This window comes from Scardinius erythrophthalmus (assembly GCF_964197995.2).
Source record: "Scardinius erythrophthalmus genome assembly, chromosome: 2".
NCBI classification, from domain to species: domain Eukaryota; kingdom Metazoa; phylum Chordata; class Actinopteri; order Cypriniformes; family Leuciscidae; genus Scardinius; species Scardinius erythrophthalmus.
In genome coordinates this window covers 3,412,253-3,669,752 of record NC_138222.1, presented here as the reverse complement: position 1 = coordinate 3,669,752, position 257,500 = coordinate 3,412,253, and the positions used below count along the sequence as shown (strand labels likewise).

Genomic DNA, 257,500 nt, shown 5'->3' with positions numbered 1-257,500 from the left:
AAATGCGTTAAAATAACATTTATTGGGGTTTCTTCAAAGGTAGCATGTTTTTTACAGTAACTGGGTGATGATGTAATAAGAGGGAGTAGCAACCCATACTCTGCTAGATTCCTACTGTTTGTGGCTTGACTGGAGAATGACTGGGAGACTGATAACATTAGGGAACAAGCCAAAGTCTTTTCAAAATCTTGCCGTCATGTAGAATAGCAAGGAGGGACAACGACTGAAGACTTTATTTACTTACATGGTGTCAGTAGTCCTAATCAGAGCTGTCGAGATGCACACACTGCACAGGCACAATGGCGCTTTGCATCTGCTGACAGAACGCGACATTGTCAGTGCTAAAACGCAACTCCGCAACGACACAGAGCTGTAGCGAGATAAGCGCCTTTAACTGGATTAAGCCGAGAAAAGCCGGTTTGGACGGACCAAGCTCAAGGCGGATGAGCACAGCCCGCTGGAGGGCAAGTGTGTTTCTGCGGCGGGGTCCAGTTAGCGAAAGATGAACAAAAACCACCGAGTGCCGAGCAACCGAACTCTGAACGCCGTGGAGGTGAATTGATGTATTCGTACATCCTGCAAAAACACAATAGTTAACCATTTTTGCTAGCTAGGTCTCCAATATAACTGCTAGCCTACGTGCCGTTAGACTAACGGTAACCCTAGGCTTGGAGTCCCTCTTATGACGTCACGCCCACTGAAGCGGGAGTGCTTAAAACCACTGTAAAAAGTACCAACTTTTCATATTATATTCAGCATTTTGGTATAAAAAAAACATACAAAACAATGGGGGGCGGTTCTTATCTTTATGTTTAATAAGCACATTGCATTATCTTAGTGAAAAATGTAACCTGCAATTTACACTAAGTATTTGCATATTTCTACTTACTCATATCATTTTGCCTAGTGTTGGTGGATTCTGTGGTTCATAACCATTCGTTTGATTCCAATAAAGAATGAATTCCATCAATTTTCCACCAATGAAGAAGAAGCTCCTTCGGCAGCAAGAGGAGCTTGGCAGTTAATGCAGCGTCTCGTTCCCTATTTAGACAACATGGGTTACGCAAGTAATCCGAGACGTTCTCTTTCATAGGTTCACTCAACGCGGTGTAGAGATGATGCAATGGGAACGATATACCACACAAGCCAAGCTAACCACTGCCGCATCTGGCCCAACAAGGAACTTTCCAGACTCAACTAGGACCTAGGCGACCAGTTCATACAGAAAGAACCCGGGAACCAGGGGCCACATCTAAATCCAAGTTGTAAAACCTAAGTACAACTAAATAAAAGTGTGCGGAGAGGACCAACCTGCCTAGGAACTCCCTTGAAAAGAGCCTGGGAGGACACGATACTCCTAGTAGAGCGAGCTTTAACGCCCAGAGGTGAAGGAAGCTTCTGCACCTCATAAGCCAGGGAAATTGCGTCTCTCACCCAGTGAGATATCCTGTGCTTAGAGGCGGCCAGCCCTCGGCGGCCAGCCCCAAAGCATACGAACAACTGAGACGGCATGTGCCACAGCGATAGCCGCAACATAATCTCTCAAGGTGGTAGCAGCAGCTCCAGCCACAAATTTGCCCTGCAGGAATCCAACCGGGCAGCTGACGGGGTCCACTGCATGAGCCGAACACCAAGACTCAAATACCTTTTACTTAGAGTAATACAGCCGTCTAGCAGAAGGCGCACAGCGTTATCAATGTTCTCCCGAACATCAGCGGGAAGACCAGACGCCACTGTTGCTAGCGATTGCCTCTTATCAGCCGCACCCACAGCCTCCATATCTCGGGTCAAGGATGCCAAATCCTGCCCTGGAGCTGAGACAGCACATCTCTCCTGATAGGAATCAGCCAAGGGGACCCCTCCACCAGGGAGCTCAGTTCCGAGAACCACGTCTGGGATGGCCAGAAGGAGGTGGATTCCACACTCCTTCACTCTGCACAGGACTGCAGGGATTAGCTTGGCCGGAGGGAATGCATCCAGTCTCAACTCCGGCCACAGATGAGCGAGGGCATCTATCCCCAGAGGTGTCAGATGAGACACGGAAAACAACAGGGGACACTGTGTTGAGCTCTGCGATGCAAAGAGGTCCACCTCTGCCTCGCTGAACATGCTCCAAATTTGAGCCACTGTTTGGCAGTGCAACATCCATTCCCCCGACTTGAGCTTCTGTCTCGACAGAAAGCCCGCTGCGACGTTCAGGTCCCCTGGAACGTGAACTGCTCTCAGCGAAAGACCTGCCTTGAGCCCAAAGGAGGAGGCGGTGCGCATGCCTGTCGAGGGTGAGCGACCGCGAGCCTCCCTGGCAATTTAAATGGGCCACCACTGCCATGTTGTCCATCCTGACAATGACATGAGTCCATCAGGGCCGGGAGAAAATGATCCAGGGCCAGAGAGACGGCTTGCCCGTCCAAACACCGCACGCTGGTCTGCCCTCAAAGACCGCACCCCAACCAGTCAAAGAGGCGTCCGTCATGACAACCTGGCGACGACAAACTACACCCATCTTGACACCCTGAAGTAAAAAGGGGGAGTCTTTCCACCTCGAAAGAGCGCAAAGGCAACTGCGCGACAATCTCAGCAGGCGGAAGGCAGACCAAGAATGGCGGATGCCCCTGAGTTTCATCACCCCTGAGTTTCTGAGCATTCAACCTGAGACCAAGAGACCGGAGGTGGTGGAGAAGGACGTCCCTGTGACGACACACCAACTCTCTGGAATGAGCCAGAATGAGCCAGTCGTCTAGATAATTTAGCACACGGATGCCCTGGAGCCTCAATGGGGCCAGAGCTGCATCCATGCACTTGGAGAACGTCTGCGGAGCCAGTGCCAGACCAAATGGAAGGACCCGATACTGATACGTCTTTCCCCCAAAGGTGAACCGGAGGAACTTCCTGTGCCGTGGAATGACCTGGATGTGGTAATAGGCGTCCTTCAGGTCCACGGTGACGAACCAGTCCCCTGTTCGAATCTGCGCCAGGATAATTTTCAACGTCAGCATCTTGAACTTCCCTTTGTAAAGGGAAAAATTCAGAAGACGCAGGTCCAAATTGGGGCGCAGACCCCATCCTTCTTTGGGACGAGGAAGTAGCGGCTGAAGAAACCGCGGTTCAAGTCTGAAGGTTTACCTGAATTTTACCTGAGGTTTAGTATAACCCTGAGGTTTAACTTGAGGTTTAGTATACTGCCACCTTTATAATTATATGCATTACATATGCATTATCTTATTCAAATTGAAATGATTGACCATTTTAGAATGTTCACACACATGTCTCTGTTTGGGCTAATTCAGAGTTGTTTATGACCAAAGTTATACAACTCCAATTTAAGTTACTTTTGGGTGCAATAACTTTTACATTGAATGTCAAGTCTGTGTTTTAGCAAAAAAAGGGCATGTGTCCAAAAACACATACTGAGTAGGTCACATGACATTGGCTAAAACGTTTACATCTACAGTCATCTCACGAAATTATGTATCCCTTAAGTATGTAATCATGTCAGTGCAATTTAGACAAGTCCAATGGATTCATAGACCCAGAAAACATGGAGTTAGGCACCAAGATTACTTGGCTAGGTCAAATAATGAAGGAGTTAGGACATTTTAAGGGCTTCCTGCCTATCTACACACACACACACGCCATCTTGAAAATTACACCTTTCTAGTGGTCAAACTTTTAGTATGTTATGAAGGACACCTGATACTACAAAAAACAGCTGAAAACCTTTTAGGGTTAGGTGTTTTTTTTTCCATATATGCAGCCGCCTACTATTAATGTTGGCCGAATGTTCGGCAAATGAAATTATTCAGCCGAAAATAGCACACACACACAAAAAAAAAACACTTAAGATGTTCAGGCGAATAAGTGAAAAGACTGAATAAATTTATCGAACAATTATGTTTTTTTAATGACGTGATCAAATGGCTCAAAGATCGCCAAATAAAAATATTTCTTTATTTTAAGTTATATTGTGCTATGTTGGTATAATGTCTGCTGGAATGGTAAAAAAAATGTTCAGTGTTAAAACAAATAGTTTTATATGTTCAGTGTTAAATAAATATTTTTAAATTATAGGTTTGTAACTGATTCTTTCTTTTAAAAGCAAGACAACATGATAAAAAGCACATTTTGACTTTGATTTATGCAATGGTGAAAAATTGTTAAAATAAATGGGAAAAAATGTATTATATTCGCTTCGGCCAAATATTTTGACTTCAGTGCATCCCTAGAGACGATAGTTGTGGTCTTGGAAGTGTGTGAGGCCGAGGTTCTCACCTGACAGCAGTGTTTCCGCAGGGAAGAGCTCGTCACTGACACACACCCCATTCCGCGTGGAAAAAGACTGGAGACACTTCTTAGCTTGAGGAATCTGAGACGTGGCCAAGAGCCAACGAGGAGATTCTGGGAACACTGAAGCACAGCTTGTGTGCGCAACACACACACACACAAACACACACACAAATCACATTATTAGTGGTGCTTACTCAACGCAAACTTTAGAAAACAAGTTTCATAGTGCAAATTTGGGAAAACGATAGTTATCGATAGTGTATGTGTGTGTGTAACATCCTGGCATGCAATATACAGCGTTTTCAGTGGTTTTCTGTGGAGCCGTATAAATGGGGACGGTTTTGACAATGCTCTTGTTGTCTGTACGCATGGGCGTCAGTCTGGTTTGAGATGTGCTGGGGACAGAGACGCATTCATCTTTTTTTCTCTTTCGCGCAGGTCATGTTTTGAGCTTACTAATGTAAATCAATAAAAATGTTTTCAAAAATGTGATGATGTCAGACTCGTTTTATGAAGAAGAAAGCCTTAAGTTTTCAAAAAGCATTAGACATATGACCCACTATTCTGCTTCATAAGTGGGCCTGCCATGTTGACAATATGACATGATGGGGTTTAATGTACCTAAACAACGATCAGCAAATTTCTCTCTCATATTGCTCCTCATAACCATTGAAAACGGTTAAAAAAATCAAACCAAAAGTCAAATTATTATGGACGAAATCTGTTTCTGCTTCACATTTTCAGCAGGGCAGCGGAGCGGCTGTGGGTTGACTCCTCACGGTTCTCATGGGCTTTATATAGGCCTATAAGTCCTAACGTGAAAAAAGCTTTACGTGGTTTAATGTACCTAAACAACGATCACCAAATTTCTCTCTCATATTGCTCCTCATAACCACTGAAAACTGTCAGAAAAAAAAGTGGTGGGTACAAAATGACGAAATCTGGTGGGTACGTGTATCGACGCCTATGTCTGTACATGAAAAACACAACTTTTCTAATTTTAGTACATCGTTGTTGTGTAAACCTGCATTAACACATCGAATCTTGGGATTTGAGAATCAACATGGGATTTGATTAAAATAAGAGAAATCATTATTATTATAATTATTAACTCTGTTGAGCTCATGGGGCTCTTCTCTGATGAACTGATGATCTGAATCTGCTCTGTTAAGTTGTTTGGGGAATTAATATGACTGGAATATGACATTTTATACCTATGTGTCAAAATGACCATTTGTTGCTTTATGTTTAAAACAGTAAGTAGTCAGAATGTGCTGCTCTTTTAAAGAAAGCGATGTATGACACACACACACACACACACACACACACACACACACACACACACACACACACACACACACACACAGAGACAGCCTTCACACGGCTCACCACCAATAGGAGAGCAGTAACAGCAGGGGAAGTGTGGTGACGGCCTGAAGAACGGGCCAATCACGGCACAGCACTGCAAGCCCCGGCAACAGCAGCTCGGCAAACACCGCGAAGAAGCCGCTGACCATCGACACCATGAGTCTGTGAGGCGGGTCACACCATTCCAGTCCTGCAGGATTAAACGAGAGAGAGAGACAGTAGTGACAGTGTGTCCACAGACATGAAACAAATCAATCACGAATCACAGCCAATCAGAAGAGTGTGTGGGCGGAGTCTCTTCAAGCGCACTGCACTCACAACCAAATCAATTAAAGGGGTGGTTGATTATGATTGGACTTTTCCAACTTTAGTGAGTGTGTAATGTTGCTGTTTGAGCAAAAAAGTTTTTGAAATTTTCAGGACACAAGCTCTTGAAGCTCCGCCCCCTGTGCCGGGAGCAGCAGCTCATTTGCATTTAAAGTGACTCGCACAAAATGGTGTGTTTTTGCTCATCCTTAAAAAGAGAAAACTTTAACATGCTATAAAAATATCTGTGGGGTATTTTGAGCTAAAACTTCACACACACACTCTGGGGACATCGGAGACTTATTTTACATCTTGTGAAAAGGGCATTATACCACCCCTTTAAACATAACAACCAATCAGAAGGGTGTGTGGGTGGAGTCTCTCTGCAAGTACACTGCACTCACAACCAAATCACTATTTAAACCATGATTTCATGTTTATTCGATGAATAGAAAGCATTTATTTGAAATAGAAATCTTTAATAATATAGATATTAATATAAATGTCTTTACTGTCACTTTTGATCAATTTAATGCATCCTTGCTGAATATATATATGCATATGTATTTATGCATGTATGTATGTGTCTATCTCTCTATCTATCTATCTATCTATCTATCTATCTATCTATCTATATATCTATATATCTATATATAAATCTTACTCATCTCAAACTTTTGAATGATAGCGTATGACAATTTCCACAATAAATTAAGCAGTAAAAACAAAATAATCAAATGTTTCCTGATCATCAACTCATCATATTAAAAATGATTTCTGAAGGATCATGTGACAATCATTTGTAGCAATTGACAAACATCTTTTCAAAAACAGCATCATTCACATTCTTTCTGAAAACATTTAACAGCTGGTCACATGTGCTGTTAATAATGTGCACTTCCAACCCATAACACTATTTAAAGTGTACAACAAATACAATTAAGTATTTTTAAGGCATTTTATAATTATCTGGCATCACATGTGACACTGAAGACTGGAGTAATGATGCTTTGATCACAGCAATAAATTACACTTTACTATATATTCACTTAAAAAAACAAATCAAAAACAAAAACCACAATTTTTACTGTATTTCTGATCAAATAAATGAAGTTTTGTCGAGCAGAAAATAATTCTAACATATTTCTTTATTAAACTAAATAAACGGGCAGCTACAAAAACTCTTTCAACACTGTTATTGTAAATGTGGACAACAGAAATGAAGAATGTGTCTGGGCATCTGACGGGTCGTACAGAAGAAAGAGATGTCGAGTGTGTTTACACACACAGTTTTCCGCGAGAGCTCACGAAACGTTTGCGTGTTCTGGCAGACACACACTCTCCAATAACAATCAGAGGAAGTGCAGGACAAGAACACGGATTCTTTACGATGGAAAGAAATGAGATCAGATCTTCACACTCTCACACACACACACACACACACACACACTGAACTTTCCTCAGCCGATTAAACACACACTGAGATAGAAGTGGAATGCTGTTCCGTCACGGATCCAGAACAACACTCCTTATCAAGAGCCTCCTATTGAACAAGAACATCTACACACACACACACACACACACACACACACACACACACACACACACACACACACACACACACACACACACACACACACACACACACACACACACACACACACACACACACACACACACACACACACACACACACACACACACACACACACACACACAACACTCCTTATCAAGAGCCTCCTATTGATCAAGAACATCTGCTCACACACACACACGCACTCACACAGACACTCACTCGCTCACACACACACGCGCTCACACACACACACACACACACACACACACACACACACACACACACACACACACACACACACACACACACACGAACAACACTCCTTATCAAGAGTCTCATATTGATCAAGAACATCTGCTTACACACACACATACACACACGAACAACACTCCTTATCAAGAGCCTCATATTGATCAAGAACATCTGCTTACACGCACACACACACACACACTCGAGTCATATCTACTCGTTCTTCATTATTACTATCGTCCATATTTTAGAATATCAGTGTTGAAAGAGTTTCCGTTTCTTTTCTTTCACTTTATTTCATTTGAATAAAGAGTATGTACTGTGTGTATCAGGAATATTATCGTTAACTAAAACTAAACCAATTAAAAACATTTCTGTTAAATGAAGAAGAAAAAAAGCTGATATAAAATCAAATATAAAATTTAGTTGGAATTAAACTAAACTGAAAAATAGAAATGTTGCCTTAGCAATAAACTGAAATACATTTAAGATGGAGCACAAACATTATTCACTGGAAATAAATAAACATTAAAACCAGCTACAATTGAAATAAAAATAAGCTAAACCTAAAAAAACCGAATAAAATGACAAAAGCAAAAAATGAAATGACTAAAAATTAAACTAATAAAAAACAAAAGAACTCAAATTCAAAATATTTATATTTTGCTATTTTCATTTCAAAAAGTTTAAGATTAAAACTAATGCTGTCAGTATTAATCCCACCAAACATTCAAGTTTTTAATATATTTCTATATTGTAACAATTTCAAATTGAATCTCCAAATGAATGTAGAAAAAACATATTTTAAATATTTGTTTAATGAACAATCTTTTTATGAAAATACTAATCTCTATGAAACATTTTTAGCCATTAATTATAGCCATTCCGCATTACAGTATAATTGAAAGCTATCAATTTTAAACTTTATAAGGCTTTACAAATATAACAAGTTTTAATTTAAGTGAACTTAAAATAATCTTTACATAAATCCATTATAATAAATGTCACATTTTCCTGCCCTTCATTATATGAGGGATCATTTTCCCCCATTGTCCCCGTCAGACCGGCTCAGATTTTTTCCCTGTCAAAATGCACAGAAAGTTATTGTTTTAGTTGTTTATGGCCATAAATGTAACCTTGTAAACTCTGCTTTAGATTGTCAGGTTAGTCTAAACACGTTAACTGAAAAGGTTTATTGCATGTGTAAACATGTTAATTTTTTAGAGCCCTATGAAAAAAAAAACCCATACATTTATTCAAATATATCCAGACTTTGGGTGGTAGAGTGTGTGATTAACCCTTAAACACACACACACACTGTACTGTTGTGTTAGATATAGATCCGGGTCGCTAAAGACCCGAATATGTAATATCACATCCTTGAAATATTTTTACTTGTATTTTATGGAAATTAAAGCCAGATGGACAATCTCGAGTAGTTTCATTGATCTATTGTGACATCTAAGACTTTAGGAACAGTTAAAGGGAACACAGCACTCCCTGTTGTGTAGATGACTGTAGGAAGAGATATGTTTGCTTAACCAAATCTTATTAAAATATTGACCTGGAGTGAGCAAGCACTTTCCACAGCAAACAGCCTCGAGTGTTTCAGAGTCTCACAGAGCTTCTTATTATCAGCTGCAGATTTGAAGAGGTCATGTGATAAAGTGTACTTGCGTGCAATGTAAGACGACAGAAACACTCCGGCTAACGTCGAGCCCTGGCAGAGCCGGAGAAACGGGAACGCCGAAGGACTGTTAGAAAAACAAGCCATGATTCCCAGCAGTCCAGAGAACACCACTGACAGCAGCAGCGCACAGCGACGGCCCAACCTGAGACACACACACACACACACACACTTATTTAAGTCCACTTAATTGTGTATGTTAACGTGTTAATTTAACATAAAAACATACATTTATTCAAATAACGACCCAACCTGAGACACACACACACACACACACACACTTATTTAAGTCCACTTAATTGTGTATGTTAACGTGTTAATTTAACATAAAAACATACATTTATTCAAATAACGACCCAACCTGAGACACACACACACACACACTTATTTAAGTCCACTTAATTGTGTATGTTAACGTGTTTATTTAACATAAAAACATACATTTATTCAAATGACGACCCAACCTGACACACACACACTCACACACACTTATTTAAGTCCACTTAATTGTGTGTGTTAACATGTTAATTTAACATAAAAACATACATTTATTCAAATGACGACCCAACCTGACACACACACACACACACACACACACACACACACACACACACACACACACACACACACACACACACACACACACACACACACACACACACACACACACACACACACACACACTTAAGTCCACTTAATTGTGTGTTAACATGTTAATTTAACATAAAAACATACATTTATTCAAATGACGACCCAACCTGAGACACACACACACACACACACACACACACACACACACACACACACACTTAAGTCCACTTAATTGTGTGTTAACATGTTAATTTAACATAAAAACAATTTGCTATTCAAATGATGTCCCAATCTGACACACACACACACACACACACACACACACACACACATTTAAGTCCACTTAATTGTGTGTTAACGTGTTAATTTAACATAAAAACATACATTTATTTAAATGACGACCCAATCTGACACACACACACACACACACACATTTAAATCCACTCAATTGTGTTAACGTGTTAATTTAACATAAAAACATACATTTATTCAAATGACGACCCAACCTGAGACACACACACACTTAAGTCCACTTAATTGTGTGTGTTAACGTGTTAATTCAACATAAAATCATAATTTTTTTCAAATGACGACCCAACCTGAGACACACACACACACACACACACACACACACACACACACACACACACACACTTATTCATTTAAGTCCACTTAATTGCATGTGTTAACGTGTTAATTTAACATAAAAACATACATTTTTTCAAATGACGAGCCAATCTGACACACACACACACACACACACACACACACACACACACACACACACACACACACACACACACACACACACACACACACACACACACTTATTTAAGTCCACTTAATTGTGTGTTAACGTGTTAATTTAACATAAAACTTACATTTATTCAAATGACGACCCAACCTGAGACACACACACACACACACACACACTCATTTGTTCTTCTGACATATTAACCAAGTAATCAATCGTGAGATCATTTAATGATACTATTGAAACACTTAAAGGGAAAGTTCACCCAAAAATGAAACTCTGTCATGGATTCCTCGACCTCTCAGACGTTATCCAGGAGAGACGACACACTGATTAAACGAGGCTGAGAGGGTTTTTACAGCCTAGATCATCATTTCCACAACTCACTCAAGTTATCATCTACTAGGGATGCACGATATATCGGCCACAATATCGGTATCGGCCGATATATGTTCATTTTTAATGTTATCGCTATCGGCCCAATAAGAAAATCTGGCCGATATATTAAAGCTGATAAATAATGTATTATTTCCTTCAGCTGAGACGCTTCAGATGCGCACTATTCAACACTCGCTTGAAATCACTTTAAAAAAGGAAAACACAGTAAAGTGCAACATGTGCTTTTATATCGGCTACATAAAGTTATCATGAGAACATCATTATAATAATTGTGTGCTTGAGACGTGGACTTTAATGGTGAGACTTTAGTTTTTGTAATCAGGCTCTCAAAAATTATATAAAAATTGGGTTTAGATTTATCAGCCAATACGTCGGCTTTCAGATATAAAGAATTATCGGTCAAATTTTTCATATCAGTGCATCCCTAATATCTACTGAAAGCTTTCTTGGGAAAGTCGTTTCATCAACAATCGGATAATCGACGACAGAACGATCCATTAAATGCAGTTGTTCCCCTCACAGCCTCGTTTTCGTTCCCGTCAGAAATGCAATACGGCTCTACTCTTTCTGAGATCGACGGCATCCAAACCCACGAGACTTTCACATCTGTGAAACACAAATCTGAGAGATTTCCCTCCACTGAAGGAGCTCTGTGTTTATGTCAATTAAAACCTAAATCTGTTAATCATGTTAATCATGATCATGTTCCTTCAGAAGACTTGGATTAAACCGCGCATTAATCATATGCATTACTTTAACATGGCTATAGGAACTTTTTGAAGAAAATCAAAGCATAGTTTTGGACTTTCCATGGAGGCACAGAAATCTCTGTGGTTATAATAGAAACTTGTGTTTTGACGAAAATTTGCTATGACATACGGGCGAGTAATTGATTATAGAATTTAAATTTTTTAGGTGGACTATCTGTTTAAGTCATTTAATTAGATAAAATATCAAACCAAGTGGACTTTCAAAGAAACATGAGCACACTTTTCAAGTAAAACTTTACAGAGGTTTATTAGGTTGTAAATGATACGATATCAGAGCTGCGCGTAATAGAGATCACGGTATTTAAAAATGTTTAATAATTAGAATGAATATTTAAAAAAATGATGGCTTAATGAGTGATTCAATGACTCACTTATGAAGACTTCACTTGTTTCATTACTGGATAAATCAGCGTTTTTGAACAAATCTCTTGAATGAATGATTCAGTGACAAAAACATTTTTAAGTCACTTGTCGCCACCTACTGGTGTAACGCTGTAATTTATACAATCATTATTTGAAGTGTTAAGTTACTTTCAAAGGGTGATTTCCTCTATTTTGATCGCTACCCTAGACATCAGTGTTTATATCTGAACTATAAACTTTTATCCCAGTTGTTCTGTGATAATATGAATGATTGTAAGACAGAAATAATGATACTGTGTGACTGAAAGTCCTGTTGGTGAAGCTGTTTCAGATCATGACAACTGTATTCGCTGTCATTTAGGAATAAGATCACATTGGTGTTTAAATCGAGATCGCGACTCCAAGATTTACTGGAGATTTGACTCCAAGTGAAGATATCTGGACTCATTTTCTGCTTGTCATCCACTACTAACCACAGTAGTTCACAGAAGAAAGTGCAAACACTTGCTAAAAGCATCATTTATTTGCACAAGACACAAGTTTTGCATCTATTGCAATGAAGCTGAAACATTAAGTAATAATACTTTGATCACACAAGTATAAAAAGACGAATAATAATGTAGAAGACGCACCAGTCGCAGATGGAGCCGAGTAAGATGTAGCCGAGGGTCCAGCCGGTCATGAAGCACACGTGCTGGAGCGGGATCTTCCAGTAATCCGCACACACTAGGTTCCACTGTCAGCATGAGGAGAAAGAGACACGCTTTCAAACAATCAGCTGGAGAAATCAGGTAATGATGGCTAGAGGTCGGACGATTAATCGGACGATTTTTGGCATATTTTAAACATAATCGGCATAGGCCAATATCCAAGTATATCAAGCCGATTATTAGGCGGGCGCATCTGTGGGCAGCCTAGTGTTGTTGTTGTTGTGCAACACGTGTTCGACACGCCTAGAGTCATTCTCCAGCAGAGTGAGCAGACCTCATCCAGTGCTAAGTTCCTTGGAGAAAACTGTAAGGATTCAATTCTGAAATAAGTAATAAAAAAAGAGACCAACGCACTATAGGCTAGTGAAGGACTGGCTTTGCTTTGCTAGCGTCGTCGTTGCTAGGGTTGGGTAGCTACAGACAGAGCCGGTGCTAATACGGCACTGGTGCCTTAACGACCATTATCTACCGGACCGAATATCAACGCGGATTTCTGTGCTACTGCTATGCCTGTGCTTCTCTTGGATGCTTGGATGTACGTTAGAATAAAAGAAACGTCGCTTCGCTGCACGTGACGCTAGTCAGCAGTTAACTTTAGCATACCGTTAGCTAGTAGCTGGATTAAACACGGTTAAAATGCTGGCCAAACAGTGTAAAGTGTGATTGTTTTTGTAGACTTTTAATTTAAGTGTACAAGTGCAGATTGGTCAAGTGCTCAATAAAGGTTTTTGTTGAGAAATTTTGTCTATCTTGAGTAATTATTTGTGTTACATTTTATCTTTCAAATAGAGGTTAAAAACAAGCACATATCGGCAGCATTTATCGGCCATCGGCTTTCAAAAGATCGGCATCGGCCTGAAAAACAACATATCGGTCGACCTCTAATGATGGCCTATAATGGGCGAGATGTTTGTGGAAGATTAGGGGTGTAACGAGACCCTCACGACTCGATACTGAACTCACAAGACGATATTATTGCGATACTCTAAGACAGATGTTAAAAGTTAACAAAAATGTACTGTTGATTAAAATGATAAATTTGATATTTCATTGTGTGTGTAAATGAACAGGCTTGGACTTGGTGCTGAAACCCAAAGCACAGGACAATAGAGACACCAGAATAACAATATTCATGATTCTGAAGCTGAAAACAGGATTATTTTAGACGAATATGCGCTTTCACTGACTAGATATATTTAATATAATGTAGGCACTTTATACTGGTAACAAGATATTTGGCATTATCAGGACCCACAAATATTCCCCCATTGCATTATTATACATTATATTCAACATTATATATAGTAGTTTAATGTTACTAACACTAAAACTCTAAAAACTAGATTTTTTTTCTCACACAGTAATTTTAATTGTGGGTGAACTATCCACAATACATATTGTTGCATTTTGTATTGTGATATATTGTGACACCCCTATGGAAAAGGGCTCTACCAAGCCAAAATTAGCTGATCAACCATCCAATGGACCAGCTAATGACTATAAACCACCAGTTTCAACCATTTAAAATAGCTAAAACCATCAGAAGACGTACTTTGAGTTGGAGATTACAGTAGGGAACTTAAAAGTAATCAGAGGTGGACGAAGTACACAACTTCCTTACTTGAGTGAAAGTATAGATACTACTGGTCAAATATTACTCCGTTACAAGTAAAAGTTGGAAAGACCTTTTTTTACTTAAGTACTTTTAAAAACGAGTACTTCTGTACTTTTCCTTAAGTATCAAAAGTAAAAAGTAAATGTCAATGCATTGTTTTATTATTGTATGTAATACTTACTGTACCTTATGCCTCTGAATCTATGCCTAACCTCATATCAATATCACATTTATTTCCAGAACACAGTTCCAGTAGTGGGATTGAATGTGAGATTGAATAAGTGCACTCAATAACGTCCACAATGGTTTCGGACACCTAAATGGCTGTTCCCTCAAATATTGCCCTATTTAAAGTTTTTTGGCTTTTAGTATGAATATGTTAGCCTTACTGTTATCTATAAGCTAGTGTGCTCCAAAAAAGTTACAGCATTCGCATTTAGAAAACCAAACCCAACGTTGACAATGAAAATCAGGTTTATGTCAGAATCCAACGTAAGTCCGGTTCTGACGCCAACCCGACTTTCATTTCCAACCAAAATGCAACCCCTGCAACCAAAATCATCCACTGACTGATGTTACTTTCTATTCAAGGACCTTGACAGAATTGTATTGGAGTAAAAAGTACAATATTTGTCTTTCAAATGTAGTGAAGTTAAAGTAAAAATTTTCCAGAAAAAATAATACTCAAGTAAAGTACAGTACTCAAGTAAACGTACTTTGTTACTGTCCACCTCTGAATGTAATCACTGTAATCACATCACTGACACTCACTATTCTAATAATGTCAATCGAATGTAAAATCAATGAAACATTTTAAAACTCCAACTTTCTCGCCAATCCAAACACCCACTAAATCTAAGGAAGGCTGACTATGTGTGGCAGCGACTTTTTTATTATATAATCAACTTCTATTATTACATTACAGCTAATGTGAAGCCATGCTACTCCAGTTTTTACATACTTTCCCTGGCTTGTTCTGCTTCCAGGAGGATCTTCCTGCAAACTAATCCATACAGATTTCATGTCACGTAAAAGCTCTTATTTTCCATCGTGGAAAAGGAAACATATTGCGAGTCAAGGCCTCATGAAAAGCTCTTTACTTCCTGTTAAACAGGAAGTCCACTGTTCCCTGAGCTTCAAGTGATGACTTCAGGGTCTCATAGATTAAATATGACTTCATAACCTATAATCTTAAACCATAAACCATTTGGTTAGTCAACAATAACAAGAACAAAGCTGTATTTTCAGACATGTATTGCAGCCTGTTATGCATATCAGCAGATTTTACATGTTTTATTACTGGACCATGATGGTCAATTATGGTGAATATTAATCTAGCCTCACTAGTATGCATATTAAATATGACCATTATTTAAATTTGGGAGGGATCTGGAATCACAGACATCTAAATGGGACATTGCAGAGACTTCTATTGTTGTCTACAGGCAGTTATACTATAAACAATAACAGAAAACTTTCTACATTTTTATAAAACCAAACAAACAAAACTACAAAGTTTATTTAATTATTTACTTACAAATCAGGACTTTCGCAAAAGATGACAAAAGTTGTCCCCCAAATGATTAATCATGAATACGGTAACTGTTACTATGAAATAGCCTAATATTGTTTTATAAGTGCTCCTTCATATCGTCTTTTTGCATACTTTTTCTCATTTAAAAACAAATAAATTAATAATCATAACAATTAAAACATTAATCTTTATAAATAAAGTAGCCAAATTCGGATCTAGTGTTAAAAAAAACACATCTTATATGCAAAGTACGTTTAGACCCGTTGCGTAAATACTTGAGTGAACTCAGTGTTCGGTTCGAATACAGTTCGGTTCGCATAATAATTAAATAAATTAAACATCCATAAATTAATAATCATAACATTAACCTTCTTAAATAAAGTAAACTAATACGGATCGACTGTTTAAAACGCATCTTAGCGCGTTTAGACCCATCGCGTCATAACTTGAGTGAACTCAGTGTTTGGTTCGCATAATAACGGCTGGGTTCGCATACCAATTAAATAATTAAACATCTATAAATTAATAATCATAACATTACCCTTCTTTAATAAAGTAGACTAATTCGGGTCGACTTCTTAAAACGTATCGTATTGCGTTCAGACCCGCGTCGCGTCATAAAGTGAACTCGCAGTGTTCGGTTCAATACAGTTCGGTTCCCTGACGGTTGGGTTCGCATAATAATTAAACATATATAAATTAATAATCATAATATTAACCTTCTTAAATAAAGTAGCCTTATTCTGGATGATGGTTTAAAACGCATGCTAGCGTGTTTAGACCAGACCCGTAGCGTCATAACTTGAGTGAACTCACTCGGTTCGAATACAGTTCGGTTCGCATTCTGATGATTCAGATGTTAGGGTTAGGGTTAGCATAATAATTAAACACCTATGAATTAATAATCATAACATTAACCTTCTTTAATAAAGTAGACTAATTCGGGTCGACTCCTTAAAATGTATTGCGTTCAGATTCGCGTCATAACTAGAGTGAACTCGCAGTGTTCGGTTCGCACACTGACGGTTGGGTTCGCATAATACTTAAACATATAAATTAATAATCATAATATTAACCTTCTTAAATAAAGTAGACTAATTCGGTACGATGGTTTAAAGCGAATGTTAGCGTGTTTAGACCCGTAGCGTCATAACTTGAGTGAACTCACTCGGTTCGAATACAGTTCGGTTCGCATTCTGATGATTCGGTTGTTCGGATATTAACGGTTGGGTTCGCATAATAACAGTTGAGTTGGCATAATAACAGTTGGGTTCACATAATCACGGTTCGGTTCGCATAATAACAGTTGGGTTCGCATACTAACCTCGGTCACTAAGTTGTTTTGTAGTCCCGCGGGTTTGGCGAACTCCCATCCTATAGTGCAGGGCACCGTGTCCCGCGGCGCGCTCCCCGTGAAGTTGCTTGTATTCAGCGGGTACTTGTACAGTTCGCAGTGACTGAACCCGGAGCCCTTCAGCCACGGGACGGTGAGATTGAGGAACGCTTGCCTGGAGAGGTTCCCGAGCACGGAAGGCGCTGGGAATAACGCCAGATCGGGTTTGCAGTGGTAAGACTCGGGAATCAGCGTGAAGAAAACATCGCTGAAGAGATTCAACGAGACAGCAAAGTTCGGGAACCAACTGAAAAGCGTTACGATCCGGTTGTATCGCCCATATCCACCGATCTGAGGGTAGATTTTAGTTTCAAACTCCATAACTAGAGCCCTTATCGAGGGAAAATGCTGTTTCTCACAGACATCTCAGCCTGTAGCGATGGGAAATGAACGGCTGTCCACAAACACACACACACACTGGGACTCACTGATAGTGACGTAGCACAGGGAATGGAATGGATTCATTTGAGTCAATCGGTTCATTGGGAAGACCCTTGTCATAGATCCGATTCACTGATTCTTTTCTTCTTTTTCGCTCCTTATCGTTTCATTTTAATCTCGAAAGTTGTTCAAGTTGTCGAAAGTTGCGGTAAATGTTAAATTGTTCACAACATGGTTATTGTTATCAATAAATACTAATCATTATTAATAAGGTTAGCTTTTTGTGTGTGTTTGTTTTCAAACACCACAGATCACGAAAACTATATATAATTACAACGATAACTATATTAGCAGCGATATTAGGATATTGTTTAACGTTATTCTACGCAGTTTTAAAGTGCCTGTCACTTTAAATTTAAATTGGCTCTTCAATGTCTGGTGGATTCTGATTGGCTGTCATTTGTTTTTATCGGGTAAAAAAATCGTTATGGAAGTGATTCCAATGATATTGTTTCTTTGTTCCGTTTTCGTTATAATTGTGGTGTGTCTTTTGCTATTCTTTTATATTTATTACGAATATCTATATCTTTATCGCTATAGTCCTTTTAGATTGAGTGATATAAATAGATTTTGACCGAAGTATCGACTCAAAAGAATCAGAAGTCCAGCCTATATGTTTCAAAAGTAACACACCGTTCATATAGTCACAAATAATGTAAAGGATAGTCACTATCTATTCAAAGCCGAGCCAGCTCGTGACAGGAGTTCCAGTAAACTCATGTGCTCATTTTATTCTATGTGTGTTTCGCTTTATGTTTAATAATCCTGTCCTTCAAACTAAAATTAGAAGTATCATATTTTTACAGCTGTTGCGCAAACATGACAAACCCACAATGACTCCGTATAAGTCTACAGTACACATTGTATTTCTAAAACAAGTCATCATTTACTCAACTAGTTGTGTTTATTAATTTGAATTTGATTAATAAATTTTTTTTGTCATTTCATATTTCATGATTAAAAAAAATCTTAGTGTCAGTGAAACCCAGGTTCTAATTGTGTGCATGATAACCTGGTTAGTGTTAAATTAACCATTTCTTTATACAGTAGGCACATATGCACTTGACAACAACAGCCAACATAGAAATATGTATTTTTTTTAATAGTCAAAACTAAGGAATGTCCAAAACATGAGAAATATTCAGTGGAAACTGACACCCTTTGTGGAGTTGGACCAAAATGTGCTAATCAAATATTGTAGTTTGTGGGTTAAAGCTATGATGTGTCGAGTGAAATATGACATGTGAGGTTATTTTTGCCATGCAAATTGACATTCAACATTCAACTTCTAAAAAGACTTTATATCACTTTGGCTCCCTCTTGTGGCAGATGTGTGGTATTGCAGCTCTCAAAAACAAATCACAGAAGCCAAGTCATTTCAAAAATTTATTTACGAACATAATCTCTGAGGAACAACAGCAGTTCTCGCGCTCTCTGTACATGCAAGTGTAGAAAATAACAATTTAGAATTTTTCCTCTCCGTTAATTTTTTTTTTTTAGTTTCTCGCTTTTTGAATCGCAGGATATCAACACAGCTAAAGAGGTGAAAGTACTGGATCTCTTGACAGCACTGAAATAGCATCAACAAACCCCTTCCCCCTCCCCCATAGCTGCTCCAACAATATGTACACAATTCAACTAACATTGTACAAATAAAAAAAGATACATTGTTACATCACCGGCAGCGAGTGCGACACGTCTCGTTGCTGTTAGAATCTCACATTCTACGCAAGTTTTGGACTAGTACAAAGAGGAGGGTGCAAAACGTCCTGGAATATTATTTACAGCTATGTACAACGTCTCGTTCACGCATTACAAGAGGAAAATTTACACAGCGGAGACCTTCAACTCAAACATACCACAGGTGTCAGAAAGATAATAAATAGGCTATTCTCACTATTTATATAGAGTTCAACATGTGTTAGAGGAGTCTGTGTGGAAAACATGTTTTAAAACAAAGCTTGAAATTGTGGCTCCACACCTAATCTATCGTATCTACATATGGAATAATCAGTAATCCGTGTAATTATTAGAGGTAATGTGTTGCAGACAGAGGTCAGGCCAAGCGTGTGTACGATAGAGCGAGTCTCGTGACTGAATTAGTGGATATAATCGGGTTATATTTTTGTATCGCATCACAATTTCAAGCCTTTTAAAACTGAATCAGTTGTGGGAGAGGACACACATCTTGTAAACGGGGGCTTAGTGATGATACAGAAACCATTGGATTAACAAGTCATGAAAAAATGCACATCAAAAGCACTTGATCTGGCGTTTCATTGCAACACAAAAAGAAAGCACTGAGATCTGAACGGGAAGATGTCGAGTTTGTAGAGATTGTGTTGTGCAATGCACACACACACCTGCGGAGACAGTGACACCTGTTGCACCCAGACTCAATGCACACATACACAACTGCGTCATGTGGGATCTTCACAGACTCACAACCACACATGAAAACAAAAGATTGAAAGGTAGAAAGAAAAGGAAATTAAAACACTATAGCCTGGATGGTTAAGCAAACGTCACACAACCTCACACTGAAGTACAGGTAATGAGAAAGGGTAAGATATCAAAACACATTTCAAGCCCCCCCCCCCCACCCCCCAAAAAAAACAATATCTAATAATTAAAACTTGTTTTAAAACTAAAAAACTCTTGCACTATTCCCCTCTAGGTTGACTGATGATTTCTAACATGTACTGTAAAGATGGAAACGGACCAAATATAAAATCAGAGAATAATTGACATTGGTGCATTAAAAAAAAAAATTTAAATAAATAAAATACCGTGATTAACAAGGATGTTAAATATATATATATATATATATATATATATATATATATATATATATATATATATATATATATATATATATATATATATATAAATATAAAAAAAAAAAACAGTCAGCGAGCCCATGTATGCAAACAGTGAGTCCAAGAACGGAAGTGTGTGTGTGTGTGTCGTAATGACCTGTAAAAGTCCACATCACGGACAGGCAATAAAAGTGACCTTTGAAGAGTCACGATTTAAAAACTCGATTGCTTCGGGACTAATGCGGATTTGATTCAGAAGGAGAGAAAAGCTGGATGGACACTAACGAGAGGTGATTAAGAACGGGTGTAATAGTGCAGTGGGCGAGATAACACGAGGCGTGACACAAAAACTCCCATGATTACAATGTGTGATGATAAACTCAGATGCGTACTAATACGGTTCATGGGGCGGTTCGTGTATTCATCTCCAAATCACTATCCTAGCTATGACTTGTGCAGCTTTAGATAGGAAGAAAGAGAAAAGAAAGAGACGTTAACTGTATAAAGGCATTTTCTTGGTTTATACTTTTTTTTTTTTTTTTTTTAAGATATATACTTGTGTAATAAAACGATGAATAATATACCTCTACTATTCTTTAAATAAATCCATAATCACTCTGCTACATCTGAAAACTATGATCGTGGCCCTGACAGAGCGATCAGGAGATGAAGATGATGATGAAGATCTAGATTTACTTTGGACAGAAACCTTACGGACTATTGCATGAAAATACTGACGATGTTCAACTTTTGGCCCATGGGATTATGGGAAGGGAGGTGATGTGTGTGTGGGGGGGGGGGGGGGGAGTGCTGCCCGAAAGTGAACTGTACATACAATGATAACTTTTATTCATTTATTTTCTTTTACACTTAACTGAGTGATGTTACAGTACATAAGTTATTTACAACTGTGCAGTAATGTGTGGCAAAATAAATTATCTAGAAGGCAGCGAGAATACATTGGTTAATGATTATAAAAAACTGTACATCATTTACGGAATACCTTTTTTTTTTCATTTTTTTTTTTGCAGTTTTTTGCAATTTTCAATTTTTTTTTCCATTAAACTAATGTTGGCTCTGTAGTGTTTTTCAAGTCACTTCCTCAGAAAGGGAACAATGAAATGCCCGAGTAAAAGAAAGACATAAAACAAAAAAACAAAATAAAACAAAAGTCCTCGTCTCTCGTGATTTGTGACAGCAACATTTGCTCTTACATTATTAGTCTTTTTTTTTTTTCCTTATGCACTTGTTTAGAAACCAGGCGTGGCTTCGGGACCATCAGCCCATGCGTGTAATCCAGCATCTGGGACCAAATGCACTGTCGTCTCCATAAACCGAACGCAGTTTCTCCTCATCGCTCGGCGCCGAGCTGTCCTGAACATGGGCCTGAACCGCAGGAAAGCCCTTCTTTCCACCGCTTTAGCATTATACACTCGGGTCCAAACGAGGAGACGCTATGCTAGCACTCCCGTCGCACTCTTTTTGTGTCCTGCACATCTGTCCCGGTGTCCACCAGTGCCGTCTGTCCTCTTGTTCTGGAGCACAATAGTGGACGAACCCGTCTCAAGCTTTTTTGTTTGTTTGTTGTAACTCGGTATGGGCTGGGACAGATAAAAACCCCTGTCCCTTATGTTCGCCCAAGTAACCCACGACAGGAGGTTCAAAGCAGTTTCGCTTTTTCAAATCCCAAACAAAAGCATAAAAAACTTGAGGACAAAAGTGCAAGTTGTGTGTTTTTCCTCTCTCCCCGTTATAAAAGACGAACGGTTCCTCCTCGGGCAGGAAAAAGGATGAGTTTACCTTTTTTTCTCTATATAATATATATTTCTCTCTTCCTCAAAGAATCTCCTCAAACCGGCTAGCCCTTACCGAACTTTTGTTTGATGTCTCTTTGATAGATGGTTAATGTTAGACCGAACTCTCAGAGTCTGAGTGTGTGTCGTTGTCACGCGGGCAACAGTACGAAGTCGTCGTTGACGTCGACCATCGGCACGTAGAAGGAGGGAACCTCGTTGACGCACAGAGACTTGTGTCCCGCGGGGTCCAGCTCCTGTACCTTGAGTTGCCACTCCATCCGTTGCACTGCGTTCAGAGCCGCGGCCTCGTGTTGCTGACGCATTAGCAAACACGTCTGTCGGGAGAAGATGCTCACGGTTAGACTTTGGGACATATACACATGCTTGCACATTTAAGGGTTAAAATGACTTGAAGAGCATTTGGTAACACTTTACAATACGGTTCATTAGTTAACATGAACTAAGACTGAACAATACTTCTAGAGCATTAATTCATCTTAATTTCAACATTTACTAACACGGTAAAATCAAAGGTTGTGTTTGTTAACATTAGTTAAAGGGGTCATATAATGGTACATGCACTTTTACAAGTTGATATTCCTGAAATGTGTGTTGGCAGTGCCTGTACACAACCATCATAAAATGATAAAAATCCATCCAGTGCTTTTTTTTTTAATCTTCTTTTATGTTTTCCCCCATCTCAAATCAAGCCGTTCGACCGTGTGACGTCACAAAATCGACGCCCCTCCCATGATTGTTGATTGACAGCAGAGTTTCAACACAGACCCGCCCTCGCTCGTGAGCGAGCTGTCAATCATAGCCCGCGCGGTCATTGTTGATACGCTGAGCTCTGTCTATGAGCAGAATGGCGTCTAAGCGATTGTGGTGTTCTGTTCTTGGGTGTACGCTTCACGATGAATGCGTCTAAGGTTTACACTCGGTACATTACGGCATGTTTTCTATGTACAACGTTCTCAATATAATTCATAATCCCATGTTTATAATGAACGACGCGCTATAGTTACAAACGGTGTACGCACAGAACAGAGGGGCGGGGTGAGCAAAGCTCATTATCATTTACAGACACATGCACTTAAACGGCGTGCTGAAAACAGAGCTGTTTTTGACCAGGTAAAACGAGTGTTTTCTTACAATACTAATGAGAATTTTTAATTAAAGTATATTACAAACTTTTAATTTAGACCCTGAAGAATCATATTAGCTTGCACAAAAATGGCATTATATGACCCCTTTAATGCACTGTGAACTAACATGAACATCTGTATTATTATTAACTAACATTAACAAAGATGAATAAAAACTGTAACAAATGTATTGCTCATTGTTAGTTAATACATTAACTAATGTTCCACTGAACATGAATGGCTGTCATTCATACATTATGATTTTTTATTGCTAAATATAAGAGTTCTATCAATCTGTCAGTCAAGTCCGAAGCAAGACGTTATGGCAATGACGTCTCAGGCAGATTAAAATAAACCGTAAATAAACTTTTGAGTGATTAGTTACAAAAGTGGCATCAAATATGCTAAACACGGAAGCTGGAACAAGCATGTGTGACGCTTTATTTTTCTTACAATTTTTTTTTTTTTTACAAAAAAAACAAAATATAACAGTTGCACACTAGGGGAAATAATGTAGATCTACATAAAGACATGAATCAATTACTAATTTAACTGCTTTTTGCTTCATTGAAAGTCGAATTGAGTCCATTACTCCCTTAAGGCGAGACACGACAGGCAAAAACAGATTTTGAGATTTTGGGCTAGTCAATATGTGTTCTATCAAGCTGATATAAACATAACATTGAAAATATACATTAAGATGTTTATTTTATTACATTTTGTTTACTTGCGGCAGTAAGTTTCTCCTGAATTTACCAAGAAGTCAGCATTCCAGCGCGACACGCCGAGATCCGTCTGTTCACTGAAGTCTGTCGTGACCCGTGTCGTTGTAAAGCTCTCCTGCACAACGCTATCCCAAATATGGGCATTTCCTTTCTATCAGTAAATAATCGTGAATGTCCAAAGGGGGATTTAAAGCTAACGACGCAATCTCATTTAGAGCTATTTAACTCTTTAACTGCCGTTTTTCTGTCATTCTCCAGTACAAACATCTCAGCCTATGTAGCACCTGTGTACACCAAACTCTCCAGTTATACACTTAGCAGTATTCTGAAGATATCTTCAGAGGGATTTGTTAAAGGAATACTCCACTTTAAAATGAAAATTCTGTCATCATATATTCACCCTCCTAACGGATCATTTACGTTTTTTGAGCCACGGATCGGAAAATTTTTCGGATCAGCAAAAAAACTAACAAAAAAACAAACCCGTGGGGTGACTTTGCTTTTCATTTATTACTTAAAGCTTAGCTGAACTTAAAGCTGAAAACTGACAAATATCCGGTTTCTTTCTCAACACATGACATTACAGAGAGAATACTTGCCTTTAGTTAGTCGGGTATTTTGACAATTTTGTGTGTGTGTGTCCATTTAAGTGCAAGGAAACGTGAAAGAGGAATAAATTAGGTGTTTGAATGCTCTCTGAAATGCGCATCTCTCACCCTCATGTTGTTTCAAACCTGTATGAATTTCTTTCTTCTGCTGAACAGGAAGGAAGATATTTAGAAGAATGTCAGTAACCAGACAGTTTCTGGGTCCCATTGACTTCCATAGTATATTTTTTTTCCTACTATGGAAGTCAATGAGACCAGAAACTGTCTGGTTACTGTCTGTTCAGCAGAAGAAAGAAATTCATACAGGTTTGAAACAACATGAGGGTGAGTATATGATGACAGAATTTTCATTTTAAAGTGAACTATTCCTTTAATAAATAATTCCTGGGCTGTTTTATGTGACATTTTAATAAAAAAACATATGGCGAAAATATTTTTTTTTACGGCTATGGACAGTATATTTTGATTTCCTAGGTAATGAAAGCATATATCCTGAAATCCCTCTGAATTTTTTTTTCATCTTGTTTGTAAACAATATGAAACAATTATTTTGCACTTGGCTTTATCATATGTTCAGATCTATCTACCGAAAATATATGCAAAATCGTGCATATTTATTTATTTACATATTTATATGAGATAATGCCTAATTTGCATAATTAAACATACAAATTTCAAAAACTTGTAATACATTTTTTTAATATACTTGTGTAAATAATCAACTGAGGAAGTTTCATGGTGATATATATTATTATTTTTTTTTTTTTTTACCCTATTCACGTGTAGTGTCTCGCCTTAAATTTGTAAAACAGGGTTTTTGATTTGAGGCTTGAGATTGGCTCGGGACATTCCTATATGCAAGTATACAGATTCTATGTGGCCATCTATATATATATATATATATATATATATATGCATAAATATACAAAAATATATATCTATGTGGGTACATATATATAAAACTTCTCACCTTCATGCGATCGTACTTATCATCCACATCTTGAATCCAGGAGATGAACTGCCGAGCATTGAAGCGATCTCTCACAGACTTGTTTTCGTCCCCCTGGAGATCAAGATTAGTTAGAAATGTAATATAATGTACATTTTCGTAGGCATTGTAACATCTTTAACATGTTATTAATAGCTCAAATGAGGACTCACCTGGCTTTCTGATGGCATGTTGTAGACTTCTGAATCCAGCAGCATTGTGCACGCACTGAAAGGAACGGCCTGGTTTGCGATTGTTCTCGCTGCTCTGCAATGAACACGCAGCACCTCCTGCTCACAAGATACAATAAGCTTCTCCTGTAAGGGAGCATAAAATCAGAGTAAGACTAGACATCCAACTGATCCACTGATACCCTTTGGGCATTCATCTAGTAATCAAGGGACAAAGCTAGTAAACAGTCTTTTGAAATGATCAAGGTCTGCAAGTCACAATAAGAACATCAGAAGAAAATGAGATGAAATGCTTGCTTAGTTGACATGTATATTGCAGATAACTTGCTGTTCTATTACACAAAGCCTTTGATGAATCAAAGGATTTGTGCCGTGTGATCATTACATGCTAACCGGGTGACTTTTGAAGTGAGCTCAGTGATGCACTGAGGGGAGAAAGCAAGAAGAGAAAATAAAGAAAGACTAAAGGCAAAGAGTAAGAGTTTACCCTCTCGATGCTGTGCTGCAGTCTTAGTTTTCCCCGAACCGCCTCTTGCTGTCTGAATAACTCCTTCAGGGGCTCCGACAAAGATGGGGGTGGAGCAATCTAGGATAGTAGGGAAAATAGTTTAGGACATCTCTATATCAACAATAGAAATGCATTAATGGAGATATACTGTGTGTTAACCAATGCATGATGTCCAAAATCTTGCTCCATATAATATATTAAATAGTGGTGCAACCGATCACAAAAATCACAGTTCGGATCATTTACGTTTTTTGAGCCACGGATCGGAAAATTTTCCGGATCAGCAAAAAAACGAACAAAAAAACAAACCCGTGGGGTGACTTTGCTTTTCATTTATTACTTAAAGCTTAGCTGAACTTAAAGCTGAAAACTGACAAACATCCGGTTTCTTTCTCAACACGACATTACAGAGAGAATACTTGCCTTATTTAGACGGGTATTTTGACAATTTTGTGTGTGTGTGTCCATTCAAGTGCAAGGAAACGCGAAAGAGGAATAAATTAGGTGTTTGAATGCTCTCTGAAATGCGCATCTCTCTCTCTCTGCGTGTGCACAGAATGCGTGAGTCCCGATTGTCACCTCTTCTGCATTTAAAATCGTTTGAATGTGTAAATTGGCAAGAGAAAACTCATCCAAATGCTAAACTTTCACTCTATGATGGTTAAATTTAACAGTTAATCCGCGAATCACATGCATGCCGAACCGTGGGGCCTGATCCTTTGCACCCCTAATATTATATTTAATAATAATAAGAATAATATATATATATATATATATAGTACAGGCCAAAAGTTTAGAAACATTACTATTTTTAATGTTTTTGAAAGAAGTTTCTTCTGCTCATCAAGCCTGCATTTATTTGATCAAAAATACAGAAAAAAATGTAATATTGTGATATATTATTACAATTTAAAATAATTGGTTTTCAATTTATTATACTTTAAATTATCATTTATTTCTGTGATGCAAAGCTGAATTTTCAGGATCATTACTCCAGTCTATCACATGATCCTTTAGAAATCACTCTAATATGATGATTCATTATGAGTGTTGGAAACAGTTCTGCTGCCTAATATATTTGATGAATAAAAGGTTAAAAAGAACTGCATTTATTCAAAATAAAAAAATATTTTCTAATAATATAAATCTTCTTTACTATCACTTTATCAATTTAACACATCCTTGCTGAATAAAAGTATTGACTTATTTCAAAAAAAGAAAGAAAAAAAATTACTGACCCCAAATTACTGACCAGTAGTGTATATTATTGTTACCAACGATTTCTATTTTTAAAACATTTGCTTCTTTTTTTTTCTTTTTATTCATCAAAGTATCCTAAAAAAGTATCACAGGTTATGAAAAAATATTAAGCAGCAGAACTGTTTCCAACTTTGATAATGAATCAGAATATTAGAATGATTTCTAAAGGATCATGTGATAGACTGGAGTAATAATCCTGAAAATTCAGCTTTGCATCACAGGAATAAATGATAATTTAAAGTATAATAAATCGAAAACCAATTATTTTAAATTGTAATAATATATCACAATATTACATTTTTTTCTGTATTTTTTATCAAATAAATGCAGACTTGATGAGCAGAAGAAACTTCTTTCAAAAACATTAAAAATAGTAATGTTGCCAAACTTTTGGCCTGTACACTCTCTCTCTCTCTCTCTCTACATATATATATAAAATACCACTATATCAACATCATCAATGTCTTGTCTCTTGTCAGTATAATTATGCTGCTAATGGTTTAGGTGTTAAAGAGTATTTATGCTCAAAAATTAAATTCTTACCACTGGAATATGAAGCTTGCTCAGAGGCTTGCCATCAAGTAGATAAGAGCCTGTGTACGTCACATACTCTGCGTAACACTGGGGAGCTTGAGGTGTAATGTAACACAAAATCTTCCTCTTCTCCTCGATTTTCTTGCGGATCTGAAGGTACTCGAAATAGGGGTTGGAACGGTCACTGTGGTATGGCTCTATCTCATCCAACTTGATGGCATTCACGATGACTGCCAGAGTCTGTTGGATCATCTCCCGAGTCTGCTTCATTGCGGTGTTCACAAGCTGGACCTGCACCTGCTGTTGGCCAGATTTTGGAAACTTTCTCTTGCGTGGATGTTGGGACTGGTTGTCATCGTCCTCGACAGGCCTGCCTTTTGACTTGGTGATTAGTGGAGGTACAGAAGGAGTGGATGTCTGAGCTGTGGTTGAGGTGATGGGCTCTTTCTCCTTTTCTACTGTGACACAAGAAGTGGTCACACTTGTTGTGATTGGTAAGGAGGATACTGAAGAGGTGATGCTTGATGAGCTCTGCTTGTTCTGATTGGCCAGCATCTGAGCCTTTTTCCGGGTCATCCTCTGAGGTATTTCCTCAACTTTCTTGGGTGCCTCAGACACTGGTATAGTCACAGACAACTTGGCGGTTGTCTCAAGGGCCTCTGATACTTGTGTGCTACTAGGCATCGAGACAGATTGAACCTGAACAGGATGAGGGCTACATGAGGGACCCAAAACGACCACGGGATTTTGTCCTAATATATGTGATTTTGTGGTTGCTGGTAGCTCCAAATATTGTACCATAACAGATGGCATCATTGTATCCGGGATTGTTTCTTTTGGCCTGTATTCATTGTCCTTTTCACTCTCAGTAGAAAACAAATTTACATTTTCATCCACTTCTTCAAATGCTTCCCTCTCCTCTGGGATTGTTTCTTTCATGGGAGGAACATCTGGGATGTTCTGAGGCTCTGGCTCCAACTCACACTGCGGTCTATATCCATCCTCACTTATTGGAGGAACCAAATCCTGACCAGATTCGGTAGGAGGCACAATTGCAGGAGAACAAGATGCTTTGGACAGACTCGTCAAGTCAACATCCATTATATCAACATCTTCGCTTGTCTCAATAACTGGAGGTCTTGTCTGAGAAGGTGGAAGCTTACTCTCTGCAATCTCTGGGGTTGTTATATCAGGCTCCTGCATCTCCTTCTCCTGGAAAGGAAGCTCTGGTATAGAGAAAGGACCCATGTCATCCATTTCATCAGCTGCACTAGGGAATGGATCTACCCATGAAACCACAGGTTCTTGGTTGACTGGTGGGGCTACAGAGATGCAGTTCTCTGCAACATAGGTGGGGGGAGACTCTTGGATATTGTCTTTCATCATACATGGGGGCTCCAGGTCCATCTGCTCTTCCTCGGGATCTGGTTTGCAATCAGTGAAGAAAGTTTCTAGTCGAGTTGATTCGGACTCCAGTGCCTCTGTTTCAGGTCTTTCCGGTGATGTAATGTCTTCCACTGTGTCTTTGTGGACCTCGTAATGAGAGTCCGATATTTGTGATGGACAGTATACTCTGGAATAAGCAGAGTGAGGTGGCGTCACAGGCATAACACTCGGGATATGCTGCAAATCACAATCGGAGTGTGAATATGGACTGCTTATCTTTGACACGGCAGCCTCGACCTCTCTGTAACTCTCATTAGGTGATTTCATGAGCGCGTCTGAGTTCCAGGCTAAGGGCTGATCACATGAGTTTTCCATGTAGTTGTCTTGTGGATGGGTTGGTGTTATGGGAATTTCATCAGGATCTCTTCTATCTGGACATTCAAGCCAAGCCTTTTTGTCAGATTCCTCAATCCCGAGTGAGTATGTGGGATCGTTTCTGGACTCGTCTTCGGCGTGGTGAACTTCTGTGCCATCCTCAACAAAATCATCATCTTCCTCCTCCTCATCCTCCTCTTCTTCTTGCTCTTCAACAACAGGAGGCAAGTAGTCACTCACACTGACAGGGTGAGCTGGCATTAAAACCGGTCCACTTTGTTGTGGCTCTGAGAGATCATCAATATCCATGGGAGGAAGGGCAGCAGGAGCCGGAGTTGGGGGAGCCGCTATATCCAAACAAGGCTCCTGGGGTTCAGGTCTATGGACTGGAGTTGAGGGCTTCATGAGATAGTTGTTATAAACACTCCCTGAGTGTTCAATGCCATCGTTGAGGGAATTTACAGAAGGCGCTTCATCAGGAACTCTATCGTGTTGTGATAGGTCAGGCCTGGGAGACATCATCTCAATAGGGGGTGAAAAGTATGTTGGGGAAAGGCAATTAAGTCTGTCAGCTGCCATCTTGTCCTCGGTAATATGCGAGGCTGAAGACTCGAATGCTGTGCCTTCTGGTATGAGTGGCTGTTGCAAAAACTTTTCTGCCTCTACTTTGAACTCACTCTCGAGTGGTCTTCTGACATCAGAGGTGACAGAACGACTCACAAGGGGTAATTGCAAGTTCTTTGCTGGTGTTATGCATGTTCCCTCCTGGAAGTTATTCGATGAGTTGGAATATCTATCAAAGAAGGAAGGGGAGCAGGCGTTCATGGACATAGTGGTGGCCGAGGAATTCTGACAGTCGAGACCATCAAATATGATATCAGGATAGTCCTCTGCACTGCAGGACGGAGTGCGTGGAGTTTGCATGACTTCCTCATAGCTCGGACATGAGATCACAGATGTTGGGGTGGGGACACCTGTTGGTCTGTTCTGGTCAGGTCTAGGAGATGCAGGAAGATTTTCCTTTATTTGATGGCCAGCAAGCCAGTCTTTTGAATTCTGACTGTCCATAGGTATCGGCTTTCTATCAGGTGACATCATTTGGGTTGGAAGGCCAATATCTTTGAACTTTTTTTCTTTCAAAGAACTTTCCACTGAACCAGATTTCTTGGAAAGTTCACTGCGGTTCTTCTTAAGTTCTTCATTCGATTTAGTTTTATCTTTGAGTTTTGGATCACCTGACCGATGCCTCAGTTTTTCCATCTGTTTCATTCTTTCTTTGTGTTTCTTATGACGCTCCTCAATCTCTTGATCTTTTAAACTAAGCATTTTGCCAAAACTTGTTAGTCTGAGATCACCATCAACCAAAAGCTTTTCACGAGGGCGGTTGTCCTTTCGAGTTGTCTCTTTTGCCTGGCTGAATTTGTCATTCTCATCTTTGACCTTGGCTTTGAGATCTGTTCTGTCTTTGTCCATGATATCTTTATTCCTCTCCTTATTTTTCCCATCAAATTTAGAACTGTCTTCTTTAGATTTCTCTTTAAGACTCGTGACTTGAGCGTTTTCCTTCATTCCAGATTTTTGTTCTTCTTTTGAGTGTCTGAAGGACCCAAATCCATCTGAGTATTTATGCTTTTCCTCTTTCACTTTTTCCTTGTGCTTCTCTTTCTTCTTTTTGTCTTTTATTTTCTCACTGTTAATGACACTATTTGTCTTGTCTTTTTTGGACATCTCCTTCTCAAACTCCAGAGTCTTTTCCAAGTCATCCTCACCATCAACTTTGGAACCATATGGAAAAGTGTAAGGGTCAGCCTCCAAAGGCATGGGCTCTTTGTCAAAGGGCAAGCTTTCTCTGCGGCCATATGATTCTCTGATCTCCTCTGACTTGTCTTTTTTATCCCCCTTTTCTTTCTTGACTTTCTCCTTTTCTTTGTCATGACTCTTTTTGGATGATGAGGATGAGGAATGTCTATGCCTCTCTTTCTCTCTGAACTTATCCTGTGGATTAGAGATGGATATAGACTCTCTTCTCTCCTCGGACATGTCAGGTATACTGATGTTGGAGGAATCGTAGAAGCTGCTTAGCACGGGTTCATGACCTCTGTCTGTGAAACTGTCTGATGAAATTTCACTATTTCTATCATTGGAATCATCTTTGTAATCATTCATTGCCTCTTCCTCAAGTTTCTCCAACAACGATTTCTCATTTTCGCCACTCCCCTTTGAGAGTTTTCTTTCTTTTAAGTGCTCTACCTTGTCTTTGTATTTGTTTTTGCTCTTTTCTTCACTGGCATCTTTCTTGTCAAGAAGTTTCTGCTTGCTTTTCTTGTCTTGATTTGAATCCACAGATGCTCTGTCCTTGCGTTCCTTGTGTTTTGTGTCAATTGAATCTTTGTCCTTTTTATCTTTGTGTTTTTCCATGGAGGCTTTTCTCTCTTTTCCAGCATCAAATGATGCCTTCTCCTTTTTCTTATCTTTATGTTCCTTTTCCTTTTGTTTTTCTGTGGAATGTGTTTTCCCCTCAGAGTATTTCTTATGTTTATCTGTTTGGAAATTATCCATTTCATCTATGTCTGGTGTGGAATCTTTCCTGTGAGAATCTGATAGTCCGAGAGAGTCACTTAATTTTGCGACACCCCCATTGTAGTTGTCATCATCATCTTCGCTCTCATCTGTAAAAATATCTGCAATAGTGTACCATGTCTTCTCTCTCGCCTTTTCAGGTTTTCTCTCCTCTTTCTTAAACTCCAGGAAATCTTTTTCTCTGTCAGCATGTTTGTCCTGGGATGTCTTTTCTTTCTTATCTTTAATCTGTTCAGATGACATCTTCCTCTCTTTGTCCTTGACATGAGAATCTTTATGCTTTTCTTTAGCCCCATCCCGCTTGTCTTTGGGGGTCCGTTCTAGATCTTTCTCTTTTATTGATCTATCGATTGAGTTTTTCTCAGGTTTCTCCTTTTCCTGGTCCAAATTTCTGTCCTTAGGCTTGTCCTTGTGTTTTTCTCCTTTGGACTTCTCTTTCTTTTCCACACAATCCATTTTCTTCTCCCTTTCCTTTCCAGAGTGGTTCCTCTCTCTGGGGTCAGCCTTACAAGTGGTTTCATTCTCTGGTTTGTCTTTAAAGAAGGCCTCACTCCCATAGTCATCTCTCAGAGATTCTTGTTTTGTTTTGGAGTCTTTCCTTTCCTTAGTAAACTCATAGGAATCTTTTCGGTCTCTGCTGCCCTCCACAGAGTCCTTCTCCTTCTTCTCTTTGACACCCTCTGCTGATTCTTTTCGTTTCTTCTCCTTTTCCAATGACTGACCCGAATTGAACTTTTGTTTGTCTGTCCAGTCTTTTTTCTTTTCAGTATTCTTTTCAGAGGATTCCTTGTCTTTCTTCTTTGATGCATTTTCCTTTTCAGGACGCTTATCTCCATGATCTGGCTTTTTATCTTTGACTTTATTTTCCTTTCTTCGGTCCCTGCTTTCCTCCTTCACTGTTTCTACAATTAACTTGACCGCATTATTTGACTTGTATTCTTTTACAGGGGCGTCCCAGCTATCATCTCCATAAAGCGAACTGTCAGAAGACATGTCTGACTGCCACCGATCATGGGGATCATCTGATGCACTCATTTTGGTTTCCTCTAGTAAGTGATTTTTTAAGTCATAGTCTTCATAATCGGGTTCCTCCTTGATAGTTTTATCCCTCTTAGACTTTTCCTTCTCTTCTTTTATGCTTTTCTCAGATTTAAAATGTTTTTCTTCTTTTTGTTCATTCTTTTTGTCAATTTTAAGAGATTTATCCTTAGACTTTTTCTTTTTATCATCTTTATGGGCTTTCTGCTTCTCCTCCTTTGCCTTGTCTTTTATAATTCTCTCCTTCTCAGTCTTTAAAGGTTTGTCCCTCTCCTCTTTGCTCACCTTTTCCTTGTTTGACTCCTTTGTCTTCTTTGACCTCTCTTCTTTGACCACCCTTTGAGTTTCTTTACCTGGCCAGTCCTTGTCTTCAGATTTACCTTTAGACAATCGGTCCTCCTTCTTAAAATGATCTTTCTCATGTTTTGAAAGTTTGACCCTATTTTCAGAAGGCGACTCCGAGTCAACAATTAGCGATTTCTGCCGCGTGTCATCGAAGTCAAAAGAAAAGCTCTTGACAAACTTTTCATTCATGTCTTGACTCAACACCACACTTGGAGCCTTATCCTTTTCCTTACTTTTGTGTTTGTGTTTCACTTTGTGTTTCTTCAACACCTTCCCATCTTTGTCTGTTTTAGAAATGGCTCCATCTGTGTTCGAGTTCTTGTAAAACTCAGAGTTCTTTTTGTCTACCGCACTGGCATGCGTGTTGTTTTTCTTTCTGTTATCTTGCACTTTCTTTTTCACCTGCTTCACAGACTCAACGCTGGAGTCGGCAGACAAGTAGTCCGATTCGCTAGAGAGCCTTGTTCTGACCGAGTCCGAGAGGGAGCTGACATCTGACCATGGTGGAGAGGACACCGTCTTCCAGCCATCTGTCCTCCACTGCTTTGGGTGCTGCTCTGCCAGAGACTGCGTGTGTTTCTGTGAGCTCAGACTCCCATGCGATGAGGATGAAGAAGAAACTGACAGAGAGCTAAAGACAGAAGGATCTTTAAGGCTCAACGTAGAAGAGTCCTTAACACAATTTGCACTCTGCATGGATCCTTTATCGTCCTCGCTCTCCAAGTCCCCAATCTCAGAGTCTGAGGTGCAGAACTTGTCGTTCACTTTACCAAAGCGCACCTCCTTGCTAACATTATTTTTAGTCTCCTTCTTCCTCTTCTTCTTGACTTTACTTTTCTCTTTTTGCTGCTTGGAGCTCAGCGACGTCGATTCCCGGCTCTTTGCGTTGGTCTGAGGTGCAGGTTGCCTTGGTGTGGTCGTGGGTGTAAAACACAAAGTCCTGTCGTCTTCATCCGAGCTGTTGCTGTCCGACAGGATCCTGCGCACAGCCTTCTTTGGTGTTAGCGTGTTGCTTTTGGAATAGGTTTTAACCTCCATCTTGGGTATGGAGATAAAGTTGTTTGTCTTGATGACGGGATCCTTGCGAAACTCTTTCTTGAGCAGATGCTTGTCGTCCACAGGTGGGACACGCTCCTCCTCATCATCCTCGTCAAACTCGTACTCATCCTTGACCGGAGTGGAGATAGATTTGGGTGGGTCCATGCCCTTCCCTTTTAATTTTAAGCCCTTCTCAAACTCTGAGTCTGTATTATTGCCATCAACAGAGCTGGATGGGGCAAATGATGGGGCATCTTCCTCTTCAGAAGAATCTGCTGAGAATGAGATGCACAAAAAATCGTAATATTAGCATACGGTACACATTTCCTGCACTTTCTGGAATATATTCGCACAAGAACTGCATGGTACACACCTGAGGAACTCTCCTCACTGGAGGTGTAAGTGCCTTTTCCCAGCAACAGATTAAGCATTGTTTGCGAATTTGCCACTTTTAATGGAGTCTCTCCTCTTCTGTTGCTTTGACAAGGATCCCCTCCATACCGTAACAGCAGCTTCACAACCTACAAAACCAGAATAGGGGGTTTGTTAGAAAGAATATATCAAGATACAAAACTTTTTGTGTACAATGTTTCCAGCTTAAGAAAACACATTAGCTAACAAAAACAAACCTCATCAGTTACGTCATCACGTCTCAAACGTGAATTTACGAAATTAGAATTTTTATTTGACAGCCCTAACACACACACATATTTGTGGAACGTCTTTTCGGAGGTACTTACTTTAAGATGGCCATTGTTGGATGCATCATGTAGAGGCGTGTCGTCATCCAGGCCCTTGGTGTTAACCTCGGCCCCGGCTGCCAGCAGCTGCTTGGCCACATCATAATACCCTCTATTACACGCCTCATGCAGTGCGGTCCAGCCTAAAACAAAAATAATTCCATTATTAATAAAAAAACATTTCGTTATTAAGTGCCTGCTCATATACATCATGAAAAGAATTGCATGAGCATTTCAACGGGATCAAAACAGTGATCACCTAATATTCTATGCAATTTCAACAGCATGTTAAAGGACTAAAGTGGAAGTCAGGTGATCTCTAATGTCTTCAACTTTTATTTATTTATATAGCACATTTAATAGTAACGTTGTTGCCCAAAGTGAGTCACAGTTATAATTAAAACAAACATATATAAAAACATTTACCAAGCCATGACTACACACTATTAGACATAAACCCTCACACAAGTGTATAGTGAGATCAGTATAGAGAGAAGGAAACTAAAAAATAAGGTATATCTTAACTAAAAGCTAAGTTAAAAAGATATGTTTTCAACTGAGACTTAAAAACCTCTATTGTTGAAGCTTGTCGGATACGAAGGGGATATGTCTGCCCGTACCTGCAAAGTCTTTTACATTCACGTCGGCCCCCTCGTTGATGAGCTCCTTTACACGGCGTGCTTCCCCGCGTATGGCTGCCCGGTGCAACCGCGTCTCGCCCCTCTCGTTTCGCTTGTTAACTTTGTCTTTGGTTTTTGAGGCCGAGTTTGGTGTTCCCTTCTGACCCAGACTTGACTGTGACTGATGCTTTGGTGTTGTGTCTGGATGAAAACATGGGTATTAACAGCAAGATTACTTACAGAAGTGGTTTTCAACTGGGCAAAGTTTAAAGGGGGCCAACAAGATGATTAAAAATAATTTTAAATAAGACAAAACTAGTTTAAAACATTGGATAGGACAAGATAAGAGGAGGGAGGAGAAGAAAATAGGGACAGAATCGGCATATGACCTCAAGTTAGGACTTAAGTACTGTATTACCAAAATAAATAAAATAAAACAGTCACATAATCTATAATAAATATAATTGTGTTTATTGCAAACAGAAAGTAATTTAAAAATTCGGTAATCATGAACAATTGGAAAACTTGTCAATTCGGTGGTCAAAAACAGTGTGTCACTTCTTGAAACTTCAGGAATCACTAAATTAATCTTGTTTGATTTGAATCTACTCATAGTCAAAGTTTCTGTAGATAAAAAAGTAGCTTTGTCATCATTACAGCTGAAGTACAAGAGGAAATATATGAACTTGCCCTTCAAATATTATCTTAAGCAATGGGGTATCTTGGAGTCAAAAAGGTTGAGAACCACTGACTTACAATTAAACACTGAACATGAGCAACTTGTGTATTATTGTAGTAATGAGCACTATTTGCTCTGACCTCTAGGTGGCAGTCTTATACAACAAACATGGAGACAACTTCTGCCTGTGCCAATTTGCGCCTTCTAGCTGTCACATCTTTCACTAAATTACACAATTTTAACTGAATTTCACCCCTTGGATTTGGACGACATTGTCAGCAACACAATTAAAGCACATTGAATCAACAAACTACCACGTAAACAAGGAAATTTATTAGCAATCACAAGACAGACATGCCAAATCAGCTGCACTAAATTACTATTTTCAGACATATTCAGAACAAACTAACAACAATAGCTGGCATGAAAAAGTGCTCTGTATGGGTGGGGTTAGGAATTTCCTGTAGTCTTTTGTTTTGGAAAAATAAATCTGGTGAGCTACTTGAAGAGTAAATCTAATAGAGACATGGTTACGATAAGGTTCATTAGTTAATATTAGTTAATGTACTAACTAACAATGAGCAATACTTTTCTTACAGTATTTATTCATCTTTGTTAATGTTAGTTAATAAAAATCCAGCTGTTCATTGTTCGTTCATGTTAGTTCAGTGCATTAACTAACGTTAACAAATACAACCTTTGATTTTAATAATGTATTAGTAAACGTTGAAATTAATATTAACTAAGATTAATAAATGCTGTAGAAGTATTGTTCATTCTTAGTTCATGTTTACTAATAAAACTTAGTGTAAAGTGTTACCAAGACATGCATACCAGAGATAAGAATTAACCTTTAAGCATGCAATATCATTGGTCAAGCTTAGAAAACAAACTGAAATAAACCTTTTAAGTAAACGCAACACAAATCCAATGCTTTTCCCTTATCTCAAGCTGCAAAACCACATGAGCCAATCAAATCTGGAAACCTGAACAGTTCATATCGGAACAGCACAACCAAGTCGCTTGATGCTCTATCAACAGTCCTGAAGGGCTGATGAACAACAGTGGATTAAGATTGCAGAGGTTCATTTCGCTGAAGTAATGGGAATTGATGAGGGTTATCTTGTTTAATTGAATTCTAATTAAGTGCTGTGTGTGTGTGTGTGTGTGTGTAAATGAAGCATAGCATGAGAGTGCAGCAGGGACAGTGGAAGCTACTGAAGACGTGGCGCTCATGATAAACGCGCACCTGGACTGTTGACGGACTCCTCGGCCGTCATCTGCATGAGGAGAGCCACCTGCTGCCGCTCGGACAGGGGGTACCCGGCCCGGATCCCCGGCATGCCCATCCCGAACGCCAGGCCCGACTTCCTGGTGTTAGTGGGCTCTTTTTTAATGCGCTTCCGCTCTGGACCTTGCTTTTCTGTTGAGGAGAAAACAGGGCGCATGTTAAGTCTCAAAACCAGCCTTGTACATTTGGTTTTGTAACTGGTTTGTACAGATCCTGTAAAATGAAATTCCAGGACTTTAAGCACTACTTTTTTTTTGGTTTTCAAGGACTATAATCAGAGATCTCACTTATCAAAACAATATCTTTATTATGGTTTCAAATTCTAGAAAAGGGAAACCGATAAATAAAAATACACTAACAAAGCAAAATGGTACAAATAAAGTGCAGCACATGCAATGACTGTGGCAACATTAACCATTGAAAGGAGGCTTTGACAAAGATATCGCTTATTCCTTATTCAAACTGATTTTTTTCTCCCATGAATATACGATGGACCTGATGAATGAAAGATGTATCATATACTTGGATATTTATATGAGCAATATCACATTCGTAGTCAACATTAATTTTAAAATGAAAACATTGTTTCATAGAAAAAATTAAACACTAATTTCAAGTCAAATTCAAGCACTTTAAAGGAGTAGTTCACTTTAAAATAAAAATTAGCCCATGATTTACTCACCCTCAAGCCATCCTAGGTGTATATGACTTACTTCTTTCAGACAAATACAATCGGGAGTTATATTATAGAAGTGCTCCACAGGCTCCAGGGGTTAATAAAGGCCTTCTGAAGCAAAGCCATGAGTTTAAGAAAAATATTCATGTTTAACATGTTACAGAGTAAAATTCTAGCTTCCAGTACAGTCTACTTACGCATAAAGCGCAACTTACGTAACTTGTGACCTCAGAAGTAGCGTAAATATCAGCAGTGCATCACATTACTCGCAGAAGTTGCGCTTTAAGGGCCCTACACACCGGGACGAATATCGGCGCGCGTTATTCGCCAGCGTTTTTCAACGCGTTTTTTTCGTTCACACCCAAGCGATTTTCGCTGACGATGAGCCGAGTGAACATGCAAATTCATTCCCTGACATTAGATGGCGCTTAATGTAAAACAGAAACCACTCCATAACAGTTCTCTTTTATCAAGATGTTTGTAGTCGCTGTCGCGTTTGTCATATAGTTCTTTATGTTCCGACACCAACGAGACCAGCAGCTCTACAATCATCTTGCCTTGCATCTTCCTCGTCTTATTTCTTCCCGGCAGTGTAGACACTACTTGGTGTATATCTTCTTCGCCTTTACGTATGTGTGCTCGGCAAGACCGTTTTGTGTTTGAGCGCCCCCAAGTTGTGTTTTACTGTAACTTCAGAAGCTCCAGACACGTGAACAAAAGCGCCAATCTCATTGGTCGGATAGTTTTTGACGCAGCGTGTCAAACCAAAAAAACGAACCCGAGGCGTTTTTTTTTTTTTTAAATGACGCTTTTACGCGTGGCGTTTTTCGCGCCGGTGTGCACACTCACATTGGCGCCCTTTGTTTAGTCACGAGGCGTTAAACGTCGGCGAATTTCGGCCCGGTGTGAACAGGCCTTTACACTTAAGCCAAATCTGTATGTTCGTTTGGCCGGAAGCTAGTAATTTTACTTTATAAAGTTTCAAATATGAATATTTTTCTTACACAAACTCATCGGTTTGCTTCAGAAGGCCTTTATTAACCCCCCAGAGCAGTGTGGAGCACTTTTATGATGGACAGATGCACTTTTATGATGGACAGATGCACTTTTATGATGGACAGATGCACTTTTATGATGGACAGATGCACTTTTATGATGGACAGATGCACTTTTATGATGGACAGATGCACTTTTATGATGGACAGATGCACTTTTATGATGGACAGATGCACTTTTATGATGGACAAATGCACTTTTATGATGGACAGATGCACTTTTATGATGGACAGATGCACTTTTATGATGGACAGATGCACTTTTATGATGGACAGATGCACTTTTATGATGGACAGATGCACTTTTATGATGGACAGATGCACTTTTATGGACAGATGCACTTTTATGATGGACAGATGCACTTTTATGATGGATAGATGCACTTTTATGATGGACAGATGCACTTTTATGATGGACAGATGCACTTTTATGATGGATAGATGCACTTTTATGATGGATAGATGCACTTTTATGATGGACAGATGCACTTTTATGATGGACAGATGCACTTTTATGATGGACAGATGCACTTTTATGATGGACAGATGCACTTTTATGATGGACAGATGCACTTTTATGATGGACAGATGCACTTTTATGATGGATAGATGCACTTTTATGATGGATAGATGCACTTTTATGATGGACAGATGCACTTTTATGATGGACAGATGCACTTTTATGATGGACAGATGCACTTTTATGATGGACAGATGCACTTTTATGATGGATAGATGCACTTTTATGATGGACAGATGCACTTTTATGATGGATAGATGCACTTTTATGATGGATAGATGCACTTTTATGATGGATAGATGCACTTTTATGATGGACAGAAGCACTTTTATGATGGACAGATGCACTTTTATGATGGACAGATGCACTTTTATGATGGATAGATGCACTTTTATGATGGACAGATGCACTTTTATGATGGACAGATGCACTTTTATGATGGATAGATACACTTTTATGATGGACAGATGCACTTTTATGATGGACAGATGCACTTTTATGATGGATAGAGGCACTTTTATGATGGATAGATGCACTTTTATGATGGACAGATGCACTTATGATGGACAGATGCACTTTTATGATGGATAGATGCACTTATGATGGACAGATGCACTTTTATGATGGATAGATGCACTTTTATGATGGACAGATGCACTTATGATGGACAGATGCACTTTTATGATGGATAGATGCACTTTTATGATGGACAGATGCACTTATGATGGACAGATGCACTTTTATGATGGATAGATACACTTTTATGATGGACAGATGCACTTTTATGATGGACAGATGCACTTTTATGATGGATAGAGGCACTTTTATGATGGATAGATGCACTTATGATGGACAGATGCACTTTTATGATGGATAGATGCACTTTTATGATGGACAGATGCACTTTTATGATGGACAGATGCACTTATGATGGACAGATGCACTTTTATGATGGACAGATGCACTTTTATGATGGACAGATGCACTTATGATGGACAGATGCACTTATGATGGACAGATGCACTTATGATGGACAGATGCACTTTTATGATGGACAAATGCACTTTTATGATGGATAGATGGACTTTTATGATGGACAGATGCACTTATGATGGACAGATGCACTTATGATGGACAGATGCACTTTTATGATGGATAGATGCACTTTTATGATGGACAGATGCACTTTTATGATGGATAGATGCACTTTTATGATGGATAGATGCACTTTTATGATGGATAGATGCACTTTTATGATGGACAGATGCACTTTTATGATGGATAGATGCACTTTTATGATGGATAGATGCACTTTTTTGAGCTTCAATCTGTTGGTTGCAATCCACTGCCATTATAAAGCTTGGAAGAGCCAGGATATTTTTTAATATAACTCCCGATTGTATTCGTCTGAAAGAAGTCAGTCATATACACCTAGGATGACTTGAGGGTGAGTAAATCATGGGCTAATTTTCATTTTAAAGTGAACTACTCCTTTAAGCACCTTGTACAATCCCTGAAGTAAGCTAGCACAAGTTAATATGCATTAAGTGCATTTCCCGTCCCTGCCATCCTTAGTAGCCTGAAGGTCAAGTGAAACCTTGGGTGAATTCCCAGCTGCTGGTGGCAGTCTAGTGTGTGTGTGTGTGTGTGTGTGTGTGTGTGTGTGTGTGTGTGTTTCTTTAAGGCTATGACTTGGCAGCCTGTCACCGATTACAAAATGGCCGGTGTTCACATTTCAATGTGGCTGAGGCAAGGTCATGTTTAACGTTTGGACAAAAGCAGCTGCTCTTCACAGAAATGCCCATCAATTATTCTCAGTATGTCAGTGTCAACATATCTGCCACACAATGAAGTCTCACCCGTGCTATCGACTTACAGTAGGAGAGGCATCTTCATGTTTGCCAGTTTCCACTGTATGACCTCGAACTGTGCAAACATGCCCAAATGTCACAAGCATTCATGTGCCATTAACACCAATAAAAACCCAATGAGGTACAACAATCCTGTCATCTAGATTTCTGCTCTTGCATAATCTATGGAAGATATACAAGCTTGTGCTCAACATTTGCTCGAGGCCACCAGCATATATTATAGGGAAAGGAAGCCAGACACATCTTTCCAGACATTATTCTTCATGTCTAGAGTAGATGAATATTCGCTAACACCTGTAAACACTTACATGTAATGTAGCCCAACCTCTTGAACACGAACACACACACACACACACACACACACACTTTCTTTCTAAGCAGGGCTCCAGACTAACTTTTTTTATTAGGAGCGCTGTAGCCCCTGACTTAAAATTTTAGGAGCACAAGCTGAAAATTTAGGGGCGCACCTTAAATCATCTTACAATGCAAATATTCACATTTTCCCCCAAAATAACTGTATTACTGACAAATGCTTTGATAATAAATAGCCTTAACGTGCAGAAATGGTGCAGTTTTATTTTAAGATCACAGGCTCCAGACTAACATTTGAGGGCAGCGGCACTAAGTTCTACAGAAAGTATTTGGTAGCACTGTGGGATGACAAAGCAAAGCACTGAGCTAAATTTGAGGTGCATAGATAAAGTTAACTTTAATTATTATCATTCATAATGTCTTAATAATTCAAAAGCAAAATGAGTGACAAAATAGATATTAGGGAGTGAAAATAGCCAATAAGCGTCCTCTGCAGCTATGTTTACAATAGTAATTTAATATTTTTTTCTTTTCTTTTTTTAAATAAGTGTGAGTTTTCCTACTTCTTGAAACTTTTAGTTTTATAAATAGGGACAATCTTTAAAGGATGAACAAAAAATGTTTTGGTCAACACATTAAAAATAACATTTAAATATGATATTATAGTTTTCAAGTGCTGGAAAAAGATGTGTAGGCTACTGTTATAAACACAATATACCATAGTTACAGTAAGTGGTGTTACTACATTAAATCCATGGTGAATGTTGCTGATCTGTGGACCTAAAGCCTTCTATGACTTGTTCGTTCATTGCACATGTTTCTCCTGGTTTCCACGTCAGCGCTGTTTGATCAGATATGGTTTATAACAGAGAATTCTGCGTCAAATCTGAATGTTTCTCACTGGATCTCGCAGCAATGTTATTAATTCTGTCGCGAACTCAATGGATTTCTTCACTGGATCTCCACGATGTAACTGTTTCGCGTAATCGCGATCGGCCCGCGACTGGCGAGAGAAGCTCTGCGCTGTCTATTATTGGTTCGAACTATTAAACGGTCTATGAAGTAGAAATGAGTAGCGCAGCGCAGCGCAGTTTTTTTCATTTTATTTAATAACATGTCACGGAATACTCTGCTTGAGGCTGAGATGCGTTTTGTGTTTAAACTGCGAAGTGCCTGCAAACTTCTATTTCCCCGCAGTTCTGGGGTAGCGACTGCAACATTCGCAGCTCATGGAGTTCGTCACCTTACTTACAGTACCTTAACCAGCTGAATTTTCGTAGCCAGTCTTCCCGAAAATAGTGGGTTCAGGCCTTTATCATCACCCGACCGACTGTGTCTGTCCCATAGACTGTAAAAAAATAGGTCTGTCCGTGACATTGATATTTGTCTCCGTCTCCTTCCCACAGACGTTTAACTTACGCGCGCTCGCTTATCTCTAGGACCCTCCCCCTCCACACATTATTCTTCTCACACTCATTGGCCTGCTACACATTCCGGATTCTTTGACGCGCCCCTTCCACGTTTAACGTAAAAAAAAAATTACTGGTCGCACATGTGCGACTGGATGTAAAATTCAGTCGCACATTCTCAAATTTTGGTCGCAAAATGCGACCATTTGGTCGCAGTCTGGAGCCCTGCTAAGTCACATTCCTGTGATTCAACCCTCGAAGAGCATGAAGCAGTCTAAACATGTATATAACGGGTGGATGAAGGGAACAGAAAAACACAGTGCTTGCACTTTTAGTCTTCTAAAATACACTCAACTGAGGGAATGGCACTGGTACAGTATTACAAAAGCTTTCTGTCCCCATTTGTCACACATAAAAGTGAATTTGTGGCTGCAGAATGTTTTGCACATTGCCTATTTTTTTAATAATGTAGAAACGAAAAAGGGAAAACTTGAAAAAAAAAAAAAAATAAGATGCATAAATTCTAATCTAATCTAAGCCTAATCAGTGCAACCCTCAAGTTAAAAAGACAAAATGGCAATTATAATACATCTAAAGGAGCACATTGAAAGCTGTTGTAAAACAGTGGATATATGCACAGTTGAATGCAGCAATTTTCAACACAGCTTGACTCCTGCAAACAACGACGTCTACTAACAAGTGTAGCACTTAAACATTTCATATTATTGAAATAGCTATAGGGAGAATTTAAGATTTTTTCAATAGTTTGTGCAATGGTATCAAAATTGGTACCAAGATTATTTTTCATGGATATTATGGATATCTGTAAGTGGTTGAGGCCATTTTAAAAATCTGACTTCATAGCAAACACCTGTGTAGCAAAAAAAAAAAAAAAAAAAAAATTTAAGCGCAAAAGCTTCATATTAGTGGTCGACTGATATAGTTTTTTGATGGCCGATGCCGACATATTAGAGAGCAGATTGGCAGATAAAAAGCAGATACATATTTATTTGAATTAATATTTAGGAAATTAGAAATAAATTATTTGAAAATGAATTTAAGAAATAAATCTCTATATTAAACAGACTTAATTTAGACGGCAACTTCTTGATTCAGTAATCGTATTACAGTACTTTTCACAAACTGTGAAAAAAAAAAAAAAATCACGTTCACTGTTTGCGAAATTGCAGTCTGACAGAAATATTATTAATTTGATCTGTTTATCTGTGTGGATTAATTTACTCATTCAATCCACATGGGCTACAATGAGTGAATGTTTGTGGGAATTTCCGCATTATCATCGCAGATCTTGCAGGAAAGTTGTGAAATTCAAGCCCTGTTTCTGAGAGGAGGCAGATATACGAGGAGTTCACATGAAACACGAAACTTTCAATTTAATGTTGCTTAACCTATAACCTTATAGTTATGGAGGTGGTATAACTAGTTTTTCAAAAACAACCCAAACCAGAAGAGCTGGTTAGGTACGAGGTCTAATGTCTCTGATCAAAACTGTACACCTGAAAAAGACACAAACAGACCATCAAATGTTCAGAATGAGCTCATCTGATGAGTAAAGATGGTTCAGGCCATTGTTCTCAGTTTGATTGACTATATTAAGCAAATGCAAACCTGCTACAAGCATTTCTTGGCGTAATGTAGTGTGTGTCCTCTGAGACTGGAGGAAATCTAGGTCAGGGACTGAGGGTTACAGGGACGACAGCACAACAAACAAGGGGGATTTTCAATGGTGAATGTGTAAATATAAATCAAACATTAAGCATTGCATTTTCTGGGTGGTTTATTACTAGCAAATCTAATGTGCTCACTCAAATTGCTCAGAAAAGCGCAAGTAAAACCACACCTCTCTAACGCTGAATGAGATATTCATGAGAACAAAACGAGTTATGCACTGAATTTTAAAACTCATGGTTAAGGTTTTGTGCAAAAGAGCAATATTAACAAGTGATGCTTGCCTAACTTTACACAATGGCTCCACTGTCAATCACCAAAACCGTAAGGCAGAACTCTCTGCCCAGTGGAAACAGGAAATGAAGGCAGAAGAGACAGGAAGTGCCCGCAGGATGTTGTCTCAATACTTTATGCACAGCGGATGAAAGGACATTATGGGGGAGTTTTCATATTTTTGTTACAATTTTATGATATTATTGGTGTGTTTTGTTTTAATTTAATCTGTTAATTAAGAAAGAAAATATTGAAAATGGGATACGTCATGGAAATGGATTGAATGAGATGTGAAGTGGGTCTAAGACGATTTATGACTTATTGTTTCGGCCTTTTCTCAAGGCCGCAGAAGCATGGCGGTGGGCTTGTGCTTTGCTACGCACTTCATACGTTTGTTTGAAGTTTTTTCATTTTGTATAATTTGTACATTAATTTCAATCGATGTTTTGTAAATCAAATATCCGGATTTAAGTAAATAAGAAGAAAACAAACAACGCTCAGTGGAATGACATGCGTAGCAAAACACAAGCCCACTGATATGCTTCCGTGGCCTTGAGAAAAGGCCGAAACAAAGGGGTTAAAAAGAGTGGTGAACTTTGTAAAGAAAGACTACGCGTCTGCGCACACCTATATTCAAACGCGCATATCTAGAGACTAAACACGTAATATGCATGTGCACACCGTCAACCGTTTTCACAGATTCACGTTTTTGAAGTTTACGCAGAGATGGAAATTTTTCAAAACTTGCACCTTGCACCGTTCTCGAGCACCAAACACTGTTGTCGTGCAAATGAACGGCCAGAACGCATTAAAAGTTTTCTGTTTTCAGTTAAAACAGTGTCGTGTAAGTGCCCCCTAAGTTAATAACTAATGATCTTTGCAACTGAAGTGAATCAATCAAAAACTAACTTTAGCTGGACAATAACTTTATTCCAGAGCTGCTGTAAAGCCAAAACAATCTCTGTTACTGTAATTTCCTATCATCACTGTAAAGCTGCTTTGAAACAATCTATATCGTTAATAGCGCTGTATAAATGAAGGTGACTTGACTGGTGAATATTTCATAAAAGCTCTGCATGACATTAAATGAAATACTATAAAAAACATCCTCCCTGCAGGAACATGAGTAACGCTCAATGGCTTGGCCGTACGAAGGCCAGAGAACATCACTGGTGCGAATCTCTTCTCGTTTTAAATGCGAGTGTGTGTGCATGTTAGCCAGAGACCAATCGCGTGTGCAAGTGTACCAGCGCACATGCCTGCCAGCGTTAGCAAGGCGTGGGCAGCAAATATTACTGTCTCTTATCAGCCAACCCACTCCCTTCACCCTTACATCCACAACATGCTCTCGTCCACCGTCTGCCCAAAGATATCACATCGTGCCGTGCATATCCCCAAAAAAGCACCTCATAAGCCTTTCGGTCTCTGTAATATCCTCTGGAAATGCATCGTTATTTGCAAGATAAATGCATCGTGCAAATGCGTCTAATACATAATGCAGCAAAAAAAGAGTTTAATATACAGGTTTATGGCTCTTAATATCTTTTTATTAATTAACCACTTGTAAACTAATGTTCAATGTTCTTTTTTAAAATAAATATAGGATTTGTATTAAATCTATATTCACTGAGTTGAATCGAAAATCGTATTTAGAATCGAGAATGCAAATCGAATCGAGTTGGAACATGTGAATCGATACCCAGCCCGAGTGCAAAAAGCGCCTCACAAGCCTTTCGGACTCTGTAAAATGGAAATGCATCGTTATTTGCAAGCTAAATGCATCGCGCAGATGCACTGCATTCGACTTCCATGCCAAGTTCTGTGTCTAATACATAATGCAGCAAAGATGTCTGCGGCCTGAGAAAGCGCAGGAGCGGTAATGAGCAAACACAAGAAGATGGAGGCAAGAAGACCGTGAGATGAGAGAAGTATTCTGAGTGCTCTTGGGCCTTGTGGGTTTCTCCAGCTCTATGGATAAGTGGCAGAGACGGTCTCCCTCAATGCAGAACGCACACCGAGAGCCCGCGAGAGAGATGTAAAAATATCAGATGGATAAATTATGTATTTTTAAATGGAAACGTCCAGAAAATGGAGGACAGAAAGGGTGACGAGTGAAGCTGGCTGCGTTTTACTTTGACTTCAATACAATAATGATCTCAGTCGCGCCATAACTATTCACTAGCCCCGCCAGAAACAGAACCGATACAAACAGTGCATCTTTTCTCTATACCAGGTTGTTGGATTAAAACAGCAGGTAAAAAACGGTCTGTACGAACCCTGGGTTTATAACACTGTAAAATGAAATTCCAGGACTTTTCAAGCACTACTTTTTTGGTTTTCAAGGATTACAATCAGAGATCTCACTTATCAAACAATATCTTTATTATATTTCAAATTCTAAAAAAAGGTAAATCGATAAATAAAAATAAACTAATAAAACAAAATGGTATGAATAAAGTGCAGCACAAGCAATGACTGCGGTAACTTAAACCACTGAAAGGATACGATGACAAAGATATCGCTTATTCCTTATTCAAACTGATATTTTCTCTCGTGAATATATGATTGATCTGAAGAATGAAAGATGTATCATATACTTGGTTATTTATATGAGCAATATCACTCTCATAGCCATGTGAAATGGCTCTATATCAGACTGGTTGCACCGTTGATTTTGTGTGAAAAGATTGTTTTATCAATAAAATTAAACACTAATTTCACATATATTGTCTTTCAATAATTTAAGCATGCACTTTTCAAGTACCTTTTCATAAATATCACTATTTTCAAGGGTTTTCGAGGACTTCAATTTCAAATTCAAGTACTTTAAGCACCTTGTACAAACCCTGAAAATGTTTATTTTATTTTTAAGTTTACACAGTGCAAATTAAGCACTAAGTTTGGTTGTTTTATAACCTACAAAAACAGTATAGATTTATAATCATATCAGTTACCATTCATATTTAAGTGACTAAAACATTTCAAAATCAGTGCATCCAATTGTCCTTCCCATATCAGCTGTTCTCGTGCTATTCTTAGGTTTGTTTTCTTTGAGGAACCAACTCTAGCTCACAGAAGCTTAGAAAAACAAAACTCCGTCTCCATCAGCAACATCTTCCTTTCCATTTCATTCCGGCCAGGACTGAGTTTATAATGGCTTTGGTAGCAACTGCTGCTAACACTTCATGATTAAAAAGCACCCATTAAAATGTTAAATGAGCGTCCAACTTTCAGAAGCAGCCGAAAGGGTGTTTTGTATGAGCTCACTGCGGTAACAGAACAAAGGTCTAACTAGTCCTGTGCTGGAAACCGTCCAACTGGGGGAGGAGACCATGGAGAGACCAGCTCAACTACATCAGAAAGTCCCGGTGAACGTGCACGAGGAACAAAGCCAAGAGCTGGACGTGTTCCATCAGAAACAGACAATGATGCAGCATAAAAACAGAGGTTTGCATGGCCTAAAAGTGAGGATTTGAGTCTCTGATGGAATATGTGAAGGGGTATTAATAGATGAAACAAACGCAAAAGCCACACTCCAGTGTTTACGGCTAAATAAGTGTTGGAAACGGTCAGAGAAAGAGAGAGAAACATTGAGACAGGCCAATCAAAGAACGGACGTGACTACACCCCCTATTAGCATTACAATGAGCACTTCAGGCATTGTGTGATGAGAGAGAAAATGGGCAAGGCTTCACGCCTCACAGCCACGTCTCAAAGGGGGGTGGGGGTGTCCTGCCAACGGCTCGCTACAAGCTTAGAGACTCAAACAACCACAGAACCCAAAAATACAGTCAAAACACCGTCTTTCCAAACAAGTTAAACAACACACAACAGAACGAATGGAAAAGTAAAACTAATTCAAATCATTTTACCCTGCAATCATGTTTAAAAAAATAAAATGCAGCATAAATGTGCAAAATTCCACATTCAGTTGGGATCAGAGTAAATACTATAGTATTATGATCAACAAATCGAACGAATGGAAAAGTAAAACTAATTCAAATCATTTTACCCTGCAATCATGTTTAAAAAAATAAAATGCAGCATAAATGTGCAAAATTCCACATTCAGTTGGGATCAGAGTAAGTACTGAAGAAAAACAACAACAGAAGCCCACACACACACACACACACACACTTCCTGTTACCCATAGTTCATTGCAACAAACTGGCCCCGCCCCCTTACCAGAGTCCGAATCTTTCTGATCTCCATTGGCTCCGACGGTGAAGGGCAGCTTCCTCTTAGGAGCTTTCTCTTTCATCTCTTTCACACCATCGCTGCGGTCCAATTTAGGAGTCTTGTTTGACGAGCCTTTGTCTTTATCCTAGGGGAACATGGGAAATAGTGTAAGTTTAATAGGAAACAGCAAATGAGTAAGTGCTCAAATATTACTGCCAAAAAGAAGAAATGTAGAAGATACAACTATGTATGTTTTTATCAGAGCTGGGCGACGATTAATCACATCCAAAATAATAAAAGTTTGTGTTTACATAATATATGTGTGTGCACTGTGTATAATTATTTTGTATATAAATACACACATACGCATGTATGTATTTAAGAAAATTGTATTTATATATAAAATATTTATATAATGTAAATTATGTATAAATATAGATATACATGAAAATATTTCTTAAATATATACATGTGTGTGTTTATATATACACAAAATAATTATACGCAGTACACACACATATATTATGTGTAAACAAACATTTATTTTGGATGCAATTAATCGTTGCCCAGCACTAGTTTTTATACATTATTGTGTACATCTTTATTGGATATATAATATATGGCTATGGAACTTTTCCCCAACATCCGGATTTTAGGGTTAAAAATTGTTTATATACTTATATAACGGAAAAAAAGTATGTTCAAAATGCTGTAGGACATATTTCTGTAAATAAGTTCAAAAGTTGGACAGCTACCACATTTTACAATTTAAACAGATTATGATTTATATATATATATATATATATATATATATATATATATATATATATATATATATATATATATATATACATACATACATACATACACACACACACGGAAAAAATCTTTGCTGCCCAGTGAAACGATTAAAATAAGATAAATTTCACCATTAAAAGTGCTGAGATAAGGGAAGCATACGTGTATGTCTATAAAAGCTTTCCTAATGTGACTCGAAGCAACACAGGAGATATTCTGTGTGATAAATACTCAGTGAACACGAGGTAAGAAATTTGAGGAGGGGTTTGAAACAGTTCCAGACCTTTCACATCAACAACTGGAAGCCATCAGAAACCCCCACCATCTTCAAAGCTACACACACACACACACACACACACACACAGTCCTGCCAAAAGCCCACCATTAAAGCCATTCGATATTCAGATCTCAAATACAGCACATTCTGCAGAAACTCCTAGACTACAAACATGCACATCAGCCATACTTAAGAGACACGACACGTACAGGGTAGCTTCATTCTGCCTGTGGTTTCTTAGTACTTTACAGCTATAGGCCAATTTTCCATGCTGATGGGGGGGGGGGGGGGGTAGTAACAAGCATTGAATGGATTTCACATGGTAAAATGTATTAAATGGAGTTGAGAGAAGGGCTGGGTATCGAGAACTGGTTTCATTTTAGAAATCGATAAATTCGATAAAGACGAGCGCGCTTCGATTTCTCTTGTCGATTTCTTTGTGTGCATTTTAATATTACTTTTAAACCGTTTAAGTGCATGTAGACTTGGAAGCTGTTTTCTGTGCTGCACACACATCCAAAACGTGTGCACAAAGCCGCCTCTCATACTATATAGTGCGCAACAGTGTTCTCTTAAATGTGTTTTTGCGCTTGAACGGAGAAATACACAAAAGTCAAAATATCCTCGTAAACACTGTCAACTGTTTGTTCACCAAAGACATAACCGACTAAGAAAACGCGTTTACTTGTCTTTAATAGTGCTTGAAATTTAGGTTACACTTTATTTTTATGTGACAGTTACATTGTCCTTATGTACTGAATAATATTTATTAATACTATAGTTACGGTTTAGGGTTAGTTACTTGTAATTATGCATAATTTACTGTTATTACTGTAGTAAGTACATGTAGTAACGCGTAACTTAAAGGTCCCATGACATGAAATTTTCACTTTCTGAGGTTTTTTAACATTAATATGAGTTCCCCTAGCCTGTATATGGTCCCCAAGTTTCTAGAAATTTCAATCGGTGTAAATCGAGCTTTTGCTATCTTTCTCTGCCTTTGAGAAAATGGAAGCTCAATCGCGCTGATCTTGAATCTCCTCCTTGTGACGTTATAAGGAGGAATGTTACCTCCCCTGTCTCTGCTTTGCCCGCCCAGAGAATATTTCCGCCCATGAGAAAATGAGCTAGGAAGGAATTAACGTAGGAACGCGCGTGCGCGATTTTAGTTTGTCCACGAGAGATATCATGGCTTTTGAGCGAGCGAAGCATAACAATTGCTCAATAATTGGATGTACAAATGAACACCGAAGGGTTAATACAGAGCTGGGCTTGCTGAACGTCTGAAACTAAAGTCTGGATCACTCTCTTTGGCTCAGCTACACACCTCGGACAAGTAAGTCAACTAATGATATATAAGTGTGTTGCTTTACTGTTTATGTTTGCCTAGACTGTTACACGTAGAATGTGGCTGTCACATTAGCTATGCAGCCATGCAGTTTATGTGTGTGAATACACACACTGTAACGCGAGTGTTGTACACTTCTTTGTTACTTGGATAACCGTTTTCCTGTTGGTTATACGGCGCGCGCGATATCCGCATTTCAAGATCGCAGAGCTTGATGATGTAATTGTAATAAGATAAATTACAGATGTTACAGATCTCTCATGAAAAGGCAACAGTAGGTTAGCGTTAGCTACATGATAATAACTGTAAACCATCCGAATAAAGTACCCTATCCAGACATAATATTTTAAACTAACCATTCGGAAATGTCCTGCTGGAACCGCTGAGTTGTTGCTTCTCCATCCGGATCAGATTCTGGGTCAAACTGAAATGCTTGAACGTGTCCTCGTGCCATTGCTATATCCAACGTAAACATGCACGGACCGGTACCGTTGCGCAAGATGGTCAAGGCCACACCCACCCTCCACCTTGCGCCGCCTTTCTCCTCCTCATTAGTATTTAAAGCTACAGACACCGAAACGGCCTGTCTGAAGGAAGCTCATTCTGGGACTGGCTTGTAGTGGCTATAATTCTGCACCGAGGCTGGATTTTTGAGAAGAGATTTCAGATACAGTACTAGGGACCACTAAGGCCTATATTAAAGCCTACAAAAAATAGCATGTCATGGGACCTTTAAAATAAAGTGCTACTGGAAATGATATTAGTTAGGCTAGTTGTTTTTTCTATGGTATTTTTAAACCACAGGCAAAAGCTCCTTGTGAAAGCGATCTTTAGCCTGTTCATTTTTGTTCATGGTATTCAGCTACAATCAAATGTTTTGCATTAAGACTCAGAATAAATGTGAATGATATCTGAAAAATTATTTTTACCTTGTTGGTACGATACCAAACCCTAGTTGAGAGTCCCTGAACTTTGTAACAAAGTATTATGAAAAAAAGAAAAAGAAAAAGGTGCACGCAATGGAAAAAAAATGAAGATTTTAACCAGTTCTCTTCATAAGACCACATGTGGTTGTACAAATAATCCGTAAATGTGTGTGATTGTTGAGAGGAAGTGGGACTGGAGCAGCTGGGTCTCTGTCTGCTACTGGCAGTGCTAATGAAGGCTAATTAAAGAGCTCTTAGTGCAGGGATAAAGCTAAAGCTGAGCGCAGCGTCGAGCCGTTTCTGCTGCGAGAGCGTCTCCGCCCAGCCCACACACCCCACTGTCATGAGACTATGATGTCATCCACGTGCACACACACAAACGTTCGTTTTGCTATACTTGAGAGGACATTCCATAGGCGTAATGGTTTTATACTGTACTGACAGCATATTCTGTTGCCCTACACTAACTCTACACACACACACTAACCCAACCCCTAAACCTACCCATCACACACACAAACACACACAAACACACACACACACACAAACACACACACACACACACACACACACACTAGGGCTGTTGGAACGAATTCCGAAATTCGAATATAATTCGAATATTTAAAAAATCAATACTATTCGAATGCTCAAGTTCCTATTCGAATATTGCTTTATGTATATTTAAAAAAGAAAATTATGCAATCTTTCTCGCTTACACGCATGTGAAAATGAAATGCTTTTGTTTCGTCTGATGAACAATAGGCTACCGTTTTTGAATCGTAACAATTGTGCACGTTATCCACGCTGTATCATAACAATACAAAAATCGCGGAGAGCAATGTCTCCACGGAAACGGAGATCACCACTCCTGACAATTTGATTCCCAGTCCACACTACAACGTGAAAACGAAGTTTTCAAATGTAGCCTATCCACTTTGGAGTGCGTTTACGAAAAAGATTCGTTTTCATTAATAAAAACGCCGTCTCAGTGTGGACGGAAGGCCAAAATGGAGAGAAAAATATACATTTTCAAACGAAAACGTTTACCAGCTGTCCGCAAAAAGGAGATAACAGACAAACTGACACAGTTTATCTGTGAAGATATGAGACCGATCAACATCACGCATTTGCATTGGCGATCCATAAGACTGTGTAATGTCATAAATATTAATAATAGGATGATTTGAGCATTTAATATTCGAATATTATTCGAATATTAAATAAAATAAGGAATGGAATTCGAATAGTATTATAGAGGAAGATTGACAGCCCTAACACACACACACACACACTAACCCTAAACCTACCCATCACACACACACACACAAACACACACACTAACTCTAAACCTACCCATCACACACACACTAACCTGACCCCAAAACCTACCCATCACACACACACACACACACTAACCCTAAACCTACCCATCACACACACACACACACACACACACACACACACACACACACACACACACACACACACACTAACTCTAAACCTACCCATCACACACACACACACTAACCTGACCCCAAAACCTACCCATCACACACACAAACACACACACACACACACACACACACACACTAACCCTAAACCTACCCATCACACACTAACCCTACCCCTAAACCTACCCATCTCACACACATACACACACTAACCCTAACCATCACACACACACACCTCTAAACTTACCCATCACACACACACACACACACACACACACACACACACACACACACACACACACACACACACACACACACACACACACACACACACACACACACACACACACACACACACACACACACACACACACACACACACACACACACACACACACACACACACACACACACACACACACACACACACACACACACAATATCCCTAAACCTAATCTCCCAGTCAACTAGTCGATTTATTGGCCGATACGTTCTGGCTTGACCAAAATTCTGATTGGTCGATTTTTTGCCATGTTAATTCCATCAGGTGGAAAGCACTAATTGCTAATGGGGGTGTTTTCAGTAGTCTGTCTTCAGAACACCCCCCTTGTTTTCACTTCTTTTGGATTAGCCCAACCCACTAGAGACAGATTGAAGAAAGTACTAGAAGGCCTTGGTCTGGTGGTTTGCTGAATATTTATTTAATTGTGAGCGTTTAATTTTCAGTCAGTCCTCCTCTACCATGTCAAAGTTATCGGCAGTGTGGCAGCATTTTACAAAAATAGATAACGGGAAAAAGTCGAATGCAAAGTTTGCAAGCAACAACAAACATGGGATATCACCTGAAAACGTAAGCTAACTTGTCTGCGTTAGGTTGCCCCGTCTGTTTCTAGTATGTTATTTCTAGTATTATTTATTTTCATTTGGGCACTTTATTTTTTTTAATTTTTTTTGGAGCCTAATGGGCAATTGCACTGTGCCCACAGTTTGTATTTGTTTTGAGCCTATGCTTTATTTTTCAGTTATGCACTTTATTTTGTTTCTGCTCTCGTCCTGATCTGGTTTATTTAATAATTTTTTTTTTTTTTACTAAAATGGATGTGCCTTTTGTGTTTAAGAGTAAAAGCTTTAAGTTAATAGTCTATTCGTGTCTCAGCCGCGAAGCTGAGCTCCTATGCTCAGAGCTCCACAGAGCGGCTGAAATGATAGTGTCTGTCAGTTATTATAACATGACAAAAACAATTGTCTAAATTATGCTGCATATTCCTCAACAGTTCTTCTGCTGATATCACTAGTTGACAGTACTATTTTCGGAAATCATAGGCTATGATATTGCACAGGTGCACGTGATGCAACGCTGTCAGAGCTGACAGACTCGAGTGTGTCATTTCAGTGCAAAATAATTAGGTCAAAAACGATTTAATATACTGCAAATAGCCTACTAGTTTTTTATGTTTATTTATAATTCATTTAGGCGGACAACAAGGCTACCAAGTACTGCGCAGCTAATTAATCACACACACACACACACACACACACACACACACACACACACACACACACACACACACACACACACACACACACACACACACACACACACACACACACACACACACACACACCTCTAAACCTACCCATCACACACACACCTCTGAACCTACCCATCACACACACACCCCTAAACCTACCCATCACACACACACACCCCTAAACCTACCCATCACACACACCCCTAAACCTACCCATCACACACACACACCCCTAAACCTACCCATCACACACACACACCCCCCTAAACCTACCCATCACACACACACCCCTAAACCTACCCATCACACACACCTCTAAACCTACCCATCACACACACACCTCTAAACCTACCCATCACACACACACACACACACCTAAACCTACCCATCACACACCCCCCTAAACCTACCCATCACACACACACCTCTAAACCTACCCATCTCACACACACACACACACACACACACACACACACACACACACACACACACACACACACACACACACACCCCTAAACCTACCCATCACACACACCCCTAAACCTACCCATCACACACACCCCTAAACCTACCCATCACACACACACCCCTAAACCTACCCATCACACACACACACACACACCTCTAGACCTACCCATCACACACACACACACACACACACACACACACACACACACACACACACACACACACACACACACCCCTAAGCCTACCCATCACACACACACACACACACCCCTAAGCCTACCCATCACACACACCTAAACCTACCCATCTCACACACACACACACACACACACACACACACACACACACACACACACACACACACACACACACACCTAAGCCTACCCATCACACACACACCAAACCCATCACACACACCTTTAAACCTACCCATCACACACACACACCTCTAAACCTACCCATCACACACACACACACACACCCTTAAGCCTACCCATCACACACACACCTAAACCTACCCATCTCACACACACAAACACACCCCTAAGCCTACCCATCACACACACACACCAAACCCATCACACACACACACACACACACACACACACACCTTTAAACCTACCCATCACACACACACCTCTAAACCAACCCATCACACACACACACACACACACACACACACACACACACACCTAAGCCTACCCATCACACACACACACACACACACACCCACCCCCCTAAGCCTGCCCATCACACACACACACCAAACCCATCACACACACACACACACACGCCTTTAAACCTACCCATCACACACACACACACACACACACACACCCCTAAACCTACCCATCACACACCTCTAAACCTACCCATCACACACACACACCCCTAAGCCTACCCATCACACACACACCTAAACCTACCCATCTCACACACACACCCCCCCCTAAGCCTACCCATCACACACACACACACACCTTTAAACCTACCCATCACACACACACCTCTAAACCTACCCATCACACACACACACACACCCCTAAGCCTACCCATCACACACACACACACACCTAAACCTACCCATCTCACACACACACACACACACACACACACACACACCCCTAAGCCTACCCATCACACACACACACACACACACACACACACACACCTTTAAACCTACCCATCACACACACACCTCTAAACCAACCCATCACACACACACACACACACACACACACACACACACACACACACACACACACACACACACACACACACACACACACACACACACACACACACCATCACAGAAAACATTTTTTAATTTTTAATAAAACACTGTTTCGTATGTTTTGAAAGCCATTTTAAATATGAGATTATATGAGGACTCATGAAATTTTAGTCTAGTTTTAGTCAATGAAAATTGTATTTTAGTCTCTTTTTAGTAATGCAATTCTATTTAACCCAGTCAATATAGAATTTCAAACAAGGTTATCTTATTATATTTAGTATATTTAGGGCTGTGACGGTGGCAGTTTTTTTTTTTTTTCACTACTGTAATGGACCTTTAAAAAAAATAAAAACTCATTTTATATTTCCACATAAAGACGTGTGATATAGCCTACCACTCTGCGCTCTGAGAGGGATGTGGGACACGAGCAGGAAAGAGACCATCGATCATTATGATATCTTCGTGTTTTCTACTTGATGTAAATTGGTCTGAAGAGCGAATTTTATCCTCCACAAGGGCAAAATATTTAGGCTATGTTTGAGATTGCGCTGCCAGAGAAAGTGAAACTAAAAATCACCCGCGCGTGTGAAACGCGCTTTACAACTAAACTTGACGAGCCCTATGTCTAATATAACAAGCACAAACTGTGTTAAAAAGAATTTGACATGCAAGTACAAATGTAGGCTATCTGTCCTACAGCGTTTTTCTACTTTACCACAGTAAAGAATACGAATATAATAGGCCTAATTAAAAGCGAACCAATGAAGAAACGTTTATAATCCCTTTAGAAAATGGGTGAGACGTGAGTGAAGATTTGGGAAAAGAAACAAGAGATTCCATGCAGGGATGAGTCACGATTTTTGAATATTCGATTAGTTTATTTAATTAAAGAATATTGAATAGGTTGTGCGATTATTCTCTAAAATGAAATCTCCATGTTCTGGTGCGATGCGGTGACGCGTTCATGTAACCAGAGACGCTGCCAATAACATACAGCTGTCACAAAGAACCGGCAAAAGTAGGATAATGATTATGAATGTGTCAAATATATCAATGAGACATTTTAATAGAATAACTAATGGAGTAATATTGTTAAATTCGCTGATAATCGGGTGACCAGATCGCAAACCAGAATTTAAACCCGACAAAGCCATGGGTTCACGCACAACTCTCTCATTCGTCGTGACGGTATAACATTTCGTCTCGTCTCGTTTTGGTCAACGAAAATGAAGACATTTTAGCATAGTTTTTATTTTGTAAACCACATTTAGTCTTGTTTTTATTTGTCAACGATATTGCATTATACATGTATTTTAGTCATCGTCACATGACCAGCATTTACGTCTCGTCTCGTTTTCGTCAGGTGATAACGGTTCGTTGACGACAATATTTCGTCATAATTTTCGTTGACGAAAGCAACACTAGTAATACCCATGTCATTATACAAATTTCTGTCCTCAAATCTCTCACACACACACTCTGCCCCCTCACCCTCACAGTGAGAGAAAAAGATGAGAGCAGAGTTGCAGCACGTAGAGAAACTAAAGCTAAATCAAGCAAAAAAACAGTTTCACTGCTTTTCTCTAAAACCATCTGTGTGATCAGCCCTGTTTACTTACTGGTTTCCTAGCAATGCTTTCACTCTTCCTCGCTCACGCGCTCGTTCCCTCCCCTTCGCAGAGTCTGATGCAATACTACACAGAATGATGTACATACACACACACACACACCATCTGGGCCTTAAACTCTTCACCAACTCTGGCTCGTCTTGCACCAAAACACTGACCCTCGGATTCAAAAACACTCATGAAAAGAAAAAGCGCCTCAATTGTATTTACACAATGCCATACTGAATTTCCTTCAAAATGCAGTGGAAAACAACTTTCTACCACACTTATTAATTCCTTTTTTTTTGTATACTGAGTGCTGTTTTCATGTTGTTCTTTGTGTTTTGTCTGCATTAATGAATCCTGGGATGGACGCCAATGAATCTCAATCTCCATGTTGAACAACCTCAAGATGGCTAAACCTCTTAACTAAGGATTGCCATATTCTCACAGTTTTGCCTATGTGAGGGTAAAAGGCGGTGCGTTATATTATAGCTGTCGAGTTATGAAATCAGGCAGACTTGGGACTAGGGATGGGTATCGTTAAGGTTTTAACGGTATTACTACTCTTACCGATACTCCTTATCGATCCGGTACTTTAACGGTATTCTTATCGGTTCTTTTTGTTATATTAAAAAAAGGAAAAAAAATATTTAGAACATAATTGATATTGCTTTATATTTTGAAATGTAAAATAAATATATATAGCAAAAGAAAAAGCAATGCTTTAACAAAACAAATATGTAGGCTGTGTTATGCAGAAGGGAGCAGGCTTTTGTGTTTTATATATTTATATTAAGACATAGGACACCAAAAACAAAGTACAAACACATGGTCAAACAAAAAAAAAGTATACAATAAAACAAATATACAAATTATATACCCAGTGCTTTAATTTCAGTAATGTCTGACATTACTGTTCAAGAGTAATATGGGCTAAAAAGACATCTAATAAAGTCAGATACAAAATAACACTGCATAGTTTAAATCATAGATAGATTAAAGCTTATGAAAGCCAAAATTTTTCATTCAAGAGCTGCGACTGATTTTCTCTTTGCCTTTTGTTGTTTGATTCACATTAATGGAGCAATCGTCAGCAGAATTATTGGACTGCTGCCTCTTTAAGACCAAATGCAGATCTAATCATTATTACAACTATTTACACCCATTTAAGACAAACTGTATTTAAGTGAATAAACTGTTTAAGTGAATCTCCAAGACGGCCATTTTGATATATTTTTGTGTATATTTGATCGTTTAGATCCGCACAAAGCCCAAAATATACGTTGCTTGTCTCGTTGTGGTGTGTTTCGGAGCGCGCGCCTCATTTGAAACAGCGTCTCTTGCTCAATTTTGGTACTTGCCTTTTATTATCAAACGCGTCCCGCAGTTTAGCAACAGTATAGACCACATTTTACAACAATCACCGATCGTGCAGATTCTGACATTACGTTTGGGTTTTAGGGAGAAATGACAGCGCACCGCTGTGAGGGGAAGTTGCGCTAAACAGAATGAATGCGGCTTTAGTTTTTAATGGTTATACCTCAAATATCTTTTTTATAATCATTGGAAGCCACAATCTAAATCTAAAATAAAATTAGTTTAATATCAAAGATCTAAAGTGTAGCCTAACCATTTGAATGTTTAGTTCTGTCCTCATCGTCACTCATTAAGCAGGACTGTTGTGATGTGCGCGCCGTCGCTCCGCGTTAAAGATCTCTCTCTCTCTCTCTCTTTAGCAAAAATGCATCACAGTCAAATGGTTAAATATTATTATATATAGAAGTGGCTGGCGAGATTAAATTAGCAAGATAATAATTTCTTAATAGCAATAGCACTTTCTTAATTTCTCCAGTACCGACAGCAGAACCGATAACGTCCGAGCTTATCGATCCAGCGGTATTTCAAAATTCAGCACCGGGGCCCGTTTAATACCGGGTTTCGGTACCCATCCCTACTTAGGACACACTAAAGTATGCGGAGAAACAGCATGATTTACACAAATTATGTCAGAATTTATGAAAAACTAAGTCAGATGGCTAAGAGTAAAAAGCAATCTATGTAAATGTACACATAAGTGTAGAATGATTAGTTAGCATGATCATCTATTGACTTTAAATATTATTAAAATGTTTAGATTGTTTAAAATCAAATTAAAGATGTCCATTCTTAGTTTGTTTGAATGCTGAAGTGAGCACACCATATATCGTCTACGATAATATCGTGATTGTCGTTTTAACGATGTGCAATATGACATTATCGAGCATGTCTCTCACTTTACAAAAACACAGAGAGCGCACGTGTACACTGCGTGATTTAGTCTATTAAATGCATTAATAATGCCCTCAATATTCAAGGGGGCAAAAATACCTCTGTATGTCTTTTATGCATCATTTAATATAGTTAATCACACGAAGAGTGCCGTTTTTCTCCGAATATCAGTACAATAACAAAACGTGATATTGGTTTTATACAACATTTCAATAAACAAGAAGTTAATATTAAACGACTTACATTTTAGACACAACATTGCCTGTTTTTGCTCTATTTCGCCAATGAAAATAGTTCCAAACAAAACCACAGGACAGATATGCATCTCTGAGCAACACACGGCTGTTTCATTACTGAATGCACAAATCGTTTGAATGAATGATTCAATGACTCACTCATTAACATTGACTTAACTTATTAATTTTAGTTTCACATTTAAAGTATCTTTATATCAGTATTCAACGTTTTATGATTAAGACATCAAACATTATTTATGCATGTGTAACAACAGGTTAAACGCTTTCATGTCGCTCTGATCTGCATTAAACTGTGTAAATGCATCTAAATGCCACTTCAGATGCAGCTTCTGTGTTTCCTCCGCATTACAAAGATGAATTTTGTTGATACTGATTTCATTTGATTGTAACAGCTCAATAGTGTCTTATTATTCTAACTTAATTTATTGATTAAATGTAAGAATTTGACACAAAAGATGAGGCACACATTTAATTAGGTGGCTTTATAAAGGTAAAAATGCCAATACGAGGTAAAACAAAAAATTAATTTAAACCTATTGAAAAAGATAATTTCTGACCACAACACAGAACATAAAGAATATTAAAAACTTCAGGAGTCAGATTTCCACAGCAGTCCTAAACCTGCCAAGATACCAACACAATAAGCACACTCAACAAAATATCGTTATCGAGAAAATCCCAAAATTTTTGGCCAATATCGCACAGCAATGTGAATATGTAGCTCTTACGACATGACTTAGGATAAACCTTATTCAATGGGTTGCTACTTATCAGCTTAGAGAGGTTATAGGAGGTTATACCAGCAGAGTGTGTGTGCGTGTGTGTGTGTGTGTGTGTGTGTGTGTGTGTGTGTGTGTGTGTGTGTGTGTGTGTGAATATAAAAGCAATTTTCCTCACCTTCTTCCCACCCTGCTTTTCCACCATGTCGGTGTTGAGTGGGAAGTCCTCCAGCTGGGGGGTTTTAGCACCCCCACCCTTGGGCATCGTTCAGCTATTGCCACGCCAAACCTCATTCACGCTTCCATCGCATCGTCATCGACCGTCTGTGAGACAGAGAGAAGAGAAGCACACATTAGCACTTCACTGTCAAGCTCCTTTAAAGGTGCATTGTGTAATATTCAGGAGGATCTGTAGACAGAAATGCAATATCATATACATAACTGTGTTTTCAGTGGCGTATAAAGACCTTACATAATGAAGCGTTATGTTTATTAGCGGGTCGACATGTATCTACAGTGGCCCTGAACGGACAAACGCGTTTCCTCACTATGTTGTTCTTCATGATAAGAAGCGAGCTAAAGTCAGCGAATAAAACACTGACACAATGATGAACAAATAACAATAATATTCGCAATAACATATCGTTTTACTGAATAATAAAGTAAACATTATTTCTTAATTAACTTTGTAAAGAAACCTCATTGTTTAACTGGCTACTCTCTGCTGTCTCAGACGACGACATCACTTCCTGTCAGCCACCATAACTTCTGTTGGGTGCACTTCACAACCTCACCACTAGATGGCGCACTAAAAATCACACACTGCACCTTTAACTCAACACACAATGTTCTCTATTTTTCCCCCGCATTTTTTGCTTATTTGCAAAGCCATTTAATGCAATATATCTTCAAAAACAAATATAATTTAGGATACAGATCTCATAAGCTTAATAACAGTTTCTGAAGAACTGAATTACATCTGTTAATGTTCTACATAGGGCTTTTAGATGGATGTAAACAGTAGTAAAACCTCAACAGTCGTCAGAAAGTGTGTCACTATTATTATAAAATCACCTGATTATAGCACACTTCAGATTACCATCATAATGGGCATTTGGTTGCATTTTATTTTCACTTCTCATTTGTATAAAAAACATTTTTGGCATTTATAAATTACCATATAAATCTAATGACTTGCTATGGCAGAGGAGATGACAGCATCTCCCAGATTTTGAATGTGGGGCACATTAAAATAACCATTGTTAATTACACACAGAAACTCAAAGATGGGAAAAAGACGTACAAAAATGTGTTAAAATTTATAATAATACACATCTATTTTCAATAAGGTAATATTTTCTAACAAAATTGTATCACTCTGTGCTCAAAAAACCCTTTTGAATGAAAGATTTAAATGAATACACTAAAGCTTTATAAAATAATTCCCACATTTAAAATGTTTCATCATAAAAAACTTACTTTTTGTAACATTCCAATTTATATAAAATCAGTCACTACCACAATTAGTCAAAATGTTGTACACTTGACAGCCCTACTGCCAACAAATGGCATCATTTATGTCTTCCATTGTGAGGATAATGTAGACCAGTTCATCTGATAACACTGATCTGCAATCAGTTGTAGAAAACTAAATCTTTTTTTCCCCATAAGGAAAAATGACACATTCAATATATGTTTTAAATGCAACACCAACACTGTTCCAGAATCTGGATCGTTCCCCAGAATGCATTTGATCCAGTGAAACAAGAAAACAATTACAAACACCAGCTAAGATTTTGACTGAGGCTTTGACTGCATTTTCATACACCCCCAGGGGTATTTGCAAATTTAAGCAAAACCTTTAAAAAAAACCCCAATATAATTCAGACCATTTCTGAAAAAAAAAAAAAAAAAAAACCCAAAAATATATATATATATACTGTTTCTTTCCTCTTGTTTACAGTCCATAAATCAAGCATGGTGATTCAGAAGCTTATAAACAAAACAGCAAACCGGACACAGTCACGTACACACAGATCAGAGCTCCCGGCAAACGATAAGATAAAGACATAAAACACTAAAGCGCAAGAGCACTGCAATTCATTAGCACTGCAGGGAGGAGACGGCTGCTGCACAAGATTACAGGGGAGAAATCAATTCGCTATAGCATTGCAAATAGTGCGCAGACAACCCATATCGATGCAAAGTTTTTGCATCAAAGCTTTGACAATATGGTATTTTGAACAAATGCATTGGTTTAATGTCTATAATGGAGCACAGTCATCTTTTTCTACTCATTTGGGAGCAATTTCTATCCTGAACGTTCCCACAGCACGGCTGTAGATCGAAGATGCCCTGTTGCAATTTTACATCTAGCATGTGGGTTCACTTAGGAAACAAACAATCTCTATAATACACATTCAATTTGCAAGAAACGTCACGTGAACTGCAATCATACCCAAATGTTGTGAAAGTGCACATGACGGGTGACTTAATCACCCTCGATGGAGGAGTTTAACCAAGTGTATTAGGGCTGTACAATATTGGGGGAAAAAACGTAACATTGCAATATTTTGTTATAAAAACAATCTCACCAGATGATTTGAATAGCTCTAATTATGATATATATAATTAATACAATTTATCTTTTTTAAAGGTACTCTTTTGTTTAGAGATGCACCGATTACAATTTTCTGGGCCGATTCCGATTTCCGATTTTTCATTGAGTTTGACCTGCCGATACCGATTTTAGCCGATTCCGATTTCATTTTTTCTAACCACTTTACAGCACACACAAATATTTATTTTATATCTTTTCTGTAATAGAACATTTTACAATTTGCATAGTTCACACACATCTAAAGTGCAGTGTTGTGGAAGAACCATTTCCTTTTCACATTCAATATCCAATAATTTTATATATGTATTTAGCAAACGAAACGCCTGTATGAAAACAGGGAATGGCAATAAAATAATATATAAATAAAAAATAAAATAAATATAGCCTTGCAGTATAAAGACATTTCTCAAAGCACACACACAGGCCTATTGCAATCACTTGTACAAACTGAATAGTAAAACAAGTTTAAATGGGTACAAAATGTTAGTCTTTGTTTTCTTTTCTGACATAGCCTACTCCAGTTCTTGTTAAAACACACAAATTCTGTGCATTTTGGGCTTTTTTTGTGAAACCCTATTTAGGCTATTTTCCATCAAAAGTGTGCTTTCCCTTTAATTGAGCGCGAGCAGTGCAGCAAATAGACTCGGCGCCGAAACACGCGTTTCACTGCTCGCGACCGCTCGCGACGCTCCTGCTTGAAGCTCACGCGCTGCTCCCGCTCCCGTTGTAAAAGCACTCATTGATTAACATATGCACGCCGAAAAAAAATACTCGCTTGCGGTCTGAACGGACGTAATTCACGAGGTTTTCTACATGTGCTCCGTGTGCACGTGTGATGCTGATGTTGCGCGATGTTAATCATGCGGCGCCCGAGTGCATTTGACCGGCATAAAATCGGCATTTGTCAGACTGACCGGCCGGTCGCCGGTTACGGCCGATCACGTGAAAATCGGCCAATTCCGGTCACCAGCCGATCAATCGGTGCATCTCTACTATTGTTGTTTGATCACCATTGGTGACAAACAGCTGCGGGTTTATTAGGCTGCTGTCCCTTTAAGACGAACGCACGGATCCAATATAATGATACGCATCCGTTTTCTTTCTCACTTGTTTACAACACATAACTGACTGTTTACGAGGATACTCGCCGAGAAAAGCTACCATATGTAAGAATTTTGTAATAAAATATCCAAAAACCACGTAGTGTGATATATTTCCTGCAGTTGTGTACAAGTTCCCAAAGATTTTTAATTTCAGAGAAATTCCAATTTTAAATAATGGCTCATCCCTGTTCACTTGTCGCTTGTCAATGACGTAACATCCGCGTAATCCCTGGTTTCCGCTCGAACTGCCATAGTAACCATGGCAACAGACGTGGAAACTGCGTTACGTCTAGCGGCGCGCTCACGCTGTTGCTGTTTCGTTCATTATGGACCATGGCAAGCAGACTTTGGGACAAAAGGAGAAATAAAACGAGGATCAATTTCGGCGTGGCGTTCGAGATGCTGAGAGCTAGCGTCCGCGACTTAACTTTGACTTGAGACGCCGCTCTTGTATTTATTAGACAGGTGAGCAAATGTACATAAAACTAATCAATGTTATATAGCTCAACATGATGAAATGTTAGAATATGATTGATCAGTATGTTATTCTAATGTTATCTAGCTCACTGCTAGTCTCATACAGACAAACTAACACATAGAATAACATTATAACTTTCAACTCACTCAAATGCTGTTTAGTGTGATAGTGTCAAGCAAGCGAAACAGCGCTGTGTTACCTCACAAGTTTCATTCGTCTAATAAACTGACCTGTGTGAGTATTATTCAGCACTTGCGGGTAAGTTAGTTCGGTAGAATGAAATGTCCTTTCATTTATATCCGCAGGACTCGCGTGTGGCGCTGATATCTCTCATTAGCACTCGCGCCCTGCTTCATTCCACAGTCATGTTAAAAACATCAGTGTATTCACTCATCCATAAACATTATTAGGTCCATTAGCATGACGGCAAGTTCCATAACTCCGCTTATGCGTCATCAACCGCGGCTTTTGTTATTGTAAGAGGTTAGCGACCCCTAGCAGCGAAAAAACTACATATTGCAGCTTTAATTTTGTGCGCACGCGTCAATCTAATGTGTCTGGGTAATGATGCTTGGATCAACAAATATTTGTGTATGCTGAACAAAAAGCGTGTCGTGAGGGCAGTTTGTGTGACTGGCCATTGCCTGGAAAACTGGCACTCACCACAGCCATCTCTCTATTCAAAGACAGCTATTTATATCTCCAGCTAACGTACCACACGCGCATACACACAATACTGCTCTTCTGTTGTCTCCCACACCTCGAAGTGGTCGAAAGGTCAGGCTCAAATGGGGATAAACAAATGTGGTGTGGAAGAGGCACACAAACATGTGCATGTGTTCTAGAACAAAACTTGTCCAAGCAATGATCAAAACCACCACAGGCCATTCAACTGCTTTTATATGTTAGCTCAGCTGTGAGATTCACAGTTCAACAGGCTGTTGGAAATCTTCAAAAACCGTCCGTACATGAACGTACATGAAGCATAATGTGTCTGCTTAAGGAATGTGTGTTTTTGTGCACCCTGCTTGTGAACGTGTGTGTGTTCTGCAAGCGTTTCTGCAGGAAAAGAAACACACAGAGGAACGGCACCCAGAGAAGAAACACAACAACATCCATTCCAGATACACGGCTCATTTCCTCTGCTTTCCAGCCCAATCAAAAGCTGCTGCGCATCTGCCATCAGTGTGGGTGCTTGTGTCAGACAAAGCGGGCTTTTTTTTGTTGTTGTTGCCTGCAGCCAGCTGTAATTCATCACATATGAGGTCTACTTTTAGCACTGTACTCTACTGTAGCTGGAGCAGACGACACAAGGCCTAATCCTGACTTCTCCCTGCATCCGTTTCCTTCTGCACAAACACACAACAACAGTGTGTGTGCAAGTTTGGACATATTCCCTGTAGCGGTCTCGCATTCGTCTGAATCCTGGCTGATTGTTCAGGAACTTTCACCAAAGCAGACCTCAGTTTTCAAGACTGTATATATAGAGCCCTATGATTTCCGTGATGCAAAAAACGCTCATAAAAATGGAATTTGCAACATTTTTGATGAATAAATAAAAAGCAGGTCACTACACTTAAATTAAATTGCACTATAGATTGGTGTCTGAGAACATTAAACAGCAAAATATCCTGTCTCTGTGTGAACGAATGACGCAGATGCACTTTTCATTTACGACGTTTTCAGCCTATATGAGGACATGAATGCATGAACTTCATCTTCAGAGCCGCTCTGAGAGTCACTTCATCAGCATTTTACCGCTTCATTTGAGAAAAACTATCGTCATTTCATAAAAACTCAAAGGTCTTCATGGCAACCCTTCAAAATAAAAGCTCAGTTTAACTTGGGGAAAGTATGACAAAAATATACCACTGTTGTAGAGTAGAATTTAGCTACATCTCAGTGTAATAATACTAACATTAATAAAAAAATAATTATTATTATTGCAAATAATTTTTGTGCAGCATTTTGTTTGACAAAAAAAGTTAGAAATTAAATTAAACAATTAAAATGGTATCCAGAAAACTTAAAACAGAAAACAGAATTTGAGAAAAAAAAAAAAAACATTTCATAGTACATTTTTGTTAAACCTTTTATAGATTGCTGTGAAATTGTATACATATCATGACTTCAATTAATTAGACATGCTTTTTGATTACTAGAATTTAACCAGTCCAGAAAAAAAGAAATTTGGGAAAAAATAAAACAGATTTCACAGGTCCCTATTATGTAGAGCAGAATAAGTTGACATGTCCAAACCAGGTGCAATGTGATATGAAACATGGTATCGAAATGTTCGTATCACAACAACTCTAGTCTTTATTGGAGAGGTCACAGGCTCCACATACAGATTCAACCGCTGCATTTTTCCAGCTATAGATGATGGGCTGATAGATAGGCCTTGTTAGTGGATGGCTGGCTCTGGGTCATGGGATTAGTCTGGGAGGAATGTTGGCCCTCTCGGTTTGCTGAGGCTGACCCTGGGTCAGTGGTTAGACAGCGAGCCTGCTGACGGGGCAGTCCTGCCTTTGCTCCGCCGGGAACACAAAGCTCCCTCTAATCTCCTGCTTCCACCGGCCCGTCACAAGCACATGTGCAAACTACACAGATTCAGATAGGAAAACAAACCAACATAACATGGCTGTTCTTTCAGAGAAAAATAAGACTATAAAACACTATAACACTTTCCTTAAAGCCTTTATGTATAATGCATTATAAAAGTGTTTTCTAGAGGTCGACTGATTTGTGGCATTTTTTTAATGAATCGGCATCGGCTGATTGTTCTGCAAATTAGACCGATTAATAGGCGGGCGCAATCATCTAAAAGTTTATTTGACAGTTTAGATTTTTGATGACCTGTATGTGTATTTAATAACATATACATATATTTTTTTTTTTATACAAGTGCACTGATTGGAGAGGCTTGTGTTGTTCAATAAATGCTTAATTTAAGCAACTTTCTGTATTACTTCTTATTAATGGTTAGATTTTATGAGATGCATTATAAAAGTATTTTTAATGCATTAATTATGCCTTGTAATGCACCTTATACTGCATTGTATAGTCTCAAGAATAACTGTAATAATACATTATAAAACTTATCTAATCATTGAACACACCTTTAGAAAGTACAATACACTAAAACACATGATAAACAACCAATTTCAGAATCTGCAAATATTATAATGCATTTTAACTTTGGATACAATTATTTATGAAAAGATTTTATGCATTATTTGTACATTATGAATATTTTTATAATGCATCATACATAAGGGCTTTAAGTAAAGTGATACCAAAAATATGTTTGCTGCATGCTCGCACAAATGCAGTATCGCCAGATCTACAGGAGTCGCCAGAAAAGACTAAATGCAAAGCAGGTACACTGCATGTTTTTATGCTCAAACGAGTCAGTATTCTCACATCTGAGATCACGTCTCATGCATCGAATTATTAGTGACATTACAGTGATCATTTTGGGAATATTGTCTTAAATCTTATAAAGACTGTCAGCCAATTTCTCATGCATAGATATGGTCTTTAAAATTGGGGGGAAAATGAGATAAATGACAAATATTTATTAATAATATATACAAATTTTTTTTAGATATGTTTATTTTAAATACGTATTTTTGAAAAAAGAATTAAAATAAATATAAATTATATATAGGCTTTGTATCGGCAACCCTGATCTCTAAAGATATCGGCATTGGCCATCAAAAAACCAGTATCGCTCGACCACTGGCCACATTATAGTTTAGTCAGCACATATAATCATAACAGCATTTCCAGCCATTTCCTGTCAGCATGTTTGGAGAGACACTGAGAAGAAATGCCTCTGCACCTGAACTCTCAGCTCAAACTAATATTTCTCCATGCATCGATCAATAGCGATCCTCCCTCTGCGGTCACACAGGGGCCATCGCAGTGTGTTGCCTCGGTCCAGTTCTTCCTCATTCCTCACACAATCGCTGCTGCACAGTATGAGTATTATGGGCTGCTTTGGAAACGGTTCCTCCTGCTGAGATAAAAGGGCCCACAATGCCCCAGTTCTGCACCATGGTAACGTCGGGCGATGTCATCACGTTCACTGGTGTTTAGTGCATCTGTCTGTCAGCGGAAAAGGGCCGCACTGCATCGAGTCAGCGTGGAAATGAGTGTGTGTGTGTGTTCATGTGCATCACATGAGCTCTGGCCTCTTTCCTGGTGTCTACAGTGACATCACAACTGCTCGAGGTCGTCCTCATCTCAGAAACATTCACAAACAACAGACCAATCAGCTGTAAAGGTCGCATTAGACATCAGGATTGTCCATCATTTTGATGAACAGGGTCATAAAGTTCCCTCATAATCTTTAATTACCCATAATTTTTATGATAATAAGGGGATTTAATAGGCTGTTTTTGTTCACATTTTCATTTTTATTCACGAACTTATGGGAAATGCATATCGGCTAGATTCTGCATTTATTTATATATGAAGAGAAAGCTGAACAGAGACTGTGTGTCACTTTTCAGGTTTCATCATGAATGTCTAATAAATCGCAATAAGCTTTGTGCTTTGTTACTTCTGATATGAAACAAAATCTCAGCTTTCAAATTCTGTCTTTTTCCCCCACAAAATTCAAAGTGAAGTTAACGTGATAAATTCCTTCCTCTTTACTACGTTACAGAACAAAATAAACATGAATGAACATAAAAAAAATTGAAAGATATTTCGTAAAGAAAGATGTCTCATGACTGCTAACAGAAGACATTTTCAAACCAATCAGCTTTCTTTTGGTTTGCATTACCAATTTGAACAAACCTAATCTGCATAGTGAGTTTCTTCTCCCGATCGCGAGGATTCCTATTGGAATTAGGGCTGTCAAAATGGCTGAAAAGCTAAATTCGAATTTATTTCTTAAATATTAGCAAATTTCAAATTGTATTCGAATTCTAAAGGCAATACTTAATATTAGAGGAAAAAAGTACTTTACTGTCTCCTATGTCCACAAGAGGGCGCAAGCGAGTGCAATAAGCAAATATAAACCAAATCAAGCATCGCATCTTTTATTGAAATTGAAATTTTAAAGTGCATTAACTTTTGAAACAATTGTTCTTAAATCAAATATAATTTCCTTAATGTGCATGCAAAGACAAAATAGTGCATTAAACTGTGTAAGCGCATCAGTAACCTAAGAAAACACGCCAAGCGTAATGTAACGTTACTACATGAACACAAAAGGGCAAACTGACATTCAGAAACACTCACTTCTACTCACTACATCTACATATTGTTCGTCAATTTATTGGGTTTTCGTAGCAGGAAGCCTTTTCCCGCCATTTTTCAAACGAACAACGCAGCCACACCTGATGTATACTGGATCAGCTAACAAAACAAAATGCTTCAGCTATGCCATCGTCATGTCTCGCGCGCCTCTTGGCACGCGACACGGTTTTTGCATTTGAATGTGCAGTTTTTTTAAACAAAAATTCCAAAAAAATTTCAAAATTCAAATTATTATGTGACAGCGCTAATTGGAATGAGTGAATTTTGACAGCACCTTAAGCTCGACTTCACCAAACTCAACCAGCACATGCATCTTTTTGCACCAGTATAGTTGCATCGGGAACATGGACATGTGTCGGGTACAAACGTGTCGCACAAGTCCTGAAAAGTGAAGCCAAAGCATCTCGATCGCCCCCTGGTGGCTGGTCCCAGTATAGCTCATCAACCCAGAGTCTCGATCCCCCCCGGTGGCTGGTCCCAGTATAGCTCATCAACCCAGAGTCTCGATCCCCCCCGGTGGCTGGTCCCAGTATAGCTCATAAACCCAGAGTCTCGATCGCCCCCCGGTGGCTGGTCCCAGTATAGCTCATAAACCCAGAGTCTCGATCGCCCCCTGGTGGCTGGTCCCAGTATAGCTCATCAACCCAGAGTCTCGATCCCCCCCGGTGGCTGGTCCCAGTATAGCTCATCAACCCAGAGTCTCGATCCCCCCCGGTGGCTGGTCCCAGTATAGCTCATAAACCCAGAGTCTCGATCACCCCCCGGTGGCTGGTCCCAGTATAGCTCATAAACCCAGAGTCTCGATCGCCCCCCAGTGGCTGGTCCCCGTATAGCTCATAAACCCAGAGTCTCGATCGCCCCCCGGTGGCTGGTCCCAGTATAGCTCATCAACCCAGAGTCTCGATCCCCCCCGGTGGCTGGTCCCAGTATAGCTCATAAACCCAGAGTCTCGATCACCCCCCGGTGGCTGGTCCCAGTATAGCTCATAAACCCAGAGTCTCGATCGCCCCCCAGTGGCTGGTCCCCGTATAGCTCATAAACCCAGAGTCTCGATCGCCCCCCGGTGGCTGGTCCCAGTATAGCTCATAAACCAAGAGTCTCGATCGCCCCCCGGTGGCTGGTCCCAGTATAGCTCATAAACCCAGAGTCTCGATCACCCCCCCGGTGGCTGGTCCCAGTATAGCTCATAAACCCAGAGTCTCGATCACCCCCCGCTGGCTGGTCCCAGTATAGCTCATAAACCCAGAGTCTCGATCACCCCCCCGCTGGCTGGTCCCAGTATAGCTCATAAACCCAGAGTCTCGATCGCCCCCCGGTGGCTGGTCCCAGTATAGCTCATAAACCCAGAGTCTCGATCACCCCCCTGGTGGCTGGTCCCAGTATAGCTCATAAACCCAGAGTCTCGATCACCCCCCCGGTGGCTGGTCCCAGTATAGCTCAAACCCAGAGTCTCGATCACCCCCCCGGTGGCTGGTCCCAGTATAGCTCATAAACCCAGAGTATCGATCACCCCCCCGGTGGCTGGTCCCAGTATAGCTCATAAACTCTGCCTCTCCATGAAGTCTAATGGGACACGAGGGAAACTAAACAACCAAATTACACTTCAAATACATTTTTTGTAGATGTTTTCAAGAATGTGATGTCATGATTGACACCTGTGATTGACAGCTTCTCTAAACGAAGTATCACTGAGGCACCAACAGCCTTTTTGGGGGGAGATTGGAGCTTCAACTTTAATTTCTACATTGCAATAACTATTTATTTCACACCGACATGAGTTAATCTGCAGTAAACTGTACTAACCGTTTCTGCGAGGGTGTGTGTGAGTGTGGGCGGGACCTTGATATAGCGGCTCCACTTCAAGTTCAACTACTGCGCAGAATCAGGTCCCAAATCAGCGCCATATTTGGACTTTAGCGGCTTCACTTTTCTACAATGGAAGAGATAGAAGATGCGTCGTCTATCTTTTTTTTACAGTCTATGGTGGGATATAACGAGGGCCTTGATGGTTCCCAGGTGTTGCTGAGAGCAGTTTAATGAACGGATCTCCGAGGCGTGGCGCGTTCGCTCTGAGCTCTGGTGCTGTAACAGCCTATTTACATTTCATATAAGAGCGGCCGCCACGCCGAGCCCTGTTTGGTGTGCAAATAAAGCAGCGCTGAGGGCAGCCGGGCCCACTGCCGTTTCCAGGCAACGGTGGGATGGGATGGTGGAGCAGACCCTGACCCACACCAATTCATTTGATTAGAGGCTTTTGTGCCGAGAGGAAAGAAGACAAACAAGAGGAGAAGAGAGGCGGCAGGCCACGCTTTTCTTCCTGCAGTTTCCCTTTATTATTCCACAGTGACGCGAGGAGGCTGTATGTATGTGTCTGTCGTGCTGTTTTCACTAAATAAATAAATAAATAAATGAAAAGAGACGAAAGTGCTATAGTGGTGAAGGAATAGCAGTGGTATTCTGGGAACGTGTAGTTGCTAATGAAGAAGCCCAAATGGAAGCAGCGCCTGTAAAAAAAGCCTCATGCTTTTAATTGCATTTTGAATCATATTCTAAATAAAAGGTCGAGTTTACACAGGCTAATTTGATCATGCTTTCTGTTAGCAATAATAGTAACTTCAGCACTGATTAACATTACCTTAAAGTAGGGCTTGGCGATATGGCCAAAAATTTTATCACAATATTTTGTCCCATATCATAAGGTATTTGATATTTACCACGATTAATTTACCATTAATGGGGAAGGAAATGCTTTCCATATATTTGTTAGACCTTGAGAATCAATGTAAACTTTAAATATTCACAATTAAATACCTTTTAATTTAGGGCCCAATGAAATCCATTTTATTTTCCCCCTAAATTCTGTTTCCATTAAAAAAAAATTTGGGGGGGGGATCTTTTTTTTTTTTTTTTTTTTTTTTATGATTTAATGCAATTTTATATAAACATTAACAGTTAAATCAACCTTTTAAAATGTAAACAAATGAAAACATAGCAATTCATTTACAACATTTTTACTTTACAAATAAGATGCTGCACAACAGAACTGAATAAATTTTAAACAAGGATGAAACAATATCTTGGCTGTACGATATTCCTTAGAAATATTATTATTAATACAACTAAGTACAGTTTAGTGAACAGTAGTGATATATTTTTGTCAATTTCCTAAAGTTAAACCGAACTTTTAACTTGAAAGTTTGTCGTTAAGATCTTAATGTTTAAGATAAAATGTTTTTATAATTGGGTTTTTCGATTTATGTGTTCAATAAAGCCAGTGGTAAACATAACTTGACATTTTTTTTAAAGCTGATAAATAAGGAATTATGGAATTGCTTGAAATATGATTAGAATCACTTTGAAAAAGGAAAATCCAGTTAAGTGCAACATGTGCAGCTACATAAAGTTATAATGAGATCATTATAATTGTGTGCTTGGGACGTGGCTTTTAATAGTGAGACTTTTGTTTTTGTAATCAGGCTCTCAAAAATTATATAAAAATTAAAATTTAAATGGCCAATATATCGATTATCGGCTTTCAAATATAAAGAATTATTGGTTATCGGACAAAATTTTCATACTTGTGCATCCCTAAAAATAACTGCTTCAAAATTCGCTATGGGTGTGTGTAATTAACGTTACGTCAAGTTATGTTTACCACATAGGCTTTATTGAACACATAAATCGAAAAACCCAATTATAAAAACCCAATAGGATATTCTTGAAGGAATTGGTCTCCAGGGTCCTGGTGTAAAACCTGCACCACTCTTTATTGCTATTAAAAGTCGGTGGGATTGGAGGAGGGGATGCTCTCATGGAAGCGGACTGGAAATCCGCAAAACTACAATTTTGGTCATTAAACGCATTACAAAGAATTCCACAGACAATCAACATGGAAAATGTGACAAAAGTGCACAGATTCAATGCGGGCCACCAATTGAGGCAACTTCGAAATCACTCGCTCATTTCTGACGGCGAGGTGAAAGTGTACACAGACTCTGACTCAACACTCTCCCTCTATCCGGACATGTTATTCTCCAACTAGAGACATGTCTTTATCTCTCTCTCTCCATCGCTTATACTCCTCCCTCCTCTGTTTCACATGCAGAAATAGATCCGACTATCTCAGAGACAACCAGAGAACTGGGAAAAGATCATAGCTGACACGCATACATACGCACGATATGCACACGTCTTGTTGCCTAGCAACGCATGAGCAGGGGCACGTGTTTCTGAGCGAAGCGAGAGAGAAACGGGGAGGAGGAGGACCGGAGCGCTAATGAACATGTGTGGACATACAGTCAAACCAAAATGTATTCAGACACCTTCAACATTTCTCACATTATCAGGGTTTATTCGCTATAGTTTAGAAAATAGAAATAAAATATGAGAAGAACTGATATTTGACTGGTTTTGTCCATCCTTCTGTTAGACTGTCTCACACATGAATTATGTTGAATATCTGTCAGCTGCTAAATTTAAGTACACAATTAGATAGCAATTTAGGCAAACAAATTACCAAGCAATGCATCATTTTGTTCAGTCTGTGGTGTAAAAACATCGCATTAGCAATTAAAAAAATAAACACTTCAGCAAAACATGCTCATGTCAAAGTGTCTGAGGAATTTTTGCTCCCATATTTGTGTACATTTACTGCAGGGTTTCTGCAGGTTTCAATAAGTCAAATTTAAGACCTTTTTAAGACATTTTAAGACCATAAAGATTGAAATTTAAGACCTACACGACGCATTATCCAAGTTAGATAGATAGTTACATCGGGATCATTAGAGTATCTATCTATCTATCTATCTTTCTATCTATCTAGGATTATCTGATGTGTGTGTGAGAGAGAGGGAGAGGTAGATTTTTTTTAATAGAAAATTGTACTTTTGCATATTATACTGTATATACAATAATTGTGTTATAAAAACACAATTATTGTTGATTTTAGTTGATCATAGTTGATCATAACTAGAGAGGAAATGACGAGATGATTAAAATGACCAAAATTATCATGGTTATCACAGAATCCTGTTCAAAAAGTACTAATACTACAGAATGAAGTCAATTCAACAAGTTTTATGTCGAAAAACAGTAAATAACAAATTGATTAGCATCAATATGCACTTTTTGTTTACGTAAACATTAAAATACCATTATCTACATTATCTACTAACATGTACAAGTACAAGTTCAAATAAGTTCAAATAAAGTTTTGACAAAAAAGGTTTTATACAAAGATAAACCTCATATTTCAGCCTTTAAATCTTTTTTATATAAAAAGAATGAGTCAAAAAAGATAAATTACTGACATTTATACATTAGCTTATATTTATTAGTAGTGTTTGGGTGCACCCCCATCCTTCATGTTGACTGAGCTTTTAATGTTGTTATGGAAAGGGGTGATTGGTTGGTTCCTGTCACATGACCTGTGGTGCGTTTGTGGCATTCTGAAAAGTTTAGATTTTTTTTTTTCATCTCGTTGCGCCTGGTAAAAAAATTAGCGCGTCACTTCAATTATGAGCGCGCTTGCCGCCCGCCTACATTTGAACAAACTTGAGCGCGCAAAAGACGCGATATGTGAACGGCCTCTGGCGAGCTAGCTCATATGAAGCCACGAGTGACTGGTAGCACGCGAGCGACATGTTGGAGACCCCTGCTAGAGCTCCGCTTTGTAACTCGAAACTTTTTTGCTACTTTATAATTTCTAATTTCTGCGGCCAACGTTTGTGGAAATGAACGAGGGTAAACACTTTTTAAGACCTAACTAAATGAAATTTAAGACCTAGGATGAAAATCTGTCCGTTTTTAAGACTTTTTAAGGCCTTAAATTTAAAGTTCAGAATTTTAGACTTTTTAAGACTTTTTAAGACCCCGCGGAAACCCTGTACTGGTAGTCACTGTATGGAGAATATTTGTGTATAATATGTCAGAGTTTACTTTATTATGCTATTCTCACTTACATAAGTGAACTATAGTGTCCTGCACACACTAGTATAAAAAAATATAAAAAATTATATCTGGTGTCTGAATAATTTTTGGTTTGACTGTAAAGGCAAGTGTGGAAAACCTTTCGCACGGACAAGTTTCCCATTTTAATTCTGCTCACATTTGGTATTCACAACATGCAGATTACACCTGGTATCACGTGTCTCAAAAGCATCATGTGACTACTTGCGTATCGAGTCCTAAAGCTACAGTATTGTTGCGACAACGAATCCTCAAAATACTGGCAGTGCCACTGCTTTTCAAATGGTATTATTGAAGAAATCACATGAACAAAGTGCTATTCTTTGCTGCACCAAAGGTTTAAATAAAAATATGCAATAAAACATTTTAAATGAACAACAACAATGACTTAACCTTTCCAGCTCAATTTGATGTTAGTGCATTTTGGGTTATCAAAATAAAGCCTTCGTATTGCGACGCTCAATGGTTTCATGAGAAATGACTGAGGTATAGTGACAACCCCATTGGGGACATTGTCATATTTCAGTGCATTTGTATGCAGGGCTGTTGTGATGTGTTGATAAATCAAGGAAACATCACAAAACGAGAGCTGATTGTTAGAATAATAACATTCCTCCCCACTGATTTTCAAGGCAAACGCCTGTGGCGGCTTATGTAAGCATCGTGCACATTAGCAACTGATTTTTATATGCCTGGTTGTAGGTAATCCTACAGTGAATCTACAGCCGCCATGTTGTGGAAAAACTAGATAATAATCAGGGAGGCCTGAATCTCAGAGAGAGAAAAAACCCTAAACACACACAGTCCACAGTTACGGTCAGCCAAACCACTTTCCCTTAGAGACTTCTTGCAAAATGTGAATGGTTTTCATCACTTAGGCCTATGCCTGGCTGCAAAACCAAAACAACAAACGGTAAGTATGTTTACAACGGCTGTCTAAATGCTTTGAAACGAGTGCTGCGTGTATGAGAGCTCTTATCCAATGAGAGAAGCTTGCAGATTGATGGATCTGTGTTACATGGAGGGGGTGGGGAGCTTTTTCAGACGTTATTTTCCTCACTCTAAAAAATCTTGGGTTATTTTGTTCTACCTTAATCTGGGTTAAGGCTTTTGGGTACATTTTTTGGGTAAACAACTCAATTTTTTGGTAGTTTTTGTGTTACCAAAAACTAATAGAACGCAAACTAATAGAAAACAACCATAACAATCCTAAGTTCTTATTTAACACAGTGGCGAGACTAACAAATAAACAGATGTCTCCTGAACAAAATATTCCATTACAGTTTAGTAGTAATGATTTCATGAAGTTCTTCACTGAGAAAATAGAAAACATCAGAACCACAATTGTAAACGTTCAATCCTCAATCGCGCCTTATAATTCAGCCTCAATTATCACCCCGCAAGAACAATTGCAGTGCTTTACAACTATAGAACAAAAAGAGTTAAATAAACTTTTTACTTCATCTAAAACAACAACATGTTTACTAGATCCTATACCAACTAAACTATTGAAAGAAGTGTTACCTGTAGTGGAAGAGCCTCTCCTCAATATTATTAACTCGTCTTTATCTTTAGGTTATGTTCCAAAAACATTTAAACTGGCAGTTATAAAACCTCTCATTAAGAAACCACAATTAGATCCGAATAATCTAGTAAATTATAGACCCATTTCAAATCTACCTTTTATGTCTAAAATACTAGAAAAAGTTGTGTCCGCTCAACTGGGCTCTTTCTTACAAGAAAATGACACCTATGAAAAGTTTCAGTCTGGGTTCAGGCCGCATCATAGCACTGAACTTGGCGCTCGTTAAAATCACAAATGATTTACTTTTAGCTTCTGACCAAGGCTGTATCTCAATATTAGTTTTACTTGATCTTAGTGTTGCGTTCGATACTATAGATCATACAATACTCTTAGATCGACTACAAAATTATACTGGTGTTCAAGGACAAGCATTAAGCTGGTTTAGATCGTATTTATCTGACCGCTACCATTTTGTTTATTTAAATGGAGAAAAATCTATCATAACTCCAGTAAACTATGGAGTGCCGCAGGGATCTGTGTTAGGCCCTCTATTATTCTCAATATATATGCTGCCACTTGGAAATATTATAAGGAAACATGGAATTAGTTTCCATTGTTATGCTGATGACACTCAAATCTATATTTCATCACGGCCAGATGAAAACGCTAAATTATCCAAATTGACAGAGTGTGTTAAAGATATAAAAGATTGGATGACGCATAATTTTCTTTTATTAAATCCAGACAAGACAGAGGTACTACTTATCGGTTCAAAAAACCACCCACAAAACCTCTCACAATACAACTTTAACATAGTAGGATGTCCTGTTACTTCATCCTCTACAGTAAAAGACCTGGGTGTTATATTAGACTGCAACCTGTCTTTTGAAAATCATATTTCATATGTTACAAGAACAGCCTTTTTCCACCTTAGAAACATTGCTAAGCTACGTAATATGCTATCTGTTTCTGATGCAGAAAAGTTAGTTCATGCATTCATGACCTCGAGACTAGATTACTGTAATGCGTTATTAGCCGGTTGTCCTGCATCCTCAATAAACAAGCTACAGTTAGTCCAAAATGCCGCCGCTAGAGTTCTAACTAGATCAAGAAAATATGATCATATAACACCGATTTTATCATCTCTACATTGGTTACCTATAAAGTCCCGTATTAATTACAAGGTATTGCTACTGACTTATAAAGCCCTAAACGGCTTAGCTCCAGTCTATTTAACGGATCTTCTATCGCCCTATAATCCATCGCGCTCTTTAAGGTCACTAAATTCGAGGCTTTTGGTCATACCTAGGATATCTAGGTCCACCAAAGGAGGGAGAGCATTTTCACATTTAGCACCAAAACTCTGGAATAGTCTTCCGGATACTGTTCGTTGCTCAGACTCGCTCTCCCAGTTTAAAACTAGATTAAAGACGCATCTCTTCAGCCAGGCATTCATATAATACTTTTAATCCTACAGTTAAATCCGACCTCTAGTTCATAAACGCCAGAGGAGAACTGGCCCCCGACTGAGCCCGGGTTCTCCCAAGTTTTTTTTTTCTCCATTAGGCTAGGTCACCTGATGGAGTTTTTCGGTTCCTTGCCACTGTTGCCTTTGGCTTGCTCAGTTGGGGATATTTGGGGATATTTAATTGAATTAATCAATCAACAATACTATTGATCAGCATTACCAAACGTAGACGTTCCACTAGAAACAAACATTGATGTATTGTTCTAATTTATTACTGTGAAGCTGCTTTGATACAACCTGTGTTGTGAAAAGCGCTATATAAATAAACTTGACTTGACTTGACTTGACTTACCCACAAATCCTGGGTCAGACGTAATTAACATCGCAGTGTTTTGGGTAGTGTCCGTGTTACTCAGATCCTGGGTCAGACATAACAACCCAATGTTTTTGGTAGTTTCCGTGTTGCCCAGATCCTTGGTCAGACGTAACAACCCAATGTTTGGGTAGTTTCCGTGTTACTCAGATCCTGGGTCAGACATAACCAAATCTTTTGGGTAGTTTCCGTGTTACCCAGATCCTGGGTCAGAAGTAACAACCCAGGGATTGAGTTATTTATTGGAGACTTTTTGCAACCACTGTAAGAGAGTGGTTGCTTTTAATAACTTCAGGAGAGAGTAGTGCAGCTCCATCAAATTGGTGCGCCTTCAGTAAAATACAGGTTTGTGTACATTTTTTGTATCTATAAATTTGTTATTGTTCTGTATATCGTTTAATTTTATGCAAAACAACATACAGGGGTGCGATGGAAACGACTGATCCCTTGCATAAAATTTATTCAAAAACGCTTAGAAAGTTGAATTATGTTCTCAGAACTGTACACGGATTGTTTATGGACAGGTTATGGAGCATATTTCGGCTACGAGTGAAACGCAGGGCGGCGTCTGAAGTTAGAAGTTTTCCCGCTAAACATGATAAAAGCTCCGGCACGAGATCCAGTGCCGTTACGGTGGAAACGGGACAACAAAGACTGGTCCATTACACTTGAATTACTTCTAAATGTTTAATTTTTACTTCTAATATTTGTTAAACAAGCTTAAAATGTAGGCAATATGTATTTAAAAATATATTAAATACGCTATACTGTAAAATATGATAAAAAATAAAGGAATTATCATGCAAACCAGTGGTTGTGTAGAGTATTTTTTTTTTTTTTACATTTAGAGTTAATCTACATTAATTCAGGTATTTAAGTAAAATAATTAAAGACAGCTAGTACTATAGTAAAAATTAATCAACCCAGTATGATGGGTAAAATTAACCCAACATGTGTTCTGTCCTATATTTACCCAGCCCATGGGTTGAAAACAACCCAAATTGAGTTGTTTTCAACCCACATTTGCTAAGCAAACAGCGAAGATCATCTCAGCGGTCAGCAATGTAAAGATCATGATGAAAAATGTGAATACTCATACTTTCCTCCAGTGAGAGAGCAGATGGAGGGATAACATGAAGAGGACGGAACAGGATCCCTATAATATATTACACGCATAACCTGGGTCCTCATATTGACAGGAAGGATTAGTCCTGAGAGAAGATTCGCACATAAAGAGACCTGTACAAGGCAGCTACACACCGCTCAAGTTAATGAAGCCATTTGTCACTTGCTTCCAGTCCCTGCATATAAACTCAGGGTCTAAAATTAACTTCGTGCCACACCTGCCAATGTGTTAAGTGAATTGAGAAAATGTATTGTCCATTTAGGTTGAGACAATCCCAAAGTTTCAGTCGAAACCAATTCCAGTCAAGTTCACAATTCTCCAAACAGATTTTGGTAACACTGAAGTTTAGGCACCAAATCTCACTATTAACTAATTGCTTATTAGCATGCATTTTACTAGGATATTAGCTGTTTATTAGTACTTATTCTGCATGACCATGTTCTACATCCCTACAACTACTGTAACTTTATTCACTATTAATAAGCAGTAATTAGGAGTATATTGAGACAAACGTCAGTTAATAGTAAGAACTGGACCCTAATCAGACCGAAATTTCAATATTAAAGTGAAAAATAATATACAACTGAATACTGTAGGGTAAAAAAAGAGGAATATTTACACTTTAAGTGAAACTATTGCACACACCACAGTATTTCTCAGCCAAAAAGCATTGCTTTTTAATTAAACGGTCAGTAATAAAAAAGGACTAAGCATTTTTCCCTTTTGGTTAGTATTGTAGTTTGATAAATATTAATAATAATGAAGAGTGGCAGGTCTATAAGGCTGCATTTATACTGTAAGGGCCAATGCATTGAAATTGTGACTATTGTCTTCCATTTTTGGAGCTTATATACATGAACGAACAACTTTCAATTCCCACAATGACTGAATTCGACTGAAACAGGCCTAGAATTAGTTAACTTTTGTAGATTTTCTACATCAGAACAAAAATTATGCATGCTGTCAAAGGTGACAAACTGCAGCAAATCTGAGCTGTGAATGTGTTCAGCACATAAGAGCATGTATGCATTACAACACAGCTGAGAAATCACATGCATAACACACTTAGTGACAGGCACTGCATGCTTTTCCAGCAACACACTTCTGTGTGCCCAAGAGCATGACACTACAGTGGCAAAAAACAAATGCAAGCCTTGCCAGAGCAGCCATGCAGTGCCATAGGCCATGCCAAGCCAAATCATGTCACAGTAACTCGTAACTCGTGAGCGAGGGCGGGTGGGACGCCGCATGCTTCTTCATCTTTCAGTCAGTGTGCTGCACTCAGGCTCTCAGAAATCAGTCCACAGATCCAAATATTGGTGTTATTGCAACAATTCAAGAGGACAAATAACCATAGCACACAAATGAACTGATGCAATCTCATTCAAATGAAGAAACATCAAGTATGAAGGTCAAAGGACACGCTCATACTGCAAACCTTAGTGTTCAATTCTGATTTATTGTTCATATTCATTTCTTTCATTATTTAAACTGACTTTTGACCTGATAAGAACTGAACTGGATTATGACATCTGTTTTCTGCAGAGCTGCTTTACAGATGAACTCATAATAACGCCATAATTAATGAACACTACACAGATATTGAACTGAATCAACACTGACCTGACTTTTTTTGGAGCTGCTTTAAAGCATCCTTGAGCTTGGGAAAGGCGCTATATAAGTTAAACATTATTAAAGCAGAATTGAATTCTGATTGCATTATTGATCATTATTTTTCTGTTTATCACTGTAAAGCTGCATTGAAACAACTGGTATTGCATAAAGCGCTATATGAATAGAGGTGACTTGACGTGGCCAATATGAGATTCGAGTATGACCCAGTCCCAGTCCTGAAATGACCCGCATGTGCAAAAGAGCAATAAAGATACAGCACGCAACACTGTCACTCGTGAGTAAATATGGAGGACATTGAAGCCAGCGTTTATGCATTCATTTATAAGGCGATGTGCTGCGAAAGCTAGTGGATTCATGCACAGGCGATGAGGATGATGAAGACGAGGATAAGGAGAGAGAGCAAAGTTTCTCTCGTATAGTTTCACTGGTATAGAGCTGTCATCATAACACTTATGAGATATAATATCTCACGGTTCCTCCTCTGACTACCTTCGCTGCCGTCTTCCACATTAACCAAGTGATCAAGAAACTACAGGTGTGTAAAATTGCAATTTTAGTGACAAGCATAATTTTGGATATGGCTGTTTAGAGGTTGCATTACAAAACATCGGACCTGTATGTGAATTAGGACCATATATGCATGCGCTCATGCTGTTCAAATAGTTATGTAAAAACAGATCTGAGTAACATGAGCGAGCAAAAAAACAAAAAAGATGATTTGGGCCACTTCTGAATGTAGCCAAATATTCAGCTCAAATGTAGAGCCATTAAAAACTGAACCAAAAGACAAGCGAATGCCTGCATAATCCAAACCCAGAACTGCTGTCCACCTCCGCTGACGCCCTTGGAGAGCTGGCACGCTAATGCATTAATGTGATTCACAATCTTTATGCGTTTATGGGATAAAACAGATACATTTATAGTTTATGTTTACTTTACTTAATTTGTGTGGGAGGAATTTAGTCTCAAAATGATTGGCACACGCATGCATGTTCACATAATCAAAGCAAAATACAGTTTCTAAAACTGTGTAAAGATTCAAAAACCTCAACCGTGATAGTTGCATCTCTTGATGGGAAAATGCATGTAAACCAAAGATGTTCAGGTGAGAGTTGTTGAAGTGAAAGGCAGTGGATAACAGCAGGGCACAGGAGTGTCGAGAGCGCCTGTCATCTGTGCCCCGAGGCTGGGCCGCAGGCTCCACGGTCAGACTTCAACACAGGGACTACCAAACAACCAATCACACACACACACACACACACACACACACACTAAGAATGCAGCATTTCTGAAATGAAAGGTTCTATGACTGCGCTGCAATGCTAACAGTCACATGGCTACATGGTCAGTCTTCAACACAAGGACTCCCAAACAACCAATCACTCTAGTGTACACACACACACACACACACACAAATATACAGTCCAGATGTTAATGTTAGCACACTTACTAAATAGTTAACTTATCCAGTCTGTTCCTCAAGCCATGTGACTGTTGGCTTAAGTGCATCGCAACAGTCATAGAACCTTTCATTTCGTGTGTGTGTGTGTGTGTGTGTGTGTGTGTGTGTGACAAACAAAATGAAAGGTTCTATGACTGTTGCGATGCACTTAAGCCAACAGTCACATGGCTTCACGAGGAACAGACTGGATAAGTTAACTATTTAGTAAGTGTGCTAACAGTAACAGCTGGACTGTCAGCATGTAAAAAGCCTCTGAGAACGTTATCATTTCTAAGCTTAACCCCTTCAAAGTGTCACTTTTGATTCGTTGTAACAACAAATTATTAGTATTGCTGGAACTAAACAGGACTGCATTTAATAATAAAACATTATATTGTAATAAAAATATTGTATATTGCATTAAAGGGCCTGAACTGGTGAAATACTGGTGAAGTGACTCTCGGATGATGTTCATGTCTTCATAATAAGCGAGACGGCAGATGCTGAAAACACCTGATTAAAAGTGTGTAGTAAATGAAACCGTCTTTTTTGTGTGGTTTAATATTCACAAACACTGATCCATAATCACCATTTGATGTAGTGTACAGCCTTACTTTTGGTTTATTCGTCTAAATTTTGCCATGATAGAGAAAATTCAATTTTTATGACTTTTTATGACTATGGATTCAGCGACTCCACTTGTGTTTTAACTTAAACGTGGACTTAAACATTATGTGGACTTACGTGGAAGTGGACTTAAACATTTAACAGAGTAAACTGTGTCTTTGAATTGACTTTGTGACAACAGTTTTTATTATCAATTTTGGTTTTATATTTGGTGTCTGGTAAACATGACCTTAAGACCGACTCAACTAGCTGCATATGGACAAACTAAACTAAAGCAGAACAACCATTATACCAGAACAAATCTCATGATTAATTAATGTCTGGGTCCAGACAGACTTCATAGCCATTGGCTAACAGAGCAGTCGCCGGAGGATCCCTAAAAAGGGTGTATAAACTGAGGAATGGTGGTGAAACCTGATCCTCGAACGCAGACGACACACAGCAAACACACCCTTTATTCCAGTGCACTCCTGATAGAGTCTCTGAGGCGCGGGGACAGAGCGGCAGGAATGACTGCACATGCACACAGGCGTGTGTGTTGGTGTGTGTACGGAGCAGACGGGCTCTGGAGTGGAAACTGGACCGGAGAAGTGGCATATTAAATATCAGGGAGGGGGATAAGAGCGGCTCACAGTTAGCAGCGTGGTCTCGGTCTGATCATACTTCACCACAGAGACGAGGGAGCACGTGCACGTGTGTGAGCGCTAAAGAACGACATCAATGCTACAAGCTTATACCACTCAGTCCAATCATAACCAATCAGAGAGTATGTTCGGGATGACACACTACTCTATACATACGCACGGATTCTTAATAGGAAATTCCAGGACTACTTATTTGGATTTCGAAGACTACAATCAGTACTTATCAAACAATATCTTTATTATTATTTTTATATTTTTACTCAAATTACACATATACATATATGGTATCTGATGGTTCACTTCATAGAGATCAATCCATTGACCAGCGCTGTCAGGCATGGGATACTATCCTTATACTTCCTTATTCAAATGTATTTTTTTTCCATGATTGACCTGAAGAATGAAAGTTGTTATATAATTATCATAAACTTAATAATCAAGCTCATAGATCTATATCTCAGACGGGCTGCAGCATCAATTTTGGGTAAAAAGATTATTTTGTTTTTATTTCCAGAAAAAAAAAAAAAAAAAAAAAAAAAATCAATAATTCAAGTACTTTCCAAGTTCCTCTTCAAAAACTTCAAGCACTTTAAGCACCTTGTACAAACCCTGATCTATAAATACTTGCACTATTTTTGCAGTACTATGTACGGTTGGTGTACACACTGCATCTGACTGCATGGAATACCTAGTATTGCACAGAATGCTACATTTACTCTATCAATTATACAGGAAAAATCAATATTAAATTAATTAATGGTTTGTTTTATACAGCACTGCTCTACAGACTCATGTGCTCGTGTGACAGGAGAAACACACTGTTTCGACATAGGCCTACTTGTTTTACACAACAGTATAGTACTGTGCAATATGCAGTAATCTAGTATTGCATTCAGAGAAAGAAATAACACTGATGAGAGTCTCTAGCTGGGTAAGAAATATCGATTTTAATCGATTCTCATTTTTACGAACCGATATCGATTCTTAAATCCCAAGAATCGATTACGCTAGTCATCCTGTTTTCAGTTGATGAATGATTGGAACATTGTAGCGCACATCCCATCCAATACATCCCAATAATCTTTGTGCTTTGTTACTATTGACACGAAAAAAAAAAGTCTCAGATTTCAAATAACGTCCATTTTCTTATGAAATTCAAAAACATAAATAACGTGTTGGCGCTGTGGCGTGAGATCAGCTCGAGAGAAGCACATGATCTTCTCTTCCGGCTTAATAATACCAGTTACAGCGCGAAATAAACATGAATGAGCATCTATAAAGTGTGTTAAAAGACCGTACAACTTATCGAAGTCCGTATCATGTGACATGGAGTCGCTCAATCAGTGTTTCAACCGTGGAAAGACGTCAGTAAACAATGTCATGTAAACTCACATTTACCTCAGAAAAACCATATCCAGTGACCATAAACTCGTTAGTCAGCTAGAAAAATTAACTGAAGAGAGGAGCATTTTGCTAAATATAGGCACCATATTACATATTCATTATAATTTTTAATGCTCTTCAATATTTAATGCATGTTTGAATAAATCTGGCAGGTTTTTATGACAGCCACCATTTAAATGTTTATATTTCATATAACTTTATTATTCTAGAAATAAACTGACTCCCATAGTTTACAGCATTAGTTAAGAGATTTGCTTTCCTTGAGAAAATGTGCCATCATGTATTGTGTCTGATATCCAAAATAATCAATATTGAATCAGAATCGAATTGCAAGCTTGTGAATCGAAATCGTATCGAACTGTGAAACTGGTGTCAATACCCAGCCCTATTCTGTAGTCTGATTGCAGTGATACGCTGCTGAGAAAGGAGCAGTGTGTGTGTGTGTGTGTGTGTGTGTGTGTGTGTGTGTGTGTGTGTGTGTGTGTGTGTGTGTGTGTGTGTGTGTGTCAACAGACGGCCAGCTGCTCGTGGTGATAATCAATATTCTCATTAGGCAAAGTAGAGCTGCACCAATTAATGGTTTTGGACTTGTGCCTTCTAGTAACAGGGATGAATTCGTAAGACCGGTATATTTAATTAATGCATTCCTGGCTGGAGATCTGGAGGGGTTTAACCCAAAAAAAGAAAAAAGAAAAACATTTGTAATACTATTCCTAAAGGTAAAAAAGGGGGTAGTAAAGAAGACAGAAACTGAGAGGCTCAGTTCACACTGCAAGATTAACACACTCTTCTATCTGGGTTAGCATTCAGTTTCTGCTGCGTTCACATTTTACTCTGGATCGGCAACAGGGCTTCACATTGCATGACTTTTCAAGAGGAAGAATCGCACACAACTCAAACTAGGTTTCACAACCAAACACACACGAACAGTGATAAGGAAATCACATAAGATCACGCGTGTGTGAGACCGGCGTTCTGATAAAAAATGATTAGATGCTCCAGATTGTGTGTGCGCTGAAAAGGAGAAAAAGAAACAAGGTTATGGAGGAGGAGATGATCGGGGGGGACGAGAGCAGGGATTGTGTGTTCTGCAAAGAGAGTTGGATGTAAATAAATAACTTTGCAATGTTGCTGCTGGTCAAGCAAATGTTTGTGCTTCGTTTCTGTTCGATATACTTGTAAATATATCTATTAAAATACTCATATTCTGGTTTATAAATCCTCCCCGTGAAACTCGGCATTCGGGGATGATACAAGCAGTCACTATGATTAAATAAGTTTCCAAAATATACTAACATTTTAAATTGAGGTGTTTATTACTGAGCACTATTACGGTCATAGTTGTTCTGCTATCAATAAAGGTGGAAATGATGAGTGAAAAGAAAATATTTGATGTTAAATATACATGAGGGGTTTTTGAACCAATCAGATTCCGCTGTGGGCGGGGCTAGTGAGAGTGATTGATGGTTAGGATAATAATTAAAGCGGTTGCTTGTTCATGTTAAGCACTGGATGCATGCTATCTTAGCAAATAGTTTATGAATTGCAGTAAACATACTCTGAGAAACACTGCGGGCAGTTGTCAAGATGAATTATTGCAAAGGCTCAGGTGACATGTTCAGATGGGTGTTTGTTTTTATCAGCACATTTCCCAGAGTGCAGTGCGGTGCAGAGCGTAGCGTAAACATCACTAAACAGGGACAAGTGATGGCTGCTATAAAAGCCCTTTGCTGGGTCTCTCTCTGCAACTGGCGAAAGGCTTCTTCCAAGAGGCTCCGCGAAGACTTCGTCACCCTCTTTAATTTACAGCAAGAGTTTACACAATGATTCAACCCCGTCAGCCCCTGTGATGTGGCATGAGGACCCGGACCCGGATCTGCTGTTTGGATCTGACTGAAGCCAAGAGCGTCTGTGTTTGTGTGTTGCGGCGGTAAGCTGTCGATCTGTGTCCAGGAGAAACGTTTATATGCGCAAGGAATGCTAAAACAATCTGCTTATTACGTGAACGCTGATTCATAATTCAAGTGTGTTTTTTTTTCCCCCAGGCATCAATGTAATGACCTTTGACCTTTACGCACCAAAGCGTCCATTACCGTGTGTTAATGTTGAGAATGTCACATTCGATGTTATAGCAAAGGGATATATAGAGCAAACACTGTGAGCTACGAGGCTGCTAATGCGTTAATGTTGGAGCATTCAGCTAGCATTATTTCAACTTGTATTTTAAATAATTGTGTTAAACAGCAGAATTTTTGGTGAAAAAACTGAAGCAGTTTATATAAATGCTCTCAACTGCTAAAATATTTATATGCATAATATGCATAACTGTATAACTCAAACTAATACTGTTTTTTTTTCAATCCTCATGGGAAAAATTAATGGGAAAACAAAGGCATATCCAGATTTTTTTGTTTCATTGTCTTTATAATGGCTGATATTATAAATGCATATGGTTTTGAATTTGCAATGAATTTCTACATTTTAATGTGTTGAACAGAAGGATAACGGTACTTCAGAAACCTGCCAAAAACAAAAGGGTTTTTATCTGATATCATCTGCATATAGTCTCATCCCATTCAGACTGATGCTGGTAATGGTAAAAAGTGCCACTGAGAGCTGAAATCGCTAAGATTACCAATATATTGGGCATCCTGGGAAACTAGTCAGTGGTAGTGTCATGTAAGTTAAGGATGCATAGCCAAAGCTCACTTTCTTTTTTTTTTTTTTTTTTTTAAGGTTTCTGATAGATGCATGAAGATGAAGTGTCATTTTGACTCTATACACACCATCTAAACTTAAAGAGATACGCAATAGGCTAATATTCCTTAAAGAAACATGAATAGTCTGGACTAGAGAACCAGTGGCAACTGCAACCTCATACAGAATCATATTTGAAATTAACCATATCTTCAAATCTTTAAAGCACAGCATTGTCATCAAATAAAATGCTTCAACACAGAGAAATGAGACATTGCAGTATAAATTCATATGTTTGAATGCAAGATTTGTGCAGGATTGGTTTTGATTTCCTTCATACAGGTAATTCCATTTTGAAGACCGCTTCAATACGGGTTTTCTGCAGATATCTCGGCGTCCTACTAAAGTAAATCAAACGCAGCAGGTTTGCAACTATTCACCTGAACACGAACACAAACACTGACATTTAACCGAAATAGGACAAGATTTGACATGTTAGCTGAGCCTTTGAACCTCAGCAACAATGTGTGTTTCAAAAACAACAGACGCAGAGCAAAAGACATGCATCAGTTGCAGAGAAGACTCGTGTGGTTGTGTCTCAACACCAAACCTGCTACAATAAGAGCTCACTCTTCAAATCAAAGCATATTTGACACCTTCAGATGCATGCAACTGAGGCTACGTCTACATTAATGCGGATACATTTGAAGACGGCGCTTTCGTTTAAAAACGCTCTCCGTCCACACTGGCGTTTTCAGGAGTTGTGGATGAGAAACTTTTGGGAAACGCCTGAAAACGCTAAATTCACCTTATACCGGACATGTGTAAATCCTCACAAAAGCTCACTGAGAGGATACAGACGGAAAAATACATAATGAAGTTATTGCGCAATTCTTCTGACAGGATCATTTCTTTTAGCAAAATATCTCATTCACTGATGCGTCAGGTCGCACTCACTCACTATTACATGTTTGGTCCAAAACTCTTATGTTTCGCCGCAGGACAGCAGATGCGAGTGAATTTTCTGTCATCTTTGCAGGACTGAGATATGAAGAGTGTGTGAGGTAACAACAGTCTGAAAGTGAACAGCACATAACAGGCACAATACCAATATAAACATGAATATCTATTGGTACAATATGCGTCACATGACTAAACTTACGTCATTGGTAAAAACGCCATCTCAATGTGGACGGAAGGCCAAAACGGAGAGAAAAAGATGCGTTTTCAAACAAAAGTCTGTAAGTGTGAACAAGGCCTTAGGCAAATAAGGTCGGTCTCGTCGCTCTCAGCGCTAAAGCCGCATCGCAGCCGAGACCAGCTCAAATAAGCCTCTGTTCAGGGCTCACTGACCAGCTCTCTAATCCATACGCATTTCCCCTGTTGGCTGCGAGACCACACTTCATGCCAGGCAGAAAAAGCCTTACGCAGCAGAGCTTCCACGGCCCAGCGTTCTCCCGCTCGGTCTGGAATTTCCTTCAGACGGCTCACTGCAAACAGCCACACTTAGTGGAAAAACTTGCAGCTATAAAACATTTCTAGACGAGGAGGGAGCGCGAAAGCCAAACAAGAGGGAGAGTTGTGTTTAGTAGCATGTGTACAAGGGCTGTCAAAATGGCTGAAAAGATAAATTCGAATTTCTTTCTTTAATATTGGAAATATTTGAATTCTGAAGGCAATACTTAATGTTAGAGGGGAAAAGTACTGTATTGTCTCCTGTGGCCACAAGAGGGTGCGGAATAAGCAAATATAAACCAAATCAAGCATCGCATCTTTTATTGAAATTGAAATTTTAAAGTGCATTAACTTTTGAAACAATTGTTCTTAAATCAAATATAATTTCTTTAAATGTGCATGCAAAGAAAAAATAGTGCATAACATTGTAAGTGCATCAGTAACCTAAGAAAACACACCAAGCGTAATGTAACGTTACTACATGAACACAAAAGGACAAACTGACATTCAGAAACACTCACTTCTACTCACTACATCTACATATTGTTCGTCGAAAACACCCGACGCTCAACTTCCGCGAGTGCGGAGAGCTTGTTTCCAGCTGATGAAAGCACACGCTCAGCTCTGACTGATGTGCATGTTTGGTCAAGTGTGTCGTTACATGATCTTTGCCAACAACTGAGAGGGTTTCCCCGCCATTTTTCTAAGTAACAACGCGGCGCTACACTGGATAAGCTAACAAAAACAAACCGCGCCAGTTACGTCATTATGTCTCGCGCCTCTGCACACATAAAATTCAAATGCACGGTTTTTGCATTCGAATGTAGTTTTTTTATTTTTATTTGATGATATTGGAAATTCTACTTTTTATTTGACAGCCCAAACCAGACACCGGTTTCCAACGTTTCTGAGTGGTTCAGTGAACGCTAGGAAAGGCTGGTATCAAATGCATGCTATTTGATATTGATTAGATGGACAGCTCGGCATCACCATCAGGTACGCCTGACGACAGAATAATGGAGGAGCCAGAGGGACAGCCGAACCGTGTCTTTACCAGGCCAGATTGCACGCGTTGGTGTACTTGCGAAAGGCCGGGTGGTGTAAAGAAAACCCTTGGTCTTCCAGAAGGAACAGCAGGGACATGGAAACCACTCATGAACACACTGAGCTTTGGGAGTGAAGAAAGGGTAACACTTTACAGTAAGGTTCATTACTTAACATTATTTACACTAACAATGAACAATGCATTTTTATTAATCCTTGTTCATATTAGTTAATAAAAATACAGCTGTTCATTGTTAGTTCACAGTGCATTAACTAAATGTTAACAAATACAACCTTTGATTTTATTAACATATTAGTACGTTGAAATTAAGATGAATAAATGCTGAAGATGTATTGTTCATTGTTCAAGGTAGTTAACATGAACTAAGAATGAACTATATGAAGTTGTATGCACATAATTTCAACATTTACTAATACATTATTAAAATCAAAGGTTGTATTTGTTAACATATGAACCTTATTGTAAAGTGTTCCCGAAGATAGATGACCACAGGGTGTGTGCGCTAACTCCAGTTCAGTTTCACGATAACCTTACATCCACATGGATCCTTTCCATCCCGGAGAGAGGTTGTAATGTTGGGGTGTTTGTGGTGAAAGTGTATCTGGCGTATAAGCGTCTGTCGTCTAATCGCCCCGTGGCCGTGAGCTAAAGTGACTCGTCAAAATCCCTCACACTGTCAAACACGACGACTCTCTCTCTCACACGCACTGACATGCTTGTAAACACTCTCCAAAACTAGGTCACAGTTTGCCGTTTCTTTAACCGTCTCCCTAATTCCTGCATCTGACAGCGGTCGCCCACTCCTCTTTCCCCCAGACCGGCCTCTTTCACCAGCCTCGCTCTTGAAAACAGGCACGCACATGCATTCCCGACACACAGAGCACAGGATTGCATAACAGAGGACGGGCATTGAGGGGCCCGTCGAGTTTCAGGGGACAATGGCAGAGTCAGGGCGTCTCTGTTCATGAGCAGAAGGTCTCTTTCATATGTAGATCCTCAGTCATGTGTGTGGAGAAAGAACTGAGCTCGCTTCCCACACTAGAACCAATCAGCCCTCCGAATCTGTCTCGCAAATAAGACGAGTTCAGGATCAAACACTTACACGGCATTTTAAACGGTCCTGTAACAAAGCAGTGAACAATGTAAAATGCTTCATGCATCTGTGAGCTCATTGGTATCAATTTGCACTTTTAAAACTCTTTTGGTCTCATTAGGCTCTGATTGGAATTAGATCATTTCAGACATTAGTTTACTCAGTTGATCATTTATTAATACTCTGGTACAGTAGTTTTTTTTGTTTTTTTATAATTTTTGTGTTGTGTATGTCCTTAACATCAACCTGCAAAATGGGACAACTGATGAAAATTAGCCGCTGTTGGTTAAATCTGACACATTAATGTGTACTGTCCCTGATTAAATAAATAAAAAGCATTATTTTGCTGGTCACTAATAGTGGTTCGACCAATATTGATGGGCAATGCCAATATTTTAGAGAGCAGAGTGGCCGATATACAGCAGATATATTTATAATTTATGTTTACTTAATTTGTATGGGATGAGTATGGGATCTCAAAATGATTAACATGCATGATTATCTATGAACTTGATAAATGTTGCAGGTATAATTTACTATCCACAACCAAAGGCCTTTCAACTGGCGTGTATCAAATTCTGAATTAAATTAATGTGTAGCAATTTGTACAAATAGTACAAATTTTTTTTTCATTTATTTCTTCTATTTATTTGTAGTTGTTTGTGTGTGAGTTGTGAAATGCTTGAAAATTATGAAAAGAAAGTCTCAAAATCCATATGAATCAAATGAGATGAGAAAAATGAGTCTCAGAAAAGACGATGCATTGATGTCCACAAATGCACGTCATCTTTGTTGCATGTGCAAATTATGCTACACTTACACAACATAAAACACTTACATTCACAAAAAAATGTCTAATTGTACAAATCGCAACATATTTATTTAATTCTGAATTTTGCAAACGCAAGTTGAAATGCATTTGGTTATGGATAGTAAAACATGCAAAATTTATCAAGTTCATGGAATCATATTTTTCAAATAAAGACAAAATAACAATAATTTTACATACAGCACAGTGAAAATGACATGGATATGACAGTGCATAACTGGATATAGCAAAGCATAGATTTCATTAAGTTGAAATCGTCTGTCCGCATTTAATTCAGTGTAGCCTACATGTTTTAGAAGTTCACACAACTGAATTTGATTAAGTCTGGAAGGTATGTGAAATTAAATGTTTATTAGATATTCAAAGATTTGGCATGCTGTCAAAATAAAAGTCCCGCTTCCAACACAAAATATATAGTATTTAATGTATTTAATATAAATAAAAGTCCTTAACGGCCAAACAGAAAATCGTCAGATGCAGATATTGCTGTACCTTGTAAAAAAAAAAAAAAAAAAGATTGAATTGTCAAATACACCATTAAAACATCCAATATCGTCAGTACGTTTTATTCATTCATCTATTTTCTTTAAAAAAAAATCTAATATTGGCCAAAATTGATATGATACTGACATATTGTGCATAAACTATCATTAGCTATAAGTATCAGTCCTGGCTTTGCACAAAATCTCATTATGAACATATTTTTTGAGCAGTTCAAAAACTGCCAATATGCGAAGCTGTTGTTAAACTATTACCATAGAGAAATGTACTTAGCAGACACGATTTAGTCTTTAAAAGTCATAGCTTTGGGGCATCTAAGGGCACCACAAAGTTGTAACAACATTCCTCATGAGGAACATCATGCTGTTAGTTTGTTAATGGTGTTTTGGAGAAGATTTTGGTGTTGATCAGCACAGCATTTAATTGCAAACATCTGAGGAGCACCATAGTGCCAAAAAAGTGGTAAAAGATGTTCTTGTAGGAAGTCCAAGACATTAATGTTCTCCACATCTAGTCTGTCGGGAACATGGCCAGCGAGGTCTTGCTCCAGGGTGTCTACAGATATAAACAAGTTAAATTTAAGACTTTTTAAGACCTTTTTAATGCCACTTTAAATAAAATTTAAGACCAAACCTGTGATGGAAATACACAATATATTACATGCGTATATGTAATATTTAAGCTAAGTAATTGAAATAATTTAATAATCATTACTTGTTTATTGAACTAAAATCAATGTAACATTTGCAATCGTGAGAATATTCAGCAAAATAGCTCCTGTCATGTTATGTTACTCAGGGTTTTTCCTGGCTCAAAATGAGGCGTAGGTGGTAAAATCCTAATAATGTATTTTAATAATAAGATAATTAAATTTGTATTTTTTTGTAGATCATCATATGGCCTAATGTGTTTCCCACATTATTTTTGTGGGTGGTGCTTGGTACTTGTAGGGGGGTCCGGGGGCATGCCCCCCCGGAAGAAAATTTTGTACATTTTTAAAGATAAATTCATTAATCTGGTGCACTTTGAGTCATCCAAATCCACTAATAAAAATAGATAGTCCACCCGCAAACCACCCAAATTCTTTGATTTAGATATCTGCATCTGATCATCACATTACAATTATTTAAATGATCAGTGTTAAGCATGATAATATGGTAAAATATCACACTGAAGTAGCCTGATTTAAAAGGAACATTTATTTAAAATAAAAGTTCTTCTTTTGGCAAAATTACATTTACTTAATAGCCTAAACAGAGGCTTTACTCCCTTCAAACTTAAATTGTCAATATTTCATTACATCACTGTTTGAAAGCACTATTTTTTGTAACTTTTATAAAAAGGCATTTTTCCCCTAATTTTATTAAATGTATGCTTCATCTTTCATTTCAAATTCTTAAATTTGATCAATATATTCAATTAAAATAATAAGACACTAGGCTGTTAATCAAATTAAACAATTTACATTGAAAAATTATAACTGTATTAAATTGGATTATTTTAAATATTTTTGAATATACAAATAAGGAATGTTGAAAAGATGATACTTTATGAAACTAAACCGCCAGTAGGAGGCGGCAGGCGACCGTCTTAATGAGCGAGTCATTGAGTCATTCATTCAAACGATTCGTTCAAACGGCTGATTTATTCAGAATGAGGCAGTTTATGAATGGGTAATTGATTCTTTGACTCAACCGAGATGCGCAATCTTTGTTTGGAACTATTTTCGCTGCTGAAACAGAACAAAAACAGTCATTGCGTCTAAAATGTAAGTGACTTAATTTTAACTATTTGTTTATTGAACTGTAATGAAATCAGTCTTGGTTTCAATCTTGATGGCATTCAGGAAAACAGCTCTCTGGTCGTGTGTAGCCTAGCTATTTATTGTTTCTTAACTATGTTATAAATAACTGCGCGAGCCTCAACAGCGCAACATTGTTACCGTATACATTAGGTAGGCCTATATTATTATCAACTATAGGCTATCAATCGCCACTTACATTAAATGAAATAAAACAGAACCATCCTCATTTTTACCTCAGTATGTTTCTTTATGTTTGCCGTTATGCCCATTTGTTTTGATTTCTTCCTTTAAAATCTATGACAGACACAGAGACAAGCAGCGCGAGCCTCAACAGCGTTACCAGAAAAAGCCTACATTATCATTATCAATAGCTGTTTATGTAATAAAATCTGAATCATTCTGGCGATTCGATGCTTCACTGCTTATTTGACGGACATTAGGTCCGTCAGACTGGAGACATTTTTGCGGTAACGTTACCAGAAATATTTAAGACCTATCGAATCTGAATTTAAGACATTTTAATACTTTTTAAGGCCTTTTATTAGGAAAACTTTATTTAAGACATTTTAAGACTTTTTAAGGACCCGCGGCCACCCTGTGCTCAAAGATACACATGTAAAGATATAAGTAAATGACACTAAAAACCAAGTCCATTTACAACAGTTCACCAACAGTGTTGGTCCAAGCCACTGATCTAAATGACTGGATTGCTCATGACGTCATAAAAAGTGAAGCCATATTGTGATTCCCTCACATTCTATTGAATTAATATGAAATCATCTGATTTTAATGAGAAAACATGACCGAACAAGTCAGTGTTTTTATATCTGAAGTCTCCCTAAACATTCTTACAATGCAAATGTCTTAATTTAAATTATTATTTGTTTAAAGTCAGGAACATGTGCATGCAACTTAATTAGTCATGTATAGTTCACTGTGGTTATGTAATTATGTTGCGTTATATAATATTCATACAGTAACTGTAAATGACTTAAGTGTTTCTGTTAATAGCACCTTAAGCAGGAAAGATAGCATCTTAAACGCTGGTTAAATGGATAATTAGCTCAATAATACAAATAACATTTCATATGCAAAATGGCATGCTACAGTAGTAAAACGCCATATAATATGAGCTGACCTGTGGCGTTTTTAACGGTTTCCAAGATCTCCAAGAGTCTGAAGCGGATGTTGGTCAAAAGGCAACAGGGAATAATATACACACTTCACAACTTATTCAGAGAAATCATGCTTTGATTTTAAAGACATGTAACGCTTTATTTCCAAGCATTTATTCTATCTAGGGTTGCAAAATTCTGGGAATTTTCAAAGATGGAAACTTTCCATGGGAATTAATGGGAATTTAAGGGAATTAACAGGAATTTATGGGAATAAACAGGAATAAACTGGGAATTTTCAAAGTTGAAGGTTGGCTCTTCATAGGGAACTTAAATATAGTTGAGGAAAGTATATTTTAGCATAATCTTGACTAAAACAAACAGATGCCATTCAAATACACTTGAATATCCATGCCATTCCTCAATCACATGCACATAGCACACTGCTTACTGCATGGCTGAGACCACACCCCCTACTGGCACAGTGCACGCCTCCATCACATGTACAGAAGCACAAGACTAGAAGTCAACTAGAGCAGTGCAGCACACTGAAAGTTCAGAGAGACGCACATGCTCACAACGGGGCTTACTTGACAACAAGTTCATATATCAACATTCTAATGAATAGAAATAACCTTAAATAATGTAACTATCCGTCTCTTATGTGTACAGTTACTTTCAGAGTGGACGCGCAAGCGGTTGCCGTGGTAATGAATATTTCCAAAATTCCCCAGCTTAACTTTCCCATGGAAATTTACCGGAAATTTTCCGCCCCTTTGCAACCCTAATTCTATCACTCCGAGCCAGAGGATGCATGGTTAACCTTTTTAATAATACAGTGCAATTTCGTAATATAATATAATATTCAATGTATATTTGAATCAATTTCTGCAAATAATCACAGGATTCATATATGTTCATGCTTAACTAGGCTAGTGCCGTAGACACGCTCATCTAAACAAGTTCTAAAATATTACTTATCCTGCCAGAAAAGACCGTAAACATTAAAGATAGTTAATGTACATGCATATATCTTTAAAACTATTCATGTGCGACTGATATGCTGCAAATCGGGGTTTTTTATTTTATTCGATTTTGGTTTAAAAGGGCCAGATGAAATTGCTCTTCACAGTCCAATTCTGCGAAAATCATATCTTCCATGCAACTCCACTCATCAGAAAGCTAATGAAAGGCACTGTAAGGGTGACGTCATGTTTAATGCATGTGGACGAGGTTTGGTTTTAATAGCGAAGTCATTATGATGATGTATTGCCAATGAGGAGTGTCAGTGTGAAATCAGCGCCAAAAAGCTTTACAGATGCGTGTAATGTGCAATATATTAAAAAGGCACTAAGAATCACAACATATTAAATATGGCAAACTATCAACACAAGCAATTTATGAAAACATCATATGAACATGCTCTGTTTTTTCCCTCTTAAATTTGAGGAGCCGCTGAGTGCAGAAATCTGTGGGTTTGTGAAGCGTAAAATAAGCGAGTCATGGTGACCTACATAGGCAGTGTTTGGAAGAGAGGCTGAGGCTCCTGCATATTTAATTATTTACCCAAGTCAGATTCTGTACCGTTCTCAGCAAGGAGAAAACAAGCAAGAGGCGAGCGAGACAGAACTAGTGAACAACACCGCAGTCTGAGAGGCGAAGGAAGAGGAGAAGTGGCCATTACAGTCTTCTTACAGTCCTAGAGCTTCCGAGCCAATGGGGTTTGGACCGATGGGGCAGTGAACCCGAGGTCAGTCCTAGAGCGAGTTTAGAGCGGGTCCATCTGAGACGTCCAATTGAATTCTTATGTGCGCCGAATAAACACAGACTCCGTAAAACTAGATTTATTTTGAAGTTTATTCTATGTATCATCTTTTTACTACTTTAATTCATTTCACTCTAATTAATTTTATAACTGTTTTAATTTCCCTTGCTTTTATTTTGTGCTTATTTATTTTGAACGGCCATAGTGTGATATTTTAATTCCTTTCTATGTAAAGCATTTTGAATAACTTTTAATTGTCCTTGCTTTTATTTTGTGATTACTTTTATTCCTTTCTATGTAAAGCATGTATATTCTATGTATAGTGTATGAAATGTGCTTTATAAATAAACTTGCCTTGCTTTTAATGACAGGGTCATCTACTCTACTCACGCACAGCAAATCAAATCAGAGAATAATCAGAGAATAAATATCTGGTGATTGAATACAAGCTGGTAAACACATGCACAAACCGTGAGCACGTAAAAGCAAGGCAGCGAACGACTCGCACTGTTCTGCAGTGGATCTATGAGTGCATTATGCATGGGCTGACCCACTGCATAAACCAAACTGTGCAGCATACACTCCAAACACACTGCATGAGACACGGCACACCAGAAAAAGCTCTTTTTTAACACAATATTTAATATTAGGGGTGTAACGATGCCCTCATGTCACGATTCGATATATATCACGATATTAAACTCACAATACGATATTATTGTGATACTCGAGAGATATGATAAACGACGGTTAACAAAAATGCACAGGTGGTTAAAATGCTAAATTTGGTATTTCATTGTGTGTGTAAATGAACAGGCTTGGACTTGGTGCTGAAACCCAAAGCACAGGACAATAGAGACACCAGAATAACAATATTCATGATTCTGAAGCTGAAAATACAAAATTATTTTAGACGAATATGCTCTTTCACTGACTAGACATATTTAATATAATGTAGGCACTTTATACTGGTAACAAGACATTTGGCATTATCAGGACCCACAAATATTCCCCCATTGCATTATTATACATTATATTCAACATTATATATAGCAATTTAATGTTGTTCTGACACTGAAAACTTTTTTCACGCATCGTAATTTTCATTTTGAGTGAATTATACACAATACATATTGTTGCATTTTTGTATTGCGATATATTATCCCTCTACTGCATGAATTTTGATGACACATGAAATGATGAAATAATGAAAATTATTTCACATCATTTCCTGGCTCATTTGGGAACATTTTATTGATTTATTGAAAAATGTCCCTCCCCCAACCCCCCCAACCCAAAATATTTTTAATATTTTTTGCAACGTTATGCAACAATGGTAAAGAATCATAGAGAAAATGATCATTATACAATTCTCAGAGAGCAATACAAAAATAAAAAAATAATAAAAAAATGTCAAGAAATCATTTAAGTAAAAAGGGAAAAACACTTGATTTGATTCACATCAATATACTTGATTTGATACAGACATAGGTTTGTATCATGTAGTGCGTCATGTCATATCATGTACTTCATGTATCCTAATCAACCCCATATACACTACTGTATAATGACAAAAGTATTGGGACCCCTCCAAATCATTGAATTCAGGTGTTCCAATCACTTCCATGGCCACAGTTGTTTAAAATCAAGAACCTAGGCATACAGATGCTTCAACAAACACTCTCAGGAGCTCAGTCAGTTCAAGCGCGGTGATAGGTTGCCACCTGTGCAATAAGTCCATTCGTGATATTTCCTCACTACAAAATATTCCACGGTCAACTGTTAGTGGTATTATAACAAAGTGGAAGCAATTGGGAACAACAGCAACTAGGCCACAGAGTGGGGTCAGTACATGCTGAGGCGCACAGAAGTCGCCAACTTTCTGCAGAGTCAATAGCTACAGACCTCCAAACTTTGTAGAGAGCTTCATGGAATGGGTTTCCATGGCTGAGCAGCTGCTTCCAAGCCTTACATCACCAAGTGCAATGCAAAGTGTGGGATGCAGTGGTGTAAAGCACGCCGCCACTGGACTCTGGAGTGACCAATCATGCTTCTCTGACTGGCAATCCAATGGACGAGTCTGGGTTTGGCAGGAAAACGGTACTTGCCTGACTGCATTGTGCCAAGTGTAAAGTTTTGTAGAGGGGGGATTATGGTGTGGGGTTGTTTGGTGGAGAGGGGATTATGGTGTGGGGTTGTTTTTCAGGGGTTGGGCTTTGCCCCTTAGGTCCAGTGAAAGGAACTCCTAATGCTTTAGCATACCAAGACAATTTGGACAATTTCATGCTCCCAACTTTGTGGGAACAGTTTGTAGATGGCCCCTTTCTGTTCTAAAATGACTGTGGATGCTGCACATTAGTGTCACTTTGGTGACTTTGGTCGTTCCTGTGCACCCAGGAACCCTACATCTTCCCTACTTGTAACACATTATTTGCCATTGTGAGGTATTGTCCAAGACATCCTTGAAAAGTACCCCTTATCGCATAACGTTGCCCTGAGGCAACAAAAAGAAAAACTGAATTTGTGAACATGCAAAATAAAAAAAAATTCACAAAACCTGCCAAAAGGCTTCTCTACACCTTCATACACACACACACATATTTTTTATGTACAGTTCATGTCATTTTAAATATGATTACTAAAGCAAATAATCTTGCTTTCATCTCACACCATGTGCTCCTGTGACCATGTGTCAGAAAAGGACGTCCCGCCTTCAAATGGTGCTTGATAGTGACTTCCAAACCTTATTGGACTGTTCTTTGATACTTTTTCAAACATTCTAATTGGTTGCAATCATTTAAAGAAAAATGTACTGAACACAGGGCTTAAGAAAACTTTCCGTTGCCTGAGGGCAACGCTATGCAGTAGAGGGTTAAGACAATATATATTGTTACACCCCTATTAGATAGTCAATTTTATACGAGATCCTTTTGAAAAGATATTAAATATACATATATTCATACTTTTTTTAAATCAATTATGGGACATTTAAATATAGAAGATTTGAATAAAATTGCAACAAAACAAAAAAGTCTCTCCATTTACAACATGGATGCTATTCCAACACAACATAGTGCCTGTTCAAAATGCTTAAAACATTTGAGTTGGTATCTGAAGCCCCGTTCTGTGTTCATTAACGTGAGGCTAGCTTTCGGTCTAATGCACCTTCAAGGCTGGCCGTCCCGAAGTGTTTCTCATGCAGCGCGAGGGCAAATACATTCCTCCTTTAATCAATAGGCTCTGCAGAGGTCTTCAGCTCCCTTTGAAGCAGAGGCCTGGATCTGGTTTCCTAATCACCCCCACCCTTTTTCCTTTCCAATACAATGAAGCTGTTTTCACATACTACACATAAGACGAGAGCTGCAGCTCATAAAGGGAGAACAGAGAACGCAATTTCAGGCAGAAACCAAAGAGGAAAAGACACAGTTTCTATTCAATGTCTTTCTCAGTTAGATTAAAACCAAGCGGAAACCTTTCGGTCTCTTTCTTGAAACCAACACGGTAGTGCTTTAAACTGCAGTTCATCGACTGGCCACTAGAGACAGGCTACAAAAGAGTCTCAAACGCATGTTAAAATACCCAACTTTCATGCAGAAATAAACATGTTTACAGCCTGGTCCAAAAAGTGGTTTTGGTCTATATAGGTAATTTTGTCCTTCATGAAAACTGTGAGGGTGGTGAATTTTTTTTTAAATTAAATTTAAATTATATTAAGCCTTAAAGTCCTGCATAATTAAGGGCGTGGCCACTTGAGTGACAGGTGGATTGCGATGATGTCACTTCTAGCCGTTTGTCTGCTGTTTGTTAGCGTCATGTCACCTCAGATAATCCGCCTTTTTGCTCATTTTCAGTTATCCGGGAGTGACTCGCAGCCAAGATGGCGACGGCCGGCTCCGCCCACTTTGGGCTGAAACCCACGGGTGACGTCACGGACACTACGTCTATATTTTATTTTACAATCTATGATTAAAACAGACCAAAAAAAACAAGTTTTCAAATGTCTCACTGCGCCACAGACCCTCAGCCAATGGCATGAGGAGCGTTAGTTAGACCAAAGGGAAGTGTGTGAAAAGGAAAGTGTTCTTAATGGTTCATGCTTTTTTTGTGGGAGCAGAAAGAATGGAAAACAGAAAAGCAGAACATTGATCAGGCGAGAGGTGAGCACTAAATAAACCCGGGTGACGTCACGGACACTACGTCTATATTTTATTTTACAATCTATGATTAAAACAGACCAAAAAAAACAAGTTTTCAAATGTCTCACTGCGCCACAGACCCTCAGCCAATGGCATGAGGAGCGTTAGTTAGACCAAAGGGAAGTGTGTGAAAAGGAAAGTGTTCTTAATGGTTCATGCTTTTTTTGTGGGAGCAGAAAGAATGGAAAACAGAAAAGCAGAACATTGATCAGGCGAGAGGTGAGCACTAAATAAACCCAGCATGAGCAACAACTCTCCACAGAGCAGCGTCGATGGGCTTCAGACAAACCTGCTTACAACCCGCTTGGCCTCAGGTGTGCTATAGACCCGAGTAATTAGCTCTACTCACATCAGTCTCTGTTCTGTCCAGATTGCTTTTGGTGTTATTTTTAGACGTGATTGTTTAATGTTCATCTACATACCCTTTTTTTATGCCTAATGTCTATTCAAATTAGGGGCAATTCCCTTTAAACAAGGAAGATACATTTCTACTTCTCTGTAAAACTATGGTTAAACATGCACACAAAAGGTTTTTATATTTTAGTGATATTTTAAAATACTAAAAACTAGATGTGTACAGGCATTAAAATTTGGTCCTATACCCACAAGTGTTTTCATGTTAGATAAATGGTATGGATGCACCGATATGAGCATTTTGGCCGATCCCGATAACCGTGAAATCTTTTTTTTTTGAAAGCCGATAACCGATATATTGACATTTTTGAGAGCATGATACAAAAACAAAAGTCTCACCATTAAAAGCAATGTCCCAAACACACAATTATGATGTTCTCGTTATAATTTTTATATAGCCGATATGATGGACTTGCGCTGCACATGTTTCATTTTACTGTATTTTCCTTTTTTGAAGTGATTTCAATCATATTTCAAGCAATTCAAAACCATCTCAGCTGAAGGAAATAATCAATTATTTATCGGCTTTAATATATTTGCCAAATTTTCTTATCGGGCCGATAACATAAATTAACCGATAACGATAACATAAAAATAAACCGATATCGGTCAATACCGATATGGTGGCCGATATATTATGAATCCCTAATAAATATGGGAATGTTAATGGAATAAAAATGGAATAAATGTTAAAATTCTACAATAGAATTTGTCAAATAAATAAAATAAAACACTAAAACAACATAAGATTACAGAAATTCTACACTATGAAAAAGAAGTTCATTGAGATTTGCTTGAGATTTAGATCTTAAAATAGTATTTGGAAAGATTAAACTTGATGTGATGATATGATGATAAAAGGCAAACTTGATATGATGATAAAAGGCAAAAAAAAAATAAAAAATAAAAAATCCCAAACATAAGTCAAAATCCAAAGTACTAAAAGTAACAAGCCTAGTAGTTTGTGAGACAGATATGAATAATAAATTGTGTAGGTTGTTTAGAAGTGTGCTAGTACTTGTTCAATATGTGAATCGTGTGTGCTTTTTCGATTTGGACCAGAAAGCAATCATGTAGCAACCAATATATTACATTAAAATTAGCATTTTGTTTTATGGCATTGCTCTTGTTTGGGCATTTCTGACCTAAATAAACCACACAGAATGCAGTTGCGCATGGGGAAGCTTTTGAAAAACCTATTATTTGATTCATCCCATTGATTATTTGTAAACTTTGTAACAATCCATGCTAATTGCACTAAAACTAAATCCCCAGCGAGACCACTAAGGCATCAATCCACATCCTGAACAACATCACCCTTCTCAGCGAGTGTCGGCATCAGAGGTGAGGGTAATTCTGGCCTGTGTTTTCTGAGCTTGTGTTATGGCAAAGACTTGGGATGTCTGCTTTCAATCAGAGCTGCTCTTAAAGCAAACAACAAACAACAGCAGACCATCTACTTCATCTCTGTCTGCGAGGCTACATCCCGGAGGGACTCAACAAGACCCATTACGCTCCATCAGCACTGCCCCCACTTACTATATGACCAACCGAGTCCTCATTCAACCTACAAGACCAGACTGCATTCAACATGATTCGTATCAGGCTGATTACAGCAGGGAGCGGTGGGCCATTCTGGATATGAAATTCAATATATAGTATGGATGATTGTTGAAGCGGCCCACAGTGAATGGACAGAGAGAATGGCGCTTATGTGTGTGTGTTGCAGTGAAACGTTGTGCATTATTGATGATAAATACAGCAGGCAGGGCTATAGAGCCCTAATGCACAGAACGTCCATACAAAGCCAAGCATATTGTGTTTCACATTACATCACCCAGCAACCTCAGCCCATCTGCAGCACACATACACTGGGACGCATTTTTAATCAAGGCTGGGGATCGAATAGGCCCGATGAAAAATGTCACATGATCACATGGAAAACAACATTTGAATAACTCTGATCTATGACTGCAACATTCAAAAACTTTTCAAACAGTTTGAAGCCGACTTGTAATTCACTAACCAACATTTTTAAAGCCGGACAAGAACAACCAGAAACAACATTTTTAGAAAAGTGATTGAAAGGGATGCAAAACTAGCACAATATCCTGATATTCTGGTCCCTAGACATGAGGTCACTTCTTTAGTGCAAGTCTAGGGCAGGGGTGCAAATGATTAGGGAATCAACCCCAATTACTATTACTAATTAGACTATAGGTATGCGTGTTGAGCAGGGTTGGGACTTTGCATGACTGTAGCTGGTCTAGGGGATCGGTTTTGAAATTTCTATTTTCTGAATGCATGTTAAAGATGTGCTTTGATGTCAAGATTTGATCTCATAAACAAATCAAAATGTAATAACTAAATCTTCCAGTGAAAAAGACTGGACTTCTCCGAACATGTCACGCCCCGTCACCCCAAATACTCGTTTTTTTGAGACCTATCAATGATCAAATGAGAAGTTTATAAAAATGCCCTTCCCTAGTCCCAATACTATAGTTTTTCTTTTCCAATAATCCATTACACTCAGATGCACGTCACAAAATTGGTCGCTGCTTTGTCAAGACTTTAATTTGGATGACTTAGAAAAGCTGTATTATTAAGGGGTAATTCAGGAGGTCCTAACAGCGCTGGACACAACACGTGCCTTAGCCTAATACTCATTTTAGGGGTTTGTAACTACAAGTGTGTGCAGCACCTTCAAGAACATTGTAAACGGCGTGCACCATTTCTGATCTCTGTGCCAGTACATATTTCACAAATGAAACAGTGCAGCAAAGTAAGAACACCACGCACAAAGATGCGGCTTAATAAAGATGCAGGTGTGCATTAATAGAAAAAAATGATCCTTCCAAACCATCTACGGTTGCACTGCAGATTCATAACAGCCCACATGGTTGGGGGAAAGATGAACAGGCCTGTTTGCAGTGGGTAATATTTCACAACTTGAAGCAAACGCAGCACATGGACTAGTTATTCCACTGCTCACTGCATTGAGTATTTACTAAAATGCATACTTTTTATGTCCAAAGAATTGATACAGAACATTAGACTGCACAAAGAAACAAAATGCCAGGCTCAAGAAAAGACAGGAAGTTCATTTAAGGAGAGAGAAATGCACAGTCCCTTTTTTTAATTTACAACGGAGAAGTGTGCAGAGCAACAACAACAACAAAAAAATCGAAATAAATGTGAGAGAACGATAGGAAAGAAGTGGGACGTCTTCTGTGCACGTCAGCGTTGAAGGCCACTGATTTCAAAGAGCTTTTCAGCTATGTGATAAAAGAGCCTCTCTATAGCAAACACACACAAAGGCGACTGCAACGCTGTGTAGATGAGTGTGAGGCCTAGTGTACGTCTCTCACACACGTGGTAAGAAAGTACATTCATACTTATAAATCGTGACCTTTACATGGACCTCAAAGCTGTACATGTTCTCAACAGGCAAGACAATATGAAAGGCAGAGTAAACAGAACATTTTGTAGAGTATCTAAACCAGGGATTTTGACCGTTTCACTGATTAATAATTTATTAGTAATGCTGGGTAATGATTAATCGCATTCAAAATAAAAGTTTGTTTACGTATAATATATTTGTGTGTTTGCTGTGTATAATTATTTTGTATAAATAAATACACACACATGCATGTATATATTTAAGAAAAAAAGTCTTATTTATCTCTCTCTCTCTCTCTCTCTCTCTCTCTCTCTCTCTCTCTCTCTCTCTATATATATATATATATATATATATATATATATATGCATGTGTGTGTATTTATATATACAAAATAATAATAAACAGTACACACATATATTACATAAACACAAACTTTGGAAAATTTTGGATGCGATTAATGGCACACTAATTATTAGTCATCTAAATGCATCCTTTGAAAATATAAAGTATACATAAAAGTATCATGAGAACATTATAATTGTGTGATTGGGACATGGCTTTACTGGTGACACTTTTGTTTTTTTGTAATCAGGATCTCAAAAAAAAAAAAAAAACCATAAAAATTTGTATTTAGATTTATCGGCCAATATATCAGTAATCGACATTTAAATATAACGAATTATCGGTTAGCGGTATCAGCCAAAATGTTCATATCGGTGCATCCCCAGTTATCTACCAGAAGTACATCCTTTAACCCCTGATGAAAGGCATTGAGAAGCGGTTTGGACACGTGCAGAACTCACGCATATTAAAAGCTGCAGTTTAGAGTATTGAGCGTGTCAGTATCGTCGCTGCCTGTAGATCCTGTGCCGCCAGTCCTCCCTCGCTCTCCTCCTCCCTCGTTCCCCTCCTCCTCACTGCGGCAGCGCAGATGGCAGCTCAGTGACCTCGTCATTCCTGCCTCCTTGTTTTGATCCTGCAGTCCTGATTGTTCAGGCTAATCCCACACTCCCCGAGTCCTTGGCTGAGCGCCAGCGCTGTTATTAAGCACACAAAGGCTTTTCATTCCTGCTACCGTCACCGCCGCTGCTACTGCTGCTTCTTTCTCTCTTTTTAGCCGTTTCTCATTGAGTGTGGTCTCCATGGCCAGGCCCAGTTTCTACCTCTACAGCTGTGCCCGGATCCGGAGCATGGGAGTGGCCTCCGTCTCTCTCTGTGCTGTAAATTACTAGATTTCAGTGAAAGGTCATTCCTCCATGTCGACACAGAACATAAATAATCTCAGACTGGTGTCACTGAGCAGTAAACGCTACAAACCAATGGGGATTCACAACAGGTAGTGACAATGCAGTACGAGAATTGTTTATCGCAGATATATAAACAAAATCTTACAGTAATATTATCATTAACTACAGAACCACATAGAGCGCAAATATATGCAGAATTAAGTTATTTGCTGAATAAGAAAACTGACAATTTTGTACATGCATAAACGGCAAGTCAGGTTTACCAAGAAGAGTCTGTCTGTCCTACTAAAAAAAAGCCCTGTAAGTTAAAGGAAAAATAGCTGAGTGGAAGTCATGCAATGATCTTTAAGTAAACCTACATTTATTTTGTTTTATGCATGAAATGTTTGTAAGGTAAACTTATAGAACGCAAAAACAGTAGGGATGCACCGATATGCACATTTTGGCCGATATCGATAACAGATAATTCTTTATATCGGAAAGCCGATAACCGATATATTTGCCGATAAATCTAAATTCTAATTTTACATAATTTTTGAGAGCCTGATTACAAAAACAAAAGTCTAACCATTAAAATCCATGTCCCAAGCACACAATAATAATGTTCTCATTATAATTCATGTAGCCTATATGACAGACTTGCACTGCACTGAACTGTATTTTGCTTCTTTTTTTTAAGTGATTCCAATCATATGTTAAGCAATTCAAAACCATTACGTTGAACAGAGCACATCTGAAGTGTCTCAGCTGAAGAAAATAATCCATTATTTATCGGCTTTAATATATCGGCCAAATTTTCTTATCGGGCCGATAACGATAACATAAAAAAATGAACATATGGTGGCCGATATATCATGCATCCCTAAAAAACAGCCATAGTGAGACATAAGAAATTATATAACCAAATACAGACTGGATGTTACCATACTACTGTACAGAACTCATCCCCAATGCTAAACCTAACCCCTTCAATAAAACTCAAAATTACTGTAGAACTTCATTGAAAAAATGGGGAAAACAAACAGGATGAGTATCATTACAGCTTATTAAATGGGATAATTAATTTGGACTCCAACAAAAGACATGGGATGGGTTTGTTCTCCAAATTACAGCATTATTACAGACATGATCACTGATATATTGTGCATGCATCTATTCTGTTGCGCACCCACCCTCACTCACATTCATTCTTTATTTTCAGACAATTTGAAGATCTCAAAACCTGCGGATATTCAGGCATGTTGCTAGGCAACCTACTCACGCTACACTGCAGGGGAGCATGTGAGGGACGAAACGGCAGATCGGGTGCAGGTTCGTTTCAAGGAACCTTGAAATACTATTCACATGTATTTATTTTCACAGTTAAAGCTTTAAATTTAATAAGAGGAACGGACTAAATCAGAATTATGATGCATTTAGCAGCTGGCCATCCACTTCCTGAGGTACAGGAAGGGCAAAGGACAATTAGCTGGTGAAGAATGACATCAATTACCATGGAGATTCTTCTCTGGTCCAAAAGAGTTAGATAACAGGATTTTTCCCCCCTCTTGAAGCCAACATCATTAAAGGTCAGCATGAAGTGAAAATTCACCCTTTCTATTTTCTAGATGCATGTTATAGATCTTGTTGTGACCAATTTGTCCATGCATATATACCTTGTAATGTTTAATCAAAATAGAGAAAACGTATGCAGGAGTTTAGTCTGCTTAAATTCACCCCTGCAAGGCTAACGTTCATCATCCTCCACATTTTAAAAGCAATGCTCACATCTCAGTCCAATCCAATCAACTACCGACACACAGAAACAAGTCCCTTCCCTACATTTTTTCCACAATCACACGTCACAATACGGAAAAAAACATCTGGTGCAACTTTGGTTTCATTGCGACTTCCAACACAGTCTGTTTACACCATGAGCATCACTTGTCTGTTGATTTCAGAGAATTAAACCAATAAGACATGTGCCAAAACCCCATGGAAGTGTGTTCTGGTGCTCAATAGGAACACGAAAGAGACTTTGAGAGAGGGATGTAGTAGAGACATCAGAGGTCTGTCAGGAGATGAGAGGCAATGTGTTCACATGTCATAAAACAACACCTTTACAACCCCGGCTCTCGCTCAATCACCAGAGCCTTTGAAAATATCTTGAACACTATCGTTACAGGCCTACCATTCACAACAAAGACCACCAGATCTAATCTACTAACCTCTGAACAGATTTAAAACCTGTAATCACAATCAACAATTCTTTAAAATAATGAGTGCGACTTCATTTTATTAATCAGGAATGCATTAGAGAAAAGTGGGCGTTCCACACCAGAATGTAACCAGATCTGAATGTGAAGTGAGATAGTTCTTTCTTTGAAATGGTGTGCACTGAAGACATGCATTAATCAAGAGGTAACAATAGAAATTGAGAAGATTTAAATGCATCTTGTGCTTCATACCTCAATTTCACCCGTGGCACAATAAGAGCAAGTAAAACTGTTGTATAAGCAAAGCTTCAATAAAACCACAAGCAGTCTCTCAACATTCACTGCAATGTCCACTTTTCTTCAAAAACCAAATGTTACCGTTTTACCCTTTTCTCCTCCTCATGCTTCATTTCCTTCCTCCAAACATGCACACTTGCTGTCACTACCTCACAAACAAAAACAGTAAGAACAGAAAGTTTCCAGCAGTCAAACACTTACCAAAGCTCTAAATAAGCTTGTGGTTGATGAGTAAGTGCATCAACTTTATAAAACACTTGAGGTAAAAACTGGATTTAACGGTCCAGAGCCTAGTCTCTCTTAAATAAATCTTCAGGAATGCTATTGATGCAACAGTTCTGGCAGGTCACGCTAGTCAAGCTCGCATCAGCTGATCCACGTCTACCTATAGGAATATATCCTTCAGTTTTATCAGCAGCTATCGCGTTTCTCAGGAGCTCATTACCCTCCTCCCTCCCCAGCTCCTCCTGTCCTCACTCAGGATTTGGCGGTCTGATTCCCCTTTGAATCAGACTAAATTCTCGAATTATGTTGTACGTTAAAATATTGACATTAATGATATCTGCAATACATTAATGTTGGTTCTGTTCTGCTTACCCTAAGGGTTGTTATTGCTGTTCTTATCCGTGCGAGGCCTCATGGATGCGCAGGGAAGTTCTCGCCCAGAACAGAACCATACTGCCAATCCAAACTATATGCTAATTGTCAATCGTATGTGACGATAGTGATCCTGACAGAAACACAGCATTAAACTCACAAAAGGACTATGTGAGCTTAAAGCAGAGGATGGTGGAGTCGCAGGGGAGAACTCTCCAATGATTGCTCATGAACCAGATCGGGCAGGACAGACCTCACACCTGCTCCAGCAACAGATGCTCTCCACGTCTCTGACACTCCCTGTCCTTTGCTCTCGGCCCCGATCCCCTCAGCATTGCCCAACACCTGCAACCACCCACTACCTTGTCGCCTACCTGCTGTCTCCGTCCACATAGGTGCCAGGGCACTGTGCACACACTCGTATAAAACCAGCAAAACACACTTGCTATGCAAGCTCAAATATCTGAGCAGACCCATTTAATAGAAAAGATGGCTCCTACCATGAAATAAGTCCATATGACTCATACATTCAAGTCAGCTGAAGCGGTACGACCGCTTGGTGAGAAGAATGGACACAAATTTAAGTCTTCGAATGTCAGTCAGAAAAACAACTAAAAACTGCTTGATGTCCCCAATGTCAGACCTCACACTACGTGCACCAATGCTACATGTTTCTAAATGTCATTTTCATTTGTTAACAAGTATTCAGTACTTCAATGAGCTCATTGTTTCTGCCTTAAATTAATACATTGTTTAAATTAATACATGTTTAGATAACTGTGATTTTGTATATTTACATTTCTGAAATGCTTATACAGTTCCTCTGATAACAGATCACTGTAAATTGTAATGTGGACTCGTGCATTTTCTGTGAAGCTGCTTTGAAACGATGTGTATTGTGAAATGCGCTATACAAATAAACGTGAATTGAACTATTAAGTGTCATGTTTTAATGTGCACAAGTGCAAATAAAACTTCTAAAACTCCTAAAGGACTCAAATATCCAGTTTATAGGGCTGCACGATATTGAAGAAAAACGCGATATGCAATAACTCATTAAATAATGCGATATTCGATACGACAAGAAATAAACTTAAATTATCTTTAAAACAGATTTAAAATTATATAACCTATACGCGTTTCACATTCTTTATGTGACGAGAAAACATCCCTACAGCTTCTGACAGTGAACATCAGTGTTTTACTGTCGCGTAAGAAGTGTTATTTTAACATCAGTGTAAACCTTGGGGTTCAGGTTATCCTACATTAGGGTTATTTAACAACACAAACTGAATAAACAATGTAAAAATAAAACATAGCTTAGTTTTCACTGTATGAATTAAATATCCTGATTCTTATTAAAGCTACAAAAGTGATTCAGCCGAGAGTGAGTGATTTTCTCTTTTGTTCATAACCCCAGTTATTACAAGCCGTTGCGATATGCATATCGCGATATATATACATTTGCGATATATATACATTTGCGATATTTCGATATATTGTGCAGCACTACCAGCTTACATTGGGCCACCCTTCCAAAGATAGTAAAACTAATGCAACATGCTGTAAAGCCTAAACAATCTCTGTTACTTTAATTTCCTATCATCACTGTAAAGCTGTTACAAAATATATAGAGTTAAAAGTGCTATATAAATGAAGGTGACTTGACTTGATGACTTGGTGATGAAGACACATTGTGAATGACTGTTGTTCAAATTTTGTGTGGGGCTTAGATTCTGTGCATGCCTAGTAATCGGTCTAACCAAGAGCTGTCAGGTCAAAGTAATCCAAAGTGTGTATAGGAGTGTACGCAGTGAGCTTTAGCCCCGGCGCTGGATTACAGCACCTGTCCTTGACCCAGAGCAGCCGTCGGGCCGGTTATTGCATCAGTCTGGAGTCAACAACATTTCTGCCAGCTCTCCTTATTCCTCAAACATTTCTCAGAAAAGACAGTGAAAAAAAAAATGCAAAATGTCTGATATTACAGCATAAAGCAAAAAGAAGAAGCATTATGTAAAATCCAGACCAAAACACACCTAGATTCTCAGCTTGTCCCAACATGCAACGCTGCAATCCTGCAATGGTTAGGAAACTGGGATCAGGTGTTGATTCATGTTGGGCATTTATTATTGATGCTCTAATTCATGGAGGCTCTTGGATGTGAGAAGGTAACACTTTACAATAAGGTTTCATTTGTTAACATTAGTTAATGCACTGTGAACTAACAAGAACAAACAATGAACAATTTTATTTGTATTAACTAACATTAACAAAGATTAATAAATACTGTAACAAATGTTTTGTTCATTGTTAGTTCATGTTAGTTAATACATTACCTAATGAAACCTTATTGTAAAGTGTTTCCAAAAAAAAAAAAAATATATATATATATATACACAAAATAAAAAATCTCAAATTTACACATTCAGCTCAAAAGGTTGGCTTGCAAATTCTGTCTATTTTTCCATAGCATCTGTATTGATTCGGGCTGACTAGACATCTTTTAACCTCTGTGGTTTTGCCGCCTCCTGCGTCCACACACACACTAAATTCTGTCCTGGAGATTCAAGCCGATTTCCACTTCTCTGCCAGACCATGACATCACTCCTCCAAAGCGTCTCTATATTTAGCTTTTCACCCCCCGTTGAGCCTCACAACTCGATGCCCGACTCCCTCCTCCCGCTCCTTACTGTTCTCTTTCCCTCAGATGCCTCATCCCTCTCTGATAGATGAAGGGGAGGGGAAGAGATTCAGTGAGTTGAAAGAAGAGAGAGAGAGAGAGGCGAGAGAGATGGAGAGAGGGGGGAGAGAGAGATAGAGAGGGAGAGAGAGAGAGAGGGAGAGATAGAGAGAGAGAGAGAGAGAGAGAGAGAGAGAGAGAGAGAGAGAGAGAGAGAGAGAGAGGAGGTGATTGAGATGGCATGAGTTATGGCACCATAAGTAAAAGGCAACCTCCATAAACTGGCGAGCCACTGCAATGCTCCCGATCTCAGTGCTCTCACGCAATTTCATCAGCCACAGGAACGCAGCTCAGCACGGATGACGGCTCAGCACTGCAAGGCTTTGACTGCACAACCAAGAAGAGGAGGGGTGGAGCAGGAGAGTTTTAAAAAGAAGAAGGGAAGTGGGAAGCACAAAAATACAACTGGCATTTGAAAACAGAATAACATCCTGGCTCGTGCAGCAATTTATTCACAATCACCTTGCCTCTGAAGTCAAAGCGTGTTGGTGCGGAGGCGGCGAAGCCTGAGCCGGTGCGGAGGAGGCGGAGCCTGAAACGGTGCGGAGGAGGCGGAGCCTGAGACGGGCCAAAGATTACCACGCTCAGCATCGGCACACAGGCAGAGAGAAAGAGCTCTGCAGGTCTAAGCGAAACATCTGGTAACATGTTACAATAAGGTTCATTAGTTAACTACCTTCGTTAACTACCTTAGTTAACATGAACAATACTTCTACAGCATTTATTAATCTTAGTTAATATTAAACATTTATCAATACGTTATTACAATCAAAGGTTGTATTTGTTAACATTAGTTAATGCACTGTAACTAACATGAACAAACAATTAACAACTAGATTTTTATTAAAGATTAACAAATACTGTAACAAATGCATTGCACATTGTTAGTTAATACATTAACTAATGTTAACTATTGAACCTTACTGTAAAGTGTTACCAAACATCTGGTGAAAGGTTTAGAAATGGTTGTTCTTTGACCTCCTGGAAAACTGTCTCCAGTCGGCAGCATTCAGTGTCGAGTCTTCGCAAGTCTAGAGAACTGGCCAAATGCAACTTGCAAAAAGCACTGGGCATAAACTCAGCAGTTGGTGATGGAAAGTCCGAAAGCTGTGCCAGAGGAAAGTGTGATGGGGAAGAAGGGACTGCTCCATTTTATAATGCAACATTGTTAGTTTTTGGGTTCGTACAGAATTTTCACAGGTTGACACCTACTATTACTGGCATATTAAAAATGGATTGATCATTGTGTGTGTATTTAGTGTAGAAGACTCCTTGAAAACCCACTGAACAGCACTGCTGTGTTAGTCCATGAGCTCCCGTGACGTGGCATGAAGCGGCTGGGGTCGCACTAAAGGTCACGGCACTGGAAAATCTCAACTGGACGCATCTGTGGAGCTGGAAATCTAATATAGAGCAGACAGACGTGGCTTTTTATTTCCCCTGGCCACAGCGCTCCAGTGTACAACTTCAGCCTTCCAACACACTGATCACGGTGTCAGTGAAAGGCCAGTAGAGATGGGTTATATGAAAGGATGCAGTGTCTATTCAAATGCATCAATCCCTGAAATTCCCCTAAGAACTATTCCAGACAACTAGGAATGTTTTTGAAAGATTTTTAGTTTCAGTCTTAAGTTGTTTTACTGGCATGACAAGTAGTTTTACATTTGTATTGCCAAAAGCATTCACAACGACAACAAAAGAGATGGTATTATAATTATGGACACGTAATTATTAGGGCTGTAACGATATGCGATATGAAACAGAAATCGCGACACTCAGATCCATGAACCTGTGTCGCGGCGTGAGAAGGCAGAATCGCAACACACCCCTTCCAACTCCCAGAGTTATCCTTCCCGTCCAGATTCAACGCTACCACATCTTTAAATTACTATTATTTGAAGTTAACATAATGAAATACGTAGACCTACTACGCCACAAAACTAGTTGAGGATAAATTCTTTAAAATTGGGCAATCCGTTACGGACGTGAGCGCTCTGAAAGCGGCACTGAAAGACTGCTTTAAAACTTTCACAGAGACCTCAAACAGAAAGCACAAAGTCTTTCTTTAAAGTGAATTGTATCTTAATTTTAATCAATGTTTCATAAACCAATTGCCTGGATTTAATAAATAAGAATATAGCAGACAATAGATAATCAGGACACGGAGGCGCCGGCGCGTGAACTGGAGCTCGACTCATAAATGAACGAAACTCAGCATACTTGCCTCACAGACCTGAGAAATATATCTATTGTGTACAGAAAGCTTGAAATCTCTACTTTTAAACAGAACAATTCAAAACAAAACAAAACTATGTAGTCCGTATGAAATGTGCATTTCTCTCTGGCACCACTGCGAAGATCGCAAGTCAGCATCGTCAGCTTCATCTTTGCAGCCGACACGGACACAGAAAACACTTGTTTATTAATAAACAATTGAAATGTCTCCTTGCTATTTTTGACATATTCATAATCATTACTTTTGCCGGTTCTTTGTGACAGCTTTTAGGTGCTTTATTGGCAGCGCCAACCTTACATGAACGTGTCACCACCGCGCCAGCACCGAAAACATGGAGATTTCTTTCAAACTACAGGAATGTAAGTGTTTTTTAGCCTGTTGATTTTTGTTCATGATATTCAGCTACAATTAAATGTTTTGCAATAAGACTAAATGTGAATGTTATCCAAGTTTTTTTTAAACCTTGTTGGAATCGAAATCAGGAATCGATAAGAATCGAACCAAACATTCTGCAGTCTTTCACAGAGTGAAATCAAACTGATTGTAACCAATACTTGTGCAATTCCACACTATTCCCACTGTGTTTCCATTTAGTCGTGGAGAAGCTCAGAAGTAATGGGACGCTATATCAGGTGTGTTTGTCTCAGTGGAGGAAGGTGAACACTAGGGATGGGCATTCGATTAAATTTTCTTAGTCGATCGTCGGGAGAATTAACGATCGACTATCGATTAATCATTAATATTTTTATATTGAAATTCATTATTTCTTCAACTTTTTATAAATTAAAAATGCAATGAAAATACAAAAATACAGTTTGTTTGTCCTCGATGAGATCTTTATTACAAGAAGATCAACTTGTGGCAGTGAAACTGGACGTTCGGTAGACTTGAAGATATGCCCTGCGGTGCTCTAAAACAGCGGAACCTGCAGCTGCGAGCCGGCGTTCTTGAACAGAGACCCATGCATGGCCACTTCATCCGTTTTCTGTGATCGGATAGCTATCCGATCGTGAAAAGACCAGGTGTAAATGCCCTCCGAAACGCATTCGAGACGGATTTAAACCCGATCGCTCAAACCACTTCAGGAGGAGATCTGAGACGCATTCCAGACGAAACTGGACAAGAGTAAATGCATCTGGTTGTTGAAACTACATATGTAAATTTGACTTATCCCAAAAATGCTAAGAAATAAACATGTGAGAGCGTTTTATAGGCCTAGGCTATATGTCATGTTATAGCCAGATATGACGGCGTTAGTGGAACACGCATCACCACAGATGAGCATCTATTCAAGCCAACGTGCAAACTATCGCAAATCAAAGTGAAAGTCATTCATCAACACACAATCATCTTCATTAAAAGTAAAGAACCGAAATGATCTTACCAGGGCTGTTGCCACAATATTGTTGCAGTCTTTGATTTAGAAATTATCGCTGATGATCAATAAAATGCAGCTCATATCAGTTGCTTTCGGACGTGCAACAATTTAAATATGTAGCGCGGGAATTCAAGATCGGATTTATATCCGTTTTGCAAAAACACATTTATATGACCGGGTGTAAATGGAATCGTTTTGATAAATCAGATAGCTATCCGATCTGAGAAAACGCATGAAGTTCCCATAGAACTTCTGCACCAGTCCACTGATTTCTGTTGAGAAAGATAAGCATGTTGACATGATCTGGGATCAGATGCGACCGCAACCTGGTGACAGCCAGTCCAGCCGCCGAAAACACCCGTTCTGAGGGGAATGACGTTGCCGGGATGCACAGCACAGGTACCTCCGCGCTAAAATCAATTCCATTGCTTCAAGACTCACACTACGCAACGCAACCTGCATGATTAATCGATAACAAATAAACGTGATCGATGAAATTCTTAACGTTGATTATCGATCGTCGATTAATTATGCCCATCCCTAGTGAACACTATATCGGGTTCATCTCATTCCTATTACGTAGTGTGCGGATGCTTACTTCTCTGCCCCCCCCCCCATGCAAATCCAACAGGCTGTTGTCAAGGCAACTGCAAGTGTCCAGCCCTGTCGCATATGGATGAAAAAAAAAAAACCTTCATATTTTCAAAACAGCTAGTAGGATGATTTCAAGTGTTCAACCATAACCAAGAGTGTTGCTTCATAGCAGACTGCACATGTGAAGCTTAAAGTAGAATATCACATTAAATATTTTGCTACATAAATACAGAATCTGCCTAACATATTAACAGAGACACGAGTATGAATAGATATATTTTCATATATACACTAGGGCTGGGTATTTAAAAAAAAATCTTAAATCCCAAGAATCAAGATCAAGAGTCTATCCTGTTTTCAGTTGATGAATGAAGGGAACGTTGTAGCATCTCCCATCCAATAAATCGCAATAAGCTTTGTGCTTGCTTCTGATATGAAACAGTCTCAGATTTCAAATTCTGTTAATTTTATTAAGAAATTAAACCAATCAAATACTGTTTTGGTGTTCTTTAATGTGGCTTATCAGATCGCTGTAGAGCTTGAGTTCAAGAGAAGCAGCAGCGCGAATGTGAACTGATCATCTCTCCCTCTTTACTACTAGTTACAGCATGAAATAAACATGAATGAACATCAGATGCATGTTAAAAAATACAGCACAACTAGGGCAGCACAATACTTAAAATTATCGAAATACTGCAAATGTACAAATCGCAATGGCTTGCGATATCTGAATGATTTTAGAAGTTTAGGTCAATGCATTTAGCAGAGAATAGACTGGCGTACATGTGACTTGCTTGATGTTAAAAGGCGAAGGCGTTATTAAGTGCAATAAGCTGCAGAAAATAACTTGTAGTTGTCGCGCTGACACACACCCGAAGCGCACGCACAGAAAGCCGCCTCTCGGACAGCGTTTCACACGCGCGATGGGGGAGGGCTCAGAATACGACTGAGCTCGCGTTTTAAAGTGAAACACACACTGGAATGAAAGATTAATTGAAAAAGCAATGCGAGTCTCTATTGGTTTTCTTTACATTACAAAAAAGATTGATCATAATCAGCACAAAGATATGCTAAACTAATCAACAGTCCTGGTATTGGATCAATATCGGATTCAGAATAAAAAAAGTGGTAATGTTGCAGCCGTAGTGATCGCGGTTATTGTGAAATTCTTCCTACTTCATTTCAAACCTCTGTAAAGCTGGCAAAAGGTGTCTGTGTTTTACAGAAATGAAGAGCATTTGATTTTCAGTTTTTAAGCCTCCAAAAGAGCCCTGAACTCCATTCACTACTGTCCTACTCACTCTACATCAGAAAAGCCTCGCCTCTCTTTCCATCATGCCCTTTCATGCTCATAATATTATTGATCTCCCCCACCCCCCCATTCACATCACATCCAGCCTGTATAATATTCAAGCCTCCCGTCTCAATTCCCCTGATTCTCCAGAAGAGCAAGCAGCATTTTTAACCCATCAGATGATGGAAGATGATCTGATGGATGCGTGCGGTTTGGAGGACGGTTGCTTTCTCAATATGCAAGATGCGTTTCCCGCTGGCTGGAAATATTCATGATGCAAGCTCATGTCTTTCAATCGACAGGCACTTTCAGCCTGATCAGCACTGTGGCTCTGGCAAAGGCAGAGACACCCAGATTACACTGGCATTTCACTTTAGCTGATACAGTCATAAGAGCTGCGAGGAGATGACAGGGGAAGAAAGGCCGAAAAAAAAGAGGAACTTCAGGTTTAGGGAAGGAGGTACAAGGAGAATTCGCAATGAAGGAAAAGAGCGAGGGACATAGAGAGTAATGTAACAAGTAATGCTTTCTCAGCACAATTAACACTACTAATGGCCTAATATTTATGATTAAGTCATTGGCACTGTCTCCTTTGGCACGGCCACAGCACTTGTTCATCTGTATTTTGTGCATTTAGTAAGTGGCTACGTAATAGGCAGGAAAATGTGCAGTCAGCAGGTCATTATCTCAAAATAAACCCGGCCAAGGTGATACAAGATCCTCCGATTCAAGTTAGGACACAGATTACCTTGACTGGGTTAATTTCACTATGATGACCAGCTGACTGTACATTATGCTTTACATGCAGAGCAAAGCAAAGCTTTAAAAGTTAAATTAAATTGAGGTTGCTTAAAATAATTTTTCCTAAAGATCAGAGACAGGTACCGTGTAAAGTTAAGTTTTAATATTCATTTTATTATGACAGAGAAACAATATCCTTATAATGATCTTTCAAAACTATTACTTCCAGCTGATGAATGTTAAAAACGCTGAAAGCCAATGAGAAACCACACGACTTTTAAAGCCGCAGACTTGCAGTGCATGTTTCTAATTAACAATGATATCATCCGTTGGTTTGGACGCCAATACATTTATCATTCTTGGTGTGAACAGGCCTTCACAGTGATTAGCTGTGGAACAGTGGCTCGCTTGGTCTTCAGTGCTCTCTGTGGAAGTGTACATCAGAAAGTGACTTGTGCAAATCGACAGCCGTGACCATGTTTCCCAGTCTACCTGGAACATAGTGCATGATAGTACATACATACGCATGCTGACATGGCAGAAGCCTCTAATTAGTCATGGGTTTCACACATGGACTCTAACATGCTAGCTAACATATCATTGGATTCGCGTTTTTAAACCCCAGACTCCTTCCAAATCCCACTCAAGACCTTATTCCAGCACGCCAGAGACATGGAAAGACAGAATGGAAGGAGAAAGAGAGAGAGAAAGAGTCAGTGGGGTTATAGAGAGAGAGAGAGAGAGAGAGAGAGAGAGAGAGAGAGAGAGAGAGAGAGAGAGAGAGAGAGAGAGAGAGAGAGAGAGAGAGAGAGAGAGAGAGAGAGAGAGAGAGAGAGAGAGAGAGAGAGAGAGAGAGAGAGAGAGAGAGAGAGAGAGAGAGAGAGAGAGAGAGAGAGAGAGAGAGAGAGAGAGAGAGAGAGAGCCCAGTAATAAATCTGGCTGATGCAATCTAATGGAACATTATATTAGGACGGGCTCAGTGCTCAGTAAATAATGGAGTTCTTACAGTCAGAGAGATAATGCGCCCACCCTAGGGACACACAGAGAGAGAGAGAGAGAGACAGAGAGAGAGAGAGAGAGAGAGAGAGAGAGAGAGAGAGAGAGAGAGAGAGAGAGAGAGAGAGAGAGAGAGAGAGAGAGAGAGAGAGAGAGAGAGAGAGAGAGAGAGAGAGAGAGAGAGAGAGAGAGAGAGAGAGAGAGAGAGAGAGAGAGACAGAGAGAGATAAGATATGATATATATATTCAATGTGCAAATATGTATTGAATAAGAATGACGTCACATGTATTGTAAACATTTAAAGAGTGGTTTGAAAAGAAAGTGAAATAAACATGGCATACAGCAAGCGTAATTACACAGGAAACGAAGAGTAAAGGAAAGGGAGGGAGAGAGGAAGAGAGGTAATGAAAGAGATACGCTGATCTTCAGTTCACGAATAGTCTATAAGCGACTGGGCACTGTGACTCACAGAGCCCTGGAACAGATGTGCTCTCGCTCTCAGAACCCAGTCCACGAGGAGATGACGGGAACAACACGTCGCTCTTAGGCAGGAAAGGTTGGGAGCAAGAACATAAAAGCAACAAACCATTTCTTTATCCATGAAGAATATCTCAGAGTATAATTGACTAGTAATACAGATAAATGTATACTAGGGATGCGCCGTTATGAACATTATGGCCGATACCGATAATTCTTTATATTTGAAAGCGGATAACCGATGTATGGCCGAATATACTTTTTGTATATAATTTTTGAGAGCCTGATTACAAAAACAAAAGTCTTACCATTAAAATCCAAGTCCCAAGCACACAATTATAATGTTCTCGTGATAACTTTATGTAGTCTATATGGCAGACGTGCACTTTACAGTATTTTCCTTTTTTGAAGGAAATACAATTGCTTTTAAAGCAACATCTCAATTTGATGTGTCTCAGCTGAAGGAAATCAATTATTCACCGGCCAAATTTTCTCATCAGGACGTTAACGAGAGCATTTAAAATGAACATATATCGGCAGATATATCGTGCATACATTTAAAAATGAGCTCAATTTGATTTAGTCTTCCACTGATGCCCTAGTATGACCGGCAACACGGCACATAAAGTAGTAAAAAAAACAGCAACCCACTTAATGGGTCTCTTTGGTTGGGTTTGTTCCTGACTGCTCCTGGCTCTAAGTCCAAGTCAAACAAGAGCTGTTGACAAGGGTAGTAAACCCCTTCCAAGTCCGACACTGCGGGGGTCTGGCAGACTCTGCTGAAGAACGGCAGACAAATTAATCTGCAGAGTAAACCATGTAAAAGGAAAGCTTTCAGTATTAGTCTATCGCAAACAGTTTCACCAGTCAGTGACCCTGCGGACTTTAACTTGATTTGTCAGAACTCCATCGGTCACAAAACCAGCAAGACCCGACCTAAATGTTGTTTCTTATACTTTTCATCGGCCGAGAGACATGAGTGTGTCATCATGTAGTTGGGCTACAGAAATTAAAAAGGAAGGGGAAACCCTGTTTGGTTTCTTTAGCTAAACAACATCAGGTTCAACGGGTAAAAGAAGGTTTCAATACATGCAATGGTCACGGATCATGTCTTTAGTACACTGTGCCTCTCAGATTTGATTCACTTACAAAGTATCAGATGTACGTACTTTCCTAGGAGGATGAAAGTTACCCGGTCAACTGGCAAGTGCTTTTTACTTGCATTTGCTTGGTGAGTGTTCATCTTGTACCCGATTGGCAACTGTTGATTCGGTCCTGGGTGCATTTCTGAGGCCAAGCAACAGCCGTTACTCACATCTGTGGCTGAAAAGACCCAAGGCAGTTTCTCCCTCTGTCCAGCGAACAATACAATGGGATTTAGGAAGGGTGTAAAACTCCTCCGTCTCTCATTAAGAAGTCAGAGGACCCGGCGAGAGGTCATGGAAAAGGCCTGAAAGGGTGGTTGAATGAAATTACAACTAGAGACGCACAAAAGTAATACTGTGGAGTCCCAGCAGAGCGGCGAACAGAACAGGAGGGGCGAGCAATGTGACATTAGCTGACCCCAGGATCTCCTTTCAGGACAGAGGTCAGGGCGCTGGGCCTATAACACACAGAGCTCCCATTCACAGCCCAGCAGCGCACAAAGAGGAAAGCTTGAAAAGAGCTGAGACCAGTCTCCTTCTTGACACCCATCTAATTTAGCTCTTTTTTATTTCCAGGCTCTCTGCTTCTCTCAGTTAGAGATGTGGGACATCCCACAAGCACTGACACTTATTGATTCAAAACAACTGGGGATGCATGATATATCATCCGCCGTATCGGTATCGGCCGATATATGTTCGTTTTTAATGTTAACGTTATCGGCCCAATAAGAAAATTTGGCCGATATTTTTAAAGCCGATAAATAATGTATTATTTCCTTCAGCTGAGACACTTCACTGTAGGGCTGGTCCGAATAGCGTTTTTTGAGCTTCGAAGCTTCGGTCGTAATGAACATCGAATATTCGAAGCTTCGGAGAGAGGGGGCTGAACATATTCTTCTCTCTAATAAAGGCAGGAATCTCTATGTGTCTGTATGTCCGTTTGCATTTTGATTATTTCGAGAACCGTTCATCCAATCGACTTCACAGGGAGTGCAGTGTCGCATTTGGTGCAATATAGATGGACACGCGAGACGCAGACATTCAGAATTAATAAACTTTTAGTAAACTACAGAACAGTGCGAGCGGGAAGCGGCACGCCTCACGCGGGCAGATGCTCTGAGAACGGACACTGCACTAGTGACATAAAACGCACACACACAGGTTTGTTAACTTAAGCAATACTTTTAAGGTAGTCTAATATTTTTTATATTTTTCTGACTAACAAATTACTGACACAGTAAAGGGTAAATTTAAATAAAGAAAAACAAAATTTAAATAAAGAAAAATGACATTTAAATAAAGAAAAAACGAAATTTAAATAAAGAAAAAAACGAAATTTAAATAAAGAAAAAAACTAAATTTAAATAAAGAAAAACGAAATTTAAATAAAAAAAAAAACGAAATTTAAAGAAAGAAAAACGAAATTACGTTAAATTAAAAACGATTAATTTAGCTTGATAATAACGGGTAAAAAGGCTAATACATTTTGTTTCTATTATTCTATTTTCCACAATGTCAAAGCAACGCGGCTTAACCCAAAACACAGGCTCAGGCACGCACTTCTGTCCACACACACTCCGCTGTTCTGCGCTCTAGCCAGAGAAGACTCCTGTTGCTGGAACACTTTTAGGCGTCGGTTCTATTTCTAGCATGTACGCATTTTCCGCGTGGCTCGAGTCGCGCCTGAGACGTGTGTCTCACGCAGGCAGTGTGCAAACGCCAACCTATTAACATGGGAGCCGAAATAAAAACGGACATGCCACGCAGCCATTGTGTCGCCGGCCTTATTCAAGCACGAATGTGAACAGTTTCGCTGGTGTGCAAAAAAAATAAAAATAAAAAAAGAATATTCGAATGTCAAATTTTCTAATTGAATACCACCCCACCGAACGAATATTCGGGTCCAGCCCTACTTCACTGTTCAACATGATGGTTCTGAATTGCTTGAAATATGATTGGATTCACTTAAAGGAAAATAAAGTGCAACTTATGCACCACATATAGACTACATAAAAATATAGAGAACATAATTGTGTGTGAGGCATTATTTAAATGGTGAGACTTTTGTTTTTGTAATAAGGCTCTCAAAAATTATACACAAAATTCGGGTTTAGATTTATCGGCTACCGGCTTTTAAAAAATAAAGATTTATCGCATCGGTGCATCCCTAACATTAACATTCATCCCTGACTCAGATCAAGTCTGTGCTCTTCTTCAGCTGAATAAAAGTACAGATTACCACGGCATTACAAAAAGATGCTCAAACTGACAACAATTGTATCATTTGAGTTCTCCAGATGCTTGTATTCATGCTAGTAGGCATTCAAACTTAAATGCAGTTTTCCATGACATTTCCTCATAGCAACTGATAAGTGATCTCAACAATAAGAGAAAGCTATGCGCTCGCTAAACACCTTAGCACTGGTGAAAGGTTAAACAATAAAAGTGAGCACAAAAAGAATTTGTCAGTGTGAAGCTCATTGCTCAATCGGTGATTGATTAGGAGAAGGTTTGGACTCTCCGCGCACCAATTACCCAGAGTCCCTATCAATTGTCCCCAAGAGAGAGGGCAACACATCTGCAACATTTGCTCAGAACTGCACGACAATTAAAAAAATGACCCTGGTGTAACGACAACGATAAGCAAACAGTACACCTGCGTTTACAATTCATCAATGGCTACAAAAATCGTATCAATAAAACAAGTAGGCTAGTCCAAGAAACCTTTTGAGACCAACTGGAATACGACACAATGCCGCCCAACCTCTCCGTGTAAACAGTGTTACACACAGACAAGTCATCTGACCGAGATGGATGCCTGCCAACCGATATCCCAGGGTGTGGCACGTCTGAGCACACAAAAACACGGCACAAAACAAGCCTCTATTGATGCTTTCGTGGCATGGAGGGAAAAGGGAGAGAGAACAAGCAGACAAGGGGAGCATTTTGGATTTCCTCTTTCAGCGGCGGCCATATGTCCGTTTGCATCCGAGACCCCGACAGTTCAAGTAAACTTCGGACAGGCTAGAAGAGAGGAAAGCAGGGCTTCTGAGTGAGATGGTGGAGTGAGCTGGGCTGGACAGATGGGGAGTGTGTGGCGTGGGAAGGGTTAAGTCTGAGGAGGTCCATCTGTTGGCTCGTCTGTTGTGCTGACGGCCCCTGATCGGCTCCAGCAGAGAGAATGGACACAGAGTCGAACTGTGACTGCTTTCCATCTCTGAGCAGCTGATTACCCACAGATGCCCAGAACGCCCGGCAAGCTCTCAAGTTCTGAAACAAAACTCTATGATTGCTTTAGAAAAAAAAAAAAAACAGAAAAAAACAGCCCTTTTTAATGAAATTCAATATATTCCTATATTGTTTTTTCTCAAAATTGCTTTAAAATGTGATTTTATTTTAACCAGACAACCATTGTGGCGAAGTAGATTCAAAATGTTCATTTAAATTTTGAATGTTACTTTAGAAAAAGAAAAATCAGCCCTTTTCATGAAATTCAATACATTTCTATATTTATGTTTTTGCTCTAAATTGCGATTTTATTTTAATATTTTAATATTTACATTAATATTTTTAATATTCAGGGTTCATGCAGATCCTGTAAAATGAAATTCCAGGACTTTAAGCACTACTTTGGTTTTCAACGACTACAATCAGAGATCTCACTTATCAAAAAGGTAAATGGATAAATAAATAAAAATAAAAAGGTACAAATAAAGTGTGGTCACTTTAACCATTAAAAGGATACGATGACAAAGATATCGCTTTTCTTATTCAAACAGATTTTTTCTATTATGAATATATGATTGAGCTGAAGAATGAAAGCTGTATCATATACTTGAATATTTATATGAGCAATATCACGCTCATAGCCATGTGAAATGGCTCAATCTCAATATCAGACGGGTGAGAAAAGATTGTTTTATCAATAAAACTAAACACTATTTTCTAATATCGCCTATAGTCTATCAATAGCTCAAGCACTTTCAAGGACATTTCCATAAATATGGCCGTTTTCAAGGGTTTTCCCAACTTCAAAAAGTCAAAATCAAGCACTTTGTCCGAACCCTGTATATTGCTAACACAATTATTGCACATTTAGTGTGAGTGTTGAACATGAATCTCTGAGCCGTACCCAGTGCAAGCACTGCAGAAACACATTTCTCTGCCAGCCAGGAAAAGGAAAGCACTGAATGCCACAATTGCAATTCCAAAGATAAATTCCTCTCCACAAGTCCAGGCCCATTCTGTGCTGGTTCTGTTCGTTCAGCTGACAGGATTCACAGCCAGACGCTGGGAAGACACACACACACACACACTCACACACACACACACACACACACGCATGGCTGCTGTCACTGAGAGCCCTGTGATATGAAGAACACCTGGATCCGGAGGAACTCGAACCTTCCCTCGAGTCAAAACATGAGCCAGCACGGTTCTTTCAGCGAGACTTGAGTGAGGTTATGCACACGCACACAAACATGTCCACCTGGCTTTAAGAATGCTGTCAGATAAGGGCGTCTTTAAAACATTCAACAGAACAATACAACTCCTCCTTTCTATAAAGAAAACTTTACTCTATACAGAGACCAAACAAAAAGTAGATTAGATGGACAACAGGGTTTACTCAATAAACGCTTCCTTGACTTCTTCCAACCCTTTCTCTGCTGCAGTGCAGATCGTGTGAACGAGTCACAGGGACAAAGCATCCGGAAGTGATTCATTTTTCAACAAGAATTGGCCATTTGAGAAGACAGTGGCCACTGACAAACGTCACAAAGTTGAGGCAGTGATTACGATTAGTAGTGCGGACTAGGGCTGGGCGATATGACGATATTATCATATATCGACGATGTCTCGCAAATATCGCGATATCGATAACAGTCAGTGTTACCAGACGATAATCGACAATATGGTAAAAATGACGACTGATAAACTTACATGACGTTGCGTTGCCAAATACATTATAAATAGCTTAGTAGTTACCATACACTTACCTTTTTAGTGTTTTTGATGCAGCTACAGTAGCCGATGTGTTAAAGCAAAACATAGAAGGTAATATGTTGGTTTTGTCTGTTTTCATTATAACTCGCGCAGAGAGAAGCACGTTACAAATAATTAATGAGACATAGCTTGGCTAAAAGTTTTAAACAGCTCTAAAAATATTATCGGCTATATTAAATAAAATATTAATAATGAAAATATTAATCAAACATGGAAACCTGGAAAACATTTAAAATACTAACGCTAAAAATAAAATGAGAGAGCAAAACCTTTGGGAAAACAATATTTTATTCAGGACACAATGCGAATGATATTCAATTATTTAGACAAATTGCTTTTATCAGTAGCATATTAAAAAAGTTTTATTTTAAAATCAAACTATGGGTAAACAAAAATCACCTTAAAATCACTTTAACCAGGTGATCTGTAAACCACCGTAACTGGTTTACCCATCTTAACAGTTGCGTATGCAAATCATAAATGCATTTTTAAAAATCGTCAAAAAATTAAATCATCATTCAAAACTAAAACAAATATGATTTCATTTTTTTTAACACATTAGGCTATAGTTCTTAAAAATAAAATATAATCCAAACACCACGTTATTTAATTGAACCTATGCATTTATAAAACATTAACATAACGCAACAATCTAACGCAGGTTTCTAGACAGGAAAACGAGCATATTCACCTTATCCGGGGTTAAAGCATTACGGAATGGGGTGACAATTTGACCTGCTGCGCTAAAAACTCTTTCTGAAGGACTGCTTGTTGCAGGCACACATAAAAATTTTCGCGTTACGAGAGACATGAGCGGGAATCGGCTTTCATTATTTTTCCACCACGCAAGTGGATCCTCCTCACCGTCAATCACATCCTCCAAAAGATAGGCCGCGAGCTCAGCCGCTGCCCGACCCGCCTCACTCGTAGGTGTTTTTTTGGTCTTTCCAAGGAGATCACTCAGTGTGTTTTTTTTTTTCTTCAAAGGCACCTCTTGAGCGCTGGTGTTTGCATGTTGTTCTTCGTTCTCGTGATTTACCGGGCTTGAGTGACGATGGCACTCTGTAATGGCATCAAGCACTTCTGTCTTGGTTTGCTCTAATTCGTTCAAATTAAATCCACCTCTGTAGCGGGGATCAAGGAGAGTGCTGATCCGGAGAAGTTTTTGGGTTGCGTGGTTGTTATATTTGGCGTCTAATTCCTCCAAGATGCCAGTCTTAATTTTTTTACCCAATTGTGTGTCATCGTCATTTTCCGTTAAGACACGACGTGTGTGTTGTAGCACTGGGGTGACAGACGAAACAGTAACATAAGTTTCTCCTGACAAAACGTCGGTCAAATCTGCTACAGGCTTCAGTCCTTTGTTCACAGACTCCAGAACTGAAATATCTTGCCACGTTAAGTTTGGTAGTGGACGTCGGCTTTTGTCATCCGCAAAGACCCGTCGTATTGCTGGAGTCTGCTCCAGAATCCTTTCCGTCATCTTCAGCTTCGAGCCCCAGCGCGTTGGACAGTCCTACAATCAATTAATAAACAACACAAAAATCATTACTATTTAAAGTGTCTGTTTTTATATACATTTTTTATATCAATCTTTTAATTTAACATTTTTTTTTCTTTTAAGAAAGATTCCTATTTTCTTTTAAGATAGATTTAAAATAGCTGCGTTTGTGTTCTGCAATTCTAATGTAGCCTAACCTTAAACGGTTGTAAATTTATATAAAAGGTAACCATAGGCCTGTATTTTAAATACTATTAAAATAAAGGTGTTAGAATAAAATTATTATAATATAAAAAATCATGGGTATAGGCTATTTAAAATAGCATAATAAAATACAATATATAAAATAATGGTAACACTACAATAAGGTTTAATTTAATCTCCAATATGTTCTTTAACAGTTGAGATAGTTCTTTAATGCTTCGCTAACTAGCAGAAGACACTAGCAGGGTTTAAATCCCAGTTGTGCAGACGGAGGCATGTTAACACACTTCGTTACAATGAGCCCCTATTAGAAATATGCTATTATATTCTATACTTTTATTAATTTTATTGAGAAAACGTGAGAAAAAAGGTGAATAAAGACTGAGAGTCAATGTTCAGAAATGACTAATCATTTATTTGTTTTGAACTATGTTGTATAGCTGTGTTTTCCTGTGTTCGTAGTCAAAACTCAAAAATGAGTTTATATTTAATTATTAAAAATTGCCATTATTTTATATGAAAAAGTTTTTAAATTGTATTTTATTTAGATTTTTTTTTTTTTTTTTTTTTTTTTTTTTTATTAGATCAGATAACATTTTAAGCTGTCATATGTTATGTTACAATGTACTCCACCCATGGGGCATGTTGTCACATTTCACTTCCATTCTTTCGGGGTATGTCAAGAAAAAAGTATATACTGTATTAATAAAACAAAAATACATAATTGTAGTAGACATGTGGGAAATTAATGTGGGAAAAAAGAAATACTCTGAAGTAGATTTACACAAAGAAAGTCAAAAAGCGTTACTTTGTGCCCCGCTCTCCCCTACGTTCATTATAAGATCAAGTTCATTAGGCTATTAGTTAATTCAACTAATGTAGTTAACTAATGTTTACTAATGAAACCTTATTCTAAAGTGTTACCAAAATAATATAAAAATAATAATGATATTAAAATATAACAGTTATCCTTACCGTTACGAGAGAGTGATTAGGGATGTTGAGCTCCTCTTGCGCTCTCACGAGTTCACGTCTTCGGTGCCAACTCTTCGAGAAAGCCCCATTAATGGCCCGGCATACACCAAATGCTCGGTCTGTACTGGCCTTCTCCTTCTGAAGTGAATTGTTTATGGCGACATTCAAATTGTGCCCAAAACAATTAAGCCATGGCCAATTTAGTTGCCGCACTGCTGCAACGACATTAGCTCCATTGTCTGTGGTGATACATGAAATTTTTCTTTCATCAACGCCCCATTCTTTAACACTCTCCAAGAGACTATCTGCCAAATAATCTGCTGTGTGGCTCTCAGGCACATAAATCGTTCCGAAGCAGTTTGATTGTAGTACCCAGTCTTTGTCTATGTAATGAGCAGTAATTGACATGTAAGGTGTCATCGTATTGCTGCTCGACCACATATCTGTAGTAAGCGCAACATAGTCCGCGCTACTGATGTTAGTCATAACCTCGGTTTTCACCGTATTATACAGCTCTGGAATAGCTGTTCTTGAGAAATAATTCCGACTGGGTACTTCATACTGCCGGTCAAAAGTTTGAAGCATGGACCGGAATTCTGCCTGGTCCACAAGACTAAGAGGCATCATCTCTTTAACCAGAAAACGGGTCACAGCTAGAGTGCACTGTCTCCATTTTAAACTGGATTTATCGTACTTCTTTCCACAAGCGAACGCAGAAGCAATCGGATTTAAACTAGAACTTTTCCCGCTTTGAGATGCGGCTGCAGAGCGCGGCTCAAATGAGGCCGCTACTGCTGGATGGTGTATGTGGATATGGCTGCGGAGATTAGTGGTCTGCGCATCCTTAACCTTCACTTTTTTTTTGCACAGCCTGCAGATAGCCTCTGTTGGATCCGCTGGTTCACCTTTTGCGTTTGGTTTAAATCCATAATACTGCCAAATTAACGATGTGCATCTTTTCTTGGATATTAAGCTGTCGTCCTCCATTTTATGCCGGGAAAATGTTGACGTCGGACATGAGCAATAGCGCGCGCGCTGGCGAGTGGGCGGGGTCAGTGCGGAGCAGACGATGTTATCGGATATCGCGATATTTTTGAAGGCGATTATCGCCCAAAAAAAATTTACATATCGCCCAGCCCTAGTGCGGACAGGGAGCTCATGTTATCCACCACAACACTTCTACTGTAGGAACTAGTGTTGTCACCATACTGGAAATTACAACTTCGATACGATACCTTGGAAAATATCAATATTCAATGCCATTATAGATTCCACGGGAAAAACAGCCATACAGATATTTTTAATATTCTCATGATTTTTGTCCATTTATTGAAATTCTAGGCAATCGATATTTTAACACTTCGACACAATCACTTTAAAGAATAGATTTTAATTTAGGAAAGATTGATCAATTAGGCTACATATATTACAATAATCCCACCTCACTCAATGCATTTATGCTTTTACAAATATCATTTTGATTCAATAGCTTTCACACAGCACAAGAAAGAATTGAATTTACAAAACAAGACAAAGAGTAATACAATAAGAACAAATTAACAATACAAATGTTAGCACAAATAAATACACAAATTAAGTAAACCGTGCTTTAAGTTGTTCCGGTGGGTCCAACAGTAGCAGGTTTATTAGGCTTCCGTCCCTTCAACCCTGTTTACCTCTGGTGTTAAGATACGTTCAGCTCGATCGGATCATACGTGAACGGGATCTAAAACGTTTTGAGCTTGTCCACGTTCAAGCACTTCCAGAGGTAGTCAAAAACGCATTAGACCGGATTGCTTTCGCAGTGTAGATGCTATAGGGTGTGCAGTATAGTCTATGAAAATACAATGTGAGTTAATACAAAGGCAAGATCACAAACAGTGCATAAGGAATGCATAAAACTTTACATATAAAAGACTAACTAAACTGTTAAATCAAAATGGAAATTCAACAACTCCTATTTGTTGCACAACAGAGATTTACTGATATTGCGTGATAAACCTTAAATTATATTTGTGATAATTTGTACTATTTTTATTATTAAATTTGACTTACAAAACAGATCCAAATGCTTGATCAACACACTTAAAATGTCTTCTTAATATGAAAGAATGCATGTTATGATAACATCAGCTATGGCACCCTTTATGGCAATGAAAAGTGTGCTAGCTAGTGTTGGTTTATGAACTGTGGTGTAATATCAAAAAGCAAACATCTGAAATAAAGCTTATAGAGCTAAAAGTGTTTGCATTCATATAATGTTGAGTATGCTCAAGGCTAACGCCAGTAAGCGAGCACAGTTCAGACCATAAGCTTTGACAGAACATGCCACATGCTGATTAATGCAACATATGACTATTTACACAACAGGACACTGGACATTTGAAGTCACAAGCAGCTTCTCTCACCCGACTCCTTGTTTTCACATGAAATTATCACAGTGAGCAAAGGTCAGCACCTCTAATGAGAGAGGAAAACAGCATGCATGCACACTGAAGGGTTGTAGACAAGGACAGTCTTGAGAGCAGACGAGGGATTGATGGGAGGGTCACTGAGGCCGGGATGGGTTCGATGCCCCGGTGCTGGGCTTTCACGTTGCAGGCCTATTGAACACAGTCTCAGCCCTTTCACAGGAGTTCAGATATCTGAATAAAATGTTAACAGCACTATTTCCTGAAACCAGAGCCTGTCTAACATAAACAATGAGAAAACAAGGTCATTATGGTCAGAAGCTGGCGAACAAGTTCTCATCTCACGGAGCAGCTCCTCAAAATACGTGCTCTGCCAATAAACCTCTCAAATACGGTGTAAGAAATCATTGACAAAAAAAAAAAAACACTCTCACATTAAATACAAGTAAGATCTGAGTTGGGAAATGTAATGCTTTCTCTTTAACTTCATCATGAGAAACTTGGTGAGCAAGTTATTAGATTTTTATGAAAGATTACAACAAAAGAATTCTTTGGAATAACACGGATGGATGAATTATTCACAATAATACCAGAACAGTACATTGAGGCCTATTGTGATTGATTTTATGCTGACATTAATGTTGTAAACGTAGTGAATTCTGCTGTCAATCCCCAAAATCAAACCGAGATCAGGACATACGGTAAATCAGTTTAACAGCAGAGTCATGGTGATTCAGCCAGTGAGAGTGATAACTCGTGTAGAGGAGGAGCAGAAATGCAAGGAAGCTGGGGGAAAACCAAAACGTCACTGAGGAATGAAGAGGAGGGGATGCGGAGAGAGCAGGAGTGCATGTATACAAGCTCAGATTTATACTAGTTCTTTTCTTTTTCAGGAATTAACAATTCTACAACTGTGACATTTCAGATATGCGAGTCTTTATAAACTTATGGAGAGTAGTGTTGTCAAAAATATTGATATACATCGATCTGAAACGGCTTCAATACTCCTTTCCTGCAGTATCGATACGCAATGCCTCTAGCTGCTCACTTCTCACTCGATCTACAGTTTGACACACACGCCTCCTCTCACTCACTCGTCTTATAGACTCCGGTTGAATAGTGCTTGTATTGCACATAATTTTACACATTCATGCGGGTTTCACGCTCACACCACTGATTTATAAGTGGCACGCACATAAATCTGCATCTCAAACAGCTCGCAAGTACCAAATTGTGTGTGTTTTTGAGGTGTATTGTGCTTAAACGCTCAAATACACACAACATGGTGTCAAAATAGCCATCTTGGCGAGTATTCAGGTAATAACAGTCAGTTTGGGAAAGGATATAGTTGAGAAAGACAGCGCATGTTGTGTAACCGAATACTGGATCCGTGCATAAGCTCTTAAAGTGACAGCAGCCTAATAAACCTGCTGCTGTCTGTCATGCTAATCAACAAAACTAAAAGAAAATCACCTGCTGCTCTTGTAAACTTCAATTATAAGCATTGATCTGTATTATGTTTTTACAATGAAGACTACCCAGTGCTATTTTTTTTACATTTAATTACTGTAGTGTTTCTTACCTGAATACTAGCCTACTGTTAGACACACCTGAAAAAATTAAAGCCATGGTTATTTCATTTCTCTCTTTATTCTAATTTAACTTCTTTGTGCTATCATTTGCAATGTACTTGTCTTTTGTAAATTTAGCTCAGTTTCAAACAAAGCCTCCCTGTGGTGTGTAGCTACTGCAGCAAAATTACCCAAATTACCAAGAACTTATTAGATGATAAAATATCAGAATGGCAGTTTTCCCTGTGGTATCAAAAAAGGTATCGCATCGAAGTTTGAAATCCCAGTGTCGTGACAACACTAATAAAGAGAACATGTAACATTATCTGACCTGAGGAACTGATCTGCCATGATAAATGCTGGATGGGAACTCTTCGTTTAAACTTAAAGCCTGTACTCTACGGCCAGCTTTGTGCATTTCATACACTTCCTATATTAGAAAAGGGACACAGACTTCCTCCATTGTACTGTCACAGTAAAGATAAAACATTACATTTACAAAGAAACCAATTACTGCTCGCAGATTGAGTTGAAAGGGCGTCTATGGAAAACAATGCAACATCTCCGCAGTTCTCCGTGTTCTTTAATCACCGTGCCGGAGAGCCATGCCGCTGAACCAGCATGCTAAAATCATGACTGCCCCGAGGCACCATGGGAGGGCTCTTTGGCTCAGATTAGAACATAAAAATCTAATTTGTTCCATTGGGTTTTGTAGTTCATTGGGCCTCTTGTCTGTCAAGTAGGCTTAGTGTTTATTTGATGCTGTGTTAAAGCATAGCACGGCATCACGGTCTGAAGCTCGAGACCTGTAGCGACTCAACTAGGCCTGGGGGAAACACCTAAAAATTTGCTTTCTTTTTCGGCCTGCACCACAAAAACAAGACATCTTGGGGAGATAAAACTATATGACTAAGACACAGAGTATCAACAAACCAGGCGGTTGGATGAAAAGAAAAAAACGGCAAATGCAATCTAGTTTTGATTTGTGTACTAAAATTAGACCAAGGACAAAACATTGGTCGAGCAACATTTTGTGCACGATGATTTGACATACCAAAAATCACACCCTTCACTATCCCACCACAGTACTCCTATGATTTGTTCCTCGTCTTAACTTCCCGATAGCCATGAGACACCCATAATCATGAGTCTCAGAGATTTTATGATCTCGCTCAGCGTGGGACATAAGCAGAAGGACAAACGCCAGCTCTATGGTCTTGGCAGCACATCCCTCTAGATACGAGCGTCTCTTCATTTACTAAATGGACACGTCCGTTCCATCGCCAAAAGAGAAGGAAGATGAATGATGTGACAAGCGAAGAGTTTAAAGCTGCACTTCCTTGCACACAAGTGCTACATGCAATCTGAAGGAAGAGGACCACACCCACAACCACACGCAACCTACAGCACTTCCTCTGAACTTGTGCTCTGAACACATTCTCAGAGCCTGTCTGGCCTAAACTGAGTACATTGCAGCATTGAGCTGACTTGGAGAGACGGAATTAAATTAAATGCAATGCAATGCAATGCAACCAATGAGAAACCCGAGCAATGACTGCCAGGACCTACAGTGCATCCCAAATCACGCTGAACACAGTATGCTAAAAGTACCCAGATGGTATACTATTTCCGGTGGATTAGTGAAGAGAGCATCCATGCATGTTTTTGCATGCTAATACTGCTTAAAACCCCCTTGTGCAACAGCAGAGGAATAAAAAAATGAAGGCTATGCATTCAGCTAGATGCAAATGCTTACGTGCAAACTCAAATACAATTAATTCACTACCACACTGTCAAACTACACAGTAAAATATAATTTTCTAGTCTAAAGGTGCAGTCACATTTGCAACAAATTTCCATGCAAAAATTAACAGTTCCATTGTCAATAACGTTGAGATGTATGACGCACTTCTCACTTATCTTCACTTTCCAAACAAGCAAACTTTTCAGCACAGCAGACTCACGCGACCAACTTGAAAATGAGTTTGCGTCATTTGTACAAAACCTGGCAATGTTGAAATGTGTTCTAAGCAAAACAAAGCTGCTTTCTCATCAGAATGCAAATTGCAGTCATAGAATACCCATCTTTAATGTGTCAATACAGTGAAACACAGCAACCAACTCAGATTCAAATCAGCCTCATCCTGCATCGCATGTCACAGAGACGCTTCTGCAGTGAGACTTCTCATTTCTGCTCGATATTGACTCATATTAGCACCAGAACGGACCAGCGCAAGACTCAACGGTTACACTTTATCTTAAGGTGTCATTGTTACAGTGTAATTTAATATTTAAGCACTGAGTAATATTAAACAACTACATGTACTTACTATAGGGTTAGGGTTGAGGGTTAGTTGCATGTAATTATGCATAATTTACTGTGGTAAGTACATGCAACATATGTAACAAGAACACTGTGAGATAAAGTGTTAATCACTATAAAAGTGACAGTGCATTGCTCAAAATGCAGAGAAGGCCTCATTGCTTCTGTCTAAGTCGCAAAACCCAAATTGTGTTTCACAGGAAGAGCCCGATTGCTCCTCTAATCTCCATGCTTGCATACGAGCATGTGTACGTTAATGATGCAAGTTTTCTGCTCTCCAACCACAGAGCTGAGCCTGTTCGAAGCACACAGACTCTTTCAATACCACATTAACATGTGGGCCGCCAAGAGGGGAGAGGAGGAGGTGGAGGAACCTGGGAACAAAGCCTCTATAGTTGTCTCAAGCCTGGCTATGAGAGTTATGTAATTTGACTGGCAAGGCTGCGTTTCCCCCACCGGAATACTGCAGACTAATCTCACTGAGGGACGGAGCTGCTCTAGAAAGAGGCGAGGACAAGGAAAACGTGCTTGTAATGAGCAGCTTTCATCTGACGCGGAGCCAAACGCTGCCCCTGTTGCAGTCAGCAGATAATGCTGCAAATGTGATCAGATCTTTGGTACGTGGTGCACAGGGTTCAAGGGGAAATAGAGGTGGAGAGGGCCGAAGCAAGAGCCTGTGCTTACCATAAGCATGGCGGTGGATTTAGAGTGGTTAAAAATAAAATCTGATTCTGAGTGCCTGGAAACCATGTGACTGGCATCACATGAGAAGTGGAAGGGGTTTGGGGGGGGGGTGACACGAACACGAACACACACACACAGAACGCGCTGCCGGCATAATGAGCTTTGTGATCAGTCTTCTTGGTTTCTACTGACGGTAAGCAGATATGGCCTGATTTCTGAGGTAAACACCAGAAGAACTCTGAGCTCCACCGGGACACAGAAAATAGAGGACTTTATCAGTGTTTCCGAGGGTAAAAACGGATCTTAGCTGCTGTTTATATCTGTCAGCCTGTATGCCAAGCAGAACAGGAGCATTCACTTCTGTGGCAGTCTCACGCTACGTACAAAACTTCAAGGATCAAAAGGGAGAAAACTAAAAATTCGTTCGAAAATCTGAATGCGTTTAGGTGGAACATAAAAAGAGATAAGCAGAACATTTTTAAGCCATATGAAACCATCCGAACAGAGATACACAAGTTGTTATTCACTAATGCTCTTCCCATCCACTGCAGATTTCATATTCAGATATGGCAGTGTCAGATATACCCCTGGTTGCATTTTGAAAGTGAGAGCTGCGGTGGACGTGATCATCTGTAACGATGCTTCTATCACTAACTATCGATATTATGTATCAATACAACATTTTAAAGTTTTTTACTTTACTTTGGCACTCATGTTTGACACTACCGCTCTACTCATTTCTGTCAAAGGGTGCATTCCCTTAAACCTAGCGGTCCTGTCAATCATCAGCGGCGGCCAAAAGACAAACACGGACAACTGTGCCGATAAACGGTAATACAATATATCACGATAATGAACGTGCATGGTATTGTTATTGTGGGCACTTTAAAACAGTGAATTATTATTTATTATGAATTATAAAAAAAAAATGGAACGCATTTCAATAATACTTTTCCATCATCTGGTTAAAATGTACAACACCGCATTCAATCCCTGACGAAAGACATTCAATCGCTTATTGAACACTTACTTTCTGCTTCTGAACTATTTAAATGTTCAACAGCCATTCATTTTTTGTAATCATAGTGGTGTTTATCACAACACCAAATACTTAAAGACTAAATAGGCTGTTTATTCATTATGCATCATTTTTTACATTTTAATCTGGACTACAACATGCTAGATGAAATGCTTCTTTATTATTGTCCGGTAACACTTTGCAGTAAAGCTCCATTAGTTAGCATGGGTTAATTCATTAGTTAACAATACCATGATAAAAGATTCGGCAATTATCGCAACATGAAACTTTGATACCGCCACATGCCTAAAGACAACATATTCTCTCCTGTCCGACTCAAGTCATGTGGAGCAAAGACGACAAAAACTTCTCTAGACTGTTGTCATTGCTGATCTCATTGCACAAGCCAGTGATGATTGATTTACTGTGCGATTATATCACTAAAATTGCAACAAAGTTATACAATACTGTCTAAAGGCTGGAACATAACGCACAGGTCATATGATGCTTATCTGTCGCATTTGGCACTTAATTTTGTTAAAACTAATTTTGTGTTCTACGGAGGAAGGTCTTGGTTTAAAATGGTGATGAAAGCACTGATTTTTTTAGGTGATTTAACTCATTTCTCAAGCATTTCTTAGAACACAACAGCCTATTGCCTGTGCTATGTTAGCTTTCATGGTGGAAAGTAAAGACAGACTCTACAGACTCATGGGTTGGCACTGCTTACTGATGAAGAAGCATGGTCACATGACCTGTGTGCTGGAGAGGGAAGCAGTGCAAGCAGTGACCCAGTTAAACAACAGCCTCCACACACACATCACAGAGAGAAGGCAAATCCACACTCAAAAACAAAAAACTTTAACAAAAGCGGTGGCAGGCAGGGCCCAGGCATGCAATAAGCCCTGCTCTTAACACACACATTCCAGAGCTGAGCCGTACACCTGCCTGTCGGTACTAGCATCGGCGCCAACAAACACACATTCACATATAAAACCTGCATGTTCAAACATACACACTATATAACCAAAGGAAAACCCAAGAGTTCAAAGCCCATAGTCAGTATTCCCAAACTAGCTAAAAACAAGATCTCAGGATGATTCAGAATAAACATCCCAATGCAGCCAAAGTCACTGGCGTTGACACACAGGTATTTCAGCATCAGCTGTGTTTACTCATAACCAACTGTAGCAGCGAAAACGAGGAACTGGCCAGTAACAGTCAAACCATCATTATTAGCCGCAACTAGAAAGAAAGAAAGATGGGATTTACCGATTCCATGGCCGTCTTCGGATGGGAAAGATTAAAATCCAGCTAAAAACGCTGAAGATGTGGCTGTGAAGTCCAAGGAATCCTGCAAAAGCAAAATGAAAGATAGATTAGTCTCCTGAATACTGATGATTCACTTAGCAGGAGTTATTTTTTCAAACGCGGATTCATTTCACTGTAGGGGTGTAACAAAATATCGTGTCTCTCAATATATCACAGTACAAAAATGCAACAATATGTATCGTGGATAGTTCACCCAAAATAAAAAATGACTGTGTGATGAAAAAAATTCCAGTTTTCAGAGTTTTAGTGTCAGTACTTCATTAAACTACTATATTAATGTTGAATATAATGTATAATAATGCAATGAGGGAATATTAGTGGGTCCTGATAATGCCAGATGTCTTGTTACCAGTATAAAGTGCCTACATTATATTAAATATATCTAGTCAGTGAAAGAGCATATTCGTCTAAAATAATTCTGTATTTTCAGCTTCAGAATCATGAATATTGTTATTCTGGTGTCTCTATTGTCCTGTGCTTTGGGTTTCCAGCACCAAGTCCATCCATTTATACACACAATGTAATACCAAATTTAGCATTTTAATCAACAGTACATTTTTGTTATTCTTTTATCATATCTCGAGTATCGCAATAATATCGTATCGCGATTTCAGTGTCATGATATGTATCAAATCGTGACATGAGTGTTTCGTTACGCCCCTATTTTACTGTATTTATTCCAGAACTCAGAGCATGAAACGCCAGATCAAGCCAAACACACACAAGGAAAAGAACAGGTTTCACCCTTGTGTTTTGGCGTCAGAGGTCCAGAGCATTTATGGGGAATTGGTTTATCACGATTTCGGGGGACAGTTGGTGTGCTGGGATACAATGGACACATTGCTATGTTGCTGTCACCCAATCCCACACGTTACATGCTAACAGCTGCAACAAGAGAGTGGTATTCAAGGCTTGACAGCAATGTCTACTGTACGACTGTCAGTCAGCTGTATCCCATAACGGACTGGAAAGCTTAATATTATGAGACAAACACAAAAGTTGAAGAAAAAAATCTAAAGCTGAGTTTAAATAAATGCCTCTTTTGAGAATTTAATAGTGATGCACAAAATATAGTTGAGCTTACTGGTATCGGTGGCGTTTCTTTTACCACTTATCACTATTGGTCTGATATAACTCAGAAGATGTTCCCTCAACACAAACCCAATAGGGTTATTTGATTGGCTTTTGGATTATTGCAGAAAATAAGTTCTTTGACCAACAAAAGATTCTTTCATGTTTTTGTTCATTATAATCTTCACAAATGAACAACATTTATTAATGTAAAATCTAAACACAGAAGTACAAAGCTAAATGTAGGCTATAAACGAACCACACCACGGTTGCATGACCATCACTATTGCTTCCGACAACTTGAGTCTTTTTTTTTTTTTTTACATTTTCCCGGAAAGTCTGAGTTAGAATAATTAGCAAGAACATGATTAATTATAAACACAATGAGACCGTAAAAGCAGACTAGTGGAGTAGATGAGTTTTTCTGTTCACTATCATGACATTTAATGTCAGAAACCACCTTTTTCAAGACAAGAAAAGGCTTTAAAAAATAGACACACACGGGGGTCTCACTGATGTCACATCGTAGAATAAAACACAAATATCTTGAGCTTGTTAACCACAGATCTAAAAGAAAAAAAGAAAAAAATACTGACTTCCAGGCAAAAATAGCAGGTTAGATCACTAAGGGTGTATTCATACCAGGAAAGTTCGGTCACCCATTCATTGGACAGAATTCGAATCGTACCGAGAGCCGTGTCTCGTTAGCTGTATTCACACCGGCCCAAAATATCCACACGGGGGGGAAACGAACTTGAGTTTGATTCACTCGAACCCAACAAGACCGGTGTGAATACACCCTTAGAAAAACAGCACACTAGCTCTCACAAATTCACACAGTTAGAGGTATCATTCATGATTGTACCAAAAACATTGGGCAACAAGTTATCATCTTATGCAAAAGATACAAAATTTGATCGGCTGACTATATAATAGAGCACTGGGTCCAGTCACTAAAGCCCCTTTCACACAGAGATTCCGGAAAATACACGGATAGGCTAATGTGTCCCGGGATCGTTTGATTTTGGTTCATTCACACTGCCAGCGATTTTCCGGAATCAGTGAGTGTGTTCACACACATCCCGTAAAGACACGTGACATTGATTCGTCTGCTTATTTGCTTGTGAATTTCTTTTCTGATTCGATCACAAACTAACGCATCACGTACCGTGTCACTAGCTGGCGAACGATCTCAGCTCCAGCGTCATCACTACGACACACCCATTACGGCATTGATTACGGCTTTTGTTCACACAGGGTGCGTTCCGGGACTGATCCCGGCAATGTTACTAGGTCCCCATCCCGGGATCGATCCCGGCATTGATCCCGGGACGTGTTTGCGTTCACACAGAAGGCACTCTAGCAATTTAACAGCAATTTCCCAGGATCAACGCACTGTGTGAAAGGGGCTAGTGAGGACAGGAGAGTCCACATTAAGGGCAGTCCTCACTCAGATGGGGTGTCTGGGAGGACCAGACAGGATTCTCCCAACAGGAATGTGCCAGATTGGATTAATCCTGAGTGGAGAGAACTCGCTCTTAATGGGGCTTCAAAATGAGACCGTAATCTTACCAAGAAAATCCCCTGAATACAGAGAACAAGAGTAGCTTGCGCCGCCTGCTCAAACACACATCAACTGGCCATGGTTAAACCAAGTAATTTAGTAAAAACAAGATATGTCGCGGAAGTGTTTGTCAAAACCAGTTTGAGAACAGCTGGCACAGAAGATTAAGTCTCCCAGACCAGTTTACAGGGTGGATCAGTCTCTCTTGTTCTCTCCTGTCCTGCTCAGAGTCTTGCTTTGTTGACCCTAAAAGGAAACTCGAGGCCTAAGGAGAGCTTTTAAAGCCCTTTAAAAATCACCAGTCAAAATGAGCTGTTTATGTGTGCGGACGAAAGAGGATTTCACAATGCTTTCACAAAGGAAAGAAACGTTCCTGCAGAGGACGGACCAGCCAAGCTTGCCACATCCTGACCATCGGGCTATGATGAACAACCAAAAAACAGGCAAAACAAGCAGACCCTGTTAAAAACAACTGGTTTAACACATACAGCTTAAAAATATGCTCAACATTGTTAACAGAAAAAAGACAGAACAAAACCCAGACAAAACCCAGAGCCGCTCATTCTGCAATGTTTCAGCCAACTCTCATTCAGTCCGGCTTGTCTCATTCAGTCACAATCCAATCGATTTATGATGGGTAAAATCAAGTCCACACTAAAAAGACATTTTTATTTATATGATTTGTAAAACTAACAGCATTTTGCCTTCAGATGTTTAAGCAGTGTTTAATGAACAGTTTTCATTTTCCCTGTAGTCCACTTACAATGTTTACAAAAACCTTCATAATTTGGCTTTTTTTAAAGGCTCAAGCCCAAGCCTGAATTACTCTGTGATTACACATTCATAAAACTGAAATATGGCATTAAAAAAAGCTACCTTGGTAAAAATAAAACTGTATCCATTTGCTTGTAACATTGGGATCTTTTGTAGAATGGCAGAAGCCACACAACCAGGAACCAGCAGAAGATCGGGGGACCACTGAGTTACTGCCGTTTTTGCAGCTTCACTTCATTTAATCTTTTTGGACTGGGCCCAGTTCAGAGGTAAAGTAAGTTTCATAGTACAGGGCTTTTCTTCTGGTGCGACTAAAATGTGTTAGAGGTCGCACTGGTGTTACCTCCATGTTGCCCAACTGATAAGAGCTGCCATTTCTGTTGCATATTAGAAACATCAAATGGCAAACGAAACGAAACCGCGCTACTCAGTTTATGAGCTTGGAGAAATACTAGACAGTCCAGCGCAAGCTCAGAATAGGTTTACTTGCGGGCACATCGTTGATCACGCGACACCGTTACTACACAGCGCTGGGAGATCCAGTGAGAAAGCATTTAAATTCACCATAGTATTAATAACATCACAGCGAGATCTAGTGGGAAGCGTTCAAATTCAGCACAGAATTCTGTTGTAAACCACAGATATCAGATCAAACAGCACCAGGAGAAACATTGTGCCATGAACGAACAAGTTATAAAGGACTTTCAATCCAAAAATAACCAACATTCAACGTGGATTTAATATAGCAATGCTAACTGTAACCATGGTATTGTGGCAGAAATAGTTGAAGTGTTTTTTTCTTCGTACAACCTTTTAAGAGTGAAATTCAAACACACTTTTTCCAGCACTTTAAAGCTGTAAGTATGATCCAATTTTAATGTTATTTGTAAAACTAAAAGTTTAAAGATGAAGGAAAACTAAAACTTTGTGGCAAACAAACACTTACTTAAAAAAAAGAAATGAAATTACCACTATAACTAGTAGATGGCGGCCGAGGAGCACTTAATGACTTATTAGCCATTTCCACTCCCTAATATTTGGAAAAAAGTAGGAAGTCACAAGGTCTCGTGAAAAACAAAAACATTCCTCCTTTTCTAATCTTTATAGTAACTTATATAAAGGTTGTAACCTTTTATAGCCACTGAAGCTGTCGGTCAGTTTAGTATGATACTAAGGAAGAACAATGGTGCATTTAATAGGAGTAGAATATATTGGAGCCCTGTAATATATTGTTGTTTTATTTCAAAATCAAGGTAAATTTGACTCAAGACGCATGGAAAGAGTCCAGCACATTCATTCAAACAACAATTAATATCCTAATAAGAAACTGAAGTTCTCAACAAAACAATCTAACCAGCAATAGCTTATGCTTGAAGTACTCTGATCAGTTAAGGGCAAAATTGACTATTACAAATAAATTGCACACCATTCAATTCAATAAAACTGGGTTCAGATGATATTCCCAAGCATCACTTCTTAGTAGGGGTGTGACGATACACTCAGCTCACAACACCAATCATGATATTTTGAACAAAATTAAAAAATGAAACAAATTCAAATAACATTTATTTCCAAACCATTAGGCTAACAATTTCCATTAACTTTGTTTTAAATACAAGTTCATAAAGAATTTACAATATTTCAAGATTTAATTGAACCTTCTGTATGTAATTTAACAATTGTTTTAACATGAAATTAGAATTTGGATAGTTTAAAATTAAAAAGTTGGACAGTATAAAAATATTCATGATTCTGAACCTGAAAATACAGATATTAAATACTATGCATAGCCTATAAATAATGTAAGTAACAGACATTTGTCATTATCAGGACCCACAAGTATTGCCCCATTGCATTATAATATATTATATTATAGTGGTTTAATGTAATGTCACTGAAACTCTGTAAACTTTCATTTTTTTTCTAACGCAGTACACTCACGGTTTCAATGCAGGCATTCGTTAAATATCTTTTAGACACGCCACCTGTGCAGATTAATGCACTTACATTATAAAAAAATAATAATAATCTTAAACGCTTTGAATCATCATACTACCAATCGGTTCACCATATAAAGCCATCGTGTCTCTTCAGAAGACTTGGATTTGGATCAGACCACTCGCTTATTTTTACGAAGCCTTTATGACATGAATTTTAAGTTTTGACTTTAAATGGAGGGACAGAAATCTCTCCAATTTCATAAAAATATCTTCATTTGTGTTCGGAAGATGAATGAAAATCTTATAGGTTTGAAACGACATGAGGGTGAGTATATAATGACAGAATTTAAATGTTTGGGTGAATTATACTTCATAAATACAGTAAGCTGAGCCTTGGATAAAACTAACTCTGTATCGCGAGTCATATGGTTTTCATCAACGATACATTGTCAGATCTTTATATCTCGATATAACGATGTATCGTTACGCTCCTACTTCTTAACCCATGCACCCAACACCCAAAAACACCCTCAATCCTGTATATTCAATTGAATTCAAGATTATTATATTGTTTCAAAGCAGCTTTACAGAAAGTGCTTGTTTAAAAGTTAGCATGTAGGAAGCATTCTGTAATCAGCCAGAGATGAATGTGTCAAATGTACATATGGCAGTAATAAGATAATACATGCGGTTAGTTAGCGTCATTTATTCAGTTAAGCAGAGAGAAATATGACCCTGGCACGTGACATTAACCCACAGAGGGGGGAAAAATGTGCAAGAAACCACTGTTAAATCTGAGGTGGTCTAGTCCATTGGTAGATCTGATGGAAATGGCTGCCAGAAGGCCTCAAAGCACACATCCGACCAGATAAACACACGAAAACATGCCTGCCAACATGCTTTCGACAGCAATCAAGCTCAAGATCACCAAAACCATTCCCACATGCAGTCAGCAGCTCTACAGAGAACGCATTTCCTGCACTCAAAGCCACAATGCATGTTTGATGTGCTTTTGGAGATGAAATGTCTCTTGAGAAAAGGACGAAAATTGTCCCCACATCACGTTACATTTAAAGCACTTGAACCGCAAGCATTGCATGCAAGGATCATAAACAACCAGGGGTGTAGCGATGCCCTCATGCCACGATTCAATACATATCATGATATACTGAACTCACAGTGCGATATTATTCCGATATTCCAAGACATATGATAAAAGTTAACAAAAAAATGCACTGGTGGTTAAAATGCTAAATTTGGTATTACATTGGTGTGTAAATGAACAGGCTTGGACTTGGTGCTGAAACCCAAAGCACAGGACAATAGAGACACCAGAATAACAATATTCATGATTCTGAAGCTGAAAACAGGATTATTTTAGACGAATATGCTTGCACTCTTTCACTGACTAGATTTATTTAATATAATGTAGGCACTTTATACTGGTAACAAGACATTTGGCATTATCAGGACCCACTAATATTCCCCCATTGCATTATTATACATTATATTCAACAGTATATATAGTAGTTTAATGTAGTACTGACACTAAAATTGAAAAAAAAAAAAATTCCCCTCACACAGTAATTTTTATTTTGGGTGAACTATCCACAATACCTATTTGTATGATATCGTGTCACAAGACCTATTGTGACACGATATATTGTTACACCCATATCAACGACTGAAACTACACATAGGCAGAGAACTAGATAAGAAGGGAGTGGTTTTATATGTGCAGCTGCATTGGTGGATGGGGAAAAAGGGTTGTTTTGGTCCAGGTTGTTGTTGTTGGACCATGCCTGTGGCTTTTGTGAGCATGTAGACCTATATGGGGCAATGGGCATTGTGGGATTAAGGAGGAGACGAATGCTTTAATGCAAGCCTGAGGGCACAGCCATCCTTTATCCCACCTCTCTCCTGTTTGTGGCCCGTTCTTCTCTGTGCCGTTCCCCAGGGCATCGGATTACAGGAAGAGCCATTATTTCCACAATTCAGTCAGCTCCATTTATGTGGGAAATCAGGCCGCGGGAGCTCCCTTCCACCCCCCCGCCCTTTGCCACAAAGTGCCTCTCTTGTCAGATAACACTGCCTCTCTTATCTCACTACATGTCTGACTGCGGCCATGATGCCCTGTCTGAATGCTGAAGACAAAGCAGAACGCACACATAATCACTGGGGAATCTGTGGACAGTAGTGGACACATTGAAGATGTGAAGAGACACAAGCTGGGCTCGCACACCGGGAAACCGGGAGCTGAATATACAGGCAAAGCAAAAATTATTTTGTTACTAGTGTGTGCAGGACACTATAGTTCACTTATGTAAGTGAGGTGAGCAAAACAAAGTAAATAAATACATATTATACCCAAAAATTCTTCATACAGTGACTCCCAGTAAAATGTATAAAAATTGGGACCAAAAATTATTCAGACACTTAATTGCTAATGTGATTACACCACAAACTGAACAAAATGAAGCATTGCTTGGTGATTGGTTGAGCTAAACTGGTATTATCTAATTGTGTAGTTAAATTTAACAGCTGACAGATATTCAACATAATTTATGTGTGAGACAGTCTAACAGAAGGACGGACAAAACCAGTCAAATATCAACTGATTCTTGTCATATTTTATTACCATTTTCTAAACTAGAGCGAATAAACTGTGATAATGTGAGAAACATTGAATGTGTCTGAATAAATGTTGGTTTGATTTGATTGTTTTTTGATTGTATAATATCTGGAGTCAAATTGACCCCAAAGCAACTTTGACATCTCTGAAAAATATGCTAATTGCATTTAGTAGAATTGCCTGTACACATTTTACCCAATCAATGACGCCTGGGACACCTTCAAGTATTCAATGATGAAACAGGCCTATGTGACTTGAAAAATAGTCTTGTTCGTCTGAATGACAAAGCAATGCAGGCGCATTTTGAAATGTTTTAACTAATCTAGAACTGTTGACTAATGCACTAGACTAATGATTATTTTAGTAAATCAAGTAATCTGTAGATTATTTTAATGATTAATCTGATATTTTTTGTGGGAATAAAAATAGACCTAAGTGAACAATAGTCTTTAAAAAAACTTAAAATACATATATAATAACAATAAGGCAATAATAATTACACTTTACAGAATGATAAAATCCTTGTTTATTATTGTCCAAAGAACATTTAATTAAAATATCCACTTAATATGTGGCCATTTCTTTACAACAGAAATGCTACAGCCACTGTAATTTTCTTGAACAAGAACATGTGGACATCAAAACATGCAAACTCAGTGCGAACTTTTATTTTGAAGACGATCTGCATATTTAGAAGCTGTATTTTCCCGTGTTGTCGATTTATTAAATGATTTCCATTACAAATCTGGAGAAATGGCACATGTTGCGATCCCATATGAACGTTATAAGCAATTGCAGAGATGGAGTTTGTTAACCAGATGTAAATGAAAACGGTGTATTTCATTATCATATGCAGTAAAAGACAGCGCAAATGCACGCACTGTAAAGGGTTTGCCAAACTCAACTCCGATATCACTAGAGCTTTTCACCTCTACGAGAAACATCGTCACCTTTTAATATCGAGAGACCTCATCATCACACCCCTAGCATGAGGTTTCTCTAGCGTCTCGAATCTGTGTGTGAAAGCCGACATAGTTCATAATGACGCAAGCAAAGTCTGGCATCAAGTATCAGCAACAGCAGTTTATTGCAATAACTTAGCAAGGCAAATTAAGTTCAGCCATCCTATCTGTCCCAAGCACCGTGGAGGAACCCGACACTCTCCTGAGCAGCAAGAGGAAGAGCCAGAGGCTGTGAAGAGCCACAATAAAGCAGCAAAACTGATCTCTGCTCCTCCTCAATGACATCTACATTATTGATCAGGTTGGCTTCTTTAGGATCCACTCCCTCTCCCATCCACCGGCACAGAACCATGGTGTACCACTATAGACTATGGGATGTTAAGCGGTTGTGACTTGGCTACTTTTGAACACTCGTGTGGCTTTTGCATGGAGATTCCAATTAGATTTTTTTGGTCAAAATGACCACCTTGGAAAGTTATTAATGCAAATAGTCACTTTGAATGAATGCAGGGCATGAAAGACGTTTAGGACTTTTTTTTTTTTGTGGAAATGTCACTGATCAGGTTAGTAGTGCTAGTATCCACAAAAATGTATCATGTGTTTATTAGTCTTCAAGTGATTTTAAATGGTTCAAGTACAAAAATAAGATGTGCAAAAATCACTCCATGGTATTCTGACATACAGTGCAAATCAAGTTCTCTTTTGTGACTTATTGTCCTTGAACTGTCAAATGCACACAAAATGATGCACAAGCACAGTTGGTTATATCATACGTCAGGGCTCGAGACTAACGGCGTCCTATCGTCCTGGGGACGATAGAAAATGTGTTTAGGACGAACAGAAATATTCTCCAGGACGCCTACAGGACGAAAGACATTTTTGTATGTGTGTTCATTTATTACTAGCCTATTAGGGTAACTTGCTTAGAAAATGCCAAAATTAACCGACCAAGCGCTGACTACAACGGAGCGCGTCTTCTCATGCTGTTACTAAAGTTACTATCACCGGCTACTCACCCGGAGACTTGTTTCGCGGTACATCTATCACATGACTTATTTTCACAGACGAAAACGAGACGATAACTAAATAAAAACTAGTTTTGAATGACAAAAACTATGACGAAAATCTATTGATATTTTCGTCAACGAATAAAACCTAGACAAAAATGTTAGATAGAGACGATTTGGGAAGCGATCCAGTCAGAACTGATGTCCTGCGTTTGATGCGCACATTTGTACATTTGTACTGTAACGTGCTGATCTATCCAGCGGCACACGGGTTGACATGCGCTGCATGCCTCATAAAACGTTAAAAAATGTAAACATCTGAGAGAATGAGTAGAGCAGACATATAGCAGCTAGATCTGAATAAGAGTGACGACGCAAAAAAAAAGAGCTCTATTCGGTACGGTTCTCTGTGCGCACACACCCGACCCGAAGCGTGCAGCCGTTCACATAGACACATATACGGCGCGCGAGTACTGAATTGAGCTCTCTTTCGTGTCTGAATGGACAAATACACACAACATTATGTAGAAATGTCCGTTTTGGAGAGTATTCATGTAAATTATGTCGGTTATGTCTTAAACAGTTGTGAGTGTATCGGATGTGCATCAGTGCAATTGGATCCGCATGGCATTGGACATGACCCGATGTCTTAAAGTGACAGTGGGTAATAAACCTAATGCGGTCTGTGTCCTTAAAATTGATCAAGCAACAAAAGAAAAAGAGAAAAGCATTCACTGCTTGTTAATAGCTTTAATAAGGATTCATTATATTTAATTCATACAAATAAATATGTCTGCTGCTTGAAAGAATAAAGAATGATGATATTTTTGAGATATGTAGTCACCAGTATTTATTTTTTAATCCAACCAACTCAAAAACGTTTTGAGCTGAATGTATTTTTCTCTTAATTTTCGTATATGTAAAAAAAAAAAAAAAAAAAAGATTCGTTCTGCATGAATACAAAAAAGCATTTAACTCCTGTTATTTTTTATTAAATCTGTTTTTTACCTGTTTACAGGTAACTACTTTGAATGGAGCTAAATAAATATAATAATATATATCATAAACATTTTAATGGTGTTTTTATTATGTGACTAACAGCTAACAACTATAGATGATAAAAACAAAGTAAAGAAACAACATGTTTATTTTGGGACGGTTGACATTCACTTTAGGACGGTTCAAATAGTTTTTCAGGACGGTTCCAGGACGGAGGTGAAAAAAGTTAGTCTGGAGCCCTGTCATACGTGAATGTAAACATTTTGGGTGGGTTGTTAAAGTTGCATCAATATATTGGATCCATGCATTAGATCTTAAAGTGGCAGCAGCTTCATATACTTGCTGCTGTCTGTGTTCTTAACAGTAATCAAACAACAAAAAAAGAAACTCAGTCACTGTTCTCAACTGAATAACCTCTGAATAAGCACTCGTTACCAGGCAGTCTTAAGGAAAATGTATTCACAACAACCAGTAAAGTAAGAGTAATCTTAACACAAGTAACCAAGGGTGGGTGATATATGATCCAAATCTCACATGATGACACACATGAGATGATAATGATATTATTCAGAAACAAGACAGCAATGGAATTTCCTATTAAGATCCAGCCGCCATCTTTGATTTTTAACGGGAATAAAAAAAGTGAGGCTGTGAGGGATGGACATACATCTCTTCAGTGGGTTGTACTGTAATTTAATGGGGGGTTTTATTATTCTGCTGATGAATTAGCAGACAAAAGTAGACAAAAAACTCCAGACAACATGAGCTGTGGAAAATTTAAAGTGATCTCGGAGCTTTATACAGCTTTTCACAGTAGATGCCACTGAAAACACGGTACGTATCCCTCAGCCTCGCGTTCATGTCTGTTACGGCACTGAATAAGGTCTATCATGGGCCGGAAGAAAAAGAATAACTGCGTCTGAAATCGTGTGAGAAGGTCCAACATTTGAATATGAACTTGCGTCACAACTTCACCAAAACTATGCTCTATTCGCCTTATTCACCTGGCGGCCATTTTGAAAACTCGAACGCCGTTGAGGGGTACACAAACCCGGAAGTTTGACTCCGACGCATACGATCTTCTATGGAAGATTCAGCAGCTCCAGACATATAATAAAACTAACCTTAAAATTACGACCAGGATGCCTTCTGATGTGTATTATCCATTGTCGAGGCTATAGCACGTTAGTTGGCTAGAAAAAAAGAGCTATAGAGAGTATTTTGCTAAATATGTGTAGGCCTACTATATTACATATTTATTATATTTGTACTTATATCATTAAATAAAGATGTTATTATAATAAAAAAACGCATTATATTTAATTTGAGTTATTTTAACCTTAAATAATACTGCCAGCTGATATGTCTCTCTGTATGTTTACAGCATTAGGGGAGTTGTTTTTTTCTTTAGAAAATGTAATGCCTATCTTGAATACCTAATATTTATCCAAATGAGTCAATATTAAATCAAATCACACTAATTGAATTGAATTGAAATAATAAAAAAGCGTAGCTTACCAGAAATTGTAGGCTACCATGTAAACATTGTAACATGTTGTCACTAAACCTAATAAAATTCAGTTTAGTTACTAAAAATGTTTTGACAATCCCAACACACTTATTGTAATGCAATATATTTTTTTCACATTGGGGAACACAGCCGTGAGGCGCCATTGCACTGAGATAAATCGCGTTGTGAGAACTCCCGGAAGTGGTCAGTGTACCCCTCAGGCTCGGTGGAACGTTCGAGGTGAATAAGGCGAATATAGTATGAATGTAACATATGAATGACATACTACATCTGCCATGTTGACATCATCATGTGACCTCTTAGCGTTAGCCGTGTCGCTTCACTGCCATTCATAAATCCTCAAAGTGTCCATCGTATGCTCACTTCAGACTCTCGCCGGAAGCAGAAGGTCATCCGGGAACATTTCGCCTACTGTTTTTTAAATACTATATAGCAGAGAAGTATTTCAGATGCAGTGAATGGTCAAAAATGACCAACAACTGTGGGGACAGAGAAAAACTTGGTAGGGCAAGTAAAAATCAGAACCACGTGCCCAATCGGACAACCAAAATTGAGTCCAGAAAAACAAAGTAAATATACTGAACCAGTTAATTTGACCCTGCAGTGTAAATGTAGTCTAATAGAACTTAAAATGGTAGAAATTCACATGTATCTACTACAGAAATGTTGGAATCATTCAATTATTTAGTGTTATTGGCCAATATATCGGTTATAGGCTTTCAAATATTATTTTTATATATATATATATATATATATATATATATATATATATATATATATATATATATATATATATATATATATATATATATATATATATATATATATATATATATATATATATATATATATAAACAATAGGGCTGGGTAAAAAAATATCGATTTCTCGATTTTAATCGATTCTCATTTTTACGAAACGATATCGATTCTTAAATCCCAAGAATCGATTAGTCATCCTGTTTTCAGTTGATGAATGAATGTAACATTGTTGCGTGCATCCCATCCAATAAATCGCACTAATCTTTGTGCTTTGATATTATTGATATGAAACAAAGTCTCAGATTCAAATTACGTCCATTTTTTTACGCAATTCAAAAACATAAATACCGTTTTGGCGCTGTGGCGTGAGATCGCTCTGGCTCAGCAGCTCAAGAGAAGCAGCGCGGAGCGCACGTGATCTTCTCTTCCGCCTTAATAACACCAGTTACAGCGCGGAATAAACATGAATGAGCATCTGAAAGTGTGTTAAAAGATAGTGTACAACTTATCGAAATCCGTATCATGTGACATGGAATCGCTCACATCAGTGTTTCAACCGTGGAAAGACGTCAGTAAATCAGCTTGCAAACAATGTCATGTAACGTCACATTTACCTCAGAAAAAACATATCCAGTGACCATAAACTCGTTAGTCAGCTAGAAAAATTAACTCTAGAGAGCTAAATATATGCACCATATTACATATTCATTATAATTTTTAATGTTCTTCTATTTTTAATGCATGTTTGAATAAATCTGGCAGGTTTTTATGACAGCCACCATTTAAATGTTTATATTTCATATAACTTTATTATTATAAAAATAAATAAGTGTAATTTAAGTGTTTGTATACAAATCAGTTAATTTTTACCTTATTTTTAAGCTATATTATAGTAGGCCAATGAAGCCTACAGGCTAACTGACTCCCATAGTTAACAGCTTTAGTTAAGAGATTTGTTTTCCTTGAGAAAATTTGCCATGTATTGAACCTGATATCCAAAATAATCGATATTGAATCGAATCGAATCGTAATCGAAATCGAATTGCAAGCTTGCGAATCGAAATCGAATCGAATTGTGAAATTTGTGTCAATACCCTGCCCTAATAAACAAACACATGCATGTATATATTTAATAGAGAAATGTTGGCATCATTCAACTCGAACCCTCCAGCCAAATAAACATGAATAGCCGCACACAAACACAGGAGAGTTAGTGTGGCGTAAGACATGGTTTTTGATATGGTCAAGCTCAGGGAGGGGGGGGATGGGAACGGCCCAACATGATCAGATTAGTCCATCTGGCACACACACACACACACACACACACACACACACACACACACACACACACACACACACACACACACACACACACACACACACACACACACACACACACACACACACACACACACACACACACACACACACACACACACACACACACACACACACACACACACACACACACACACACACACACACACACACACACACACACACACACACACACACACACAGCTCAGCTCAGCTTCAGCCTACACTGCTGCAAACGTGCCAATCTACCAGAGGAGAAATGACAAAACTGAAGAGGCAAAGAATCACTTATAATGATCCATGAAGAGAGCATGGATGAAACACTGAAATGCGTGAGAAGACAAAACTGCAGAAGAGGCGGCTCAGCGAATTGAGAATCCGCACCATTCCTGACACAGTTTCTGCATGCTTGGCTCAAACACGATCCTGTTGTCAAGGCAACCGTTTCTCTGGACCAGAGGAAAAAAAACTCCTACATTCCTAGAAATTTAAACCTGATAACAAGCATTATCTCGTGATTTATCTTCGATGCTTTCTAAAACCGCATTCTAACTGACTATTTACGTGGCACTGATTTAATAGTCAAGCGTTTATGAAAGGCGAGCTCACATTCAGCCGACATCTCAACAGCATATCCTTACGACGGTCCTGGTTCAGGCTCTGCTTAACTGTCGCCATGGCAATTGTACACAATGACTGTACATTCTTCCTGTGCAGAAGCAATTCAAGGTCTGAATGCTAAAATGCCATTGTGTTTGCAGGGTTATTACTCTATTCATTCTAGTGCAGTAGTCTTAGAAAGTGGTGGTGCAAAGCAATGAATCAAGCAGAGCTCATTATCTCCACTCAAGGTAATAACACAATTAAGTGAGGTAAAATATATATTTTATGTATGGTCATGAAAGGCAACCACAAGCTACTTTCCAGAACCAAATTCAGCCATTTTAATGTTGATAAAGCAAAAAGATATTGAAATATTATGTGTTGTAAGCAAAACATAAGCAACTTTAAAAATGAATGCACTTTATATATAAAGACCTCTGATGCAAAAGCCTCTGAAAGCCACCAATGTCAAAAATGAGATAATATTGAGTGAATGCTCTCCGCACATAGTTCACCTCAAACTCACTAAATCCATTCAGAAATGTCGGTACTTGGGTAGAAGCCTATACATGGGAGCCTGATAAAAATGTTAATATTAAAGAAAAGTGTTAGACGGGCTTAGAGGCATCTGAAGTCTTCATATAGAACTAGGGTTGCAAAGGGGCGGAAAATTTCCGGTAAATTTCCATGGGAAGTTCAGCTGGGGAATTTTGGAAATATTCATTACCACGGCAACCGCTTGCGCGTCCACTCTGAAAGTAACTGTACACATAAGAGACGGATAGATACATTATTTAAGGTTATTTCTATTCGTTAGAATATTAATATATGAACTTGTTGTCAAGTAAGCTCCGTTGTGAGCATGTGCGTCTCTCTGAACTTTCATGTGATGGAGGTGTGCACAGTGCCAGTAGGGGGTGTGGTCTCAATAGCCATGCAGTAAGCAGTGTGCTATGTGCATGTGATTGAGGAATGGCATGGATATTCAAGTGTATTTGAATGGCATCTGTTTGTTTTAGTCAAGATTATGCTAAAATATATTTTCCTCAACTATATTTAAGTTCCCTATGAAGAGCCTTTGAAAATTCCCAGTTTATTCCCGTTTATTCCCATAAATTCCTGTTAATTCCCTTAAATTCCCATTAATTCCCATGGAAAGTTTCCATCTTTGAAAATTCCCAGAATTTTGCAACCCTATATAGAACTAACAAAATTCAAATGGTGTGCGAACAATAAATGTACCATTATGACAGAAATAAGACATTTTTATCTAATGACTGGATACTGTCACTTGCTGAGGTTAGGGCAATCTTTACATTTGCATTTTAGCCTTCACGATACACCTGGAAATGACTAAGTGAAACAACAACCTTTAGCCATGACAAAATTCCCCAAAACCAAATATTATAAAGCTTTACAGGTCATGATCATATGCTAGAATTCCCCAACTCGTAGAGGAAGAAGTGTTTTAAAACACTGGCCTTGATCTCACTAGGAGCTGACTATTAAACAACGCTGCCTCTGCACAGCACTCGACTCAATTCATGCATGTTACATAAGCAACAGATGCAAGGATGCTCGTTCGGAACAATAACTGAAACGGCTAAAGAAATCCCTGAAAACCGCTTCCAAAATATGCAAAGAGAAGAAGGAGATCTGAAGGCGTGAGTGAGCACACATTATGTTAAATGGCAGAGAGTGGGATGGGGTTTGTGAAATTCCCCAGACTCTGAAGCTCCTGCCTAATACACTTAAGATTCAGGGACGAATGGGACTGCAGAGGCATGGAGTGGTGCAACAACACGGGCATAGCATGCAGACCAGACAACCAGATAGTAACAGTGTCAGCTAGGGGTGCAACGGATCGCACTTGATCCGTACGGATCAGGCCCCACGGTTCGGCACGCATGTGATTCGTGGATTAACTGCTAAATTTAACCATCATAGAGTGAAAGTTTATAATTTGGACCCGTTTTGTCTTGCCGATTCTCACGCGTTATCTGTGCACACGCAGAGAGAGAGAGAGAGAGAGAGAGAGAGAGAGAGAGAGAGAGAGAGAGAGAGAGAGAGAGAGAGAGAGAGAGAGAGAGAGAGAGAGAGAGAGAGAGAGAGAGAGAGAGAGAGAGAGAGAGAGAGAGAGAGAGAGAGAGAGAGCTCAAACAACGAATCGATTCCTCTTTCGCATTTCCTTGCCCTTAATCGGACACATCCACACCAAATGATGTCTAAATACCCGTCCCGGCAAGTATTCTCTCGGTTCTGTCATGAGTTGAGAAAGAAACAGGATGTCTGTCAGTATATCCGGTCCGTGCATTCGGTCTTAAAGTGACAGTAGCCTAATATTCCTACTGTTGTCGGTGTCAGTGTTAAAAAAACAACAAAATACAGCTTTAACAAAGATAAAACTAGCCTAGATTAGCCCATTATCTAGATTAGCCTAGATTAGACTAGCCCAAATTTCTACAGTGAACAAATAGTGTTATTTTACATGTATGCTTAATTATTAATTTCTGTACCTGTTAGACTTAGTAACTTTGTTATTTAGTATTCATCTCTACTTGTAATTTGTGTATTTGTTTTTATCCTTGAAGACTGTTCACTTGTTGTTAATAACGTTGGAACTTGATGTGGTACCGAAGAACTTCAAGTCAAACCCGGTTCAAAAACCGTAAATGATCCGCACCGCACCGTGAGTTTTGTGATGTGTTGCACCACTAGCGTCAGCATAGCCAGAGAGCAATGCTTGACAGTACGGGTGGCACATTAGGTCAAAAGTAAACACACTACAAGTAGAAACCCAGGGAACTATTCCACATTTAACCTTGCTCGCATTCACAGCTTGTAAATAACAGGAGCTTCTTCAGACAATCTTCTCACGTCAGCTCTCCTCTATCAACGGAGCCGAGTGAAGGCTCACAGTAATTGGGTCAGAGAGGAGTTTCTGGTCCTATTGCAGATCGTGACGCAGAACTCGGGTCACAGCCTCAAGGTAATGGGAGTTGATGAGCGGGGCAAACGAAAGGTGTCAGGAGCGTGTGGACCCCGTCTTCTGCATGGCCCTTATGTCACATCCAATCCCTTCCCATCAGGCATGCACTGCACCACCCACCACCAAACTACACTTTCACCCCAGTTTCTCATTTTCTCCTCATCGGAAACCTGTCTCCTCGGGAGAGGTGGATATGCATGAATTAAGGCTGGGCAGAATTACGCTCGAGTTAACACAGGGGAAAATGAGTCTGGCAGTGGAAAGGAGGTGTTGTGTGTGTGTGTGTGTGTGTGTGTGTGTGTGTGTGTGTGTGTGTGTGTGTGTGTGTGTGTGTGTGTGTGTGTGTGTGTGTGTGTGTGTGTGTGTGTGTGTGTGCCAAAGTCTACCTGAAAGGAGTGACTGCTTCACTCTAGACAGCCAAACAGGGGCGAACGGTGATGTTGGTGGCGGCTTGACTGATTCTGTTATTTCAAAGACTTGCATCAACACTGAGGTTTGACCTTGAGCCAAACAAAAAGGCTTGTTGGGTCTTGATTGCACAGTACTAAAGCAATGGAGATCAATTATGGTAAAGAAACTAAGATCAAAATGTTTTACTTTTGCTCCTTGTTCGATGCAGCATAAAAGGTTTTTGAAAGCCATGGCTTAAAGGAGGAAGTTTTTTTATAAACGCTTCTTGTTATACTGGGTGAAACTCTCTTTAAATCCTGAAGGCAATCAATAACAGAAGTGATGTAAGTGTTAAAACATGCATCTATCTTCTGTGGAAGTCTCAGGACCACAAATATGTTCGTCGCCTACCCTACCTTTAACGGCTAACATGCATGCTGTAACAATGGGCTCACATAGGCAAGACAAGCTGGTTTAGGATATTTACCACTTTACACAAAACTAAACAAAAAGTGGCAAAAAAAAAAACTAGTTTAAACACGTAAAATTTTCTTTAAAAAAAAAAGTTTTGTTTGCTCACAATTGTTGGGTGTTACAGGTGGTTGCTATTCATTTGCTAAAGTGAGCTGACTGTTTTTTAGGTTGTTGCTTACTGCTCAAAGTTAAGATACTCTGGTTAAGATATCGTTTAGGTCCCTCTAATTTAAGGACCAATTGTGTGGGTGTTGTGGTCTGAAATACTTAGGGGTTGCTTTAGTAAACACTACTAATAAATTTCTGCCTGACTAAATCATTTGTAATGCTAGTTTCTCAGTAGCTGTGTTTTACATGCACCCAAACAATCCATTAAATAACGCGAATTGATGGCTCAATCGTTCAATCTAGATCCAAAAATAATAGACTGAGTGGGGATAAACAGGCAAGGATCCCTGTTCTACACAGACCGATCCAAAGCGTTCCTCATTGACATAAATAAGCCATGTTTGAGTGGGCTGTTAACACATACAGACTCTTCATAATAATTTTCACCAAACCTTCTACAGGCAACACACAAAAAAAAAGCATTGAGCTAGCAGGCATCCTTTTGTATTTGGCAAGGGACTCAAGACAAAAAAAAAATGGAGGTTAAAAAGGGATGCCATCATGAAATGTAAATGAACATTACGCATGTGAAAATCATTATGGCAAGTTCCATTATTTACACCATTCACATTTCAATTATTGTCGCTCACAAACAAACAGAATCCACAAGGTTGTATTATGCTAGAGCATTCTGGAAGACTTTTAAAAATGTCCTAGACAGAAAAATCCAAATTAAATATAAAGTAGTACACTTCTCAGAGCGGTCATCGCACTGGCTGCCAATTCCACCCCGCAGAGGAAAAGGGTAATTTCTCCTGAATTCATGAATATGTAATCATCAATGTGACCCTGGGGCACATCAACTCATACAGTCAGTAAAATTCAAATGAGAACATGTTCAATTCAACAGAGAGCTTTAAAGAAAGAAAGAACATGGTGGCATGAGAGAATGTTGTTGGAATTTTTCTCCATTGAAATGGACATGTCTCCTGATGAAATGAAGTTGGCCAAATATTTTCTAAATATGAAAGAGGCAGAACTACACAGTCACGTTTGCTGACAAACAGAACTTGGCAACAAAAAAAAAACTTGGCAAATTTGGCAGCTTTCAAGGTGCAGGAGAGAAGACAAAGATAATCTCAAAACCCACATCCTCACTAAGAAAAAATCTAAAAGACATTAGTCCTGTGTCAATAATGTGTAGAGGTTTATTTGTCAGTTTTCCACCCATTCTGTCCATGTTTTCCGACTACAGGATCTTCCAATCCCAGCTATCAGTAACGTATTGAGTATTCCTGTACAATTCGTTAAATGTATTGACAAGATTAATCAGCGGGAGATCGGATGAGTGTAATAGCCAGAACGCATAAAAGTCAAAGTGCTATCTCAAATATAACTAGTGAACTTAGTACATGTTATAGCCAGCAGGGCACTAGGGTTGGGCCGATAGACGATGACATCGTCCATCATGATGTTGAGCCGGCATCGCAAAAACATTCACGTAAACAACCAGTGGTATCTTAAAGTTAAGGTGTAAACGTAGACTAAAATACCTGCTGATGTCTATTATGTTCCTTTAATAAGCAAAACACATGAAAGGAAAAGACAAAAACAGTCCCAGCTCTAACTTTTGAACTTTTTACAGACTTGTTGAATAATTACTTGCAAAATACATTGTAAATGTTTATAAATTACATTATTAGTAGGGGTGTAACGATACCCTCACGATTCGATACATATCATGATACTGAACTCGCGATACGATATTATTGCGATACTCTAAGACATATGATAAGGTTAACAAAAAAATTACTTGTTGATTAAAATGCTAAATTTGGTATTACATTGTGTGTGTAAATGAACAGGCTTGGACTTGGACCCAAAGCACAGGACAATAGAGACACCAGAATAACAATATTCATGATTCTGAAGCTAAAAACAGGATTATTTTAGACGAATATGCTCTTTCACTGACTAGATATATTTAATATAATGTAGGCACTTTATACTGGTAACAAGACATTTGGCATTATCAGGACCCACTAATATTCCCTCATTGCATTATTATACATTATATTCAACATTATATATAGTAGTTTAATGTAGTACTGACACTAAATCTCTGAAAACTTTAATTTTTGGTGAACTATCCATTACACATATAGGGCCCTATAATTTCTGCGATCACGGAATCGCGGAATTGGCAAATTAACACGGAATCTAGTGTCAACCCGGAATTTCGCGGAATTTTAGATATTTGGAATAAAATTCTGTTTTTGTGTGGGAGAAAAACGTATGTCTGAGGAAAATCGCATATTACTGAAAGAACGAGCAGAGAGAGAGGCCCGGTCGCGCGCGCGTCTTCAAACTGTCTTGCTCTCTCTCACTCCCTCGCGCTTATTAATCTAAATCAATTGAGAATTGACACAATGGTAAAAGATCGGAAGAACGAAGTTTCACGTGGAGCATTCGGATATTTTCTTTCCTGAATTAGGCTACCGCTGGGTGTGAATTGTGCAAAAAAAAAAAAACTTTTTAACCTTGCCTTCTTCTCTGAAAAGCGTTCCGCCCATTCAGCTGACATAAAAAACACTTTCAATAAAATAAACAAAACCTATCCAATGATGAAATGTTTTCTGTGTTGACAAATCTTGCGCGATGTCCTAACTGCCGGGATAATCACACAACGCGTACAAGTCTGCTAATGATACGTCTGATTCGCGAACTAATGACTCATTTGAACCGATTCACTTTAATGAATGGTTAAAACAACTGATCTGTCCAACACTGAATCGATTCGGTGTATAACAAAATCGGTAACACTTTACAATAAAGGTTACATTTATTAAACTCTAGTTAACTAGATCAGTTAACATTAACTATTAATAAACTGCACTTCTACAGCATTTATTAATCTTTATTAATGTTAATTTCACCATTTAGTAGCCTACATTATTTAAATGAAAAGTTGTATTTGTTAACATTAGTTAGCTTAATGCACTGTGTGAAGTAACATAATAAAAATACAGGGTTAGGGTTAACTAAGATTAACAAAGATTAATAAATACAGTAACAAAGTTATTGCTCCTGGTTCATGTTAGTTAGCCTAATACATTCACTAATGTAAACAAACCAAACCACATTTAACATCTCTTAAAATGAGAATTTTGTTTGTTACCTCAATAAATTTAGGGTCATTCTTATTTTATTTGTGTACATTTTAATCATTAACATTAAAAACACTATTTTTACGACTAAAATAACAGTAAAGGGTAAAAAAAAAACTGAATTCCCAAAAATTAAACCGGAAAAAACGGAATTTGGGGAAAAATAAAACGGAATTTGGGAAAAAATAAAACGGATTTTATAGGGCCCTACACATAGTGTTGCATTTTTGTATTGCGATATATTGTGACTTGATAATATATTGTGACCCATAATTATTAGTACGTTTAACAGCATGGTACAAAAATTACATTTGAGAATTCTGAATTTCAATGGTGTTGGTATTAACTACTGCAATCTTGGTAACATGAAACTCTGCGTGACCTCTGTGAAAATGATATTAACGTGCCACTGATAATGACAGAGATGAACCCTGCTGTGCCGGACTAGAGAAAGCACATGAACACGGGCCGTTCTGGGCCGAACCCTGCAGAGAAACCACTCTACCCAACAAAAATATTCCCCTACGCACAACTGAATTATTCATAATGTAAAATATTCATCATGAAACGGTTGTTGCTTTAAATAGCTTTCGATTTTAGTCAAGCAACTCAAACTGTCAGGTAAAAGTGCAACAAATTAAAGCCATATAGAGACATGGATGGAAAGTACTGGGGAAGCTCCCAAATTATAATTATTCTGTCCTTATCAGTGAACCATGCAAACTGGGTTAAGTCCTGTGGTGCGCCATGCAAATTGCAATTTAGTAAATGTCAGTACATAAATAACTGATTTTTACATTAAAGAATCTTTTGCAACTCCACTGAAAACCACAAAAGCAGTTGGTGTGCTAAAATGAAAGCCTATGCACGATGAAAATAATCTCTGCTTCACACACAGAAGACAAGTGTGCTTCTATTAAAAGCTACAGAGCGATGTGGGAGTTTGGCACTGGAAAAACACGTGGATTCTATTATGGGCAGTGCATTCGACAGTGGTAGCGGCACACACACACACACACACACACACACACACTATAGGGCTAGCTGACAAAAATCTGCTTCTCCCAGCAGTTACGACACTTCAAAAGCTTCGGTAATCAGCACTTAGTAGATGGAAACGGGGAGAATTAGAATTAGCTTTCACCAACGCATTCAATGGCCTTTCTGAAAAATCACTACAACATGCAAATAACATCTAGGCTACATCACTATTAAAAACATAACAAAAGGCAGCGTTTCACATACATTAAATAATCTGTCCCGCCAGAGTTTCATAATGAACCCGAAAACATAATTAAACTTCTCATAATAACATAAAAGGTCTTTAATGTCGTGTTGTGCGCCATTGCTTTGGCAAAACACGTCAAGCGAACTAAAAGCAAAAGCGCGGGATGGCTTTGTGCCCTTATCAAATCACAAAAGACGGTGATTTAATTAAATAAGCATCTGTTTGCGCTCCGTTTCAAAGTGAAGTGCGGACTTTGCTCAGCTCGTGATCTGGTGTTTTACAGTGAATGAATGCAGTGAACTCTATCTCTGTATGCGATGTGAGTTTAGCGTGCATTTGGCAACATATAGCATGAAACCAGTTACGCATTATTTTCACATTTGCATTATTTCCAACATTATTGTGGGAAGATAATCTCAGCATTTCACTAGATTTGTAATGAGACTCGTTTGTAAACCGGTTTTCACAGAAAATGGTAGTTTTCCGCCAAAATGAAAACTGAAGAGCATCTCTGGCAAGTGTAGAAATTAGAACAAGTGTTGTAATTTCCCTAAAGTAAGATATACTTATGAAACTTTACAGTGCATTCATTTTCAAATATATGGCTATTACTGCCACAGGAATAATATAAAATTATTACTATTATATTGTAATTATTTGGCGTCCTAAAACACCAATTTGAATGTAAATGTAAAGTCAATTCAACTTTTTTTTCTTTGTTCAATTTGCATCTGAACATTGGTTAGAGCTTTTAGTTTTGAACTTTCAAAGTGCACCAGATTGACACATTTAACTTTAAAATGTACACAATTTTCACCCGAGGGGGGGGGGTGTGTAATACTGTGTGAAAACCTGAAGGGGTATATTATGCATTCAGAGGGTTAAGCAGTTCAAACAGAGCTTAATATTACTATTGTTCCCATTCATTAAAATATTTTTAAGCAATACGGCAGCTTTGTGCAAGCAAAATCCAAAAAAACTTGAACGCTAAAAGCTCTCAAACCTCATTCACAATTCTGGTCAATTCAACACTGACAATGAACGACATTGCCAATTCAAACAAGATTGACCAATGACAACAAACCTGGTGTGATTGTGTCTTAAGATGCTTTTATGGCACTTTTTGGATCTTGACAATTTTGCAAAATGAAAAGAACATCCTTGACATTCTACTATATGGCTGCTTCTGTATTTCATGGCAAAAGGAAAACACCATCACATTTTCTTCACAGTTAATTTCCGGGGTGAACTATTCCTTTAAATGTAAAATGCAGTGTAAATAGCAGCATCAGGCTGAGACGGAGCGTTTAAATCTGAAGCTCACCCAAAGGCTGTTACGGTGCCAGATGGGCACAGCAGTGTGTGTTGCTATTGAAAAACACTCCCATGCAACCACAAACTGGTTTTGTGTGCTGTTGCACCAGGAAGTCACAAGTATTTGGGTTCAAAACAATCTTCAATTGACTTCAGCAACCCAGCACAAAAGGGGAGAGAGAAAAGCCCTCAGGGTTTAGGAAGACAACCTCACCAAACCTGTCCACTCAGAGAGCCGTGGAAAAACACTCACTTACTAAGAACTTAAACCAAAAACAGGCTTATATTCTCATTAAATGAGAATATAAGAATCTTCATGCAGTTTATAGTGACAACGGATGCAAAGATCCAAAAAGGGACTGAAAAACACCATAAAGGAAACATAAAGAGACCGTATTACACATGCACTATATTCCATGTCTTGTGAAGCCATATGAAAGCTTTCTGTGAGGAAAAGGCCAAAATTAAGATCGATATAGACTAATAATCACTCGAATCTCATTCTCCTTCCTGCTTTTTTTATGCAGCTCATAGCAATTGAGCTTTGCCATCAATGGTGTTAAACCCGGTGTGATGCATCACGTTTCATAGCTTTGTCAGAGAGAAAGATTTATAGTGAAAAAATACTATTTTAATCCGTTCCTCACACAACATCATATAGTTTTAAAAGACCCGTAATATAGCATTGTTTAGACTATTTTTGTGTCATTTTGTCTTTTTTGAGTTTGACATTCATGGATGCATAAATATTCTTCAAAATTCTTTTGAGTTATAGTTTTAAAAAACAGGCATGAATGTTTGGATCGACAACGCATGTGTAATTTTTTGGTAAACAACTCCTAGGGCTGCACAATTAATCGTTTTTCTAATCATGATTACAATTACAGATGCCACAATTACATAATCGTCCAAAAATGAAAAAAAGTGAGTGTTTTCAGCTTGTTTATATTCGTATAACAATATGGCATGCATGCAGTCACTTCAAACAATTGTATAAAGCTGTTCAAAACACCTATGTAAATTGTATTAACCGTAATTAATGATCACTTCAATTCAAGTGATTAATCGACAATTATGATTTTTGTCATAATCGTGCAGCCCAAATTCTTTAATAGAAATTTGTACTTTCAATGAGCATTTCAAAGGTGCCGACAGACAGACGCTCAGTGTGAAAGAAATGTAAAAAGCTGAGTAGTGGAAATGAGCGCAGTGGTCAAAGTAGGGGTGCTTAAAGCCTTTGTGCGATGGGCACCAGGGCAGCCGAAAACAAAGAGGTGTCAGAGCCCCGCAGTGGACCTCCTCTCTTTGGTCTTTGGTTAGGTATGCTTTTCAGTCACGCACAGGCCTCAGACCCCCCCTCCCCCTTCCTGTCCCCACATTTCAATGTAAATAGGCCGATTGAATGGCTGCAGCTGCCCCATCAAAAGGACAGTGGTGCTAAAGGGCCCAGTCATTGAGATTCAGCCGAGCCACGCTTTCCCACCCCCAAACATCACAAGAGCCGAGCAGCAGGCCGTAGGAAGTGCTCTTCATTTTAGAGAACGGCCCCGTGTAAACCTGAGCAAATGTGATCCTGAAAGCAGTGCTCGTCAATGAAATTTGCTGTCCTGTGATGTGTTCGAGATGGCGCAGCAGGACATTAAGGTCGTGGCTGAATCCGGAAACACAAAATCCAATTGAGGCAGGATATTTTCAACAGATAAAACTATTTAAAAAAATACCAGGATCAATATGTTACTGTGTGATATGTGACTGTGTATCACAAAACCAGTTATAAGTCGCACGGGTATATTCTTTGGCGATAGCCAACAATACATTGTATGGGTCAAAATTCAATTGATTTTTCTTTTATGCAAAAAATCATTGGGATGTTAAGTAAAGATCGTGTCCCATGAACATATTTTGTAAATTTCCTACTGTACATAAATCAAAATTTTATTTTTGTGAGTGGATGCAGCAAAATTGAGGACTTCATTTTGACAACTTTAAAGGCGATTTTCTCAATATTTTGATTTGTTTGCACACTCAAATTCCAGATTTTTCAAACAGTTGAATCTCTGGCAAATATTGTCCTATGCAAATCAATGGAAAGCTTATTTATTCAGCTTTCAGATGATATATATACAGGCCTATATCTTAATTTAAAAAAAAATTTACCCTTATGACTGGTTTTGTGGTCCTGGGTCACATATAACAGATAAGACAAATATCTGTTGGTGAACATTAAGCTAACATGGCCTGTGCCGCATATATACGGATTGTGTATTACTCAGCCTTCAGCACATCCAATCAAAACTGCTCTCCTGCTGCCCAATCCCTTCCCGTGTTCCCGACCCTCCTCACATCTGCCACACACTCAGCATCAACATGCATCAACAGCTGAATTTCACTTGATCAACAGGCTATAAACTGAAATTCTTAGATACAAGAGATGAAACGGTATGAAAATGTCATATGATTGTGAGCATTTTGATCATTATAATAATAATAATAATAATAATAATAATAATATTACAGGGTTCGTACAGATCCTGTTAAATTAAATTCCAGGACTTTCAAGGAATTTAAGCACTACTTTGGTTTTCAAAGACTACAATCAGAGATCTCACTTATCAAAAAGGTAAATGGATAAATAAAAATAAAAAGGTACTAATAAAGTGTGGTCACTTTAACCATTAAAAGGATACGATGACAAAGATATCACTTTTCTTATTCAACCTGTTTTTTTTTATTATGAATATATGATTGAGCTGAAGAATGAAAGCTGTATCATATACTTGAATATTTATATGAGCAATATCACGCTCATAGCCATGTGAAATGGCTCAATCTCAATATCAGACGGGTGAGAAAAGATTGTTTTATCAATAAAACTAAACACTATTTTCTAATATCGCCTATAGTCTATCAATAGCTCAAGCACTTTTTAAGATTTCAAAAAGTCAAATTCAAGCACTTCAAGCACCTTGTATGAACCCTGATATTATCATAGACTAGCCTATATATATTGCACACCTACATATAACATCTTATATATATACTAATATGTACAACATGTTCAAATAAAGCTTTGAAAAGTTTTATAAAATGATAAACCTTAAAAAAACGGCATACAGGCTGAATGACAACCTGAAAATCCACTCTCTGACAGTAGATGGCGCTTATGGAAAAGCAGAAACAAACAAACCAGCACTGCGCTTATAAACACTACTTTATTAGGCATTACACGGCGGGAAGATGAAAAGAAAATGTCAATGAAACTGTTCTGAAGACAGAGTTAGTCCCTTTCAGAGATATATTTATATAATTCTTTCATACATTCATATAATTTCCTCTCACAGCTTTCCTCCATGTTCGCACTCAAACTGAAACTCACGCTACATTCTGCGCTCGCCTGAGACGGTTGCTAACGTTGCTTAATGCTGGACAGTCACCCATTTATTTACCATGTGTTTTTCAAATCGCTGTAATCAAATACTGTTTATATGATAACTATTTTAATTATCATAAACCGTATTTGGTTACAGCGATTTGAAAAATTACAGCGATTTGTATTACATGAAATGGTAATACAAACCGCCAGGAATTTTATCATGGTTCATGATCAAACTGGTAACTGATTCAACCCTAAGATACAAAACATGTTTTTCCTGTTTTAAGTGAATAAAACATAAGCATAAATTAGGTTAAAGGGGAAACAAATTGAAAAAAAATACAAAAGTTATTCCAAACCTGTATGAATTAATTTCTTCTGCTGAACAGAAAGATGATATTTTGAAGAATATGGGTAATCAAACAGTTGATGAGCCTCAATGATTTCAGTTGTATTTTTTCCATACTATGATAGTAAATTAGGCCCATCAACTGTTTGGTTACACACATTCCAGTATTTGATTTGTTCATGATAGTTGTTAGTAGTCTCTAATGATAAGATTTCTGTGAGTTTGTTGTTATATGGTTATATTTAAAAAAATACATAAAGGTGCCCTCAACTCAACAGTTTTTTCTGGAAATAATAGTTTATGAATGTAAAATTATTGGTAGTTTTCCCCTCACAAACACGCCTACCTTTAGCAATTATGAAAATTGTACTATGAAAATACAGTAAAGAAAAATACATATATTTTATCATGGAAATGTTATACCATGTAGATTTGCTTTAAATTGTAATTCAATTGTAAACTTAAATGTGCCCTTTTAATATGAAATACTTTTACTACTTTTTTTTTTAAATATTTTGTTGTATATTGAAGCCATGATGAGATATACTAGCACTGTAGACTAAGAGCATACTATCACGTCTATACACAGGTTTAAGAGATAAGCCTCGGTTCAATAAGAGCTGATACTGAAAGATCAAAAGAAACCACAGAGCGATAATATACAGAGAGAAGAAATGCGGCAAAGAAGAGAGCAGGGGAGAAAGAAGTGTCTCCTTTGATGTATGAGAGTTGGGGAGAAATGTTATCAAACGCACTGCAGTGGAAGCACAACCTGTGCCCAAGAGAAGAGGCGTCAGGCTGAGAAACAGTCAAACCCCGACATCAAGTGCCCCGTCCCAGGTGTTTGTGGGAGGATGCCATGCAGCACTGCGTGCATCTGTGCTTTTCCAGAGGGAGAGAGAGAGATAGGGAGAGAGAGAGAGAGAGAGAGAGAGAGAGAGAGAGAGAGAGAGAGAGAGAGAGAGAGAGAGAGAGAGAGAGAGAGAGAGAGAGAGAGAGAGAGAGAGAGAGAGAGACAGAGAGAGAGAGAGAGAGAGAGAGAGAGAGAGGGAGGGAGGGAGGGAGAGATGCCCCAACTATGAGGACATTAGAGAGAAATCTTTTACAAAATTTGAAATACTTTGCCCTAACTTCATAAAATGAAACAATAAAACACAACTTCAACATTTATTAGTTGAAAAAAGAGATTGTATCCTACTAGCAGCCAGGGCTGCTTTACGTTCGAAAATCGATCGGACCAACCAACACAAGTGTCGAAAACTAAAATTTTAACGGCCTTCTCTCGGAGCGCGCCCAGCTCGTCACGATACGCCCGCAGAGAACGCGTGTCACACAGCGACTGCAGGCTCTGACACACACACATGACAGCAAATTATACTTCTGCATAATGTGTCTCTTTTTACTACAGAAATGTGAATTCTGCCGGTATTCAGACAGTCTCATGCATACAGAAACAGATTCGGGCTTCGATCTACAAACGAAATTTTTCTTGCCATTTCTAATGGTAAACACAGCCATGTTGAAGCCTGCAGTGATGTTTTTCGTTGATGTTATGGCAGTCCACTCTGCTTATCAGTCCCTCCAGTTTTTCGCGATTCCGCGATCGCTGAATACAACGCAAAAACAAAATGTCGCATTTTTTTGCGATCCTGCATAATTCCTAATTTAACCGCAAAATAATCACAAAAAATGAAAAATACCTCACAAAACATTAAATTATAATCACCCAATTGAAATATCTCTAGTTTAATTAAAGTTTCAATGCATTTTTACGTGGATACAGATGTTGCAGGAAAAGGGGAAACTCCTCTTCCTCGATTAACTGAAGCGCATTTTGAAGGCTGCAGCTGCACAGTGAGTGTCTGGCTCACTCATTGGCTGTGCTGCGGAAACTGCACATCCAATGGCGCGGGCGCCTCTGACGTGTGCGCCAATGAGCTAGCATCACGCCATTACACGTCAGAGCCCGCCAATGGGGCGCGGCCTTAGCCCATATTATTCTTTTACCGTCTATGATATTAGTCCCCGAAAAATGCCATTTTAGCAGGTTTAACGACTGAAGCGACAACTTGCCAGGTCTCTATAGTGCGGCCGGCAACGCAATACTCGTTCCCTAGTCTCAGGAAAATGAGGTTACGATAGTAACCGTGTAGTTCCCTTTCGAACTGTCACTTTGTATTGCGTTGCTATACGCAGTGGGGACGCCATGCAAAACACCGCACTATAAATAACTGGTTGCCTTCTGCAGCTCAGGAGAAGCCTCAACTCAGGATTTACACACAGTTCTACAGTATAAAATTACTACACCTGCTGTTAATATTTACATAGGTCAGGTAGAAAAATTGTCCATAGGTTGTTTTAAAAGTTAATTTGATTAGACCAAAATAAACAAGCTTTATGCATTTTGTTTGTGATTTGTGTCATGTATGACTATTGTGCATCTGACATAATACTATTATGGTAAATGAGATGTCCTAATTATAAAATATAAAAAAAATCGCAAAATTTTTTGAGGAGGCATGAGGAGGTTTTTCAGGCAGTTTGAAAAAGGAATATTTCACAAAACTGCAATGGAAAGAGTGTTTTCACATTTACAGGTCACCTGACGTACGTTAAAGACCATCACTCTTTAAAGATGTGTTTGTTTGGAGAGAAGACGAGACAGTTCCTTTATTAAACTCGTAAAAGACAAAAAGTATTATGGGAATACCACAACAAAAAAAATGCCACAATCAAGACCTTGAAGCACAAATGAGGGAGAAACCCAGATTAAAAATAATTATGTACATGTATGATGATTCACCGTAAAAATTAGAAATGCTTTGGCAATACATTGAAACAATTCTCATGCCAATAAAGCACATTTCGAATTGAATTGAACTGAATTGAATAGAGAGAGAGAGAGAGAGAGATTCAAAGAAGTTTATATGGCATCTGGCTGCAAGGAGTATAGAGGGGTCTATAAAACATTTACACCGCAAGAGAGAAGTGAAACGTGAGAGAGGAGAGTGAGCGTTCCTGTTTACAGACACTGACACTCTGCAATGAGGAAGGGGAAGGCCAAAGGAAACCAGCACACAATAATGTCATGTGAGCAGCGGCTCGAACCACTCCTGTCGAGCACCAGCCTTTCCAACTGTGGGGAGATAAGTTTAAAGGCCCCCTGAAATCAAAATATACTTTTTTTTAGCTTTTAGCATGAATATGTTAGCCTTAAAGGGATAGATCACCCAAAATGAAAATTAGCCCATGATTTACTCACCCTAAAGTCATCCTAGGTGTATATGACATTCTTCTTTCAGACAAATGCAATCGGGAGTTATATTAAAAAATGTCCTGGCTCTTCACTTTATAATGGCAGTGAATTGCTGTTTCTGTTTTGAAGTCCATAATAGTGCATCTATCCATGATAAAAGTGCATCTATCCATGATAAAAGTGCATCTATCCATGATAAAAGTGCATCTATCCATCATAAAAGTGCATCTATCATGATACAAGTGCATCTGTCCATCATAAAAGTGCATCTATCCATCATAAAAGTGCATCTATCCATCAAAAAAGTGCATCTATCATCATAAAAGTGCATCTATCATCATAAAAGTGCATCTATCATCATAAAAGTGCATCTGTCCATCATAAAAGTGCATCTATCATCATAAAAGTGCATCTATCCATCAAAAAAGTGCATCTATCTATTCTGCTAAAATGGATCAGGGATTTTTATGACATCACCGTGGACTTCAGCTTCTCATCACATCTTCTCTCCAATCAAATGCTCTCTAGAATCTAAAGCTCCGCCCCCTATGCTATAAATACCACCTGGCCAAAGCAAGCGTTGACATGTCACAGGGCAATATGGGTTGAAGGTGTGTGTTCGGATGCTCAAATGCTCGAGTTTTATTCCGTTTAACAACTGTACGCTGGTTAAGAATGAAATGAATGAATCCTCTACTATTGAATCCAACGTATCATCTCATCATCATCGCTCGGATTCGCTTCCATGGTGCTGTCAGTCTGTGGGGTAATCTAAACGCTATTGGCTAATTGAAAAGGGGGCGTGGCCATTCAATTCATCCCGCCTTAGCTTCCTGTTTCAGTGGAGATTACATCAATGCATCATTTTACAAAGCTGCGCGTTCCAAGACACTTCAGTGGGCCTTTAAATCAACATTCATTCTGATTTAAAAGTTAGGCGAGTAGGGCTCCAACTATAAAAAATGAACAAAAACATGTTGGCATTCAACAGTAACTGGGCTTCTTTTCTTCTTGTCTGATTCAACAGTTCTTTTCTATTTCACTCCATCTGTTCGATGCGCATGCGAGTGCCGGTGGAGTCGTTCAGTGAACTGAGAGGATTCGCATGCTGTCAAGATGAGCCTTTATACAGAGTTTGTAACATTTACAGATAAGGATGTAAGTATCAAACATAAGTTATGCTTAAACCATGTCTGAAACCAATTTAGCAATACACAAAGCACCTGACAGAGAGTTTAAGCAATTAATATACAACATTCTCATGCTTTGGGCCACTTGGATTGTGCACTTTTCCCATAGAAGCTTCCTCTGTGACCTTCACTCTTCACTTAGTTATGTGACTGGATGAGGTTTTCCACGCACAATGTTAAATTTCATTTTCATTGTCGATTAGTTGATGCAGCGCTATTCCCTCTTCTCTGCATTTCTCCTCTTGTCTAGCTTGCTTCCTAATTTATTTGTCAAATAAACCTGGCTTTGTATATTACGAATATTATCGGCTCCTTGATGAATTGCTTTTGTTCTTTTGTAAGTCGCTTTGGATAAAAGCGTCTGCTAAATGCATACATTTATTGGTGAAATATGCCAGCATTAAGAGTTCAACATCAACCAATCATGTGTCATTACTAGACTCTTTCAGGTCATTCAGGTTTCCATTTGTGGCAATAATAGATTAAATAATTATACTTCTTAGGTTAATAATTTTTAGTAACACTAAGGCTGTGTTGAATACATCAATGGGACGATATATCATCACATAGGCCTATCCCCTGCTGATTCGAGTATTTGTACTTTTTTTCGCCCGGTGTTGTCCTACAAACAATGTTCATATTGAAAGCTATGAAAACAAATGTAATCAAGTACATAATGTAGTTAATGTAATCATGTATGCCCCTTTTCAGCGCCGCGCTCGTTGCGTTCAGTCTTCCGGTTTGTATTTCCACAGCATGAAGGTAAGATCTTACGGATTTATGAATGAACTGATTTATTAACGAACTGATGTGAAGGAAGATTTCAAAATCTTCCTGGTCTACTGACATTTGTTATGACATCTGCTTCAAACATTACAATGCTCACGATAACTTTCTTTAACTCTATAAGTAAATCCACTTCACCAGCTAATTACTCTTCGACAGAGACGCCATAGAAATATAAAGCGCTGCTGCAAAAAACAGAAAAACTTTACAGTTATCATAAAAAGACACTCGAAATTGTACATATGGCACATTTTATATCCAACTATTTTAGAAAAAGTAGAATTATTTCACTCATATTCTATTGCGCTCTGTGTGCGCACGTACACGTTCCCTGATGTCGAAAATGGAAATATTTGCATGATTTTCTTCACATTTACAGATGAAGAATATACCTGTGAAATGTAAGTTACGCACTACGGCTAACGTGTCTCACAAATTAAACTAAATAAAACTTTTAAAAAAAGCGTTGAAAACATTTTGCAAGTTTCTGAAATTAATGGACAGAATATAAATGAATAGATTAATAATAGAATTGGCTACATCTTGGTTCATCTTAACCCAGAAGTAAACATTTAAGGATGCCAGATACCAATTTCCCAATTAGGGTTTTACACTAACAAAATACAGTAATATTCTGCAACAGAACTTTCCCAACTTGGCAACTATGCAAAAACACACACACACACACTCCACTGAGAAAGCAGCCTTCAGAGATCTTCAGTGCGATATTCTGCTCAAATAAAAGTGTGATGCAGCAAGCCTGTGTTCATTCCCGCTTGTGCCATTTGCTGCTCCTAAATCTGCCAGAAAACCGTTGAGATGAACTATAATATAAATCTAAACATCTACAATTCAGCACAAACTTTAAAATGTCTCTGTCCAACATTAAATGTTTGGGTTTGGGATAGTACATGATTTCTTTCTTGTTTTAACTGGAACACATGAGCTGGAGACATTGAATATTGTTTTAGCTTTTTTTGGGAGAAGCTTCTCGTCTATTATCAGTTTTCATAATTGTAGAGATACATTAATTTGCACCAGCAATGTGAACATTTCTAAGTAGAGATGCACCAGTCAGCCTGCTATGAATCAGATTTTTATTTTATTTTGTCTGATCTCTATTCTGGACTGCATTGCATGCCATTTATGTGGATATATTACAAAAGCCCCTTTTCCACTGTCGGCCAAGCCGTTCTCTTCTCTCAACCGTTTCACTCCATCCGTGCTGAGAAATCCAGGCCAAGAACAGTTTGTAATCGTGCCGTACTGTACGAGGCTCAAGTGGAAACATAACTGGAACCGTTCCTTACCAATAAAAAGCCTTTTCATTCAGTCCGTCTGCTGTTTTAGTTTTGTGCAGATTTAGTCCATTCTGTTGTTGCTTTAAATCTTGAAATTATACAATCTAATTTAAATCAAAAACAACTGCTCATATTACATGTGTGTAGCATCTTTGTTTGGATCGGAATGCAGTGGTTTTCTCAAGTTTCCTCTAATGTTTGAGGCCAGTTTGTTCAGTTATAGAGAAAATAAACAACAAAGAAAAGGGGGGAAATCAGCAACCGGTATCGGAATCAGTACATTTGTCTGTATATTAGGGCTTAACGATATATCGTTATCGTATCTATATCGAGATATGAACTTTCAAGATATTACTATCGAAAAAAGCAACGATATAGACGATATAGATTTCCCCTCTCCGCGCTCGCCCTGCATACAACTCTGGCAGTCACAACAAACATCAGTTTTACGAGTGCCCTTGAATGCACCGCTAAAGCCAGCGCGCACAGACTACCAGGGACGTGGGAACTATTGTGAGGGGGGGGGTGGCGTTTCCATGGTGACGCGTCATTGCTTGTCACGTGACACACCGCAGCAGCAACAGCGCTGAATGAATGATGATCTGCTTTTATGTCATTTTTCCTTTTTTATTCTGAATATTCACAAATGTGTTAGCTATGGCATGAAATATCTGATATTCCGATTGTCAAATACATGCAAGTGGAAGTATATTGTTGTTTAAACACCTTTATAACGATCGCGTTAGTTGAGCTGTATGCGCGATAGGCGCCGCCGTGTTAGTTTGTGCCGCAGACGCAGTTCAGAGAATCGGATCTGTTGGATTTACAACCTCTATGTTTACAACATGTGAATTCATCCACTTCTCCCGAAATACTTAAAAGTAAGTGGCTGGTGAACTGGGAATAGAATAGAGTAAACATTGAAGTTACTTACACAATGTGTATCTGATATGAATAAAACGTGTCGAATTATAATAGAAAGGATTATTATTACCTCTTCCATAGACATCAGTGTGTATTTTACAAACTCTAAATGTATTGTTTTTTTAGTATTTACGTAGTCATATCGTATTGTATCGATATCGAGATATCTGGCATGAAAATCGAGATATGAAATTTTGTCCATATCGTTCAGCCCTACTGTACATATATAAAAAAATACAAAAACACACCAAAAACATGAAACATCATGATCAACGCATCCCTATTTCTTTGAATTCATTACCCTCTGTAATTGAAGTGTAAATTGTACACTACAATTTCTGGCCTTAGATGATTTACAAATAAACTACGAAAAAAATAGTACCCAATGTTCAAAATTATGAAAACTACTCATAGCACCAGCACTGTACACAATATTCAATAAACAACTGTTACACTAAATTCTGATAAGGAGAAAATTAAGTCAATAATGACCCATATTGTGATACGTAACAGTACCTCTGTATCGTAATATACGCAGTGTTTCCTCTATGTTGATTAGTTAATGGCGGCCCGCCACGGCAAAATTTTTGCCGCCACGGTAACGTTAGGGCTCTACAGTGCGACCATTTCACTCGCATTTGCACCTAAATATGTCTGTGTGCGACCATGAAAAGATATTTAGGCGCACTTGTGCGACTGACCCGATCAAAGATTTTTTTTGGCGGCCGTCAAAGCGAATTTTTGTCCCGCCAAAGTCTTATTTGACCGGTGTGTAATGTAGATAAACTGCTGCGCTTGTGACAGCTGGGTGCATGTTTGAAAGAACGAGAGAGAGAGAGAGCGCGCACCCTCTGGTCGCGTGCGCGCGACCACTCTCTTTGCGAAGCAAGGTTCCACGTTGAATGGTTAACGACTGATCTTTCCAACACTGACCTCACGAGACGTCTGAATCGGTGTATAACAGATCGGTAACACTTTACAATAAGGTTCCATTCATTAAACTCTAGTTATAACTACATTAGTTAACATTAACTTTTAATAAACTGCACTTCTACAGAATGTATTAATCTTTGCTAATGTTCATTTCAACATTTAATAGCCTACATTATTGAAATCAAAAGTTGTATTTGTTAACATTTAGTTAATGCACTGTGAACTAATGAACAAACAATAAACAGCTGTATTTTTAGTAAGAGATGAATACATTCAGAATCATGTATTGCTCATGGTCAATGTTAGTAATAAACTAATGTTAAATCAAACCATATTGTAAAGTGTTTCAAAAAAATAATTTACAGAACACCTTAAAATAAGACCGTAAGGTGTGCTTACCCCCTTTAGTACAGCCTATATGGTTAGCAAGATTTAGCCTTAATAAACTACAGCATTTACAACTGAATGGTAGCCTATTCAATTGTAGATGGTAGAAAATAAGACTATTAGTTAAAATAAACTTTTTAATGCTACTTTTTCTCCCTGCTTTTTTATATTGATATGATTATATACCAAAATAATCTATTAAAGAAGGATTTTATCTTATAAAGCTATGAAATCCAGAGGTAAAATCACAGCTTTTTTTTTTTTTTAAGTGTTGGCCAGCGAAGACCATTTTTGACGTCAGGTAAAACCCTGCAGGGCCAATGTTTGTGCGCGGACATTCACACTTCAAGCAAAAATCACTAGTGAGGCACGAAATGTATGAATGTTTTTTTTTTTAATGCAATTTTTTTTATGACAGCCAGTGTAATTGTTTTTCTAAAACTGAAAATATTTAATGTTCATAAGGTAAACTTTTGTCACACAATGTGGCACAATAATATTGTGTCATTAAAGGAAAAAAAAAACCCTTTCAATTGTATGTGCTCCTAAATTTTTTTGGGGGGTGGGGGGTGGGGGGTGGTTGTTCGGACAGACCTGCCCCCACTGCTAAAAAAAATCCTAAAGGAAACACTGATACGTATTGTGATTTTGTTGCCGAGACCCAGTCCGCAGTAAGATAGCGTCCTAAGAGATCATTTGCAGACATACTTTTCAAAATATAAATTACAGAAATTTACAGGCCTGGAAAAACACTTGTTGCATTCCCTCTTATTTCAAGCTTTCCCACTAGCGTGGGAACCGTGAAAAGTAATAACCAAAGCATTACAAAACATTAATAGATCACTCTTAACTTGCTGTCCTTAAAAGTAGAGAAAGCGATTTGTTTTATAAACACTTCTTGTTATACTGGTTGAAACTCTCTTCACATCCTGATGGCAATCAATAATAGAGGTGGTCTAAATATTAAAACATGTACATATCTCTTCTGTGGAAGTCTCAGGACCAAAAACTTAGGGCTGGGTATTGATAAATTTCACGATTCGATTTACAGTTATTGTGTGCTTGTATTTCGTGATAAAATTGGCAGAATTTGAAAGCTGAAAGTAGGTTAATTGTTTACTACAAGCACATTAAAAGTAACATTAAAGGTGACAGTTAAGTACAAATCTTACTGCGATTATGGATGCTTCACTACAAATAATGAGAAGTTCAGGCAGTAACAGAAAACAGCAAAGATTAAAAGATATTGAGAATAAGAATCCATATCAGTATCAATTAAAAACGTGAATTGTGAATGATTAGTTCGCGTCCACATAGCTGACATTTTTATCTGTAGTGGTTCACCCATGAAATAGACGCTGCCCTCCTGCACTTTTACAGTATTTGCATGTTCATTCATTGACACGTCTCCGTCGTTTTCTCTCTTTCTGGCTCAACCATCAGCGTTGTAGCTCGATAGAGATGAGGACTTTGAAAAGGCCAGATATTTTTCAGTTTGACATGCATTTGTGACATGGAAAGCTGATCCTTGATGTCCCTGTGTGTATTCTGTCGCTCGCTCGAACTCAGTGAGGTTTTTCCAATGCGCGTCGTCTCATTTCATTACGTCAACATAAAAGATGTGAAGGGCTAGTCATCACAGAACGCGCAGGCAAAAAAGGCATGCAATTTTTAACCATAACATGGACATGGAATCGATATCGGTTCGTAAAAATGAGAACTGATTAAAATCAAGAAAGATATTTTTTTACCCAGTCCTACAAAAATCAACGGCGAAATGAATCTGCAGCAGTCAGGTGGTACAAGTTACAGATCTTTAAATTGATTACGATCATTATTATTGTAATGTTGTGGGTTTGTGAGACACTTCTGTGTGTGTTGATGTGTTTGAGGCGGCGTGGCTTTTTATGAAGGGAGAGTGGGATCGCATGCTTATAAAAGCTAACTTGCTATTGCTAGCCTCTCAGAAATTGCCTACCCTACCTTTAAAGAACTGCTCATGTTTGCAAAAGCCCGCCAATGAGGAACGCTAAGCCAAAAAATGCATGTCTCTGCAGACCGAAATATGTCAATTCTCATGGTGACGGAGGAGCATGGATTTGTTTCAAACCCAGAAAAATGCTTTGACATCATATATGCTGACCTTCATAACACCACCATCATACATTAAATAACATTTAATCTGCAACTATCGGAGATGACCATGTTCCATGAGTCAACGGCACAGAATTCGCTCTCAAAAGGCTGCATTGAGAAAGAGCAAATAATTACGGTTGAGTAAGACTGCCATCATAAATGCAAAGAAAAAGCTTTCTGAAACACCATTCCTGACCCCACACCCCAGACAAAAGTCAATTTCCCCTCTCTGCCAAACAATGAGCAGGACTCTCACAACACAAGGGTAGACAAACAGGCCCGACAACCTCAGACAAACACCCACGGATCCTCAGCTAAATCCAGATTAGTGCTTTTAAACCACCTTCTGGTAAACAGTCTACAAGTGCCATAAGTCAACAGAGTTTCATGGTTGCGTAAGACGACTCTGCATAAAAGTTGAGCTCAGAAGAATTAAACAAACGTGAGGAAGGGAGGGATGTAAAGTGGCAGCAGAGTATGTAGAGAGAGAGAGAGAGAGAGAGAGAGAGAGAGAGAGAGAGAGTGTGTGTGCTAACGCCCCAACGCCGCAGTGTTCTTCCACTGCACCAACACCAGCTCTGTTTACTTCATCACAAACTTACACAGATTCTCTCTCCATCCTTCACATCGGCCTTTAAAGAAGTATTGCAAGGCTCTGCTTCGGTGCAACTCCTCGCTGAAGTAAACAATCACACCACATAATGTCTAAACAAGCACGTCCACGAGTCACATCCACATGCAGTTTTCCCGAAATGTGTTTTCAGAGCCTTGGCTTCCTCACATCACATAGAAGAGATAGTGAAGTTCGGCTCTTACTAATGTCCTGAAGCAAAAGCAAGAAACATTTAATATGAGAAGCTACATAAAACGAGTTTGCAATGAAAAAGTATTCTCTGTGGTAAAATATTGGGATGCATTGATGCCAATACCGATAACTCTTTATATTTGAAAGCCGATAACCGATATATTGCCCGATAAATCTAAATCCAAATGTTTATATAATTTTTGAGAGCCTGATTACTAAAACAAAAGTCTCATATCCCAAGCTCACAATTATAAGGATGTTCTCATTATAATTTTATGCAGCCTATATGACAGACTTGCACTGCACATGTTGCACTTTACTGTATTTTCCTTTTCAAAGTGATTCCAATCCTATTTCAAGCAATTTGTGGCGAATATTACGCATCTGAAGTGTCTCAGCTGAAGGAAATAATCCATTATTTATCAACTTTAATATATTGGCCACATTTTTTGTTGAGCCGATAACAATAACATTAAAAAATTTACATATGTTGGCCGATATATCGTGCATCCCTAGTAAAATAGTATGATTGTTGCACTGCATCTGCCTTCTCTGATCTTGTGTGAATGCTATTATTATTCTACAAAAGTATGTGGTTTTTTACTTGACAGTCAAATTCCCCCCTTAAACATACGGGAATTGAAAACCAAACAAAAACTGAATACATATCACCAACTATATATGGTCAATACAATAAAAAACACATCTAATCATCACAACAGAGTGTTGCAGTGATCTAATATTTATAGTCAGAATGGTGCACTGGTAACCCAAAGCAAATTTTTATTACAGACCTTATCTCCATAATCCCTGCAACCATATCAGCACATAGGCGACAATATTTCCTCGTATATGTGCCCTTGAAACATACATATATATTAAGCTGCCCATCCCCGTGGCTGGTTTCTGCAGAGCCTGTCTGACCGTATCCGATTCCCAGAGAGAAAACGACAACATGACGAGGATTATTTTCATTTCTCCAGCTTCACACGCTCGCCTTCAGTTACTACAAACCTTCATCATTTTAGACCTACACAAGGCGCAGGAACGAATACATTTGCACAGTCTGACAAAATAGATATAGATTTTCAACAATACGCAAACATTTCCTCGACTTCAGGGTGGGGGAGGGAAACAAACTCCCGTTAGCAACGGGGCTAAATCCGTTAGCGGGCTAACCGTGAAAGTCGACGCCTGAGAGGACGTACAAACGGTTTTCCGACACGAAATGGCTTTTAGCCGAAAACAGAGCTATTTAAAAATGCTTACCTTCTTTAAAACGTGAGCTACATCTACAAAATTATACTTGGTATTCCTTCCCGATGCTTGTTTTTCCCATTTGAGGCCTTCCACTTCAGCAATCTCCGATGCGGGAACATCCGAGGCGCGCGACGCTCATCTCAGTCCGCGCTCGCGCCAGCGTGCTAAAGCTAATCACTGATTACCTCCTCAAAAATGCGATGATTAAAACCTCTCAGGGCTCCGATGAAATGGTCAGAGAAATGGTTATAAACTCTCCATCCGTTCCTTTGAAAAAAAAGTCTCAGTAACGGTAAGTTTGCTGATTTGGCTTGATTTTGAGGTGTAAAAATAAAATTCCGCTTCAAGTTAATCCTCAACGTCCGACTCCTTCCGAACCGTTTCGACTCGCGCTGACGAAGAGCGAACGCGAGCTTCGGAGACGCGAGCTGTGATTGGTTGACGCGTATGGGCGGTCACTGTTTGGTCCCCGCTGCAACGGCGAAACTGGCGCCATTGTGGCTCTTCCGAGGGAAGCCTCGGCGTTGTTTTCTTTGGCGATCTCGAGCCATAATGGCGTAGACAGTGGCATGTTTTTGCGAGCTCCATTTGGGTGAGAGGAAAATGGAGAACCTGTGTGGGAATATGTTGTAAAGTTGACTGAGTTAGGTTTTTCAGATACGAGTGAACAGAGCTAATTATTCTTCCTTATCCCGTCTTAGTTAGAATCTGAAACAGCTGTTTATTGCTATCTAAATCGTAGTTTTTGTAGTATTATATACTGACGGATTGCGAGCTCGTCAACTACAGCACGTGTTGTTTTCATTGACTGTTGTTGGGTAAATGTGTCTTAGATGTGTTTTTGTTTTAATTTCGCTTTGACGTCACAAGCTTGTGACACCGATTTCTCGCAGAGCAGAATAACGCAATGGCTCCCTCTGCTGTAAAGAACATAGAATTTATTTTCTGAGATAGTTCTTGCCATAACCGGTAATTATACTCAAATCTTCTGCACCCCCACTTCATATCCCAACACTAAGACATCTGAAATCACACAGGCCCAAACCAGATGTGAAAACTTGCCACAACAACAAAAGGGACATGACGACCAACCAGTAAAAAAAGGCCTATATATATTTAAAAATCATTTATTTATTTTTATTCGTACAGGAACTAAATTTTAACTTAATTTTAAACCTCAGATTACAATGTATACAGTGTGTTTCTTTTTTGTTTTGCGCATGTCCCAACTACAACCGTTTGTAGTTTTACTGGTTATTCAACTGCGAGTAGAACGACATTTCCCGTCAGCCCGTTCTCGAGCGGTTTCCTTTCCTGATTGGCTGATTCCGAAGGTGAAAGTTCAACAGACATGTTTCCCGAGCCTGTGCGGTAAACACCAATAGAGTTCACGGCTTTATAATGTCCTTGTGATTGTATAATTTAAGACAGCTTTTTTATTTTACGTAAACGTTTTATTTGCTCTGTATATTTCCGAAATATCCGTGTAGAAGACGCGGTTGTTATTTAACAGCAGCTATATTTGGCTGTGTTGGATAAGCCCAGCAGAATCATGGCAGTTGTGTGATAATAGGGTATATGTCGAACGCCGCATTACGAAACCGGAAAACAGAACGCATCGCTTCCGGTTCAGGTCTTTTGTATGTGCTTCATGCATTTTTTTACTGTTTTACTCAAGATAACTTAAAAGGAGCGAGCAAAGATGATCATAACCAATGTCCCTCGCATGTGAAGATCGATATTTAAAAGTAAAAAAAAAAAAAAATCTTCAAACTAACGTTTAGATATTTAAATAGAATAAAAAGCCAATAACAAAGTGAGATAGGTAGGTTAGCTGATTACCTTAAAATTCCATAGATATCGGCATCAGTTCATACGGCTGTTAACACTTTCTATGACAAGCGGATGCGATGAGACCAGGTTTCCGGTTTCGTCATGCGACGTTCGACATATACCCTATTCAGCTCTTAAAGAGGTCACATTAAAGGCTGGCATTCGTTCTGGTATAGTATGTATTTGATCCAAGCGACGCGATAAACCAGATTTTACTATGGCAGCGCTGCTTTTGCTGCGTGGAAGCAAATGTTACGACAAACGAATTTGGTCGTTGTCGACTCGTTTCAGTTGTTTTCAAACCAGCAGAAAACTCCTGGAGAGCAATGTGACTTCACACTCGTCTTTAGTGACTGCAAACACAAGAGGTCTGAAATCAGGACGCATTCAGGTGGGTTTTTTTAAACGTCGACCAAGTAAACTATTTATGTTAATATGAAGTTCAGTGACGTTAAAGGGATAGTTCACCCATAAAATTATGTCATTAATTACTCACCTTGATGTCGTTCCTTAACCGTAAGACTTTCGTTCATCTTCAGAACACAATGAATATATTTTTGATGATATCTGAGTGCTTTCTGTCCCTCCATTGACAGTATACGCAACTACCACTTTGACGGTTTTAAAAGTTACTAGTAAAACTAAATCCATATGAATCGAGTGGTTCAGTCCAAATCTTTCCGAAGAGACTCGATTGCTTTATATGATGAACGAATTTTATTAACATTTAAATATTGATTAGCAAACATAAACAGAAACTCAACTGAGCCCGTGGAACATGCTAACACGAGAATGATCCTCATTGGTCCTCATACGAGCTTCTGTTTACCACAACTAATGTGTGATTTGACGAATGTTTATATATGTGGGGAAAAAAAGCCTAAATTCAATCGTTTCATCATATAAAGCGAAAATTTGGACTCAATTCATATGGATTCGTTTTTCAATCAAAAGTGTCAAACTGGTAGTTGCGTAGCTGTCAATCGAGGGACAGAAGTCTCTCAGATTTCATCAAAAATATCTTTATTTGTGTTCCGAAGATGAACGAATGTCGTACGTGTTTGGAAAGACATGAGGGTGAGTAATTAATAACTGAATTTTCATTTTTGGGTGAACTATCCCTTTAACATCACTGCACTTCATAGCATCTATCCCTTTAAGTCAGTTTGAGTCTAGTCTGGCCAAAAGGGAACTTGCAGGTTGATTATAATAATACCAGGTAATATCAAAAGGCCTGTATATTGGCCAGATTATTTGTCTATGATTATGCATGCCCTTGACATTACTTGGATGATTAACCAAGTTTCCATCATTTCAACAGAACATTTTGGCAAAGCCTTTAATCCCAAGGCTTATTGGACTTGAATTCCATAGTCGCCACAAATTGGTCATAAATCCTATGAAACTGTGGAAACTTTTAGGTAAGTCGTTGGTTTATTTGAATGTTTTCACCAGACAAAGTAGTGATGCAGAGCTCTTGACGTCTTATGAATCTTAAAGCTTGTTCTGATTCAGTCTTCCTGGTGCTTTGCATAATGGGAATGTGTTTCACATCTTTCAGGCACCACTCATTATTTCAGCACATCCAACAGAAGACATGAAAAGAAAGAGGGTGGTAAAGGGAAGACCCCAGAGGAGGATGAAGGTATTTTGTTAATTTTTGAAGCAATGGTTTACATCACAAAAATATACCTTGTAGAAGTAATCAGGATCCCAAAACAAAGTGTTTTATCACCCTGAAGGGTATAATGACGTGTTTACTGGTGCGAGGGCGGGGCAACCTGTCACTCGCATAAGATCCAGCAATAGCAAATGACAACCATCAATTCCCAATCACGAAATTAAGTCCTGTCCTACATTTGTTCTTGTTCAAGAAGCCGTTACGCATCACAATAGTGAAGAAAAGACTATCGCAATTCGCAAATGAGTCGTTGAATCATTCATTCAAATGGTTTGTTTCAAACAGCTGATTCATTCAGAAATTCAGTTCACATTTATTTGTTTAGCGCTTTTCACAATACATATTTCAAATACACAATACATATTTCAAAACAGCCATACAGAAAATGCATGTCTACATTATAATTTAGAGTGATCTGTTATCAGAGGTGACTGTCTTAGTTATGTATTTCAGAAATGTACATATCGTTAGCCTCATAGCATGATTTGTTTTTTAAATATGACTTAGGCAATTATGCTATGAGGCTAACAATATACAAATAACACAGTTAGCTAAAAATGTATTCATTTAAGGCAGATACAATGAGCTCATTAAAGTAATGAATACATGTTTGTGAAATTAAGCAAATGTCTGCCTTTATAAATGGGTTATTGAATCATTTACTCAAACGATTCATTCAATGACAGCTTCGTTTAGAACTATTTTCGTGAATGTTTTCTGACTGTATTCCAATCAGAATGGATGGATGTAAATGTATCCACGCAGGACTGCTTAAAGTTACTGACACGTTAGATTTATGAAGAAATTAATGTGAAAATAAAAAGCTTAACGTACTTGAGAAGTTATTAAAAGCACAATAAACTGCACAAGAGAACTGAATTCGGTGCTTACGTGTTCTTGCGTGTCAAAATGCCCATCTTGCTGAGTATTCATGTTAACAATCGGTTATTAAATAAATGTAAACAGTTGGGAAAGAAAAGTGGTGTGTAAATTAGATCTGTGCTTTAGGTCTTAAAGTGACAGTATTTTATTTGAATACTAGGCTAGATGCACCTGAAAAACTCAAAGCACTATTTAATTTGTTCTATTGTGTTTATTTGTCCCATTTCTTTTAAATTTGCTTCTTTCTTGTTATATGACATCAGGTTAACTGGGACAGCAGTCGATTATGCAATTTGTTGACCAACTCAAATAATTCACAGCCAGATATACTTTCATGCCAAATTAGTCATGCACACTTTCCTTTTTTGTTTTTGTTTTCCCTAGAAGAGAAAAAGAGACGAGAGCAGGAGGATCAGATGTATAGGGAGCGACTGCGCACACTTTTTATTATCGCTGTCATCATGAGCTTGCTCAACTCCATCAATACCAGTGGCGGAAACATATCCTGGAATGATTTTGTAAATGAAATGCTGGCCAAAGGAGAGGTGTCGCGAGTACAGGTGGTGCCAGAGAGCGACATCGTCGAGATCTACCTTCACCCCGGTGCAGTCATCTTCGGAAGACCTGTACTGCGTTTCACATCAGATTTAATGATTTTAAAATAATTGTTATCATTATGGTGCTATCAAATCCATTATTGTCCTGTTGTCTGCTGTAGAGACTGGCCCTGATGTACCGAATGCAGGTGGCCAATATTGACAAGTTTGAGGAGAAGCTCAGAGCAGCAGAAGAAGAACTGAGTATAGATGCCAAAGACAGAATTCCGGTGAACTACAAGCGCACAGGCTTCTTTGGGAAGTGAGTAATTTGGACTTTACACCGAGTAGACAAACCTCGCCAGCGAGAAAAAAAAAAAAAGCCCCTATTATGCTTATTCAAATATTACATTTCATGCAGTGTGTAATAGAGCTGTTTGTGAATGTAAAAGGTTGAAAGGTAAAAGAATGTAAAGTTTTAAAGATCAAAATGCACAACAAATCGATTTTGAACTGCAGAAACGAGTCGTCAGTAATTCTAGTGTCACTTCCTGTGCAAACCTATGTAGGTTTGTAACTCATTTGCATAAAGCCAGCCTATGGATTTAATTGGCTGTCTGTGAACATGGTCTACTTTGCCCCGCCCTTAAACACTGTAGTTGTAGCTGAGACTGGAAGAGTTTGGTTTGTGTTGTTCACGTGGTGAGAAGACTCTGTTTTCTGCTGCCAAAGCAGAACCATCTGACCAATTAGAGCAGAGTAGATCAATCACAATAGACTGGACCATCTGACCAATCAGAGCAGAGTAGACCAATCAGAACAGACTGAGCCATCTGACCAATCAGAGCAGAGTAGACCAATCAGAACAGACTGAGCCATCTGACCAATTAGAGCAGAGTAGATCAATCACAACAGACTGGACCATCTGACCAATCAGAGCAGAGTAGACCAATCACAACAGACTGGGCCATCTGACCAATCAGAGCAGAGTAGACCAATCAGAACAGACTGGGCCATCTGACCAATCAGAGCAGAGTAGACCAATCACAACAGACTGAGCCATCTGACCAATCGGAGCAGAGTAGATCAATCACAACAGACTGGGCCATCTGACCAATCGGAGCAGAGTAGACCAATCAGAACAGACTGGGCCATCTGACCAATCAGAGCAGAGTAGACCAATCAGAACAGACTGAGCCATCTGACCAATCAGAGCAGAGTAGACCAATCAGAACAGACTGAGCCATCTGACCAATCAGAGCAGAGTAGACCAATCACAACAGACTGGGCCATCTGACCAATCAGAGCAGAGTAGACCAATCACAACAGACTGAGCCATCTGACCAATCAGAGCAGAGTAGACCAATCAGAACAGACTGAGCCATCTGACCAATCAGAGCAGAGTAGATCAATCACAACAGACTGGGCCATCTGACCAATCAGAACAGAGTAGACCAATCAGAACAGACTGGGCCATCTGACCAATCAGAGCAGAGTAGACCAATCACAACAGACTGGGCCATCTGACCAATCAGAGCAGAGTAGACCAATCACAACAGACTGGGCCATCTGACCAATCAGAACAGAGTAGACCAATCACAACAGACTGAGCCATCTGACCAATCAGAGCAGAGTAGACCAATCACAACAGACTGGGCCATCTGACCAATCAGAACAGAGTAGACCAATCAGAACAGACTGAGCCATCTGACCAATCAGAGCAGAGTAGATCAATCACAACTAGTGGTCGACCGATATTGTTTTTTTGATGGCCGATCCCGATATCTTAGAGAGCAGGATGGCCGATGGCCGATATAAAGCCAATATTTTTATTATACGCTTATATTTATTTTAATCAATATTTTATCAATTTTAAATAAATTAGAAAACAAATCTTTAAAATGAACATGCTTATACTTAAGATGGCAACTTCTTGAATCTGCAAACCTATTACAGTATTTTTTCACAAATAATTGTAAATAAGTAATTGTTTAAAAATATATGAATATGTGAATAAAAAGGAAGTAAACACTGTAACAGGGCACTCAGTAATCTGGTAATTTCGTGCGCACTGGTAATCATATTTTTTCAAATAAAGACAAGGTAACGCTAATATTACATACAGCACACAGTGGAAACGATATGAATATGACACAGTGGGCAACTGGATATAGCACAGCATATTTTAAAATGAAGGATTTAAAGTTTTTCGATCGCGTCTCCTGAAGCTGATCTCGTTTGTGAAATTAAATGTTTATTAGATATTCAGAGATTTGTTTAAATGACGTAGATGCGCATTTGCTGAATGTTGACAGTAAATGAGAAAGTATTTTAGCCTGATTGTTTGCCTTTTCTGTAACAAATAATATAAAAGCAACACTTTACTTTTTTGCATACCATTTACTTTTTTTGTTTACCAGTTCTGTCTAACAGAGTATTAGATGTGACTGACAGAGATCGTAAACTAATGAAGACGGAGAATGTGAGTGAGCGCTGTGTGAGCAGGCGTTGCCGTTCTCTTCTCAGGCACGGGTGTTCTCAGCGCCGCCCGTCAAAATAAAAGTCCCGCTTCCAACACATCGGCCAATCAGAAAAACTTATCGGCCAATGCTGATATTTTAAAAGTGCCAAATATCGGCCTTGGCGATATATCGGTCGACCACTAATCACAACAGACTGAGCCATCTGACCAATCAGAGCAGAGCAGGCCCCTGGAAAGGCGGGGTTTAGAGAGACTGAATCCTTGATCGAGCCGTTTCAGACACTATGAGAAAAGAGGTGATGTACAATGTATATTATGAGAAAATTAAAGTGTTTTTTGAGCTGAGATGCATGTAAATCTATTGTAGGAGACCCCAAAACAAAATAGTAGCTTAATTGGGCCACTTTAAAATCGACTGTTATCATGACAGATCAGTTTCTTTTCCTCCACAGTGCCCTTTATGCACTTGGCATGGCTGCCATTGGGGTTGCAATCCTCTGGTACATCTTCCGACTGGCAGGAATGGGTGGGCGAGATGGCGGCTTTAGTGCATTTGTAAGTAACAACTTCTTCATTTGTTTTAGTTTGAGACTACTATGAAATATTTTGTGATGTCAAATCGTCTGTCTGTTCCACCAGAATCAGTTGAAAATGGCTAAATTCACTATTGTCGATGGGAAATCTGGGAAAGGGATAAGCTTCAAAGATGTTGCGGGTATGCATGAGGCCAAGATGGAAGTCAAAGAGTTTGTGGACTATCTAAAGGTAGAATACGAAAATTATTTTCTTGTCTCCTCTCATCTTCTTCCTTTCATTTCATCTCTTCTCACTTTGTCTCTTCTTTGCCTATTTCTTTCAGTTGCTTGTTTCTCATCTCTTTTTATTTGATTTGTTCTTTTGTCGTCTTGTCTCATTTCTCCTCTCCTTTTATTTATTTCTATTTCTTCTATATTTATTGCATTTCTTCTCCTTTTGTCTCTTTTGTCAGCTCGATTTTTCTAACTTTTCTCTTCATTCTCATTTCATCTCTTCGCCTCTTTTTTTTCTCATCACATCTCTTCCTTCTCATTCTATTATTTATTCTATTATATTCTATTATTTAATTCAACTTGAATTCTGTAACTTTGCATGGTCTGAACATGAAGTAATACAATTTTCATTAAAATCGAAGCTACGGTCTAGGAGGAGTTGAAAAAGTTTTTCTTCATAAATTTCATGAGGGGAAAATTTCGTCATATGGTGCAATCTAATCGACAGAATCAAAAAATGTTTTTGTTTCTAGCCCCTATGTTTCAAAAGTTATTAGCATAAATGTGAGTGCAAAGTTGGACAATAGGTGGCGCCAGAGGGTTTGAGTTAGAGACTCAACATTTCAGACTGTCCTCTATCTGTGTGCCAAATTTCATAACTTTCCTGCAAATGTTTCCATGGGCGGCCATAGACTCGCGTGTATGAAGAAAACTAACGATAATTGTTTTCTTTTGAAGAATCCAGACCGATACCTTCAGCTTGGGGCCAAGGTGCCGAAAGGCTCTCTGCTCCTGGGACCCCCTGGCTGTGGGAAAACCCTGCTTGCTAAAGCAGTGGCGACCGAAGCTCAGGTGCCCTTCCTTGCCATGGCAGGGTCAGAGTTTGTGGAGGTGATTGGAGGTAAATAAGACCGCTAGAGTAAGGCTGGGCGGTATACCGGTTCATACCAAACCCCCATGTTTATTTTTGTTATGATATGAGGGTTCCTACGGGTCCTTGAAATCCTTGAAAGCTTGTGAATCTGGAAAAAAAAAAATCAGAAAAGTGCTTGAATTTATTTTGTGCAAGAAGTTTTCTGGAAAAAAAATCCACATTATTCCCTCCGGTCCGCTAATGTGTTTCTTCGTGGCCTATGCATACTAGCGCTTGCTTGATTTTTGTTAGTTACGCGCATTTACACGTTACGTTAAGTGTTTCCCGCGTGAGGTCTTTGTGTTGTACGTTGCCATGACGTTCACGTGCGCACGAAACTACTCTACGATGGTACCTCAACGTTTGTTGTTCGACACAACAAATGTGTGGACCTGGAAAGTCCTTGAAAGGTCCTTGAATTTGAAGTTAACCAAGGTGTGGGAACCCTGTGATATGAATTTTAATATACCGCAATACCGGCGTTTTATGTCGCTTTAACGACGTTGTGGGGACCCGGCGCGACACTGTTTGAGAGCGTCTTTTTACTGTTGCACTGGTGAGGCTCAGCTGTGTGTGTTACTGAGCGTGACAGTGAATAATGGAAATGTTAAACTATAATTGATAGCTGTCAAATTATATTACAGTGTTTCCCATACATTCACAATATCAACACTGCCTTTTGGAAAATCTATTAGTGGTTGGCATTGACATCGTTGTATAAACATGAGCACTGCACGTTTCAAAGTCGGGTGTTTTTACATGTGTATCTGAAGTGAACTGACGGTCTTTAGAACAATTTTCATGTTATTTCGATTGAATCTTTCTTTATCTTTCCTGATAAAGCTCCGTGTATGAGCCGTTACCGTGGAAACCGCTGTTTCTGCGACTCCTACAGCGCCTCCTGCTGGCAGCTCTCAGTAAACAGCCTTGCAAACCTGCATTTATAATACTAATGTGGATTGTTTTTCTACAATATTCACTCATGACTGTAAAATAGGGCATTCTAAGTCAATCATCTGCAGTATTTCCTCTCTCAATCAGTAGAAAATGTGGTATCAGACATGCTCGGAAAAAATGAATAAATACCGTCATACCGTGAAACTGGTATAATTTAGAAAAATACCCTGTGATATGGATTTTTGGTCATACCGCCCAGCTCTAAATATTCGAATGCCATTGTTATTAATATTTAAATCTGAGCGATCTTTCCCCACCCAGGCCTTGGTGCCGCAAGAGTGCGAAGTCTGTTTAAAGAGGCTCGAGCTCGAGCTCCATGCATCGTCTACATCGATGAGATCGACGCGGTGGGGAAGAAACGCTCCACCAACATGTCTGGATTCTCAAACACCGAGGAAGAGCAAACCCTCAATCAGCTGCTTGTGGAGATGGACGGTAAGACGTTTGTTTACATTATTTGTTTTGCTTATTTTTTATTAATTATTTTTTTTATTTACAAAGGCTTTGTTCAGTTACTGTGCATTTATAGAAGTAATAAAAAAAATGTAAACACATTTGGAGCAAAAAAATTAAATAATTTCACCTCAGACCTTGCATGTCGTTTTCTCCCACATGTGTAGACTTAACTTTTACTTGAGGAATTGTGTTTATAATAGGCTATTGAGTTTGTATAATGGTCCTGCACTGCCTTTGTTCAGTTGATTTTAATAAATTTAATAAATTCTTCTTGTGGAGATGGACGGTAAGACAATGAAAATACTTGTTGCTATTTTTTTTTTTTTTTTTTTTTTTTTTTTTTTTTTTACAAAGGCTTTGTTCAGTTACTGTGTATTTTTAGAAGTAATAAATTATTTTGAAATAAAATAGAATAATTTTACCTCAGACCTCGTTTTCTCCCACATGTGTAGATTTAAGACTAGTCGACTGAACGATGATGCTGCTGTTTGTCGACTTTGAAAATACTAGTTGTTTACATTGGTAACACTTTACAATAAGGTTCATTTATTTAATATATAAACTAACATGAACTAACTATGAGCAATACATTTGTTGCTGTATTTGTTGATCTTTGTTAATGTTGGTTAATAATAATCCAGCTGTTCATTGTTAGTTCACAGTGCATTAACTAATGTTAACAAGATTTTAATAAAGTATTAGTAAATGTTAAAATTAACATTAACAAAGATTTATCAATGCTGTATAAGTGCAGCTCATTATTAACTACCGTTTACTAATGAACCTTATTGTAAAGTGTTACCTTTACACTATTATTTGTTTTGCTTCATATATTTTATAAAGGCTTTGTTCAAAAAAAAAGTAATAAATTATTTCGAAACACTAAAACTATAATAATTTTACCTCAGACCTTGCATGTCGTTTTCTCCCACATGTGTAGACTTAACTTTTACTTGAGGAGTTGTGTTTATAATAGGCTATTGAGTTTGTATATAATGGTCCTTGCACTGCCTTTGTTCAGTTGATTTTAATCAATTTATCCATATTTGGAGCTGTTGATCAAGTGAACGCTTAATGTACAATGATCATAGTGCAAGTCGAGCACAGCGCATGTGTATGACCCACACTATGAGTTCAAAGCTTGATTTCTGCTCACCAAGACTGCATTTATTTGCTCAAATATCTATCCAAAACACTAATGTTGTAAAATTGTTGTTGCAATTTAGAATAAGTGTTTTATATTTTATTATATAGTAAAGTGTAATTTATTCCTGTGATCAAAGCTGAATGTTCAGCATCATTACTCCAGTCTTCAGTGTCACATGATCCTTCAGAAATCACTCTAATATGAGGATTTGATGCTCAAGAAACATTTATAATTATTATCAGTGTTGAAAACAGTTGTGCTGCTTCAGATTTTGTTGAAACCATGATACACTACCAATCAAAAGTTTGGCGTAAATAAATTAAAAAAAAGAAATCTATACTTTTATCCAGCAAGGATTCATTAAATTGATTTAAAAAAAAACCAGATCAAATAAATGCTGTTCTTTTAAACTTTCTGTTAAGTTACTTTCTTACATAAGTTACAAAATCTCCATTTTAATTAAATTATTTGTGACGCACATCCATAGTAAGAATTTGAACGAGTCGAGTGAACACGTGACCTTTAATCTGTGAAATTTTCCATCTCTCTTGTCTAGGAATGGGAACCACAGATCATGTGATTGTCCTGGCCTCCACTAATCGGGCAGATGTTCTGGACAACGCTCTCATGAGACCAGGCAGGCTCGATCGGCACATATTTATCGACCTGCCAACTCTTCAGGTAACGAAGGGTCAAAGTTACGCAGCAGCCTCAGAACTCTTGATTCTGATTGGTGATTTGACTATGAAGATTTGCATTACATTTTTGCAAATCACTTATCTGCGCTCTCTCTGGAGACTTTTAATCTGGTAATGGTGAATTGGGCTGCAAATCCTCATAAATGTCCTGAGATAAACTAATGTACACTAATGTATTTTTAAATGTTTTTGAAAGAAGTCTCTTCTGCTCACCAAGGCTGCATTTATTTGATCAAAAATACAGTAAAATTGTAAAAAAAAAAAAAAAAAAACTTACAATTCACAATCAGCTGTTTTCTATGTGAATATATAGTAACGTGTAATTTATTTCTAGTTTTTGCTTCTTAATATTTTTGTGGAAACCATGGCACAACATTTTAGGGTTAGTAGGATTTAATAAACAAATACTTAAAGCAAGGATGCATTTATTTGATCAGAGGTGACAGTAAAGACATTTATAATGTTACAAAATATTTCTATTTTAAATGAATGCTGGACACTGCACTTTCTATTTTTAAAATATTAAAATTATTAATAAAAATATTAAGTAGCACAACTGTTTTCAACATTGATAATAAGAAACTTTTGTAAAGTTTTACCTATTATTAAAATAAGGTTTTATAAGTTAACATTAGTAAATATATTCTTTAACTAATAACGAACAATAATTCTACAGCATTTATTAATCTTAGTTAGTTAATTTTAACATTTACTAATACATTATTAAAATCAAAAGATGCAAAATTTTTTAGCATTAGTTAAAACACTAACATGAACCAAAAATGAACAGCTGAATTTGTTTTACTAACATTAACACAGATTAACAAATACAGTAACAAATGTATTGCTCATTTTTAGTTCATACATTATCTAATGTTAACAAATGAAACCTTAGTGTAAAGTGTTACACAATAATAATTGATCAAATTTGAGCATCAAATCATCATATTAGAGTGATTTCTGTAGGATCATGTGACACTGAAGACTGGAGTAATGATGCTGAAAATTCAGCTTTGATCACAGGAATAAATTACACTTTACTGTATATTCACATAGGAAACAGTGTTTTAAATTGTAATAATATTTTTTTTAAAAAAATGGTATTTTTGATCAAATAAATGCAGCCTTGGTGAGCAGAAGAGAACAAATTCCTCAAACCGATGGGACCAGATTGTTTTTTTCCCTTTTCCAGGAGGACACACAAATTTTTAATAATAGAAGATCCACTTAACATGTTCTTTCTGTCAAATCTCTTCATCATTGAAGAATGTTTTTTTAGATTGTGTTGGTTTTAAAAAAAATTACTTTTGAAGAAATTTTAAACAAAGTTAAACCATATATAGTTTTAGAGTTTTTAACTAAAAGTAAATTGTAAAAACCTGAAACAGTTTTACCATGAATTTCTCACCATGGAAATATCCACAGAAGCGTTAAAAACAAACAAACTGTATTTTTGATCAAATAAATGCAGCCTTAGTGAGAATAAAAGACTTCTGATCTTCTTTGTCTGTTGAGTTATTGAAAATTAATGACCACTCCACGTCCATATTATCCATATTACCATGTCAGGAGTGGGCTAATTCTCAATAATTGAAAAACCCGTCATCAAATATTCAATGCTTACTCTTGCTGATTGTGTTCTAGGAGAGGAAGGAGATCTTTGAGCAACACCTGAAGATCCTGAAGCTGACGCAGCCGGCGGACTTCTACTCGCTGCGTCTGGCTGAGTTTACCCCCGGCTTCAGTGGTCAGTGATGTTTTGACCATGTGACTGTATAATCTCCTGGCACTAAATTAATGTTAATTTCGTTAATGAAAAAATGTTCAACAACCTTCTTTTCATGACTAAGACGAGACGATGACGAGACGACACCAATGTCATTAAACGATAACTGTGACTATATTAAGTAAGGGATAATGTACATCCAGCCGGTTGTTATCTCAGAATAAACCCCGACAGGGTGATCAGGATCAGGTCTTCATCAGCCTGAAGGGGTTTATTCTGAGATCACACACACACACACACACACACACCTGAAGGGGTTTATTCTGAGATCACACACACACACACACACACACACACACACACACCTGAAGGGGGTTTATTCTGAGATCACACACACACACCTGAAGGGGTTTATTCTGAGATCACACACACACACACACACACACACACACACACACCTGAAGCAGGTTTATTCTGAGATCACACACACACACACACACACACACCTGAAGCGGGTTTATTCTGAGATCACACACACACACACCTGAAGCGGGTTTATTCTGAGATCATACACACACACACACACACACACACACCTGAAGCGGGTTTATTCTGAGATCACACACACACACACACACACCTGAAGGGGGTTTATTCTGAGATAACAACCGGCTGAATGTACATTATCCCGCTTATTACACGGCTTCTTGACACATAAGTGAAAAATTAGACAAAATATTGATCTGAGTTGAAATATTTTATCAGGTCTTTAAACGCAAAGCTGCGCGGAGAGAGGAGTTTCAGCGGCAAGATCAAACTAAACAGAGATTTAAGAGATACGGTATACAGTCATAACACTTATTACACTGCATTTGGCCACATAGATGATTATGGAGATAAGAGATATTGATTTCAGATTATTATTCAGATTTAATATCGTACCTGTTTGTATCTCATAATCCAACAGTGTACAAAACAATAGTCACAAAATGGCAACATCTGCATTTGCATGAAACAAGAGAGAGCGAGTCCGCGATACTGGATGGCATTATTAAATAACTGTACACAAAATATTGATTCAACTGATTTTTAATATTTTATTAGCTCACTACTGCTGACTTCAGTGACCCGCATGAGCCTGTGTTTCTGTTGTCAGCGGTTGTTATCTGGGAATAATATACCGCTGGATGGAGCGATTGACCAATCAGAATCAAGTATTCCACAGAGCCGTGTAATAACATGCAATATCGTAGACATTCTTGTGGTTGCCAGATCTCACGAGCTTAAGTCCCCCAATCAGATCTTGAACTTAAAAGTATCCATTTTCTGCCAGGTTTTAATTAATCTTTGCAATCTGGCAACCATGTGCACACGCTCTCTCTACACTGCTGAAGCGCCGCTGATGATGTAAAAAACACTGACTAACAGTAAGCTGGAGTTCAGCAATCTTCATTAAGTCAGTCTGTGTTTCTTCACGATCCACTCGCGCTGTTTACTGCGACTAAATCTGCCGTCAAACCTTTGCAGCGATGAACTGTAATAAATCCAAACATGAATCTCGGCTATATTTGCGATTGTTGATGCTGAATAAATTCACTTACACAACCTCTCTGTGGAAACACAGTCTTTTATGCTGTTATTTTAGTGTTGGAATTACTATTAGAAATTTCACCGTTTTAATTTTGAGATAAGTTTCTTTTTTTGCCTGTTTTGATAATGTTTAAATGATAAATAGCCTATAATAAATCAGGAAACTAGATGAGATCAAATAAGCCATGCATATGAGTTGACATTCTCGTGATTTGTGCTTATGTGAAAGAGTGCAATAACTGATGAAATGTGAAAATAAATTTCTTAAATGACAACAATTCGTTGCGATTTTATAATATTGAGCAAAATAATCATGATTATCAATTTAAACATTATGCAGCATGACAAAAAAGTTTTCACTGACTAAATCTGCATTAAAATGGCCAAAAATATGACTAACTAAATTTGAACTAAAAAGTACATTTGACAGGGCTATAAGGAAGCTTGTTTCCGCCACAGAATAAAAAAATAAAAATAATTATAAAAAATATATAAAAATAATTAATAAAAATAAAAATAATTATTTTTTGTTGTTTTTGTTTTGTCTTTTATCTCAAAATTCTCAGAATTGAGTGATATAAAGTCGCTATTGCGTGTTATAAAGTCAGAATTGCGAGATATAAACACAATTCTGAGGGAAAAGGTATTTTTAGGGCCCAAGCCCTGAAAGGGCGAAGGCCCTATTGTTTTCGTAAGGATTATTTTTTTTTTTTTTCTTCATTATTTTTTTTTTTGCCTTTTTGCCACTTTTGGGGCCCTTAACATGCTCAAAAACTCTTGAAATTTTGCACACACGTCAGAACCTGCGGCCATCAGGGCCGGGCTGAAGCTGGTACCGGGGCGTGGCAGGGGGGCTCGACAGCGCCCCCTGGAATGGGGTCCGAAAACTTGGTCCATAAATCAAACACGCTTGCATGTAATAATATGAAACTCAGTACACATATAGATCTCATCGGGCCGAACAACTTTCGTGCTCTAAGTTTTACAAAAGCCCAACAGGAAGTTGGTTATTATACGTTGTTTGGAAAACGCATACAATGGAATGTGAAATACTCCTCCTAGGGATTTCATCCGATCGCCACCAAACTCGGTGAGAATAAAGTCAAGACATTGAGGATCAATTCTTGCGAACAGATTTTTGATATCTCGAACGGTTTGGCCGTGGCGAGGAAACGAATTTATGGCGAATAATGGGACACAGGAAGTGTGTTATAACTTCTGCATACATTGACTGATCTTGATGAAACTTCAGCAGTGTATTCGTTGTAAGAGGCCGATCACATGGATGTGACTATTGTGAGTCAAAGTTATAGCGCCACCAACTGGCAGCAGGAAGTGTGTCACTTTCAAAATGCTTTGAAGTCACCCTCTTACTTTTACCCGATTTGCTTCAAATTTTATGTGTATAATGTAAACACACGGCAGATGTAGACCTGTGAAAGGATTATTGATATCTTAGATACTGTTGCCGTGGCAACGCATCAAATTTTAATATTCTTTTCGGATGCGTTTGAGACTCTTAGCATGCTTGAAATTGGATGAAACTCGACAGACACATAACACTTATTAGCCAGTAGACATGTGAAAAGATTCAGAAACGGGCGTGGCAGGGGGGCTCAACAGCGCCCTCTTGAACAGGGTCTGAAAACTTGGTCCATATATCAAACACGCTTGCATGAATTAATATGAAACTCGGTACACATATAGATTTCATCGGGCCGAACAACTTTCCCTCTGTCAAGTTTCACACCAGCCCAACAGGAAGTCGGCTATTATGGGTTGTTTGGAAAACGCTTGCTGTGGAATGTGATGTACTCCTCCTAGAGAATTCATTCAATCACCTCCAAACTCAGTCAGCATGAAGTCAAGACATTGAGAATGCTAAATTGCGGACGGATTTTTGATATCTCGAACGGTTTGGCCATGGCGAGGAAACAAATTTATGGCGAGAAAAGAGAGGAGACGAAGTGTTATAACTTCTGCATACATTAACTGATCTTGATGAAACTTTAGCAGTATGTTCGTGGTAAGAGGCCGATCAGATGGATGTAACTATTGTGAGTCAAAGTTATAGCGCCACCAACTGGCAGCAGGAAGTGTGTCACTTTCAACATGCGTTTGACAAAAGTGGGTGGGTTAGTTTTACCAACAGTTACAAAAATCAGTATATATATTGGTCTCACCGAGCCGGACAACTTTCTAATTTACAGTTATTAGCTCCGAGCAAAAGGAAGTCAGATATTTTGGTTTGAATGTGGATTTTTTGGATATTTCAGACTCTGAGTTTTTGAGCTACTCTTCCTAACGGTTTTATTTTATTCACACCAAACTTTTTCAAAATGATAAAGATACATTAAAGATGCTAAATTGTGAACGGATATTAAACATCTCAAACGGTTTTGCTATAGTGAGGGACTAAAGTAAAGTAACACTTAAAGCCTCATCTTCTAAAAATGTAATTAAACACCATTTATTTCTATATAAAAGTATAAAAATGTCACAACTAAACCCATTTTATTCTTTTTTTTTTTCAATTTAATAAATATTTATAAGTTTAAAAATAGTAATTGTACTATTTAGTCCCATAAAAGTCAAGTCATACATAGGGCTATACTGCCCTCTTGTGTTCAAAATCAGGTAGGCCTATTGTATCTACATAAAAATATACTAGGTATGTGACGGTGAGAATATTTTACCACCGGTTAATCGACGTGTGACACCGCTGGAGGCTTTTGAATCGCCAACTTAAAAACGAAAGTAAAATATGTTCGTCCACACTGACATTGATAGTGGTTGAGCGAGCGTTTCAAATGAATTCCTATGGAAGTAGGAATTAACTGAAAAACGTTCACTCTGTTCTGCTCGTTCCTCGCCGTGGATGCGCACCGTTATGAATGCCCGTGCAGCCATGAGCATTTTAGTTTAATTTTAAAATTAGCGCCTTTCGGGGGTTGATTGCTTGAAATTATTTTACAAAAGCACAATGTTGTGTTTTATTGCAACTGTACACAAATATAAGTTAACACTTTGCAGTTTGAATGTCGTCCTGTATAATGACGGAGTATGTTTTTATGTGTCCACTGTTCAATCGCGCCCACACCACACACACACACCCACCCACACACACACGGTTTACTATCTTTGTGGGGACTCTCCATAGATTTAATGATTTTTATACTGTACAAACTGTATATTTTATCTCCTTACACTAACCCTACCCCTAAACCTACCCATCACTGAAAACTTTCTGCATTTTTACATTTCCAAAAAAAAACTCATTCTGTATGATTTATAAGCTTGTTTACCCATGGGGACCTCTATTTAGGTCCCCACTGTGACACGAGTCCCCATGAGTCTGTGTGCATTCAGGTTGAAGTCCCCACCGGGATAGAAAAACATGAACACACATACACACACACACACACACACACACACACACACACACACACACACACACACACACACACACACACACACACACAAACACACATTCCAGCATTGCAATCTTGACATCGCAGCCTGTTCATTATAGCCTTAATAAAATATAATAATAAAATAGTTAACCTAACATATAAAAATTACACTGCTCTAAATAGTCAGTAGTACAATTCGTACATTCACAGTAAGCACCGCTCCACTGTGATGTTTCAAGCACATTTTTGCGCGTGTGAAGAGGATGATTTTTTCTGTCGATATTGGAACACGAGTGAAGAACAAAGCCTATAATAAAGAATAGTTTAGCATCCAAATACATCGCAAATGCTGAAACATTTTGATTCTAATGAGAGGGTTACGTAAGCCCAACAGTGCTTACTTTCGTTTTAATTTTTACATTAAATTTAAAAGATTTGTTGTGGGATATTTTGAGTGTATCATAAAATCAGAATAAGCTAATAAGGTTTCTGTCTTATATATATATATATATATATATATATATATATATAAAATATATATATAAATATAGCTGCGAGCAGCGATGAAGGGCCAAAGCCGGTGGCACCGCCACCCCGGTGCCTTTATGTAACTAAAGGCACCAGGGTGGCGGTGCCACCGGCTTGGGCCCGTAATCGCTGCTCGCAGCTATATTTTTCCTTATATTTGGAATTTATAACGCACAATTGCGACTTTATATCACGCAATTCTGACTTTATATCTCCCAATTCTGAGAAATAAAGCCACAGTTATCTTTTAAATTGTTTTATTATGTGGCGGAAACAAGCTTCCATAGGACTAAGACTGACTAAATAAATAAATAAAAATATAGCTGACAAAATGAACACTACCTGACACCACATCTGCCACGTTGTTCATATTTTCCAGGGGCCGATATCGCCAACATCTGCAATGAGGCCGCTCTCCACGCTGCCAGAGAGGGTTTCAAGTCCATCGACACCTTTAACTTTGAATATGCTGTGGAAAGAGTCATCGCAGGTATTCAGCTCCTAACAACACTGTGCTGTGATGTTACCCCAGAGGTTTCTGCGCAGTCAGCATCTGTTTGACGTTGTTTGTGACGTGCAGGGAGTGTGAAGAAGAATAAAATCTTGTCTAAAGAAGAGCAGAGGGTGGTGGCCTTCCATGAGTCTGGTCATGCTTTAGTCGGATGGCTGCTAGAACACACCGAAGCTGTCATGAAGGTAAATGCTGTCAAACACTACTGTAAACGTGGTCCATTAGACTTGTGCGTGTGGTGGCCAGGAGGAGACATGTTCGGTTCACTTTATTTCTCTTGGCCACGAGTTTGATACGTAAACGAACCTGCGTGACCATAACAACCTGGGAATATCAGAAATGGATATTAGTAATAAATTAACAATTTATTTTGAATTAAGAATGACAAAGACAGTGTGGCATTAAGACATGAATATATATATTACATTATTTTGTGCCTATACTATATTATTAGGTATTATACATTATACACTGCCTGGGCAAAAAAAAGTCGCAGTTTGGATTTAAAAAGGCAAATCTTTAAAAAGTCCCCCTGTAGTCAATAATTCTATCCCTTAAAACTCATCTTTGATCACTAAAATTACATATTTAAACATTTTTTCTTTGAAATTTGAATTTCTTCATGCCTAAAATATCCTGTATGTAACTCGAAACCCTCGCCTCATTTAGTATGCGTGGTTCTATGATTATGCAACTGAGCCCCGCCTCCATTCACTCACTCAGCTCAGCGATCCACTGGTTGACGATCACACGTTGATCTGATTGGTTACAAGGTAGTTTGTGACGTCAGAAACACCAGCGATTTCAAAGCGTGTTTTTGAGACTGTCTTTGGTTCACTGCAGTTTTAAGGAGAAAATACTCAGCAATGGTGTCGACTTATGAATTTACACATGGTTTGTCTTAAAGCAGATTAAAAACACCACATAGACATATAAACAACATTAAAAGCTGGGTTTTCACCAGAGGGGGACTTTAAGAGTCTATGATTGGTTCATTATTGCCGTGATTATTGTATTTATATATGTTTGTAACAGTTATTCAAGCCCTAATTGATTGAGCTTGTAGCTTTTCATTTATTAAACAACCATGTATGCAGAACATCATGAACATATTCCAGGATGATAATGTCAAGATTCATCAGGCTCAAACTGTGAAAGAATGGTTGTGAGGAGCATAAAGAGTCATTTCCACACATGAATCGGCTCCTTGCATTCATTTTTTAAAGACTCCTCCAGAACATCCCAAAGACCTTCAGAGTGCTGGACTCTTGCATTGACAATATGGGATCTTGAACAAAAACTGATGGGAAAACATCACAGCATTTATCTCCATCAAGAGGTGCATCAGTCTTTGTTCAAGATCTTGTTGGTCAAGAACTGCTACCAACATGCTAGAAACATAATAATCACGGCAATAATGATCTAATCATAGACTCTTATGCATTTGCCTATTTAAATCCAAACAGTGACAACTTATTTTTTTTACTTTTTTTTTTTTTTTTTGGCCGGGCAGTGTGTTATATTATATGTTTGCATTGTGGTGGGCTGGTGTTTTGATCTGTGGCCTTGTCCTCCAGGTTTCAATCGCTCCCAGGACGAACGCCGCTTTGGGCTTCGCTCAGATCCTGCCGAAGGATCAGTATTTGTTCACTAAAGAGCAGCTGTTTGAGAGAATGTGCATGGCTTTGGGTGGACGAGCCTCTGAGGCCATCACCTTCAATAAGGTCACCACAGGTATGTCATCTATTCTGCACACTTATATAATCTCATAACACACCATCAATGCGAGAATTATAAATACGTACCTAAGAAATAGTATTAGCAGATTTGATTGGTGCTCAGGAGGCGCCCACTGGAGGAAAAACACAGTTTGACTTGTAGGAAATTATTGATAGCCCAAATAGCCAATCAGATCGCTGCACTAAGAAGCCCTGTTGCTATCAGTCATTTGAACTGTCAGACACAGACACACCTCCTTTTTGCCAAATTCCTTCGTCTATGGTTAAAAGGCATTAGGGCACGTTCTTTGGATACTAGGCATCCAGAGTGGCTAGTTAAAGGCTTTCTGTTCATTATGTCTGTCTGTAATTTCGTAAATGCAAGCGTTGGATGAAACTTGCCGTAATCTGGTGCACATGGTGCTCTGGAAAGTAATAAATAATGTGACATTCAGTTCACTTTATTTGAAGAAAAATACACACAAGAAACACATTACTTACCTGTGTGCATCTGCAAAGTGTCCGTACACATTCTTTCTGCGTGTTAATGTCAGTGTTTATGACGACTTCTTAACACTTGGGTAGATTTGCCCTTGTAATTTAACTACTTTCTTGTCTTCTACCCTTATATTATATTCAAATAACGACATGATACACAAGCTTGTGTTTCTTGATTTATGCATGATGTCAAACTATCCTATCATAAACTGCATTTGAAGTAGATCTGCTCAATTCTGAAAAAATTAAATCACAGTTTTTTAAAAATAGAGATGTTATTTATCTATTAACCTTTTTTAGAAGTTAAAAGATAATAAAGAAAGATATTGTTTGATAAATGAGATCTTTGATTGTAGTCTTTGGAATAAAAAGTCGTGCTTAAAAAGTCCTTGAAAGTCCTGGAATTTGATTCTCCCACAATTCTGAATAGTCAGCTAAACAAAATAACATGCAATTAAGAGGATGACAATAATAATTGCTCCAGTCTATTAAAAAAAAATATTTAATTCATTTGAAATGTTGAGTGAATGATTCAATGACTCACTCATAAAGACTTGTTTCATTTCTGGATTAATATGCATATTTGAACGAATCTCTTGAATTATTCAATGTCAAATAAAAAAAAATTAACGTTACTTGTCGCCACCTACTGGTGTAACGTTGTAATTTATACAATCTTTATTTTGAGGGTCAAGTTTCCTTTAAAAAGTCATTTCCTATTTATTGGATCGCTACCGTAGACGTTAGTGTTTGTATCTGAACTATAAACGTTTAATCCCAGTACATCTGTTTACAGTGATTGTACAGGAATAATGATACTGTGTGATTGAAAAGACTGTTTGTGAAGTTGTTTCATATCATGACAACTGCTCTCTCTGGCTCAGAACACAGATCTGAATGTTCGCTGTGACCGTACTTGTCAAAGGTTTAATAGTCTGAAGAATCGCTGTTATTTAGGAATAAAATCACGTGGGTGTTTGAATGAAGATCACAATCGTTTAATGATTAATTATGCAGCTCTAATTTGACGTATTTATTCCAAAATCATCTGGTACGTCTTTTTGTTTTAGCGGTAGGCGTGGTTAAGTAACCACTGTTGTAAGGTCAGTTGGTGTGCAGACACAGACCTGACTGCATAGATATGTATAGGTAGTCCCAGACGCCAGATAACGTATGAACTCCTCGTAGGTGCTCAGGATGACCTACGCAAGGTGACGCGGGTGGCCTACTCCATGGTGAAGCAGTACGGCATGGTTGCCAGCGTGGGCCAGATGTCCTTCCCTGAAGATGATCAGGGAGGAATTGGACGGAGACCATTCAGCCAAGGCCTCCAACAGCAGATGGACCATGTGAGTACGAGAGCATACATTAACATTAATGTACGCGATTTGGCAAAGGCTGCGATTATTTTATGTGCAGCTTGTCAGTGAAGCACGGCTCTGTGATCAGCAGTAAATGATGGTCCATCTGAACACCAGAGGGCGTCTCACACACACACACACACACACATGCAAAATATTCCCTGCAGAAGTAGACAACACGCATTCCCAGATGGAACTGGATAATATTCTGATTGTTCCAAACCAATCTGAATTCTGACCTATAATTCTGCCTGAATCATAATCATACACTGTTGGTTCATTGGCCAGAGGAGAACTGAGCGAGTGAGTCTGGGTTCTCCCAAGGTTTTTTTCTCCATTCTGCCACTGATGAACATCCATGAACTTACTTAAGCTGGACTGTGACGCTATTTTCTTCTGGAAACAAACTTTGTTGCATTATTTTCCTGTTATCTCTGTAAAGCTGCTTTGAAACACTCTGTATTGTAAAAAGCGCTATATAAATAAATGTGACTTGACGTGGCATCATTCCAGGAAATCCTTATCGCTGTAACTGAATAAACAGAAGATTTAATGCTTTGATTAAACATAACTAATAAACACACGACTGCCTTATTCTGAGCTCAACTGTCCTTATGAAGTGAGTTTGGAGTAAAAGCATGTTATTAAATGTTGTCTTTTGTTGGACAAGAGGTTCATAAATGCTTCTCATGTTTGGAAAGATGTTACTTTTTCAAATACACGTTATAAGTGTTTACAGAACACTCAAACTCAGTGTTTACAGAGCCGTACATCAATGACAAGCTGCACATAAGAAATAATCACAGCCTTTGCTATTTCAAAATCACGATAAGCTAAATCGATTTAAGTGCGATTACATGGAAGTCGCGATTAATCGTTCAGCCTATGCAACATCAATGTCGTAATCATTTGTTAACAAGTATTCAGTACTTCAATGAGCTCATTGCTCTGCCTTAAATTATTACACTGTTTAAATTAATACGTTTAGATAACTGTGATTTTGTATTTGTACATTTCTGAAATGCATAACTTACACAGTCACCTCTGCTAAGAGATCACTGTAAATTGTGATGTGGACTCATACTCTTTCTGCAAAGCTGCTTTGAAACTGTGTATTGTGAAATGCGCTATACAAAAAAAAAAGTGAATTGAATTGAATGTTACAGAGGCTTACGTGAGTGTTAAATCTCATTTATCTTGAATGTGTGTGTGTGGTTATTTATTTCTATTCCTTTCTCCCATGTTCAGGAAGCTAAGCTGCTAATAGCACAGGCCTACAGGCGCACTGAGAAATTGCTTCTGGACAACAGAGACAAACTTATTTTGGTAAGACATGCTCACATCCTTGTTAGCATAGCAAGATAAATTGAGATAAATTCTTAACACTGTCTCGAACCAGACGCGACACAACGCTATGACACGTGATAAAATGCCTCTTTTCCATGTTAATCAGAGTTGTTGTTTTTTTTACCTTTATTGGTTAATCACCTTTATTGATTTGGTTGTGAGTGCAGTGCGCTTGAAGAGAGACTCCGCCCACACACTCTTCTGATTGGCTGTTATGTTTGACTGATTTGGTTGTGAGTGCAGTGCGCTTGAAGAGAGACTCCGCCCACACACTCTTCTGATTGGCTGTTATGTTTGACTGATTTGGTTGTGACAGAGCCATAGAGAGAAAGAGTTGCGACACTCTTTGATGTCGCCGCTAGGGCTGTCACGTGGTTCATGTAAGCCCCAATAGTTCTAAAACATACGCTGGCTGTCATGCTCTTCTATGGGACAGACAGCAGCGATTGCATTATTGAACGGTAAATATAAAATAAAACACACACCCAAGTACTTTTCCAGCTGTTATTGCATTATTGCATTTTGTTAATGTCAGTTTTGCATTTGGAGATAAGTTTTAGGCTATATTTTTGGAGGGAAAAGCTCAGTGTTCATGTTCGCATGGGTAGTAGCACTGGCTTTAGCGGCTCTAACTTAACTTTTCCATATCATTCATCTGATGATGGACGTCTCATGATATTTATTTTAGCACAACTGGGCTGTATTAGGCTATTGATTCCCGTGATTTTGCTTATAAATTTTGATTCAGCCATACCTTCGTGATCACGCAAAGAGGTCTGCCGTGGGTGTGTGTGAACAAGAAATACAAAAACCAGGGGCAGGTGATCCATGAAACAGACAGGACTGGTGATGGCCATAACAATCCTAGAGGTCCAGCATTGTTCTCACAAGCCGCTTCACTCAAGACAATAAAACAATGAAAAGTTAGTATATCCCAAAAAATTAAATTAAATAAAAGTTGCTATAAAGGTGGTAGTGATTCATTACCGAACTCTTACTGTCACAGCTGACGAAGTCGCACTAGCTAGCAGGCAGTGCTTGAAAATTGATTGAAACAACCAACATAAAATATAAATAATTACGCTGTGCATATACAAATGAAGACCAGTATAAGCATCGCAAAGGGCCTCTGATACAACATAGACAGTTGACAAATCAAAAGAGGTCGATATTTCAGCAACTTAACTCTAGAACAACTCGACGCGCAGCAATGTAAGTGAATGGTGTCCAATGCCAAAATACAGTGTTTAGAACTATTCCGATCTTCAAATCCCGGAAGTAGGCGGTTAAAAGCGCCGCCATTATTTACAACGGAGGTCTATGGGAGTGTCGCAACTCTTTCTCTCTATGGCTCTGGGTTGTGAGTGCAGTGCGCTTGAAGAGAGACTCCGCCCACACACTCTTCTGATTGGCTGTTATGTTTGACTGATTTGGTTGTGAGTGCAGTGCGCTTGAAGAGAGACTCCGCCCACACACTCTTCTGATTGGCTGTTACGCTTAATTGATTTTGGCGCTTGTAGTCGTGTCGCGTCTGGTGTGGACAGAGTTAGTGCAGTTCTTGAAAATTTTTAAGGAAGTATTTTCACTATGCATTCATTTTGCGGATGGTAATTGCTGCAGTCTATTTAAAAACTTTATTCTTCAAGTCTTATTCTTCAATTCATCATATATTCATGGGAGAAAAAATCAGTTTGAATAAGGAAATGAATATCTTTTGTCATAGTATCCTTTCAATGGTTAAAGTTACCGCAGTCATTGCATCTGCTGCACTTCATTTGTACCATTTTGGTACAAATAAATCAATAATTTATTAGTTTATTTTTATTTATCTATTAACCTTTTTTAGAAGTTAAAAGATAATAAAGAAAGATATTGTTTGATAAATGAGATCTTTGATTGTAGTCCTTGGAATAAAAAGTCGTGCTTAAAAAGTCCTTGAAAGTCCTGGAATTTGATTTTTACAGTATCTGTATAGTCAAAAATAAAAATAGTCAAATTAAACATTTAGTCTTTCTTCAGTTATTGTTCTTGTTTGCTGTGATTGTGTTTCCAGCTGGCTAATGCCCTGCTTGAGAGGGAAGTGGTCAACTATGACGACATCGAGGCTTTGCTGGGACCTTCTCCGTTTGGACCCAAAAAGATGATTGCTCCTCAAAGCTGGGTGGAGGCCGAACGAGACAAGCAGGACACTGGAGAAGACGAGCCCCGCAGACCCCAGAGACCCCGCAAAGACACGCAGGACGACGACATCAACCTGAGCCCAGCGTGAGCACAATCACACAGGATCTGTCAAATTCTGCTTTAAGGGAAGAAAAAACCCGAATGTTTCTGTGGTTCGCGCTCTTGATGTTCCAGTTAGACCTGATCTGACTGACTGAACAATAATGGCAACGTGTTCATCGATGACCTGATCATTTTAGCCTGTAATTATATTTTAAATGTCTTTAGGACATTTGATTAAGAAACAAAGGCAACTTATAAGCAGCAATCAAGCATTTAAGAGCAAGACTGTTCTTCTCAGTAAGGAATGACTCTTTTAAAGAGTAGTAGAAACCTCCTTTGAGAATTGCACGAAATCTGTTTTTAAAACAATAGTTGAGCGTCTCAAACCGGGTAAGCATTGCCAGCAGTGTGTCTGAAGTCATCTTGTGATGTCTGGATATTCTGCACCATATGTAATAAATTATTATATTTGTGTGCAATGTCCAAGAGTTTTTACTGAGCAACGTGATTAATCTTAACCCTTTCATGCATGAATTATGATAACCTCAGTCAAGATTTTTTTCCTATGTGTTTTTATTGCTCTTAGGGCATGAAAAACAAGATTTTTAATTTTTTTTTTAAGAGATTTTCATATGTCCACTTGAATGGACAATATGCGTTTATGGTTTAAACTGAAGATATACTGTATTAAATATAATATAATAATCAAAACAGATATAGTGTGTGTATTTAACAAACCAATCAATACAATTATATCAAATCATGTGAAAACTATAAAATATATACAAAAAATATAAATGCGAAATATTGCAAAGGCAAGTCAACTTCATACAAGTTGCACTTCGCGTATCTTTGAAATCAGAACATGAGGACCTGATTCCATCAGAAATTTCTACAGCCTGTCAAGATACAACTGTGGAAACCACTCAGATGCTCCTCCAGTGCACCAGAGTATGGGGATTTACCCTTATTAGCTGATAATTCTGATTATGTTCAAGATGGACATGCACATTTCTATCATAGCCCTCCTCTGAGAAAACCTAGAGTTCAGGTGTTTTCAATCTCATCTGAAATGAGCAGTGTTGGGGGTAACGCATTACAAGTAACATGCATAACCCATTCAGATTACTTTGTTGATGTTACGAGTAAAGTAATGCGTTACAAGTAACGTGCATTACGAAATCAGATTGCTTTTTGATCTAACAAGTAATGCATTACAAGCAACATGCATTACGTAATCAGATTACTTTTTGATCTAACAAGTAATTAATTACAAGTTATGTGCATTACGAAATCAGGTTACTTTTGATCGAACAAGTAAAGTAATGCATTACAAGTCACATACATTATGTAATCACATTACTTTTTTGATGTAAATGAAAAATACATTCTAATAATACAAATACATTTATTTACAGTCAAAAAAAGTCACTGCAGATTAAGTATTTTCAAAAACAATATTCACATTATAATTATGAATTGTAGCTGAAATATAGCCATTGATGCATGAGGTCCACTACAGTGGACATGTGATTAATCAGAATTTTCTCCCAATCTAAAATCAAAACTTGGAAAATTTAACTGTGATATGACTCATTAGATATTGCTTGATGCTGCAATATTTTTTTTTACCTACAAGAGTCTCCTGGGATAGAAGGAATGGGTGGATATTCCGGAGCAACTTGGCCTTTCTGACTGACCATTGGCCATCTTGGTTTGGAGGGGGAAAAATCGACACACAACGGCTTGCCACTTGGTGGCAATGTATAGGATGATGCACAAGAGTCCACTGTAGACGTTGATGTGCAACTTTGCCAAAAAAATCCATACATTTGCAAAAAAATGCTTTTTGAATAGCTGTCCACTGTAGTGACCACTATGCGTGAAAGGGTTAAAGGGGTGGTTGAACATGATTTGACTTTTCTAACTTTAGTTAGTGTGTAATGTTGCTGTTTGATCATAAACAACATCTGCAAAGTTACAACGTTCAAAGTAAAGGGAGATATTTGCTTTTACAGAAATCACTTTTTAAGGACTACAACAAACGGCTGGTAGAGACTACACCACATTCCCCCCGGGTTAGTGACATCACCAACCCTAAAATTTACATAAACCCCGCCCCCTGAACACGATTTATAGGTTATCATGACAGAATATGCTAATCAATGACTAGAAGATAACTACACATCAGCTTCATAAATTCATCAACTAAACATTCAGAAATGTCCTGTTGCTTCTACATGTTGTCACTTCTTCTTGAGTCTCTCCATCTTTGTGACTCCGGTTTGAACATAAAAAGGTTTTTGACATTTTCAGTGTGTGTGTGTGATGTAAAAGGACACAAGCTCTTGAAGCTCCGCCCCCTGTGCCGGGAGCAGCAGCTCATTTGCATTTAAAGGGGCAGACACACAAAAATGGTGCATTTATGCTCACCCTCAAAAAGTGAAAACTTTAACATGCTATATACAAATATCTGTGGGATATTTTGAGCTAAAACTTCACAATACACACTCTGGGGACATCAGAGACTTATTTTACATCTTGTGAAAAGGGCATTTACCACCCCATTAAATAATGATTTTGGTAGGTGACTAAACATTTATTGTTATGAAGTGACACTTTATTTTAGTTGTTTCAGTGTAATTATACATTTAAGTACTGAGTAATATTGATTAATACATGTACTTACTCTAGGGTTTGGGTTTAGTTACATGTAATTATGCATGATTTATAGTTATTACTGTAGTAACTACATGCAATGTGTAACAAGGACACTAAAATAAAGGGTTTCCTATTATTATTTCACCTTTTTAAATATAAATTGCCAAAAACAACCACTTCAAACTAAATCACTGTCTCTTTTCTCCATTAAAAATTAGGGATGCACTAAAGATGCGCCGACGTATCGGCCAACAATCGGTATCGGCCGATAAAAGCAATTAATTTCGCTATCAGCCATCGTCCAATTGTTTAAAAACAGTCGATGATCTGTGCCGATTAAATCCTGTCAATCAAAAGGGTGCGGAAAACATGATCGACTCAGTGTGTGTGAAGATATATCTCCTGTTGAGTTAGTTAGGGCAAGTTAATGCCACAATAAAGCATTAACAGCTACATAAAAGCAGGCTATATTTGACCCTATGAATCACCCGTAGTTTGAGCCAGGGTTGCCAGATCTGCAGTTTTTTTTTACCCCTAAACTAAACATTATTTGTAGCACGCCTCTCATCCAATTATCGCAAATAGCTCTGTGCTGTTACTTCTAAAAAGAAACAATCTTTCAAATTCTGTCCATTTTATCACGAAATTCAAATAATAAATGGTACTTTGACGCTCTTAAATGTGACAGATCCCTGTAGCGCCTCAGTTCAAGCAGCAGCGCGAGTCGCGAGTCTATTCCTCCACTTTAATACAAATTATATCAAGAAAAACATGCATGAATATCAGAAGTTATGTTGAAAGATACCACAACTTACCGAAATCCGTATCATGTCTCATGTAATCACTCAATCAGTGTTTCAACCGTGGAAAGATCAAGTTAAAATATCACTTAATGTTGCATTCACCTCAGGAAAGTTAACAGTGTTGGAAAGTTAAAACTGGAGAGGAGCGTATTTACTGTTAATTATATATGTATGTTTGAATAAATTTGCCCTGAAGACAAGTGCTTATGAAAACTACCTTATATGTGTAACTCTGTTTTATACAAACATTTCAGCTTTTATTTGAGTGTAAATATTATATCTGGAAATAAATAGCAGTTGAATATAATAGCTGTTGTTAATTTTAACCTCTAATATTATAGTAATGTACCAAATGAGAGAGTTTCATAGTTTGCAGCATTATTTGAGTTTTTTTTATCCATAAGAAAAACAAAACTATCGGCCAATATCATTCTGAATAATCGGCTATCGGTATCGGCTGAGAAACTTTATATCAGTGCATCCTAGAGATTAACATTTTGACCGATACCGATAATTCTTAATATTTGAAAGCCGATAACCGATATATTGGTCGATAAATCTAAATCCAAATTTTTATATTATTTTTGAGAGCCTGATTACAAAAACAAAAGTCTCAACATTAAATCCATATCCGAAGCACACAGTTATAAGGTTCTCATGATAATTCTAGTAGCCGATATGATGGACTTGCGCTGCACATGTTGCTCTTTACTGTATTTTCCTTTTTTGAAGTGATTTCAATCATATTTCAAGCAATTCAAACCCATCGTGTTGAACAGTGAAGTGTCTCAGCTGAAGGAAATAATCCATTATTTATCAGCTTTAATATATCGGCCAAATTTTCTTATCGGGTCAATAATGAAAACATTAAAAATTAACATATATTGGCCAATATGGTGGCCGATATATCATGCATCCCTATTAAAAATACAGACCGGTATCATTCCAATCTTTTATTCATAACTGTAAAGATAATGACAGCATTTTCTTATGAAATAAATATTAAAAACAAAACCATGTAAATCAAAATTGAGAAACAAAACAAAAGAATAATAATAATAATAGGTATTGTGTAATTATGTCAAACTTTTGTTCCTGAAGGGAAAAACAAAAATATATACATTTGAAGCATCATTCATTTGGCAAACTGTGTTACGCTGCATATGAAAATTAGTATTACTAATATTAAGGCTCTTTAAATGTCTTGGGATACTTTTGAAGGTAAATTGCAGGCAAGCAAAAAAATAGTATTAGAAGCAAATATATTACACAATATACTAGTCATATATAAAAAGAATGGTTAAAAACAAAGTTATCACGTTTAAAAAGTCATTTTATCAATATTAAAAAGACATTCCTGAAGAATCAATACAGTTTATCACATGTATTGACTCAAACATGCTTTATTTAAATTACACAAGATTTAAAAGATCTCATTGGCACTTTCACATATTCAAACGAAGTTCTTTATGACGTCTAATTGGGCTTGAACTGTTAAATACTCATACTTATGTCAAAACGTCCATCTTTGCAAGTATCCTCGTGAACACAGTGATTTATGAATGTAACAGTTGAGAAGAAAGCGCATGTGTAACAGTATATTAGATCCGTGCATTCGATCTTAAAGTGACAGAAGCCTAATAAACCTGCTGCAGTCCGTCATCTCTTTACTGCTCTTCACTCAATCACTTCAGTAACTTTAATAAGAATAAATGTAATTTACAAAGTGAAGATTATGCATTGTTTTTATATATAATTGATTACTTTATACAATTTATGTAGGATTTGTTATTTCTAGTGCTTGAAGTTTTTCAGGTTGGTCTATTTCATTTGTGTCTTTGTTCAATTGTAGTTTGTTTTCCTATATGCTAGTTTCTTCCCAGACATAGTGTCGGCCCACATCTGGGCCGTGTGGAATCCAGATGTGGGCCGACACTATGTCGCTCTCTGGGTTTGTTCTTGTTTTATCAGTTTGCTTTTTTTTACTTAGGCTAATATTAGTTTTTTGGTGATATTGAAAATGGTGATTTAAGATTTTGTTCATATCGCCCACCTCTAAGAAGCATGTATGCATGTGTACATAAAAAGAGAGCATATACAAAAGAGCAGCTCTGAAATTCAACTAAATATATAAAAGAAAACCTTCTATTATGTTGCATGAGTGAAAGAAAGTCATATGGGTTTAGAATGCCAGTTATGAGTGAATAAGCGTATCATTTTCGGGTGCTTCATTCTTTCCATTTGCCCACATGCTCAGCAAACCTCAGTATTGGTCATCAGCTAAAATAATCCCTCAAGAACTTGACAAACGCTTTATGAACAAGGCATCCCTGTTTGCACCGTGTCTAATCAGTTTGCACTTCCACACGGTCCTCTCTCCAGTTGGTGCGTTCACAGCACCTGTCACGTCAGCATGCTGAAACACTTCACTGATCCACGACGGAAGGCGACATTCTCTCTTCTGACACACTCCTTTAACAAAATCATATCACTGGGGAATATATAGTCCATTTATCAATTCTGTAAACCTCCCCTTACATGCATCATGAGCACTCTCTCATATAGAAGATGGGGCGTGAGGTTTTGAAGGACATTCATGTTGGAGAGAATCTGGACGTCTTGAACAACAGGATCAGCGTGGCGTCTAACGTGGGTCGTACATGTGAGCCAGTTTTTTAAAGCGTGGCCCCCAGTCGTTGAGGTAGTCGTAGTCCTGGTCTTCATCTGAGCCCATGGAGGCGATGGAGCTGAGGCTTCCCGCGACCGAGCCGTCGCCCTCGTAGTCGTAGATCAGCGCGGTGTCGTACGGCGGGACGTTCGGGTCGGTGTCGGCGGCGTCCAGACCCTGCTCGGGTCAAGCGCAACACAGGGAAATTGTTACCCAAGAAAGTGCTTGGATTTTCATTGTTTATTATAAATCAATTATAATAAAACTATTTTAAAATATTGTTCTTCATCAGAAGAACACACACTGCTACAGCTACTACTGGAACATGTAGTATTATGTCTTCATCATCTGTTTAAATTTGCATGTGTGCATTCATCTTCATTGCATCTTTATGGGTCATAAAAAGTTTTTTAAAAATACTTTTGAGTAATTTTTTGGGTTTTTTTTATCCTGATTTAGAAATTCAATTTCACTAACACTAAATTTCAAACTTGCTTTGACAGAGTTAAAATAACCCTTATTTTGGATTAGTAATGATAAATGACTAATAACACTCTGCAAGTATTGCCTCATATTTAGGATTACAGTAGAAGAACTATTGAAGATATTGGAATATGTGTCTCACAGTTGTTATGGTGGTACTTGAAGAAAATTGGTATTTCTTGAAAATTAAATTCTTAAGGAGTTTTCTTGTGAATTACCCACAAATATTTCAGACTGAATCTTATTTCACTTTATATTAGGATTTCTTTAACTACTATGTATTTGCATTAAAAAAAAGAGTAACACTTTATTTTACAGTTTCCTTGTTACACATTAAATGTTGTTACTGCAGTAGCGAATGCAAATTGTACATAATTACATGCAATTAAACACTATTGTAAGTAAATGTAGTTAATTAATTGTACTTGGTACTTAAATGTATAATTACACCGTAACAGACTATGAGAGTACATAGTAGTTAAAGTCACTTAATATAAAGCGGGACCCTTATTTCTTATTAAAGAAAAGTCGCTTACGACATTGATGAAATCCTCGATGTCGGTCGGGTCTCCGGGGGTTTTGCGTGGATATGTAGGAGACGGCAGGTTATGGGGTGCATCTTTTCTCAGAGGTTGTTTTCCTCTGGGAAGGCCAAAGTCTTGTGGGAAAAATGAGGCTGGGACAGGGACCGTGTCACTTGGGTTCCTCAGAAAATCGATATTAAATGCATCCTATTGGACGGAAACAGCTTTAGGTATTTCAGGACATTCCCCATTTCACTTCAAAACCCAAATAAATACAACAAACACACAAGTTTGTTCAACTTTGCTGCCCGAGAACAATGAAAACACCAGGATTCTTCAAGCATTGGACAGAATTTGAAGGCTGAGACCTTCATCAAAAGAGATAACAGATATCAAAAGTAAAGCTTTTTGCAGTTTATTGAACAAACATTAATGACGAAACCTGAAAAGTGACACACCGTCTCTTCATAAATAAAGAAATGCATTATCTAGCATATATGCTTGTCCTGTACGTTCATGAATAAAAATGAAAATGTGAACAAAAACAGAGCCTAATAATTAGCTTATCATTAAAATAAGAAAATTAAAGTGATGGGTAATAATAGATTATGACTGCATTTTTTTAAATAATGTGGAAGTCTAATGTATTTTGTGCCAGAGCAGTGAAAAATGATCTTATTTTATCCCACATAGACTGCTTTTGTGCTCAAAGTGACCCAAGTATTGAGAAATGTGTCCAAGCGATTGTAAAAAATAAATAAATAAATAAATGACTGTAAAAATATCTTTGGTGTCCTCTGCTGTGTAATGAACATTTTGACAAATGTAAACATAAACTGCAGAAATTGTAGTATGTTCGTGTGCTACTCTTTATCCACTCTATTGTATGGCCTTTACATAATATATCATATCAGATAATTAGTATTCACTTGTGTCTACACTATAAAATGTGTTCTCACCTCATCCTCTTCACCGCCTCCCTGCTCGTCATAATGAAAGACGTTGTCTCGGATGTCATCGTCAGACGCTCCGACCAGCAAACTTCCTCGTTTTCCCATGTTCTGCCTCGTGCAACCCCTCACCGCCACAGCGAGAAGGAGAAGACCTGGACACACACAATCAGGTTTTATTACAGCACATTTCAAGTATATACTACAGCTTATCAGGGTAATGGTTTGTTGGGACCCAGACAGCAACATAGAGTCGGCCCAGATCCGGCCCACATCCGGGGCCGTGTGGAATCCAGATGGAATTCCACACGTGGAATATTAAAAGTTATTATATATATACATATATATATATAGATATAGATATATATATTGCCGCTCTGACGAAAACCGTAATGTCATCGTCCAGCTCAGTTCAGTTCTCATATAATGGTGTCAATGCAGATCAATGATATTGTAGAATATTAAACGAAATGTCCCTTAATTAAATTAAACTTACACAAGAGAAAAGCAACGCTTCCTATAATAATCATAAGGGCAATGAAGCTTATTCCCATTTTGGTTCCAAAGATGGCTGCGGTGAAGCTCTTGCAGTCCCCGAAACTGTCACAGGGACACACGGTTACGTTGACCAGAGCATTAGAGGAAAGCGAAGGGGAGCCCGAGTCCGACACAACCACAGGAATAGAGAACTCCCCCCTCTCTATGTCTATCAGTGGCTGGAGAACTGCATGGGTCTCTGGGGACGTACATGTGAAGAGACAAGAAAAAACAAGGGGTTTAGAAATCAGAGTGAACACTGTGAGCTCCATCTCTAACCCAGACATCAACATAGTGTCGGCCCACATCCGGGCCGTGTGGAATACATGTGTACCGGATCTGGGCCGACACTATGTTGCTGTCTGGGAAAGCAGGGGTAGATCCCTTCCTGCAAACTGAATCCTGAACACTGGGGGTGGGAATCTTTTGGGATCCCATGATTCGATTCAAAATCGATTCTTGGGGTCACGATTAGATTCAAATCGATTCTTGGGGTCACGATTAGATTCAAACCGATTCTTGGGGTCACGATTAGATTCAAACCGATTCTTGGGGTCACGATTCGATTCCAAATCGATTCTTGGATTCACGATTCGATTCAAACCGATTCTTGGGGTCACGATTCGATTCCAAATCAATTCTTGGAGTCACGATTCGATTCAAATTGATTCTTGGAGTCACGATTCGATTCAAATTGATTCTTGGGGTCACGATTAGATTCAAACCGATTCTTGGGGTCACGATTCGATTCAAATTGATTCTTGGAGTCACGATTCGATTCAAATTGATTCTTGGGGTCACGATTAGATTCAAACCGATTCTTGGGGTCACGATTCGATTCCAAATCGATTCTTGGAGTCACGATTCGATTCAAATTGATTCTTGGGGTCACGATTAGATTCAAATCGATTCTTGGGGTCACGATTAGATTCAAACCGATTCTTGGGGTCACGATTAGATTCCAAATCGATTCTTGGAGTCACGATTCGATTCAAATTGATTCTTGGGGTCACGATTAGATTCAAATCAATTCTTGGGGTCGGGGTCATGATTCGATTCAAATCGATTCTTGGGGTCACGATTCGATCCAAATCGATTCTTGGTCACGATTCGATTCAAAATCGACTCTCGATTCATTTCTCTGTTCATTTCCCTGCTGTTCGATTCTCGATTTTGAATCAAATTTCAATTCCATATATGCGTAGATTTAAAATCTATGATCAAATCTAAAATCAAATCTATGCATACATCGCACTGAAATTTGATTCAAAATCGAGAGTCGAATAGCAGAGAAATGAACAGCGGCTACTGTGTTAGTCCCAATCGAGTGGGAGTTATTTAGTTAAAATTATAGACACAACTGCGTTAATTTAATCAGCATTCATATTAGCATTTCACGGCATGAGCTCACGCGTGTCTTCGCGTCGTTAAAACGAGTGAGCATCAAGTCGACAGACATATTCATTCATTCATTCATTCATTCATTAATCTATGAAAGGAAGTGACTATCATCTGAATATGGGATCAGTGGCCGATCATTTGGAGTCAGAGATATAATACGGGCCATTGCATTATCAATATTTATTACTTTAGCCTCAGATACAGGACATGTTCATTCTCTTTTATCGGCGGGTATTTGTCCGTTACCACAGAAAACCGGTTGCATGTTGAACGAGCTTCTTGAATGTAAAAACTAAAGTAGGCTACATGGAAAATCGCAAGAAAAGCTTGACGTGTGCTCGACTATCTAAACTAAACATTTTCACTGACAGCCCAACACTGCAAAAAATACTTTTCTTACTCAGTATTTTTGTCTTATTTCCAGTCCAAATATCAAAAACATTCTTTAATCAAGATGCATTTACTAAAGTAGTAAAATGCCATTAGATATTATGTCTTGTTTTCTGGGGAAATAAATCTAAATGAAGTGAGTTTTTGCTTAAAACAAGCAAAATTATCTGTCCATGGGGTAAGAAAAATAATCTTGTTTTTTCTTACCCCATGGACAGATAATTTTGCTTGTTTTAAGCAAAAACTCACTTCATTTAGATTAATTCCCCCGCAAAACAACTTATCTAGTAAATGCATCTTCAATCAGAAATGTAAATGTACTGAACTCGTATTAAACCGTGACCCCAAAACCGAGGTACATACCGAACCGTGACTTCTGTGTACCGTTACACCCCTAGTACAAATCCATATAAATGATGTTTTAAGTTTTACCATTGAGAGTTATGATGGTCCAGTTGGCTGCTATGTTTTGGTCAGGAATGTGAAAGGTGAAGGGGTCGGCTTGAGGAGACATGTCCTCGTCCACCGCACTGATCATCAGGCCCAGTTTATCCCGGTCCCAGTTGCTGCACACCGTCCCACTCGAGGGTTTCAGCACTGGTGGGTAATCATTGGTCTCCCACAGACTGACCTCCAGAGTCGCTGTCGCAGAGATGCCGTCGGCATCTGCAAACAGAGAAACCATAATCAACATTTTAATTCGGAGAAAGTCCGCTGTCTCTGTCTCGGGGTCCGAGGTGCTCACCCTGATCCGTGACCTTCACGACGGCAGAGTAAATGTTGTTCCTGACGTGGGGAGATTTGATATCGAAGGTTGTTCTGGTTGTGATCTGCCCAGTCGCACGGTCAATAGCCAACCTACCCTCAGGATCCTGAAGGATTTCAAACCTGAACAAAAATACCTTTTTTAAAATTCTAAGTTTAGGGCAGACAGTAGATTAGGCTTAATGCATGCAAGCTTTTCCTTATGAAAAAGAAGTGCACTTTAGCACAGAGTATTTGTTACGGAAATAATATACTTTTAAAGAATATATACGCAAGTGCAAACTGAATGTAATGTTTTCAGACACTTAAACATCTGCTGTTATTTACCGTGCAAATAAAAATGAATTCAATTAAATTTATATTACAGCAATTAAGTGAATTTAAGAGTGCTTCTTTGACCCACTTCAGTAGGACTTCAGTACATCTTTATAAGCAATTTCAAAAAATGTATTGTTTTTTAAATGTTTTTTTTTTTTTTTAAATATGGTATAGTTTTTAGAGAGAGAAAGAGAGAAAGTTGAAGGTTTTAAGTCTCTCAGACAAATCATTTGCTATGCGATTTCTAGAGTATTCTGGGTGGTTGCTAGGGTGTTGCTATGTGGTTGCTGGGGTACTCGGGGTGGCTGCTAGGGTGTTGCACACTGGTTTCAAGGGCATTCTGGGTGGTTGCTAGGATGTTGCCATGCGGTTGCTAAGGTACTCAAGGTGGTTGCTAGGGTGTTAATCTTCAGTAACTAGGGTACTCTGGCTGGTTGCCAGGGTGCTATGTGGTTTCTAGGGTATTCTGGGTGGTTATGTAACTGCTAGGGTACTTGGAGTGATCGCTAGGATGTATGTAGTTGCTAAGGTACTCTGGATGGTTGCTAGGGTATTGCTATGTACTAAGGTTGCTAAGGTACTTTTATAATGGTTGTGGTGAACTGACAGCCGAAATGCATGATTCTCCTGTTATCACTGTGAAGCTGCTATGAAACAATATGTATTGTATAAAGCGCTATATAAATAAAGTTGAGACTTGATAAACAAAGACTTGACTTGGTTGCTAGGGTGTTGCTCTTCAGTTACAAGGGTACTCTGAGTGGTTGCTAGGGTGTTGCTATGCGGTTTTGAGAGTATTCTGGGTGGTTGCTGGGGTGTTGCTATGCGATTGCTAGGGTGCTTGGAGTTGTTGCTTTGTGGTTGCTAGGGTGTTGCGAGGGTAATCTGGCTGGTTGCTAGGGTGTTGCTATGTGTTTGCTAGTTTGTTTTGGATGGTTGCTAGAGTGTTGCTGTGCAGTTCCTAGTATATATCATTGTATTGCTAGCATGTTTCAGACAAATACTGTGCTTTAAATATCAAAGGTACGTCTTTAAAGCGTGACAAAAGATAAAACGATTATTTAAAATGAACTTTTAAGTAAATGTACTTTTAAATTGACATTATTACAAAGTGCTCTTTTTTGAAAAAATGAATGTACTCTTTTTAAGGACATTTAAACGGCCTTTTATTTTATTACCACTGTATTTTCTGCAAGTATAGTTTATATACTTTCAGATCTGAAGCACATTCAATAAAGTTAAGCACACTTCTTTTTCACAAGGGTTACGCAAAGAGCAAACTGCTCCTAAGTTCATAACTTGTTATAAATCAGATTTAGAAGTAAATTTTGTATTACTCTTTTTACTACAGTTTTAGGTTAAGGTCAATCTTAGGGATATGATTGCTTAAGAATATTGTTCCAGAACTAATATCCAGGAACATCCACACGGCTTCATCAGGTATTGATGTGATTGAAGTGAGCCTCACCTCAGCTTGGCATTATCTGGATCATGAGCGATATCCGAGGCCAGCACAGTACCGGGAACAACAGACTCCGGGACAGTGACTTTAATGGGGTTTTTGTAGAAGATCGGGGCCTCGTTTTCATTCATCACTCTGACGGTGACGGTAGCGCTGTGTGTTTGTTGGTATGGGGCTTTAAGCCTGACTTCATTCTCTGCTGTTATAAGCAGCTGATACTCCGCCTGAGATTCATAATCCAGCGGCTGCAAGAGAGCAGAGACACTGGATTTGAAATGTATGTGCAAATAATACATACAGACACATTCACACACTGAAGCGGATGGAAAAAGAGGGATAAATACTCAAACAGAACCTCAAACCTTTAATGTTGATTCCTGACCTTATAAATGGCAAGATAACATTTAGGCTGCATTTAAAAAAAAAATTTTTTTTTGGAAATAAGGTACAAATATATTTTGAAAGAGTACTGTCCCAGTAACAGCTTTTGTACCTTTTCTCTGACAGTTTGTAATACTAGTGTTCTCTGAAACAATGACAAAATTCACATTTTGAAGAAATTTGCATTCAAAATTTAGTCTATCTTTCTGCACTTCAGCTTCTCATCAGATTTCTGGCCAATCAAATGCTCTCTAGAATCTCAAATGTCCCGCCCCCTACATTATAAAGCTGCATTTGAAAACTTGTGCACACTTTTAGTTTTTTTCTATTTGTCATAGAGGATAGTGAATGATTCAGGGATCGTGTCCGACCCATTTTTATATTTCCACAGAATATACATATATTTTTTTTAAAGTCAAAAATACAATAAATAAAAAAAGCCAGCCACTGCCAGCATTTATGATCATTTACACAAAACTTTCATGGCTCCCAGATTACTTTATTGCATGCAATGTATCAAAAGAAAAAACAGAGCAGAACTTTAAAAAATACAATGAACTGTTTTATTCTAGCTTCATGCATTCTTTTTTAATCAACACCTGAAAGTAGGTAAGTTATATAAAAAAGCAATATTTTGAACAAAAATCTGAGACTTTCAAAGTATACAATGTGCTTAAGCAATGCTTTAATCGTCTTTTTCGCCTGTGTTTTGGTCTGGAATTTTCTTTAATAGCGCCCCCTACCGTATAACAGTGAAAACATGGAAAGCCACATGGAAAGAGTTAATATGGTCATTGTTTTGTCTAGTAACAGTTCACTAAAGGGGGAATCGGTTAGAAGTGTGGCAAAAGTTGTCAAATACGGCTTTGTCACACTCTGATGATAAAAAAATGGGACAGGCTCTTCGATATGTACCACCCTGTCTTCTTGTTTCAAGCGGCAATGTCGGCCCCAAAAAAAAAAGCCAGTTGAAATTGGCCAGTAACTGATTTTGGTGGTCCTATACTCCTTACTCAGGGTACATGTCATATTGAATTTAACACGGATGAAAATGAGGCTGTGAGGGATAGACGTACAGTCTTTGCAATGGTGCGCACAGAATAAAGTTCCTACAGCACATAACTTCCACCACCGTTTTTCAGAAAAAAAAATTGTTGGCTGGACAATCAGCATGTTGTTAAACAACAGTACAATCCATTGAACGTTTTCTTTCCCTCACAGCCTCGTTTTGATTCCTGTCAATCACTGAATACGGCACTACCCATACTTTCCATTGCACATGTATGTGTTTTTTTTATAGTGGAAAACAGTTCTTTTGATTTTTAAACTGTTCTTTACACCAACCAAAAAAAAAAAAAAGGTTCTTTTAAAGTCTTCCTGTAGTCAATCATTTTATCCCTTAAAACTCATCTTTGATCACCAAAAGTTTTTGCCTTGCCTTAAAATAGTTTGAATGTAACTCGACACCCTTGCCTCATTTAGTATGCGCGGTTCTATAAATATGCAAATGAGCCCCGCCTCCACTCACTCGCTCAGCTCAGAGATCCACTGGTTGACGATCACACGTTGATCTGATTGGTTACAAGGTAGTTTGTGCCGTCAGAAACACCAGCGATTTCAAAGCGTGTTTTTGAGACTGTCTTTGGTTCACTGCAGTTTTAAGGAGGAAATACTCAGCAATGCTGTCGACTTATGAATTTACACATGCTTTGTCTTAAAGCAGATTAAAAACACCACATAGATACACCACATAGACCTCCGATCGTGGACAATGATTTACAGCAGATTCTCACTATTAAAATGATTATCCATTGCGTCAATCACGAGAATATTCCTGACGGAGTTACGACACACAAAACTCCACAGGCACTAACTAAAAACAAATGTAGCTTTCACGTGGCATTTTCGCTTGTAACTTCATGAAACATGCACAGATCGTAGAAAATCGCACATAATTACTTACAGTGGATGCTCTCGATTGAAAATAGTCCAGAATCAACATAATTAATTGCGTCGATCACAAGATCACAATTAACAAAATGCCCATTAGGGGGCATCAAGGACTAACATTGGTTCCAAACAGGCCCGGATTGGGTAATCGGGAGAATCGGGAGAATTCCCGGTGGGCCGCTTCACTTTTGGGCCGGTCGAGGATTTTTTTTTTTTGTTTTTTTTGTTTTTTGTTTCACATTTCAATGTCACGTTAGTAACATTACACGTTCCGCCTTCTGACACTGCAGCGCGCAGCCTCTGCATGGGTTGTACCATGTGAGGGAGTTCTCCCCTCCCCTAGTATAGAGTTGGTTGGGTCCACAGCCAGTCTTTTCCAAAACGTTTTAGGTAGGCTACTGCGGCCGCGGGCCCGCGGCATCGCCGGCGCCTGCCGCGCCTGGCCGGCCCTACCGTAACGGTACGCGTCAGGGAGGATGGCTGGGAGGATAGGCCAGGAGGTATGGAAGCTTGTTTGCGTCACAGAATAAAACGTTTTAAAAGATAATTGCGACTTTTTATCTCACACTTGCGAGTTTACATTTTGGAATACATCAGAATTGCGTGAAATAAAGTCTCAATTGCGTGTTATAAAGTCAGAATTGCCTGAAATAAAGTTGCAATTGCGTGTTATAAAGTCAGCATTGCGAGATGGTCAGAATTGCGTGATATTAAGTCTCAATTGCGTTTTATAAAGTCAGAATTGCGAGATATAACTGTCAGAATTGCCTGAAATAAAGTTGCAATTGCGTGTTATAAAGTCAGCATTGCGAGATGGTCAAAATTGTGAGATATAAAGTCGCAATTGCGTGTTATAAAGTCAGCATTGTGTGAATTAAAGTCGATTGCTTCTTATAGTCAGAAATTGCAAGATATAAAGTCAGAACTGCGTGAAATAAAGTTGCAATTGCTTCTTTTTAAAGTCAGAAATACAGAATTGCGAGATATAGTCTGAATTGTGTGATATAAAATCGCAATTGCTTCTTATAAAGTCTAAGTGAATTATTATTTAACCTTTACATTATTTGTTGAACTATGGTATTAATACCAACTACACAATAGTAACAACTGAACTGTTGCTTCATTTATCCAAATTGGAAAAAGTGCTAATTTGGAATTCCACCGTGGAAAAAGTGGGCCGGTCTTGGGCATGAACTCCAGGGCTGAAAAGTGGCCTCACTCCGGCCCTGGTTCCAAATGCTGTAACTTTTGATTACTTTATGCAGTCACCAAAAAATATGATCCAGATGCAGCTCACATGTAGGGGAACTTCAGTGTACCTTATTTCCTTAATAAGAAAGATATGTAAAATTATTATAAAAAATATATTTTTTTTTGTCTTTTACCAGTAGTTTCTCAGCACAAAAATGTTCAAATGTAATGATTTAAAAATCTTTAAAAAATATATATTTTTAAGGGTGTATGAAGAACCACAGACGCCACAGTAGTCTTCACTTGTGTCACTAATCTCACCTTGACCACAGAAATGATGCCTTGGTTGGAGACTGGGTCTGTGCGGATGGCAAAGTTTCCTAAAGGATTTCCCTTTCCGATGGTGTACTTAATCCTCCAGTTCTCTCCCCCTCTCTGGTCTTCATCTGTGGCGTTGACCCGGCCCACCTCCACCAGAAGCTTGTTCTCCATTACATTCATGTTGTACTGCAGTCACAAAATTGGAACAACAGCTCAGAAAACAGATCGGATGAACATCACAGACTGTGCAAAAAAATAAAATAAAAATTGAAGAAAACATTTTTTATAAAAATAAATAAAAGAATTGTCCTGAAGTTAATACACTTTTTAGGATTTTTGTGTGGAGTTAGGATGCTTCTGTAATACCATTTTCCTATATGTAGTTAAGATAAGATTATGCACTTAAGAAATGCCATTTTGTAATAGTTTTTGTCCTAAATGTGACCCTGGACCAAAAAAACAGTGACATGGGTCAATTTTTTTAAATTGAGATGTACACATCATCTGAAAGCTGAATAAATAAGATTTCCATTGATGTATGGTTTGTTGGAATAGGACAATATTTGGCCGAGATATGACTATTTGGAAAATCTGGAATCTGAGGGTGCAAATAAATCGAAACATTGAGAAAATCTCCTTTAAAGCCACACCGCGGAACTTTTGCGGGCGCTAGGGGCACTAGACCTGGAACTTTCACGTCTAGCGCCCCTAGAGGCCACAAGCGCCGCAGCACTGTCGCAAAAGTCTAGAAGACAGTATATCAGAGCCTATGGTCACGTGACGGCCGTAAAGCGATACGTTCTCCAGGTCACATGACCTGTTCAACGACGGTCCGTCTCCTCCAAACTTACATAGGCGGTATTTCAAGAGGGCAGCCCCGCTCGGAGCATTAATAGTGTCAAACGCTGTATATTTGCCTGAGGAATCATTTAAAATAACTCGTATGCGTCAACTCTTTAGGTCACAAAGTCCACGGTGTGGCTTTAAAGTTGTTCATTTATGTTGGCGATTGTGCTGCATTCACTCACAAAAATACATGTTTTATATATTTATGGTAGGAAATTTACAAAATATCTTCATGGAACATGATCTTTACTTATATCCTAATGATTTTCGGAATGAAAGAAAAATCAATCATTTTGACCCATGCAAAGTATTGTTGGCTATTGCCACAAATATACCCGTGAGACATGTGACTGGTTTTGTGGTCCAGGGTCACATATGAGGTCCTTACTGAAATGGCCATGGTTACCAAACATTAAGATAGGATTCTAAAGTTAGGATGTATCTGTAATTGAACATGTTTTCAGTCGGTCTCGTACCACGGCGGGCTGGAATCTGGGAGCGTGGTTGTTAATGTCAGAGATGTGAATGATGGCTCGAGCAGTGGAGGCTAGACCCATTCCTGACATATCAGCGACCTGAAGATGAAGCCTGAAGGACTGCACCACCTGACAACACAACAGGGGTCATGTTCACGCTGCTTTCCTTTAGACTTTCAAATCATTCTGTGCTGTTTAGGGGTGGAACAATATATCATGTCACAATATATCGCAATACAAACATGCAACTATATGTATCGTGGATAGTTCACCCAAAATGAAAATTACAGTGTGAGGAAAAAATTCTAGTTTTCAGAGTTTTAGTGTCAGTACTACATTAAACTACTATATATAATGTTGAATATAATGTATAATAATGCAATGGGGGAATATTTGTGGGTCCTGATAATGCCAAATATCTTGTTACCAGTATAAAGTGTCCTACATTATATTAAATATATCAAGTCAGTGAAAGAGCATATTCGTCTAAAATAATTCTGTATTTTCAGCTTCAGAATCATGAATATTGTTATTCTGGTGTCTCTATTGTCCTGTGCTTTGGGTTTCCAGCAACAAGTCCAAGCCTATTCATTTACTCACACAATGAAATATCAAATTTAGCATTTTAATCATATGTTAACCATTTACCATATGTCTTGGAGTATCGCAATAATATCGTATCGTGAGTTCAGTATCGTGATATGTATCGAATCGTGACATGAGGGTATCGTTACACCCCTAGTGCTGTTCATTCATAAGAGACCGAAATAACCCACATCTCTGTCTAGTCCCACATCTCGTATGTAGATGACTCCAGTTTTGTTGTTAATGCCGAACATGGTCTTGTTAACGCCGTGAGGAGGGATACTCTCTTGCGCAGTGATGGAGAAGCTCAGAGCGGCGTTGTCCGTCAGTGGATCATCCAGATCTACCGCGGTAACCTGCATCACTGACGTTCCTGATCACAGACAAACACACAACAAGGTTAACACTCTAGAGTTGTTTTTGACCAAACATTTTTACGTTTTGTTTTGGAAGTTGCTGTGTGAACAAAAATAATGGACATGATTGGAAAAGGTTAAATGGTCCTGAAAAAAATTCACACTTGTATTGTTTGTGGTTAAAAAAGAGCGCATTGAAAATGAATGGGAGACGAACTTCCTCTAGTGGACGCGTTGGGTACTGCGCACAAACACAATCTCACTGAAAGCTCATTTTTTGAGATATCAACCTCAAATTTGGAACACAGCTTTGATTTTCTCACAGTTTTGGTGTTAAACATGATTTTGGAAAATATATTACATATAAAAATTAAAATTGGTATTTTTGTGCATTTTTCATAACAATAAATGTAACATTTTATGACTTTTTTCAAGTTCACTTTTGTAAACTTTTTTCACTTCAGCAATAATTCGCCATGAGTTGCTTTTAAAAAGAGACCGAACTTCAGTCTGTTGCTCCAAAGCAATCAAGATTTATGACAGTTTAAGTTGGAAATGTCATTTTCAGGGCTATGCTCAAAAAGTGAATAAATGGATTATAAATACTGCATAAATATAATTTAGTACCATAAAATCCCCTAAAATGCAAAATATTATCGAACTACCACATTGGACAATCATTTTTATTAAAAATTAAAAAAAATTCTTCCATTTATGACCGACACGCACCATGTCACAGTATGCCACGATACTTCCATTCATGCATCTAATTCATGCCATCCTCTAATAATCATCGTCACATTTTTTCTCTCAATTGTTGTGACATTGGCAAGCTGTTTATACATTGTAGCATTGTAGCTCAAACAGTAGAGCGTTGGCGCTTGCAACATTAAGGTCATGGGTTTGATTCCCAAGGAACGCAAGACCTGATCATAATGTAAATGTGCACCTTGAAATGCAATGTGAGTTGCTTTGGATAAAAGCGTCTGCCAAATGTGTAAATGTAATTTTTCTGAATGGTTATGGCCCTGCTAGCAAATGTATTAGCAAAATAAAGCACTTAAAGAGAGTAGACTTTTCCTGACTGTTTCTTAACACACTTAAGCACACTTTTAAAGTGCACTTTGTAATAATGTCAACTTTAAAGTACATTTTAAATCATTGTTTTAATAATTGTGGAAACCTTATTTAAGACATAACATAAGTAATTATGAAATTCCAAATAAAGAAGTACTTAAGTAATACTTAAGTGAGTCAAAAACACTCTTAAGTTCAACTAATTGCATTGAATTTGAATGTAAACCTTAATAAATTTTCATATAATTGCAAATAACATGAAGTTAAGTGTCTGAACACTGCAATGAAGTATATTCTTTCAAAGCATATTATTTCCGTTATAAATACTCTTTTTTTTAAGTATGCTGAAGTGTGAACAAGATTTGTATCATTTCTTTCATGAAAGAAGAACATGGAAATGAACAGTCTAGGCATTGTGCTAAATAACTTGATTTGAGAATAAAAACCCTACATGTTAAAGGTCAGTTTTTGTTTGAACTACTAATTGCATTGAGGGTTTTTTTCCCATAAAATATTGATTAAAATATTTATTGTACACGTTACCTGGAACAGAGAACTCGGGAATGGTGCCAATGAACTCCTTCTGGGTGAACTCAGGCCTGTGGTCGTTCTGATCGAGAACGTAGATCTCAATGGTTGTGGGACTTTCCAGTCGCTCTCCGCTTGGTGAGAGAGCAAAGGCTTTGAGCTGAGGATATTACACATATATAGAGTTATTCAGAGATATCACATGATTCATCAAGTGAGATACAGTACGTCTGAGACCACACTGTAAATCTGTAATCTCATTTAAATCTGGGAAAAAACTGAATCAGGATTATGAAAAATGTAATAGAAAGAAAGAGGCTCAATATAGAATTCAGAAACCCTTGTTATTAGCGACACCGGTGGCTGTTAGGTGAACTGCAGCCTCGGGTTATTTCTCGCGCTCGCATTACGAACGAGACTGAACGTGATTCAAAGCCCTCAAATACTCACAGCCGAGTTATTTTCCTTCTTTGCTTAGAAGTAAAAATAAGTTGGAAATAATGTTGCAGTAATAGACTGGTAGCGAACATCCCGAGTGACGTTTAGAATAGATGAATATGCAAATATTTGCTTTCCTCTCAATAACAAAATAAACACAATAAAATAAAACAGCGGAGAGAAATCAGCAGTTCAGAAAGCATCTGATCATAGAGATGTGGATGTTTGAACCAGCTCTGAGATTCATCATGAGGTCATTAATATTACTCTGTTATGATAGTTTGATTATAAAGTATATCTGAGACTATAGACGATAAAGATCTGACTGTGTGAGATTGTAGTTGGAGTGAATCCCTTTTCTTTGCATGACACATGGACATTACAGTACAGAACAGCTCTTTGGGCATTATCCTGAACATAACGTGTGTAAACGTCACATCCTTTCGATTTTCCCAGGAAAAACGTCCCGAGTCGGGGATGGTCTCGTGTTTTAAGTTTCGTTACAAGCTGTTCACACACAGGCAATAAAAATGTGACTTTTAGATGAAAATGTTTTCTAGGGATGCACCCATATAAACATTTTGGCCGATACCGATAACCGATAATTCTTTATATTTGAAAGCCGATAACCGATATATTGGCCGATAAATCTAAAATCCAAATTTTATATAATTAAGACAAATAAAAACCATCATGGTGAACAGTGCGCATCTGAAGTGTCTCAGCTGAAGGAAATAATCCATTATTAATGAGCTTTTATATATCAGCCAAATTTTCTTATCAGGCCGATAACGATAACATAAAAAATAAACATATATCGGCAGATACCGATACGGTGGCTGATATATCATGCATCCCTAATGTTTACATAAATCAAACATGTTCACCTTAAAACTCTTGTGTTTTTCCCTGTCCAGGGGCATTTTGCTCTTGATCCATCCTGTTTTATCATCAATTTCGAAGAGGCCTTTGGGGTCCTGGTCAACCCCGGGTCCCTCCAGCTTGTATATCACCTCTCCGGTGAAAACCTTGTCTGATTTAATCTGCAAGAGTGGACATGGAACATGTTGAAGCCGTATGGTACACAGTCTGTCTGTTGAGGCTTACAGGTATTTAGGTATTGAGGTATTTAGACTACCATGTGTGTGTGTGTAACCAATCGGTTTGTTTGGACGGTTTACGTTTTAAAATGGAGCAATGGTGCATTTAAGAACTACATTTAATAGCATCTATATCAGTTCAGTTATATAGATTATACTGTGTTCCAACGTTTTGTTGTATGTAGTGTGTCTGTTGATGCTGTCAATCTAATTCAGATTTTTATTTATTTGAAAACCCCATTGTTCTAAGCCATTATAATATGACTCTCATAAAAGTACAAACTACATCACTGGACATTCAATTTATGGAAGCTTGTTTCCGCCACAGAATTAAACATTTTAAAAGATAATTGCGGATTTTTATCTCACAATTCATAGATATAAAGTCAGAATTGCAAGATAAAAACTCTCAACTCTCAATATAAAATCACAAAATTCTGACTTTATAACACGCAATTGTGTTTATATATCACAATTCTGACTTTATAACACAATTGTGAGTTTATATCACGCAGTTCTGACTTTATATCACGCAATTGTGAGTTTATAACACAATTGTGAGTTTATATCACGCAGTTCTGACTTTATAACACACAATTGTGAGTTTATAACACAATTGTGAGTTTATATCACGCAGTTCTGACTTTATAACACAATTGTGAGTTTATATATCGAAATTCTGACTTTATAACACAATTGTGAGTTTATATATCGCAATTCTGACTTTATAACACAATTGTGACTATATCACGCAATTCTGACTTTATATCTCGCAATTCTGAGTTTATATCTCACAATTCTGACTTTATAACACACAATTGTGACTTTATATCACGCAATTGCGACTTTATATCTCGCAATTCAATTGTAAACTCGCAATTGTGAGAAAAAAGTCTGAATTGTGAGAAAAAAAAGTTGCATTTACCTTTTTTATTTTTTATTCTGTGGCGGAAACAAGCTTCAATATCAGTTAGCATGAACTTGTGAAGTGTGTTTTCAGGTCTACAGTGAGGAACTAATGCGGGTTGCTGGTTTACCTGGACCAGATCTTCAGGGAGCTGTTTGCCGTTCTCTGAGACTCGGATGGGTGGGATGACCCAGTCTCTCTTCACCCTGACCAGTGGACCAGCGCTCCTGAGTCTCCATGGGTTCAGATCGCTCGACTTCACCTGTAACAAACACACACAGTGATCAGACTCTGGAGGCTCTTCAGTGACACACACACACACACACACACACACACACAGTCTACAGGGGCTGTTAACACAACACCGTTTTCAACTAAACATGGAAAACTATTTGTAACACACGTTTTAAATACTTTCACACATGTCAGCATGACGAAACTTAGTGTATTTACCAGTTGCCATATCAACACTATATAAATAATACTAAACATGGAAAACTAGTTGTAACATACTTGTTTCATGAGTTTGTGTGCCCATATAATCTTAGCATAAGTGGTAAACAGATTTGGCTTGTTGTCTGCTATAGAAGGGCTCAGAGAGAATATTCAGCTAAACAGAAAACTGGTGCGCTTTGACCATTCATTTACCTGACAACAGCACTTTAGGGACCTCAAAACAGATTTCAAAGGGTATGTTTGAACACGACACCGATGTATTAAAAACGGAAAAGTTTTGCCTTTGCATTTTTCACGTTCAGACGACAGCGTTGTCAAAGCGATACCTGTTCAAACGAATCCGTAAGAACAACTAAAAATGTTGTATTCTGCTGTCAGGCCAGTAGATGGCGATGTCACTTTGTAAAGAAACACTACGCGCCTATAGGGCTGCACGATTAATCGAAATGAAACGGCACGCGATTTGGCAAAGGCTGCGATTATTTTATGTGCAGTTTGTCAGTGAAGCACGGCTCTGTGATCGGCAGTAAATGATGCTCCATCTGAACACCAGAGGGCGTCTCACACACACACACACGCCAAATATGCCCCGCAGAAGTACGACAACAGGAATTTAACATATGTTTGTGATGCCCTTTATTTTTAATCTTTATTTTTTTTATATATATATTTTTCATTATTGTTATGTTTCAGTTTAAACTTACAAAATGTGAAAATGTGTAAAAGAAATGTGTCAAGAACTTGCTATTTGAATTGAATTTTGATCACACACACACACACACACACACACACACACACACACACACACACACTCATGCATGCAGCTGTTCAGTGGGGAAACAGGCTCAGTTTTCTCCACTCATGGTCTGTCGGCTGTCGCTCTGAAACACGTTCTGGTTTACTGCACCTGACAGAGGTCAGAGGTCAGAGGTCAGAGGTCAGCTGCTAAACGTGCTTTAGTGACAAAAATCCACCCCTGGTGACAGAATTCTCACACACACCGACACAATGTGTGTCAAACAGTGCAACATTCTCACAGTGGATCAAGACTGATTTATGAAACGACAAGGACTTGTAGTGTACTTGAGATTTAATTACAAATATATTTAAGATACAAGATGTACAAGTTTAACTAGAAATTACATTAAAGTATATTTTAGTTTACCGGCTGTACACTTGAACCACATTTCAAAGACAATATAAGTAATTATATTTATATTATGATAAAGATGTACTTAAGTCCTGCTTAGGTGGGTCAAAAAAACACACTTAAGTTCAACTAATTGCATTTATTAGACATTAAAACTATAATAAATTTTATTTAATTACAGTTAACATGATCAATTGTCAGAAAACATTACATTCAGTTTGCATGCAAGTATATTATTTCTGTAATGAGTCTTAATATATTAATAAGTACTCTTTTTAAAGGTATTCTAAAGTGTACTTTTTCACAAAGGTATTTGGTTTCACATGATTTATTTAAAAGCTTTTAACTTTTAGCAGCAGACTTTTTTTTTACGACAATAAAAGAAAAAGTTTCTGATTTAAAACCATATATTATGTTGCAATTCTAAAATAAAGTACTCATTGAAGACAAACTTGGGCAGCCTATAATGCTAACTATATTAGCATCCACACCAGCAATGATTCTGATTGGCTGTCAATGCTTTTATCGTTAATCAGCTGGAAGAAAATCGTTCTGAAAGCGATTCCAACAATGTAATTATTTTCTATAGTCTATATTTATTGACTATGGCTGTCGATTTAACACATTAATTTGGTGCGATTAATTATGGAAAAAATAATGAGTTAAAATTATTAATGCTTTTATCACACCGTGACTCCGCCCAGACCTGTACGCCATCTTTCATTACATTCAGTAAAGTGACGAACATGATGCAACGACTGACTGCATGATGAAGCCTATTAGAATGCGGTTAAAATGCCACTAAAATTCAAGATATGAGGGTAATAAAAAGCCCCATAAGGGGTTTTGTCTTATATTTATATCATATGATTTGGTTTAGCAATATCTCCAGAGCGCTAGAGTGCTATTTTTTGTATGTGATAAAAAATATTAAAACAGTTCAATAAACCAGAAGTTAATATTGCATTACATTTTAGACACAAAATATTGTCTGTTTTTGCTCAATGTCGTTCTAAACAAAGCCACTGCAGAACTGATGTGCGTCTCTGAGCGACACACAGCCGTGTTTCATGACTGAACGAATCGAGTGAGTCATCGATTCAGTGACTCATTCATAAAGACGGCCACTTGCCTCGCTCCAGAATGAATCAGCCATTTGAACGAATTGGTTGAGTGAATGATTCAATGACTCGCTCATTAAGACAGAGGCTTGCCGCCCACCTACTGGCAGTTTTAGTTTCATACAGAGTATAATTTAATTTTTCATTCATATATTTATGTTTTTAGCGTTCATTAGCTGGAAAAAAATATTCTAGAGAAATTCCAACGATATTGTTTCTCTGGGCCGTTATTGTTATGATTGTGTTGTAGACTCTTCTATTCTTTTATATTTAGAATGATTTTTTGCTATATTCATCTTCCTTGATGTGAATGGGCCTTTAGAAACCACCCCGTTTAAAGGGGTGGTATAATGCCCTTTCCACAAGATGTAAAATAAGTCTCTGATGTCCCCAGAGTGTGTATGTGAAGTTTTAGCTCAAAATACCCCACAGATATTTTTATATAGCAAGTTAAAGTTGTCACTTTTTGAGGGTGAGCAAAAACACACCATTTTGTGCGTCCCTTTAAATGCAAATGAGCTTCTGCTCCCGGCACAGGGGGCGGCGCTTCAAGAGCTTGCACTCGCACAAACATGCACTGAAAATTTCAAATACTTTTAGTCTTTTATGTTCAAACTGGAGTCGGACAATGATGGAGAGACTCGAGAAGAAGTGACAACATGTAGAAGCAACAGGACATTTCTGAATGGTTAGTTGATGAATTTATGTAGCTGATGTGTAGTTATCTTCTAGTCATTGATTAGCATATTCTGTCATGATAATCTATAAATCGTGCTCAGGGGGCGGGGTTTATGTAAATTCTAGGGCTGGTGATGTCACTAACCCGGGAGGAATGTGGTGTAGTCTCTACCAGCCGTTTGTTGTAGTCCTTAAAAAGTGATTTCTGTAAAAGCAAATATCTCCCTTTGCTCTGAACTTTGAGCGTTGTAACTTTGCAGATGTTGTTTATGCTCAAACAGCAACATTACACACTAACTAAAGTTAGAAAAGTGAAATCATGTTCAACCACTCCTTTAAGAATGCAATAATCATTCATCACCATATAAGAATCCTAAATAGCAGCAGTGGCTGAGATAGTCCTCGTGCTTCGGTGGAAGTGTTTCCTGATGCAGAATGCTGGACATTACAGGAATGCTCAGACCCTGTTAGAGACACTAATCTTAGAGCCGCCCGGATTCTCTCTTCTGCGAGTGTAGTACTACATTACACTCAGTCTAAAGTGTTTACTCTGGTATTCTAAGGCCAACTGCATGTGGCAAGACTGTCTTAGTAACCGAGGGGTAATCAGTGTTACTTTTCTGATTCAGATTAGACCGATGTACCTATGAGAAGTCGAAGGGCGTTTTCACATCTATAGATCGTTTGTTTTGTTCTGAAACAGTGACTTATATGTTACAATGTTGTATTTTCTTCTTGGTTCGGTTCACTTTCACAAGGCAACCTTTTAAAGCGTACCAAAATGTGTTAACGCAAGTCACATGTGAGTACAACTGTCCTCTTATTGGTCAGCATTTCCTCTGCGTCATCCATCAAGATGATTGACAAGTTCGCTCCATGAGTTTATTGTGACTTTATTTGTAACTGTTGAGACACACACAAACACTATACGAGTGTTATAATGCAGCTGGAGCAGGAATCAAGGCTTCATTGGGACAGCATGAATGAATTTTGTTACTGAATGAATCAGCGTTTTTTTTTACGAATCGAGTCATCGATTCAGTGACTCATCCATAAAAAAGGTCACTTGCCTCGTTCCAGAATGAATCAGCCGTTTGAATGAATTAGTTAAATGAATGATTCAGTGACTCGCTCATTAAGACCCAGACTTGTCGTCACCTACTGGCAGTTTTAGTTCCATATAGAGTATTATTACATTTTTCATTCATATTCATGTCACCTGTGAGCTGCATTAAACAGATTCTGGATTTTTTTTATTTTTTTTATGGCCATATTATAGCCTTAAAAGTTTATGGGCCCTATCTTACACCCGGCGCAATGCAGCGCCAAGCGCAACGCAAGTGTTTTTTGCTAGTTTCAGCCCGACGCAGTTTTCATTTTCATGTCCTGCTCCACGTTGTTTAAATAGCAAATGCATTTGCGCCCAGTTGAGCACCCATGGGCTGCTGGTCTGAAAACGAGGTGTGTTCTGGTGCATTGCTATTTTGAGGCGACTGAAATAGACTGAGCCATTGATCAACTGAAACCTGGTTGCAATTTTTTTTTTTTTTTTTTATTTAATGAGCGTGTTAGTAATGTGCGCCTATAGGCGGGTCCACAACGCACATACACTCTGCTTATTACACACACAGGGACGCACAGCAGCAGCACACACATGCCAAATATTAAAAATAAAAGGATTACAATGTAAAAGATTATTATTGTGTACATAAAGATATGGTGAATCCGGCTTGTCCCGTAGATGATCTGCTTGAGCACTTTTACCTCGCGCATGAGCAGATCCGTTTGCGCTCTGGAGACGCGTTCGGTCTTTCCACTGTCAAGTTCCGTCATGTAAATAGCGAATCCGCCATGGCGCGAGCGCAACTGGCATTTAAAGGGAATGGGAGATGAGACTATGATTGGTTTAACACCCGTAAATCCCAAAACACACCGATTACTCATTAAGAGAATAGATATGACCCTTTTAGACCAAGTTCACTCAGGGCATCCGAATCCACTTTTGCTAGTTTTAAGTTCGGCGCGACAGGCGAACATTTTTCCCATCGTTAAACTAGCAAAAGTGGATTCGGATGCCCTGAGTGAACTTGCGCCGTGCGCTTCAGACCATGCGCTTAGATCGTTAAAATAGGGCCCAATGTGTAATACATTCTATATTGAATCAAAATATTTCTTTCTAAAGCTTTTCTCATCTAACACAATAATTATTTTAAATGATCTTTCTGAATTAATTGCACATCGAGCCAAGATTGATGTGCGATTAATTCAGTTAAGTAATCATGTGATTAATTAGATTTAAAATAATAATAATCACAAGACAGGCCTAATACTGATAAAATACCGTTTAACAGAATACTACTCGTGTGGGATTGGATATTTGAGACTGAAATGAGTGTGTTGTGTTGTGTTCTGGGTGGGATTTACTGGAGGTCTCCTGATGTATTTAACAGAGCTGCACATTCGGCTACTTCTCTTCTCTTCTCTTCTCTTCTCTTCTCTTCTCTTCTCTTCTCTTCTCTTCTCTTCTCTTCTCTTCTCTTCTCTTCTCTTCTCTTCTCTTCTCTTCTCTTCTCTTCTCATTTACCCATAGAGCTTTTATGGGTGTCTGCTAATGCACTTCTTCACCTCAGTTAGGACATGCATGAGTGTCTGTACATCCTCGGTTCTTTTATTTAGTTGCTGTTTAATATGAGCTTTTTATACTTGGCATCACTAACTCCCTGGACGGTCCGCATATACAGAGAGAGAAAGTGAGATTAAATTAAATGGAGGCTTTTGCCTTCCTCAGAAAAAGATCCAGTGATCTCTCTCTCAATGTTTCAGATTTTCCTGAAATTTTAAATTTAATACAAAATTTAATATGAACTCAAATTCTTCCGCTTTTATTTCTCATAAGAATTTTTAAGTCCCCCTGAAGTCAATAATTTGATCCCTTAAAATTTATCACCAAAATGACATATTTAAAAGGTTTTTATTTCCTTGAAAAAATTATTCATGCATTAAAATATCTTGAAATGTAACTCGACACCCTTGCCTCATTTAGTATGCGCTGTTTTATGAATATGCAAATGAGCCCCGCCTCCACTCACTCACTCAGCTCAGAGATCCACTGGTTGACGATCACACGTTGATCTGATTGGTTACAAGGTAGTTTGTGACGTCAGAAACACCAGCGATTTCAAAGCGTGTTTTTGAGACTGTCTTTGGTTCACTGCAGTTTTAAGGAGGAAATACTCAGCAATGCTGTCGACTTATGAATTTACACATGGTTTGTCTTATAGCAGATTAAAAACACCACATAGACATATAAACTACATTAAAAGCTGGATTTTCACCACAGGGGGTTCAAAAACCTAATTCATTGCGATGGTTGATCTACTAATGACTGCTAGTTGACATGAAAGTTACTTATAGTTAGCAGAATGTCTAAAGTGGACCATCAAAGTGTAACTTCAAAATCTGAGAGAAATCTGATCCTCCAGTGAGTCTCCAGAGCCGTATGTGAAAACATTTGCTCAGGGGAGCACTGATCTGAAAATACACTACAGTCTGAAACACAGAGACAACAGGTGTCGACACAATCACAGGCTTTCTGGCAACCTCACATTCAACTCTCCAACAAAGAACATGCTGTTTATTTCAGGACAGTTTTATGAACGTTTAAGAAAGTGCAACCTTTGTGTCTTTTAGTGCTTTGGGGAAAAAACATTCCAGTTCACAGTTGTTGCTCTCTGTGTCACATCTAACCCAGTTTAGCTCGACTTTTACCAGAGTAAGACATTCCTAAAGCTCCACACACACACACACACACACATGGCAGGGTCAGCTGGTCCGAGCCTCGGCGTGACTAACACAATCAGATACACTACATTTCTGAAGAGGAGAAGAAACAGGAGCGAGTGTGGAACACATTAGGTGGAACACATACAGAGTTCTGGACTAGTTTTAGTGTGTGTGTGTGTGTGTGTGTGTGTGTGTGTGTGTGTGTGTGTGTGTGTGTGTGTGTGTGTGTGTGTCTGTAAAAAGTGTTCAGCTCACTTAAAAAAAAATTGTAAACACGTTGCCTCAAAATTACATTATATTATATTAAGTAAATAAAGTGATGCTTGCTTAGTTAAAAAATTATGTGAGACTTGACAATTCCACATTACCTTTTTTTTTTTTTTGATTAAGCATGAAGTTTATTTACTTAATAATAAAAAAAGTTTCCTCAATTTAAGTTAAGTCACATGATCACTTCTTACAGTGTGTGTGTGTGTGTGTGTGTGTGTGTGTGTGTGTGTGTGTGTGTGTTTTATTTAGTTACACAGTAGTAGCTGAAAGTGTTGTCCGGCCTGTAGGGAAAATGACATATTTATTTAAATATTATTCAAAATATGGTACAGATTTTGTAATCATATTGCATAGTTGTGCTTTTTTCATCACACTTTAGATTATAGGGTCCAATTCTCACTATTAACCATAACTTTTGCCTCAATAAACTCCTAATTGCTTATTAATAGTTAGTAAGATAGTTGTTAAGTTTAGGATTAAGGGATGTAGAATATGATCATGAAGAATAACGCATTAATATGTGCTTTATAAGTATAAACAGTAATATTCCAGTAATATTCATGCTAATAAGCAACAAGTGAGATTTGGAGACTAAACTAAAGTGTAACAATTCTTTTATTTTTGAAAATAACGCAATGAAATTGTGCCAATATTGTTTTTGGCCAAGCTGCCATGCATTGAAATTATGAACATATGCAACAACAAAAAAAAAAGAAAGAAAGAAAGAAAGAGAGAAAGAATGAGAGAGAGAGAGAGAGAGAGAGAGAGAGAGAGAGAGAGAGAGAGAGAGAGAGAGAGAGAGAGAGAGAGAGAACCAACGCAACTTTTTTTTTTTTTTTTGCACAGTAAAATAAAACCTGTAGCTTTTCCTTCACATTTAAAATTTAATCAAGCTTTTAGGGTCATAAAAACAAACTTTTGGCCAATACTGTACATGTAAACAACATATTATAGTGCATTATGTCATAAATTGCAAAAATGTAATTGATATTAACTTTATATATTTGAAATAATTGATTCCTGTACAGTATTAAAAGTGCTTAATTCAGAGCATATGGAGATGACATTATTTGTGGGTTAAGGCAAGCTTATACTGACCTCATAATTCATAAATCAGTATGATCAGGTAAATCTCTGCATGTGTGATGCTGTGTGTCTGCGGTTGGACGAGAGGTCAGAGGTCACACAGGTGGACACGTTCTGTCATTTCATTCCTCAACAGGTCCAGTATCTTTCTTTCTTTCTTTCTTTCTTTCTTTCTTTCTTTCTTTCTTTCTTTCTTTCTTTCTTTCTTTCTTTCTTTCTTTCTTTCTTTCTTTCTTTCTTTCTTTCTTTCTTTCTTTCTTTCAATTGTTTGATTTTAGTGAGTGTTTCTGGTTTATTTTACAGTAACTGATCCTGATGTCATCCAGGAACATGTGAGGCATTGAACCCTTACAAACCAGAATGCTGTCATCATGTCATGTCTAATTCAAACGGAAATCAGTGTAATAACCGTCAGCGAACGCCGTCCCGTCTCGGTTTCCTGATCTGGGATTGTATCAGAATGTCTGGGACTGGGAGAAACACACAGTTTCCCGGATGACTGACTCTCACCAGCTGCTTTATGAACAGTTTCTGCTCATTGCGTGGCCTGGGAACGTTGACCTCCTATTTCCACCGACAAGATCACCATGTCAGACAAATGGGGTTGAGTCTGCATCTGGGAACAGCTGCGCATTAGCAAGACCTCGAAGAGGCATGTGTGAATCTCAGTGCTCTCAGTGAGACATAAGCCTCTCCGAGATTAACTCCCTGAGAAACTTTTAGCAAATTAAATTACATTATCAGAGTCTCAAGAGCCAGATGACTGAAGAAGAACAGCATTAGAAGAAAACTATCAATTCATCAGGCAATGATCTGGAGGAAACTTCGAAGGCCAACGGTGATCATTTTCATGTATGGCACGTTCTCTCTTAAATGGGTGGTATAATGCCCTTTTCTCAAGATGTAAAATAAGTCTCTGATGTCCCCAGAGTGTGTGTGTGTGAAGTTTCAGCTCAAAATACCCCACAGATATTTTTATATAGCATGTTAAAGTTTTCTCTTTTTAAGGATGAGCAAAAACACACCATTTTGCGTTTCCCTTTAAATGCAAATGAGCTGCTACTCCCGGCACAGGAGGCGGAGCTTCAAGAGCTCGTGTCCTTTTACCTCACACACACATGCACTGAAAATGTCAAAAACTTTTAATCTTTTATGTTCAGACAATGATGGAGAGACTTGTAACTTTGCAGATGTTGTTTATGCTCAAACAGCAACATTACACACTAACTAAAGTTAGAAAAGTCAAATCATAATCAACCCCCCCTTTAATAGTTACATCAGTTGTGCACAGAATTTTTTCTCACAGAATTACACCAATAGAAGAAAATAAGGTTGCACGTTATTTTACAGTCCTGTTCCCCATGTACATATCTGTACTGTACTTGTTATGATAGTAATTACAAAAACTGGGTAACCCATGTGGTTACCTTATATTACCCTACTTTCGGTTACACTTTATTTTAAGGTGTCATTTTGTAATTATATGAGTAATATTAAGCAACTACATGTACTTACTATAGGGTTAGGGTTTGGTTGAGGGTTAGTTGCATGTAATTATGCATAATTTACTGTTATTACTATGGTAAGTACATGTAACATATGTAACAAGAACACTGTAAAATAAAGTGTTACCGACTTTCTTAGGTAAGGACACTGTAAGTGCAAATACAGTAAAATAAAGTGCAACCGTGTCTTAAGGTCCCAATATACAGTGTTTAGATGAATATGTAAATATGTGCTGTGCGCTTTCCTCTCAATCGCCCAATAAACACAGCAAAAATAAAAAATGACATCTTCACTCTTTAGTTAAATATTATTAAAAAAATTAACAGATTTTGTGAGCATATTGCATAGTTGTACTTGGAGTTGATTGGGTGGTCAAACTTTAGATTATATTTCTATTAACTAACTATTAACTACGACTTTGGCCTCAATTAACTCCTACTTGCTTATTGATAGTTAGTAAGGCAGTTAATTTTAGGATTAAGTGATGTAGAATATGGTCGTCCAGAATAAGGCATTAATATGTGCTTTATAAGTACTAATAAACCCTTAATATCCTAGTAATATGCATGCTGATAAGCATCTAGTTAATAGTGAGAATTGGAGCCTAATCTAAAGTGTTACCAATTGTTTTATTCAGGCAATGAAACCGACCAAATTGTGCTGACATCATTTTTAGCAAGACTGTCATACAAAGAAATTGCGAACATATGCAATATGTTCATGTTTTTTCCTGTGAGCTTTTTTTTGCACAGTAAAATGAAACCTGTAGCTGTACTTTGCCTTTTTTGTCAAATAATTTTGCCAGATAAATACAGTACCAAGTTTAGTGTTTGCAGCAGCTCTGTGATTCAGCTCTCCAGTAAAGTCACGTCACATTGATTTATATAAAGTACTTTATACAATAGATACAATCGATTTGTTTATCGAATTGTGTCAGTGTCTCTTTCAATCAGAATTACAGCTTCAGTTTCTACTATAAAGCGTCTCTCCAGTGTGTTCATGTGTTTACACTCGCGTCTGACCTCGACGAACTGAACAGAAGAAATGAACCGGAAGAAGATTTACACCTCAAAGAAGGCGGAGCCTCAGAGCCACACCCACCTATTACATCATCACCACTGACCAATGGCAGTTCAGAGGCGTTTACCAGCCGGAGTGAACATTTCTGCAAAGTTCGCTTTATCAAGCTGTTTCGAACTCCTGAAACAAACTCCAAATTAACTTCATTTCGGCCTGATTTTGTTCGGAATGACTCCGCCTTGTTCTTCGACTTCACTTGAAGTGTATCGGGGCTTTTAAAGTGGCAAGATTTGAAAAGTCAGAGATTTTAAAATAGACATATTTTCGTGCAATCCACATTCATTTTATAGATCTATGCTCTTCATGGACTGTCTATTTATATTTATCCTAAAGAAATGTTGATCCTTAAATGAATTGATCCTATGTTATGAAGGAGCAAAGTAAAATTAAGTCTATGATAATTTGGGGAAAATGTGTCAATCAAAGAGCCAAAGCAACTTAATGCAATTGTTCTTGAATTGCTCATAAATAAGAAGGAACGACTTTCTGCTGTTTATGTATCGCATGATGAAGGTCCGGCCTCGAGAGCAACTCCAGAACAAATCTCTCATTTCAGAATCTGTGTCTCATTGCAAATCCAAACAGTTCAGATCATTGATTGTGGCAAATATTCGGCTTTGCTTGCATTTTCATTCGTTGTCTTCATGATTACACTAGTAACCTTGAAACAATAACGTCAAACGAGCTTCAAACCAGCGGTATTTTTCTTATTATTATTCTTTATCTGTCATCATTCAATTAGTTAGAATTGACAAGTTTAAATCATTAACCGGATAATACCTCTGACGGCTAGAACGGTACGTTCAACCGGTTAAAGACAAACTTAACAATCAATTATTGAACACCATACACACCACTAAAGATTATTTTAGCAGATGTGACCCAAGCAAGGTCAAAACTGTAACCACTTCAACAAGATAAACTAACGCTAATCAAGCATTGCTTAAAAATAAATAAAGCACAATAATGCAATCCACAACTGATCATGATCATCTGATTACAGTAGCTTCTGACATTTGATCGCCCTGAGCAACTCATGCCGTAATTATTAAAGATAATATCAAAAACCTATAGCAAATGATAATATATATCATAATATTATATTTCATAGTAGTTTAAAAAGCAAAACTATTTTAACTGTCATAAGTAATCACCCCCCTTACCTATAAAGAAGGCTGCAAACTCTCAGATTATTTAATATTATATTAGCATTGAGCTATAATTTCACTGTACAACTGAAAACTGAAATGGATAACACTTGAAGTCCTCAGCATTGAGTTGATAAGTGAAGTAAAGCCCGACTCACCTGACACACTACGGTCAGTATTGCACTCAGTACCGCCACGGCCCTCATCGTCGGCTTCTGACCCAGTAAACCACTGACAAACGCTAAACAGTGTGTGAAGACTGAAGCCAAGTTTGCCGTGAGACTCTGTGTCTCTCACTCCTCGTGTCTCAGACTTGAGTGACAGCACATGTGTGTGTGAAGAGGCTGCGATCCCATGCCCAGCCCCCACAACACTCGCCCATGGCATGAACACACACCCCAAAAAATACATGACCCAGTCAATGAGAAGAATACACCTCCAATGAAAAGAACTAGATTGTAAAGTTTCAGGACAAACTTTGATGTTGGCTTGACAAAGCCAGGTCTGAAAGTTTAGAATAACTTCGAAAGCTTAAAGTTTAAAGATTTTATTCAGAGAAAGTAAAATGCATGTTGCTAGCATGATCCTAGCATGTTTTAACATTTTTCTAACTTTTTTTTACCACATTGCTAGCATGAAGTTAGCATGTTTTATCACAATCCTAGCATGTATTAGCATGTTGCTAGCATTTTTAGCATATTGTTAACAAGAATTATCATGTTGCTTATATGTTTTAACATTGTTAGGCTACTGTGAAATAACATGTTGCCAGTATGTTTTAACAAGTTGCTAGCATGTTTAAGCATGTTGCGATCATGTTTTGGCATATTGCGAGAATGATCTTAACATGCTTTAATGTTGTTATCATGTTTTTAGCACATTGCTAGCATGTTTGCTAATATGTTTTAATAAAATTCTAACATGTATTAGTATGCTAGTAAGTTTTAAAACATTGCTAATATGTCTTAGCATTTTGCTAGCATGTTTTAACACATTGCTAACATTATCCTAGCATGCTTTAGCACATTGCTAGCATGTTTTAACACATTGCTAATATGATTTAGCATGTTGATAGCATGTTTTAACACAAAATTTTAACATGCATTAGCATGTTGCTAAAATTTTCAACACATTGCTAGCATTAATTAGCATGTAGTTAGTCTGTTTTAACAAGTTGCTAGCATGTTTTAGCATGTTGCTATCATGTTTTAACACACTGCTAGCATGTTGTAGCATGCTGTCCTAGGCTAGTTGCTATGCTTTGCTAGTGATAGACAGCTTAAATACTAGAGTTATTGTACAATAGTGTTGACCCCCTCACTGAAAGTCTGTAGAATTTTGGGAAAGTTCGGAAGTCCGATAAGGGAATTCTGTGAATTGTTTCAAAGCAGCTTTACAGTGATGATAGGAAATTACAGTAACAGAGATCGTCTTGGCTTTACATCAACTCTAGAATTATTATTGTCCAGCTAAAGTTAGTTTTTGATTGATTCACTTCCGTTCCGTTATGTGTGTGTGTGTGTGTGTGTGTGTGTGTGTGTGTGTGTGTGTGTGTGTGTGTGTGTGTGTGTGTGTGTTATGGATGAATGTGCACCTGTCTCTGTCACACTGGGCAGCAGCTGGCAGGAGCCGGTCTGTTCCTTCATCCACACAAACAACCCTTCACTTCAGCACTGTGTGTGTGTGTGTGTGTGTGTGTGTGTGTGTGTGTGTGTGTGTGTGAGAGAGAGAGAGAGAGAGAGAGAGAGAGAGAGAGAGAGAGAGAGAGAGAGAGAGCTTTTCTTATCAATAATGATTCCCCTTTATGGACTGTCCACAAATGTCAATTATTTTGCAATGCTGAATATATTTAGGAATATGATTGTCGTTCTTGTCGTCTGAGAGACTAAATCTAAGCAGAAGCTGAAGCTCAAATTCCTGCTTCTTTAAGGTATTATCATAGAGGTATTATATATTTTTTTCCAATATGCCATATCATATGTGTACACACACACACACACACACACACACACACACACACACACACACACACACACAGGGTCCGAAATTAACTTTTTGGCTCACCTGCCACGGGGACTGGTAGATGAAAAAATCCACCAGCCAAGCATATTTTTTACCGGCCAAAATAATAAACAGCCTTTTTTTTTTTGTCACATATACATTCATTCAAGTACTTTTAATTGAGATTATAAGGTAGGCAAATTATGTTGAATACAAACGTAAAAAATTGTCCAGAGCAAAATTTGAAATGTATAATAAAAAAATAAAAAAACTATATATATTGATCAAAATATATGAAATATTACTATCATTGGGGTAAAATAATTTTTTTTTTTTTTTTGTCAGTTTTGTTTCCTGACTCATGTGGAAGGGAAGGCAGAACGTCCTCGGTTAAGTTACTTACGTAACCTCGGTTCCATGAGAGATAAGGGAACGAGTATTGCGTTGCAAACGCTATGAGAAAACTAATTTTATCGAGAAAAGAACGGCCAAAATGTAACTTAAAGCAGAAGCAGCCTGGCCAGCGGCGGAGTATGCACGATCCGCGAGTGCTGAAGACGCTCTGCACGGCTTTTTTGGGGCGACCGCTTCTTCCAGTGGCGGCAGCTTCACATATCCTTTTTCCTCAGCGCCGTCAACAGATAGAGCGTTAACTGTACGTACACACCACCGCCGACTTGAGCTGCAAAGAAGCTCTGTCAAAAAGTACAGGAAAGCTTGACGCTTGTCCGCTCTGAATAGTGAGTGCGCGCACGCGGCCGGGGCTCATTCACTCGCGCGCGCTCTCTCTCTCTCTCTCTCTGCTCGGAGGCAGAAGAGCGCGTGCGCGCTGACAATTTTATTATTTTGGTATGAACATTCACCCGCCACTGTGGCGGATAGCCTTTTGAGATATACTCGCCAAACGGAAAATCTACCCGCATTTGGCGCTTGGCGTGGTTAATTTCGGACCCTGCACACACACACACACACACACACACACACACACACACACACACACACACACACACACACGCACGCACGCACGCACGCACGCACGCACACACACACACACACACACACACACAGATCTTTTGTTTCTCACACTGCCTGTAACAGCGCCCTCTGCAGGTTTGTATATATATATATATATATATGTATGGTTATAGTTACTGATTTCCCATCTGGGTATTTGAATGTGAAATATGATTTATGTTGTGTTGAATGTCCCAGGTGAAAAAGACGTAGTATTAAATGTATTAAAAATATACTTGAAATTCAAGTAGTAGGCCTATGTTTATAATACATTTGTGCTCCCAACATGCTCATTAGAAGTGCATAAAAATACATTGAATTGCATTTTAATATATTTATACAAAAAAGTGCACTAGAAGTACATTGGTAATACATATATGCTTAATTACACTTTTAAGAAATCTGCTAAACAAAGTTTTAGTGTATTTAAAGAAAACATACTTATGTTACACTTACTTAAAATATATTTTATGTGTACTTTATGTAAGAACAGTAAAATGATTAAGCTTTTAGTGTGTTTAATATATATGTACGTTATAAACACTTAAGCCTACTGCAATATATTTTAAATATTTATGTATTTATCATTTTACTATTTTGAAAAACATTTTTTACATTAACAATGTACCAACTTATAATGTATTATAAATATTTGTCAACTATTATTAAGCATTGCAATAAGCATACTTAAAATGATTGTTGTTCACTTTTACTTGTTTGTAAGCTTCTTGTAAAAGGCTAAAAGGCTGTTGTCCATTACATGTTTGTACTACTGAAATTCCCACAAGGATTTCAACATCATATTATTTACAAAAAAACAACAACAAGGAACTCCCGCACACGATCAGTACTTGCAAATGAGTATCACATTTTTATTAGCAACGTTTCGGTCTCACGACCTTCATCAGGCATCATGATGCTATTAATTTACTAATTGAACATCATATTATTTGAAATGCATTAGCCTATAGATACATTTTCCAAAGATGTTTTTAAAAAGTTTGTACTTGTTTAAATTCAAACAATACGCATAACACACGTGACTAGTAGTGTAGTGTAAAAACGTAGTGTTGTTTGTATTTTTACTCAGCTTCTTCAAGTTTACATGGCGTGTGACATTTGGAACCTTGTTATATTGTGATTATAGGTAAAATTTGTACATTAATGTTACTTGTCTGTGCCAGTCTATTTTTGACACAAAGTGCGTTAATAGCACGTCTTTTTCAGGTCAGCTAACTTACATTCAATTTGACCAATCAGAGCCCAGCTTTTCGAGTCGAAGTCGAAGCAGAGTCGAGAGTTGAAGATAGGCTACCTCAGAAGTTGTTACTGGTACGTTTTATTTAAAGGGGTCATATAATGGTACATGCACTTTTACAAGTTGATTGCACTGAAATGTCTGTTGGCAGTGCCTGTACACAACCATCCTATCATGATAAAAATCCATCCAGTGGTTTTGTTTTAATCTCCTTATATGTTTGACCCTCTCTGAAATCAAGCCGTTCGATATTGTGACGTCATAAGATCGTACGCCCCTCCCGCTATTGTGATTGACAGCTGTGTTGCAACACAAGACCCGCCCTGAGTGAGCTGTGACAGCCGTCTTAGTAGTCCGCCATTGTGGATATGCTGGAGCAGAATGGCGTCTAAGCGATTGTGGTGTTCTGTTCTTAGATGAAATAAGGAACACAGCAGTAATTTGGATGTTCCTAAATCCGAGCCGTTGAAGAGTTTTGTTTTTGAAGCGATATGCCCAAAGGATTGACGCGGGGATTCCCTCACGGGGATTCCCCACGATCGTCCATGCTTTCATGTTTGCGCGAATCATTTCACACCAGACAGCTTTACAAACGAGAAAAAAACGGATCGGTACCAACGTGTTCCTGCTGAACCTCCAGAAAATGTGAGTGTAATGTTTTATTAACCTTTATATTAGTATTTATAATAATCTATGCGAAATTTGCAAACCTTGCTGCAGGCTTCACAATGAATGCATCTAAGGTTTACACTCAGGGTACATTACGGCATGTTTTCTATGTACGACCTTCTCAATATAATTCATAATCCCACGTTTATAATGAACAACGCGTGGTTATTGTGTTAGAAACGGTGTATGCACAGAACAGAGGGGCGTGGTGAGCAAAGCTCATTATCATTTAAAGACACATGCACTGAAACGGCGTGCTGAAAACAGAGCTGTTTTTGACCAGGTAAAATTAGTGTTTTCTTACAATACTAATGAGAATTTTTAATTAAAGTATATTACAAACTTTTAATTTAGACCCTAAAGAATCATATTAGCTTGTACAAAAATGGCATTATATGACCCCTTTAAATAAAATAAATAAATTGCTCACTGTTTAGTGTTTTCCCCCTAGGTGGATAGGTCTGCTATGCATTTGCTAATATGACTAAAACACGTGGTGGAATACTGACGTTATTTACAAACATTATTTGGTTTAAATTTGCTTGTTGCCCTCACTTGCGCGCTCTCGTGGGCGTAGGAGACAGACAATGCAGTACTTTGTCCCTCTAACGTTAATATTGCCTTTAGAATTCGAATATTATTTGAATTTTGCTAATATTTAAGAAAGAAATTCGAATTTAGCTTTTCAGCCATTTTGGCGATGACATCCTGACGTCACGTGTCTTTACGGGATGTGTGTGAACGCGCTCAAAGATCCCGGAAAATCACTGGCAGTGTGAATGAACCAAAATCAAACGATCCCGGGACACATTATCCGTGTATTTCCCGGAATCTCCGTGTGAAAGGGGCTTAGTGCCGAGTCGCCAGACGAGAGGATAAAAATGGACACTCGTGTCCAGCTTGATGAGGATATAGTCGATGCTTTTAAAGGTAAACTGAGAAGTCAACGGAATTCTAATGCATTTCTATGCAAATTATTATACATATATTCAAACATGGATACAAAAATGTTAATCATTGGTTAATTTTATATAAATTCTTCTTCCCGCCTTTCACAGATCCTGTGATAAAGCAGTCTTCACACACTGCAGTGTCTGAACCACAAGCCCTCAGGTGTGGAAAAAGAGTCAACCTCAAAGAAGTGATCGTCCACTTGAAGATGAAGATGTGACACTCTAACTCCTCTGTTTCTTTGGTTCAGCCGTTTGTAGGCCTTGTTTGTTAATAATGCATTATTCACTTTTGCACATTGTTTTTCCGTAACTTTTATTTGAATTTTTTCAGAAAATTGCATTGTGATGCTTATTTAGTGATATAATATTCATAGTGTACTCTTCAGTAATACAGGTATAACTGAAATGTTCTACAAAAAAATTATAAATATATCTCTGCCATAAGTATTTCACTGATCTTTGTTATAATGCATTTTGTTTAATGCACTCTTATGTATTTGTTTTCCAATGTACACAACAAGATAGTATATTAAAGTTTTCTTGATTTCAAAGTCTGTGTATGTCTTAACATTTGAATTGAATAATTTTTGCACTTTTAATATACCATTTTGAATACTGAATAAAACAGCCTTATAATAGCGTAATGCTAATCCATTTTTAATGAAATGAAAAATGAAATGCTATTTAAATGTTTTTAAAGTACAATAAAATGAAGCTTCAAATATATTCTAACTGTAGTTTAAGAAATATGAAGGTATATTTTAAATGAACTGTAAAGAAATAACACTTAAAAGCACTAAATGTACTTGAAGTGGTTCAGTTTGACTTGGACAGACCCGTTTGCTTTCTCATTGAATGAATCAGTCGTTTTGAACGAATCGTTTGGCTGAATGATTCAATGACTCGCTCTTTAATGGCTCTCATTCACTAATAATTGCGTGGATTATTTTGTATTTGTACGCACAGGAAAACTTCATAAGATCTTATCGATTTATGAATGAACCTCTAGTTTTACAATCTTTACAAACTGCAGTCAATAAAAAAATATGTTTTTATATTATAGGGTTGGGACTCGTTTCCCAGAAGAACCGATTCCATTCTAGAGAATCGAGTCGTTAGAAGAGCCTAAATTCAACAGCAGCGATACTGAAATAATTCGGTCCCCCAAAAATCAGCCTAGTAAACACATGTTTCTGCATTTTAAATGTCCAACTTCTTTTTTCTTGAGTCGATGCAGCCAGCAAAATCGTGTATCAAGCTTCAAAAATCAAGCTTTTTTTGTGCATTATGGCATCTATATATTCATGTTTTGCTGATATAGCCTATTATGTTATTAGCTGGGATATTAAACATGATTTCCAGCTCTATTATTATATTATATTATCAATTATCGTTATTATTACAGCTCTAAAGTTCTACAACTCTGATTACATGATCTAGCCTACATAGTAAAATACCTGTAAACCGAGTAAACAACAAACGTAAATCACTCATCATGGAATCATAGAGAAGTTTTTAATAGCTGGCTCTCCTCCACGTGACACACATTCGGCACATAAATGAAGGTTTTTTATTGAGTTTAGAGAGATATAACTCTATTGATGACGTTAAATACTCCAAGATTGATTATTGGAATAGACTGAAGGTTTGTTATGGAAGGCCATCTTTACCAAAGAAATATTGAAGGAAACAACTTTCAAAATCTTACACAGGTTCTACCCAGTAAATAAATTATTGTTAAATTCAAAAAGAATATTGATCTGAAACTGTTAGTTTTGCAATATATTGGTTGGATTTATTTTGGCATTGCGTTCATGAAAGATTTGTCTAGATTTGCTTATATTTGGTTAGACTAATATCCCCTCAATCATAAATTTAATTTCTTTTTTATTTAAATTCCATAGCCTATACATAAATGTAAGTACAGAAAAACCCAACCTTTGTTTTGTGGTTCTTGAAAAAGAAATGCAAATATATATCAAGACTATTTTTCATTCACACAATAAGCAAGTAATCAAAACTGATTCTGTTTGTGATTTCTTTGATATATTAATATAATGTGTAGCCTCCTCCTGGCTGTCTGTTTTTCTGTGTGTGTGTATTACAATAAACTAAAGAGGAGGAGTGTTTGTGCCGGGTGTCCAGCAGGGCTCAGTGTTGCTCTGTCTGACTCTATATAAACTGATGTGCTTTACTCAAACTCAAACGCAAGCATCCACTTCTCTGCTTCTCTGATGCTTGTTTTGTGAAATGCATTTGTTATATTTGAATGGCAGCAGAAACACTATTGAAGGAATGCAGTTCTTTACACTAACACACTGAAGTGTTTCTGTCTATATAGAGCTATTGCTGCACGACATTTCATCTGCAGGGATATTACACAACAGGAATTACATTTCAATACAATTAAATGACTTTTAAATGTGACATTTAAGTAGCTATTATAAAGTTCAAGATCATCCATTGACCTTTTGCACAATGTCACAATATCACATCATGTAGACAGGAGTGTTATAGAAGAGCCTGAAATGGGTTTAACTGGGTGGAATATTATACATTTTTAAAGGACATTTTTTCTTGAGCACTAGAATACAGTATATACAGATAACAAAATAGTTGCACGTTATTATACAAACCCCCCCGAAAAGTCTCCATTAGACAGGGTGGAAAACACCAATAAACATTCAACATTTCATTAGAAATGTATTCAGTTTAAAAACATTCAAATATTGACCCTGTTAAGAGCAGATAAATGTTTAACTAACAACATATATATGTGTAATTTTAAAGACTTCAAAACTTTTGTTTGTGTTTGCCATTATGATTAATTATATAAATGTAGCTTATAATATTTAAGTCTTGTTTTCTGAACACCAAACAGCCTTTTATACTGACGCAATGTTAATAAAACATCAGGAGGTTTACAGTCCGTGTTTCTGTGTGTTTATGAAACTCAGACACAGCTCGACATTTATTTTAAGAATTCATTTGAATCTGCCAGAATAAGAGTCATCGCTCGGGTCCCTGAAGTGTCAATCAATAATCTGACGGATCAGCTCTGATTTATTACTCTTCACAAGACTCTATTCCCTTCTGCAGCAGTGCAGTGATGTGTGTGTGTGTGTGTGTGTGTGTGTGTGTGTGTGGAGACTCGCTTCTGTGGGGCTTTGGGTGTTTGTTCACTATAAAACAACATGACTCATCACACATTCAATGCTCACACACACACACACACACACACACACACACACACACACACACACACACACACACACACGAGCATGTAACTCTAAGAAATATCTTCTCCTTTTCCTATGGCAAGCCGTTTTAATTTTTAATCATTCCCAGAATATGAATACAATTCTCACTAGTAAAAATCATATTTTTTTATATATATAATTTAGTGGTTACTAGTGCAAATGTCTGTTCTTGATATCAACGACTGAATTGCTTCTAGTAAAAATGTTTATTTGTGATTACAATCATTTGATTGTCACTAATGACAGTGTTCATTTCTGATCTCACGAATGTGTTTGTTATTAAGAAAGGCATTTTAGATTTCTGAAATTACTCTACTAATTATTGAAATCAGAAATACATCTACCAAGAATTAATTACAGATTAAGAAAGGCATTTTAGATTTCTGAAATTACTCTACTAATTATTGAAATCAGAAATACATCTACCAAGAATTAATTACAGATTAAGAAAGGCATTTTAGATTTCTGAAATTACTCTACTAATTATTGAAATCAGAAATACATCTACCAAGAATTACAATTACAGATATCGAAGAATTATAAGTTTTTACTTGTTGAAATTTAATTTTTGATGTCAAGGATTCGTATTTCTGCGAGTGATGACGTCATCGTGTATATATATAGGCTATATAAAAAAATCACATTTTTACAAGTGTAAAAATAATTCCTGATATCAAGAATTAGCATTTTAATTTTAATAACATTCAACAAAACTGAATTGTTGATATCAAGGGTTTATATGATTAAAATTGAACACGGCTTGCCATATTCTTATGAAAGTGCGTATCTATAGCACGATTTGTATTTATCGTGCAATTTATACATAAAAATGTTTTCGCGTGCATATGATACGCACTTTATGGCGTGAAATATACCCCTAATCCTACACTGCGTATCATATGCACGTAATTATTTTTTATTTTTTTGCGTATAAATTGCACGATAAATACAATTCGCGCTATAGAAACGCACTTTCGTGAGACGTGTTGTATTTTCCATTTAGTGCTCGTTTGAAAAGAGTTGCATGACAGATTTTAATGAGCTCCCGAACGCAGTACTGCTGGATCCTGCCAAAAGACAAACTTATTTCAAACACACAACCCCAGATGTGCTCGAGGGTGAGGAGAGGACCATGGAGAGGACAGGGGTGAGCAGAGAGACGGAAGCCGCACTGGCACGCGTTGCCAATTAAAGCGAACGCGGATGGCACGCTCGAGTGCGCCTGTGAAACACGGGATAATGGGCTGAAGCTCTGAAGCTCTGAAGCTCGATCGATGAAACCTGTCTCTCTCTGCGCTACACACACCTCCTACTGCTGCTGTCAGAGCAGAACGTGTCAGCTGGTGTGTGTGTGCGCGCGCATAATAACAAACGACTGAACATTCACACAGAAATATTCAATTACAAATTCATGAATAACTGTATTTTTAGTCTAGCGATGAGAAGTTCTCTATGCTGCTCTGGCCACCAGCGACTATAGGTTAACACACCAGTGCTGACTTTATCTCTGTACAGTTCCACAAATACACATTATAAACAAAGAAAAAAACACCACAAGATTGACACCCAACGGAGTTAAAGGCGCATTTGACTTTATTCTCCTTTAAATAAAAAT

The 257,500-nt window shown here is 38.3% G+C and overlaps 4 protein-coding genes across 6 annotated transcripts in view; 1 reads left to right on the top strand and 3 right to left on the bottom strand.

The window, feature by feature from the left end:
* Positions 1 to 18,034, bottom strand: part of slc22a31 (solute carrier family 22 member 31) — a 31,395-nt gene extending 13,361 nt beyond the window's left edge. The window contains exons 1-5 of one of the 2 annotated variants that reach the window (XM_081359453.1): positions 17,531 to 18,034; positions 12,980 to 13,083; positions 9,461 to 9,615; positions 5,674 to 5,842; positions 4,270 to 4,415 (exon numbers count right to left, since the gene is read on the bottom strand). In XM_081359453.1, the coding sequence (XP_081215579.1) occupies positions 4,270 to 4,415; positions 5,674 to 5,842; positions 9,461 to 9,615; positions 12,980 to 13,083; positions 17,531 to 17,920 (964 nt within the window). In that variant the 5' untranslated portion in view covers positions 17,921 to 18,034. The remainder of the gene's footprint in view (positions 1 to 4,269; positions 4,416 to 5,673; positions 5,843 to 9,460; positions 9,616 to 12,979; positions 13,084 to 17,530) is intronic. The other variant, XM_081359454.1, reaches the window with a different exon arrangement.
* A 3,652-nt stretch (positions 18,035 to 21,686) lies between these two features.
* ankrd11 (ankyrin repeat domain 11) lies at positions 21,687 to 184,561 on the bottom strand. Of its 2 annotated transcripts, none has more exons than XM_081358790.1 (13): positions 184,095 to 184,561; positions 142,497 to 142,578; positions 63,757 to 63,902; positions 50,697 to 50,835; positions 38,665 to 38,838; positions 36,737 to 36,937; positions 36,117 to 36,259; positions 35,750 to 35,897; positions 28,624 to 35,651; positions 26,800 to 26,898; positions 26,295 to 26,438; positions 26,104 to 26,196; positions 21,687 to 22,990 (listed from the first exon to the last, which is right to left on the bottom strand). In XM_081358790.1, the coding sequence occupies exons 3-13, from the start codon at positions 63,841 to 63,843 to the stop codon at positions 22,805 to 22,807; spliced, it is 8,442 nt and encodes a 2,813-aa protein (XP_081214916.1). In that variant the 5' UTR covers positions 63,844 to 63,902; positions 142,497 to 142,578; positions 184,095 to 184,561; the 3' UTR covers positions 21,687 to 22,804. The 2 variants fall into 2 exon arrangements, with proteins under 2 accessions (XP_081214916.1, XP_081214917.1); XM_081358791.1 differs by having other exon boundaries at positions 28,624 to 35,648.
* Positions 184,562 to 184,573: 12 nt separating this feature from the next.
* On the top strand, positions 184,574 to 211,808 carry spg7 (SPG7 matrix AAA peptidase subunit, paraplegin). Its single transcript, XM_081358793.1, has 18 exons — positions 184,574 to 185,659; positions 186,050 to 186,309; positions 187,240 to 187,339; positions 187,480 to 187,563; positions 188,866 to 189,107; positions 189,200 to 189,339; positions 191,952 to 192,054; positions 192,139 to 192,264; positions 192,987 to 193,149; positions 194,380 to 194,553; positions 196,278 to 196,402; positions 198,064 to 198,166; positions 204,056 to 204,166; positions 204,257 to 204,372; positions 205,765 to 205,921; positions 207,592 to 207,752; positions 209,013 to 209,090; positions 211,165 to 211,808. Exons 2-18 carry the CDS (start codon positions 186,136 to 186,138, stop codon positions 211,378 to 211,380), a joined length of 2,373 nt encoding a protein of 790 aa, XP_081214919.1. The 5' UTR covers positions 184,574 to 185,659; positions 186,050 to 186,135; the 3' UTR covers positions 211,381 to 211,808.
* Positions 211,809 to 216,731: 4,923 nt separating this feature from the next.
* Positions 216,732 to 247,031, bottom strand: cdh15 (cadherin 15, type 1, M-cadherin (myotubule)). The gene is made up of 14 exons (XM_081359312.1): positions 246,889 to 247,031; positions 234,583 to 234,714; positions 233,333 to 233,488; positions 232,023 to 232,167; positions 230,238 to 230,419; positions 229,462 to 229,590; positions 228,140 to 228,325; positions 224,303 to 224,541; positions 222,497 to 222,639; positions 222,184 to 222,417; positions 219,920 to 220,159; positions 219,433 to 219,578; positions 218,486 to 218,680; positions 216,732 to 217,643 (listed from the first exon to the last, which is right to left on the bottom strand). Exons 1-14 carry the CDS (start codon positions 246,934 to 246,936, stop codon positions 217,443 to 217,445), a joined length of 2,376 nt encoding a protein of 791 aa, XP_081215438.1. The 5' UTR covers positions 246,937 to 247,031; the 3' UTR covers positions 216,732 to 217,442.
* Positions 247,032 to 257,500: the final 10,469 nt, after the last annotated feature.

What these genes read in the sequence shown, in the direction of transcription:
- ankrd11 (XM_081358790.1), bottom strand. Translation starts at nt 63,843, where the DNA reads ATGCCCAAGGGTGGGGGTGCTAAAACCCCCCAGCTGGAGGACTTCCCA. An exon ending in GGAGTCCGTCAACAGTCCAG is followed by an intron (nt 36,938 to 38,664) that starts GTGCGCGTTTAT and finishes GTTTTCATCCAG; the next exon opens with ACACAACACCAAAGCATCAG. An exon ending in ATAAGTACGATCGCATGAAG is followed by an intron (nt 22,991 to 26,103) that starts GTGAGAAGTTTT and finishes TTCTCCCGACAG; the next exon opens with ACGTGTTTGCTAATGCGTCA.
- spg7 (XM_081358793.1), top strand. Translation starts at nt 186,136, where the DNA reads ATGGCAGCGCTGCTTTTGCTGCGTGGAAGCAAATGTTACGACAAACGA. An exon ending in TCGACCTGCCAACTCTTCAG is followed by an intron (nt 196,403 to 198,063) that starts GTAACGAAGGGT and finishes ATTGTGTTCTAG; the next exon opens with GAGAGGAAGGAGATCTTTGA. An exon ending in CTTCAATAAGGTCACCACAG is followed by an intron (nt 205,922 to 207,591) that starts GTATGTCATCTA and finishes AACTCCTCGTAG; the next exon opens with GTGCTCAGGATGACCTACGC.
- cdh15 (XM_081359312.1), bottom strand. Translation starts at nt 246,936, where the DNA reads ATGAGGGCCGTGGCGGTACTGAGTGCAATACTGACCGTAGTGTGTCAG. An exon ending in TCCCGAGTTCTCTGTTCCAG is followed by an intron (nt 230,420 to 232,022) that starts GTAACGTGTACA and finishes GTCTGTGATCAG; the next exon opens with GAACGTCAGTGATGCAGGTT. An exon ending in CGTGAAGGTCACGGATCAGG is followed by an intron (nt 222,418 to 222,496) that starts GTGAGCACCTCG and finishes CTCTGTTTGCAG; the next exon opens with ATGCCGACGGCATCTCTGCG.